The sequence below is a fragment of the Canis aureus genome, chromosome 9 (genome assembly GCF_053574225.1).
Source record: "Canis aureus isolate CA01 chromosome 9, VMU_Caureus_v.1.0, whole genome shotgun sequence".
NCBI classification, from domain to species: Eukaryota; Metazoa; Chordata; class Mammalia; order Carnivora; family Canidae; genus Canis; species Canis aureus.
Window position 1 is genome coordinate 51,139,423 of NC_135619.1, and position 209,117 is coordinate 51,348,539.

The 209,117-nt window shown below is 39.3% G+C and overlaps 4 protein-coding genes and 1 pseudogene across 9 annotated transcripts; 2 read left to right on the top strand and 3 right to left on the bottom strand.

Annotated features, from left to right (window-relative positions):
* Positions 1 to 5,077: 5,077 nt before the first annotated feature.
* AREL1 (apoptosis resistant E3 ubiquitin protein ligase 1) lies at positions 5,078 to 47,862 on the bottom strand. 3 transcript variants are annotated; one of them, XM_077909997.1, is made up of 20 exons: positions 47,704 to 47,862; positions 30,805 to 31,118; positions 26,008 to 26,068; positions 24,517 to 24,713; positions 23,037 to 23,274; positions 19,220 to 19,389; positions 18,799 to 18,979; positions 18,345 to 18,592; positions 16,553 to 16,630; positions 15,463 to 15,604; positions 15,211 to 15,332; positions 14,170 to 14,245; positions 13,307 to 13,416; positions 12,457 to 12,636; positions 12,158 to 12,283; positions 10,895 to 11,024; positions 10,749 to 10,807; positions 8,365 to 8,454; positions 7,791 to 7,966; positions 5,078 to 7,685 (listed from the first exon to the last, which is right to left on the bottom strand). In XM_077909997.1, exons 3-20 carry the CDS (start codon positions 26,021 to 26,023, stop codon positions 7,583 to 7,585), a joined length of 2,442 nt encoding a protein of 813 aa, XP_077766123.1. In that variant the 5' UTR covers positions 26,024 to 26,068; positions 30,805 to 31,118; positions 47,704 to 47,862; the 3' UTR covers positions 5,078 to 7,582. The 3 variants fall into 3 exon arrangements, with proteins under 3 accessions (XP_077766123.1, XP_077766122.1, XP_077766121.1); XM_077909996.1 differs by having other exon boundaries at positions 18,826 to 18,979; positions 24,487 to 24,713; XM_077909995.1 differs by having other exon boundaries at positions 24,487 to 24,713.
* Positions 47,807 to 62,294, top strand: FCF1 (FCF1 rRNA-processing protein). Of its 2 annotated transcripts, XM_077909998.1 has the most exons (8): positions 47,807 to 47,947; positions 48,254 to 48,321; positions 50,108 to 50,179; positions 50,769 to 50,917; positions 55,571 to 55,643; positions 59,787 to 59,874; positions 61,040 to 61,134; positions 62,026 to 62,294. In XM_077909998.1, the coding sequence occupies exons 1-8, from the start codon at positions 47,945 to 47,947 to the stop codon at positions 62,072 to 62,074; spliced, it is 597 nt and encodes a 198-aa protein (XP_077766124.1). In that variant the 5' UTR covers positions 47,807 to 47,944; the 3' UTR covers positions 62,075 to 62,294. The 2 variants fall into 2 exon arrangements, with proteins under 2 accessions (XP_077766124.1, XP_077766125.1); XM_077909999.1 differs by having other exon boundaries at positions 47,903 to 48,321.
* Positions 62,295 to 84,026: 21,732 nt separating this feature from the next.
* Positions 84,027 to 162,247, top strand: YLPM1 (YLP motif containing 1). Of its 3 annotated transcripts, none has more exons than XM_077910000.1 (21): positions 84,029 to 85,070; positions 94,583 to 94,819; positions 95,871 to 96,050; positions 97,029 to 98,023; positions 114,827 to 116,947; positions 119,545 to 119,665; positions 127,971 to 128,388; positions 128,501 to 128,593; positions 128,819 to 129,014; positions 129,714 to 129,832; positions 130,887 to 131,041; positions 134,879 to 134,941; positions 135,234 to 135,353; positions 135,595 to 135,771; positions 135,851 to 135,934; positions 136,208 to 136,291; positions 140,568 to 140,648; positions 143,757 to 143,808; positions 148,828 to 148,958; positions 161,322 to 161,505; positions 161,830 to 162,247. In XM_077910000.1, the coding sequence occupies exons 1-20, from the start codon at positions 84,195 to 84,197 to the stop codon at positions 161,466 to 161,468; spliced, it is 6,450 nt and encodes a 2,149-aa protein (XP_077766126.1). In that variant the 5' UTR covers positions 84,029 to 84,194; the 3' UTR covers positions 161,469 to 161,505; positions 161,830 to 162,247. The 3 variants fall into 3 exon arrangements, 2 of the variants coding, with proteins under 2 accessions (XP_077766126.1, XP_077766127.1); XM_077910001.1 differs by having other exon boundaries at positions 128,900 to 129,014; XR_013386519.1 differs by lacking the exons at positions 143,757 to 143,808; positions 161,830 to 162,247 and having other exon boundaries at positions 84,027 to 85,070; positions 161,322 to 161,461.
* On the bottom strand, positions 125,457 to 126,466 carry LOC144321304 (homeobox protein NANOG-like; annotated as a pseudogene).
* A 22,122-nt stretch (positions 162,248 to 184,369) lies between the features above and the next one.
* On the bottom strand, positions 184,370 to 193,119 carry PROX2 (prospero homeobox 2). The gene is given in 4 exon segments (XM_077910002.1): positions 184,370 to 184,746; positions 186,184 to 186,378; positions 187,651 to 187,779; positions 191,608 to 193,119. Coding segments are annotated over 4 exon segments (1,830 nt in total). The 5' UTR covers positions 192,928 to 193,119; the 3' UTR covers positions 184,370 to 184,560.
* Between the last annotated feature and the right edge of the window lie 15,998 nt (positions 193,120 to 209,117).

The window sequence follows — 209,117 nt, forward strand, 5'->3', positions numbered from 1 at the left end:
GTCCCAATTCCCTCCCTCAGTTGCTCCCTTGACCCAGAGAGTGAAACAACTTACTGGTTAGATTCTGGGGATATACATGCACATTGAAAAAAAAAGAAAAAGAAGAAGAAAAAGGTCAGACCCTTAATCCTTCTGCAGCACCTGAAACAAAATTTCAGCGACTTTCCCCAAAACCTTCCACTTCCTCTTATTCCCCATCCCACACCTGCAGACCTGCCCCTCGCCCTCGCCCTCGCGGTTTGGTACAGGAATCAGGGAGAAGGCAGGGGCCCAAATCTGAAGCAGATGTTTGGGACGATGAGTGAGGTTGGGGTGGAGACAATAGGAAGGATGTGGACCTTGCTAGAACTGCTTGTTGCTCTGACCTGCTGCCAAGGCTGAGAAAAATAGAGGGACTGTTCCTGGTTAAATACCCAGCTTTTACTTGTGCCAAACTTTCCTGGGCCTCAATCCTCACAGTCTCTGGCTCCACTTCCAAAGTTCTCCCTATCCTTGTGCCAACCACTATCTTGGCCCCTTTTTCCCACCACGCCAAGCCCCTGAGCCCAGCCTGCGCCCCAAAAGCAAGACTAGAGTTGTGCTTTTTAAATCCCTGTATAGCTAACCCACAATGGCATTTTTGGAACCAAAACTCCAGATATGGCCTGACAAAAGTTTTAAAGCACTGCTTCCGGGTATGAGAGGCTGTCTGGAAGACATAACTTGGATGCCAAAACAATACAATTTTCAAGGTGTACGGGGATCAGAAGTCACAATTGTTGAAACCAGAACCACTGTGAAGTAGGGAGATGCATGCATGGCTGCTGCACCCACACCCACCTCCAGACCTCCCACCCACCTCCAGAGCCTGTCAGGATCCAACATATCTTGATGAGGATAGCAAGTGCCAGATCTATAGAATACCCAAGTTTTAATTCTGTTGCTTTGAGTATTTGAGGAGACACAGGCTGCCATCATCATAAAGTATCAGAGGAGAAATCCCCCCAGGACAAGACTGAAGGTTTTCCTAAAGGCAATGTGGCCTGACTCAAGGGCCACCCAGCACTGATCCAGATCAGAAGCTTGGGGAGTCAATGCTATGATTTGTCCAAACCCCAGAGAAGAATAGGCATTAGCTATAGCACACTACAAAGAAATGAGGAAGGCCTTCAATTTCCTGGGTGTGATTAACATCAAGGGAAATTGGAGTGAAGCTCAGTGTTTCCACCCATCATGGTCATAACCAACCAATTTCAGGGCTGTTTATGAAGTTGATTTGCCTCTTCACGCCTCTAGACTCATTGGAAATGGAATTATTTTCTCTGCCACCTCTGTACAGACCCTTCTGATGGCTGCTAGTGTTGGAGATACCTCCCTCTCCCCATCCACTCAAGATTTTAATTTTATTCACTGAGCTGTAGGCTACTGGCCAGTCCTCCCACTGCCAAAGTCAACACTTCAGGTCTGCTTTGTCTGGAAGAGGAGGTTAAGGGGAGAGTGGGTTCTGAGATCACAAGAGTTCTCTTTCCCAGCCTTTCCTAGGACCTGCTCATGTGATGGCCTATTTATGGGACAATGGGGGTCTCCTGGTTTGGAATCCATCTTTGCAAAGGTTCTTGCTTCTCTGCAAATCAACAGGGAACACAAATTCTGTCTCGTTGTATATGTGTGAGGAGCTAGACAAATTTCACTTGCAGCCATTATTCCTACACTATGGAAAATCTCCAAATGTATAGAAGTGTTCTCCCCACCCAAACCAAACTAAAATGAGAGAAACTATAGGGAAGGCTGGTGATGGGTTTGGGTGTGCAAGCCTTGGGGGAATGAAATGACGGAAACTGGATTATTTATATATCTGTCTCCCCAAACAAGACTGTGAGCTGCTCAGAGGCAGGGAACACATTCTGTCTCGTGTGTCCCTAGCTCAGTGCACAATGCCTGGTACAGAGGAAAAGTGCTAACATGCAGAGCTGCAAAGAAGGACAGGGAAAAGGGAGGACACTAACCCAGTGATGGAACAGAAACATCAGATTTTGGTGTTTGGTTATTTGGTGGCGGTTGCAGAGATATATTTACAGGAAATGAAATGACAACTTGGGGCAGGATCAGATCTAGAACTTATGAAATCTAGCACAAAATGATGACATGCACAGCATCTTCCTCTTACATAATTAACATTTTGTTTTCAACGGAACATGAAAGCCATCAAAGGCTCTCGAGCTGGCTTGCAAATACTCTGATATCCCTGACTCTGCTAATAGGCAAACAGAGGAATGTCCTGGCAATTCCTTCTGAGTGGGAGTTCTGAGGAGAGAGGGAACATTGCTGGCCTGTAGGAGGATGGGAAGATTCCGAAAGATTCCTTCATGTGCAAAACCCATACTGCAGGTGAAGTGGGGGTTGTAGAAATGGTAACTTCATCACAGACAGGACCAGGACCCTCACCGTAGGGAAGATGCTATGTTGCTAGTTTCAACAGAATGAGTCTTGTGTGAGGGGGTAGGTCTCCCTTTAACTGGCATTCTCAAAAATGTCTGCTTCCTTAGTGAGATAACCACCAGGAATTTGGCCTTTACCAAACAGTGCTGTTTCATGTAAGGAAAGTTTAGAAACAAAAGATTTATTTAAATGAGGCTTTTTCTGCAGACTTAGTTACCAGAGATAAGCATCAGGGTATTGTGTGGCTTGTCTGACCTCATTCTAATGATTTCATTTGCGTGCGACCTGCAGACTTTCTACCTAAGTGGGGATATTAAAATTTCAAGATTTTTCCCCCCTCAGTTATTTGTATTCTTTATGCAGGTTCATTTAAACTTGGAAGTCATCTCACTCAAGCCATTAGTTGTTATTCTGTAGAGCTTTAAAGCCACTAGCAATAGTTACATTTCTTTCCTTTTTTTAAAGTAGGCACCAGGCCCAACATGGGGCTTGAACTCATGACCCTGAAATCAAGAGTCCCATGCTCTACACACTGAGCCATCTAGGCACCCCCACTACTCCCCCTTGCCAATAGTTGTATTTCTTACAATAGGGCTTTTTCCCTTCTGTAAATCCCAAATCCTTGAGTGACTGACAGGTATAAAACAGAGGTATAAAATGTTCATCTGTCACATGGTGTCATCAAACAAACTTAAGGCAGAGTCAGTGAGCACTGGTGGCCCAGTACCTGGTGTGTTCCTTAGTCTAAGCTAACCTGTCTGAGACAAACCAGCAATGTGAAAAGAGTTTGGGCCTTGATGTAAAACAGACCCAAGTCAGAAATATTAGCCTGTTTCACAACTTTTGAGACAATTTAGTGCGGAATAATTTTCAATACTACACCTAGGTGATGCTTAAGACCCTTGAGAACCTGCTGCTGAACACCAAAGAGAATCATCATCATGTTAGACCAGCCCCCAAAACCTGTTCGGGGTACAAAAGCAAAGGATTTTGTATTCAATTTAGAACATCTGGGGAAGTCTTTGCAGAAGGACCTTGTCTTTGAATATAATTCATCACATTCAGCATCAAGAATCTGAACTAGATTCTCATGGTGCAACAAAGATCTCAGAATTCTCTTTAAACTAATTGTGATGTGTAGTAATTACTATGGAGAAATTGACCTTGCTTAGTATCTTATCAAGAGCTCACATGGGCTCTTACTTTCCCCTCCTCCATTGTGACTTTTAGGACAGATTGTTTGAAAAAGGAATTGGCGCAATGACGACCATAAAAGTCAGGATAATAGTTACCTTGGGAGGGGTGGGGAGTGCTGTGGTGCTGTAATGTTTTATTTCTTGACTTGGATGGTAGTTACACGTGTGTTTCCTTTATAATTATTTATTAAATTGTACGTGCTTGTTGACCTTTTTTTTTAATCTATTGCATCTCAAAATCAAAGAAAAAAGGGAATTTATTTTTAAATAAAAGTATTACAGAACACTTAGAGCTGTTCTATTATGCTTGAGGGTCTATATGAAGCCCAAGTAGAGGCAAGGAGCCTCTGGTTCACTAGAGAATCTCTACTGTGCTCCTATGAGAAGGTTGGCTGGGCAGAGGTCTGAGAGCTCTATCTGCAGTGGTTCAGAGGTAACAACTCATGAGAAGCTGATGTTAGTATCTATGTTGGTGTTAATTCAAGAACAATCCTACCACCATCTTGAATCTTAAGAATAATTTTATGATAAACTGCAATTAATGACAAATGCTCACAGGGATCCACTCAAAGCCATAAGAGCAGCAAGTGTAAAAGATGTAGGATTGTTAACCTAAAAATATGAAGTCAGAGGGAATTTTGTTTCTTTAAGGACATCTCCTATCACTGAGGAGCTTGAGGAGGTGGAAGTAGAGCAAATATACTCTAAAAGAGTGGTGTTCAAACTAAGATTCCAATTCACTAGGTCTGGGAGATGGGGCAAAAAGAGTAAAAACAATTCCAAGGTATTTTTTTGATTTTCCAGATTGGGAACCAAGGTGTAAGGACACCATAATTACTTTTCTAACAAAACCCTGATACTTTTCCTTGTAGGCCCCAAATCAGAAATCCAGTTTTCTCTCTCTGCCAAACTTACCTCTGGTTGGAAAAGAATTGGTACCACCTGCCACCACCCACACTTTTGAGAAGCTGTGTTTTTGTTTGCCATGCCCAGTACCCTTGGGAGGAGGAGGTATAGAAATAAATGTGATCGTACGCAAACTAGAAGGCAATATACATCAGTTAATAGTGGTTACCTCTGGATGGCAAGCGAATTATTTCTCTTGGGCTCTTATTTCTAAATTTTCTATACTGAGTTTCCTATATAGTAAAACAACAAATGAACATTTAAAAGACAGATGAGAACAGATATCCTCAGCTTTTACAAACTGGTTTCTTCTTCATGAGCTGAGCATAAGCATTTGTCCTGCACCATGGGCCTGCCTGGCATGAACAGCATTCAGTGGAGGGTGAAACTGCAGGACTTGGGACAGGCCAGGGCTCTGTAGGTACCTTCTACTCTGAGCTCATGGTTCTTGAAGAAATTCCTGGGGAAATGTGAAAACATTTCTAAATCTTTCTTTTCCTCCTCCACCTCCAGTCTGAGCTCTGAATCGCCACTTACAGAAGTCACTTGCTCCTTAGTCCTTTTCAATATTTATTTATTTACTATACAAAATATTTACACTATCACTGCAACTGTCTGGCCCCTTTGCCTGGCCTGATGGATTTGCAGCAGGGCTTGGTCTCTAGAAAACACGCTGATGCTCTCCTTAGTGTTCACTTGGTGCTTGGTCTCCTTCAAAGACACTAAAAGGCCAGGCTAAAGTTTGGCTGGCCCCAAGTACCTGGGCCACAGGAGCATAAATAAAATTAAACTGGCTGAAGTAAGAAACGTGAAATTAACAACTGCCGGAGAAGTAACAGATATTCTTTCTTCTCTCTGAGGAGTTGTACCTTTTCCTCATACTGGCAAGTACCAAAGCAGGATTAGAAAAAAAAGGTAAAAGAAAAGGCCAAACAGAGCAAAGATACTTTGGAACAGACTTAGGAGACAGAGTGCAGTGGAGGAATAGAAAACCACAACAGTACCAAAGGGTTTTGTTAAATAGAGACCCTGGGGCTAAGGACCAACCACGGGGCTGCAGGCTGCCACAGCTGGGCTGCAGTGGTACCCAGGATGCTCTGAAAAGTGCTCCGACTAGAGCTGAAAAGAACAGATCTAGCCAAGAAAATCAAATCGAGCTCCAGCATCAGTCTCTGGAGGGCCGCTGGAGAGGAGAATGCAGAATCCAGAAGAGGAACAACTGCCAAAGAAAGTAGAACCAGCCCACATGCCCCTAGCTGGAAACCCCTCTCTAGGCCCGAGGGGCATTGTCATGTTTCCCAGGGTGATGACGAAACTTGCCTGTAGATGTCCCATGGAAAAACACGGGGGCAAGCAGCAGCACCTTGTCCTGGTCCCTGAGGAGAGCAGTGACCATGTGGCATGGAGGACCCTGGCTCAGGTGTTGAGGCCCTGATGCTGGATCCTGGCCCCCAAGAATGAGTGAGGTCAGCACCCATGCCAAGAAGGACAAATGACAACTGCAAAGGGGTGAGGTCAGGCAGCAACTCGAGCAGCTCAGGAGGGCTTGTTCCTCATGGTCCCTGGGAACGGGAGGGCTCAGACATGCTTCCAGGAGGCCGAGGCATTGCCACAAGTGCTGCCTCATCTCTGGACTCTGTGGACTTGCTGGTTTTGGCAGTAAAGATGGCTTGTAATATTCTCAGAGTTGAATGCCCCGTTGAGAATGGTAGCTCGCAGCAAAGCCTTCTTGAAAAACAGAAATGTGGAAAGTTGATGAGATTCCGAGTCTTGAAAATGTCTGCAGTCAAATTGTAATGAAAAAGGATGGTGGGATTTTCCAAAAGACAGATGCAGGTTCTCTTCAATCTCCATACAATAGTGAACCTACTAATTGTCTTCCCTTCACAGGGACTCTTTGCTGGCAACTTACAGAGTAAAGGAAGTCATGGACAGGTGGGTATTATTGTCTGACACAGCTTCTCTACATACATTCTCAGGGCCCTGACCCCGTGGACCTGTGATTAAGCACTTCAACCATTGGTCCCTTTTCCCTTGCCACAGTGCTGCTGCCAGAGAATAGCAAGCAAAGAATCAGGGATTGTTAGCATGCTATACTTACTGTCCAAATCCTCTGCTATTAAATTTTCTTTTGTAGAAAGCTGAAGAATCCCTACCTCTCAGCAGACTGCATAAGTTGGGAGTTAAGTGGCCAGGACCAGCCACACCTGAGCGTACAGAACAAACCCAGGAACAAACATCAGTAGTCTTCAAGCCAGCCAGATGCCTACACATGCTCCTTGCCCTAGAGGAAAATCATTTTCAGCACTGGAAGCTATAGTCCAGTTATCTTTCACATTCTTGGGTCTGTTTTTCTCACTGGCTCAAATTCAAGAAAAAAGCTTAGAGTTTTTATGGATTAATGATCATTTCCAGAAATGCCTTCAGGGAAAACGCTCCTTTTCCAGTTTTGACACCACAAGAAAAGGTCCTTTTGTGCCATCAGTCTCCATTAGAGGTAGTCTGGCACCATGGCCTGAGCCTGCTATGGTGCAGGAGGACAAAACTGAAGATTGCTCATGTAGGCCACTTCCTATCTGTGCTCCTCCTGACTCCTGGTGAGAAGAGGCGATTGCCCCGCATACAGGAAGGACTCATGTGCCTGTAGGGCAAGTAGCAAGGGCTGCAGAGGGGACCTCTCAAGGGCATCAGCATAGGAAGCTGAGCAAGGCCACCCCAGCCTTCTAAGAAAGCCGGGCCCCTTTGCAATCTCCCTTAGCTATTGAAGCAGCTCCTGCTCCTGAGATCTTCTGAAAACCAGGTGAAGTGAAGCACCGTGGTCCTCTCCTCATGAATGAGCAGTACAGATTCCATACCATGCCAAAGTGGCCTGTGGGGGAGATGTGCCAGAGGCAGCGAGGGAACGACCCAGCTCATAGGTGACCCAATACTTCAGACACTGGGGCGCATGCAGCAGCTTCTGGCTGATGTTATGTGTGTGTTAGGGTCGGTGGTTGTCACGGTGTTATGTGCACCCAGGTGTTCCAGGAAGCACGGGGGCCAGGTGGGCGGCAGGAGAGTGGTCAGAGCATGCCAAAGCCCTCGCAGCCCTCACTGATGGCCAGCTGCAGCATCCGGTGCACCTCTTCATACGAGTCATATGTGGGGAGGCACAGCTGGTTAAAACTGGAAGGGCAAGGAGAGAAGTGATTCACTCAACCACCAGAAACACTGGCCAGGGCTGGGGGACCTTCCCCAGTCAGAGTGTGCCCTAAACAGTCTGGTACCTACCATGTGTGTGCAGTCGGGAGAGTGCTGTGGGTAGGAGCAGCAATAATCTGGAATGAGGGGCAGAGGGCGGCAAAACCTCCGGGTGGTAGCTGAGAGGAGCCTGTTGTGAACTGGAGTAGCCGAGCCAACTCCTCCTGGGTCAGGCTGGAAACCACAGTCCAGAACCACCTCATGACCTGGCAGGGAGAGCACAAGGGGGGGTCACACTCAGGGTACAGCCTAGGACTTGACCATGGGAAAAGAAGAGGATACCCTGCAGTGGGAAACATGGGTAGCAATGGGGAGAGTCAATAACTTCTTCAGGAATTTATACGATCAAATCATCAGCAGGGCAGTCTCTGGTTGGCTGGTGCTATTTCTTTGCCTTGCCAATGTACCATTCCCATGGCAACTGGCTCCACAGCCCTTAGGGACCAGGGGTCCCTTTGGCTTAGACAACCACCTGTCTTTCCCTTGCATACCATTTTCCCCCCAGTTGACCTATCTGCCTCTCTGACTCCTCAGCATTTCTCTTCTGAAAGGTTTTCCTTGCAACACGGCACAGATCCAATGAAAAGAAGTGTGGCCCACTTACCTTTTCTCTGAAATGCCAGGAGCCGCCAACAACCACTGCGTGGGCTTTGAAGTCAGACACACTGATGTCCCCAGTCCCACACATCAGCAGCTGGAGAAGATAGTTCAGGTGTTACTAGGACAGTTGGAGGACACACACTCAATATAAGGTCAAAATTGCCTGTGTTAACATGCAGAATATGGAATAAAGGAAGGACCAAGAAAAAGACCATGAGGTAAGATCATAATGCCAGAACTCTGCTTTAGGAAAATTATAATAGGCCAACAGTTTCTAACCAGTGTGGTAAAAAATCACACAGCTTTTAAAAAAAATAGATGCCCATGGCCTCACCCTAGACCTATTCAATCAAAATCTCCAGGAATGTGTTGGGAACTTGTGTATTTTGAAAAAGTCTCCTGTTACCGACATGTATCCCTAACTGAGAACTACTGCAGTGTAGTGGGGGCACCTGGGTGGCTCAGTGTGTTTAGTGTCTGACTCTTGATTTCAGTTCAGGTCATGACCTCAGGGTCATGAGACTGAGCACCGTGTCAGGCTCCATGCTCAGTGGGAAGTCTGCTTCTCTCCCTCTGCCTCTCCCTCTGCTCATGCACATGTGCTCTTTCTCTAAAATAAGTATTTAAAAAAAAAAGAAAAAAAAAGAATTACTGTTGTAGATTATTTTGAACTGAAACAAAAGACAAAAAAAAAAAGGAAAAAAGAAAACCAAGTATTTCCTGATTCTGCCCTGAACGCAGCCTGGGAATACCAGGAAGGCAGGCCCCTTCCGCTGATGAAAACCCCCAGCTCCATTTTTAAATTTGTCAGATGGCCTTTCCTGTTTCTCAGGATCCATCCTTCTTTTGTGGACTGAACTTTTACCACCTTCCCTTCAGCCCTGCCTCTACTTGATCAGATAAATCAAAAAGTATACCAAAAAATGAGAACATTAATTATTATCAGAGGCCTGAACATTTTGCTGGTGTCCTAATTTGGTTTGGATCCTGCATGTGACTTAGTAGACTGCGAGTACTCCTTCAATAGCTATAAAGAATGGTATGTCCTCATCAAGAGACAAGAAAAGTCCACATTAAGCCTGAGGAGCTTTAGCTCCTTCAAAAAGAACCTGCTTAAGCTAATGAGTAAGAATGGGGCATGGAATGACCCTAAGAGACTGTGTCCTCCCCTTCCTACTCACTTTTACAAACTGTTACAAATGTTATGCTTTCTGATAAAAAATGCACCAGTACCTATTCCTCAGCCCAAAAAAATAACAGCACTAGATGAGAGGTCTTTAGGAAACTGTAGGCTCTGAGATGGAGCATTCATTTTGTTTGAATTTCATGTCTCAAAGTATAAATGTGATGAAAATCACATACAACTTTGATTCTTGTTCTCGAGGCCAATTCAGTTAATATGAATAAACATTGCACAAGACCATGTGAAATTATTTTTTTCTCATTTTTGAAGAAGAATCTCTTCCTTACAGGAAAGAGTTTGCAAAAACACACTCTTCATAAAGGCTGTGGGAAATTGCCTTGTATGTTTCATTTGTGAGCAACAGATAAATGACCAACTTATTTTATTTTTTGCCCACAACTTCAATTTTTGATAATTATAGAATGGTATTCACCATTTTTTGTCCATTTTTTGGTTGTTACAGGATCTGTGATAAGAAGATATTAACTGGGATCCCTGGGTGGCGCAGCGGTTTGGCGCCTGCCTTTGGCCCAGGGCGCGATCCTGGAGACCCGGGATCGAATCCCACATCAGGCTCCCGGTGCATGGAGCCTGCTTCTCCCTCTGCCTGTGTCTCTGCCTCTCTCTCTCTCTCTCTGTGACTATCATAAATAAATTAAAAAAAAAAAAAAAAAAAAAAGAAGATATTAACTGTATAGTGTTGTAGCCCAAAACTTTGAAATATGTCACATCTTTTGGTTTGCCTCCTTCCCTGAAATGTAGTTCCATGAGGGCAGAGACTCTGTCCTATTCATTGCTAGCTCCCCAACTGCTTCAAACATCCATGTCTTACAGGAAATACTTAATAAATAGCCCCTGAATAAATAAATTCTACTATTCCCTTAAATCTTTAAATGTCATAGGATTTACAAGGTCTGTACACAATACTAATGTTCTTTACTATTCAACCAGTATCAATAATACTTGAATAAACAACTATTAATTATTACTCTTCAAAAAGAATTAGTTATTTGGTTTCTAATTTTCATATTCTAATGTTTTGAAAGCAAGAGAAAGGGTCAATGCATGGAAGAGTGACAAAAGCGAAACCAATTCTTCCATAAAGGACTTTCCCACCACATCTCACAACAGAAGATGTAACAACCTGGTTCCTATGAGCACATTCACAGACTCAAGAGTGGGGGTCTATAATTATAAGCACTTACCTCAAGCTCGTTTTCATCAAAAATAGCCAAGAGGTTCTCAGGGACCAACTCGTTCAGGCCTGAAACAAAGTAGCCAAGTTAAAGCCACATCCACACCGTGGATACAGAGGTTTTTATCTCAAGGCCAAGAGTAGACAGGTTCTTACCTTTTAGGAAGTGTTCCACCTCCTCTTTCACTTGACTGGCCAGCCGATATTGGGCCAATAGATTTAAATAGAAAATTTTATTTGCATTGGTGACTGGGGTTTGAGCTCCACCTGTCATGAGTTCTACAACCTGAAAGAAGAGGCAAAAGACAGATGGGGGAGGCTGTGGATGGGAGTTATCAGATGACACCTACCCAGTCCTGTGTTTACGTCTTGTAAACACAGCTAGCCATGAGTTTCTGCTGCATGTTCAACCTCTCAACACATCTAGTTTTATATAGTTACGAAGCTCCAGCAATCCTACCACTGTTGCCTATCCCACTGGCGACTAGGGTATCAGAGTGAGTCTTCTCTGATATGGTGATATAATTGGAAGATATCATGGATCCTTGTTAGCAATATGCTAACGTCTCTATGATCCAAAATTAAGGCCCTAGTGACTTCTCTTAAACCCCTGAGCCTACTTATTTGAAAATGAGTAAGGCCAGACAAGTAATGAAGAAGTGTTTTTAGATTTCAGAAATTCTAGAATGGGAACAAATATTCCTTAATCTTCCCAATGTGTTCACAGAGGCCATGTGATTATCAGTACAACAGATTCAGTAATCATAATTTTTTAGTCCTTGCTATTTTACTTTCAACTGTATATTACTGCAACTTTACTGTCATAATTATTATCTAATACTACTTAACATAAACAACCAAATTTGCATCAGAAATGTTTTTGGCCAAAAAACAATTCTAATTAAAAAAATTTTTTTTAGTTAAATTAAATTAAAAAAAGAAATGTTTTGGCCACGAATTTTCTAGTAAGGAAGCTGAAAAATATACAGGCACAGTGTTAAAATAGGAGTTACATACATCACGACTCTGGAAATTGAGAAAGACATTACTGTCCCTCCCAAAGCTGCTTGTGCAGTGACACTTGATTATTACTCAGTTCTTTTTCTACTGGAAAGTAGGAATGGGTGGGATATATGAGTACATGTGTCTTTTGCTCCATCATATGGACCAAGATCATCAAGCTGTGGGATGCAAGGTCCTGATATGGTTGCCACTAGTCCCACGAGCCTATTTACATTTAATGAGAATAAAATAAAGTGGAAAATTCAGGTACTTGGTGAATAACTTGGCACATTTTGGGTGTTCAAAGACAGCACTGATAGAGAACATTTCCACCACTGCTGAAAGCTCTAGGAGGTAGCCCTACTCTAGAGGAGGCTGGAAACCATGGGACCCAGAGGCTTTGGTTCTCTTTCTCACCTTATCCAGTTGACCTGATTTGTTATATTTCTCTTCTGCAAAGACCAGCTCCATCTCACTCATGTCATTATTGAGGATGAAGCAAACTTTAGATTTGTAGAATTCTGGGTCATCTGTTTCAAAGTACTGGGAAGACAGAAAGACAGAACAGAACATGACTAATCTTACCCAGAAATGAAATCTGTAACTGTTTGGAACCACTTACCCCTTCAACCTTAAGAACAATAAGTTCAGAGCAGAGGGATTCCAGAATTAATGGCTAGGGGCCTTAGTTAAAAAATGTATACCTAAGACTTTACCTTGTAATGCATACGTAGTCCTATGATTTGAGCCAAGAAAGAGCGGGTGAAGCGAGCCCGGACCAATTGCTTATAGGCTCCTCCTAGAGAGGACTCATAGAGACACTTGCCCACCAGCCGCCCTGCAAACTCATACATTTTTAAGCGTAGATGAGCAGGGCGATTAGGGTTGGGATGTACCTGTCAAAGAGATTAAAAGGCTCTGGGTCATTTTTCTTCAAGCTTAGTTCTGGAAAGACCCTCCCCACCAACTCCATCCCAAGGGAACAAGAATTTCAGTGTTAGAATCAAAAAGTCATCTAAATGGTATTAGTTGTTTGGTAGCTACCATGAATAATTTAGAGTGACTGGATGATAGAGGGCAAAGATGGACTTACAGTAAGTGGAAGAATCTTCCATTAAGTTTGTGGTCCCTGGCTGAGTATGGAAGTCAACCAGTGGATGATGTGCTGCCTTTCCCCTAAACCAGAACTTCTTTCAAACAAAGTCTACTTCTCTACTCCTGATACCTCTGCCTATTCAAAGATCTAGTACAGAATTCAATGCCTTAGGTACGTTTTGAGAAAATGGCTTAATCATTTATAACAATAATTAGAATAGTCATTGTACTATACTACTTTTTAGTCAAATACTCATCTGTCTGCATTTTCTCACTTTACAGATGAAATAATAAAGGCAAAAAAGAGGGAGGCAATCTAATTTGGGTTCATATTGTAAATATCAAAGTTAAGAACAAGACACAGGTTGTCAAATTCCTAGGACACTTTCATGATCTCAAACCCTTCTTACACTATCCACTATAACACAATTGGCATTTTTCCACCCACTCATGGAGAAGTCACAAACTCACTAATGCTTGGTTGTTGTCACTGAATCGAGTGAACAGCTGATTGGTGGTATCAAACAGTGCTTTGCAGATTAGCTCAAACCATTCTCGGCGAGGTCCTCCCCAGTCTAGAGCTGAAAAGTATAATAAAAATAAAAAGTGGGGGCGCTTAGGTGGCTCAGTGGGTTAAGCAGTTGACTCGATTTTGGCTCAGGTCATGATCTCAGGGTCATGAGATTGAGCCCTGAGATGGGCTCTGCACTCAGCAGGGAGTCTGCTTGGGATTTTCTCCCTCTCTCTCTGCCCCTCCCCCTGCTGGCACACGTGCACGCTCTTGCGCTCTCTAAATAAATAAATATTTTTTAAAAAGCAACTCTAGCTTACCACCTTTTATTGCTTGTGTCTGTCTATTCATCGTTCAACACGTTCCACCTTCCTTCCATTCCACTACATTAGTGTTTCCCCATTCCAACCCACCTAAACTGTGGCGCTTTTTTTTTTTTTTAATTCTGTAGAATTAAAGGATTCAAGATATTCTATTCACTAAGTTAATGCCCCTTAGTATGGAAACAGGAGCTCAGATGTCCCACGAAATGGACATTTCTTTTGTTCTATAAAGGTCACTTTCCCTTCTGGTCCACTCTTAGAACCTGCCCTCCCAGTCCCTTTGTCTGTGCTCTACAAGCTCCACCAAGCCACCTGCCTGTCAATACCACCTTTTCTGTTTTGACTCATGACTTCTTTTTCCTTTAGAAAAATAAACTGGCACAGGGGCAGAGGTGGGAGTAGGGGGATATTTTTTTTTATTTGCAGAGAGCAAGTAATGGGGCGGGGGGAGGAGTGGGGAAGATTGTTAAAGAAAATGAACATGAACTTTAAAAACTGACCTTCTTCATCTTGGAAAACCACTTCAAAGTTCTTGCTCCAATCTGAGATTGAGAAATTCCGAGTGGCTTTCAGAGACTGAAAAGCAGTGAAGGGAAGGAAACTGTCAGGAGACTGGCTGGCAACTCTTGGGTGTTAAAAGGAAAAACACAAGAATATTGCCTCTGTCCCTTTAACAATTAGTACTTGGAGGAGATGCAGTCCTCATAAATAAACTTTAACCATCTCATTTCATATTTAAAGTGCACATATCTCCAGAAGAAATTTAAGATTTTAAAAAACAATCTAATTCATCTTTGTACCATTGCTTTGTTGAGCAGTTGAAGCTTTTTTTTTTTTAATGCTCATTTTATTAATGAGAAAACTCTTGCATAAAGAAATAAAAGGACTCAAATTAGTAAGCTGTCAGCAAGAGAACCAAGGAGTCCTGGTTTTTAGTCAAGTACAGTGTCCACTGGAACTCTTTACCCACAAGGCTATGTTCAGACACAGAGAATGTGGCTGAGAAAAGGGGTTTCCAGTCACACCTACCAGAGCCAAACATCACAAACACTTTCTGGACAGGGACCAAACCTTCTCATTCTTGAGGAATGCAACAACTATGCCAGTGTCTGCGCAGTGGAGACAGACACACATCAGGTGTTCCTTTTCCCTCAGACCAGAGTGACAACAAAAATCATTTCCTCTTAACCCAACAAGAGCTCTTCTCTTTCAGGAATTCAAGAACAACAATGTTCTTCTGTACCAACTACTTCTACCTTCCCTACACAGAAGTTCTATGAGATGGTTCAGGAACTAGTTCAGTAAAGATTGTAAAGCCACGGTGTCCACTAGTCTCTCCCTTCAATAATAGGTCTTGAACAAATTTACCCCAAACTTAGTATAATTAAACACAGAGAAGAGCAGTCTTTAATAGATATGTTTAGAGAGAAGAGAAATTTGGGTTTCATAAAAAAGATGGCCTGCAGGACATAACCAAACACCAAAGGGGTTTCTAGTTCCAAAACCCTGACAAGTGATGACAGAAATTAACCTTTACGCACCGATTCCAACAAGGTGTGTCTGCTGACTTTCAGGGTGACTTTGGAATGTGGTCTTTTCATATGTACCTGCCGAAGCTCTCGCTGGAAAAAGTTCACCTTGTCCTGAAAGGTCTCAGAGCCTCCTAAGGAGCAACAAGATCCATCATGATGACAGCCTCATTCCAAGACATCTGTGTAGTCCACTCTGCACCTTCAGACACCCAGGTGGGTAGGGTCGCTGCTTTCCCTGTCAGAATCCCTGTTCAATCTTACCTATATTCTTATGGAGGGAGCGGATGAAAGTGGCTGCTAGAATGTTCCTCTCCTTACAGCTGAGCTCCACAGGCGGCTGAATGCCATCATCTACCACCAGGGTGAGGAGCTTATGAACAGGGTCAGGGCCAAGGTATGAAAACTAACAAAGAAAAAAAAAAAAAAGGCATTAACCTTTAAAACCCTCAAATCCAGCAAAAACTTTCCATATCCCTAACCTTCAGTATCAACCAATAAACAAGTTAAGCCTGTTCTCTCTAAGAGACTATCTCCTAGGAGTATATCGCCTGTTTTTCATTTCAGTACTCTACAATCCAATTGTATTTTAAATTATTTGAGTCACCGAGACTGGCTTTAGCGACGATCACAGGCAACATTACAGATCTCCTAACATAAAATATAGGAAGGGTGAAGGCAGTAAAGATATATCAAGCGTATGACTACCTGACGAGGTTGGACGGACTGGCTGGAGGAAAGCGACTCACCCTGAGATTCCAAAAGCTCAGAAAAGTTAGAAGAAATGTTTTTAATATATGAGAATGCTGGGACGCCTAGGTGGCTCAGCAGTTAAGTGTCTGCCTTTGGCTCAGAGCGTGATCCTGGAGACCCGGGATCGAGTCCCACGTTGGGCTCCATGCATGGAGCCTGCTTCTCCTTCTGTCTGTGTCTCTGCCCCTCTCTGTGTCTCTCATGAATAAATAAATAACATCTTAAAAAAAAAAAAAAAAAAGAGAGAGAGAGAATGCTAATTCTAAAAGAGCAAGCTTCAGCACACTGGGAAACCAAGCTGGAGCCAGAACTGCCAAGACTCTCTCCATTTACTTAGTCTCGGGGGCAAAAGATAACTGTGGAAAAATTCTGACTTGCTACTAATTCCTGTTTCTGTAGGTATGTGTCCTTCTAGAAATTCTATATTCTCTATGCCATGCTGTGGGGGGAAAATGACCCTTTCTGTCCGTATTTGGCAATGAACCCTGTCACAGTAAGAACTTCCAGAAACACCGACGGCCCTTTGAGGAAAAAAGAAAAGGTAGAAACATCCCAGGGTTGGAGTCTGCTTAGCATAAACCAGATGGAAGGTTCAACTTACTTTTGTTCCTGGGCACACTCGGAAGGTATAAAGGCGCCAGGGAATGATTTTCAGGTAAAATTCCTTCACTGAGAATTGCTAGAGGACCAACACACAGAAAAGGAAGTGAATGATAAAATAAAAAGGGTCTATGTGGGTACTGTACTGAAAAAAACAGAGTTCCTAACCTCCATTTCTCATTACCTTTTCCCTCTAGGGATGAAGAGGATAATTCTGTATTGCTAACATCAAATCGATAATATCTATTTTATCTTAAATTAGCTTAAAGATATTACTCTGACAATGCAATTTTGCAGAGAGGCATTTGATAATCTTGACACTCAAGTCTTACTACCATTTTTAAATGCCTGAGATCAGGTTTGCACTTTATGAGCAAACATTTCACCTAGAAGCAATCAAAATCTCCTCCTGCTCAGCTGGGTGCTGCTCAAACTTCCTCAAAGGATACAGGATACCAATGACCTACACCCACTGCTCTATCTCTATTAGGATGGTACCAAGGATCTGCCACAGGAGGGCAGGTGGGGGATGGGAGGGCAAAGGTGGTGGGATGGTTTCAAAGAAAAAAGTTCATAAAAATAGGTAAGCATACAGAAGGGTCTCTTTATACCATTATATTAAAAAAAGAAAAGGCAAAGCAATAACTTTAAATCTAAAAACACTGTTACATAAATGTATAAATCATACTTTTCCTTGATTTTTAAAAAACTCTTCATGAAGAAATTTTCAAACACATGCTAAAGAAGAGAAAACGATATAATGACCCAACACCAGCTTTAACAGTTATCAATTCATAGTCAATCTTGTTTCATCTCTACCTCACCTTGGCCCTCATTCCCATTCCCCTAGTCCAAAGTAGGCAGAAGGGCTAGATTTTTAAATGATAAACCACACATAGCAAAGTCTGAAGTAGAACAAAATTACAACTGCTTTGGTTACGAGATTAAAGGGATGTGATGGGATGTTTGAAGAGCTTATTTTCCTGTGATCTGAATGAATAAGCAAAATACAAATATTAAAAAGAAAATTCCTAAAACAAAGTGCCTCTTAGCCCAGGGGCCTTGGGAAGTTCACCTCCTTGCCTCTGCCAAAATTTCTCTATTCCAATCCTTTTTGCCTGATACTGACATGCATTTATTGTGGTTTCATGAAGCACAGGATGAAAGATCAAACTCTTTCAAAAGAGCATAAGGAACCAACAGTAATTTTTTTACCAGTGAAAATTTTTTAACGGTCAAAAGTAGCTTTCTTTAAAACTCTAAGAGCCATGCCTTGAAAAATCTTCCCAGGGGCAATCAAAGGGCAGAATGCCTCTGGTGCTCTGAAGCACAAGGTACAAGGAATTGCTACACAGAATTTTCTTTTAATCCAATCCAAACAGGTGCAACAAAAAAGAGGGAACCATCTTCTGATGCTCAATCTTAAGTAGCCTCTCTCAGTATTCCAGAAAGCCTACAAGTCAATGATCTTGCCCTGACCCTCACACTAATACTCTGAGCTTTTACTACCTATGGCCAATTATATGCAGATTCAGGCAGCGGGATTTTGAGATAAGAATGGGAGAGCCAAGGGCATCTGGGTGGCTCAGTCAGTAAGCCTCTAGCCAAAGGCTCAGGTCATGCTCCCAGGGTCCTGGAATTAAGCCCCACATCAGTCTCCCTGTTCAGTGGGGAGCCTACTCCTCCCTCTCCCTGTGTGTCTCCCCCTGCTCACACCCTCTCTCTCACTCTAATAAATAAATAAAATTTGAAAAAAAAAAAGAGAGAGAGAGAGAGAGAATGGGCGGTCCAACCTTTGGTGACACGTAGCAATACACCTTCTTGGGTTTCTTCACCTTCTCAGGGGTCTGGCACTCAGAGGGTGAGTCTTCATCTTCCTCCTCCAGGGCTGTGGAAGGCCGGCGCTGGGAGGAGCTCATGTGCATGGGTGGGAGGTGCCAAGGTGTGCTGGTACAGTTGGTGGCATTATAAAGATAAGCCTCAAAGTAAATGCTCACTCCTGAGGTGGACACGTTGCGTTCAACGATATTCTTCTCGTTCTCTGAAGTATAACAAGGAATAAGGTTTTAGAGTCAGAGACAGGGGACAAGAGAAATGACCTATCACTAGACCTTCAGTCTGTAGGACTCTAAAAGCCAGTTCTGGCTCAAATAGCAAATGTTTGTGAGGCTGGTCAGAAGGGTGCAGACACACAAGGAATAAGTGGCCTAGGAATGGAACTAAATCACAGCTTTTCTTTCAACTCACCACTTAGGACAATAATGTCAAATTCACCATTATTGATTGGCTGATTTTGGTATGAAATGCAGGCATGGAAGCAGCCGCGAGAATGCAGGGTGAGTCGCAAGAACACCTGGCAGGTCTGCCTGTTGGATGTCACTGACTTCTCGAATGAGACACTGCTGCTCTCTTCTTCTTGAGGGCCGAGCTATAGGAGGAAGACAGAGAGCATCACTGAACATTTATGATTTTCTCTACTGCAGGGCAATTTACTCTTTACATAGAATTTTCTTATGGACAAGCTGGTCCAAGTCTCATAATTACTAATGAGGTGGGCACGGCCAGACAAGGACGGGCAGACAGCACAGAAGTCAGGGTGGCGATGCAAGGAAGTGGATCAGAGAGGATGAGAATGACAGAAAAAGGAGGAGGAAAGGAAACCGCTCACCTCATGGATGGACAAACTGTAATTGTGCTCGTCTCTCAAAGAAGCGGAATTGTTGGTAGGGTTGTCATACTCATCTCGGGGCACTATCTGAAGGGTGTGTGGCTGTCCACAGGTCAACACAAGAGTAGAAAAATGGCACACTATTTTGGTCTTGGAAGGAACCACCATTCCTGGAATAGACAATGGAATCTCATCCTTAGGGGGGGGGCTTTTCAGAGCATGAAGATCTCTTCAATCAGTGAGTCCCAGAGAGCTGGGTCCCACTCTATTCCTAGGGATAAGCGCCACCACTAAGAGGATGAGGAAAAAAAAGAAAAAGATTAATTCAAATGAACCAGGGAGCTCATTTTCACAAATTTCTAACCATTGCTGCACTAAACAAAATGAGAAAACTCACAGGAAACAGAACTGAGAGTTACGTAGTGCCTACAGTACCACTGGGAACCTACAAGTGAGGCAGGCCTCAGAAATAAGTGCTAAACAACCATCAAACAAAAAGCCCTGAAACACTTAGCTGTAAATCTAAGGACACACGCACAAGACTTCTATGTTGAAAACTACAAAATGCACATGAAAGAAATGAAGAGGCCAGTGTGAAGTCAAAGGTTACCATGTTTACGAACTAGCAGATTCAACACAGTAGAGGTGTCAATCCTCCCCAAGTAATACACAGGTTTAATGCCATTCTTATCAAAATCTCAGGAAGAGTCTTTGTAGCTACAGAAAATACTGTTCTAAAATTTGTATGGAAAGAGAAAGGATCTAGAGTAGCAGAAAACAATCCTGAAAAAGAGTAAAGCGAGAAGAGTCAGTTTACCCAATTTCAGGATTTACCATACTAGCTACAGTAATCTGGATTCTGTAGTACTGATGGAGGGACAGACCCACAGATCAATGGAACAGAACAGACAACCTAGAAATAGACTCCTACAAATATGACTAACCAATCTTTAACAAAGGTACAAAAAAAGGCAATGTAATAGGGGAAAGGGCAATGTCTTTTCAAGAAACTGTGCTGGAACAACTAGACACCGATAAGCAAATAAATAAAAAAATAAAAATCTTGACACAGTATACAAAAATTAACTAAAAATGGATCATGGCACATGAGATGAGCACGCTGGATGTTATACTCTATGTTGGCAAATTGAATTTAAACTAAAAACAGAAAAGAAAAATATTTTTGGCAACTTGGTCTTTGCCTAGTTTAAAACAAACAAAATGGATCATGGCCTTATATATAAAATGTAAAACTTCTAGGGAAAAAAGCACAGGAGGAAATCTTTGGGATCTACACTAGTCAGAGTTCTCAGATACCTAAAGCGTGAATCCTTAAAAGAAAAAATTAAAAAACTGACTTCATCAGAATTAAAAACTTTTGCTTTGTGAAAGACTATGCAAAGTGGATAAAAAGAAAAGCTAAAGATTGATAGAACATATTGCAAACTACATATGTAACGGAGGACAAGTATGTAGAATATATGAAGAATTCTCAATATTTAAAAAAAATCCAATTAGGAAATGGGCAGAAGACATTTCACCAAAGAGCATATACAAATGGCAAATAAGCACAGGAAAAGATGTTCAGCATCATTAACCATTAGGGAAATGCAGATTAAAACTACCCACCCTTAACAGAATGGCTAAAATAAAAAACAGAGACAATATCAAATGCTGGCAAGAATGTGAAGAAACTGGATCATTCATGCATTGCTGGTAGGAATGTAAAATGCCACAGGCACTCCAGAAAAGTTTGTCAGTTTCTTAAAAATACTAAGTGTGTAACTACCATACAACCCAGTAATTACATTCCTGGACATTTATAACAAAGTAATGACAACTCATGTTTACACAAAAACCTGTTCATGAATTCTCACAGGTTTATTCATAACAGCCCCAAACTGAAAACAATCCAAATGTCCTTCATCTGGTGAATGGTTAAACTATGGGACATTCACACTGTGGAATGAATGACACTCAGAAATAAAAAGAAACCAACTACTGATACACTCAACAACTTGGATAAATCTTTAGGGAATTATGCTGAGTAAAATATAATTCCAATTATGTAACATTCTTGAAACTACAAAATTACAGAAATGGAGAAGGGATTAGTGGGCTGCCAGGGGTTAAGAAACAGGTGGGAGGAAAAATGGATGTGGCTACAAAAAGGCAACATAAGGATCCCTGTGGTGATGGAAATGTGTTGACCCTGACTGTATCACTGTCAATTACCTGGCTGTGATATTGTACTTTAGTTTTGTAAGTCCTACTACCACTGGGGAAAATTGGGTCAATGGTACACCAGATCACTCTGTATTATTTCTTACAACTGCAGGAGAATCTATAATTATCTCAAAATGAAGAGTTTAATTTTAATTTAAACATAAAAGGGCTGGGTGCCTGGGTGGCTCAGTATATAATCTCGGGGTCCTGGGATCGAGTCTTCCCCTGCTCAGTGGGGAACCTGCTTCTCCCTCCCGCTCTGCTGCTCCCCCTGCTTGTGCTCTTTTTCTAATAAAAAAATAAAATCTTTACAAAAAAAGGAGGCTGATACATATTGTAAGGATATGACCTGTTATCCACTGGTGGCAAGGAGGTGGGGTGATGATAACTCCTGTGGAAATGAGTCTGTGAGTGAGTCACTGAAGTAAAGGAGGAGGGGTATATGGAGAAGGAGATGGCTTGGGAACCATCCTGTCCACAGCCTTCCTCTGTAAGAAAAGAAAACTGAGGACCAGTCAAGCAAAGATACATGAATCTTAAGACCCCTCTTCTTATGATTTGACTCCAAAAGGTTCCCAAAGTCCTCTCATTTCTGTGGATACCAACCTGGCCAGTACTTAATGACACCCTTAAAAGGAAGCCACGGCAGGGCACACAGAGCAGATAGGATCTTTATACACTGAACAGATTTGCTGCAGAATTAGAAGTCAGAGATTGTACTTTTAGGCTTCAAAGTCAGTGAGCACCTATTATCTGGCATAAAGGAGATAATATATCATCTGGCATAAAGGAGATGAGTGGGGAAAAAAGTAGAGACTGAGTTCTCAATTCTTAGATACCAGCAGCTCGGGCAGACACTCTGCCATGAGAAGTAACACACATATGGGTGGCAAGGGTGGAATTAGGGTAAGGGGCTTTTACTTGAAAAGATTTCAAAAATCAGAAGAATTTGCCTTTCATCTATCCTGGCACCCTTACCCCTTAAGAAATCACTAGGCCGATGACCCAACAATTCTACTCATAGAGAAATAAAACCGTACATCCACACAAAAACTTGGACACAAGAATTCACAGCAGCCAAAAGCAAAAACAGCCCCAAATGTCCATCAGTTGACAAATGGATAAATAAAAGGTGGTATAGCCACACAATAGAATGTCATTTAGCAGTAAAAAGAAATGAAGTCCTGATTCATGCTATAGCATGAATAAAACTTAAAAGCACTATGCTAAGTCAAAGAGGTAGTCACGAAAGGTCATATATTTTATGATTACACTTATATAAAATGTCTGGAGTAGGCCAATCTACAGAATGGATAAAGGGTTACTTAGGGATGGGGAGGTCTGGGGGAAATGCGGAGTGATTGTGAACGGGTACAGGATTTCTTTTTGGGGTGACGAAAATGCTCTAAAACTGACTGTGGTGCTGGCTGTGCAACTCTGAGTTTTTAAAGCCGTGAAACTGTGTATTTTAACTGGGTGAATTATGTGGTGTGGGCATTAAATCTTAATAAAGGTGTATTGTTACAAAGCGAGGCAGAAAAATAAAGGAAGATAGGGATAGGGAAAGGGAGGCAAAAAAGAAGGAACATACCAGGCTGAAAAATCTTATAGTAGGGACTGTAGGCCACATTTAATCCACCAAGCTTCACTGAGATTTCGTAACGGCCTGCCCTGCGCACGGTGAAGGCCACTTTGACCACATTGGAACGGGGCTCCTGGAGGACCTCCTGGGTCACTGGAATCTCCACGGCCAGCTCAACGTGGGAGATGTGAATTCTCAGTCCCACAGGCCTATGTGCTGGGAAAGGCTGCCCGTTCTTGTAGAACAACTGCGGTGAGGAGATGAGGGGCCCATATTAGGGAACAGGAGGAGAAAACCATTTCCCACCTAACTCAAGGGAGTGTGGGGAGGGAGGAGGCGGCTGGCAGATCCCGGTACCCACTGGTTCCTCCACTCCTGCTCACAGACACGGAGAGAAACAGCACAGCTCAGAGAAAACATTAAATCATGAACAAGTTCTTAATTTGTTCACAAGACGGGGATAAAATGTACTGCTGAATCCATTCTGACTTGACATTTCTGAGCCGCAAATGCTGCCTCCTCTGTATACCCAGTCCTTATTATTATATTATCACTGTTAACCCCAAATGTGAAGGTAAGTTAGTAGGCACCACTTGGCGCTGTGCAAGCTAATGCACCAGGCAGGGCTGGCAGAGGGTGTGGGGTGGGGTGGGGTGGGGTAGTTCAGGCCATCAGCCTAGTAGAATGCTGCAGTGAAGTCATGGGGGTTGGGAACAAACTGTTCTGTAAAGGGCCAAAGTAGATATTTTGGCTTTGTGGGTTATACACAGCTACTCAATTCAACTGTGGTTAACTACTCAAGTGTAAAAGCAGCCACAGGCAACACAGGAAGATGAATGGGTGTGTCTGTGTTCTAATAAAAGTGTATTTACAGACACAAGAGGTGGGCCTGATTTGGCCCCTAAGGCCATAGTTTGCCAACCCCCAATCTATCACAGCTATCCTTTTTGGTAATATTCTTTTCATTTGGAAAAAGCAACATTAAACTTTATACACCTTCAGAGTTAAACACCCACTAAACCAAAATAATAGAGAAATTTGTGACCCTTCCAGATATTAACAATTGCCTGGGAATTGCCATATTAACAGGTCCTTGGGAATGGCTGAAAAACAAGGAAACACGTTTTTAACATTTCAGGCCAGCACTACCAACAGACTGAACAGGGCTCTGGAAAGCAAGTGATTCTGAAAACCCAATGGGGGGCAGCTTGGGTGGCTCAGCAGTTTAGTGCCACCTTCAGCCCAAGGCCTGATCCTGGAGACCCGGAATCGAGTCCCACATCAGGCTCCCTACATGGAGCCTGCTTCTCCCTCTGCCTGTGTCTCTGCCAAACCCTCCACCCATCCCCCCGTCCCATGTCTCTCATGAATAAATTAATAAAAATCTTAAAAAAAAAAAAGAAAGAAAGAAAGAAAGAAAGAAAACCCAATGGGTATGGAGACAGAAACATTCCCTTACATGCACTCGGAAGGCCATGCTGTGGCCCACCTCATAGGGGTCCTTCCAATCCCAGGAGACTTTGCAAGACCGGGGATCCAGGTAATTTCCCCGCACGTAGTCATAAATCGTCCGGTCCCCTCTGCGCTCACGGTCCTCATTCTGGAGGAAGCTGACAACCCGTGCGGCAAGCTCAAAGAGGAACTTAATTGTGAAGAAGAATGCAACCACAGACACTGTGATCCCACCTATGTAAACGAGAGAACACACATACCACCTGCCAGTTACACATTATAGCCTCTCATTGTAGAAAAGGCCAGTGATCTTTCAAAAATTAAGTCAGGATGAGAGAACAAGACTTCTGAAGAAACACTGTACTAGGGCGCCTGTGTGGCTTAGTCAGTTAAGCGTCTGCTTCCAGCTCATGTCATGATCCCGGGGTCCTGGGATTGAGCCCCACATCTGGCTCTCTGCTCAGCAGGGAGTCTGCTTCTCCCTCTCTCTCACTCCCCCTGCTTGTGCTCTCTCACTCCTTGTGTGAAATAAATAAATAAAATCTTTAAAAATAAAAAACACTGTACTGGGTCACTACCTGTGTAGGTGAAGAGAAGAACTTCTAAGATTTTATTTACTTATTTATTTATTTATTTAGAGAGCACGTGACAGTAGGGGGAGAGGCAGAGTGATAGAGAGAGAGAGAGAAAGAATCTCAGGCAGACTGCACTGAACATGGACCTCGACTCGGGGCTTGATCCCACAACCCTGAGATCATGATCTAAGCTGAAACCAAGAGTCAGATACTTAACTGACTGTACCACCCAGGTGCCTCGAAAAAAGGAACTTCTATACCAGGAGTCAGACAAACAGGCCAAATCCCAACCACTGCCTGTTTTTATAAATAAAGTTTTATTAGAATACTGCCCCACCTATTCATTTACATATTGTCTAGCGCTGCTTTGCCTTAAGCCAGCAGAATTCAGTAGTTGTGACATAGCCTGTATGTCTGGGAACCCGAAATATTTACTCTTTGGCCCTTTATGGAAAAGGTCTGCCAACCCTAGTTCTATACCATTGGCCTATTGAATGTGCAACCCCCAACTTCCTGCACATGCTAGGCCCTCACAGAGTCAGGGAAAAGAACGTCAATTCTATTCCCTCCATTTGAAAGTCTTCCCCTCTCTTGTCCACTTGGCAAAAGCCCTCCCCAATCCTCACCTGCGTGAGGAGTTCCCGCTCCTGGGCTCCCTCAAACTCTCACGTGTTATAGCTTTTCTTCTCCTTCGTGTTACAAACTTCTTGAAGGCAGATTTTTACCTTATTCGACTTTGCTCGGCAGGAAACAGTGTCTGGCACAGACCAGAATTACTCCATAAATATTTCCCAAATGAATGAATTCCACTGCCAGCTCTGTGAAGGTACATTCTGGCATGGGTAGAAATACTTCTAAGTCTATTTTCAAGGGGAAAAGGATAGACTGGGAAGCAAAAAGGATGCAGCAACCCTAACAAAAAGCTAATAAAGAGAGCTTTTGCCGTAACATACCAATAACGTAAAACATCAGGTCCCTTCAATGCCGACGGACAGCCGAGGATCACAGCTGCAGCTGCAAAAGAAAACTTGTTTAGTTCTTTCTCCAACTCTCCCTTACAGCCATCTCAGAGAGAGACAAAGAACATATGACTTGAATTGAGTGACTCAAGCCTTACTATCCTTGTCCTCTCTAGCCTGACAGGTGCCCTATAACAAATGTCAGCAAAACAGTGACTGCATCACTCCTAAAGTCTTCCAATCTACGACCACCCTAGGAATACCACCAACAGCCACTTGCTTGCTTTAGTGCTCATTACAAAATGCAGTAAGATGGCTTTTATCTTCTTAGATCCAGGGCCCCAAGACAGTTTCCCTCCCCCATGCAAAGTAGTGCTAATTAACACAAGCAAAGAGGATAATGGAATCACTTTCCCCTTCTATTTGCCTTCTGGAAGTAATTCATCTGAGTAGAAATAGTTATATCAAATGGGGATTTTTAAAAGTATTATTATCATCATGTTGGCACTATGTAATTAAAGTAAACCACAAGGTCGTCCCAATAATAAGCAGTGGGCATGGAAGAGGTCATTTTTGCCGTTACCAATTAGACAACAGGTCTTATGGAAGATGAGCTTAGCAGAAGGGCCAAGGACAGGAACAAAAGGAGGAGACTGTATTTATCCTAAGTGATGCCTGTCAAGGTCAGAACAATTCAAACGGGCCAGAGTTTGAGGGGAAACTTTCACTGTTATTAAACTTTTTCCAGAATAAGACTTTAATTGCCGTTACTTGAACTTAAGGTATTACCAAGGAAAAATGCAATGTACATTGACATTGGTATCTTATCACTGAGTTTGACCTTAGTATAGTCTATAAGAGCTCTCCCCTCTACAATGCAGTGGAGTCATTCTTTTCAAGTCAATGTATATTAAGGTTATCAACATTAACTCAACCCAGTGCCTTTTATCAGCGATAGAATATTACTCAGAGACAAGACAGCTGAAAGGCTATCTAGGCTCAGGTCTGGGAGGGACCAAAACAAGTCTTGTTCTGTTTTTTTAAATAGGATATGCATTTATATCTAACTGTACTGGAAAACTTTAAGAGGAAGAATGAAAATGGCCATCAGTTCCTCCGACAGTAACAATATTCCCAATGGAATCCACAGACAGTAGGTAATTTGGCAAGCAACCATACCACATTTCATAGAAATCTTTTTTTTTTTTAATTTTTATTTATTTATGATAGTCACAGAGAGAGAGAGAGAGAGAGAGGCAGAGACACAGGCAGAGGGAGAAGCAGGCTCCATGCACCGGGAGCCCGATGTGGGATTCGATCCCAGGTCTCCAGGATCGCGCCCTGGGCCAAAGGCAGGCGCCAAACCGCTGCGCCACCCAGGGATCCCTCATAGAAATCTTTATTTAGACTGGCATCTAAAGTCCTACTAGAAAAGAGATCCACACAGGGAACATAACACAGTCCGTATACAGAGATTAGGCTGCTCCCAGGAGGGTCTATCATAAAGAGACAATATATAGACCCAAAAGTTGGGATCACAACTATTGAGCCTCTTTCCCAAACAAGTATCTCATCTCCTGGGACCGTATGCTGAAAGCTGTTTTCATCTCTCAAAAAAGCATCTGTCTGCACCTCACAGGATGCAGATGATATCGCTGACTTTGTAGAAACCAAACTGGCGGGGATCCCTGGGTGGCGCAGCGGTTTGGCGCCTGCCTTTGGCCCAGGGCGTGATCCTGGAGACCCGGGATCGAATCCCACGTTGGGCTCCCGGTGCATGGAGCCTGCTTCTCCCTGTGTCTCTGTCTCTCTCTCTCTCTCTCTCTCTGTGACTATCATAAATAAATAAAAATTAAAAAAAAAAAAAAAAAAAGAAACCAAACTGGCAGTTGAACTGTCTGAAGTCCTCCCTCAGTTGGATGCCATCCAATCTGATCCTGGATATGAAAATATGGTCCTTAGCAAAGTTATAACACTCAGCAGAAAATAAAGTGTATGTGGTTGACGTTAGAGGACTTACAAGAACAAGAGCAATGCCAATTGTATGGCAAGTATCATGAGGGCCAAGAAAATTGCCATGTGCTATCTCTTGACAACTATAACATTTCCTGGGAGAGGCAGTGGATGAGCAGTGAGTCACAGGCCTGCAGACCAGTTCCAAGGCTGCAATTGCGTGACCTGTCCAGGATTCAGAATTCTCATTGCTCATAGAAAGAGTTGAGGTTTAGTCATTTCCATGGCACCATATCCTTTAGTGTTGCACAACTTCAATATAACTCCCCATAGCCATCAGGACTCTAAAATCAAACAGTACAGCAAACAGCCTCAGTCCTCATGAAGCTAGCAGTAATGAGCTTGACCTTGCTGCGTCCTTGTCCATTTTTTCCTCATTCACTTATTTCTCAGCCAAATTGTTACCACTGATCCAGAACACTGAGATTTTTTCCAGTAGGTCAATTCTACATTTGCACTCCAATTCCCTTTATTATTTAAAACTGTGCATACCTGTCACCACTTTTTCTCAAACGACCCTCCTCTCTTCTCCTGGAAACCTCCTTGTGGCGAGGGAATTAGCTCTGTCGATTCATTACCCCTTGACTGACCTTTATGAAGTATTCCACTTCTCTACAGTAGCTCTCAACAACCTCCCTGACAGTACCTACCCATCTTTCAACTGGTCTCATTTTGAACTTGCCTTCCTTCTACGTCTTCCTCCTGTCTTGTTCCTCTTGAAGACTGTCACGAACCTTCCTATCTTTATCACTTAAATCACTTTTATTCGAGATTTCACTTCCATTCTGTAAGCACTTTCTGTCCTCTTCCTGACCCTGGTTAAGGCTCTCTCTGCTCGGTCTCCATTCTCTTCCCCACCCACAGTATTCCCCTTGGCTCCTTCTCCTGCAATACCTTGTTGCCATCCTGTGATCTACCTGACTCGCATCCTTTCCACCTGGACATCCAAGCTCTGAAACATCCTATTCTCCATGCTTTGCAAAAGTCACTTCCTCTGCTTCCACTTACCACTCCCCTCTCATGTCTCTATGAAATCTCCTAACCCTAACGTCTAGGGAAAACCCTGTCTCCCCTCCCTGAAATCTTCCCTGAGCCTCAACTTAGAAATTCCATTCCTCCTCTGAATTCGCACATTACTCTATTATTTATCTTATGGCACTGGTATTCTCTTTCATTTTAGCCCCGTGTTTGTTTTATTTTCCATTTCAGAGTGGTAAATAACATGAGGCAAAGACTCATCTTTAAAATTCTCCATGGCATCCAACAGAACTGCCTATAGTAGCTGCAATAAATATGAATAAGGTATCTGAATTATCGGATAGGGTCAAACGTTTGTTCTTTCCTTTGTCCAGAATGCCTTAAGGATCAGGGATTTTTCTTGATGGGACCTCCTTTCTGATACAGTTTTTAAAGACTTCTCTAAGTGGCAGTATATTCACTTGAACCACGGATTATAAACTCTTCAGACCACAAGTTACCAGTTTGCTTCAGTTCTACAAGTATGTACCAAATACCCACAACTACTCCATAGGTTCTTATGCATGGCATGGTATCTGGCTTTATGATTCTATCTCCCTTATCTTGAGCTTTTATTTTTCCTAACAGCTTCTATAGTACCCTCCATTTTCTGCTGCTCACACTTCTGCTTCATAAAATTAGTTTGGAACTCTTTCCAAGACTAATTCAAGCTCGAAGAAACAGTATGTAAAGCCTCTGCCATACTAATTCTTGCCATTCAGCTACCTGAATTGTTTTCAAGTTCATCTCTTTAGTATCTTGCTCTCATAAAACTCAGCAAACTGTGATACTCTAAGTTAGCAGAATAACAGTAGTAATAGTAAAGTAATACTCCCCACCCTGATTGAGCCACTTATGATAGGCCAAACACTACACTGTTTATATGTGTTAGCCTAAGTAGTTGTCCCCATGACAACTTGGTAAAATAAACACTATTATTCTCATTTTACAGATTAAGAAACACACACACACACACAAGCTGAATTTGGAAAGTTAACCTGAACATCTTCCAGCTGGTTAAGTGACAGAGCTGAGACTCAAGTCTGTGCCTAACTCTGAAACCCAATGTTCTAAGCCTAACAACACTAAATCATGACAAAAAATGGAGTCATGGCAATAGTGAGGTGTTTGGGAAGAGGAGAAAGATTAAAAAAAAAAAAAACAGGTAAAAGAAAGTATGAAAAACATTACTTAATCTTACTGTGAGGAATCCCACCAGGAGATTAAAATTAGAAAAATAAATGCTTATGGCCCCTTTTAAAAATCTTTTGAAATAAAAATAAAACATGACAAAGGAAAATGGAATGCAGTACCAATTATCTAATGCAGAAATATCACTTGCTTACTAAAAGATCCTGGGCCAGTTGCTTAATACTACAGTCCTTTGGCTCACATTGCCTACAAAAGGTGGGGGAGAGGGAACACTTGAAAGTACCTGCCTCAAGGGAATGTCAGAAAATTGACTAACATACCTATTTTAAAATTCTTTGCTTTTTTTAGGAGCCTAAAGATTTGTGATTATAATGCCAAATATATTTTAACCCTGGCACTGGAGATGAGTGATGAAAAAATCACTTCCTAGAAACAGAGAATTGATTTCTTCATTCTCAAAGGTGCTCTGGGTGGGGGGCAGAGGAAGTATTCTAACTGCAACTACGCACTTCAGCAGTGATTCCTTGCTGAAAAGGTTTAGATGCTGGTTACTGAGTCCATGTTCTGTATCCCAATAATAAGTGAGTCTTAACTAGTCTATGGTCTTACCTTGAAACGAGGGCCCATGTTCTGGGAACGAAGGGGGGTACTTCTATTCACCAAAGCAGGCAACTTTTGGCACCATTCACCTCGTCCTCCAACCTCCACAGGAAAGAGAATTGCTGCAAGGTCAACGGAAAGTGTCTGTCCATTGGACATTCACTGAGGCTGTGTCACGGAAGCAGAGGGTCAATATTTCTGGAATGGACTGGATGAATTCCAGGATGGAGAAATTGAGCCCCAACACTATTATCCTGGACTTCTCTCTAGTGCAGGGTGCATTCGACTGCCAAAGGATGCATCTGTCCTCTTGTCTCAGGATCCTACTCAACAGAGAAAAAAGTGTCAGTGGAAGAAGTTTTTATTTCTGAAAGAGAATCCCCAGAAAACAACAAAGAGGAGGTAGATAGGATGGGCAGAGGAAATCCTGGGACACTAAAAATAAATAAGGCCTGGTAAACTCGGAGTGGGCTTTCCCAACTAAAACTCCACACACATAAAAAAGGCCAGTGGCAACCTCATTGCCTTAACTATGTCACTCCCCAAAAGGAAACTACAGCACTTCAGTTGATTCCAATCCTTCAAGAGAAGTTAGCAAGGCACAGATTTAAAAAGTGAGCCTCATCACTTATCACATGCCCAGTTCCAGTTTAATGGGACTGGAGCATAGGGTGTGGGGGTATGGTGAAGAGAAATGAGACCACAGGATAGGTGGGGACACATTACAGAGGGCCTTATTATGCCACAGAAGCAATCAAAGTAATATTCAGTTCGAAAGGAGAAACCACCCAAAAGCTTTAAAACCTATGTCCCTGTGCAGTTTGCTCCCTTTGCACCCATGGCTGCATTTCTAAGACATCGTGAAACAACACTGACTTTATTTTTTAAATAGTAAAATTTACTGACCAGGAAAAAAAGTCTGTGAACTTTCAAGATAAAGTCACTAAGTAAAGTCTAGTAAAGTCAGTGTGTAACTCAAAGACATTTGAGTTATAATCATTTATAAACTAAATATAGCAGAAGAGGGATTATGGCAAAGCACACACAAACAACCACCATAAAACAAATAAGAAGCTACTCATCATTACAAAAAAAGATTATCTTTCCACATGGTGGGAACCGTGCTCAGTTCGTCATCTATATTAACTCACAACCTCAGGTCAAATAGAATTATCCCCATTTTACAGATGAGGAAACTGAAGTACCTTCTCAAGATTATGTACCATAAGTAGTAGAGCTAAGTCAAACCCAGACAACCTGGACCCAGAATCCATGCTTTTAATGACTACCCTACTGCCTCCCTCCCCTGGGAAACCAAGAAAGAAAACCCACAGTGCTAGTAAGAACAGCAGAATGGAATGAGTGAAGGCCAGCAGATCAAACAAGTTAGCAAACTTTTATAATTAAAAATAAACAAGTATATGTATTTATTTTAAAATATGGTGACAGAATTGCCAAGTACATGAGCCAAAAACTGGGTCAACTAGCAACTGGAATCAGCTTAAAGGAGCCACAAACAAGATAAGTTACATAAACTATAGGAGCTCCACTAGAATGCTATCTAAGCATTAAAAAATGACACCTTTTAAGGAATAAAGAAAGAAATTTCCCACAAATAAAATGCTAAATAAAAAGCTAGCACAAAATTATTTATATAGCATGAGCCCAATTTTTAAAATGTTACATTACATACAAAAGACTAGACGGAACAACATAGAAATATTTAAAGTCGTCATGTCTTGGTGTACGGAATTATAAATAATTTTTATTTTCTGCCTCTTACAGTGTTTTCCAAATTCTTACTGATGTAAGAACCTATTAAAAGTTTCTACTTCTGGAAAACAAATAACTTATGGGGAGAGAACAGGCAAGTTATCCTTTTTCAAATAAGAGTATAAGAAATTAGCTAAAAATAATAGAATGTACTGAAATTTTATTTCTATTCATTATAATCTTAGTAGGTCTCCAGCCCTGTAATCAGCCATTTAGTTATTAAATTAAATAACTCCTAGTTCTTTCTTTAAGTAGTTTTGTTTTGTTTTGTTGTTTTTTTAAAGATTTTATTTACTAGAGAGAGAGAAAAAAAGAGAGGGAAGGAACAGGGGCAGAGGGAGAAGTAGAAGCAGATTCCCAGCTAAAGAGACAGCATCCCAATGCACGGGGCTTGATCCCAGGATCCTGGAATCATGACCTGAGCCAAAGGGAGATGCTTAATCAACTGAGCCACCTAGGTGTCCAAATAACTCACGGTTCTAACATCATTTTTACTGCACCCCACCATGAACCTACTACCCATGATAATGCTTCATTCAGTGTCTCTAGTAAGCCTCAAAATTCAAATCAAGCACCATCCCCCTTCCGGGTCCGATTCTCAGGCCCCTGTGAGGACTGCCCCCATGCCACGCAGACCCTATCACTTGCTCCTCTGTGATACTCCTATGTTGAAAATACCTCTATTATAACATGTATTAGCCTGTATTTGTTGTATTGTATAGTAGTCTCTCCTAATGAATTCAGGGATCTCTAAGGATACTGACTGGGTCTTACTCATCTTTGTCTCCTAGTAGCTAGTATGCTATTCAGTTTATTTCCATCTGTACTTTGATAAGGGCCCTCAAGTGATTCCTACACACATTAAAGTCTGAGAAGCTCGGTCTAAGCTATAGAGCAGTCCCTCCGAGAAGCGACCCGATATTCGGTATCTCTAACGGACTCACAGGGAGTGTTGATGCTGCTGGTTTACAGATCATGCTTTTGGGAGCAAAGGTCTAGGGCAGGAGTTGGCAAACTACAGCCTGTAGGCCAAGTCCAGACAGCTGCTTTTTTTAGAAAAAAAAAAAAAAAAAAGGTGAACACAGCCAAGTTCATTCGTTTACATATGATCTATGACTGCTTTTGCACAAGAGCAAAGTCGAGTAGCTGCAGAAACTCGTGGTCTATAAAGTTTTCCTATCTGACCCTTTACAAAAAAAAAGTTTACCAATCTCTAGAATAGAGGTCTTAGTCTTAAAGCTACATAACTGCTTAATATAAATGAACTCATTTTTATAAATCAAAAAAAGCATAAAATCATTTTCTTCTAGTTCTACTGTCCCCTCTTAGGAAAAGAGCTATAAAACTTGCAACATTATGCAAATATTTCTCCTGGCTAATTTCAACTGTTATTTAAAAGTTTTATGCCTCCCATACCCCAAGTAGGAATTTTATACAATCATTTCCCCAAAGTACATGTTTCCTACAATTACGCTTGCATTTTATCAAGGCTATAATTTCCTAAAACCAGTACCTCAAGGACCAATACCATATCCAGGTTTCTAAAATTATTACAATATATATTACTGACTCAGGGTCTACTTTTAAACTACTATAAAAAGCCATGAAAAAAAATGATGTGAAAGTCCACTTTGGAATTCTGGTGAATAAAGAAAAGCAGCAATGGCAGCACACAATCACCCAACTATCACCCACAGAGTCCGACAAAGAAAGATGAGAAAAAGAAAGATGTTGGCTTTGGAAAATGTAGTCTTCAGGATTCTCTATACAGAAGCACCAGCCACAAGCCCAGGAAAATCAAATCTTAAAAAAAAACAAATCATTCAATTAAAAGAGGCCCACAGTTTAGAGTGATCTAAGTAGGTTCCAAGAAACAAAGTGTGCCATCAGATACTTCAGATTATTAGTTTACGTTTTCCTTTGCTTAATTTCAGCCTTGGTTTATTCTCCACCAAATCCCACCATAAGAGATCACCCTCCCCCATCGAGTTTATTCTCGTGAGATATTTATACAGTTGTGTATTCCTGCTATCTCAGTTCAGCCAAGTTATACGGTTTTCATTTATATTCTTCCCTCATCAGTCAGCCCCTCCAGTCTCTTAATCATTCCTGTGGGTCTTCTGTGAACTCTCTCCAACTGGTCCCCAGTGATCTGGTAATGAGGTGCCTCCAACTGACTGCAGCCTTCCAGAAACAGCCTTGTTAGAGCAAAGATGAGCTCACCCTCCTCAGTTCCATGACATAATACTCCTGAGTAGATAATCCCCCACATCACAGCAAGCTAGCATACTGCCATATTAGACTATAACCCCATTCCATGCTTCCCAGATTTGGGCATTGGAGCATGTCAATGTGCTGGAAGCCAGAGGGTAAATGGCACAAGTTCCTGCAGCAACCATTCACTGGATGATGAGGTAGGTGGGAAGAAAAAAGTATTTTCATCTTAAAACACTCATACATAATGAAATAGGATGCAAAATTTGCATTAATTTCTAAAATATGGGTATGTTCATAATATTCAGATACTTGATACTGGAGGCAGAAAAGCTGCTTGGGGCTCTACTCCCAACCCCTAAGGAGTTACATGTCCACTATCCTCTACCACCAAAGGTACTTAACTGCAAACTTTGAAAAGCACTACAGTCCCCACTCAACTTATGGTTCATTACTCCACTACCACCCATCCCATATACCCACATTTTAAATAAAATTTTTTTCTGCTATGTTCCCCCATCCCTGGATATCTGTATTTTCTTTTTGCCTAACATAATTTGATAAAACATTGTTTTTAGCAAATTCACTGTAATTCACTGACTATAATCTGCCAACATTTTCAGGTTCTTCTGTAAGGTTCATTCTTCATTCATTTCATATTTCTTGAGCATTTGCTATCTGCTAGATAGTGTGCTAAAAGCTAAGGTAACAAGGATAAATAAGACAGGGTCTTTTCTTACCTTGGATGAACTCTGTCCAAGGTGGGAGATGGACAATACAATGTGGCAAGTACCACAAAAAAAGGAATAAACAATATGTGGAGGGCAAAGGGAAGAGAAAGGTAACTGCCTGAGAGTGGTTAAGTAATGACAAGAGAGACAGCAGAGCTATTACTTAAGACTGAGCAAACATTTGCAAGGCAGACATAAAAGGACTAGTACTCTAGGCAGAAAAAAACAGCATAGGCCAAAGTTGAGTCAAGAAAGGGAGTGAAGAAAAAAAAAATGAAAGGGAGTGAAGAAAAAGGTCAGCATTATGAAAGCAAAGAGTTTAGAAAGACCACCCGGGGCAAACTAAGGTGACTGGTTCTCAGCACTGTATGGTAAAGTGCTCAGGAGCATGACTCTTAACTACTGAGTAATCTTGGACAAGCTACTTCTCTTCGGTTGCCTTGGATATAAAATGGAGGTGTCCTAAGAAAAGGAAGGAACTCAGCTGCTCTTGAGTGCAAGATACGGTGCATAAGACAAAGGACTGGAAGAGGCTGGAAACTGGCCGCAGGTGATTGGCAGGATATGGCTTTACGTGCAAACCAGGCTGCCAGCTTATGATGGTAGTTTGTGTCCAGGCCACGATGGCAGCCCAGCCGGCAGTAAATTATGAAGATGGCACTGAGTGTACCTGAGAGACTAACTGGTTTTCCAGAGAAATCTTATTTGGAAACAACCACAGCAACAATCCAAAATACCGAGTGTTCTGTTTTTTTCTCAAGAGTGATGATAAACAAATCTACCTTTACTAAGAACCCACTAAGCGCCCCCACTGTTTGAAGTGCTTTACTTATTATCTCATTTAACTAGCAGCAATCACATAAGGTATCACATAAGGTATTGTTAGCCATGTTTTATGGACTAGGACACAGAAGCACAGAGAGTTAAAATAACCTGCCCATTGTCACCCAGTTGATGAATGAAAGAGCCAGGCAGTGAGATTCCAGAGCCTACACTCAACCAGGAACACTGATGTGTCAAGAACCCCAAGAAAGGGGGAAAAAAAAAAAAAGATTCTTGGGATAGGAAGAATGAGAGTTCAAGAAATACCCTGGAAATTTCAAAGAATATGACTTCCTTTTAGACTTTAAGCAATCACAACCAAAAAAAAAAAAAAAAAAAAAACAAGAGATGTTTTTTAACTAAGGGAGAACGAGGATTACACATTAAAAGAGACTGAAGAGGAGGATAGATCAATCAAATCAATCAATGGCTGAGAGTCAAGGAAAATGCTGGTCCAAGGGAGCAGCCGGCACTGGCCGCACTGGCCGCAAGGCTCGTGGGGGGTGGGGAGGCTAGAGTATGCATTGTTTCCCAGTTACAGGCAACAGGATTAGTGACCTGTGAGGTCAAAAAGATAAAAGAGAGCAAGAAGCCAAGGACAAATCGGGATTTTTTATGCTTGGGAGCCTGGATGAATGATGGTGGTGAACTAAGGAGGCAAAGCCAATGCTTAGGGAAAGATAATGAGTACAGAACTAAGTCTGAAGTGTCTATGAGATATCCAGGTGAATATATTTACAAGACAAATAGAACTAAGCATCTGAAGCTATGGAGATACCAGTATCTTGAGGGCAGTTAAAAGACACAGGAAATAAAAAGCACTGTCATACAAAACAAGTAGACCAAGAAAAAGAACAATTATAGAACCCTGAAGGGATCAACCTTAAATGTACTCCTCAACCCCCCAAAAAAGGAGGTAGTAAAGAGTGAAAAGAAACAGAGAAGAGGAAAAAACTGTATAAGTGGTTACCTGGAGGCAAAAGGAAGTGAGTATTCTAGAAACTGGTGGTCACAGTATTAGAACCAGTAAAGAGTTAGGCCAAACCCTAATCAACCACAAGGTTTTTCCCCTTGATTATTTGGAACTATGATTCTCTAATCAAGCAACTCCAAATAAAATGTGTATCTTATTTCCACCTACTCTCATTAATAATAATAGTCTTTTAGCCTAAACTTGACCCAACTTGATAACTAGTAAGCTCTTTGCAACTCAATTCAGGGATATTGATTATTCCAAAATTATTATTTTTTATTCCAAAATTATTTTAGTGTCTATAACAAATTCAGATCTGATTTAATCTGAGTCCAGTCTCTAATCCTGCAAAAATCACTGGCAAAAAAAAATATTGCCAAAATCAGCTGTATTGACATATAGCTTATATATAGTAAAAGTCACCAATTTATTTTTTTATTTTTATTTTTTTTAAAAGTCACCAATTTAAAGCAAATAATAAGAGCTTTGACAATTTTCTGAGGTTATGATATAAAACATAATCATGATACAGAACTTTCATCATTATATCTGAATCCAGTCTCTAATCCTGCAAAAATCACTGGCAAAGAAAAAAATTGCCAAAATCAGCTGTATTGACATATAGCTTATATACAGTAAAAGTCACTAATTTAAAGCAAACAATAAGAGCTTTGACAATTTTCTGAGGTTATGATATAAAACATAATCATGATACAGAACTTTCATCATCCTAAAGTTTTCTCATGATCCCCTTGTGCAACCACTGATGTGCTTCCTATCACTACAGTTTTGCCTTTTCCATGTGCCAAATGGCATCATATACAAAATGAAGTCTTTTGTGTGGCATTTCTTCTTCAATATGTTTTAGATCCATATACGTCATTACACGTAGCAGCAGTTCATTTCTCTTTACTGCTGTGTAGTAGTCCATTATAATACAATTCCTTCACCAGTTGAAGGATTTGATTCTATCCAGTTTGGGGCTATTATGGATAAAGATGCTATGAACATTCAACTATAAGTCTTGTGTGGACACATGTTTTCATTTCTCTTGGGTAAACAGCTAAAAGAGTGCTGGGTCACATGATAAGTATATATTTAACTTATAAGAAAGTGTTACACTGTTTTCCAGAGCATCTGTATCATCTTGCATTTCTACCAGCAATGTATGAGACCTCCAGTTGTTCACATTTGCCAAAAGTGAATATTGTCGGTCTTTTAAATGTTATAATTCTAAAGCAATCCAATGAGATACAACTGCAAATATTTACGTACTCAACTTAATGTAGTTAATAACAAACATAAAGGAAGAAATCAATAATAGTATAATAGTAGGGGACTTTAACACCCCACCTACATCAATGGACAGATCATCCAAAAAGAGAATCAGTAAGGAAACAGTGGCTTTGAATGACACACTGGACCAGATAGATTTAAGAGATATATTCAGAACATTCCATCCTAAAATAGCAGAATATGAATCCTTCTCAAGTGCACATGGAACATTCTCCAGAATAGATCACATAGTAGGCCACAAAACAAGTTTCTCAACAAATTCAAAAAGATCAAAGTCATACCATGCATCATTTCTGACCACAATGCTATAAAACTAGAAATCAACCACAAGAAAAAAATCTGGAAAGAGCACAAATACATAGAGGTTAAAAACATTCTACTAAATTTTACCCATTCTAGTAGGTGTGAAGTGGTCCCTCAATCTGGTCTTATCTGCATTTCCATAGGGACTAACAATATGGAAAGTATATTTTCATGTGCTCATTGGCTATTTGTGACACTTCATTGGCACTCAAATTTTTTGCATTTTTTAAAATGAAGCTGTTTGTCCTCTTACTACTTCGTTTTAGAATTCTTTTTTTTTTTTTAAGATTTTATTTATTTATTCATGAATAATAGAGAAAAGCAGAGACATAGGTAGAGGGAGAAGCAGGCTCCCTGATGCAGGACTTGATCCCAGGACCCCAGGATTACCACCTGAGCCAAAGGCAGACACTCAACCACTGAGCCACCCAGATGCCTCAGTTGTTAGAATTTTTTATTTTGCAAACAAGTCCTTTACTAGATATATGTTTGACAAAGATTTTCTGTGATTTGTTTTCAACATTTTCTCAATAGTGCTATTTACAGAATTAAAGTTTTTCACTTGATGAGATCCAACTTATCAATCATCCTCTTTTATAGTTTGTGTTTTTTATAGTCTAACTCAAGGACACAAAATTTCTTCTAGAAACTTTATCCAAAGTTTCACAAACGAAAATTTCTTGTTAAGATATTTAACAAGAGTACACGTGAAAAAATGCTCAAGAGGGATGCCTGGGTGGCTCAGCGGTTGAGCGTCTGTCTTGGCTCAGGGCATGATCCCAGACTGGGGATCACCCCACACCAGGCAGACACAGACAGAGGGAGAAAGCAGGCAATGGAGCACTCTCCCTCTGTCTGTGTCTCTGCTCATGTTCTCTCTGTGTCTGTAAAATAAATAAATAAATCTTTTTTTTTTTAATAAATAAATCTTTAAAAAAAAAAAAAGTAGAACTACATGACCCAGTAATTCCACTTCTGGATATTTACCTGAAGAAAATGGAAATGAATTCAAAAAGATATATGCACTACTATGTTTACTGCAGCATTATTTACAATAGCCAAGACATGGAAGCAAACCAAGTGTCTGTCAATAGATGAGTAGATAAAGAAGATACTTTGCATGTGTATATATATGTAAACATACACATAAATATACACATACCATATCTTCTTGATATTACATATACATACACATACAAACACGTATATGTAATGAAATATCACTCAGTCATAAAAAAAGAATGAAATCCTGCTATTCATAGCAACATGGATAGACTCCTAGAGGGTATTATGCTAAGTGAAATAAGTCATACTGTAAAAGACAAATACCATATGATTTCACTTATATGCAGAACAAACATAAATAGACTCATAAAATAGAGAACAAGCTGATAGCTGCCAGAGGGGAGGGGTGTGAGTGGATGGGTGAAAATAGGTTTAGGAGATTAAGAGGTACAGCCTTCAAGTTACAAAATAAATTAAGGCACCAAGATGAAAAATACAATATTGTTGACTATATTCCCTAAGCTGTAATATCTTTGTGTGGTAACAGATCATAACTACACTTATCATAGTAGGCATTTCATAATGTGTATAATTGCCCAATCACTATGTTGTACCTAATACATACACAATATATGTCAACTATAATTTAAAAATACAAAATATATTTTTAACAAGTTTCTTAAGCTCCTGCATGCCCTTTATCTCCTTATTTACTCAGTTTTTTTATTATTGCTTTGTTTCTTTCAAATTCAACTCTCCACATTACCAACTCTCCAGCATTTCAGTTACAGTCTGTTTCAGAATTGTGAAAGATTTTTTTTTAATCTTTTAACAGGTCTCTCCTTACTCTGCAAACTAATAAAAGGCATTTCTAAATGGAGCCAACGTTTTAGTTCCTCAGTTCTCTTCAAATTGACATAACCCTCTGGACCCCTGATGCTGGGTCTTAACATGACAACAACAAAATTCCAAAACCCAGAGCTTGTGACTGCAGGTTAAGCCAAGGACAATGAATCTACTTGCCCTTCTGGTTCTGAAGAGAAGCTTTTACAAGCTTACTCTCACCTGAGAGGAGGCTGGAAACCGTTCCCTTATCATTCACTGGTTAAAAGAAAAGTTAGGCTTATCAAGGTGAAGCTGACAGAGACCAAAGTGATTTTCCATTTCTGGATTCAATATGGATTCTCTCTGTTGCACCATTCTCTTTAAAACAAACCAGAGTTCATCAGCCTTGAAATGAAGAGCACATGTGAAAGTGCAGTTTAAAGATTTTTATTTATTCATGAGACACAGAGAGAAAAGCAGAGACACAGGCAGAGGGAGAAGCAGGCTCCCTGCTGGGAGCCTGAAGCAGGACTTGATTCCAGGACTCTGGGATCATGCCCTGAGCCAAAGGCAGATGCTCAACTGCTGAGCCACCCAGGTGTCCCGAAAGTGCATTTTAGATTCAACTGCTCCTTGGAATAGGCTTTGCCATTCTCAGCAAAGCTCAGAGAAAGGAGGAAAAAGTGATTCAAAGCTAGAGTGAGCAAAACAGGGAAACCAGGGTCAATGTATCATTGCTCATTTTGTAACTTCCTGGGACATCTGGAGAAAAAAATAGGAAACTGGCCCATCTCTGCCCTATAGTAGTCTTTCATCTACGTCAAGAAAACAGCGGCTTCAATTTACAACTCTCTCCTAGTATGATGTTTTTTTCTTATTTACCAAACTAACTCTGCTGGGCCTGAGCCACAGAATTAGGACAGGCCCCTGTGTTCCCATCCCATGGCAGCTTTTATGCTTAGGTGACCCTGGGCCACTGAATCTTGGCTATAACAGGAAAATTTTAAAACGAATTCCCTGAATCTGACAAGCCGTCTCCCTCAATAAGTCTAGGAAGGTGTTATTTCATTAACTGTGCATGAAGTAGCAGGCAAACAGCCAGATCTACAGCCCAGTGGGATGAATCTAGAGTCATCACACATGTATTTAAAAGCTAACAAAATTTCTACCTCTACTGCCATCTATACTACTGTTATTTTTAGAGAAAATAATTTACATAATCAGAAAAAAAAAAGGCTATCTTAAATGAGCATTATACAGTTCTTTAAGATTCCAGGAAGAAAAACTCAACTAGCCACAGAAATGGCAAACCAAGATGGCTCAATCAAAAGGAGAAACTCAACTCTTACATAGTATTAAAACAAAACTTTTGTTGACCTAATAATCAATGTTACCAAACAAGAAAAAAAATGAGTGGGAAATATCAGAAAGGGAGACAGAACATGAGAGACTCCTAACTCTGGGAAACAGAACAAAGGGATGGTGGAAAGGGAGGTGGGGGTGACTGGGTGACGGGCACTGAGGGGGCACTTGATGGGATGAGCACTGGGTGTTATGCTATATGTTGGCAAATTGAACTCTAATAAAAAACAAATTAAAAAAAAAAGAAGATGTGAATTTCTTCAAATGTGTATTAAAAGTCAAACTTGGGCAGCCCGGGTGGCTCAGCGGTTTAGCACCGCCTTCAGCCCAGGGCATGATCCTGGAGACCTGGGATCAAGTCCCGCATCGGGCTCCCTGCATGGAGCCTGCTTCTCCCTCGGCCTGTGTCTCTGCCCCTCTGTCTCTGAAGAATAAAAAAATAAAATCTTAAAAAAAAAAGTAAAACTTATGTTGGACCCTGAGGATTCCAAAATGAATAAGGTGGTCCCTGACCCTTAGAAACATACAGTTTAATAAAGAAGACAAGTAAACCAACTGGTGACAGTTCTGTGTAGTAATGCCTATGAAGTGAGCACATGGTGTCAGTGGAGCCTCTCAATCAAGATTAGCTCTTAGCTTCTCAGGAAACTTCATACAACCCTCCTGGGAGCAAAGCCAACTCTTCCACTGAGTTAACAGTGTTTTGGGAATTAAGGAGGTATAAAACACTACCTACACAGTATTGTCTATTCTCATGGTCAAATGACTTCCTCTCTTCAGCAGTGGTCAGAGGGGATTCCTGAACCACATACACGGCAGAGAAAAAGTTCACATGGTGAACTTTTATTGCTCACCTATTTATCAAATTGCACATGGTCTAATACAATGTGGTATCCTGATTTGGATCTTAGAACAGAAAAAGGCACTTAGTGGAAAAACTTGTAAAGTCCAAATAAAGTTGTAGTTCAGTTCATGGTATTGTACCAAAGTTAATTTCTTAGACGTGACAAAAGTACCATGGTTACCATTATGGGAAAAGCTGGGTGAAAGATATATAGAAATTCTCTCTACCATCTTTGCAACTTTTCTATAAACCTAAAATTACTCCAAAATAAAATGTGATTTTAAAAAGTTACATCCAGTTCCCCACTTTACATTCTCATTCCCCGCTAGGATTCTGATCATGCCTCCCTAATCCATACCCCAATCCAGTTAATGCTTGGTTAAAACATTTTTTTCAAATCTTTTTCAATCTTTTCTATAAACCATTTATGTAACCCAGCTGGGTGTCCTTCTTCACCCAGACATGAGAAACTAGATCATATTTGGGAGATTTTAACTGTTTTTTTCTTCTTAATAGCTTCACCACATACACCAGGGGGTATCCTTGGAGTGGAACCTCTCTAAGTGGACAAAAAGAGGAGTTAAAATAACCTGGGCTGGATCTCTGGATAAGAGCAAGAAGACTCTACAGAAAATATATGTTGTATATTATTAGATTACCTTTACCTTATCTCTGGCCAAAAAGGATTATGACTAGAAAATACAATGAACAGATGTTGACTACTAGCATCTCAATACTAATAGGCAAACTGCACTGAAATGATGCTGCAGCAAGAAGCTCTGCAAAACATTGTGCAAATTTTTCAACTATTCAAGGTAACAAAAGTTTGTATTAAAATCATATGTGTGGCTCCTGGGTAGCTCAGTTGGTTAAACGACTCTTGATTTTGGCTGAGGTCATGATCTCAGGGTTGTGAGACTGAATCCTGTGTCCAAGCTTGATGTGGAGCCCTCTTGAGATTCTCTCTCTCCTTCCTTCCATCAATTAAAAAAAACTCATATAGTGCTGTTCAATTCAGGCTAAATGACAAAACATCTATTTACCAGGACCATTTGGTTTCTGATAATTAAGTGAATACTCATCCATATTAAACCATAACTTGTAGGACAGGTTTCAAGAGTTCCACAAGGAAAACATGGTGATATAATACCAACCATATCAAGGCCTCAAAGTATGTATGTGCTCATGCTCATGGGCGCACACACGTGCACACACACATGCATATGTACATATACACAAGCTGCAATAAGGCTAAGTAACCTCAAAAGTTTGAAAACTACTATATAAAAGAATATTAGTGAAGGCTAAACATTCATGAACCTTCAAAGAAAAAGAAACCAAAGAAAGATAATTGAAATTTATTTTTTTTAATTTTTATTTATTTATGATAGTCACACAGAGAGAGAGAGAGAGAGAGAGAGAGAGGGGCAGAGACATAGGCAGAGGGAGAAGCAGGCTCCATGCACCGGGAGCCCAACGTGGGATTTGATCCCGGGTCTCCAGGATTGCGCCCTGGGCCAAAGGCAGGCGCCAAACCGCTGCGCCACCCAGGGATCCCTAAACCTATTTAATAACTAACGTCGTTGGCACTGATGGGGGCACTTGATGGGATGAGCACTGGGTGTTATTCTATATGTTGGAAAATTGAACACCAATAAAAAAATAAATTTATATATATATAAAAACTAATGTTTAAAAAGTAAAATGATATACTAGAATCTGTTAAGCTCATTAAGTATTTGTTATATGGTATGTTGTGATAATTAAATATATACATTAAAGATTTTATATATTTATTCATGAGAGACACAGAAAGAGGCAGAGACATAGGCAGAGGGAGAAGCAGGCTCCCTGTGGGGAGCCTGATTCAGGACTCGATCCCAAGACCCCAGGGTCATGACCTGAGCCAAAGGCAGATGCTTAACCACTGAGCCACCCAGGCATCCCAATAATTAAATATATATTACACAACAGTACTCTGACCTGGACCACTTCCATAAAGATGAACAGGTAGAGTAATTCCTGTGAAAGAGTTCAATTTGCATACCTCTGTTGAACAATCTACCATAATATATGTGTTCACCAGTCTATCTCCAATACAGATCTGAGCTCTTCAAGACTAACCAGTCCACTGCCTAGAGCAGAACGGGCCCTTAATACATGCCTTCTGAATGAAGGCACGTGCAGCACTAATGTACCTCTGAGGTATCCTTATGAGCCAATTTGGTATCAACACCTTAGGAGCAGAACATGCTGTATACCATGTGACATATTTAGGAGACAGTCAAGTTAACTGAAAAATAATTAATGGCAACTAATGTTGAAAAAAACTTATATCACATCGGACATAAAAATAAGTGTATAAACTGTAGCTTGAAAATGAAGAAAATATCTGTGAATTAGTTTTTTCCCCTTGAAGGCCACCAAAGTCAATCTATCTTTAACTTTCTAACATTGAAACATAAGAGTTTTAAAAGAATCTTTCATTAATCCATAATTTTATAAAGAAATTTGTTATTAACTTAGATTGGTAAGTAAGACCAATTAGTGAATGGAATGAAGTCCAAGCCCAATTATGTGTTCAAAACTGTGGGTTGAATGCCCTAAAAAATTCTTTCTCTTCAAGACTGCAGAAAAATACAAAACAACTTTCTTGACTGCTGAGAAGGACTAATAGTATTTCTTTTTCTCACAAGTATGTAATCAAAAGCAATTACTTTCTGCCCCCCCCCCCATTGCCATCAAAGCATGCTATACCTCAGTACTTTAATTTTAGACTATAAGAATGTCAGATTGCAATCAAATTACAATTTAACAAAAACATTTTTTTTTATGTTCTCATTCCCTGTGGTGTTCCTACACCAATTTAGCTCCCTCTCAAATATTAACAAGGAAACAAGAAAATGCTCAAAATAGATACTACAAGTTACTTGTTTTTAAAAAAGTTTATTATTGTTCATGGATTCCAAAATTCATGGCACAAATTACCAGGAGAGTGTTTTCTGTCAACAGCTGAACTTACATGTGAATTACTTTTTAATTATATGCAGTTTTTCCTTTGACCCCAACTATATACTGGTCAGTGCCCTTATGTTTAAAATAAACAACTGGTCATGTTCACTTGAAAAGGTTTTTGCCTAATCACCAAGGGGTTCTAGTGCATCAAAAAAGTGGTTGCTCTCAGTTCTACCCATGAATGACAGCTTGCAGACAAGCTGTTTTGATGAGATTAGGAACTTCTGACCGCAAATGAGGTAAAAAAAAGGTACACATGTTATCAGCAGACGGTTCAATAATAAAACTGTTTCAACATCAAAAACTCAAGAGCCTACAAAGTCAGATATGTGAACGACAAAGCTATCTAAAATACCTATGAGCTGAAAAGAAAAAGAAGAAATATGTTTATACAGAAATCAACATGACAAATCATCCTGCAACTGAGCGTTTCAACTGAAAACTTCATAAGGTTCTTGAAGATATCAACACATTCAAGTTCCAAAACAGAGCAACTATATTAAAATACGAACAGCATAAAATTCAAATGTCACCACATGTTGGAAGACATACACTAATAATAGAAAACACTTTAATAGGGTTTATTTGTGGTAGGCACTGTTCAAGGGACTTCACATTTTTATTCATTTAGTCCTGATAACATCCCTATGAGACAGGTACTATTAAGATTATATCTCCACTTTACAGATGAAGGAACTAAGGCACAGATAGATTAATTCACCCAATGTCATACTGCTAGTAAGAGGCAGAGCAGGAGTTTAATTCCATTAGTCAGACTCCAAAGTTCATGTTAACCAATGCACTGTGTTTTATGCAATAGCCAGCTTAAAAAAAAAAAAAAAAACCTAATAACCTTTTTGGATTTCAAACATTAGAATAGTTTTGTGCAAGATGAAAAGTACACAGGCTTCGGAATCAAATCAAACCCGAACACACTGCTAGGCAATGTCAAGCCTCGGCTATTCCACATGTAAACGGATGATACTTAAGTTACTGTGAAGGTCAAAGAAGATAATAGAATTAAAGTGCCAAGTACATATACAAGATAGAGGTTCTTAAGTTCACAGACATCTAGAGAGTCCACGGACGGGTTTCAGTCTCTGAGTCTCATCAATTGCATGAAAAATGTTGAGCCTTTTTTTTTTTTTTTCAAAGAATCGTCCCTGGCGGTCCACAAACCTTCAAGGGTTACCTGATCTCCGAAGGCTAAGAACCACCGAAGTACACAGCGGCTACTCAAAAAAAAAAAAAAAAAAAAATTCTCTTTCCCTTCTTATCCTCAAAAACCATTCCTTTTCCATTAAGGGTGATAAATAAACCAAGGCTTTCCAATAAATGTCAATTATCCCCTCGCCATTTTCCTGGTTTGGTAATTAGTAACATATGCAAGCTTATGCCCCAATTTTCTAGAGATGGTCTAAAGTAGGCGATGATTCATCCCTCTCTGCACCGACCCAAGTACACGGTATTTACTCGAGAGAATCGTGAGAATCGTGCACCCAGCTGCACGAAGCACAGTGTCAGCTAGGACAACAGAGTAGGCACTACAGCTTCCCAGCTGTACCGTAGAGACCTGACACCCCCAGCGCTGAGGGATGAGGAGAATGTGTTTCCCTAAAGTACTGGAAAACCGAGAATTCCGTCCCCCCGCCCGGACCCCCTGTCCTGCCTCTCCGGAACTCTGATGCAGGCGAGGTCCTCGGGGCACTGCTCCGAGCTAGAGCGGTGGTGGAGAGGAACGTTACCCGAGCAGCGAGGCGAAGTCCCAGAAGTGCTGCCCGGGGCGACGCCGCAGTACCCGGGACGAGACTGGCTCAAGATCCTCCCAGTACAGATCTCGGTTCGGGCTGGGAACCGGCTCCAAGCTCTTCCGTTTCCCAAAGCGGCTTCCGCTTCCGGGCTAGCCTTTGCCGGAAGCAGTATTTGGATGACGCAAAAGTGTCGCGCAGTCGGTGATTCCGGAAGAAACAAGAGTGCGGCGTGAACATGGTGAGGGGAGGGTCGGAGAAAGGGTTTTGTCGCACCACGTTTTGGGAGGAGATGGAGCCAGTCATCCCTTAGCCAAATTTCCTCCGTATTACCCTAATTATTGTCATCGTGGTTGTGGTTCTTAAACTGCTCCCAGCGGTGCCTGTTCTACTCTTCCGAGTGGGGAGAGGAGAACCAGGTTGGGGGCACAGAGGATGAAGTGCTGGGTATTTGAGGAAGAAGAGAAGGGAATGGACAAAAGAAGAGAAATAACTCAAGAAGATACAATGTATCCAGTTCTTTTAACTCTAAAATTTCTGTTTCAAGGGGAAGCAAAAGAAAGCAAGAAAGTATGCGACCATGAAGCGAATGCTTAGTCTCCGAGATCAGAGGCTGTGAGTATCGGGAATCAAGCTGTACCCAAAGATATGAGAGTTAGGAGGGCATAAGTAGTAAAAACTTTGTTGTTATTTTGTGTTTACGTGTAAAATTATGTATTGTGTCTTGGATTTATATAGCGTAACATAGTAGGCAAGTGTGAAACAGCCACTAGATGCTGAGCAATTACACTGGAGAAGGGAATGGGGATTAAACATTCCTGAAGTGTTCGCTCTGTTTTCCGCCTTTTTTTATAAACTTTATCTACCGTATCACATTTAAGCCTCCTAACAGCTTCGTAGGTAGGAATATCTTTGTTTTTGCCATTACATTACTTATATTCCCCCCCCCCCCAGGGGAAAAAATACCTTTTAAAATTGTTGAAAGATGGTGAGGTCAGAGGCCATGTTTGTCTTGTGTCCCAAGCACCTGCCACTTAAATAGTTTTTTTTTTTTTTTAAGATTTTATTTATTTATTCATGAGAGACAGAGAGAAAGAGAGAGAGAGGTAGAGACACAGGCAGAGGGAGAAGCAGGCTCTGTGCAGGGAGCCCGATGTTGGACTCGATCCCGGGACTCCAGGATCACGCTCTGTGCCAAAGGCAGGCGCTAAGCCGCTGAGCCACCCAGGGATCCCCCCCACCTTTTTTTTTTTTTTCTAAAGATTTTATTTATTTATTCATGAGAGACACACACAGAGAGAGAAAAGAATGGGAAAACACCTAGATGTCTTCATTTTATAAATCTTATAAAAATCCAAACCTCTGCGAGAGAGTGGAATGATATTCCCTATTGTAAGCTTCCCTGCTTCGGTGAAGAATAGACAAAGTTATGAAATAAGGACTGGTCCCAGGGCATCTGCCTGGCTTCATCAGTAGAGCATGGGACTGTTGATCTCTGAGTGGTGAGTCCAAGCCCCAGGTTGAGCCTAGTAGAGTTTACTTTAGAAAGAAAGGAAGGAAGGAAAGAGAAAAGAAAAGAAAGACTAGCTTTTCTTTTGTTTATTAGCCTTAGAACAAAGGAACAGCCTTCAGAGTTATCAAATTGTATTCTCAGCCTTTAGTATGTATTATGTAATTTTTAGGGAAGTTGCTTCATTGATAATATTTTATTTTCAGTTAAGGGTTAAATTTTGTGTGTATAGTTTTACATTTTAGTCTCTTATGAGTCATATGGAGGAATCTTTTTCCTCCCTACTGTTGGAGCGTTTGAGTCTTTAGAAGATAAATGTCAACCTGTTTCTCCATTGCATTGAAGTGGATTTTGATCCTTTTTTTTTTTAAATGTCTTTTTATTTATTTTTTTTAATTTTTATTTATTTATGATAGTCACAGAGAGAGAGAGAGAGGCAGAGACACAGGCAGAGGGAGAAGCAGGCTCCATGCACCAGGAGCCCGATGTGGGATTCGATCCCGGGTCTCCAGGATCACGCCCTGAGCCAAAGGCAGGCGCCAAACCGCTGCGCCACCCAGGGATCCCTGGATTTTGATCCTTGATATGAAGAGCTTCTGACAAAAAATGATAATATAACTAACTAATATAATTAACAATTTGTATGGATTATTGGCTATTTTTAAATTTCATTATGTTTAACTGATTATGTTATTTTCAGCCTACTTCCCACACAGTTATTTGTGCTTAAAAAGGGTGTATTGATATGAACATGAAGAAATCACAAAGTAGAATTCCTCTGTAAGAAAAAAAAGAAGAAACTTTAAATGTTGATTAAGATTATAACTGCTATGATTTTTTTCTTCTCTTTCATTTTTTTTCTTGCGTTTAATTTACTTTCTTTTTTCCTAGTAAAGAAAAGGATAGATTAAAACCTAAAAAGAAAGAAAAGAAAGATCCCAGTGCACTCAAGGAAAGAGAAGTGTGAGTAATCAAAAATTTCAAGTTTTCCTTTGAAACTAGAGGAGACATTTTAGAACCATAGAATTTTTAGAAATCCAGGCTTTCCCTGAGCTGATTTGCTCAGTCATTTGTAAGTCTGACACAACTATGCAAATGAGAGTGATACTAGTGAAAATGTATCCATTCCAGTGGTTTGAAGGTTTTTGGATTTCATGGAGCAGTAAAATTTCCCCTAAAATCTTGGGAATTAGATCTAGAATTATTAATTTTTTTCTTTCAAAAGATCTTTCAAAAGAGGCAATTGTTATTGTTTAACACACCAGCATTTGAGGAAGAATGTATCACCAAAAATAGTAAGCAAAAAATTTCAGGGTCATTTCTTTTAAATAAGTACACTTAACTTTATGAAGCTTCAGTATATGTTCTTATTATCTCATTTTCCCCTAGATTGGTAATGGATATATCATAACAGGATTTTTTAAGATTATTTCCAATGAATAAGGAAAAAGCTTAATCTATAGCAAACAGTTTGAAGCAGAGACTTCATTTACAATGTTGATATCAAAGTATCAGTGTAGACATTACTTTGTTTTGTGTCTTCTTCCTTCAGCCCCCAACATCCTTCCTGCTTATTCTTCCAATATAACACACAGCTGGGCCCACCTTACCACATCCTGGTTGATACCAACTTTATCAACTTTTCCATTAAAGCCAAACTTGACTTAGTACAGTCAATGATGGACTGTCTGTATGCCAAGTGTGAGTATCATACTTTTGCATTTCTCTTGACATTTGTACAGAATAATTATAATTATCCAAATACATGAAAAGAGGGGAGTGGGGTCCTAGTTTTTGGATTTCTGGTCATTTAATTTGCTCACAGTAGCCATGACGATTTTCAGTGAATTGAAATGTAAAGCAGACTTGACTGGGAATAATTAAACTTCACAATTCGGAAAACATTTAGCCTACTTTGACTATTGTTGTGGACATCAATTTTGAAAGTAGGATGGGAATTTTTTGTTTTAGAATTTTGGATTTTAAAATTCTGGGCAATAAAAATTTATTACATTTTTAAGAATATATATTCTTTTACATTAAGGAGGAAACATTCTCCATTCTACTCTATTGTGGAAAAGCTAAATAAGATATTTTGCCATTTATGATGACAGAACTAGAAGTAATGCTTTTTAACATTTCCTAAATTTATTCAGTTTGGTATTTATTTGTACCACAAAGGACCAGAAGTAGTTTACACATAGGTATGCAGTTTACCATTAGTAGCTTTCCCTTGTATTTGGGTCCCCTCCTTTAGTGATCTTCCTTCACTACCATGAGTAAGAAAGAAAATCTAGGCCATGTGTAAGAGAATCACTTCCTAATAATGAGATCTGTTGCATTTTGTGATGGCATTACATTTGTTTATTTTCCAGTCATCTAAAGGTACAAATGAAAATTAAACTTCACTTTGCCATAAAGAATACATAAAAGGAAAAAATTTATGCCTCCTTTAATTTTGAAAGGATGCTGTATAATGAACATTTATAGAGTGATGGTAACATAAATGTTGCTTTGATTTATTAAAATGGGGAAGATGGGGGAGGGAATGTGATGAGTAAGAGAGCTAAATTATATTAATATGTGAAGGTAACCACCAAATGAGAAAAATAGCTAATAAAGGAAAATAGTGCTCTTTAAGAATCAGAATTGGTGGGGTGGGCTAGGATCAAGGAACAGTAAATTTTCCATACAGACTTTTCCTTATCTTTTTAAGCTATGTACATGTAATACTTTAATTTTTTTTAAGCTTGTAGAATAATAAAGAGTAACCTGAAATTGGGACACTACCTGCCTGTGAGAGTGGACTAGGGTGGTCTTGGATGGGGGAAGACACTTAACTTGGTAGACTCTTTGTATTCCCGTGGTGTTTTTTATAACCATAAATAAAGTGTGCTAGCTGCTTATCTAGGAATGCTGTGACCTACTTATAAATGAAATGGATGGAGGGTTCAGGCATGGCCCTTTGAAGGTGAATTGTTTCCTTGACTGTATAGTTTCATCACTGTTATCTAAATGGTGACTATTCAGGATAGCTTTCATCCTAGAGGATTGCTTTCTCTAGATATGGATACCTAGGAGTACAGTTATAATATGTACAGCTAAATGCTCTCACTGTGCCTTTTTTAAAAACAAACCTATTGGGGGCATTTCAGTGGCTCAGTTGGTTAAGCGTTGGACTCTTGATTTCGGTTCAGGTCATGATCTCAGGGTTGTGAGATCTAGCCCCATGTTGGGCTCCATGCTGGGCATGGAGCCTGCTTAAGTCTCTCTCTTTCTCCCTCCCACTCTGCCCTTTCCTGTCTCTAAATAATAATAATTAATAATAATAAACATAAACATAAAAACAAACTTGTTAAGGAAAATACCACTTTCTACAGTTTTCTGTGTAATAATACTTCAAAGGAAAGGATGAAGAAACATTAAAAATTTGGTTACCAAAAAAAAAAAAAAAATTTGGTTACCTAGGAGGTTCCATAACTTTTTTAAGCTTTAGCTATTTAATTTTTCCTCACTTGGCTTTATACCTGAAGGAAGACCTTTAAAGATGCCCCTTTGACTTTTCTTAGCTCCTGGTCCCATTTCTGCCTGATATTCCAACAAGTAAGGGCAGTTAGCTTTCCATCAGCTTTCTTTTCTGCCCATGAGTCCTTTTCTCTGTTACCTTTCCTTTCTTGATAGTCCTCTTCCTGGGCCTACTTTCCTACTCTAGATGCAAGCCCTCCTTAATGCCCATCACCCGATTACCTCATCCCCCCACCCACCTCTCCTCCAGTAACCCTCAGTTTGTTTCCCATGATTAAGAGTCTCCTGGGATGCCTGGGAGCATTATTGGGGGCATCTCAGTGGCTCAGTGGTTGAGCGTCTGCCTTTGGCTCAGGGCATGATCCCGCAATCATGGGATTGAGTCCCGCATCAGGCTCCCTGCATGGAGCCTGCTTCTCCCTCTGCCTGTGTCTCTGCTTCACTCTCTGTGTTTGTCATGAATCAATAAATAAAATCCTTTAAAAAAAAAAAAAAAAAAAAGAGTCTCCCATGGTTTGTCTTCTTCTCTGATGACTTACCATTCAGTTTCTCTCCCTTCCCTTATAATCCTCTGTGTTGTTTCTTATATTCCACATGAGTGAAGCTATATGATAATTGTCTTTCTCTAGTTGACTTATTTCGCTCAGCATAGCATAAAAACATTTAAGCTCCCTGTAATACCTTTCCTTAGAGAGAAACAGTTTTTATTTTTATTTTATTTATTTATTTTTTTCTAGTAGGCTCTACACCCAGTGTGAAGCCCAATGTGGGGCTTGAACTCACAGCCCTGAGATCAAACCTAAGCTGAAATCTAGGGTCGAATGCTTAACTGAGCCACCCAGGTATCCCCTTTAAAACTTCAGATACAAACTGCAAAGTATAGGTTATTTTTGTTTATTTTATTAATGAAAATGGATCATAGGTAATTTACTATTTATCTTTGTGCCTTTTTTAACAGCTTTGAGATATAATTCACATAGCATTTAAAGTAGATGATTCAATGACTTTTAGCATATTCAAGGTCAATTTTAGGATATTTTATTACCCAAAAAGAAACTCGGAACCCCTTAGCCATCATCGCCAACCTTTCCCATCCTCCTCCCCTAGACAACCACTAATTTGTAGTCTATTTCTATAGATTTGTCTATTTTGGATATTTCATTAAATGAGACTGTATAATATTTTATTCTCTTCCATTTAGCATGTTTTCAAGGCTCGTCTGTGTTAAAACATGTATCAGTATATCTTTTATTTTCATTACCAAATAACATTCCATTGTATGGCTGGGATCACATCTCACTCATCCATTTTTTTCTTATTTTTTACAGTTACATTTTGTATATTACATTTACATAAAAGTTTAAAACTTTATTTTAAAGGTTTTTTATTTATTTGAGGGACAGGGAGAACAAGAGAGCACAAGCAGGGGGAGCATCAGGTAGAGGGAGAGGAAGAAACAGGCTTCCCCCTGAGCAGGGAGCCTGATGCGAGGCTTGATCCCAGGACCCTGGGATCATGATGTGAGCCGAAGGCAGATGCTTACCCGACTGAGCCACCCAGGGGCCCCTTGCACAAATACGTCTTTTTTTTTTTTTTTTTTTTTTCAAATATGTCTTAAACATTTTTCTGTGTCAATATGTATAGTGGACCTCATTTTTTTTAAGTTTACATAATATTTATATAATTTTTAAAAGTGAATATCCTATTAGATATTTGGGTTACTTGTGGTTTTTGCCTTATTATAAATAATTCTATAATGAATATCTGTGAATGTCTCTGTTAGGGTGGAGTAATTCTTTAGAATACATTTCTAGAAGCTGTATTATAATATAAAAGGATATGTAAAAATAAAAATAAAAGGATATGTATATTTTATTTTAATAGGTATTGCAAAATTGCCCTAAAATAGTAATATGCATTTGTACACCTACTAACTTAGTGTGAGAATACCTATTTCCTCAGTATTGGGTATTTTCCTTGCTTAATCTTTGCCTCTTGAATAGGTAGAAAGTAAAATCTTGTTTCAATTTGTATCTCTTTAATTAGGCTTAGATTGAGCACCCTTATGCTCACTGATTGTTATATGTCTTCCTCTATGACCTGAAGTGTATGAACTGAAATATACCATTGGTGGTTAAGAATCTAGTCTGTAACTGCCAATCTCCATTCAAGTCTTGGCTTCACCATTTACTTCTACTTGCTTCTTTGTGCCTTAGGTTCCTGATCTATAAAATGGGGGTGCTAATAATAACAATGCTACCTGGTAGGAATTATTCTGAAATTAAGTGAGATAATCCTCATAAAGTGCTTGGCCCAGTGTCTGGCAGATAACATTTAATTTAAACTCATTACAAACAAGCTCTTTGTATGTTAAGAAAATTAGCCCTCTGATGAATGTATAGAAATATTTTTCCTAGTTTATTTTTATTTTAATATGACTTTGGTAGCTGTCAAACAGAAGTTTTCTATTTTTATGTGATGAAATTACATTTCCTAATTAATTGCATGGATTCTTTTGGTTCACACTTAAAATTTTTTCTATCTAGAATTTATTTTAAGAATGACAGAGATCCAGCTTAAATTTTCCCTCAGATACATTCATGACATTTTATGAATCTGTGGGTTTGAGATAGTTCAGTTCGCTAGTTTCCTTACAAATAGGGATTTTATTCACTTCTCGTTCTGTTGTTCATTTCAGCATGCTTATTCTGCTGTCATTCTGGAAACCTCATGGGTCTCTTAAAGACTCTCAATGGGATATAATTCAGAGAGAGTCAAACCAGTTCCTTCACAAATTCTATCATTAATATGTATTTTTTTTCCTGGCAGGTATCCCTTGTATAACTGACTGTGTAATGGCTGAAATTGAGAAACTGGGACAAAAGTATCGAGTGGCTCTAAGGTAGGAAGGAGCTGGTCTAGATTGGTATACTGAAGATTTCTTTTGACCTTCCTTCATCTATTCAGTGTCCAAGGATTTCTTGGATAATTCGTTTAAATAAAAACTACACAAAACTAGTAACAATTTATGATCAAGAAAGCAAACATTTGGAGGTTAGAGAATCTTAAGCTGAAGTGGGTTTTTTTTTTTTTTTTTGGATTTTATTTATTTGAGAGAGAGAGAAAAAAAAAATGAGCCAAGGAGGGGACAGAGGGAGAAGGAGGCTACGCATTGTGCAGGAAGCTTGCCATGGGGCTCTGTCCCAGGAGCCTAAGATCACAACGTGAACCAAAGTCAGACGTGTAACTCAACCACCCAGGCACCCCTAAGCTGAAATTTTTGAATGAAGTTAGTCATATTGGTCTTGTAGGAATTCTTTTAAGTTCCTGTGGATTTTCAATTAGAAAGTGTCTTTTTATTAGTTATTAAGATACCTCTTTTAGAATCTCACACGTAAAGGATTCACATTCTAAGTTTTGAGCTTACTCTAGAAAGTACACTTGAGTTAAAAGTAGTGGTTCCTGAAGTATGGTCCATGGACCCCTATGAGTCCCAGACACCTTTGCAGGAAGTCCACAAAACTATTTTCATAATAATATCAAGACATTGTCGTTGTCACTGTGCTGACATTTATCCTGATGGCAGAAAGGCAGTGGACCCAAATAATACTAGTAGACTGTATTCTTCACTGACATTCACTGGCAGTTAAAAAAACAAGAGCCAACACCCAGGGGTGCCTGGCTGGCTCCGTCAGGAGAGCATGCAACTTTTGATCTTGGGATTATAAATTTGAGCCCTAAATTGGATGTAGAGATTACTTTAAAAAAAAAAAAAATCTTTAAAAAGAACAACAACAACCTAGAGTCACTTAAGAATATCCTTGATGAAGCAGTAACACCTGTTGACTTTGTTAAATATAGACCCTAGAGTACACATCGGTATTCCTTGTGATGAAGTGGGTAAAGTATACCTAAAGCACTTCTGCTGCTACCCAAGAGTGAAACCTACCTCAATGAAAAGCATGTGTGTACTTGTTTAGATTATGAGCCAAACCAGCTACTTTTGCATGGAATGTCATTTTTATGTGAAAAATAACTGACAAACACTGATTTTTCAGACTTTAGCACTTAGCAGATAGTTTCTCAAAAATTAATGCAGTGAATCTGTTACTTAAAGGAAAACAACTGTATTAGTTACCAATGATAAAATTCAAGCTTCCAAGTGAAAAATTAGAGTTTTGAAAAGTCATGAATTTATCACATTCCCAATACTAAAGACCTTTCTGTTGAGACCAGTGAAGATACTGAGTATGATTTTTTTTGTTACTGTATAAAGAAATTTGGAAGATTTGTGTAATTCAGCGAATTGGTATTTTCCAAATGATCATTGAATACTATTACAAAATCATGCGTGGGTAAAAGATTCATTCGAGGTCCAAGATGTACCAGTGAATTTGTGTGTGTGTGTGTGTGTGTGTGACCTTTTAGAGGTGTAAATTACATACTGTAAAATTCACCAGGGAAACTGAGTGGGGAAAAATTAGAGAGGAAGACAAACCATGAGAAACTCCTAACTCTGGGAAACAAACAAAGAGTTGCGGGGAGGGGGAGGACTGGCGGGGTGGGGAAGGAATAGGGTAACTGGGTGACAGGCATGAGGGAAGGCACATGATGAGATGAGCACTGGGAGTTATATGTTGGCAAATTGAATTTAAATAAAATATTTTTTTAAATAATGAAAATAAAAAAATTCACTGAATTTCTATAATTTGATGGGTTTGGCAAATGTGTACAGTTATGGAATCACCATCATAGTCATGAAATAAAACATTTCTGTCGTCCCAGAAGTGTGATTCCATTCATATGAAATTCCAGAAAAGTCAGAGCTATACTAATAGAATATAGTGGTTAACTGGAGCTGAGCATGAGAAAAGTGGATTAACTGCAAAGGGATACAGGGAACTTTTTTGTAGTGATGGAAGTGTTCTATAGCTCAATTGTGGAGATAGTGATATGGATATATAAATTTGTCAAAACTCATCAAATTTTACATGATAACCAGTGAATTTTATTGTATTTCATTTATACCTAATAAAGCTAACTTTTTTAAAGGCAAAGAAAAAAAAAATAAAGGCAAAGAAAAATGGGAACCCAATGTATAAGAGCATTGTTCAGCTGAATGGAAAAGTGATAAACTATCAAAATATTGAATATTACTGTGGAAAGAAAATTAAATTCTTATTTTACCTCTTTCACAAAAATCAGTTCAAGGTAGATTAAGTATCTAGGCTTTTGTGGAAAATACAGAGAATATCTTAGTGATTTTGGAGTGGGCAGGGCTTTCTGAAGAAGTCCAAACCGTAATAGAAAACTAATCAATCTGACTATATTGAATACAACTGTGGAACAAAAGATAGCATAAAGAAAGCAACACAAGAAGCCACAGATAGTGAGAAGATATTAGTAATGCATATAATCAACAAACGGCTTATTTTCAAAATATATAAAGAAGTACAAATCCATAAGAAAAAGACAAAACCCTTAAATTCACAAGGAGATAATCATTTCATACCTAGCAGACTGGCAAGAATTGAAGTCTATTTAACAATGCCACAAGTAGTTGAGACGGGGGACCAATGGAATTCTCATACTCAACAGATAAGAATGTAAAGTGGACAGTCACTTCTGAGAGCAACTTGGCAATATCACAGCAGAAAGTTCTGTCTTCCCAGCCCTGTTTCACTGTCCTCTGCACACTCTTCTTCCCTCCAGAAACATGTGTTTGGTCTTCCCTCACACCCTTGAGCCATTTTATAGATGTTTGGTACCCTGTTTGGAACATGCCTGCCTTCACTTTTTTTGGGAATACTGTTTTGTATTCATTTTATTTAACCTCCATATAATTTTGTTTTTTAATTATACATACTAAATCCACAGTGACTTAGCTCTGAACTATTACAATATGGAGTATTTTTCTCTCACTTGGTACCTATGTGATGCCTTGTATTTTTATTCAGTTTGTAATTCATCATCGTTATGTAATAGGAAGAACATGGCTCTGGGAATCACAGATTTGGGACTTTTTTTCAAATTTGTAGGAAAATAACACGTTTATTAATGGCAAACTATAAATATATATATACAATAAAAAGTAAAAGTCCTGCTTATTCAACTTTGTCCATTCTTCTACCCTAATGGTGATAACTGAGAAGGGTTAGTGTATAGTTTGTATATGTTTTTCCAAGCCTTTTTTTCTAAGCAAATGCAAATGTAGAGAAAGAAAATGAAAGAGATTTATGTTTTCTTAATTGAATCATATATGTATATTGTTCAATGACTGACTTTTTTATTCAACAGTTTGAATTTTTTTCTTTAAGATTTCATTTATTTATTCATGAGAGACAGAGAGAGGCAGAGACATAGGCAGAGAGAGAAGCAGGCTCCACACAGGAGCCTCTATGGGACTCGATCCTGGGACTCCAGGACCACACCCTGGGCCGAAGGCAGGCACTAAACCGCTGAGCCATCCAGGGATCCCAACAGTGTGAATTTTTTGAGTTTGTTTATTCAGCAAGCCTTCCATGTTGGTAGACAGCTGTACTTATTTTTTTAAAAAACAAGATGGGACACCAAAATATATTTAACTTTTATCTTGATGATGGGTGTTCAGATTATCTCCAGTTTTTCACTATTATAATACTGGCCAGCCTCATGCCTGTGTTGTTGCACATTTGTGTAAGACAGCTTCCCAAAGCGAAGTGGTTGGGTTAAAATTGATTTTGAATCCTAGCTTTTCCCAGCTGTATACTTTGAACAAGTACAATTAATTAATCTCTCTGAATCTGCTTTCTCATTTGTAAATTGGAAACATAGTAATTCAGAATTCTGTGAAGATTATATGACCTAAGGCACACCAGCTGTCAGTCAGTAAGCTTTCGTTCTCTTCTCTGTTAGGTGTCTTTCCAATTAGAAGATAAGGTGCAGAAGGAGAGGGGTGCCTTAAAATCTCCACATAGGTCAAGTCATTCTTATTTCACAGATCAAGAGTCAGAAAGTTATCCCATTGCCTGAATGTTGTCATTAATCCAGTTTTGTAACCCTTTAGGATTGCCAAGGATCCGAGATTTGAACGACTGCCATGCACACACAAAGGAACCTATGCAGATGACTGCTTAGTACAGAGAGTAACTCAGGTATCATCAGTTTCTAAATGTTTACTCTGTGCTTCACAGGAAGCATAGATGCCTCTTGTACTTGAGGAAGTGGATTGGAAATGTATACTGTAACTTTAATGGGAAAATCATAGGCTTGGGGAGGAGACATGGGTTTCAAATCTCAGCACCTGCATTTACTGGGTATGTGATGTGGGGCACTTACTGATCCTTATTCCACAAATCATTTATATAAAATGCTGTGAGTGTACATATAATATCGGTTTCACCTCCCTGTGAATTAGAAATCATCTATTTCCATATTCCTCATGCAGGAATTTTGTTCCTCTCCACCATGCCTAAGCAAGAGTGTTTGTCAGTTACATCTGAGTCTCCCAGGATGCTATCTTAGTACCCTGGAATAACTAGGTTTTTGATTCTTCTGTTCTGGCCTCCTTGTCAAGCACCACAAGAACTTCTGCTCTTGATTACCCTTATTATAGCCTCTCCCTGCTAAGGATAATCATCTTCATTTGATGACCACGCTCCCATCTCTTAAGCCATTCCATTCCATGGGTAGAGATAGCATTTGCCTTACTTTCCCACAGCACAGCTGACACCAGGTTATGAATCTTTTCAAAACTTAATGGGAGATTGGGGTATGACAAGTAAAACATGAAACAACTGGCAGCTAAATGCTACTGCCTTCAGAGCTGCTAGACTCAGACTTGTCCTGGAGATCCATTCCGGCTTCATTGCCAAGGCAGTAGCCTACCTCTACCACTAGAAGGTCTCAGGGTAGGCCCAAGCCCAGAGATTCCAGGAAAGGTAAAAGCTGTACCCTCTGATCTAAGGCATTTACTCTGCCTTTGCATAGTCTTTTGGGGGTGTTTCCCAAAACAAAGAAATCATCTGCCCTAAATGTGAAAGTCCCTTCCACTTATGAGACAAAAAACAATTTGCAGCTCTTAAATAGTTTTTCTATCTTCTCCCCCTCAAGATTCTTAGAACTACATTCCCCGAGGCAACTTGTTTGTGTTTTATAAATATGAGCTCCTAGATCATAGTAGGTATTCAATAAATTATTATAACCTTTCCTTTGCTATTTACTGTGAAAATGAGTAATTCTCCGGATTAGCCAGTGTACTATTACTCAGTATCACTAAGTAGACTTAAAGTATGAACACTCAATGGGTATCTTTTACAGCACAAGTGTTACATTGTGGCCACAGTTGACCGGGACCTTAAACGAAGGATCCGGAAGATCCCTGGAGTTCCCATCATGTACATTTCTAACCATAGGTGAGAACTGTCTCTTGGGGAAGTAATTAAAAGTATATAGCTGATGTCAATTAAAAATGAGGTCAGGTTATGGGAAAATTTGAAAGCGATTGTTGTATCAAATGCTCGCATAGTTGTATTTGAAGAAATGAGAGGAACAAGAACAAGGACAAAAGATAAAGCTAGGACTTGGGAATGAGGCAGACATTCCCACTGTTGTAGTAAGATCGCTAGAAGAAACAGATGTGTAGCCTTTTTTTTTTTTTTTTTTTTTTTTTAAGATTTAAAAATTTATTCATGGGAGACATAGAGAGGCAGGCCCTCTGTTGCTGCCTGATGCAGACTCCATTCCAGGAACCTAGGATCACGACCTGAGCTAAAGGCTGACGTTCAACCACTTGAGCCACTCAGGTGTCTCGAAATGTGTAGCTTTAAATACAAAGCAGTAATTTAAGTTAAGCTAATCTTTTGGCCAGAAATATCTTTTTTTTCAAAGCTTAGTATATGTGATCAGCACCTCATCTGGGAAACGAAAAGCTTATTAAAAAAAAAAAAAAAAAAAGCTGGTCTTTACCCTGTTTGGATGTTCTCATGCCAGTGCTCAGACTCCCCACTTTTCAACCTGGGAAGAATACAATATAGTGGGAAGAATATGGGCTGGGAGAAATTGGGCTTACCTGGACTCAGTGCCTGGCTCCCTCACTTGTTAACTCTCTGGCTTTGAAAAATAAAGATACTATATTAAAAGCATTTTGCTATAAATCATTTATTATGATATCCCTTTAAAATTTTCCCACTGACAAAAAGGATTCATAATGGGGAGGTGAAAGTATTGCAGGCAGTAAAGGATGGGATTTTAGGTGGATTCTGGACCCATCTTTCTTACCAGTGTTAATTTTTTGTCCTGATCAGGTACAACATTGAGCGGATGCCAGATGATTATGGAGCCCCTCGGTTCTAATTCTTAAAAGATCGTTTTTCTGTCTTCTTATACCAACTTTTTCTGTTGCCAGTTCATATTAGCAATATGCTATAGTATGAATTATTCTTCTTACCCATTTGCTCTGTTATGAGCTGAGTATGGTTAAATATATTCATTTTTTGATGTTTTGAAATCAGTATTTTGTATCATTTTAAGTATTGTTGCATCTTTCTATAAATCAGATGATTGTTTAATTTGATGGTTGTTTTATATTCATTTACTCAACAAACATTTATTAAAGTTATATTACGTACTTAGTAAGGTATGGTCCTGCTCGCAAGACATTCATATTATAATAGGGGAAAAGAGAAACATGTATATGAATAAATATAGTAATATAGTGATGCCAGATTAAAACTCTATAGGCAATAGACCTGTGTATGAGGAAAGAATGATTTCTTTCTCCTTGGTGGGAATGGAGAGGGAAGATAGATAGGCTAGAGGTAGTAATATTTGAGTTAATTTGATTTATTTATTTATTTTTAGTTAATTTAAAAAAAAAAACAAATAGGTGCTTGCCTAATATGTGAAGTAAAGAAAATTAGCATAGGAGGCATATGAACAAAAGTATGGAGACATGGAATGGCTGCTTGGCCTGCCTAGACAGCTACCAGAAGGTTTTTCTTACTGGAACATAAGGAAAAGAGATCTGTACCACACCTGAGGCTCCGAGGGAGGAAGTGGGCTAAGAGGGGGCCTTATATGACATACTAAAGGGTTTGGGCTTGATTGTGAGGTCAATAGGAGCTTATTTGAATTTTAACTAAGGTGAAAAACAGGATCAGATTACATAGTTTAAATGATCAGAAGGTAGTGTAAGGATAGACTAATAGATCATTAAAATAAATAGAAAGTCCATAAACAGACCAATATATTTATGGCAAGTTGGTGTATTATCAAGGTAGTATTTCAAATCTGTGGGAAAAGGAAACTTTATTGGAAGGCCAAATAGTATGGAGTAATTCTTAGTGGGGTTAGAATCCTGATTCTACCAGTTACTATCTGTATGAGTTGGGTACGGTATGTAACCATTTGGTGCCTTCCTTGCTCCCTCTTTAAAATGTGTTTTCTGATCCTCACAACAAGCCTGATAAGATGGGATGAAATCAAATAGTACATGACAATTGAAGTATTGTTCAGTAAGGTGTCAGTGATTATTATCATAGTGACGAGTTGGCTATCCATTCAAAAAAGTTTTAGTATTCCTACTTCATATGCTTCATGAGAATTCATTTCAAGTGGATCAAAGATCTAAACCTTTTTCTTCTAAGCAATGGAAGTCTTAGGGAAAAAACACCAAAAAATGCCTATAATTTTTTGATAGAATTCTTAAATAAGATGAAGAATGTAAAAACCATTAAAAAGAAAAAAAGGGTTGGTAAGTGTGACTATATTAAAATTAGATTTGTGCAAGGCAACCCCCCAAAATTAAGACAAGTGGCTGGCCAAAAGATCTTCCAGTATACATAATAGGAGTGTGAAGAAATGAGTAGTTATGCGATGCTAAGAAGAGTGCAGATAGATATAACCATTTTAGACAGCAGTTTGGCAGGAGCCATTAAAATAAAAATTACAGATATCCAAGGAGCCCAATTCTATTTTTTGGTTTTTATAGGTATTATGCAGGTGGTTTTCCTTAAAATACGTGGTTAATGTGTTATAAGTGAATAAGTATAATATAAATGTGTAAAGAAACATTCACACGTGAGTACAAGGAAGTGTCTAGAAGCATCTTATTGCACCACTGTTTATAGTAGAGAAAGATTGAGAAGAATGTAAACTTCTATCAAATGAATCTTAATATAGTTACATCTATACAGTTGACCCTTGAACAATGGTTAGGGGAGCTGATGCCCCACACAGTTGACGTTTTGTTCCCCAGAACTTAACTACTAATAGCCTATTTGTGACTGGAAGTCTTAGTGGTAACATAAACAATGAATTAATATTCTGAACGTTACATGTATTATATGTGTTATATACTGTATTCTTTCAATAGCATAAACTAGAGAAAAGAAAATGTGAAGAAAATCATAAGAGCAAATATGTTTCTAATATTGTACCAAAAGAAACCTGACCCATGCGGTTCAATCCCATATTCTTAAAGTATATATGTCCTGAGCATTTAAAAAGAATGAAGTAGATTTTAAAATGGGCAAAAGACTTGAATAGATGGTTCTCTGAAGAAGACATACAGATGATCAAAAAAGCATATAAAAAGATGCTTAACATCACTAATTGTTAGGAAAATGCAAACCAGAACCACAATGAAATACCACTGCACACCTATTCAGATGGCTACTATTGAGAATAAATAAATAATGAGAATTGGCAAGGATGTGAGGAAATTGAACCTGTTGTGCACTGTTAGAAATACAAAATAGTACAGTCACTATAGAAAACAAAATGGCGGGCAGCCCTGGTGGCGCAGCGGTTTGGCGCCGCCTGCAGCCCAGGGCGTGATCCTGGGGACCCTGGATCGAGTCCCACGTCAGGCTCTCTGTATGATGCCTACTTCTCCCACTGCCTGTGTCTCTGCCTCTCTCTCTGTCTCTATGAATAAATAAATAAAATCTTTATAAAAAAAAAAAAAAAGAAGAAAGAAAACAGAATGGCGGGCAGCCCTGGTGGCGCAGCGGTTTGGCGCCGCCTGCAGCTCGGGGTGTGATCCTGGGGCCCCGGGATCAAGTCCCACATCCAGCTCCCTGTGAGGAGCCTGCTTCTCCCTCTGCCTGTGTCTATGCCTCTCTCTCTCTCTCTCTCTCTCTCTCTCTCTCTCTCTCTCTGAATAAATACATAAAATCTTTAAATAAAGAAAAGAAAAAGAAAACAGAATGGTGGTTTCTGGAAGAATTAATGGAATTACCATATGATCCAGCAACTCCACTCCAGAGTGTATACAAAAGAATCAACACAGGATCGTAAAGAGATACTTGCACACCACACCTATGTTTACAGCAGCACTATTCACAATAACCAAAAAGTGGAAGCAATCCAAGTGTCCATCAACAGATGACTATTCGAGTAATCAAAATGTGGTATATACATATAATAAAATATTGTGCAGCCTTAAGAAGGAAGAAAGTTCTGACCCATACTCTAACATGGATGACCCTAGAGGACGTTTATGCTAAGTGAAGTAAGACAGTCACAAAAAGACAAATACTGGATTCTACTTACATGAAGTACCTACAATAACTGAATTCATAGAGACATGGTAAAAAGGTGGTTCCCAGGGGCTGGAGGGAGTGGGGAATAGGAAGTTTAATGAGGATGGAGCTTCAGTCTTCCAAAATAGAATTATGGAGATTGGTTGCACAGCATTGTAAATGTACTTAACGATACTGAACTATTCACTTAAACATGGCTAAAATGGTTATTTTTATGTATATCTTACCACAATTAATAAGAGCTATACTACTTAGTAATGTTAAGAAAAAGAAGCAACTTGTAGAACAATTAAGTATGGTGTGATAAGTGTTTTCCTTTTTTTTAAAACCACAAAATTACAAAATTGTTTATATGGTAATAGACATATATGGATAGAAAAAGGTCTGAAAATAATTCTTTTCCTAGCCTCCCTTCTCTGCTAACAGAATTCCTCTTAGGAGAAAACCATTGTTACAGGACTGGATTGTGGCTCACTCCTACCCCAGCACATAGTATGGATATTTCATCTTCCTGGTTGGACCAATCAGACTATCCTTATTCCCTTTGCCATTGTTCTTATTTCAAACCTGGGAGATCAAACTCAAGTGAAATAGTCTTACCCAGAGTGTTTACTGGAGAGTTGCTCTCTTTTTCTGTGGGAGAGCCTTTGGGTAATATAAAGTTGGAAACTCAGTGATCAGATTTGGCAATACATTGGAAACGCTGGCTTGGTTTTTACTTTGGTTGTATAGTCAAACTTAATCCTAACTAATATAGGATGTGTGTCAGAAAGAAGAAATGGGAAGGAAAACTGAATTATTTAAAAAACTCAAAAAAAAAAAAACTCAAAAAAAAACCCTCAAAGAACAAAATAGGTTTGTCAAAACCCATTGAACTGAATCACTGGAGATTTGCATATTTTGCTATCTGTAAATCAAAAAAGAAAAAAATGCAGAAGAGAGGAGGGAAGAAGAAATAATGATAAAATAGAGAAAGATGGTAGAGAAAAGTACAAATTCACAGTAGTCATGATGTATGTGATTAGGTAAGTTTTCTTATTAAAAGACAAATATACAGGTTGGATATTTTTAAAATCTTGTGGCTGTGTGGTATTACAAAACACACCTAAAATAAAATGACACAGAGCAGTTGGAAATGATAGGAGAATACACTGACTGCACAACCCAGTAATTCTACTCCTAGGAGATACACCCAGGAAAAATGAAAACAATATTCACACAAAGATTTGTACACAGTGTTTACATTATCTTTATTCATAAAAGATAAAAACTGGAAACAACCCAAGTATCTATGGATAAGTGGATGGATAAATTGTGGTGCCTTCACACAATGGAATACTATTTAGCAATAAAAAGAATGAACTGATACAGCAACATAGATAAATCTTAAAATCAAGTAGAGCAAAAGAAGCCAGACACAGAAGAATATATGCTATATGATTCCATTTATATGAAACTCTAGAAAAGACTAATTTATAGTGATGGGAAATCATTAATTACCTGAGGTTGGGTGGAAGGTTGGTTGTGTACAGATACAAAGGAATTGGGCGGGGGGGGGATTATGGAAATATTCTATATCTTAATTGTTGTGATGGTTACTTGGATATATTGATTTGTCAAAATGCATTTTAAACTGTACACGAAATGAGTGCATTTGTTGTGCATAGATTATACTTAACTAAAAGATGGGAAAAGATGCAAAAAAATATGCTGTTCGAATAAGCAATATGGAAAACACAGAGGGTTTTTTGGTAGCCTAACATCAGTTTCATGAACATCCCATACACACTTGGAAAGGAGGTACAGTCTCTGTTACCATGATATTATCAGGGTAAAAGTTTTGATATTTATCCATAAGACCTATCTAATTGTTTAGGTCTTCTCTATCTTATTTGACTCTTTGATCTGTCTCAAGCTGAGAGGAATACATTAGAGTCTCCTGATATTAGTATGTTTTGTTTATTTCTCCTTGTGCTTCTTACTTAGTTTCCACTTGATGACTGTTGCTACTGTGTGGTTCTGTGCATGAGTACTCATAACTGATAGGTTTCTTGTGAATTGTAGCCTTTTTTTTTTTTTTTTTTTGGTTTTTTGTTTGTTTTTGTTTTGTTGTTCTTTTGTTGTGAATTGTAGCCTTTAGTTTTATACTGTATCTATTTTGTCTCATTGAATGCATTTGGGCCCAAATTCTCTTTTCTTTGATGTTAAGAACAGGATCTCTGCTTTCTCTTTGTTTTTTTTTTCTTTTGTAATACATTTATTTGCCTTGTATATGTTTCGCTATTTTTAATTTTTTTAATTTTTTATTTTTTGTGAATTTCTTATCCTGAAACTGAGGTGAGCTGGTGTGTTTTATCTTATAGACAGAATTGCTAGAAACCAATCATTTCTTTGTGCTCTTTTTTCTTTCTTTTTTCTGAATGAGAGTATTCACTGTGGTTGTCCTACTCCTATTACAACAACTGTGTGCTTGGTATATGAGGGCAGATCATTTGCCCTTTTATTGCATAGGTCTTTAGATCAAAAAAAAGCCACACCTGATAAGGATACTACTACATATATGCCTTGCTGTAGAGACTCCTATACTTTTCCTAGGTATCCTGAATTTTGAGCCTGATGTCATTACTGGACACAATTTTGAGAATGTCTCTGGGGAGCAGGGGGTTGTATGTACTTGGCCTCTGAGAAGGAAAGTGAGGCAGTGAGGCCAGCATTTGGTAACAAAAGGGTGGAGTGTAGCAGTTGTTGTGCTGCTCAGCAAATATTCCCAACTCTATTTTATGAACCCAGGGTAGGATTGCTCTTCCCCACCATCTCTGAAGTTAGGGGTGGCAACGTGAGTGAAGATGACATTCATTTCTAGGCAGAAGCTTTAAAAGTCATTGTGTGATTAGCTTTTTTTGCCCCCTTTGTTTTTTTTTTTTAATTTTATTTATTTATTCATAGACACAGAGAGAGAGACAGAGACACAGGCAGAGGGAGAGGGAGAAGCAGGCTCCATGCAGGGAGCCCGATGCGGGACTTGATCACGGGTCTCCAGGATCACACCCCAGGCTGCAGGCGGCGCCAAACCGCTGCGCCACCAGAGCTGCCCTGTTTTTTCTTTACAGTCATGAAGACAAAGATGGAAACTTGCTTTGTCTGGATCCCAGCTTAATGATGGGAACATCAGAGTGAATGATAAATAAGCATTTGTTATTTTAAACTATGAAATTTGGATTGGCTTTTTGTTTGTTTTTATTACCGTAGCAAAACTTATCTGTATCAGCTAATAAAGAGCATGTTAAAAAGTCTGGGTTAGAACAATTAGAAAAAGAATTAAAGGCAACCAAATAGGAAATGAAGAAGTAAAATTATATCTGTTCACAGATGATATGATCTTACATGTAGAAAACCCTAAAGAAGCCATTTTTATTTTTAAGTTTTTATTTTAATTCCAGTTAACATACAATATAATATTAGTTTCAGGTGTACTAAAGAAACCGTTTTTAAAACTGTTAGAACTAATTAATGCATTCAGCAAAGTTTCAGGACACAAAATCAACATGGAAAAATTAGTTGTATCTCAGTATACTAACAACGATTAATTCAAAAAAAAAAGAAAACAGGATCCCTGGGTGGCGCAGCGGTTTGGTGCCTGCCTTTGGCCCAGGGCGCGATCCTGGAGACCCGGGATCGAATCCCACATTGGGCTCCCGGTGCATGGAGCCTGCTTCTCCCTCTGCCTGTGTCTCTGCCTCTCTCTCTCTCTCTCTGTGACTATCATTAAAAAAAAATTTTTTTTTCAAAAAAAAAAAGAAAATCCTGTTTACTATGGCATCAAAAAGGATAAAATACTTTAGGAGTAAACCTAACTAAGGAGTGAAAAACTTCTATACTGAAAATTACAAAATGTTGCTAAAAGAATCAGAGAAGATACAAAGAAATGGAAAGACATCCTGTGTTCTTGGATTGGAAGACTCAATATCATTAAAATGTTCATATTACTCAAAATGATCTACAGATTCAGTGCAATTTTTATCAAAATCCCAATGACATTTGTTTGCAGAAGTAGGAAAAAAATGCCGAAATTCATATGGAATCCCAAGAGATCCTAAATAGCCAAAACAATCTGAAAAAGAAGAACAAAGTTGGATACCTCACAATTCCTGATTTCAAAACACACTACAAAGCAATAGTAATGAGGACAGTGTTGTACTGACATAAAGACAGAGATATAGACCAGTGGAACAGAATAGAAGGCCCAGAAATAAACACTTGAATATATTAAATGATTTGTGACAAGGGTGCTAAGACTACAAAATGGGAAAAGGACAGTCTCTTCAACAGATGGTCCTGGGGAAAACTGGATATCCACATGCAAAAGAAGGAAAAATGACTCTTGCACCATAAAATTAACAAAGATTAACTCAAAGTAGATAAAGGCCAAAACATAAGACCTAAAACTAAGAAAATGGGGAAAGCTTGAGGATATTGAATTTGGTAATGATTTCTTATATATGACACCAAAAACACAGGCAACAAAAGCAAAAATAGACAAATGGAACCACATGAAATTTAAACGATTCCTTCTTTCAAAGGAAGCCATCAACAGAGTGAAAAGGCACACTATGGAATGGGAGAGAATTTTTTTTTTTTATGATAGTCACACACAGAGAGAGAGAGGCAGAGACATAGGCAGAGGGAGAAGCAGGCCCCATGCACCGGGAGCCCGACGTGGGATTCAATCCCGGGTCTCCAGGACCACGCCCTGGGCCAAAGGCAGGCGCCAAACCGCTGCACCACCCAGGGATCCTGAGAATATTTAGAAAGCATACATCTGACAAGGGATTAAAATCTAGAATGCATTAGGAACCTCTATAACTTTACAACAGAAAAAACAAATAACCCAATTTAAAAATGGGCAAAAAGACCTGAAGAGACAATTAGCTGAAGATATACAGAAAACCAATAAGCACATGAAAAAATGCTCAATATCCCTAATCATAAGCTAAGTGCAAATCAAAACCATGATGAGATACCACCTCACATCCATTAGGACAGCCACTATCAAAAGAACAGAAAATAAATGTCAAGGATACAATCAGTATCTGATTAATTGGAACACTTGTCACTGTTGGTGGGAATGTAAAATGGTACAACCACAATGGAAATAGTATAGTGGTTTCTCAAGAAATCAAAAATAGAATTACCATATGATCTGGCAATCCCACTTCTGTTTATATATCCAGTAGAATTCAAGGCAGGATCTCAAAGAAATACTTGCATACCCATGTTCATTACAGCATTATTCACAATAACCAAGAGTGGGAGCAACCCAAATATCCACTGATGGATGAATGGATAAAGAAAATGTAGTATATACACACAATGGACTATTATGCAGATTTTAAAAAGAAGGAAATCCTGTTACATTCTACAATATGATAAACATTGTTCTAAGCAAAATAAGCCAGCCACAAAAAGGACAAATACCATATAATTCCACTCATAAAGTGTCTACAGTAGCTAAAATCAGGAACAGAGAATAGAAACATGGTTGCCAGATGCAGAGGAGTGTGGGCAGGAGACATTAGTGTTTAGTGGATATAGAGTTTGTTGTGCAAGATGCAAAAGTTGTAGAGATTTTTTGCACAACAATGTAAATATATTTAACACTTAAGAGCTGTGCACCTAAAAATGATTTTTAAAAGATGGTAAATTTAATGTGATGTGGATTTTAGTACAATAAAAAATAGATACAAGATCAAAGATACACAGTGAGAAATGAAAGTTTGAAGTCCCATTCCAGAGAAGTCCCATTCCCACTCAGAACTGCTTCTTTGTTTGCTATAGGCCTGTAGACATAAGCCCTATTGGCTTTCAGAGGTAGGTGTTTTGGGGACATCCAGTGTGGGAGCCTTACAAGTTGGGGCACTAGATGTGTGGTTCAAACCCCTTACTCCTCAGGAAGAATCTGGGTGTTGGGGGTTCCCTCCCAATTATTTGGTGCTATGCCAAGGATAAGCTTCATGGTAAGTAACAGTATGTCTCAGCCCTTCCTATCCTATTTGAGTATTTCTCATTTGCCTGATGTATAGTAGTCACTCAGCTAGTTTCTGGATTTCTCTCATAGGGAATTGCTTTGTGTGTACATTCTGTGTGTCCAGGAGTGGAGGGAAGTTCAGGTGTCCAGTCAGCATCCTGGTCCCTCTCCATAATAAAGGCATTCTTTAATTACAGAAAAATGCAAAGAAGTGCTCAGATCTTGAGGAGCCAGCTTGAAAAGGCTCATGCTGGCCAAATTTGAGACAGTTTAGTCATCAGAATTAATGATGACAGTAATGGATTATCACATTGATTTTTAAACTATATTTGACATATAATGTGTAAATTTAAGGTATACAACATGTTGATGCACACTAATTTTTAATGAAGAATCCATGAGTCCATAAGATACTAAGAATAAATAAAATGGGATAGGAGAACTTTCATATATAGAAATATGACAACTATTCAGTGTAGAAGGAATGATAAAAATATAAAATCATTGTTTTACAATCACCATTGTACTGTTTCAGGCAAGAATCATCAGTGGATGCTAGAACCATTGGTGGACAACCGTGAGGAACAAGATATTTCCAGAGCTTCAAAGTATCACCACACAGATTAGTTATATACACCTTTGCAATAGAGAAATTTGGCAGACACTGCCTTGACCAAATGATTAAACTTGATATTACTATTAAGAGGATAAGTTGGCATAATGTACATCATGATGCAGTGTATAGAAGGATACAATACCCATGTAATATTTTTGTCCCCCAAATTAGAATTTTTTCACATGAATCTAATTATGAGGAAACTGTCAAATCCCAAACTGAGGGACATTCAGCAAAATAATTGGCTTGAATTCTTTTTTTTTTTTTTTTAAGATTCAGTTATTTATTTTAGAGCACAAGCAGGAGGAGGAGCAGAGAGAGAGAATCCTGAAGCAGATTCCCCCTGAGCACAGAGCCCGATGCGGGGCTTGATCTCAGGACCCTGGGATCATGACCTGAATTGGCTTGGATTCTTAAAAATTAATGTCATGAGAGACATAAAAAAAAAAATGCTGGCAAACTATTTTACATTGAAGGAGACTAACAAGGCATGACAATTAAAAGCAATGTCTTATCCTTGACTAGACTCTGAATTTAAGAAGACGAAAACAAAAACCAAAAAAAAAAAACAAGAAGCAGGGCATCTGGGTGGCTCAGTCAATTAAGCATCCAACTCTTGATTTCAGCTCAGGTCTCGATCTTGGGGTCATGAGTTCAAGCCCTGTGTTGGGCTCCATGGTGGGCATGGAGCCTACTTAAAAAAAACAAAAACAAAAACAAAAAAACGGGTGGCTCAGGTGGTTGAGTGTCTGACTCTTGATTTTGGCTTAGGTCATGATCTCAGGGTTGTGGGATCAAGCCCCACATTGGGCTCTGTGCTCAGCGGGGAGTCTGCTTCTCCCTTTCCCTCTGCTCCTCCCCCTACTCACTCCCATTCTGTGTGTCTCTCTCTCAAATAAATAAATAGATAACGTCTTTAAACAAAAACAAACAAGGATAAAGAAGATGTGGTTTATGTATACAATGGAATATTACTCAGCTATTAGAAATGACAAATACCCACCATTTGCTTCAACGTGGATGGAACTGGAGGGTATTATGCTGAGTGAAGTAAGTCAGTCGGAGAAGGACAAACATTATATGTTCTCATTCATTTGGGGAATATAAATAATAGTGAAAGGGAAAATAAGGGAAGGGAGAAGAAATGTGTGGGAAATATCAGAAAGGGAGACAGAACGTAAAGACTGCTAACTCTGGGAAACGAACTAGGGGTGGTAGAAGGGGAGGAGGGCGGGGGGTGGGAGTGAATGGGTGACGGGCACTGGGTGTTATTCTGTATGTTAGTAAATTGAACACCAATAAAAAAAAAAAAAAAAAAAAAAAACAAGGGCAGCCCTGGTGGCTCAGCGGTTTAGTGCTGCCTTCAGCCCAGGGCCTGATTCTGGAGACCCAGGATTGAGTCCCACATCGGGCTCCCTGCATGGAGCCTGCTTCTCCCTCTGCCTCTCTCTCTCTCTCTCTTTCCCTCTCTTTCTCTCTCATGAATAAATAAATAAAATCTTTAAAAAAACAAGAAGCCATAAGAGATACTGTTGAGACACTTAGGGAAATTTAAATATGGACTGATTGCTAGATAATATAATTGTATTTATGTTAAATATCCTTAGCATGAACATTATATTGTAGATACATGTAAGGATACCCTTGTTTTAGGAAATATATGCTGAATGTTTATGTGTGAAGGGTCACAGTGTCTTCAAGTAACTGATGGTTTAGGGAAAGATGGATAGGTAATAGATGTGAGAGAAAAGAGGAAGAAGGAGAATGTAAGAAAACATAACAGATGGTGTGCCTCGATGAAGGATAGAGCGGGGGTGGGGGGGAATCCCTGGGTGGCTCAGTGGTTTAGCACCTGCCTTCAGACCAGAGCGTGATCCTGGAGTCCCGGGATCAAGTCCCATGTCGGGCTCCCTGCGTGAAGCCTGCTTCTCCCTCTGCCTGTCTCTGCCTCTCTCTCTCTCTCTCTGTGTCTCTCATGAATAAATAAATAAAAATCTTTTAAAAAAATTTTTAAAGGATAGAGGGGTATTTATTTACTATTTTTACAACTTCTCTCTAGGTTTGGCATTTTTCAAAATAAAAAGTGGTAAAAAAAATAAGCTAAGTGAAACACAGTAGAGAGAAAAGATAACTGACAGAGTAGCAATGTCAAGGGACGGAATCTAGAATGTGAAGACCAGCATCAACTTGGGACAGGAGAAGAGATACTCAACACTGGAGGATAGGGGGCAGGGGTGGCTGCCAGTGAAGATTAGTACTTAGGAGGGTGAGCAGAAGTTGAAGGAGTTGGTGCCTGTTAGTCTCTCTGTAAAGTTGAAAGCATGGCCATTTATTGAGACACAAGGCTTGAAGTAGTGGTGAAGGACTGAAATAGCTACTCTACTAAGTGGGAGAGGTCGATGACATAAAATAATGGCAAAGTAAATGATAAGAACCCAGACAGGACTGCAGAACCTGAATAGGACTAATTGCAGGCTGTGTGGTTTCTCCATAACCATTCAGCAAAACAAAGTTCAGTAAGCTACAAGGGGAGCTTACGGGACAAATGCCACAGTAGAACAAGGAGTTGAAGATACATGTGAGAAAGATTGAATCAATGTAACATAGGTTCAAGAATTGATAGGAAAAGAAGTAAAACCATGAGAGGAGCAGTGACCTGGGATTAAGCATCAGTCAAGGGGCTGGGTCTCAAGAAGATTGATTAACATATATTAAAAATTAGGAATTGAGAGGGCTATCGAAATAAAAGATTGAGATCTGTCATTAAAGTATCAGAGGTGGGATCCCTGGGTGGCGCAGCGGTTTGGCGCCTGCCTTTGGCCCAGGGCGCGATCCTGAAGACCCGGGATCGAATCCCACATCGGGCTCCCGGTGCATGGAGCCTGCTTCTCCCTCTGCCTATGTCTCTGCCTCTCTCTGTGTGACTATCATAAATAAATAAAAATAAATAAATTAAAAAAAATAAAGTATCAGAGGTTCCATCAAAGATAAGAGTTGGTGTTGCATTATGGGTACCAATTGTGGTTAAAGATTTTGAGATTGACATGTTGAAAGAACTTTGTGCCTAAATTGTTCCATGATCAATTTGAGCCTAAATTGTTCCATCATCAACCCAATGTGTGCTGAACAGGAGCCTAGCATGAATAGCATACACATAAGCTAATGCTAAGAGGTTCTTTTGATATAAACTGCCAAACTGGTCCTTCATGATCACAAACTTAATTCTGTTACAGGCAAATTACCCACAAATATCCAATGTACAAATTGGCCAAGAGATCATGAGGTGGGCTGCTGGAAAATTCTGTCCTAAGGAAATAGATCCTCTCTTGGGGAACTTTAGGTCCAAAGACATGAAGAGTTGAATAGTTATAGCCAAAGTAGAAGCCACATGTAAAAGCAGGGGTGCATCTAACACCAGAGTACAATGATGTCAGAGTCCTGGGGTAGGAATTAATCAAGAACATCCTAATGCTGAGGGAGTAACAGCTATTATCTACTTTGGGTCCTTAAGCACCATTGAGATCCTGAAACACACTCCAGTCTCTCTAGGGCCAACATAGGCAGCCCTTCTTTTTTTTTTTTTTTTTTTTTTTTTTTAGGCAGCCCTTCTTATAGTGCCTAGTGGAGTTTCTGAGTTTCCATGCCCCCCAACTGTGTGTCTGAGATTCCTGTTTCTACATGTATCCTTAGAATATATATCCAGATTTCAGCTGTGGTGCTTTCAGTGCAAACAATAAGGAAATGCACCTTGAATAACAGGAATTTCAAAGGTAGTGTAGCTCTATGCCCAGTATAATCAGCTGAAGCTCTATGTCCCTCAACTCTGAACTTTGCCCTCTGTTGGCTTTGTCATCAAAGCCCCCATTTGGCTGTAAACAGCAACTGGAGCAACAAGCTCCTTGTTTACATCCATTGGAGAAAGAAAGGGGGTTTCTTTCCCAATCATATAATAAAAATCCTTCTCTTCAGTACGATTGTACCAAGTTTGGGAAGATGCTAACCCTTGGGTGGCCAAAGAAAGGTCATGTGCTGATTAGGTTACTACAGAATCTCCCAATAAATGGCAAGTGGGATGATGTAATCATGATTGACTTAAACTAATTGGGACCTACTCTTGGAGCCAGAGATGGTCAGCTTTTTCTGGGTGACATGAGATATATACCGGGAAAAAAAAAAAAAAAAAAAAAAAAAAAAAAAAAAAAAGAGATATATACCGGGAGATGTGAATATCTCCGCAAAACTGGGATTTTATTAAGGAAGAATGGATGTTCTATAGGCAAAGAATAGTATTCACTACACCTCATTCTCAAATACTTGAGTACTTTATTTTATTTATTTATTTATTCATGAGAGACACACAGAGAGAGAGAGAGAGGGAGGCAGAGACACAGGCAGAGGGAGAAGCAGGCTCCATGCAGGGAGCCCGACATGGGACTCGATCTCTGGTCTCCAGGATCAGGCCCTGGGCTGAAGGAGGCGCTAAACTGCTGAGCCACCCGGGCTGCCCACACTTGAGTGTTTGAGGTGGAATTACACAGGTTAAAACTGTTTTAGAGTATAGGACAAGTGTCAACAGTTTTTTCTAATTTTTCTTCGATCCACTTTGATATTTCTCCATTCTCCTTAATTTTCCCACCTTAAAGTAGGCAATACTTTAGGCATTTAAAGGTATTGATTTATGTTATATATTTAAATACATATGCCGTTGAATTATGAAATACTGTATGTATGATTTAAATATTACATATATAGGGATCCCTGGTGGCTCAGTGTTTTGGCACCTGCCTTTGGCCCAGGGTGTGATCCTGGAGTCCCGGGATCGTGTCCCACGTTGGGCTCCCTGCGTGGAGCCTGCTTCTCCCTCTGCCTGTGTCTCTGCCTCTCTCTCCCTCTCTCTGTGTATCTCATGAATAAATAAATAAAATCTTAAAAAAATAAATACAAATAAATAAATAAATATTGCATATATATATATATATATATATATATATATATATATTTAAGGCATAAAGAATATTACTAGGGGCACCTAGGTAGCTCAGTCAGTTAGTTAAGTGTCTGCCTTTGGCTTAGGTCATGATCCCAGGGTACTGGGATTGAGCTCCGGGTCAGGTTCCCTCTACCCACCCCAATCTCCGCTCCTGTGCACACACCCATGCTCTCTCTGTCAAATAAATGAAATCTTTTTCTTTTTTTTTTTTAAAAAGGATATTATTAAAATGAACACCCTTGCACCCCATCCCAATTTAAGAAAAAGAATATTAACCACAGCTTTGAAACTTTTATGTAATCCTCCCTGATTATATTCCTTTCCCTCAACTCCACCCCAACTCTGAGGTAAACACCGTTCTGGATTTTTATTTGTGTCCTCTTGATTTTCATTATAATTTTACCCATTATTTGAATACCTTGACTATATGTAAGGTCTATGGTTTTTTTTTAAGGCTTAATAATTTGCATTTTAAAATTTTTATTTAAATTCAGTTAATTAATGTATGATGTATTATTGGTTTCAGAGGTACAGTTCACAGATTCCTTGGTCTTATATCACACCCAGTGCTCAGTACATCATGTCCCCTCCTTAATGCACATCACCCAGCTACCCTGTCCGCCCACCCCCTCCCTCTCCCCTCTAGTGACCCTCAGTTTGTTTCCTATGATTAAGAGTCCCTTGTGGTTTGTCTCCCTCTCTGATTTCATATTGTTTTATTTTTTTCCTCTCTTCCCCTATGATCCTCCTTTTGTCTCTTAAATTCCACATATGACTGAGATCATATAATTGTCTTTCTCTGATTGATTTATTTCACTTAGCATAATATCCTCTAGTTCTATCCATGTCATCACCAGTGGCAAGATTTCATTTTTTAAATTTTTAAAAAGATTTTATTTATTTATTCATGGGGCGGGGGGCAGAGACATAGGCAGAGGGAGAAGCAGGCTCCTTGTGGGGAGCTCAATGCAGAACTTGACCCCAGGACTCCAGAATCATGCCCTGAGCCACCCAGGTGCCCCTGGAATTGTGTCCTAAGGCACTGTGTATCTTCAGTGATAATAGACATTGTCAAATTACTCTTTATGTACACATTTGTACTCCAATCAACAATGTATGAGAGTTTCTGTTGTTCCACAACCTCATTAGAACTTGGTATTGGGGGCACCTGCGTGGCTTAGTGGTTGAGCGTCTGCCTTTGGCTCAGGTCCTGATCCTGGGGTTCTGGGATGGAGGCCCACATCTGGCTCCCTGCAGGGAGCCTGCTTCTCCCTCTGCCTGTGTTTCTGCCTCTCTCTCTTTGTCTCTCATGAATAAATAAATGAAATCTTAAAAAAAAAAAAAAAAGAACTTGGTATTGTTGGGGCTCCGAGGTGGCTCAGTTGGTTAAGTGGCCACCTTTGGCTCAGGTCATGATCCCAGCATCCTGGGATTGAGCCCCATGTGGTTTTCCTCCCTCTTACCCTACCCACTGCTGCTTGTTCTCTCTCTCTTAATTACAAAAAAAAAAAAAAAAAAAAAGAACTTGGTATTGTCAGGTTCAATGCTTCAATACAGATACTGCCAGTTGTCCCCAGTATTCCCTCTTTCATCCTCCCTTAATAATGTATCTCATGAGTTTTATCTGGGTTTCCCAGGTGGAATCTTTATTTCCAAGCCTTCCTAAGGCTAGGCAAGGCCAACCAACTAAGTTGTAGCCAACAGGATGTAACTGAAAGTGATGTGTATCTCTTTTGGTTCCTTACCTTAAAAGGCATGCTCCTTAAAAGGTATGGTTCTCTACTCTAACCCATTTACTAGCCTACTGGCTAGAGGCAGATTTAATGGCAAGAGCCAGAGCAGCCACTTTAAACCCAGAAATGGAAGCTATATGTTGAAGATGACAACTTTGGACTGCTTACCTCTGAACTGGCTTTTCATAAGTTCACTTTTCATAAGTGAAAAATGAACTTTTGTTTAAGTCACTATACTTTGCTGTTTCATTGTTATAGCAGCTTAGACTGCATCCTAATTAATACATTAGTTGGGATGCCTGTGTGGCTCAGTGGTTGAGCATATGCCTTTGGTTCATGTCATGATCCCAGGATCCTGGGATTGAGTCCCACATCAGGCTCCTGGCAAAGAGTCTGCTTCTCCTTCTGCCCGTGTCTCTGCCTCTCTCTCTGTGTCTCTCATGAATAAATAAATAAAATATTTTAAATGCATTAATTATTCAGTTTTGAAGTCCTTCTCAATTTTACCCTTATGTTTGTTCTCTCTCAAGATCTTCCTGATGATGTTCTTTTTGCATTTGATCTATACTTCTAAACTCCTTTTTATGCTCCTGTCTTTAAACATATTTGCCTGACAACAGTGGCCCAGGGTAGTGGATGCTTGTTGTTGCTTACCCATATCCACTCCTCCTTCCTAACAGCACCTAGACTTCTTTGTTTTGGTTTGGTTTTGGAGTGTTACATTTTCCCCACTTATATGCAATTTCCCCAGTGTTACATTTTCCCCCAATTGTATGCAGGATTTAGATCAGAGTACTCGGCCCTTTCACTATAGAAGATGAGGGGAATGGAGGCTTTTTCTTCTAGATTCTTCTCTCACCAGCCCATATATCTAAAAAGCCACCGAGTGGCTAAAGGTTAAAAAAAAAAATAGAGGTGAACTTTGTTTCTTACAGCATCCAGAGCTTTGATGATAGAATAGTTCCTGCCTTAGTTTTTTTCTACTCCTAGATCTAGTTAAATGACCTTCTTGTCTATTTTGTGACTCCCGCAGTGTATTTTCAATGCATTTTTGAAGTAATGGATGCAGCCACCCTCAAGTGCCAGGTTCTCCTAAACTGTGATCCTGGGAATCAGGATTTTCACTCCTAAACTGGGCATGGTTACAAGGACTGGCTACATGTTAACTGGGATTACATATGAACACCCATGGGTTTCTTTAGGATAAAAGGAGAACATGACTCTGTAATAGGGAGGGAAAGAAGCACTAACATTGCCAAGATTAGGCATGACCAATCTTAGATACTCTTAAGTTTAGACATTGTCTACTCAAAATCCTGGTTAAATGCCTACCTAAGGAGGCATAGGTCCAATAGTAGACAATCTGACTCCAAATCCTGTTGTTTAGAGCAGTACAAGCTGCAAGAGCTAGCAGATTTTTATTCCTCAAAATGGCATGTAAGCCATCAGCCAATCGGAATATGGCCTCAAACCACTAACCAATCAAATGCCACCCCTTCCTCCCAGCCCCCAACCAAGTCCCCCTAGCAACAGCAAGAATGAAACAACAAGAAAGAAGTACAGCTGGGTTATAAACCTAGACCAGAGAAGACTCATGCAAGTTGACTTTGACAGCACTGACAATTAAGAGCTAACCCTCTCTGAAGTCTCCCACACAAAACCTTTTGTGTGATTTATGCTTTAATTCATCCTTTAGTTCATTTTGAATAGGAGCACTTTATATTTTTGTTGCGACTTCTTTCATCCTAGATTAGTAAAATCCATCTCTAAATACTTGGTCTGGGGCTGGTCATACAATGTGAAATCAGTTTCACTAAAATGTCTTGAGAAGAGCATTATACATGAGGCCTCTTTTCAATAATTTTCTGGTATCTAGATAGGGGTTCCTATCAAAGTTTTGTTTTTGTTTTTGTTTTTTTTAGTTGTGTAGACTAGAAGGTTTGAGTGGCCAACTCTGTTGGTTCACGGGGAGTAAGAATCTAGAGGCTAGGATTTTCTATAGCATCTAAAACAATTCCCAATTGGGTCTTTATCTTGAAACAATGAGGGGAAAGGTGTTATCTCCCACATCGGTGCTGAAAGATCTGTAGTTATTGAGGGATGGAATAGAGGACAGGACAGCTAGAACCTACCAATATCAGGTGGGAAAGGAAGAGGTGAAGAGAAACTTTTCAAACTTTTCCACTTCCCTCCACCTAATCTCATCTTTCTCTGTTTTCCACAACTATCACTGTTCTCCTTCCCACCTTTTTTTAACTTAAAAAAAAAAAAACTGTGAAGTACACCATACAAATGGGAAAGCACAAAGGATAAACACACAGTTCAATAAGTTTCAGCAAAGCAAATATTTGTGTAATTACTATTTGGTTCAATAAATGGAACATTGTTAGCATTTCAGAAGCCCTGCTTGTACCCCTTCCAGCCACTACCCTTTCCCTCTCCCCAAAGGAAACCACTAGTCTTACTTTTAACATTATAATTTCCTTTTGCCAATTTTTGAACTACATGTAAAGCCAATTGTACACTATTCTTTTGGAGTTCCATCTTTCAAAAGTTTCTTGGAGGTACATTTATTGAATTATACAAACAGAAAAGTGCATAAATCACAAGTGGTAGAGTCGGATGAATCTTTCACAAGCAAAACATACCTATGTAACCAGTACCCAGATCAAGAAACATAACATACCAGCGGCTGCCTTTATGCCCCCTTTCAATCACTATCTCTTCACCCCAAGGGTAACTACTATCCTAAATTCTAACACTACATATCAGTTATGTCTATTTTTGAACTTATGCATGTGAAAACATGCAGTACATACTTTTTTGCATAGCTTCTTTTGTTCAACAATATGTGAGATTCACATGTGGTTATAGTTTGTTCATTCTTATTGTTCTGTATTCCATTGTATAAATGTGCCACAATGTCATTATATATTCTAGCATAGGTGGACACTTGGGTTACTTTCCAGTTTTCAGCCATTACAAGTAGTGGTACTATGAACATTCTTGTACATGTCTTCTGTATAACATATACATGCGTTTGTCTTCATGATATGCCTAGTAGTGGGATTCCTGGGTCATAAGCTATGGGTCTGTTCAGCTTTAGTAGCTACTGCCAAATTGTATTTCAGAATGATCATCCTAATTTACACTTCAGGGCACCCCGGGTGGCGCAGCGGTTTAGCGCCGCCTGCAGCCAGGGTGTGATCCTGGAGACCCAGGATTGAGTCCCATGTCGGGCTCCCTGCATGGAGCCTGCTTCTCCCTGTGTCTCTGCCAATCTCTCTCTCTCTCTCTCTCTCTCTCTCTCTCATGAATAAATAAAAATCTTTAAAAAAATAAATAAAACAAATTTACACTTCCACCCTCACTGTATGAGAATTCCATTTGTTCCAGTCTTTGGCTTGCAGCTGCATAACTCCAATCTCTGCTTTCAGCATCATATGAGCATTCTCTCTGTCTGGGTCTTCAAATGGCCATCTTTTTATAAGGACACTAGCGGTGGGGTGCCTAGGTGGCTCGGTTACGTGTCTGCCTTTGGCTCGGGTCATGATTCCAGGGTCCTGGGATTGAGCCCTGTGGGCTCCCTGCTCAGTGGGGAGCCTGCTTCTCCCTCTCCCTCTGCCTGCAGTTCTCCCTGTTTGTGCTCTCTCTGTCAAATAAATAAATCTTTTTTTAAAAATGGACTCTAGTCATATTGGATTGACCCTACTACAAATATGATCTTAACTAATTACATCTGCAACAGCCTTATTTCCAGAGAAAGTCACATTCTGAAGTACTGGGGAATAGGACTTGAACATTTTGGGGGGTGGGTGGAATACAATTCAATCCATATCAGATGTGATTGGTAATGAACATCTGTTGTTGATCCTAGTGGGAAAACTTTGAACTTTTCACAATCAAGTGTGATGTTTGCTGTGGTTTTTAAAAATAAATACTCTTTATAAGATCAGGATGTTCCCTTTTATTTCTGGTTTGCTAAGATTTTTTAAAAATTGTGAATGGATGTTGAAATTTATCATATTCTTTTTCTTCATCTAATGAGATAACCATCTCATATTCTCCTCTAGGCTATTAGTATAGTAATTTACATGCATTTTTAATATTTTTCAAGAGAATTTCAATAGAAAATATTAAAATTACAAGTAAGTGGGATTTATGAGTTGGACAATATTCTGTTTCTTTTTCTGTTCTCTTTTTGGGAAAAGAAGGGGTACAAGGGCAGGCATCTGACCTGGCCCTAATGTTCTGTTTCTTGATCAAGGTGCTAGTTACATAATGTGATTGGTTTGTGAAAATTCACTAACCTGAAAACTTATGATGTTTAGTTATATGTATATATGTTATACTTCAACAAAAAGTTAAGAGAAATGCAACGAAATTCCTACTTGCGAATGAAAACGCCTTCTGAAAGATACTTAGTTGCTCCACTTTCCACTCACATCTGCCTCCTAAGAGAGGTGAAGATCTGGGTTGCTAAGATGGAAGGTCAAATCTTTAACTGACACACTGATACACTTAATATTCTCAGAGTTAGGTAGTGTTGTTGTTGTTTCCCTTTCCAGAATTCAGAGTGTATCAGCCTTGTTTTTCAGTGATCCACTCAAGCCAAAGTTGAGTTTTATGTTGACAGATTGGATTATTTTCTAGGTCACCCCCTCGGGACAATCGTTGAATCTGGTTTTTGCTATCTTTGCTTTAGCTGAGATTCTCCAACACGAATTTTTATGTGTTGAGTTATTCTAAAGAATTCCATTTCTCACCTTTTACAATAACTGCAGATGTTATCTTTCATATAACATCTGCAGGAATTGGTGTAGTATTACAGTCTACCTCCAAAATATTTCTATTCTTCACAGATTTGTTCCGGATTATTATTATTTTCTTTTTTTTGTTGGTTGGACTTGAATTAATTCTATTCATTTAATTTGAGGAGAACTGACATGTCTACATTTTTTCCCTCTTTTCATTCAGGATCATGGTAAGCCTCTCCATCATTGCAAGTCTCATTTACTCCCCTCGGATATGATTCCGTACGGTTCTGTAGTTTTCTTCATATACATTCCACATATTTATTAGAGTTATTCCTACTTGTTTCATGGCTTTGCTGTTGTTGTTGAGATTGTTGCTATTGTGAATGGAACCTTTTTTTTTTTTTTTTTTCATTCAAAAATGAGCCCGTGGAGCGATAGGATCTCTACCACCCCTTTCAGCTCTGAGACTCTATGGTTCCTCGGTTCTATGAGAACATTCTACTCGCACGTACATTATCCGGGCCGGAAGGAAGATGGCAACCGAGAGCCGCCAAGGAAAGGGTCGCTCTATCTTGCCTTTGTTCTCCTCTCGGTGGCTACTGCGCAGGCGTAGTCGCCCCAGTGTCGTCCCCGCCTTCCCGGTCGCGGGCCCAGCTCGGTAGCGCCGGCGCACTGGCGCGCTCCGTTTACACGCTCCGGGGCCTGTAGGCGCCGCGAGTTCCGGCTGTCGCCGTCGCCGCCGCAGCTCCTGGAGGTCGGTTGCGACGAGTAACGGCGCCGGGACGAGCCCTGCGCCGCCTTCTCCGATATGTACCCGAATTGGGGCCGGTATGGCGGGAGCAGCCACTATCCGCCGCCGCCGGTCCCGCCGCCGCCACCGCCGGTGGCGCTTCCTGAGGCCTCGCCGGGGCCCGGGTACTCGAGCTCGACGACTCCCGCGGCCCCCTCCTCCTCGGGCTTCATGAGCTTCCGCGAGCAGCACCTGGCGCAGCTCCAGCAGCTGCAGCAGATGCACCAGAAGCAAATGCAGTGCGTGCTCCAGCCCCATCACCTTCCTCCGCCCCCCCTGCCGCCCCCGCCGGTGATGCCGGGGGGCGGCTACGGGGACTGGCAGCCACCGCCACCACCGATGCCCCCGCCACCTGGGCCGGCCCTCAGCTATCAGAAGCAGCAGCAGTACAAACACCAGATGCTCCACCACCAACGAGATGGGTCTCCTGGTTTGGTTCCCATGGAGCTGGATTCCCCCCCTGAATCTCCCCCTGTACCGCCGGGGTCCTATATGCCCCCGTCCCAATCTTACATGCCCCCACCTCAGCCGCCACCCTCGTACTACCCCCCGGCCTCGTCCCAGCCCTACCTGCCTCCCGCTCAGCCGTCCCCTTCTCAGTCCCCACCTTCCCAATCCTACCTGGCACCCACCCCTTCTTATTCTTCCTCTTCCTCTTCCTCGCAATCCTATTTGAGCCATTCCCAGTCCTACTTGCCCCCTTCTCAGGCATCTCCTTCCCGCCCCTCCCAGGGCCATTCTAAATCCCAACTACTAGCTCCACCGCCACCGTCCGCCCCTTCTGGGAATAAGACAACTGTCCAGCAAGAGCCTTCGGAGAGTGGGGCCAAGAACAAGAGTGCTGAACAGCAGCAAGCTGCCCCTGAGCCAGATCCCTCAACAATGACTCCACAGGTAAGAAAGCATATGCCTGAGCCTCATCTTTCACCTAAAGGGCCCTAAGTGAGCAGGCCTCAGGGCTTTAACCCGTGTTTGGGCTAATTCCAACACAATGAATAGCTAATTTACACTCCAAAGGGTTCCTTAAGAGTCAGAAGTCTGACACCCCAGCTTTTCAAGTAGCTAAATGTGGATTATTAAAAGAACAGTTGTTTGAAGATGTTTCTAACGTCCACGGAATAGTGGGGTGGCTCAAGAGTTACTTCTTAGGTTTATTCTTTGGTTCCCTTTGACTGACCTCCTAGATTTTGTTGCTTTTGCAAAGAGCTTTGTTTTAAAATTGTATTTTAAACTCAAATTTCCGTTTGTGAGGCAGCATAGAATAGAGGCTTCCCAAAGGGTTGGTACTTGAAATGTATACAAACCTTTTGACTAGTTAGCTTCTTTAAACAGGTATTTAGGGGCCACTGATAGCTTGTCAGCTTCGTGAATTACAAAGTGTTAGTAAATGAAGAATGGAAATCTTGTTCTTATCAGGAACATCCTAATTATACTTATAGACACATATGCAATACATAGGAAGTCTCTTCATCTTTGACCTTTTTGGGAGTCTCTTGGTTATTTTAAGGAATGAACCCATACAGCCCTTTCTCACACATCAAGTTTTAAGACATAAGCAATTTGCTTACGGAGTGACTTGTTACCATTCAACTGCCTTGGAATTTGGCCAAGGTGAAAATAAGTTAGTGATATAGTGATATCTCTTCCTTCATGAGAGAGCCATTCCTCTAAACTTCTGTTTTAAGTGATGCTTCCTACAGAGCAAAGACGGATTGGATAGCAGTAACTAATGAATTCCTCCCTTAAGAAAGAAGATAGAACTCTCAAGTAGAATAAATAACTTGTTATGATTTCTTAACATAGACACTTTGAGCAATTACTAATCTACTTTAGATTCCCTAAATGAAAAAAAGAGTCTTTTAATCTACAGACTCAGATTTATATATAAAAGATTTCCAAAAGATAGTTGTGGTACTCTAATTTTATAGTGGTTTAGCATTAGAAATTAAGAACATACGCAAGTTGTTTTAGGTAAGCAAGATGTTGTATTTGGCACATCATCAGGAGAAAACATTTGTGATGCTGAAGTTAAATAGAATAAGGGATTCTGCTGGTTTACACCAAATTAGTACCATCCTACCAGGTTATTTCCCCCAGATGCCTCTATTAGACAAAATTTCTGTCCCCATTCCCAGCGCATTCCCAATGCTTTGTTGTCAGCCTCAGAGTTAGTTCAAGTCAAAGTACAACATCCATATACTCCTCTCTACTAGACTTTTTCTGGCCTTTTAGAGAGACAAATACATTGTTTTTGGAAGGAGGGGAGGAGGTATCTGACCAGTCATTAATACAAATACTTACATGAACACTGGTTTGCTGGTTTTGCTTTTTTTTCTGCCTTTGTACTCTTCTATATTGAACTTCCTTCAGTACTTTGAGTATTCATTGCCTCCAATTCTTTGATGACACCAGAAAAAAAATGGAAGATGAAGCTTGAGAAGTATGTGGGCCAGACCAAGAAGGGCCTTGTAAGCTTGTTTAGGCTTTCTTATCTCTGTCTAGAATTCCTCCCAATTTCCTCAACCTCCTCTTCCTGCCTTATAGTTGTATTGTTTTCAAGGTACATCTCAAATATCAGGGTCTCAGTAAAGCCATCCCTGAGCTCACCTATCTGGTTGGATGTTTTTCAGATTGTAAGTCCCTTGTAAACAGGGACCATCTCACTCATCTTTTTATCCTCTGTAGCACCTAGGACAGTGCCTTGCAAACTGTAGGCTCTCTACAAAGATTTGTTGAATAAGCTATAAGAGTTGTCATGTTCTAGACTTAGGATACTTTGGCTTATTAGATTACACAGGTTTTCTTCATACCAGTGCCGGTCTCTGACAATGAACCTTTCTGCCAATTTATTATTTTTTGGTTCATATTTTAATTTTGGAATATGTTGTTAGAAATTTTTATGGCAAAAGATGATAAACACAAAAGTAAAGAAAATGGTATGATTTCTCCTATAAACCCATCAATCAGATTCAACAACTATCAAGATTTTACCATGTTTACTTCACCTATGCCTTTTTTTAATTGTTGCTGAAATATTTTAAAGGAAATCTTTGATCTCATGTCATTTCATTTCTACATTCTTAGTCATGGTTTTTTTTTTTTTGTTTTTTTTTTTTAATGGACCTTTTCTTAGGTAAATACATTATAACACCTGCAAAAAGTAACAGTTTCTTTGTATCATCCATCTAATTACCTGCCCATTCAGATTTCCCCTATTGTCTTATCATACTAGTTGGAGTTAAAAATAATTACTTGATATCATCCATGTTAACATTCCCCAATGGACTCAATCATGTATTATTGGTTTATTCAGATTTTATCAGGATCCAATGTAGACGTTGTGAGCAGGATCATTCTTTGTTGTGGAGGGCAGTCCTTGGCCTTATAGGATGTTTAGCAGCATCTCTGGCCTGTCACTACTAGATGTTGGTAGCAGCCTCCAATGGGAAACAAAAATGTTTCCAGGCGTTGCCAAATATCCCTTGGGGTTTAAAATCACCCTCCATTGAGAACTGATCTAGATTAATCTCTCCTATTCTCTTTTCCAACCCCATGCCATTGAACTTGATGAGAAGTCTATCTCAGTTTTGTATAATATCCCACATTCTGGATTTGTCTGCTTACTCATGGTTTCTTATCATTCGACTTGTTACACTCTCTTTCACGCTTCTGGTAAACTTGGAAAGCTTAGACTTAAGTTCACCTTTCTTTTGGCAAGTATACTTCATTACCAGGGTGGTGCTGTGTACTTCGTTTGTATTCCATCAGGAGACACACAATGCCTGGTTATTCCACTATTAGCGGAGCCAAGATTGATCAGTAGGTAACAATAGTCTGGTCCCTCCATTGTAAAGCTTCCCATCAATTTTGTCTCTAATGTTTGTTTGTTTGTTTGTTTGTTTTTTAAGATTTTATTTATTTATTCATGAGAGACACACAGAAAGAGGCAGAGACACAGGCAGAGGGAGAAGCAGGCTCCATGCAGGGAGCCCGACATGGAACTCGATTCTGGCTCTCCAGGATCAGGCCCTGGGCTGAAGGCGGCGCTAAACCGCTGAGCCACCCAGGCTGCCCTGCCTCTAATGTTTTATCTAGTGACTTATCCACTGATAGTCTTTGCTTGAGTAAATTATTTCTTTGTTGAAGGTTATAACATGGTGATTTTTTTTTTCCTACCATTGCTTCTACATTTACTATATGGAATTCTGTAAAGAAAAACTTTCATTAACTGGTTAGGACTACTTAATTGGAGATATAGTTGGTATGGGAAAGATAGGATAAATGCATAATATTCTTCCATTTAATTTCTAGTTTTCAGAGTAAAGCATTGGTGATTTAATGGAATGTGTCATTTTGAAGAATTAATTTTCTATGTATTTAAAGGGCTGGCTAGGTAAAATGTATACTAGCCGTTTTTTTTTCATAAATTGTGACTTCATTTATCCTTTAATTCTCAAAACTTACATAAAGCTCTTGACTTTGATTAGAATTTTTAGTCATTTAAAAGAAAATAATTTTTAGTCATTTATTTGATATCCAAGTACTTATTGAGTAGCAACTATGTGCCAAGTGCCGTGCTTAGCTTAGTACCAGAGTTGAAGAAAATAGACATGGTTCTTGCTCTCATTGACTTGTCCCAATGGGAAGAACAAGACATTTAATAAGTCATTATGACGAGTGCAAGGTGCTGTGGGATTATAAAATACACAATATCACTAGACTATTTCATGAAGAATGGGTTTTTGTTTGTTTGTCTTCTAGTTTTAAGCTCACCATTGTATTTACAGTGTCTTACTCAGGGTCTAGCACATAGTAGGTGAAGAACAAATTTTTTTTTTTTTAAGAACAAATATTTTTAAGTGATTAGTTATAGTTGAGAGCTGTAACCTAATTGAAGAGGCCTTCCTTTGTAAGTGATATTTAAGTGAAACCTGAAGAATGAGTAGGAATTAACCAGATAGCATTCAAAGTAAGGCTTCCTGAAAGTTCCAGTTGAGAATGATAGACACAAACCAGATCAGGGAGGGCCTATGAGGATTTTGGGGCAGTTGGAAGCCAATGAAGGATTTTATATAGTCGAATGTGACAGATTGGCATTTGTGAAAGCTCATTGTGTTTGGTGTGTGGAGAGTGGAATTGAGAAAAGCAAGGATGATTTATAGAGAATACTTAATAGAATAATCCAGACAAGAGATAACAGTGGCTTGGACTTGGATGGTGACACAGATAGAAGTGGAAAGACTGGAGAAGTATTTGTATGCTAGAACCTAATTGGAGATTGAGTAGTAGCAGAGAGGGAGGTGTCAAGGATGATTCCTGAGTTTTTGGAGTAGACTGCTAGGTAGATGGTTGTCCCATTTACTAATAAAATAGGAAAACCTGGAAGAAGAGGAAGAACAGGTCTGGGGATGATGTGAAAGGATGAGTTCAGTTTTAGACCTACTGAGTTTGAGGTCCTTGAGCCACATGATTCCAAATGGAGATGTTCAATAGGAAGTAAGCTATAGATAGGTCTGGAGTCTAGGAGCGAGATCTTGGATACATGACAGACTTGTGAGTCATCAGTATAAATATGGTATTTGGGGCACAGAAATGGATGAGGTCTCCTGAGGTATGTGTGTAGAGTAGGGATAGAGTTTAAAGGATGTTAATCCGAGCCCCACCGAATCTCAGTATCTAGGGGAACCAACAGAAGAAAGACCAAATGGGTAGATGAAAGTCAGTATAGTGCAGTCCCGTGGAAGTGCAAAGAGGACTGTTTCTAGGAGGAGAGAGTGCTCAGCTGTAGCTGTAGCACCACCACTGACAGGTCAAGCAGGATAAAGACTTTGAGTTATCTTTTGCATTTACTGACATGTAGATTATTGTTGACCTTGGCAGGAGCAGTTCATAGTGACTGAAGCCATATTGCATTGATTTGAGGAGTGATGGAAGGTGAGGAAATGGGGATGGTGAGTATAGACAACTCTTTAAAGAAGTTTGACTGAAGGAGAGAGAGAGAGAGAATGAGGGCAGGAGCTGGAGGAAGAGGTGAAATAGAGGAGCTTTATTTTTTCAGTTTTCATTTTTTTTTTTTTTAGATGGGACTAAGATTATCTGGTGACTTTTAATTCCTGCAGTAGAATGTAAACCTCAAAAATACTGAAAATAAGTATGTTTTAAATAAGTCTAAAAAAATGGAAAACCAATTCACTATTTTGCCAGATTCTCCCCACCCATTGCTTTAGGATGTAAGACATAGGACATTTAGTGTTATAGGCATTTCCAATAACTTGGATAGGAAAGGCAACCTTCCAAAATTAATCTCTAAAACATCTCTCTCTCTCTCTTTCTCTCTCCATCTCTCTTCCTCCCCACCTCACACACTCTTTGCTTTACATTACCCTGTTTAGAAAATCATTTAGTACCTAGTTCATTACTGTACTATAGCAAGTGGTCAGTTGATGCTTGCTGAATAAATTAGCATCTTTTTAATAATGATATTTGTGACAAGTAGTTCTTACATCCTTTTTAACTCTCTTCATTCAGTCTCTTTGAGTGTGACATATGCAATGATTTTCCTCTATCTATGAATTAACATCCCATGTGAGATGGAGTTGTCTGATACGATGGGGCAAACGGAAAAACTGGCTCTAGGTTTGCTTTGGCTTCATTAGGAAGTCCAGGCAGGTTTTATTCCTTTCTAAAACAGAAATCACTTTTCTCTTGGGGGACACTGAAGACATATATGAATGATGCTCATTTGTAGAGCTTTAAAAATGTACCAGAGCCTAGTCTTAGAACTGAAATAGATCTGGTTTCTGCTTATTGGATTCGTATGAAATAGAAATTGACCTGTAGTGCATACTCTCAGCAAATCAACCAGTATTCGAGCTCCTAACAAGGTTCTTAGCCTAGGCTAGGTCTAAGACAAAGATGGGAAGCATTGACAATAAGGTGGATACATACAAATTGATCAAGAATCTAGATCTGTATAGTCTTCATGTGTGTAGCCATTGGCTTCTAGTTTATGAAAGATGGTTTGCATCTTTGTATCTTTTAGTGATGCTTTCAAAGCAACTAAAAACTAAGGGAAACTTCTAACTTCTACTTGAAAGAGACTGGGTTTATTAATTTTTTAAAGCTGAAAGATAAGCCTGTTGCTATTTTCATAAAATAGTAAAAGAAAGTTGAAAATGTTTTAATGGTACGTTATTGTCAATTATCATGGCCTGTGTGCTGTTTTTTTTTTTTTTTTTTTTTAATGTTCAATAGAAAAAGTAATTACATCTCTGGAGCTGATGATTATGTGCATGGAAATTAAAAACAGAATAACTCAATCATGACCCAGACTTCAAGATGCAGGTAGTGAGATGGAATTTTTTCCTCCCAATGGTTTGGAGCAAGTTTCAGGTCATAGAAATAAGTGGCCTAGAAGGGAAGTCTTCGGTTGATCAATAACTGTTTATTGACATTCCTCCTGTGCTCCAGCTCTGTGCTTAAACACCAGATAGGATATAAGAAAAGCATGAGACAGCTCTCTCCCAAGAAAATTATATTCTGTGAGTAAAAAAACAAATAATAAAACATCATAGTGAGAAAAGAGTATATTGTATATGTCTTATGTATTTTGTTTGCCTGTGGGAAATTGGAGAGGATGTACACTAAAATATTAACAGTATAGAAAATCCTGGCTATTCAAGGATAATAAATCCCAGTGAATCTAAACAAAACGAATCTATTTAACATAGGGACCAAAAGTTTCGTGTAAAAAATAAGTAAAATTTATTTTAAAAATTTAACTTGGGACACAACCTTTAAAAAACAGAGCTCAAAGTCATAAGGAATAGCTGTCTTAGAATGAACAAAGAATAGTGTTGATTTGGTTTATGTACTATATTTTTTATGACAAAATTATATGGCAGTATTATATATCATCTTTTATTTTGGTTTTGGATATGTTGAAAAATAGGAATTTATCAGTTTTTCTATGGGCTATTTTTTTTTTTTTTTTTAAAGATTTTACCTATTTATTCATGAGAGACACAGAGAGGCAGAGACATAGGCTGAGGGAACAGCAGGCTCCCTGTAATGAGCCTGATGTGGGACTCAATCCTGGGATCACAACCTGAGCCAAAGGCAGACGCTCAACCGCTGAGCCACCAAGGCATCCCTCTAGGGGCTATTTTCAACCTTTGATATTCGTGTCATTCTCTTTTGCAGTTCCTATTATAAAAAATGTGATTGTTAACTGGCAGGATTTCTGTTAGATCCTCAGCTATCAGTAATGAGTTCCAAAGCTCTCCAACATCAGTTTCATAAAATCCTGCATTCTTATAATTGTAGTAGAAATACATGCTGTTGTTAATTATGGAAGTATAAAAGATGGTACGTGAGTGAATATTTTCATGTTATGACAACTTTTTCCTTATGCAACCTTGTAACCATAGGGAGTTATATAATGAATGCTGGGAAAATGAAGATCCTGTAGTTATGTCTGAGTGGTGAGATTTTTTTTAATTGATTTTTTTAAAAAAGATTTTATTTATTCATGATAGACAGAGAGAGAGAGAGAGGCAGAGACACAGGCAGAGGGAGAAGCAGGCTCCATGCCGGGAGCCTGATGTGGGACTTGATCCCGGGACCCCAGGATCATGCCCTGGGCCAAAGGCAGGCGCCAAACTGCTGAGCCACCCAGGGATCCCCTTAATTGATTTTAATTCATTAGTTATCACTTATTTGTATAGTTGATTCTCTTTATTTGAGGTATTTGTGTTCCATAAAGTTGCCAAGAGCGTTGAATTAGTGAATACTAACCCATTGCTCCTAGGGAAATTACAGGGTTAGGTTTCTGTGAGTCTTTGGTCTCATTTTCATTAACCAGTTAATACATAACCTGTTTTATATGTGTCCCTGTTTAATGACACCTTTAATATATTTTGTTGATTCATTAATATTGAACTCAAAGCCAGCAGCATAACGCATGTCTGAATGAAGTTTATCTAACATGTAGATTTTCTATGTGAAACACATCACAGGTTTCTTCCACTTAGGAACACTAGACAGCACACCAGCCTATGCTTGTGGCCATTTTAAACAGCAAAGTCACCAACAAAAAGCACAGAAATCTGAAAAATGTGGTCCTAAATAGACTGTGAAAAGCACACTTATTTACAGTATAAGAACTAAACAAAAAGGCAGACCATATCCTTGTTCTGTAACAGCAGGAAATGTGCAAGTCAGGCAACTCAGATTTTTCACCACTCCACTATGCATGTCCACAAATGACAGCCAAAGTTTCCTGAGTATTGATTTTGGAGTTAGAAATAAACTTTAGCAAGTAGGCATATTTGCAAATATAGAATCCATGACTAATGAGGATCAGCTGTATTTTCTAATTATTTCTTCATTAAAGTTCTTATTGTTGTAGTTTTTTTCTTTTTTTTTGTTGTAGTTTTTTTCAAGTAGAAACACAAAACAAGCTTTCAGAAAATTAAAGTACAATATAATTTGGAGGACAAAGCTGAGACTTTTAAAATGAGTAGAATTCTAAAAAAAGTATATTCTCATTTATCTGTATAGAGCTGGGATACAACAGCTGTTTAAAAGAGGAAAGAGCACCAAAGGAGAGAGAAGTCAGAGAAGGGACAGAACTATTTGGCTATATTCATTACTTACAAGACCCCTTGGATAAATCTACCCCAGCTAATGGCAGGCTCAAAACAAGCAGCTGTGAATACTAACAGGATTTCCTCTGAGCATTTTAACATTTTTTTTAGTTTCTTTTTTATTTTTTAAGATTATTTATTTATTTATTCATGAGAGACACACAGAGAGAGGCAGAGACACAGGCAGAGGGAGAAGCAAGCTCCATGCAGGGAGCCCGATACAGAACTCGATCCTGGGACTCCAGGATCATGCCCCGGGCCGAAGGCAGGCGCTAAACCGCTGAGCCACCCAGGCGTTCCTCCTCTGAGCGTTTGTCAAAAAGACTGCTCTCTGGGTGGCGCAGCGGTTTGGCGCCTGCCTTTGGCCCAGGGCATGATCCTGGAGACCTGGGATCGAATCCCACGTCGGGCTCCCAGTGCATGGAGCCTGCTTCTCCCTCTGCCTGTGTCTCTGCCTCTCTCTCTCTCTCTCTCTCTATCATAAAAAAAAAAAAAAAAAAAAAAAGACTGCTCTCACTTCCAAAACTGTGTGGTAAAAGAGTAGAGAAGTATGTTGAATTAATATGTATGGTTTAACTTAAATGTATATATTTGGGGGAGGAATTGAAAGATCTTGTTTACTTGTCTTTCTCAGTCCGGCTTTGCCTTTTCCTACATATAGACAGATGAACACAGGTACAAACGCAGGTCTCTATCAACACCAAGTTGCAGATATATAGGATTTTTAGTTAAAATTCTTAAAAATGCTTTCTGTTGTAGGAACAGCAGCAGTATTGGTATCGGCAGCACCTTCTTAGTTTGCAGCAGCGGACAAAAGTGCATCTGCCAGGTCACAAAAAAGGTCCTGTCACAGCAAAGGATGCACCAGAGCCGGTAAAGGAAGAAGTGACTGTACCTGCAACTAGTCAAGTACCAGAACCCCCTGCATCGGAGGAGCCCCCATTACCACCTCCTAATGAAGAGGTACCACCTCCTCTCCCACCTGAGGAACCCCAGGTAACCATAAAACTAATTACTTGGTGTTTAATAAGTTGTTTAGCTTTTTTTTTCTGATTCATTTATATATACCTTAGTCAAAATGGATATATGTTTTGATTTTTTTTTAAGTACATGCAAAATTCTGTTATGGAATAATCAGATAAATGATCAAGTTTAGAAAAGGCATTTTTCTCATGGTTCCAGTGAGTGAAGAATTAGACACTTCTGAATTAAGGCTCTCTCAGCACTAAAGGGAAGCCAGGGCGTTTTCATATTGGCAGCACAGGGCAGTAGTTATGAGCCTAACCTTCTGTTGTCAAACTACTGGGGCTATAGTCGAGGCAGTGCCATTTGCTGGGGGTGACTCTGCACAAGTTAGTTAGCCCGTGCTACAATTTCCTCATCTGCAAAATGGGTATATTCAAATAGTAGCTATCTTATAGAACTATTGAAGCATTAAATGTGATAATCCTTGTCACTTAACATACTAACTGACACATGAAAAGTTCTCACTTTGGTCCAAAGATAGTTGTTCTCCCAAGAGCCTCTGTGGAATCTTTGAATCATAATGATGACATTGTAGTCTCTCGGTTAATGTGGGGGCACCTGGTTGACTCAGTGGTTGAGTGTCTACTTTTGCCTCAGGTCGTGATCCCAGGGTCCTGGGATCAAGTCCTGCATCCAGGCTCCCCGCAGGGAGCCTGCTTCTTCCTCTGCCTATGTCTCTGCCTCTCTGTCTCTCATGAATAAAAAAATAAAATCTTTTAAAAAATGGCTAATGTGAAAAAAAAAATATTTCTCATAGGATGCAGAGCACATAGCTATAAACTGACTCTTATTATTCCAGTAAAGACTAGAATTTATAAGCTCCTTTGTATTAGTATTCATGATCCACAGTGTAAGTAGAGCCAGATATTTTATCTAAATGTAAAATAACTTTTCTCAGTCAGCCAGAGTGTAGGGATTCTGGACTTTATAATACAGTACTTTAAAAAATATTCAGGTTGTTTGTTAATTTGGTTGCTGTTTTATTGCTTACATAAAAGTGTATTCTCTCTCTTATCTTTAGTCTGAAGACCCAGAAGAAGATGCGAGGTTAAAACAGTTGCAGGCTGCAGCAGCACACTGGCAGCAGCACCAGCAACATCGAGTTGGCTTCCAGTATCAGGGAATAATGCAGAAGCATACTCAGTTACAGCAGATCCTCCAACAGTACCAACAGATCATACAGCAGCCGCCACATATGCAGGCAAGTGCCTCCTCAGCTGACACATGGTGGGAAGTTGCCCCAAGTCATTTAAAGGAGTTGTTATTCCTGAAAAAGATTTAAATGTGAAGAAGGAGAGAAATTAAATTAGATGTTTCCAAGGGGGTTCTGAGTAGTTCTCTGTCACATCACCATGAGTTTGGGAAGTACAGCTTTATGAAAATGCTGTTGGGAGGGTGGGGCAGGGCTAGTGGAGTCTTCTGTCTTGGAGTCTCTGTCGAGTCTTCTGTCCACCCAAGCAGGTGTTAGAGGCCCATTGCTAAGAGTTTTAAGAACCACAGATTCTTTCTTTTTTTACAATTTTATTTATTTATTTGACAGAGCACAGGCAGGGGGAGAGGCAGGGAGAGGGAGAAGCAGGCTCCCTGCTGAGTAGGGAGCCTGATGTGGTGCTCCATCCCAGGACCCTGGGATCATGACCTGAGTCAAAGGCAGACACTTAATTGACTGAGCCACTCAGGTGCCCCAGAACCAAAGATTCGTATCATGTAGTTTCAAGTTGCCTACAAATCACTACAGTGACAGACGAGCAAAAATCCACCAAAAAGATCACAGCAACCACCACAGAAACCTAAGGAAATACACCATAAAAAATACTTGTCCTTCTTGTACCTTGAAGACACAAACTTGTGTCTGTATGTCCATAATAATAGATCATTTTTCAAGTTCTTAAAATTATCCATTGTAATATTAAAAGGTTGAAAAATAATTCTTGTTAAGATAGGTATTTGCTTTAGTGTTTAGTTAGTTCTCCAACTTTGGGGCAACATAGAAATGAGTCAAAGGAAGAAAGAATGATTATCATTGAATAGATGTGACAAGTTTATCCTTACTAGCCTACAAAGTCTTTAGTGTTTTAGTTTCCTAAGATACAAATGCCCTTGATTCCTTAATATTTTAACTTGTGATTAATTCTCTTATATGAATGTCTTGAAATAATTGTCACCCCTTTATTCGTAGACCATGTCTGTAGACGTGCAGCTGCGGCATTATGAGATGCAGCAGCAACAGTTTCAACATCTCTACCAAGAATGGGAGCGGGAGTTTCAGCTGTGGGAGGAGCAGCTCCATTCTTATCCTCATAAAGATCAGCTTCAGGAGTATGAGAAGCAGTGGAAAACATGGCAGGGACATATGAAAGCGACTCAGACCTATCTCCAGGAGAAAGTCAATTCATTTCAGAACATGAAGAACCAATATATGGGGAACATGTCAATGCCACCTCCTTTTGTTCCATATTCTCAGATGCCTCCACCTCTACCAACAATGCCCCCTCCAGTATTGCCCCCATCATTGCCACCACCAGTGATGCCCCCTGCCCTGCCTGCTTCAGTGCCACCGCCCGGCATGCCCCCCCCTGTGATGCCGCCTTCTCTACCCACCTCTGTGCCCCCACCTGTGATGCCTCCATCTCTCTCTTCTGCAGGGCCACCACCGGTTCTTCCCCCACCTTCCCTCTCTTCTGCAGGGCCACCACCGGTTCTTCCCCCCCCTTCTCTCTCCTCTGCAGCACCTCCACCTGTCTTGCCCCTCCCACCATTGTCTTTAGCCACACCTCCTCCGGGATTACCTCCCCCTGGGGTTCCACAAGGGATACCTCCTCAGTTAGCCACAGCCCCAGTTCCACCAGCCTCCAGTTCTCAAAGTTCACAGGTTCCAGAGAAACCTAGACCAGCACTGCTTCCCACTCCTGTGTCTTTTGGTTCAGCCCCACCCTCAACCTACCATCCTCCATTGCAATCAGCTGTTAGTCCATCAGACCAAGTGAATTCTAAAGCCCCTCTGAGCAAGTCGACTCTGCCATATAGTTCATTCTCATCTGAGCAAGGACTTGGGGAGTCTTCAGCTGCTCCATCTCAGCCCATCACTGGAGTCAAGGACATGCCAGTGAGGTCAGGTGGACTGCTTCCAGATCCTCCTAGAAGCAGTTACTTGGAAGGCCCAAGAGGCCCAAGGTAGGTCTGCTTTTGTTTGGTTGGTTGGTTTGGTTTGGCTTTTTTGTTGATTTAGGCTGAGTAGGCCTTGGTGCTATATAAAAAGCTTTATTTATATGATTTTTATATTTCTTTGTACTTTTATATACATTCCTGGTTTACAGTTAATAACGTTAGTATTGTTCACTTATTAGACACAACATAATAAAAATCTAGAAATAGTAACGTGCCCCCATTTCTTTGATGTCACTGCTTTTATCCTGTATGTAGAGATTACACTCCAGGATGAATGTCCTTTTTTAGAGTAATACTTATCAATGTCTTATAGACTTTTTAACTTCAACAGTAATATTTATTAAGTTTACTTATCTTTTTTGTTTTTTTCCTTGATTTGACAAATAACTGAATTGGTAACTTCTCTTTGTTAGAGAATATGCCAGCTATTGGAGATAAAGATGAATAAGTCAAATTCTAGTGAAATAAGGCAACAAAATTTCATGTAAGGGTAGATACGGCTTTTATCCATTTATTTAGCAAATATTTATTCCTGCTCTGTGCTTATAGCAGTGAATATAACGGAGTAGACAAAATCCCCACCCCCATGGAGCTCATTTCCTATATATTTCCCTCAATTTGGGAGATGTTTTCCTTATGTCTGCACCACATTTTTATTTAGAAAAGCACACAGGAAAATTTACTAGTAATCTCTAACTTTTTTTTGCTTTGCCTTTTTTTTTTTTTTTTGCTTTTTAAAAAGTATTTAATTCATTTTTCCAAGTTTGTAAAAGTATATTTTTCCCCAGTTGGCCTACATGTTAATTTTTCTATAGAAAAACATTATCAATCACATTTTTTTGCCAATTGTAAATTGTAATAGAAATATATACTCCTTATACTAAATTTAGATAGTACAGAAAAATATTTTAAAAAGTGAAAGTCCTAATTCCACCATTGAGATAATTATTTTAAAAATATGTCATAAAAATAAGATCATACTGAGCATATTGTCTTGTAAGCTTGCTTTTTTGCACTCGTCAGTACATTGATTAGTTTTCTATCTCAGTGTCAGTGTATCTGTATTAATTATTTTAATTTAACCTTAATTTTGGCTTTTGGAAACAAAATATATCTTTGGTTTGTTCACCAAATTTATAACTCTGAAAACAACATGGCACAGAACTCTACCATCTTATAATGACAGTTATATTCTTGACAGTTCTCTGGAAAGTATTTTTCCTAGCTTTGAACCTAAATGTATTGCTACAACTTCTACCTGTTAATTCTAGATCTGGTTCTATGGTGCAACACATAATTAACATGAACTCTCTGGGTGCCAGAAACCATATATATGTTATCTCCTAGAGTCTTCTCAGCAACCTGTTAACTAGGCAGGTTCATACCCTACATTTACCCTTGACAGACTGAGGCTGAGAGGTTTGAGAAACTTGCTCAGCATCAAGTAACTGGGAGAATAGAGCCTGAGTCCACACCCAATGGGAGCAGAGTCCAGGTGGTCCCAGAGCAAAAGCACTAGTTAAGCACTGTGTTTAATGCCATGATTAAGTGATATTCATACTGTGAGTGATTACAAGTGCATTTTGTAATCTCGATTTATTTGGCATGTGTAACTTTTTTATTAGATTTCCTGCTTATCTCTTGGATTAAGCATTGCCTTTTAGATCTGGTGACTAATTTGCTATCAGAAAAGTACATTCTTGGGATCCCTGGGTGGCGCAGCGGTTTAGCGCCTGCCTTTGGCCCAGGGCGTGATCCTGGAGACCCAGGATCGAATCCCACATCAGGCTCCCGGTGCACGGAGCCTGCTTCTTCCTCTGCCTGTGTCTCTGCCTGTCTCTCTCACTGTGTGCCTATCATAAATAAAAAAATAAATAAAAAAATAAATAAAAAAAGAAAAGTACATTCTTAAGACCTTGTGAAACATAGATTTTTCTGCTCTGCGCCCCCCCCCCCCCGCCCAGTTTTAAAAGATTTTATTTATTCATGAGAGACACAGAGAGGGAGGCAGAGACATTGGCAGAGGGAAAAGCAGGCTCCTCGCAGAGAGCCTGATGCAGAACTCGATCCCTGGACCTGGGATCATGCCCTGGGCTGAAGGCAGACACGCAACCACTGAGCCACCCAGGTGTCCCCCCTTTTTTTCTATCATATTAATGTTTTCTGTCTTTTGCCTACCAAATCTTGTTGTAAATTTAGGACCCATTTTAAGTTTTTTCTTACCTTAAAGTATAGTTAATAATTTCACTGCTGGGAGGATCTTAGCAATTATCTAGTGTAATATCTCCTCTATAGCAATTCATATTTGTATTGCATTTTAGTTTGTCATCCTGGGTCCTACATGTATTACCTTATTATTTTTCCGTGATCTCATGAAGTAAACATATAAGGGAAGCTGAGATTTGGAGAGGTTATAAATAAATTGCCCCAGATAACATTGCTAGTAAATGATTGAGATGGAATTAGAATCCAAGGCCTTCTGATCCTTTTTTTTTCTAAAGATTTATTTGTTTATTTTGAGAGCGAGAACAAGCATGTATGTGTGGTTAGGGGGCAGAGGAGTAAAGGGAGAGGGAGAAGGAATCCCAAGCAGACTCTGCCCTGAGTGTGGAGCCCACGTGGGGGCTTGACCTAATGGCCCTGAGAGCATGACCTGAGCCAAAATCAGAAGTCGAACACTCAACTGACTGAGCCACCCAGGCACCCCTGATCCACTTTTTTTAAGGTTTTATTTATTTATTCATGAGAGGCACAGAGAGAGAGAGAGGAAGAGAGAGAGAGAGAGAGAGAGGCAGAGACACAGGCAGAGGGAGAAGCAGGCTCCATGCAGAGAGCCCGATGTGGGACTCGATCCTGGCATTCCAGGATCTTCATTCCAGCCCTTCCTGGGCTGAAGGCAGGTGCTAAACCGCTGAGCCACCCAGGGATCCCCTCCACCCCCCCGCTTTTTTTTTCCTGATCTACTTTTGAGTTCATTTTACTTCCTGTGACAATTGGTTAATAGCCTCTGCTTGAACATTGGCACTGTGATAAGGAATACTACCATACGAGGTGTTGACAGTTTGCCGGAAAGCCTATTTGTGTTGAACCTAAATGTGTTGCTGTCACTTCTACCTGTTGATTCTAGATCTGCCTGTGTGGTGTAACACGTGATGGATTATCCTATCCTCCTCCTATAGTGAGTTCCTACATTTCTTTAAACACCACCTTCTTGACTCCTGCATCCTGTCCTACGTACTCTTCTCTGCCATCACAGAAACTCATATTCTTCTTTTCTTTTCACACTTATATTGGTTCTAGCCTCCTCCTGCTACATTCCTCACTGTCTTGCGAAGGGCCTTGGATTTGTCAGTCTCCTTCAGAATGAATGAACCCTTACTTTAGATGCAGGAAACCATAGAACCTATTACCAACTTTTTTATAAATAACGTATTGTGTAGCTGAACAAATTACTTTTTTGGTCAGCACTGTCACAGTGTTGACTCGTGTTGAGCTTAACATCATTTTGGCTTCCCAAGTCTTTTTCACATCAGCTCTTATTAAGCCAAGTCTCTCTCATCCTGAACTTCTGCAGGATGTTTTTTGTTGTTTTGTCTTTCTCTAAGATTTTATTTTACATTTCATTTAGTTAGGTTTGGGCCAACATTCTAGTCTGCTGAAATCTTAATAAATGTTGATTATGTTGCTTTTAGATGTAAGATGTTCCTCTCCATCTTTTCCACCTGCAACTTTGATAAGGATGGGTTTTTTTTTGTTTTGTTTGTTTTTGAATTGGATCCTGCTCACATTATCTACCCTGTTTTTAAAACCCTTCCCCAATCTAGCTTATGTCATTTCTGTTTCTATTACCTTTCTACTTCTTTTGCTCACTTAGCTTATATTGAGTATCGTTTCTGATGGTTGCCAGGGCATGGTTGTTTTTCCTCCTGTGTAACTAGGTGAAAAAAAAAATCAGTGAGAAGCTGGTAAATGAGTGAAAGAGACTGAGGTAGAAATAATCCACTGTTACAGAAACTTGTGAATTTTTCTTACTAGTTGAATTCGAGTTTGCTATAATCACATAACTAATATGGTAAGCCACTCCGTTTTGTTTTTTAAACAAAGCTGTGTAGAAAAACAAGAATAGAGAACACAGATAACTGATTGACCAATAATACACTATTAAAATAATGTAGATTACTTTGAGTTTTTGCGAAATCCAGATTGAGGCTGCTTTCTAAAAACCATCATGTGTAAATATCATACCACATTGTGGAGCATCTGGGGCAGCTCTTTTGAAATTGTGTGTAGGTGTGTGTCATTTGTTTCATCGGGACTTCTAGAAGACTACCTCTGCTCTGATAAACCGTTAGGTCAGTGGATATTGGTTTCCCAGAACCTTTTATTTTTCAATCATAAAACTTATTTATTAAAGGGTAACATACAGAGATAATGCACAATCCTGAGTATATGGCTTAGTGAATTTGCACAAAGTAAACACACTCACATTATCACAACTGAGATCAAGATCTAAAGATTACTAGTGTCTGAGAAGTCCTCCTCATGCCCTTTCCCATTTTTCTCTCACCCCAAAGATAACCATAATGCTGACTTTTCATATAATAGTTTTGCCTATTTTTGAAGTTTATATCATTGGAATTCTAATGTATGTATTCTTTTGAGTCTAGCATCTTTCACTTGACATTACATTATTGTGAGATACATCCATGTTGTATGTAGCTGCAGTTTTTGTTCATTCCCATTTCTCTACCATATTTTATTGTTTGAATATACCACAATCTGTTTATCTATTCTAATATTTAGTCATTTAAGATTTTTGGTTATTATGAAGATCACTGCTTTGTGTCTTTTGGCGCTGTAGGTGTCTCTTTAGGTGTGTGTGTGTGTGTGCCATGTATTTAATTTTTTTTTTTTTTTTTTTTTTTTTTTTGCCATGTATTTAATTTTGTTTAGAAATATACCAAGGATTCGAATTGCTTGATCAGGTGGTAGGTATGGTTTTACTTTGGTAGATGTTGTCAAACAGTTGTTTTTTTTTTTCTTTTTCTTTTTTTTTTTTTAAGATTTTTTTATTCATTTGAGAGCGAGCAAGCGCACAAGTAGGGAGAATGGTAGAGGGAAAGGGGGAAGCAGACTCCCCACTGAGCTGGGAGCCCCATGCGGGGCTCAGTTCCAGGAGCTGGAGATCATGACCTGAGCCAAAGGCAGATGTTTAAGCATCTGAGCCACCCAGGTGCCCCCAAACAGTTTTCTGGTGTGATTATGTCTATTTACATTCTCACCAGCAGTTTTTTTGCATCCTCATCAACACTTAGTATTGTTAAATTTTTAGTTTTAGCCGTTTTGATGGATGTCTAGTGAGATTTTAAGTATGACTTTAGTTTGTACTTCTCTGATGACAAATGAAGCTAACTTCTCTGTCCATTTGATTATTGTTAAGTTGAATTTCCTCTTTTATGAAATGTTGATTGAGGTCTTTTCCCAGCTTTTCTATCGGGTAATGTATTGAATTGTAGGAGTTCCTTGTGTATACTAGATATTATTCTGTGTCTAGACTGTCTCAACTATTTGTCATTCTATAACCCTTTTTCTTATCCTCAGTATACCAAAAAAGTATATAGATCCAGAGGATCCTTTTTACTTTTTTAAATTTTAAAGTCATTTTACAAATAACTTACAGAAGTAACAACAAAGGAATAGTGAAAAACAACTTATTAGAAATTTTTATAAAAGTTTTATAAGAGCAAAACTCTGCATCGAGTAAATTTTGGCACATAAATATAAAAGATCAAATAATCCTGTCACACATTCTTCTGGCAAAGCAGAATGATCCAGGTTCTTGGCAGAAAATATTATGTGATAACATCCTTCCAGTTTAATAACCAAGTGGATGGCAGTACTACATTTCCTTTCTGTCCTTAGAAATATATTGTTCACTCATCAAATATTGAGTTTGAGAATATTCATCTAGAGTGCTGTCATATGAGGACTCAGAGTTGGAGATTTTACTGATGCGATCAGTTTCACATTTATTAGAGCCTAGAGTGCTTCTGTCTCTGTGTTTATTTTTTTATTTTGACACAGCTTTCTCTCTCACTTTTTGCCATTCTGAAAGTTTCTCATTTTTCAATTGTGTTCAGAGAAGCCTAAAAGTAGGCTGTAAGATTTTGGGTAATACAAAGTGGAGTGAGATGACAGTTATTTCTACCTTTGCTTCATCCTTTAGGCAAATCCATCATTCCTTCATTGTCTTCATATTTTAATCTTCTGTGGCATAGTTGGGGATAATTAATGAGTAAGATGAATAAGAATTCTAGGATAAAGAAATTGCAGAATGTTTTTAAGATACAGAAAAAAAATCCCATAGGATCCCATAATGTATCTTAGATTTGTGAAAAGAATGGACCCAAATAGTAATTGCATGATAATATAAGTTTTATTCTATTTTTTTAGAGGTAAGTTTTCTCTTTGTTCTTGGGAAAAGCCTGTAAAAAAAAAAAAAAAAAAAAAAAGTCATGAAATGTCAATCCTTAGAACTGTTTATTTTTGTTTATTTTTTTAAGTGTTTCTTTAAATTCTAGTTAGTTAACATAAGTGTAATATTAGTTTCAGGTATTATAATATGGTGATTCAACACTAATAAACAACATCTAGTGCTTATCACTGGATATGTGATAAGGAAGTACAAGTGCACTTCCTAATCCCTATCACCTGTTTAATCCATCACTGGGTTAAATAAACTGGTAGCCATCAATTTGTTCTCTATAGTTAAAGCCTGTTTCTTGGGGGACTCCTGGCTGGCTTAGCAGGTAGAACATGGGACTCTAAATCTCAGGGTTGAGAGTTCAAGCCCCATGTTGGGTGTAGAGCATACTTTAAAAAAAAAAAAAAAGAAAAGGAAGAGTCTTTATTGGTTTGTCTATTTTTTTCCATTTACTCATTTGTTTCTTAGATTCCACATGAATGAAATCATATGGTATTTGTCTTTCTCTGACTCACATTTCATTTAGCATAATACTCTCTAGCTCTATCCACATCCTTGCAAATAGCAAGATTTCATTCTTTTTATGACTGAGTAATATTCCATTACACACACACACCTCATATCTTCTTTATCCATTCATCAGTTGATAGACACTTGGGCAGTTTCCCTAATTTGGCTACTGTAGACAATGCTGCTGTAAACATTGGGGTGCATAACTTTTAAATTAGTACTTTTGTATTCTTTGGGTAAATATCTAGTAGTGCGATTGCTAGATCAAAGGGTAGTTCTCCTTTTAACTTTTTGAGGAACCTCCATACTGTCTTCCCTAGTGGCTATACCAGTTTGCATTCCAATACCAACAGTTCCCTTTCTCCAAATTCTCACCAATAGCTGTTGTTTCTTCTCTTTTGATTTTGGCCATTCTGACAGGTATGACTATAATAGACTGTCAAAACAAAAATAAAAACAAAACAGTTCTAAAACTAGGATGCAGTGAACCCAGAGGAGCCTCAAAGGTTAGTGGTGTCTTTTGATTAATAGAAATTATTGATTTTAATTTAGTAGTCGAATTTATTGACCCTTTCCTTTATAGTTATTAGTGCTTTTTTGTGTTTTGTTTAAGAAATCTTTGTTTATTTGCCCCAAGGCCATGAACACATTAACCTATTTTATCTTTTATTTTTAAATCAACAATTTATAGAGTTGATTGTTGATATATAATATGAGGCAGGGTTCATGGTTTATTATTTTTCATATGGCTATCTAGTTGACCCCAGCACCATTTATTGAAAAAGTTAACTTTTTCTTACTACTTTGGTACTATCTCCTTCATTATGGGTCAGATGACTCTATGTGTGGGTTTGTTTCTGGATTCTATTTGTCTATCCTTGCATAAGTGTCCTGTTTTAATTACTGTAGCTTTGTAATAAATCTTGATGTCTCTGAGTGTAAGTCCTCCAATTCTGTGTTTCTAGATCAGAGGTTGGCAGACTTTTTCTCTGAAGGGCCAGATGAGAAATATTTTTAGGCTTTGCAGGCCATGTTTGGTTTATATTAAATATTTTTCATTCTTTTATTTTTCACTTTTAAAATTGTAAAACAAAACAAAACAAAACAAAATAAAACACTCTTAACTGGATTTGGCCCATGGGCCGTATGGTTTGCTGACTCCCAATCTAGATTGACTTGACTATTTGTGGTCCTCTGTGTTTCCCATGTAATGCTTAGAATCACCTTGTCAGTTTTCAGAAACCTATAATTTTGATAAACATTGCATAGAATCTATTGACTGTTTTGCAGAAGAATTGAAATCTTTGTAATATATTGACTTCTGATCTGTCACACGTACTTTTTTATTGGTTTTTAGATTGGAATTACCTCTTCCATTCTGTACCTACTTTATTAGGATTAGCAAGGGACTATAAATACTAAATTTTTTATCTATGTTTCCATTTGTCATGGTTGTTCCTACTATAGAGATAACACTTGGCAGGGGTTGGATTTTGACTTCAGGATCTTGGTTGTATATATATATGTATATATATATTAGAAAATAATTAGAAAAATTATCTCACATGAAAACTAAAAGGGCAAGAATTTGATTCTAGAATTTAACATTTTGTAATTCCCATGGTCAGCTGATTTATGTTTATGTAATTATTGTGACAATAAGATGTTATCTTGTTTAAGGGTATTTTGTATTTTTTCATACCTCTTAAGTTTTTATACCCAATTTGAAGTCTATTTTTTATGTCAAATCCTAAAATTTTTATACATACCTCTAATGGTTTCATATCTAGTTTTAGGGTTTTTATTTTTTTAGAAGTTTATGAAATACCTAACTGTACAAAAATTTTCTAAAGATTTAAAACAACAAATATTTGTTTTTCTTCTCATCTAACCAATGGGCAATGCATGTGTTTTTATGTGATTGTATTAGTGAATATATATATGTTTGTACTTTATTTCAAATGTTTTTATATGTTAAAAGGTCATAGCATTTCATTGTATTGTTGTAAACATGACTTATTTTTGTGCATACTTTTAAATTGAGTATCTCTAAATATATTTCTTCCAAAAGCTTAAAAATTCTTTTATAAATACAAAAGGTTTTGATAGTCTAACATTTTGTTACAGCCTTGAGTTTTGAAAATTTGAAAGTGCAGTATTGATAAATAATTGCCATTTACATGTAGTGTTGAAAGTATATTTCAATTGCTTTAACATTTTCTAACACCCAAAATAAAAATAAAATGATGACCCTTGGCTGTTGATCAGCAATTTAATCTAAAAGCAAAGCACCCTACCCTTTCATGGAAACTGCATGTTGTATTTGCAGGCATGATGCTTGCAGTATTGAGTTCATAACCTTTTACAACTTTGCCCCTGGATTCTCTTCTTCCTTATCTGCACATCTTTTAGTGCCTCTTGCTTCCTTCATCCTTTCCTCTGGCCTTGACACGTGCTCTTCTCTTTGTCTGGAATTCCTTTCCTGTCAGTTTTTACTTTGCTAATTCCTATTTTTCTTACCCTAGGGGGCAGGGAGCAATTCAGTAATTATATGTTGAGATCCTTCAGTGAGTCAGACAATGAACATACTTCAGTAAATAAAGCCAACACATCCCATTTTATCAAATTGTGTTCTGATTGTTGATTTACTTGCCTCCATTTTCCCATGGACTGTGAACTCCTTAAGTACCATTTATTTCCATCACAAACATAATACCTGACGTGTCAGATTAAATCACTGGTGCTTATGCCAGAATGTCTTAGTTATAGATAAAATTCTGAAGACATTCACAATTTGGTGAGGAAGGCAGTTCATTCGTATTTAAATTTGTTTATAATACTGGGTAATGAGTGGACAAGGGTTCTTCTGACTCTTCCTTGTGGAGGATAATCTTCTCTTTTCATTTATATGAAGTAATCATTGCTGAATCAAATACAAACAGATTGCTTTACATGACTTTAATGGTCTAAGGTGTTTTTCCAGGCACTTTGAATTAATAAATGTAACTTCAAGAAAAGGAACTAAACCATCATAAGGTCTGAAACAGTATTATAAATAGGTAAATAAGTGGTCTCCATCCTAAGCATTGCTATTATCCTTTGACAAGTCTTTGGTCAGCTCCTTTCCCTTTGCCCAACAATAACTGTGCCAAGCCTTCGGCTGCTTTGCAGAGACCATCTGCACTAGTGCTGCTTTTTTGGTCTCCACAAACATTTTAATTTTACTTTGTAGCTTTAATTTAGCTTCCTGACTCCCAGAGAAAATCAAGGCTTTCAGGCCAAGTGAAACTCACTTTCTGCCCTTATGTTTACCTTACTCTACTATCCTCATCTTCTAGCCTCAAAAGAAGCCCTTCTTTCTCTTGGTTAGGGCTAATCTCTCTGTGCCACTTAAAGAAATTCATTTTCTATTCTTATCAAAGTGGTATGTACATACCATAGTTTTTAAAAATCAAGAAAAATAGCCAGCTTAGATGTGTTTTCTAATGACATCTTTTAATTCTTTAGCTGTTTCTTTTGGTAGTTACCTTCCTACCACTAAATGATAATGCTCCTACTTTCTTGATTTACACATTTTAGATATTATATATTTACTTCCGGGTCTGATATAGATTTAGCTCTTACACTACTCTAACCTCATCTGCCTAATATATTTATATCACTGTTATTAGATGAGCAAAAATATTTGTTGTAGAGATAAGCAATGTGTTATATTTTCTTTACTGTAATGACTTCTCTAGGATTTCTAATGGTCTTCTTGAAAAATGTTTAAAATAATTCTCCAACCCCAGTCCCAGAAGCACCACCCTTTTTTTCCTGAGGAGCTCTCTCTCCAAAATGTATGCATCTTCTTGCTTTACACCTAGGCAGGTTGGGTGGTTGGTTGCTCAAAAGATCTGCCATATTTATGGCTGTTACTCCAGCATTTTCCTTGACTGTCCTCCTGGATTGGATTCACGGTTTACTGAATCTCATGGCTTCCTGTTTGTGATTTAGTGACTCTTTTTCCCAGAGTGCATGCTCAAGTAACTTACTGAGAAATCATGGGTTAGAGGTACATTTTCTGAGTCTAGTGTGTCTGAGAATGTTTTTATTCTAACCTCACACTTGATGAATAATTTGGATATAGAATTTGAAGTTGAGCATTTAAAATTTAATTTATTTAAACTAAAAACAAAATTAATTCACCCATTTCTCCCATGCCCCACCCCTGCCTCTGGCAACTACTAGCCTATTCTCTGTATTGATAAGCTTGGGTTTTTCCTATTTATTTATTTTTGCATTCCACGTATAAGATCATACAGCATTTGTCAGACTTAATTTCACTTAGCATAATGCCTTCAAGGTTTATCCATGTTGTCACAAGTGGCAAGATTTCATTCTTTTTTATGGCTGAATAATATTCAGTTCAGTATCCAGTTTCTTTACCCATTCTTCCATTGATGGGCACTGAGGTTGTTTCCATATTTTGGCTATTGTGAATAATGCTGCAGTGATGCAGTGAATACAGGGATGCATGTATCTTTTTAAGTTAGTTTTTTGTTTGTTTGTTTTCTTCAGATATAAATACCCAGGAGTAAAATTGATGGGTCACATGGTAGTTCTACTTTTAATTTTTTGAAGAACCTTCATACTGTTTTCCTTGTGGCCGAACCAATTTACATTCCCACCAGCCATATACAAGAGTGCTCTTTTTTCCATATCCTCGCCAACATGTATTGGTTCTAGTCTTTGAAAATAGCCATGCTAACAGGTGTGGGGTAATATCTCATTGTGGTTTTGATTTGCATCTCCCTGATGATAAATAACGTAGAAAATCTTTTCATATACCTATTGGCCATCTGTATGTCGTCTTTGGAAAAATATCAGTTCAGATCTTCTGCCCATCTTTTAATCAGAGTGTTTTTTTGCTAGAGTATATATGAGTTGTTTATTTTGGATGTTAGCCCCTTATGAGATATAATATTTGTAAGTATTTTTTCCCAGTCAGTTGGTCACCTTTTCATTTTGTTGATGGTTTTCTTTGCTGTACCGAAGCTTGGTAGTTTAGTGTGGTCCCACCTTTTTGTTTTTGATATCAGATTCAAAAAAATCATTACCAAGACCTATGTCAAGGAGCTTACCACCTGTGTTTTTTTCTAGGAGTTTTATGGTTTGGGGTCTTACTTTCAAGTCTTTAATCCATTTTGAGTTAATTTTTGTGTATAGTGTGAGATAGCACTGTAGTTGCATTCTTTTGTATATGGCTGTTCGGTTTTCCCAGGATCATTTATTGAAGAGACTGTCCTTTCTCCATTATATATTCTTAGCTCCTTTGTCATAAAGTAATTGACAATATATGTGTGGGTTTATTTTGGGGCTCTCAGTTCTGTTCCATTGATCTGTATGTCTGTTTTAATGCTAATACCAAACTGTTTAATACCATTTACATACCACATACTGATGTTGAACATAATTACTCCTCAAGGTTTTAGGGTCATCATTCTATTTTCTTCTGTTACTTAGTGTAGGTGCTATACTGTTCTGATTCTTTTCCTAATTAGGTGACTTCTCCCTTTGCCAGAAACACTTTTTCACCCTGGTATTCTAAAAGTTCATAGTGGGTTTTTGTTTTACTAGTTATATTTGGTACTTAGTGAGCTAGGCCCTTTCTGTCTGGAGATTAGAGTCTCTTAACTCTTAAACCTTTGTGCTATTTCTTTATAAATGTTTTTCTTGTTTTCTGTTTTTCTGGAATGCCTCATTTGTAAGTTTTTGGACCTGCTAGATTGATTATATTTGTCTTTTTCTCTTTCGTTTGGTTGTACTTCGAAATACTGCTAATTCTTTCATTGCATTTTATTTGGAGAATTTTAAAAATGTTCCACAGTTCTTTTGGTTCTCATCCTTTTTTATGTATAGCAAATTGATTTATAGCACAGTATCTTTAAGAATCTTTCTGGGGATGTTATTTGAGGATTTTTAAAAAGTTATCTTCTGTTTTTTGCATTATCTCTGTTTTCTCCAGATTTATGACCTGTTTACCTTTGGTCTCTTCCTTTCATATTGGAGACATTCCTCAAATATCTAGTGATCCTTGGTTATCATTTATATTTAAGAGTTGGGGACACCAACAAGCTAACTGAAAACTGTATGCATATGAAGGGGTTATTAGCTATTATTGCTCCCAGTCAGCAAATTCAGGCTTTGTTTGAGGTGGTAGGGCAAAGAACTGTCTGCTAATGTTAGAGGACTCTCAGATTCAAGAAATTAGGGACATTCAGCCTAGAGAAAGTCTGGTTGATGTTTCCGACTATAGATTTTAACTTCTATATTTTTAACCCCAACTCTTAGTCTTGTCCTTCATGGTATCTAGAATTTTGACTATCTAGGTTTCTGTGAGCAAACCAACCCTCCCCCCCCTTTTTTTAAGATTTTTTTTTTTTTAAATTTATTTATGATAGTCACACACACAGAGAGAGAGAGAGAGAGAGAGGCAGACACACAGGCAGAGGGAGAAGCAGGCTCCATGCACCGGGAGCCCGACGTGGGATTCGATCCCGGGTCTCCAGGATCGCGCCCTGGGCCAAAGGCAGGCGCTAAACCGCTGCGCCACCCAGGTATCCCTTTTTTTAAGATTTTATTTATTTATTCATCAGAGAGAGAGAGAGCAGCAGAGACACAGGCAGAGGGAGAAGCAGGCTCCATGCAGGGAGCCCAGGGGCCCGATCCCGGGTCTCCAGGATCACGCCCTGGGCCGAAGGTGGCGCTAAACCGCTGAGCCACCTGGGCTGCCCCCAACTCCATTTTTATTGTATCCCTTTCTACTTCCAGCATTCTAAACCGCAGCTTCTTCTTGCTCCATATGTTACCATTCACATGTGCTCTTTGTCTTTTAGAATTTAAAAGCAAAATTCTCATCTGCTGGTGATCCCTTTTCTGTTTATAATGGGTTTATGTATATTGAAATTTCTTGTGAGGAGTCTGTGTGGTGTCAATTTGGCTAGGCTGTAGTGGAGTTCACTAATATGTTCTTTCCCAGAGTTCCCTTATATGTTTCTGATTAGGATGGGTCACAAGGGAGATTTTTGCATCTGACATAAAATACTTATCTCTGGACAACTGAAAAAAGATTCTTACCTTTTCCCCAGAAAAGGATACAAAGTCCCTTTTTTGTCTTTGGTGAAATCTTCATTCTTCCAGCTGGGTTCACACTCTTTCTTTGTTACTTTGTAATTTAAACTCTGAGATACAAAATTAACTATTATTAATACATCTTATGTTAGATAAGAAAAATCAACCAAAGAAATTTGACTAAGACATATTTAAACATATCAAATAAGGAAGGAACTACACATAACTGTTACAGTCCTTTCTGCGATTGGTCATGTAACCTAACCATAGTTGGTATTTATAATAACCTTTATCCACAACCCATTTCATAGTCCCTTTGTTCTCACATGCACCTCAGGTGGTCCTGGTTTTTTGCCTGGTGGAGTGACCCAAACCTTCATTCTTGAAGGCTCTGGGCTGTTGGCAGTCCTGTCTGAATTCAGCTATTGTAAATTTTTTTTTTTTACTTTAATCACAGGACATGGAAGTGCTAAGAGGTGTCCTAGAGGATCTCCATTCCAGACATATTCCTCCTTACCTTCAGTGTGCAGTTTCCCCCTTGCAGCCCAGGGCCAGTCACTCCCTTCTTCGCCTGTTGATTCAGAACCCAAAGTAACCAGGTGGCAATCTTGAGTTTAATGGAGTTATTGTTGTTTCCCCTGATGGGAGCATTCCCTCCTCCCTTTGAAACTAAGACTTCTAGACCAGCAAAACCTGACGTCAACAGGAATGGAAAATAAATGATTTATCTGAAACTGAATTTATTATTCCTCATTGATTTCCCAAACCAATGAGAGAAAAACTCTTCTATTTATCATTAAAATCCTGAAAAGTATCACCATCCATTTAGCCCTAAGACAGAAACCTTAGAATCATTGTAAATCCTTCCCTTCCGTTATCATTTTAATCTCACCTGTTAGAAAGTCCTATCCATTTCACCTTCCTTCACATCTCTCACTTTTATCTCCTCTGCATCTTCATGTCAGTCACTGCCTTAGGACAGGCTTCCCTTTCACTTACCCAAATTATAGAAACAATTCTAAATAAACTTTTCCCACCTATCCATCTGCTACTTTTCTGCTAGAGCAATCTTTTAAAATTCAAACCATCTGTAGTGGCTCTAAGTCTCATTAAGTAACTCCCAACTTCTTACCCAGCTGAATTAATTCATTTATGATAACAGAGATCCAAAGTCACATGCTCTAATAAATTAGAGTTTTATTCTTTCTCAGCACTTATGTGGTGGCTCTACAATGTCAAGAATCCAGGTTCCTCCTGATTTGTTCATTTTTATCCCCTAGTATATTGCCCTTATCTACATGGTCCAAGATGTGTCATTACCATGTCAAAGCTAGCATGAAATGGAAATGATAAATGATAAAGAGGAATATGTGCCCTTCCCTTTAAGGGTATGACCCAGAAGGATGTGCTGGTCATTTTCACTCTCAGCGCATTGGCCAGAACATGGCTGCAAGTTCTAGTGCAGGAGAATTTGGAAAAGAGAGTATTTAGGCTGGCTAGCTTTATGTCCAGCTAAGAATGAAGAGGCTCAGTTACTCTAGGAAAAGGGGGAATGGCTGGCTATTGGAGGAACATAGTAGTCTCTGCCACACAGGCATACAGGGTCTTCTGGAGATTGATTCTTGCCTACTCTTTACTTTGTCTCTTAGTTCTCTACCTTTCCACTCCTTTCCCAGCTCTCCCTACTCTGTCTCCTCTTGTTTCAGCCATGTTGAACTGTTTGCACTTCGAGACATGTTGTGCTAGTGTGCTTCCCTGCCTTTCCTCACAATGCTTCCTTAACCTTAGATGTCTTTGCTGTCCATTTACCTTATCTCCAGTGCACTCTGTTAGCCTGGCCTCAGAGAATTTGTCCTTCAAGACTTAATTTAAGCATCATATATTGTATAAAGCCTTTATTGGACAGCAACCTTCCCCTTATCCTGGTAGAATTAACCATCACCTCCTCTGTTTGCCCTTGTTATATTCAGATAGACTTCTGTCATTGCACCTTTGGGCACTTATTTACATTTAGGTTCTCTTTCTCCTTGATTGCAAACCCTTTGAGGGCACAGATGACATTTTATTTGTATATCCCTTGGATGTACTGTAGTGCTTGACAAGGAATGTGCACTAAAAATTTACTGAATAAGCAAGGAGGTCCATAACAAAATTTCAGGACTTTAAGATGTCCAGACTTTAAAATGTCAGGGCATACTCCTAAGATATAGCTGGCTACTGTCTTTTTGAATTTTGTCAGTCCAGATGATAATGTTAGTTCCAACAGTATTTATAATCATCCTAAATTACCTTGTTAATTGTTTCCTATTTAGTTTTTATATTTTAATTCTGAAAATACTCTCAGAATTAGCTGTGGCATTTTTTCCCCCTTAAAAATGAGTGGACTTTTCTGTCTACTAAGTCACAATGTTTATAATTGCTTTTTAACAATTTAGTTAAAATATCAGTGACTTGCCTCAGGAAATGTTTTGAAGTGAATTATGATAATACTACTGACATGATTTCCAAAGCCTGTCCTGAGACCTGAGCACTGCCACTTTAGCTTACTGATTCTAAGATAGATGCCTCAGGATTTATTTAATGACTGACAGAGTCATTTCTGTAAACAAATTCTAAGGCCAGATTGCCTTAAATATTCTTACATGGAGAATATTTTTTTTCTGCTTTACTGTCTTGAGTAATATCTTTTGTTTTACTTGTAGATTTGATGGTCCTCGAAGATTTGAGGATTTAGGGTCAAGGTGTGAAGGACCGAGACCCAAAGGGCCTCGTTTTGAAGGAAATCGCCCCGATGGGCCAAGACCCAGATATGAAGGTCACCCAACAGAGGGCACTAAAAGCAAATGGGGAATGATTCCCCGGGGGCCAGCATCTCAGTTTTATATTACCCCCAATACATCCCTCAGTCCTCGACAGAGTGGACCACAGTGGAAAGGCCCCAAGCCAGCTTTTGGACAGCAACATCAGCCGCAACCTAAGTCACAAGCAGAACCTCTTTCAGGAAACAAAGAACAATTAGCAGACACCAATAGTAACCAGCAGAAGAATTTTAAAATGCAGTCAGCTACATTTTCCATTGCTGCAGATATAAAGGATGCCAAGGCGGCTCAGTCAAATGAGAATCTAAGCGACTCTCAACAAGAGCCACCTAAAAGCGAAGTCTCGGAAGGGCCCATAGAGCCTTCTAATTGGGACCCGAATTCTCAAAGTATGGAGACTCAAATGGACAAAGCCCAAGCTGTTACTCAGCCTGTATCCCTTGCAAATAAACCTGTACCTTCTCAATCTGCTTTTCCCTCAAAACCAGGGGGGATGGAGGGAGGAGCAGCAGTGACAACATCATCATCATTAACTGCAGATAATGATTTTAAACCTTTGGGTATTGGTCTGCCCCACTCAGAAAACAGCCAAGAGAAAGGGCTACCTCGGCCAGATAACAGAGATAATAGGTTAGAAGGCAATCGAGGCAGCAGCTCATCTTACAGAGGTCTGGGGCAAAACAGAATGGAAGACATACGGGATAAAGGACTAGTAAATAGAGGTCGAGGCCAGGCACTCAGCCGTGGCCCAGGGTTGGTCAAGCAAGAAGACTTTCGTGATAAGATGATGGGTAGAAGAGAAGACAGTCGAGAGAAGATGAATAGAGGAGAAGGCAGCCGGGACAGAGGGTTAATGAGGCCAGGAGGCAATCGGGAGAAAGTGCCAGGTGGTCTACAAGGCAGCCAGGACAGAGGTAGAGCTGGCAGCCGAGAAAGGGGACTACCTCGGAGGGCTGGCAGTCAGGAGAGAGGACCTCCTCGGAGGGCTGGGAGTAGGGAGAGAGTACCACCACGAAGAGCCGGGAGTAGGGAGAGGGGACCACCCCGAGGGCCTGGCAGTAGGGAAAGGGGACTGGGAAGACCAGATTTTGGTCGTGACAGAGGTCCATTTAGACCAGAACCAGGAGATGGTGGGGAAAAAATGTATCCATATCACCGAGACGAGCCTCCTAGGGCCCCATGGAACCATGGAGAAGAGAGAGGGCATGAAGAGTTCCCTTTAGATGGTAGAAATGCTCCAATGGAACGAGAAAGACTTGATGATTGGGATAGAGAAAGATACTGGAGAGAATGTGAACGTGACTATCAAGATGATACACTAGATCCATATAACAGAGAGGACAGGTTCTCAGCACCACCATCTCGATCTCATGATGGAGATAGACGAGGCCCTTGGTGGGATGATTGGGAGAGAGATCAGGATATGGATGAGGACTACAACAGGGAAATGGACAGGGACTTGGACAGGGATGTGGATCGGATTGGAAGACCCATGGATATGTATGATAGAAATTTGGATAATGAGTGGGACAGAGATTATGGGAGACCACTGGATGAACAAGAATCACAGTTTCGTGAACGGGATATTCCATCTCTTCCACCTTTACCACCCCTCCCACCTCTTCCACCTTTGGATAGATATCGGGATGATAGATGGAGAGAAGAAAGAAATCGAGACCATGGGTATGATCGAGATTTTCGTGATAGGGGTGAGTTGAGGATCCGAGAGTATCCAGAAAGAGGAGATACATGGCGGGAAAAGCGAGATTATATCCCTGACAGAATGGACTGGGAAAGAGAACGGTTGTCAGACAGATGGTACCCATCTGATGTGGATAGACATTCCCCCATGGCGGAACATATGCCCTCCTCACATCATTCTTCTGAAATGATGGGGTCGGATACAAACTTAGACTCTGACCAAGGCCTTGGAGGGGTAATGGTTCTCAGTCAGAGGCAGCACGAAATCATTTTGAAAGCTGCACAAGAACTGAAAATGCTTCGGTAAGTTGACTACTTAAGATCATTTCTTTTAGTCAAAACCACATTCAAACTGCTCTTTTAAAGTGATGTGATATATTTGAATGGAATCATTTTGCTTCAAGTTCTTATCTCATAATTTTAATTATTACCTGGCCATTCAGTACTGTTTAGGGTTAGGATATATATTTAGGAACTGTGTTAATTGTAAGCTTATGTCCTGAAATGTGAAAATTTGATAGCCATTCTTGGCTTTTATGGATGTGTTGCTGACATACCATGCTTATGCATGTTTCAGGTGTCAAACTTCAACTCTCCAGTGCTCTGGATTTCATGGAGCTCATATGTAACATCTTTTTTTTTCCCCAGGAGGCATTTGTTCTTTGGTATTAGATCTGATAGACTTCATATTCACTAATCTTTGATAAAACTTTGGGAAGTGTTTTTCTCTGTTGAAGCTAAGAATGGTTTACCTAAAGTGTCCTCAGATTTGTCTAATCATTGTTACTTTCTTTCTGGGGTGCTTTATCTTTCCGTATAATTAGAAGCAGATATCTCTACTTGAGGATGTTACTTGTTTCTGCATAACCAAATATTTTCTTTGCGAAATGGAGAATAGAATTTGGATTTCTTGATAAACAGTCACCCAACTCTGTATAGGTATCTCCATAATGCTTCCTGGGTAGTAGCAATAACAAAATTTTTTTAAAAAGCTAACATTGAATGCTTACTATGTACTAGGAACTATACTGAATACTTAGTATATACGCATTTAATCCTTAAACCAACTATATCCTGAAATAAGAATTTAGGAGTCATTGTTAGATTGTAAGCTTTTTGAGTAATTTCTTAGGAATTAACAATGTTTTGAGAAAATAAATTAATGGTTAGGATTTGATATATTCCAGTGTATTATATTTCCTTCATTTTTTAATTCTAGTCTGCATTTGTGGATTATACCAATTGAAATTATAACTGAAGCTTTATGAATAGAAAAGTGTAGTGAGGAAAAATACCTGTAGGTAAAGATGGAAGATCTGATGTTTCAGGCAGCATAACAGATTTCTGTCTACAGAAGATACGCTCTGAAAGATTAGACTCTTCTAGATTACTCTTGAAGATGTGAAAGCATGCTAGAGAATATTTAGTTACTACACTGTTCGTTTTTAAGTTATAGACACCTTTAATTTAAAGCCCACTGTGTACTGAGCACTGTGCTAATAACTTAGTGTATGTTATCTCAGTTCTCCTGTCTCATATCGTTTTATCTCAAAGGCCTGCAAAGAGAAGTAGATAGTATCCTCACTTCACAGATGACACTAAGACTCATAGAGGTTAAGTCCACTTGGCTATTCAGTGGCAAACCCAGAATTTCAGTGCAGTCTGTCCAACTCTAAAATCTGTTTTGTTTATGGAGAACACCAAGCTGATTGGTGTTACCAAGCTGCCAAGATTTCTTTCCTTTCATTTTAAAATTTCCTTTTCATCTATTACTGCTTTATATGGAAATGCTATATAAAAAGGTGCTTCTTCTTCACCATCCTTTTTTTTAAAGCTCTTTCTAGGCAATATAAACCTAATTAAAATATGAAGTGATGGATAAGAATTGTCATTGCTGAATACAAGTAAGCTATGTTGTGATGGTGTAAAGTTATAATATGATTTATGTGAGGCAGAAAATAAACTTTTTCTATATTTGACCCTTTATGTCTATTTGGGTCACTATACCCAATGTAGGGAAAAAACTATAAAAGGTCCGAAGAGCTTACAGTAGATGTTATACCTGTTTAAGGTGGGCATTGTAAGGAAAAGTTAAAAAAAAAAAAAAAAGGAATTTGACCAGAGATTTGAAGAAAAGCATGAAGAGTTGTGTAATTACTCTTTAGGAATATGAAGTACCGTTTTTAAGGGTATAGGCTGACATTTGTTCTCACTGTATACAGCAGGGCCATAAACTAAAATATCCACAAAAACTAGACAGGTAACTAAAATGAGTAAAAATGGGCCAGAATAACTACTTACTGAATGTGGTGAGGATTGTGGCAAACCGCTTCATCTAAAGTGGACAGCCACTATTCCTGTCAGCTCATCATTGGCATGTGGGAACTTAAACCCATTGTTACCAAATCCCTTTAAAATTTGAATTTATCTATGAAATATTTTGCTTTGTAAATAATGGCAGCTAATTCAGATTTTTAAAACTGATGTGAAAGCCAAATTTCAAAAAATAAAAAAAAAATCGCTTTCTAGGTCATATTTGGCCACCATGTTGCAACCTTTGGTCTAGAGAGTATTGAACAAAAGACATAGTGAGACAACTTTTTGTTCAATGAAAGAAAAACATGACAAGTAGATGATATTTTAGAATAGACTAATGAGGCAGATTATAGAATCTGCCCTTGAAGATCTTTGATAATTTGTAGTCGTTTATAGGTTGTAGATGACTGGTCAGTTAGCTACATATAGGCAAAAGAATGTTATCCTGCCTGTGCTCTGTGGGCACTGAGAGGATTTTAGAACAAGGATTTTAGGTCTCTTTTTTGTTCTTTGTTATCAATTGTAGTCACTTAGGAATGGAGTAAACATGCCTAATGTACCATGGCAATTTTATTTGTTCACAGGGAACAAAAAGAACAGCTTCAGAAGATGAAAGACTTTGGGTCGGAGCCACAGATGCCTGACCATCTGCCACCCCAGGACACGAGGTTGCAGAATGCATCTTCAAGGCCTGGGATGTACCCGGTATGGCAAAATGTGTGCTCAGGAAATGAAATGATTCCTACTTTGTATGTTTGTATGTTTTGTTTGATTTCTTTTTCCTATTGTAATAAGTATAAATTTCCTCCACAAAAAAATGTAAATTTGGGGAAAGTATAAAGCTAGTGGTAATTGACCTTTGAAAATCTTTTAAATGTGGTCGCCTGTGAGCATTTTTCCCCTAGGTTTTGATAAGTACACCAAGCACACCTGAGCTACATGGCTTCATGTTCACAAAACTGTAGAATTTTCCTAATAGTCTCTTTTGTTCAAATAGTGCTGTTTTTCATCTGGGCAGTGCGAGGGCTCCCCATGAACTTTGCTCCTATGAGCCTCATAGTCTCCCCACTTCCTCAAGCTACTAGTTCCACAGCTAAGGAAGGGATCAAACGTCATGCCTCAGTTCAGGCTGTAAAGTTCTGTTAAAGAAGACTTGTTTGATCAAATTCTCTATTTGTTTTGCATTCATCTTTGTGGTTGTTATTTGTTGTTTTACCTTTAAGCCAGTGTTGGGCTTTAAAAATATTGTCATGCAAATAACTTTGTAACAACACAATGAGAGAAAAAAACCCAAATCATTTCATGAAATTAACTCTTCATTTTTCAATGTTCCCTTTCACTCTGGTCTAACACGTAATACTCAGATATAGTTGTTAACACCAACAACCACCATGATGTCACCTCTCCATGTCCTGTCTCCTGACCTGTGTGTGCATCCATCTGCATCTTGATGTGTCTCCTGTTACTCCGCAGATTCAAAGCAGAACTCATTATCATTCTCTATTTAACTTGTTCTTTCTCCTCACCATCACATAGTCACCCAAGCTGGGAACCTGAAAGTCAGCCTTCATTCTTTTCTTTGTCCTGCCTTTCCATATCCAGTCATTCTGTTGATTGATTTTACTACCTTTTTAATAGTGTTCAAATATACTGTCCTCCACTTCCCCACAATCTCAGTTCTAGCCTTCATCGGCTCTTGCCTATATTATTTCAGATTATTTCATCTCCCCATCTTACTCCCCTCTGATCCCGTTTTCCATTCTGCTGCTTGAGTGATTGTTTTGCTGTATTTTTTAATCAAATTTTGAGGTTTAGTTTACATCTCATAACTCATTTTAAGCCTACATAGGTTTGTGTTTTGACAAATAGAAGGAAGAACAAAATTTCCATCACCTGAAAAAGTTCTCTAGTGCCACTGTGTACCCCTACACCTCACTTAAGACAGCACTGATGGGGCTTCTGGCCAAAATGGACATGCAAAAACATAAATCTCACTATGTTGCATGTGCCCTCACTTTAGAATGCTTTTGTATTCCCCCATGGCTTTCAGGATAAAATCTAGAGTCTTTTGCATGACCTTTTATGTTTTCTTCCTGAACTTAACATTACTTACCATTACCATCACTCTGCTACATTCTGCTTTCATTCCACATGGAGCTTCCTACAATTCAAAGTGTGCCAGGCTCTTCCTCTCTATTGTTTTGCACATGCATGTTCTCTAAAACAGAGTTTCTTTTCTTTCTCTTCTTATCCCTTCTCCAACTAGTTCATCCTTGTTCATTTTTTTAGAACTCAGCTCTGTATCTTCTCTTACACTTGTGTAAGATGGTTGCCTTCACATGTACCTCTGTAACGTCTTATACAAGCCTCTGTCATGGCCATTATCCTGTTGTATTTTGTCTGTTATCAGGTCTGTCTTTCCTTCTAAACAGAGCTCTTAGTGCACCTGGGTAGCTCAGTTAGTAAAGCGTCTGCCTTCAGCTTAAGTCATGATCTCCCAGGACCCTGAGATCAAGCCCTGCATTGGGCTCCCTGCTCAGTGGAGAGTCTACTTCTTCCTGTTCCTCTGCTGCTCTCCCTGCTTGTGTGCTGTGCACATGTGCACTCACTCACTCTGTCTCTCTTTCTCTCTCTCAAATGAATAAATTAAAATAAAATATTTAGAGCTCATAATGATTGGAACTATGTCTTTTATCTTTGTATCTCTTAGCAAATAGTAGAAGCTTCAAATTATAGTTCCATGTGTCTGCTTTATTCACTTCACAAATCATAAACATTTTTCTGTATTCCTGCATACATTATTATTTTTGAAGCATAATTTATTAAAACTATTCCACTTCTGTTAGACAATTGGTTTCTAATCCTTCAGCCTTATTATTAATAGAACATTAATGAATTTTTTGTGTCAAGTTCTTAATCTAGATAACTTTTTAAAATAACCTTAAATTCCCAAAGTGGGATACTTCAGTAACAGAATAAGGACCTTTTATAATGATTCCTGAAATACAGCCAGTGGCTCTCAAAAATAGTTGTGTAATATGTATACTAGAGCCTTGCAGGTGTCAGCTTCTTAATATTTTTGGAAGATTTAATAGTTTTAAAATGTTTTAATATGCATTTTTAATAGTGAACATGAGTATTTTTCCATATTAGTTAACTAATTTCTTCCTATAAAAATTCTATTTTGTTCTTTATCCATTTATCTGTTGACTCTTAAGGGTTTTTTTTTTTCCAATTTATATTATTCTAAATATAGTATAGATACTAATCCTTTCTCATATAAATACTGTAGGGATGTTTTGTTTTGTTTTTTTTACAAGTGTGTGTATTGCTTTCACTATGTAGTGTGAAGAAAATACTTTTTGTTTTATTTATAGACAAAGTCCCAAGTATTCTTTTTTTTTTTAATTTTTTTTTTTTAATTTATTTATGATAGTCACAGAGAGAGAGAGAGGCAGAGACACAGGCAGAGGGAGAAGCAGGCTCCATGCACTGGGAGTCCGACGTGGGATTCGATCCCGGGTCTCCAGGATCGCGCCCTGGGCCAAAGGCAGGTGCTAAACCGCTGCGCCACCCAGGGATCCCAAAGTCCCAAGTATTCTTAAGATATTTGAAACAGGTCTGGATAGCTGTGCTCCACAAGTTTTTGTCTTATATGGCATTTTCTTGGAGTTTAAAATGCCATAATCAAATGTTTATCCTTAGGTAGTAACTCTTTGTCTTTAACTGTAGCCTGTAGTGATCTCTAGTTAAACAGCATCCTTATATATTGGCCAAATCCATTTCATTACTTAAAAAGTTTTTTTTAAAGCACAGCCCATATGTGAGTAAATGTGTAAGGAATGCATATATTGTTGGCTGGTCTGTGTAAGGTCTAAAATAGCTGTCAGTGATTCCACACAAATCTTAAAATAATTTGTTTGTGTGGAATCAGAAAAGACCCCGAATAGCCAGGGGAATTTTAAAAAAGAAAACCATATCTGGGGGCATCACAATGCCAGATTTCAGGTTGTACTACAAAGCTGTAGTCATCAAGACAGTGTGGTACTGGCACAAAAACAGACACATAGATCAATGGAACAGAATAGAGAATCCAGAAGTGGACCCTGAACTTTATGGGCAACTAATATTCGATAAAGGAGGAAAGACTATCCATTGGAAGAAAGACAGTCTCTTCAATAAATGGTGCTGGGAAAATTGGACATCCACATGCAGAAGAATGAAACTAGACCACTCTCTTTCACCATACACAAAGATAAACTCAAAATGGATGAAAGATCTAAATGTGAGACAAGATTCCATCAAAATCCTAGAGAAGAACACAGGCAACACCCTTTTTGAACTCGGCCATAGTAACTTCTTGCAAGATACATCCACGAAGGCAAAAGAAACAAAAGCAAAAATGAACTATTGGGACTTCATCAAGATAAGAAGCTTTTGCACAGCAAAGGATACAGTCAACAAAACTCAAAGACAACCTACAGAATGGGAGAAGATATTTGCAAATGACGTATCAGATAAAGGGCTAGTTTCCAAGACCTATAACGAACTTATTAAACTCAACACCAAAGAAACAAACAATCCAATCATGAAATGGGCAAAAGACATGAACAGAAATCTCACAGAGGAAGACATAGACATGGCCAACATGCATATGAGAAAATGCTCTGCATCACTTGCCATCAGGGAAATACAAATCAAAACCACAATGAGATACCACCTCACACCAGTGAGAATGGGGAAAATTAACAAGGCAGGAAACAACAAATGTTGGAGAGGATGCGGAGAAAAGGGAACCCTCATACACTGTTGGTGGGAATGTGAACTGGTGCAGCCACTCTGGAAAACTGTGTGGAGGTTCCTCAAACAGTTAAAAATATACCTGCCCTACGACCCAGCAATTGCACTGTTGGGGATTTACCCCAAAGATACAAATGCAATGAAACGCCGGGACACCTGCACCCCGATGTTTATAGCAGCAATGGCCACAATAGCCAAACTGTGGAAGGAGCCTCGGTGTCCAACGAAAGATGAATGGATAAAGAAGATGTGGTTTATGTATACAATGGAATATTACTCAGCTATTAGAAATGACAAATACCCACCATTTGCTTCAACGTGGATGGAACTGGAGGGTATTATGCTGAGTGAAGTAAGGCAGTCGGAGAAGGACAAACATTATATGTTCTCATTCATTTGGGGAATATAAATAATAGTGAAAGGGAATATAAGGGAAGGGAGAAGAAATGTGTGGGAAATATCAGAAAGGGAGACAGAACGTAAAGATTGCTAACTCTGGGAAACGAACTAGGGGTGGTAGAAGGGGAGGAGGGCGGGGGGTGGGAGTGAATGGGTGACGGGCACTGGGGGTTATTCTGTATGTTAGTAAATTGAACACCAATAAAAAATAAATTAAAAAAAATAGCAGTCAGTGAAGAACAAACAAACTAGAAACAATGAACTAAAAGAAAAGTGTAGTGAGTATTTGAATCAAACTTGTAAAGATTAAAATAAAATTTAATAATTGGGTTTCAGTATTGAGTAGATAGGTAGGACCTATCTATCTAAGAGGTTCTACTGTCTCTTTAATACATATTTCTGTTGACATTTGGTGATTGCTTTGTGAAAACAAATGCAACCATTGCACGCTACAGTAGCACTCCCTCTTGAGTAGGTTACTAAATGTTCTATTCAGTTTCTTTGTTTTGTTTCCTGGTTTTGGTGTTGTATGTTGGTACCAGTCCTGCCACAAACTACTGTTGTCAACTAGACAACTGAATAGAAGTGAGGAGGCTAGCTAGAGTTTATTTCACTGGAAATTCACTATTTTTGTAGAGATAGGCCACCAGAGTGAGAAAGATAGTTTATAGCAGAGATTCTTAGCCAAGTGGTCAACATCAGAATTAATCATGGAGGTTTTGTTTTTAATTAATGCTAGGATCTCCCCTACAGAAATTCAGTAGGTGTGGGGTGGGCCTGGGGCATTTATATCTAAGTGGCTAGCTCCCTAATATTTCAGGAAGGAGAAAAGAGAGAGGATAGTACATTGGAGGGGAGGGGATGGTAGTGTTGAGGACAAATTTTTTTTAAGTGGGTATTTTATTTATTTGTACTTAAACCTGTAAACCAGCCAGCCAACTGGTACTATTATCATGATACATTAAAATACAAAACATCTTTCTGCAAATACTAAAATAATGAACACATTAGGAGTTAGTGTAAAACAACACAAGGGGCAGAGGAAATCAGTGAAGCACATGTGGTTTAACCCTTCACCGTAACAATTGAAGTTATTAACAAGTAAAGCTTCACAGTCTCTGAAAATACAAATAATCCTTTGTCACACATCTTTGTATTTTTACTTCCTATTCTTGAGGTTAGATCCTAGAGCTTAAAGATACCCAAATTAGTATAGTATCTAGTTATTTATAGCCAGAAACATGCCGTGTTGTCCATAGCAGCCAATGCTACTGAAACTTCCTTGATTAGACTCCAGTCATACCCCCTCAATTTGACAAAATAAGCACAGTGAGGAACAGAATATCAAGGCAGAGATAACAGGACCCTAAAATATAAATACTAGGAAAAGTAATACAGCCGCTGCCCAAATTGAGATTGAATAATACACTCATCATCATACGTCTTCAGGGTCTGTGTTCACAGAGTAATTTGGGAATAAATCCATTATTTGCTGGGTGCTAAAATCCTTAGCAGTTTTTTGTATTACATTATTGGCTTTCCCCAACAGTTTCTAAGATAGACTCCAAATCACTGACAGAATTTTGCTGGAACTGGATCTGGGGCTGCAAGGATTCCTCTCCACAATTGTGGAGCTGATTGTTCCAGGTCTGGTTGTTCCAGGCTTGGGGGCACCAGCTCTGACTCTTCCAGGAATAGTTGCTCCAAGACTGACTGTTCCAAGTCTGGTTGCTCTATATTGAAAGGTTCCAGAAGTGTTTATCAGTTATTCCTGGTAGTAAGAAGAGAAGCCTGAGTATTCAATAGTTGCTGAGCTTGTTCTGAGTCACACTTGCTATTTGGCCAGTTATTTTTCTGCCACTTCTTACATTTCATTCTCTGGTTCTGGAACCAGGTCTTAACCTGCTTATAGCTAAGGTTCAGAATGTTGGGAAGTTCGGATCTACTTTAGAGTGAGGTATTTCTGTCTCTGAAATCTGTCGTTGAGTACATATAGCTCTGAGAGGACAGGGTTCTGATCTTCTGTTTCTTGCCCAGGGCCATACCTTCCTTCTTCACTGTGCTCTCCTCTATAGAAGTGGCCAGTAGTTTTACTCTGGGACTGGTGGAAGAATCGGGGCTGTCCTGAATAAGCAGATCTATGGAGGAAGGAAGAGGAGAGACAGTTTCCACATGGGGTGTCTCAACAGATGACATTTGCAAGGACACATAATTTTTTTTAGACCCATAAATCTCAGGCATTTGAGAAGAATCCCTAGAATTGGGTGCTTTGGGGCAAGGCAGATACGGGCTGAACTGAATCCACATTCCTGTTGCTGAGTTAAGGGTAGAGGGAAAAAAACAAAGAATGAGAAACAAGATTGATTTTGTTTTGGTTTTCTTAAGATTTTATGTACTTATTTTATTATTAGAGACAGCAGGAGGAGCAAAAGGAGAGGGACAGAGTCTCAATCTCTGCTTAGCTTGGAGCCTGACATGGGGCTTTATGTCACAACCCCAAGATCTTGATCTGAACTGAGGGAATCAAGAGGGAATCCCCAACTGACTGAGCTACCTAGACACCCAAAGAGCAAGATTGTAAGAAAAGACCCAGGCTTATGTATCTAGGTGGAAAAGCTTAGAGAAATATGAAGATCTCCAGATGTAAGAGGGTCAGAAAGATGGGATGAAATAGGTCACTACCTCAATAGCAAGAGCCAACCAGCCCAATCCAGCAAAAGGGCAAAGACGAATTTTTTTCCTTTTTCTAAATAACCTAATTGAGGTATAATATAGCATGTAATTTGCCCATTTAATTGTGTGGTTCAGTGATTTTTAAATAAATTTACTAAGTTGTGCAACTGTCATCATAATCCAGTTTTAGAACATGTTCGTTATCCCAGTAAGATCCCTTTTGACAATTTGCAGTTAATCCTCATTCCTACCCCAGGTTCCAGGCAACAATTAATCTACTTTCTGACTTTGTAGTTTTGCCTTTCTGGGCATTTCATTTAAATGGAATTCATACAACATGTGGTCTTTCATGTCTGTCATTTCTTAATTCGCCTGATGTTTTCAAAGTTCATCCATGTTGTAGCATGAACCAGTACTTCATTTCTTTTTACAGGCAAGAAATATTCTATTATATGGATTATCATATTTTGTTTATCCATTCACCAGTTGACAGAAATTTGGATTTTGAATAATGCTGCTGTGAATACTTCTGCAAGTCCTTTGGTGGATGTGTGTGTGTGTGTGTGTGTGTGTTTTGGATAGACACCTAGGAATGGAATTGCTGAGTGTGTAAGTTTATGTTTAACTTTTTGAGCAACTGTTAAACCATTTACCAAAGTGGTTGTACCATTTTACATTCCCATTAGCAATCTAAGTGGGTTCTTATTTCTCTGCATTGTTGCCATCATTTGTTATTGTCTGTTTTATTAACTGCAGCCATTTACTGGGTATGAGATAGTATCTCATTACGATTTTAATTTGTACTTCCCTAATGACTAATGATGTTGAGCATTTTTTCAAGTGCTTATTTATGTATCTACTTTGGAGAAATGTCCAAATTTTTTGCCCATTTTTTCCCTATTATTTGTCTTATTAAGTTGTAAAAATTTTTCATATTCTAAGTACAAGTCTTTTGTCAGATACATGATTTAGATATTTCTCTCCATTGGTGTATTTTTAAACACAAAAAATTTTTAATTTTGAATGACCAGTTTGTCAGCCTTTTCTTTTATGGACAGAGAATCAGATTTTAATTGCTGCTAATGTGTGAAAACATAATGGTGTGTTTATCTACTAAACCATTTACTCTGTTCTCCAGCCTCCAGGGTCCTATAGACCACCCCCTCCTATAGGTAAACCACCAGGTTCAATTGTAAGACCTTCTGCTCCCCCAGCAAGATCATCTGTTCCTGTGACCAGGCCGCCTATCCCAATACCACCACCGCCGCCTCCTCCTCCTCCTCCTCCACCTCCTCCTCCAGTGATAAAGCCACAAACTTCAGCTGTGGAACAGGAACGCTGGGATGAAGATTCTTTCTACGGTCTCTGGGATACAAATGATGAACAAGGACTGAATTCAGAATTTAAACCAGAAACTGGAACAATTCCATCTGCTCCAGTGTTACCACCCCCACTGCACCCTTCCATTCCCCCTCCTGGCCCACTGCCTATGGGTATGCCACCAATGTCCAAACCACCACCAGTGCAGCAGACTGTTGATTATGGCCATGGCCGAGGTGAGTGATGGTGACAGGTTTGTATTTGGGATTGTCAAGAAATTGTTAGCTTCAGCTTTGTCTTCTTTTAGCTTCATTCTTACCATGTTTTGTCCCTGATTTGTTTCACCAGATATGTCCACTAATAAAGTTGAACAGATACCCTATGGAGAAAGAATAACTTTGCGTCCAGATCCACTACCTGAAAGATCAACTTTTGAGACAGGTAGGAGTCCCAGAGAGAGCAGTATTTTTAAACCTTTTAGGACCTAGTTATCATTTGCTTTTCCTTTTGATAAGATTATCTGGGCCTCCCTTTAAAATAGCTAAAAGATTCATAAGCTGAATTTAGAACAATAGTTTATATTAGTTCTAAAGTTAGATTTGCAGTCTTCAGCTTTTATTTCAGAAGAAGGGCTATAGCTCTTATTTTATACTAATTATTTCGTAGAGCATGCAGGCCAACGTGATCGTTATGATAGAGACAGAGATCGTGAGCCTTATTTTGATCGTCAAAGTAATGTCATCGCAGATCATCGAGATTTCAAAAGGGATCGGGAGACACACAGAGACCGAGACCGGGATCGGGGTGTTATTGACTACGACCGGGATCGATTTGATAGAGAACGCAGACCTCGAGATGATAGGTATGTTATGAAAAATATCTTTTTTGCCAGGTATACAAATTACCATAGACTTAAATTTGGCAAAAGTCATTGCATCTAAAGGAAATTCATAAATTTTTATACATGTGTGTATAGTTTGGAGAGGGAAGAACAGTTCCAGACTAATCTTTAGGAAACTAGATGCTTGAGTTTTGTGAGCTTGAAATCCAGAGAAATAAATGGGAGATGAGGATAGCCAGTGAGGAAACAAAATAGTATTGTCAATAAAGATGCAGCCATTATTTAAATAGTAGGCAAACAGTGTATTTTTGCAATTCATGAGCTCTTTAGATATGTGTATGCAAGTCAGACTGAAATGGAAAAGCAAAATAAAGGGGCACCTGGGTGGTTTAGTCTGTTAATCGTGTGCCTTTGGCTCAGGTCATGATCCCGAGGTCCTGGGATTGAGCCTTGCATCAGGTTCCCTGCTCCACAGGGAGCTTGCTTCTCCATCTGCTTGCAACTCTCCCTGCTTGTGCTTTTCTCTCTCTCCCTCTCACATTCTCTGTCAAATAAATAAATAAAAATAAATAAAATCTTTAAAAAAAGAAAAGCAAAATAAAAATATTGACTATGTATAGTAACTACCCATGGAAAAAATTGGGCAGATAGTGGTATTGCATTGTAAGACAGAGACCTCCACATTTATTTTCTAAAGCACTCCCTGTTAACATCTTCTAGGACTCAGTCATATCGAGACAAAAAAGACCATTCCTCATCCAGAAGAGGGGGATTTGATAGGCCATCCTATGACAGGAAGTCTGACCGACCAGCCTACGAAGGACCATCCATGTTTGGAGGTAAAGCAGTGCCTTATTAACTATGAGGATGTTGAGAATGCAAACCACTGGAGATGATTCCCACTGTAGCTATGGATTTAAACTTTCAGAGTAAAATGTAGTCACAGATTTTTCAGAGATGGCAACATTATTTAAAAAATAGCAGTGTAGGGGTGCGTGGGTGGCTCATTCGGTTAAGCATCCAATTCTTTATCTCAGCTCAGGTGTTGAGCTGAGGGTCATGAGTTCAAGTCCCATGTTTGGTTTCATGTTTGGATGTGGAACCTACTTAAAAATTTTTTTAATTTTTGTAAAAAATTTTAAAATAACAATGTAATTAATGAAAGAAAACAAATTGTTCTTTTGTATTATTAAAGAAATTTGGAAAATAGAAACAAAATCAGTTATAATGCCACCATCTACCATACCACAACTATTATAATTTTGTATATTTCTTCTCATTCTCTTTTCATGTATGTATTAATGGAGTTGTAATCAAAGTGTAAATACAGTTTCTTTATCATGCTTATTCCCAGTAATATTGTACCATATACATTTTTCTATATGTAAACGTATTATAATAATGGCTCTGTAATATTCCATTGAGTGAATAAAATATGAAACCCTTTTTGTTGGACATTTAGGTTGCTTTTAGTTTTTCACCACTATACACTTAATCTAAAAACGCATCCCTGTTTGTAAGAGCAAGCTTTCCTAAGCTGGTGACCCTTGTTCATAAAGCTGTAAAGCTGGCATTACAGACAGACTATAAATCATACTTGGGACTGTCCAGCAAAGTGTAATTGTTATTCTTCTATGTCCTGTTGCTTAACTTTTCCCCTAAATTTAATACAAACAAAAATGATTTGAGTATTTTTTAGAATATTCTGTTTACCTAAATCTTTTTATTTTCTTGATTTCAGTAGATTCACATTACTTTAAATTTTCTCTTATTAAGGTTAAGGGTGCCTCCCAAGTCATCATAAATTATTTTACCTTAGCATGATCGAAGAAAGTTAAAATTTAAAATAATTACCATATAAATAGTAATTTTGTTCAACTGCTGGTATTCTAGGAGAACGAAGAACTTACCCTGAGGAGCGAATGCCCCTGCCAGCTCCTTCACTAAGCCACCAGCCACCTCCAGCTCCACGGGTTGAGAAGAAACCCGAATCTAAGAATGTGGATGATATTTTGAAACCACCTGGCCGAGAAAGCAGACCTGAGAGAGTGAGTCCTATGTAGTTGACTAGCTTTCTTGCAAATCAGAGGCAGAAAGGAGATCTTTTAATATCCTGAGCAGAATTTCTCTACTTTTCTATGACATCGTAATAATCAGATTCAAGGCATCTTACTATTTCCAAATCACCATATAATCTCAAACTGCTTACGCTATAGAATTTAAGAAATTAGAGATTAATTGCTTGGCAAAAAAAAACGTTGAAAAACTTGAGAAAAAAATTGACAAGAGATCCATTAATTGCTCCATTATTTTGACGAGAGGGAAAGTGGATTTGGTTTTATGGTATATAAAACAAAAAGGACTTGATTTACTTGGGCTTATTTTCCTAGTGACCTCCAAATATGTATTTTTTTTTTTAAGTTTTTATTTTCATTCCAGTTAGTTAACACAGTGTTATATTAGTTTTGGGTGTACACATACATCATCTGGTGTACATCAGGACAAGTGTACCCCTTCATCCCCATCACCTATTTAACCCATCTCACACCCCCCTCCCCTCTAGTAACCATCGGTTTGTTCTCTATATTCCAGAGTCTATATCTTGATTTGTCTCTCTTTCTCTTTTTTTTTTCCTTTGTTCATTTGTTTCCTCAGTTCCACATATGAGTGAAATTACATGGTATTTGTCTTTCTGTGACTAATTTCACTTAGCATTGTACTCCATCCATGTCATTGCAAATGGCAAGATTTTATTCTTTTTATGGCTAAAAGATTTCATTCTTTTTATGTCTAACATTCTATTTATATATATATGTATACACATACATATGTATATGTATTACATATGTCATACATATGTATTATTATACATATGTATAATACATATGTATGTGTATATATACAATATTTATATATGCACACACCACATCTTCTTTATCCATTCATCTGTTGATGGACACTTGAGCTACCTTGACTATTGTAAATAATGCTGCTATAAACACAGGTGCATGTATCCCTTTGAATTAGTGTTTTTGTATTCTTTGGGTAAATACCTAGTATTGAAATTGCTAGATCATAGAGTAGTTTTATTTTTAACTTTTGAGGAACCTGCATACTGTCTTCCAGAGTGGCTGCACCAGTTTACATTCCCACCAACAGTGCACAAGGTTCCTTTTCCTCCATCTCTTTGCCAACACCTGTTGTTTCTTGTGCTGTTGATTTTTGCCATTCTGACAGGTGTCAAATGTATGCATTCTTAAGTTTATATTGCAAAATAGTTAGATTATATTTCAGTAAACTGGTACTAGAGATTTCCATCAGCTATTTTGACTACATAGGACTATATAAGTCTTTGTTGGAAAGTCTGTTTCACCTCTTTTTAGTATAGCTACTCCAGCTTTTCTGTGGTTGCTTGTTAGCATGATTTATCTTTTTCATCCTTTTACTTTCAGTCTTATTCGTCTTTGAATTTATAAAGTATGTCTCCTTTAGACAGCACAGCATATAGTTGGATCATGTTTTTTTGTTTTGTTTTGTTTTGTTTTGTTTTTTTATTTTTTTATTTTTTTATTTTTTTGGATCATGTTTTTTAATGTAGTCTGACAACTTATACCTTTTCATTGGATTGTTTAATCCGTTCATATTATAGTATTATTGATATGGTTAGCTTAATTCCATATTTGGGTTGTTTAATTGTATAGAAATACAACTGACTCGGGCAGCCTGGGTGGCTCAGCGATTTAGCGCCGCCTTCAGCCCAGGGTGTGATCCTGGACACCAAGAATCGAGTCCCACATCAGGCTCCCTGCATGGAGCCTGCTTCTCCTTCTGCCTGTGTCTCTGCCTCTCTCTCTTTCTCTCTCTCTGTCTCTCATGAATAGGTGAATAAAATCTTTAAGAAAAAAAAAAAGAAATACAACTGACTCTTAAATATTGATCTCATATCCTGCAACATTGTTAAACTCATTTATTCTAATTAATTTTGTAGTGGATTCCCTAGGATTTTCTGTATACAAGATCATGTGATTTGCAGATAGAGGTTTTACTTCTTCCTTTCTAATCTGAATGCTTTTTATTTCTCTCTCTCTCTCTTTCTCTTTTTTGCTTAGTTGCCCTGGCTAGAACCTCCAGTACAGTGTTGAATAAATGTGGTGAGAGTGAACATCCTTGTTTATTCTTGATCTTAGAGAGAATACTTTAATTATTTCACCATTAAGTATAATGTTAGCTGTGGGTTTTCATTAGATACCCTTTATCAGGTTCCCTTCCATTCCTAGTTTGTTGAATTTTTTTATCATGTAATGATGTTGGATTTTGCTGAATGCTTTTCCTGCATTTGAGATTTTTGTGATTTTTGTTTTTACTGTGTGTGATTTTATTCTTTTGCATGTGATTTTTTATCATCATATTGATAATGATGTATTGATTAATTGATTTTTTTAAGATTTTATTTATTTAAAAAAAAGATTTTATTTATTTATTCATGAGAGAGAGAGAGAGAGAGAGAGAGAGGCAGAGACACAGGCAGAGGGAGAAGCAGGCTCCATGCAGGAGCCTGATGCGGGACTCAATCCCGGGACTCCAGGATCACGCCCTGGGCCGAAAGCAGGCACTAAACCGCTGAGCCACCCAGGGATCCCCCAAGTAATTGATTTTTGGATGTTAATTTGCATCCCTGGGTTAAATCCCATTTAGTCATGGTATATAATTCTTTTTATATGTTGCTGGATTCCCTTTGCCAGTATTTTATTGGAGAGTTTTGCATCTGTATTCATAAGGAATAATCTATAGCTTTTTTGTTTGTTTGTTTGTTTGCGATGTTTTTGTCTGGTTTTGGTTTTAGAGTATTATTTTTTTATTTTATTTTATTTTATTTATTTGTTTATTTATTATTTATTTATTTATTTTGGTTTTAGAGTATTTGTGTGATTTGAGATGCTAGCCTCACAGAATGAGTAGGGAGTTCCTTCCTATTCTGTTTTTTGGAAGAGTTTGTAAAGGGTTCTTTAAATGTTTCTTGGAATTTAGTGATGAAACTATCTGGGCCTCTGAGCTTTTCTTTGCAGGTAGTTTTTAATTACTAATTCAGTCTCTTCACTTGTCATGGTTCTATTTCAGATTGTCTATTTTTTCTCCAGTCACTTTCAACTGAAAATGTCTTTGTCTCTTTCTAGGAATTTGCCCATTTCACCTAAGGTGTCCATTTTATAACCATTTTTTATTTCTATAAAGCAGGCAATTGTGTCCCATCCTTCATTTCTGATTCTGATCATTTGAATCTTTTCTCTTTTTTCTTAGTCAGTCTAGCTGAAGGTATGTTCAATTTTTTTGATCTTTTCAAAGAACCAGCTTTTGGCTCCATTGATTTTTTTAAATGTTTTTCAATTGTCTATTTTATTGACTTCTGCTCTAATATTATTTCCTTTTTTCTGCTTACTTCAGGTTTAGTTTGTTCTTTTTCCGGTGTCTGAAATTGGAAAGTTAGGTTATTGATTTGAGATCTTATTAATATAGGCACTTACAGCTATAAACTTCCTTATAAGCACTGCTTTTCACTGCATCCCGTAAGTTTTGGTATTTTTATTTATATCAAAGTATTTTCTGATATTTAAATTTCTTCTTTGACCCATTGGTTATTTAAGAATACGATGTTTAATTTCCATAGACTTGTGAATTTCTCAATTTTTTTCTTACTTTAATTTCTAATTTCATTCCACTGTGGCCAGAGACATACTTTGTATTATTTCTGTCCTTTCAGATTTATTAAGGTTTATTTCATGACCCGTCATATGGTGTATCCTAGAGAACGATAGGTCACTTAATTGTAAGGCCTCATTGTAAAAAAATCTCTAAGTGATTTTTTTTGGTTTTTCACTGTGTTTCAGATTGTTGTTATAATGAGAGGATTGCCTGGCAGTGGAAAGACACATGTTGCAAAACTTATTCGAGTGAGTATGGGAAAGCCAAAAAAAATCAGTTGCTTTTGTTAGCCATTTGTCTTCTTAGCAAGCAGTGTGATATTGATACAGGTATTTCCCATTTGATCCATCCTTGTTGACCCATGTGGTAGATTCTTTTCCATAAACATTTTGTTCTGCGTAGACAAATAGTTTTGCCTCTGCTTGAGTTGAAACCACCAGAAGATTGCATATTATTTAGTCATGAGAAGGAGCTTTGGTATGAGCATTCATTAATTTATTCTGTAAATTCTTTTTAACACTTTGGCTGCATGATTTATAGGATAAAGAGGTAGAGTTTGGAGGACCTGCACCCAGAGTTCTAAGCTTAGATGATTACTTCATCACTGAAGTGGAGAAAGAAGAAAAAGACCCAGATTCTGGAAAGAAAGTGAAAAAGAAGGTATGGCATATTCCTCTCAGGTTACATCCTGATTCATTAATAGTATTGAAAGGAAAACATGTTCAGAGAGAAATGTGGCTTTTTTTTGAAGACAAAGACTTCTCTTTTTTGAATACAAACTTTAGTAATTAGATGCGGAGGAAACGCTACAAAGTTGTGTCTGTCCAGAAGCTAACAAGAGAAGAGGTTTAGGATGGTTCTTTGTTTTTGCTTACTCCATATCTCTTTTGGGGTATCTTAGGTCATGGAATATGAATATGAAGCCGAGATGGAAGAGACCTACCGCACCAGCATGTTCAAAACTTTCAAAAAGACTCTGGATGATGGCTTTTTCCCCTTTATCATCCTGGATGCCATCAATGACAGAGTTAGACATTTTGACCAGTTTTGGAGTGCAGCAAAAACCAAGGGATTTGAGGTAAAAGAACTTTAGAGTACTTCATGTTATCATGTAAGTGTTGCATTTGTTTGCTTAATCACTATTCATTCTTTTTTAGGTATATTTAGCTGAAATGAGTGCAGATAACCAGACCTGTGGCAAGAGAAATATTCATGGAAGAAAACTGAAGGAAATAAATAAGGTGATTTTTGGAAACATAGGAGGTGTTGTATTCTAAACTTCATTTTGTTTGTATGATCACTGTTGTATGGAAGTTGTTTATCCCCTTTACTTTCAGAAAGTCTTTTCTACCTTCTTTAGTAAATGTGTATCTAAGTGAAAGAGATGTGGCCTAATTCTTCCAGGAACTGGCCTGTTAGACTTCACAGTATTGGTTAAATTTGTCTTAGGTGCTCATGTGGTCTTTCTTTGAATAGTTTCCTGTGATAACTTGACCTCCTAAATCTCTCAATAGATGGCTGACCACTGGGAAACTGCACCTCGTCATATGATGCGTCTAGACATTCGTTCTCTGCTGCAAGATGCTGCTATTGAAGAGGTAAGTATCCTTTGCCTTGAACCAGTGCAAAAGGGACCGTTTTTTTTAACCTTTTTTATTTGGAAAAAATTTTTAACTACAGAAAAGTTGCATGAATCATATAAGAACACCTATAGAACTTTCACTGAGATTTTGATTGTTAATATTCTGCCACATTTTTCTCTATATAGATATATATCTTTTTAAAATTTAAATTCAGTTAATTAACATAGTGTATTGTGAGTTTCAGAGGTAGAGTTCAGTGATTCATCAGTCTAATGTAACACTCAGTGCTCATTACATCACGTGCCCTCCTTAATGTCCATCAGTCAATTACTATGTCCCCCATTATCCTCCTCCCCTCCAGCAACTCCCAGTCTGTCTCCTATGATCAAGAGTCTCTAATGGTTTGTCTGCATCTCTGATTTCATCTTGTTTTATTTTTCCCTCCCTTCTTCTGTGCTCCTCTGTTTTGTTTCTTAAATTCCACATATGACTGGAATCATATAATAATTGTCTTTCTCTGATTGACTTATTTCACTTAGCATAATACCCTCTAGTTCCATGTTGTTGCAAATGGCAAGATTTCAGGGTGTTTTTTTTTTTTTTCATTTCCAGCCATTCACTCTTTATTTGTTTTTTTTTTAATAAATTAATTTTTATTGGTGTTCAATTTACCAACATACAGAATAACACCCAGTGCTCATCCCGTCAAGTGTCCCCCTCAGTGCCCGTCACCCACTCACCCCCACCCCCCGCCCTCCTCCCCTTCCACCACCCCTAGTTCGTTTCCCAGAGTTAGGAGTCTTTATGTTCTGTCTCCCTTTCTGATATTTCCCACACATTTCTTCTCTCTTCCCTTATATTCCCTTTCACTATTATTTATATTCCCCAAATGAATGAGAACATATAATGTTTGTCCTTCTCCGATTGACTTACTTCACTCAGCATAATACCCTCCAGTTTCATCCACGTTGAAGCAAATGGTGGGTATTTGTCGTTTCTAATGGCTGAGTAATATTCCATTGTATACATAAACCACATCTTCTTTATCCATTCATCTTTCGATGGACACCGAGGCTCCTTCCACAATTTGGCTATTGTGATTTCAGGGTTTTTTGATGGCGGAGTAATAGCCCAGTATATATACACATATGACATCTTTATTCATTTATCTGTCAATGGACATCTGGGCTCTTTTCACAGTATGGCTATTGTGGACATTGCTGCTATAAACATTGGGGTTAAAGTGCCCTTTCAGGCCACTACTTTTGTATCTTTAGAGTAAATAGTAGTGCAAGTGCCAGGTTATAGGGTAGCTCTATTTTCAACTTCTTGAGGAACCTCCATACTGTTTTCCAGAGTGGCTGTACCAGCTTGCATTCCCACCTACAGTGTAAGAGGATTTCCCTTTCTCTGTATCCTTACCAACATCTGTCATTTCCTGACTTGTTTGTTTTAGACATTCTGACCAGCGTGAGGTGGTATCTCATTGTGGTTTTGATTTGTATTTCACTGATGCCAAGTGACGTTTTTTCGTGTGTCTGTTGGCCATTTGTATGTCTTCTTTGGAGAAATGTGTATTTATGTCTTCTGCCCATTTCTTAATTGGATTATTTGTTCTTTGGATGTTGAGTTTGGTGAGTTCTTTATAGATTTTGGATACTAGCACTTTACCTGATAAGACATTTGCAGATATCAGGGCACCTGGGTGGCTCAGTGGTTGAGCGTTGCCTTTGGTTCAGGTCGTGATCCCTGGTTCAGGTCCGGGGATCAAGTCCCACATCAGGCTTCCCACAGGGAGCCTGCTTCTCCCTCTGCCTATGTCTCTGCCTTTCTCTCTGTATTTCTCCTGAATAAATAAATAAAATCTTAAAAAAAGATATTTGCATGTATCTTCTTCCATTCTGTCAGTTGTCTTTGTTTTTGTTGACTATTTCCTTTGCTGTGCAGAAGATTTTTATCTTGATGAAGTCTCAATAGTTCATCTTTGGCTTTGTTTCTCTTGCCTTTGGAGACATGTCCAAAAAGAAGTTTCTGTGGCTGAGGTCACAGAGGTTGTTGCCTGTGTTCTCCTCTAGGATTTTGATGGATGTGAGATAGATATATATGTCTTCTTATTACTACTACTGTGGAACCATGTGAAAGTTAAGTTGTAAACTTCATAACCCTTAACCCTTCACCTCTAATACAGTATTACAGTATGTATCTCCCCAAGAACAAGGGTATTCTCTTACAAAACTAGAAGTCCCAATTATCAAATTCAGGAAATTTAACATTGATAAAATATTATATTAAGTAGTACAAATTTCCTGAATTATCTCATATAGTCCATATTCACATTTCACCAAATGTTCTCTTAATGTGCCTTACAGCAATTTTTAAAAATCAAGGATATAGCCGTTTAATATAAAAAAAGTACTTTCTCAGCCATGTCATTGTCAGGAAAGACAAAGAAGTTTTGAAGAGTGTAGGCCAGTTGTTTTGTAGAATACAATTCAATTTGGGTTTGTCTGGTTGTTTCCACATGATTAGTTTCAGGTTAAACATTACCAGGAATGCTACATAGTGATGTTGGGTCTTTAGTGCATCATATCAGAACCATATGATGTCAATTTATTTCATTCCTGGTGGTTCAAATGTTGATCACTTAGTTCAGGTGGTATCCATCAAATTTTTCTACCTTTATCCTTTATAATAATCTGTAGGGAGAAACTTTGTTAATATCTTGTTCCCTAAGTTTTCACTCATTGATAATTTTGCCTAAATCAGTTATTAATTTGGTGGAAGTAAATCTTTATCATGGAAGAGTAGAGATTTTTCTCTTTTAATCAGTTGTGTACTTCCATTTGGCTTGAGCTCCTATTAATGTTGTCATTGTGTTTTTATGTATTTTTACCTCCCAATACCATTCCTCAACTCATTTCCTCTGGTTTCTGCTCCAACCATTCTCCAGACACTCTCAGCAAAGATTTCATGACAGTAGATAATTTTCATTTCTGTTGCTTAATTTTGCAGCCACATAGAACTTAATTGACCATGTCCACCTTCTTCTTTTTTTTTTTTTAATTTTATTTATTTATTTATTCATGAAAGAGAGAGAGGCAGAGACACAGGCAGAGGGAAAAGGAGGCTCCATGCAGGGAGCCCGACATGAGACTCGATCCAGGGTCTCCAGGATCATGCCCTGGGCTGAAGGCGGCGCTAAACCACTGAGTCACCCAGGCTGCCCTCATGTCCACCTTTTGACAGCATTTTCCTTTTGGCTACTGCAAGTCCACCTTCTGATTTTCCTCTTGCTTCTCTGGCCATCCCTTTCAGTCTCCTTTGCTGGCTTTTCTTGCTACTCAGTCCTAAAATTTTGGAGTTCTTTGGGGCTCCATCTATCTTAGGATCTTGTCATTCTGCACGTTTGATATAGATCTTTCTGGTAGCTTGGATCACCACATATGTGCCTTTAATAATAAATTGGGAAGAATCAAATAATTTTTATCAGTACAACACTAATTATATCTTAGTGGAGGGATTATGGGTGATTTTTAAAACTCTACCCTTACTTTCCAAATTCTCTACCAAAAACTTATTACTTGAGTACATCTCAAATTCAACCTATCCACTATATAATTCATACAAACCTGCTCCTCTTCTGGTATTCTCTTGGTAACTGAACCCACAAATCACTTGATTGCTGAAACCTTGACTCAACTCTCTGTTATCCTTTGCTCTTGATTCTGTGTTATATCAACCTTCAACTTTATCTCTTCACCATGTAGTCAGTCTACAAGTTTTGTCAATTTTACCTTATAAATACTTCTTTAATCTATCTACTCTCTATTTGCATTGCTACCATTCTGGGCCAAGCTACTATCATCTTATTTTTCACTATACCCTTTCTTACATCTTGAAATGTGAATCATATACATGTTTTACCAAACAAACAAACAAACAAACACGTGTTTTTCTTGATTGGAAAAAATACTTGCTAAAGGTTTTAAAATGAAATTCTAGTAATCATAGGCATTCAAAACAGGTAATTGTCAACTTAACATGGATAATTATACTCAACTTCATAGGGAATTATAAAGATGGATATCCCAGGCAAATGAAAGACAGGAATATCATTCTTTTACAAGTTCTGTTTCAAAGTTTAGGGTTTAAAAATTACTTAGAATGTAACAGTGAGTTTGTGCTGTCTTGCTCTGGGCAACTGTGCTCATTTCAGATTTCAGTGAGGGACTCAACATTTTCCTAAATGTTAACTCATCTTTTTTCTTTTTTTTTAATTGGGATGGTGTAGGTAGAGATGGAAGATTTTGATGCAAATATCGAAGAACAGAAGGAAGAAAAGAAAGATGCAGAGGAAGAGGAAAGCGAACTGGTAGGAGACAGACCAACCACTTTGAACAAAGTGTCTCTATTGAAATTTTTAAGGGTTTAATCTCAGATCTATGGTCAGATTACTACTGTTGATTTGCACCTTAATGGTAAAAGTTTCCATAATCATCTTCAAGGAGACTTTTGGATACTTTTTCTTTTCCCTCTGACCAAAAGGACCCTCTACTGTGTTGTTACAAGAAAATTTTAAGAATGCTAAGAAACTTACCCTTGTACTCACTCATCTACTTGTGGGTGGCTTTAGGGGAGTATACTTTTTAAGAAAATCAATGATATATGAGAGGGCATTCTTACATTCCAGCAGATATGTGGTACAACCTACCCAACATATGCATAATTGTCTCTTCTTTGCTACAAGATTTCAAAATTGAGTTCTGTCACTGAGGCAGAAGAACTTCTAGAATGAGGAGGCAGAGGGTTGCCACTGACTGCTGGATTTGTTCTGCATTTTATCCTGTTAAGTGATGGGGAAAATGAATTGAGTGTGTAGGCAATGCATTTTGTTTAAGCTGATGAGAGGCTTCCGTAGTGTGAGTTCAAAGTTCCCGTGTACCTACTGTAAATGCTTTTGATCACACCTCTGTAGAGATGTTTGCCTTACCCTGTCATTGAAAAATATGCGACCTGTAGAGTTATGTTACTTTTCAGTGTTTGCTAATGAGGCACAGAGATTAGCAATGCCTTGAAACAGTGTTGCTTTTTTAATTTAAAGTATTATTTGGTTTATTTAATACTTCGGCCCTTTATAAAGCTGCTTCTCATATTCTTCTGGAAATGTACAAAGCGAGAACCCTGATTCCTACCCCTAGAGAATACAGACTCTCTAAGGAGTGGTCCCATCAAACCCATGTGTGATATAGAGGACTCTGAAAAGAAAGAAACTGTGTGTACATAGAGATGGTGTCAACCTCTACATTCTTAGATTTCATATGCGGATTAAAAAATAAGCTTTAAAGTTAATTGCATTTGAGTCTCAGTATGTTTTTTTCTTTAAACAAATTATTTTTCTTAATTAGGTTGTCTTTTGACATATATGATTTAAAACGTAGGTAGGAAGTTCATTTAAAGGTCCACGCTGTTCTGGAATATGGCTAATGACCTCTTTAGCTACTTGCAGCGTGTGTACTAGAAAATGATCACGTGAGAAGTCTGTAATGTTAGCTTTCTGAAGCTCCGTCTTCCTTTGTGGAGATTTCAGGCTATGATTCATAACATCTGACTCGTTTAGGTGTAGGTCAAAGTTCGGAACTTTTAATTGAATGTACTACTTACTTTGAAAAGTGAAACACACTGTAATACTCTGTTATTACATCAGAAACATGTCAAGGAAGCCATAGAACTCTACCCTGCTGGACTCTCTCTTTTATTTCCAAGTGGCCTAACATTTTAACCAGGGAGAAGATACACAGTTTTAAGGAAGAACAGGGTGGTTCCAGCAGGAGGAAATTAATATACTCATTCTGCTTATCTTTATGTTATAAAACTTCTCTTAACCCATTCAAAAATGCAGAATCCAGATCTTCTACTATTGGGTTCTATTCCAAGAGTAAAAGATTCTTGGAGAATTTTAACCAAAGGGTTAAGAGCAAGTCTCATGTCATTCAGACCATTTTAATGGAATTCTTAATAAACTTTGCATTTTCTACTTTGTACTGATCACTGCAACTGGGCGAAATCCAAACTTTTCTTGGTTCAGAGAATCCTTCTGGGGATCATTGGTATGATATTTTTCTTTCTTTAGTGCTTCAGTGAACCTAGTAGATATGATTCAGAATTTATAAATATGTTATTCTAGTGATGCTTAAGGTTTTCAGATGATTTTCGAGATATCACTTGTACAAATTTCATGAGTACTTTTAGCACCATCACTTCAGCATAGCTTTGTCTTGGTTTGTTGTAGAAATGTATTTGGGAAAGATGGTATGATTTATAACTTCAAGTACTAATAAGTTGAAAGTGAATAATTAGTCTGGCCTAAAAACTAGAAATGTACAAAATCTGTAGGTTTCCTGGAAGAACTATGATGCTCCAGTACTCTTACACAGCAGCTATTGTTATCATACATTCAGCATACTTGCCAACCTACCTTTGTGTCAGTCTGTTCCATGGACTTGAATATTCTCTATGTAGAGATATTAATTCTGAAAAGAAGATGCTGACACCTTTGATGAATCTGTTTACATAATAAGCCCTAATGTTAAAGTTCTGTATGTTAGGGTCTTACAACAGAGTCCAAATGAAGGAAAAGAGGAATCATAACCGTACACTTGCTAGGTGAATAAGTGGAAAAATATTACTACATAGTTAAATAGGTACATTGGGAAATTTGAAAATCTTACGGGACTTTGTTTGAAATAAACCACCCAGTTATTTTATTAAATAAAATGTAAATTGCCTGTGGAGATTTCTGGTTTTCGAATAATAGGAAAATGTCATTTTAAAAGACATTGGAAATAATAATCTAGGTTCCAACCAATGAAAAAGAAATGCTCTCATACTGATTCAGTAAAAACCAGCCTTTGTAAGATCTAACCGGTAAATGGGTTGAGTCATTTTTAAATAAGTTGGAACTTCATAGTTGTGTTCAGCAATACCATGTTTTCTTCTTTCTTTTGAGTACTTAAAATTACGCTGCAATATAAAGTAACTGTCTTGAAGAACACTCTTTGTCTACTATCACTTGAGAATCGAAGTTGTACTTAGAAAACAAGCTAGCTAGTTATTACAAATAACTACTCTGCTACTCTGAATGATATTAATACTAGCACAGTAACCACCGTACATCCTCACCATATTTCCTATCCAGCTGTTGTTCGGACTACAACTGTGTGTCCTGAACTGTAGCTGCCTCAAAGCGCCTTCACAATAGTGTTTTGAAGTGACTACTCTGAAATCTGGGCAGTGAAGTTGGTGAATTGGGTAATTCAGTTTCTTCAGAGGTAATGAGACTGTGTTTTCCCTAAGGATATATATATAACTAGTGAGTGGAAACTGAATCCGTTCCCAGTTTTAATGCTTTTCCAGTTCAACAGTGATATGCATGTATGTGTCTCTTTCTAACCCTTCGAGCTTCTCTCTGTGTGCGATTTAGGGTTACATTCCGAAAAGCAAATGGGAGATGGACACATCTGAGGCCAAGCTAGGTGGGTATCTCCTTTTTCCTGTTTTTATATGTGATACCTGATGGTAATGGTCATAGATCTTTCTGCTTTAAGAAGAACAAACTTCCCCAAATTTCTGCTTTAAACCAAGATTTTTGGCCTACCATAATACATCCTTAGCAAGCTTTCAGTTTAACTAGTTACATCTTGTGACAGGGTGAAAGAAGGGTATTTAGAAGAATTGCCTTTACCACCACTTCAAAAAATTTTAGAGTAAGCAGAAGTATGATGAATTTAGCAATAAAATACTGTCACTTCTAAAATCCATTGTTATATTAATCAGAAATGTTAGAGATGATGAGATTTCTTTTTTAAAAGAATATTTAATGGCAAAAAAAAAAAGAATATTTAATGGCAGTCCAAAGTTGAACCTGATTATGAATATTTTGGGTAACAAGAGTAGTAATAATAATAAATATTGAAGTTTAAACATTCAAACATTCATTGAAAGGCAGTTATTTTTCTTATATAATAAGAGTTTCTGGATTGGGGGAGGTAGATATGTAATTGAGGTTTTTAAGGAGCCTGCTTTGTAAGATTCTTTCCTTAGGTTTATTTTTAGTCGCAGGTTGATTACAAGGTAAACTGGTTAAAATTACTATCTAACCCAAAAGTTGGAGTTGCCTAATGTGAGGTTGTCTGTCAAGCAGAAAATCATATATATCCAGTGATTTTCTTCCAATATTTAATGGTAATAATTGCAAAACTTTTTTTCACCTCGCTTAAAAAATCATTTATCACATTAAGATGTATTAATAAATAATCTAAGAAAATGAGATAAGGACTTCCTGGAAAATTGACCTTACTAATGTATGAAATTTAACTGTCAGTCTCTGCGTTTCTTTTCCTGGTATCGTACTGTTACTCCAAGACTGAAGTAACCATCTAAATATCTTAAGTTTATAGAACACATCTGAGTCATTTAGCTGCTTCACTGTTTGGGATCCTTTGTGTTTCTGATGTAAGAGGAGTACATTTTACATAAGTTGCATAAGTTCTGCCTTTTATTTTGCCCAACTGATCATGTTAGCAATTGATGTCCACTAGGTCCTATGTAAAGTAGTTCCATAAACTTTAGTATTACTGTATTATTAATAGGGATAGGTGCTTTGATATAAAGTCTAGGGTTTTTTCCTAGTGTATGACATGTGAAAATTGTATGTGGTTACTGACATATTCTTAAACTGGTCTTCTCTCTTTGGGAAATCTTAGTCAATGATCTCTTCCTCTAAACTTTTAAAGCATTTATAAACGTTTCAATGCCATTAAATACGTAGGAAAATAATAATCACAAATTACTTTTTAAATAATAATGCTTTAGATCTGCTTATTTTGATATTAGATTAAGTCTGTTTGAAGCTCTGCACTGTACCTTGAGAATAACCTGTAAGACTGTAAGATCATTTCCCTCTTCTGGTTCTCAAAATAGCAATTATCTTTTTGGGCAAAAAGAGATCATAAATACAGATCAAGAGGATTATAAAAATGATCGGTATTTTAGCTAAGCATGTAATGTTCATAGGTATCGTGTAATATGTGATCTACAATAATAATTTTTAAACTTGAGCCAGTCCAATTTCTATTTTTCTTTCTAATTTCAAAAGAGAAAGGAAATTTAGCTGTGATGAATATTCAAGAAAATATGTTATTAAACTTGGTACTGATTCCTGAAAATAATTTTGTCCTGTCTACCATTTGCTTCTCAGAAAACACATTTTATACAAATTCAATCCATCTTAAAGCGTTAGGCAATTAATTCCAGAAATGGATTTGGTAAATAAACCATTTCAGTTAAAGGCACTGAAGGTCTAGTAATGAACCTAGAAAATAAACCCCACCATGTTTGCCACTGCTGCTGTTGTTTTAATACGTGACAGTGATGTTTCATTTAATGACGGACATCTTGCACCACTGTGTTATCTTGAGAGCTAATCTATTTGTGGAGGAAGGCAAATTGAGTGTGAGCATTCTTGAAAGTGCTTGCTTCTTTGAGATTGGTCCGTGGAGCCAAATGAGAAGAAGATTCTTCCCTAAAACATAAGGCCCTTCATCTGAGAATTAGTCTATGGTGCTTTCCTTATGATAACAAATTCAATAGATTTGATTACCAAATACAATTAATTTTTCTAGTACTTTACCAACATTCTTAAATTACTTTTGGTAACACGATTATGCTAGATGAAAACATACTAAGCTTCATCTAAGTCACACATTGAGCCAGAAGAGCTAAATGTGTACCTGGGGAATTTTGATTCACAAATGAGTCTGCCAGTGAGAAAGTACTATTTACCTTTCATGCAGCTGGTTAAATCCCATTGCAGATTCTTGATCTATGTTCATTAAGTACAGTATGCACTTCAGCCAATGTTTGAGTGTTAAATTGGAAGTGGTGTAATTTTAGAGAGATTGAAAACTGACCTGAAATACATCTGGCATGGGTGCTGTGGAGTTGTTAAAGACTGCCTGTGGCCCATTTCAGTTGCCCCTGACTGGCTCCTTTTCAGCTGGGACACAGGCACCCTAATACTAGGGTAGGTGTTACATGCCACATCAGACGCTGGGTTTCAGTATTGAAGCTACTTAAATTCTGATGATACGATTTTGGTTTCTCAAATCGTGAGAAATTCTCACAATTTGAGAAACCAAAAGAAGGTTTGAGACTGCTATCCTAATTTAGATTTCTCCATACCAAGTACTTTGCTTTTCTCATCTGTCATTCGTCTCTGATTATTGGTTATTGTATATTGGCCTTCTACATGTCAGGCAATTTCATCTCTTCACAGTTGGAATGAAGTTATTATTCATATAGGCACGTAACCCTTATATGTTTACCATGAACAGATTTTCAGAAACACCATTTATGTTTAGAAAATGCATAGATGTATCTACAAAAATTTTCTGTTGTGCTATAATAATATTTACTGTTCTGAAGATGTGGGAAATTCTGTGACCTGCCAAGTTGGATATTTAAACCTTCATCTTCATCTTAAAACCTCATCTTTTGAAATTCAAACCTCTGAAAATCATTAGTGTGGGTGTATGGAATACCAGCCGCCTTCTGTAATTAACACCCCAGATTCCTCTTCCCTCACCTTATGCCATACATCTGTGTGTTTGGGTTTCCAGGATGCCATGTGGAAGAGGTATGAACCTTTCTTCAGCCCCAAGAAGGAAGCTTTAAACATGCTGTGTACAATGAAATTTCAAATTAAACATTACAAACAAGGGTGTTCAGACTAGAAGTACATGTTCTTCTGATCTTCCATGTTGCAAATATGGGACTCCTGTCACATACCCAGTGTTTGAGGAAAAGTTCTTGCAGTTTTCATACTTGCCCTTCTGCATTGCTGCCTTGGCTATGCTCTATTCTTGGAGTTCAGATATGAATTTTTTTCCTTTGAAGTATGTTAATGTCAAAGTTGATCTTAAGTTTGGAAATCCCTTGAGGTTTATTTAATAAGTGTGTTAGAGCTTCCTACTCTTCTAGTAATACTGTATACTGTTGAACTAGAACAGTTTTATTGTTTGTGGGACTTCATTGGTTTTCTAATACCATCATCTGTGTCCCTATGCAATCAAGGGATCACTTCTTTAAGAATCTGTATAATACGGCCTGTCATACACACAAAGATAAAGCCATTTGGTACAGCATGTGGTTTACAGAGATTAGGCAACTGTTTCTATTGAACTCTTCCATGTTAAAAATTTTTCCAAAGTGATATGATAAAAATTTATTGAGTTTTGTAAAGTGTTGTAGTGTGCCTTGCAGATTTTTCAATACTATTGCTTTTATGGGGGAGGGTTTTAGGAAATAAAAATTTTGCCAAGTATGCGAAATCTTACTGGTTTTTTTTAAGCCTGTTCGGTGTGGTACAGTTAGCTGTGTGTGAATCTTTTACATTTGAAGCATAAACTCACCCTCTCTCCTGCCACTGCTTCCATTGTACTTTTCTTTTCATATCAATTTCTCTCCAACTTGGTGCCTAACAGATTTTTATTATATGCACTCTGCACCCTTTATGGAGTTTAATGAAGTGTGGTTGTTGTGTATTTCTGACATTTTTAGCTTTTCTTTTATTGACTTGCTTACTAAGTGTGTGTATATAATCACAGATGATTCAATAATTTAGTGCTTCAGTGTAACTCATATTTCACATGAGAATAAAAATAGAGAATTAAAAATCAGTATTAACGACCAATAAAAATGACTGCACATTTTCATCATGTGTTCTTGAAGACACCTAAACTCATGTCTTATAATTTCTGAATCTGCAATCTCTGTTCATTTAATTGGTTACGATTTGGGGCCCTTGGAAAGCCTAGCCCTCTCAGATTGAGGATTCAGAAAGAAAATTTAGGTCTGGTCACTTTCGCTGGCTAGCTTTTAGCCTCAGAATGGTCAGTAGAACTTCGTAGTATAACCAAAGAATGTGGTGATTTGTATGGTTTACTCAGAAACCTTAACTTATGGCGAATCCTCACACAGTGGTCAAAATCCCAAGGAACTGTTAATGTAAAACCTTTTTAAATATTAGCTTGGTTCATTAAGTTGTTGGTACTGCCTACCTTTCATATGACACAGTATCACACATGATTGCAAATCAAATGGGTGATGTTAATATTGTGTTAAAGAAAAAGAGTGGAAGAAGTAGTTTTTAGAAAAACCCGTCTTCGCATTTTCCTTCAGAACATGAGAGCTGAAGTGTGATTTGGGGGTGGGAGGCCAGGAGACAAGTGACTTTTCTTGCTCTGCCTGTATTTGTGCCTTAAACCAACATCGTAATGTAATGCCTGCCAGTATGAACACCAAATAAACAATGGAAATTGCACAGAACTTGATACTATCTCAACCAAGAAGATAGTTTCGATCTGCAAGTGATGCTGCTCTCAAAAATGTGGATGTCCCCTCTGACAGTGTTCCAGACTTCTTTTCCTTTGTTTGTGTGTTGTGTGCAAACTCACACTCTTCCTTAATGCTGCGGCTCTGTGTTTGTCCCTCAGACAAGTTGGATGGCTTGAGAACTGGTACTAAAAGGAAACGTGACTGGGAGGCAATTGCCAGCAGAATGGAAGATTACCTACAGCTCCCTGATGATTATGACACTCGTGCCTCTGAACCTGGGAAGAAGAGGGTAAGAGACTTTGTCAGTAATTGCCAGTAGATAAAGGGCTTCTTTAGCCATCTGGTTTTAGAAAGTTATAGGCAGATAAGAACATGAATGGTATTTTTAGAGTGATTTAGTTTATACTGTATCATATTACAAATCAAAAAAGGAGTCAGACCATATAAATTATCAGATTAAAATGTATAGATAATTTAAAAAATGGAGAACAGAATCTCATGGCTAGGGAATCCCTGGGTGGCTCAGCGGTTTAGCGCCTGCCTTCCGCGCAGGGCATGATCCTGGAGACCCAGGATCAAGTCCCACATCAGGCTCCCTGCATGGAGCCTGCTTCTCCCTCTGCCTGTGTCTCTGCTTCTCTCTCTCTCTGTCTCTCATGAATAAATAAATAAAATCTTTAAAAAAAAAAAAAAAAAGAATATCATGGCTAGCATGCTGTCAACCTGAACGGAGTTTTAAGTTGCCACTTGTACTGTTTCGTCATGGGGCAGAATAGCCAGGTGCAAAGTAGAGTATTGAAGAGAATCTATGGAATGTCTTTTTTTTTTTTTTTTTTTTTAAGATGTATTTATTTATGTGAGAGAGAGAGTAAGCACAGGGCAGGAGGAGGGGCAAAGAGAGATCTCAAGCAGACTCCCTGCTGAGCACAGAGCCCGACTCAGGGCTCAATCTCACTACCCTGAGATCATAACATGAGCCGAAATCAAGAGTGGGACACTTAACTGACTGAGCCACCCAGGTGCCCCAGGAATCTGTGGGACTTTTTAGTGGATTAGATTTAGAGGGTCCAGGAGTGGATGGAATGAATCAAAAATGAATCTTCAGGGTTTTGGCCATAAGCACTCCACATGTGTGGTGCCATTTACTGACTCAGAAAAAATTGGAGGAGTCTAGTTTGAGACTAAACAATGAGAAGGTCAGTGAGGGACCATTTACATTAGAAATGATACTAAGACGCAAGACTCCAAAATTTAGAAATTCAGGTAGAGGTAAATGTTTCAAGAAGTAAAGAGTAGTCAATTGTTAAATGATACAGAGAATGCAAGTAAATTGGGAGCAGAGAAATGGCTATTAGATTAGATTTGGCAACTTGGAGATCATTGGTGATTGATCAATAATCAGTTGAGTTTTAGAGTTGAAGGGCACAAGCCAGTTGGGAGCAAACAAAGTAATAAGAAATGAAATATAGAACAGCAGATGGAGACAACTTTTTGATGAAGTTTTGCTGTGAAAAGGAACAGAGAAATATAACCAGAACGTTGTATAGCCCTTCCACATAGACATCAAAATCAGGAAAAGTGATCTTTGTGTATCCTTTAAAACAAGATAATGAAGCAAAAAAAAAAAAAGGGTCATATTATATATGATCTGGATAAGCCTTTTCTAGCTAATTTGTCTTGGTCTTTCTGTATAAGTATATACAGACGTACAGTCTTTTTAAATAACTGCCTAATATGCCATTGGTTGTACAGTTATTTATCTAGTCCCTTACTGGTGAATACTTAGGCTGTCTTCTCTGCGTTATTAATATAAATACTAGGGCGAAAGTCATGGTGCATATGTTCTTGGCATCATTTTGAAAGCATATCCCTTGGTTAAATAGTTAACATAAAAGCTGCAATCTTATAGAATATGATTTATCATTTTGACAAATACTGTGAGCTTTTTACCCAAAAGGTTACAGCTGTTTATACAGCCACATGTAACTAAATGCCTGTTTTTCCACACTTGCACTAAAGGTGCTATTACCAAACTTTTAACCTTTTGACAATCTGGTAAAACAAAAATGGTATCTCAGTTTGCATTTCCTTAATTAAGATGAGGCTCTGTATCATTTATCTTTACACATCATTTCCTTATTATGAGTTTCTTCAGTACTTTTAATATTAAGAGTATTTATTGTAAGAGGGTAAAATTGCCAGTAACACTTCATTACATTGGATAACATTATGAAGAATCCCAGTTTTCAAAGCTCTTTTAAATACTTCACATAGTCCCTAGACCCACCCTTGTCCATGTAGCTTGAGAGGAGGGCAAAGGGAGATTAGGGGCCTTCTAGATTAGTGCCTAGCTCCACTCAGATACTACTTGTGTCGATTCTTCCTATTCCAGTTTTAAGGTTGGGGCAATAAAAAATAGAAATAGCTCTTCCTAGGGAATAATAATTTGGTGTAGTTCAGTAACAACGAATAATCTCAAATGAAAAACATTTTCTCTGGTTTATTTTTAGTTGAATACCTATTAATCTACAGAGTATGTGATCCCTTGTAATTTACTTTGTAAGCTGGGTAGACAAAAATTAAGCTGTGTACATCGTAGTTCTTTTTTAAGTTTTTATTTTAATTACAGTTAGTTAACATACAGTGTTATATTAGTTTTAGGTGTCCAATATAGTGATTCAGTACTTCATACACCAGGTGCTCATCATGAGAAGTGCACTCCTTAATCCTCCCCGTTGCCTATTTCTCCCATCCTGTTCCCCCACCTCCCCTCTGGTGACCATCACTTTGTCCTTAATACTTAAGAATCTGTTTCTTGGGCAGCCTGGGTGGCTCAGCGGTTTAGCACTGCCTTCAGCCCAGGGCATGATCCTGGAGACCCGGGATCAAGTCACTGCATGGAGCCTGCTTCTCCCTCTGCCTGTGTCTCTGCCTCTCTCTCTCTCTCTCTCTCTCTGTCTCTCATGAATAAATAAATAAAATCTTTTTTAAAAAAAAGAATCTTTTTTTTTAAGATTTTATTTATTTATTTATTTGAGAAAGAGAGAGCATGAGCAGGGGGAGGGGCAGAAGAGGAGGGAGAAAATCTCAAGCAGACTCTGCTAAGCGCAGAGCCCGACACAGAGCTCGATCTCAAGACCCATGAGATCATGATCTGAGCCAAAACCAAGAGTCATGTATCCAACTGACTGAGCCACCCAGGCACTCTAAGAGTCTATTTCTTGATTTGTCTCTTTTTTTCCCTTTTAATCATTTGTTTCTTCAATTCCACATATGAATAAAAGTATATGATATTTGTCTTTCTCCAACTGACTTACTTCACATTTTATATAATACACACATATACACATTTACGTACATACACTCCCACATCTTTATCCACTCAACGATTAAGTGTCCACTTAATCGTTGGACACTTAGGCTGCTTCCATAATCTGATTATTATAAATAATGCTGTTATAAATATAGGAGTGCTTGTATCCCTTTGAATTAGTATTTTTGTGTTCTCTGGGTAATTACCCAGTAGTGTGACTGCTGGATTGTAGGGTAGTTCTATTTTTAACTTTTTTGAGGAACCACCATACTGTTTTTCACAGTGGTTGCACCAGTTTGCATGCCCACCAACACTGTACGAGTGTTCCTTTTACTCCAGCTCCTTGCCAACACCTGCTGTTTCTTGTGCTGTTGATTTTAGCCATTCTGACAGGTATGAGGTGATATCTAATTATAGTTTTGATTTGCATTTCCCTGATGATAAGTGATGATGAGCATCTTTTCATGTGTCTTTTAGCCATCTCTACATCTTTGGAGAAATGTCTGTTCGTAAGTTCTGCCCATGTTTTAATTGGATTATTTGTTTTTTGGGCGTTGAGTTTTATAAATTCTTTATATATTTTGGATATTAACCCTTTACTGGATATGTCACTTGCAAATATCTTCTCCCATTTCATAGGTTGTCTTTTAGTTTTGTTGATTGTTTCCTTTGCTGTGCAGAAACTTTTTATTTTAGTGTAATTCCAATAGTTTATTTTTGCTTCTGTTTCCCTTGCCTCAGTAAACATAGCAAGAGGTTGCTACAGCCTATGTCATAGAAGTTAGTACCTGTGTTTTCCTCTAGGATTTTTATGGTTTCAGGTCTCACATTTAGATCTTTTTTTTTTTTTAAGATTTTATTTATTTATTTATCCATGAGAGACACAAGGAGAGGTGGAGACATAGGGAGAGGGAGAAGCAGGATGCCTGCAAAAGCAGGCTCCCTGCAGGGAGCCTGATGTGTGGGACTCTATCCCAGGACCCTGGGATCTTGCCCTGAGGTGAAGGCAGATACTCAACCGCTGAGCCACCCAAGTGTCCCTCACATTTAGATCTTTAACCCATTTTGAATTTATTTTTGTTTATGAAACATGATTTAGTTTCTTTTACTGCTGTCCATTTTTCCCAACACCATTTGTTGAAGAGACTGTCTTTTTCCCCTTAGATATTCTTTCCTACTTTGTCGAAGATTAATTGACCATATAATTGTGGGTTCATTTCTGGGTTTTCTATTCTGTCCCATTGATCTGTGTGTTTATTTTTGTGTTAGTACTGTAGTGTTTTGATTACTGCAGCTTTAATGTAACTTGAAGTCTGGAATTATGATGCCTCCAGCTTTGCTTTGCCTTTTCAGGATTGCTTTGGCTATTTGGGATCTTTTGTGGTTCCATACAAATTTTAGAATGTTGTTCTAATTCTGTGAAAAATTCTGTTGACATTTTGATAGAGATTGCATTAAATGTATAGATTGGGTAGTATAGACATTTTAACAAGATCTGTTCTTTCAACCCATGAGAATGGAATGTTTTCCCATTTCTTTTTGTCATCTTCAGTTTCTTTTACCAGTTACAGTTTTCAGAGTACAAGTCTTTTACTTCTTTGGTTAGGTTTATTCCTAGGTATCATCATTTTGGGTGCAGTTGTAAATGGAATTGCTTTCTTAATTTATTTTTCCGCAGCTTCATTTTTGGTGTATAGAAATGTAACAGATTTCTGCACATTGATTTTGTATCCTGTGACTTTACTAAAATCGTTTAGCAGGTTTTTTTGGTGGAGTCTTTCAGGTTTTCTTTATGTAGTATCATGTTGTCTGCAAAAAGAGAAAGTTTTACTGCTTGCTTACTGATTTAGATGCTCTTTATTTATTTTTGTTGTCTGATTGCTGTGGCTAGGACTTCAATATTATGTTGAATAAAAGTGAGAGTGAATACCCTTGTCTTGTTTCTGACCTTAGGAAAAAAAAGCTCTCCATTTTTTCCCATTAAGGATGATACTGGCTGTGGGTTTTTCATATATAGCCTTTATTATGTTGAGGTATGTTACCTCTAAAGCTACTTTGTTGAAGGTTGTTTTCATAAATGGGTGTTGTACTTTGTGAAATGCTTTTTCAGCACCTATTGAAATGATCATATGTATCTTATCCTTTTTCTTATTGATGTGACATTGATTGATTTTCAAATACTGAACCAACCCTGGCAACCCAGGTATAAATCCCACTTGATCATGGTGAATGATTTTTTTAATGTGTTGTTAGATTCAGTTTGCTAGTATTTTATTGAGAATTTTTGCATCTGTGTTCATCAGGAATCTTGGCCTGTAGTTCTCCTTTTTATTTATTTATTTATTTAGTTCTCCTTTTTAGTGGTGTCTTTCTCTAGTTTTGTTATCAGAATAATGCTGCCTCATAGGATGAATTTGTAAGTTTTCTTTTTCTATTTTTTAGAATAGTTCGAAAATAGCTACTAACTATTGTTTAAATAGTTTGGTAGAATCCATCTATTAAGCTATCTGGTCATGGACTTTTGTTCATTGGAAGCTTTTTGATTACTGATTCCATTTCTTTGGAATTATCCGTCTGTTCAAATTTTCTACTTCTTCCTGTTTCAGTTTTGGTAGTTTATATTATCTAAGAATTTATCCACTTCTTCTAGGTTGTCTAATTTGTTGGCATATAGTTTTTCATAATATTCGCTTGAAATTGTATTTCTGTGGTGTTGGTTGTTATTTCTCCTCTCTCGTTTGTGATTTTATTTATTTGAATCCATTCTTGTTTTTTCTTGGTAAGTCTGGTTAGAGTTTTATCAATTTTATTGATATTGATATTGAACCAGCTCCTGGTTTCATTGGTCTTGTTCTATTGTTTTTTTAGTTTCTATATCATTTATTTCTACTCTAATCTTTATTATTTCCTTTCTTCTTCTAGCTTTAGATTTTTTTTGTTGTTGTTGTTTTTGTTTTTTTCCTAGCTCCTTTAGGTGTCAGGTTAGGGGGTTTTTTTGAGATTTTTCTTGTTTCTTCAAGTAGGCCTGTATTGCTATATACTTCCTTCTTAGAACCATTTTTTGCTGTATCCCAGAGGTTTTGGACTGTTATATTTTCATTTTCATTTGTTTCCCTGTACATTTTAAATTTTTTTCTTTTATTTTCTGGTTGACCCATTCATTGTTTAGTAGCATGTTATTTAACTTCCATATATTTGTGCTCTTTCCAGATTTTTTTCTTGTGGTTGACTTTTAGTTTCATAGCATTGTGGTCAAAAAAGGTGCATGGTAGGGACACCTGGGTGGTTCAGTGGTTGAGGATCTGCCTCCAGCTCAGGACATCCCAGGAGTTCTGAGATCGAGTCCCACGTTGGGCTCCTGCATGGAGCCTGCTTCTCCTCCCTCTGCCTTTGTCTCTGCCTCTCTCTGTGTCTCTCATGAATAAATAAATAAAAATCTTTTTAAAAAATGCATGGTATAACTTTGATCTTGAATTTGTTGAGGCTTGTTTTGTGGACTAAATATGTGATCTCTTCTGATCTTTAGGTTTGTCATTAACTGTTTTTTTGTATTTAGATGCTCCCCTTTTGGGAGCATAAATATTTACAGTTGTTATATCTTCTTGTTGGATTGTCCCCTTATTATTATATTATGTCCTTCTTTGTCTCTTTTTACTGTCTTTGTTTCAAAGTCTGTTTTGTCCATTTTAAGTCTTGCTACTCTGGCTTTCTTTTGACATCCATTTGTGTGATAGATATTTCTCCATCCCCCACTTTCAATCTGCAGGTGTCTTTAGGTCTAAATTGAGTGTCTTGTAGGCAGCATATAGATGGGTCTCATTTTTTCTTTTCTTTTTTTAAATATTTTATATATTTATTCATGAGAGACACACACAGAGGGAGAGAGAGAGAGAGAGAGAGAGAGAGAGAGGCAAAGACACAGGCAGAGGGAGAAGCAGGCTCCATTCAGGAAGCCCAACGTGGGATTTGATCCCAGGTCTCCAGGACCACAGCCTGGGCCAAAGGCAGCACTAAACCACTGAGCTACCTGGGCTGCCCCATCATTTTTTCTATCCATTCCATCACCATATGTTTTTTGATTGGAGCATTGAGTACATTTACATTCAGAGTAATTATTGATAAATGTTTATTTACTGTTTGTTTTGCGGTTGTTTCTGGAGTTTTTTGTTTTTTGTTTTTTTTTAATTTTTATTTATTTATGATAGTCACACAGAGAGAAAGAGAGGCAGAGACACAGGCAGAGGGAGAAGCAGGCTCCATGCACCGGGAGCCTGATGTGGGATTCGATCCCGGGTCTCCAGGATCGCGCCCTGGGCCAAAGGCAGGCGCCAAACCGCTGCGCCACCCAGGGATCCCTGTTTCTGGAGATTTTTTTCTCTGATCCTTTCTTGTCTTTCTCTCTTCCATGATTTGCTAAAATTCTTTAGTGATACAGTTGACTTCTTCCTCTTCATTCTTTGCATATTTATTGATAGTTTTGATATGTAGTTACCATTAGGTTTATTTATAACCTCTTCTGCATGTGGTTTATATTAAATTGATGGTCATTTAAGTTTGAACCCATTTTTTTCCTCTTCTCCCCACATTTTAAATATATGTTGTCTTATTTTACATCCTTTTGTGAGTTCCTTGACTGATTTTTTTTATAGAAGTACTCATTTTTATTGCTTTCATGCTTCTACCTTTATACTGTCACTTTTGGTCTCTCCTTTACACTCAGAATCCCCTTTAATATTTCTTGCAGGGCTAGTATAATGATAATGAATTCCCTTGTTTTTGTTTGTTTGGAAAACTCTTTGTCCTTTTTTTCCCTGAATGATAGCCTTGCTGGATAGTGTATTCTTGACTGCAGAGTTTTCCCATGTAGTGCTACCTTCAGGCTTGGAAAGTTTCTGCTGAAAAATCTTCTGCTGGCCTTCTGAGTTTTCCCTTGTAAGTTACTGCCTTCTTTTGTCTTGCTCCTTTTAAGACTTTTTCTTTATTACTATATTTTGCCAATTTAATTACAACATGTCTTGGTGTGGATCTGCTTTTGTTGATTTTGATGGGAGTTCTTTGTGCTTCCTGGATCTGGATATCTGTTTCCTCCCCTAGGTTAGGGAAGTTTTCAGCTGCTACTCTTCAAATAAATTATCTCTCTTCTTCTGGGACTCCTATAATAAGAATGTCATTACATTTGATAGAGTCACTGAGTTCCCTAAGGCTATGCTTATTTTGCTTAATTCTTTTTTCTCTTTTGTTCAGTCTGATTACTTTCCATTACTCTGTCTCCTTAGGTCACTAATTTATTCTGCTTCTTCCATCCTGCTGTTCATTCCCTCAAGCATATTTCTCATTTCATTTATTGTACCCTTTCTCTCTGCTGTTTTATTCCTTCTCTCTGTTAACGTCTCACTGATATCCTCTATTTTCTCAAGTCCAGTTAGTATCCTTATGATCATTGCTTTAAATTCTTTATCAGGCATGTTACTTATATCTGTTTTGCTTAGATCTCTTCTGGCCATGTTCTTGTTCTTTCATTTGGAATAAATTTCTCTGACTTCTCATTTTGTCTGAGTCTCTGCCTCTTTCTCTGTGTTAGGAAAGTTGGCTACATCTCTCATTCTTGAGGGTAATGACTTTATGAAAAAAAGGTCCTGTAGTGCCCTGCCATATGGTATCCCCTGTTCCCCAGGGCCTCATGCTTCTGAAAGTGTGACCAGTGAATGCTCTGTAGGCTTTGCTCTTTTGTTCTGGCCATTTTATCCTTCAGGCCAGCTATCTGCAGAGGCTCTTTGCCAGTTGTGGGCAGTGTTTGGTCCCTGGCCTGAATGTGGTGCGTTTTAAATAGATGTGCTCTGGTCTGATTGTGAAATGAGACCTCTTGCCACCACTGCCAGAACTGAGGCTCCATAAAACTCCCACATCGGGAGATGCAACGTGAGCAAGTGTTTGCTTCAGTCTTCTGAGAGAGGAGTCCTGCCTTACTGAGGCTAAGGCAAGTATGAGTGGGAGAGGCAGTTCCGCAAGAGCACAGGGGGCAGGTCTTGGTTTAGGCAAGTTAGGTCGTTAGTGTTGGTGCTGCACTGGTTCCCACAGGTAGTCCTGTGGTTATGCTGAGGGGTAGGTGAGGGAAGTGGCATTGGCCAGGTCCTTTGTTCCTAGAGGGGTCTCTTTCTGTGAATGCTGTCCCTCTGGGATGTGCTCCAAGATGAGCAAATAACTTCCCTACTGTATGCCACAGGCATTCTTCAGATTGCTGTTTCTATATTTGCCTGTCTTCTCTCCAAGAGCAGGGCAATTCTCTTACGTCTCTCCCAGCCAACCTGCTGACCTTTAAAACTCCATGCTGAAGGGACAATAAGGGAATGGAGGGAAACTGAATGGGGAAAAATTAGAGAGGAAGACCAACCATAAGAGACTCCTAACTCTGGGAAACAAAGGGCAGAAGGGGAGGAAAGTGGGGGGATGGGGTAACTGGGTGGCAGGCACTTGATGGGATGAGCACTATATGTTGGCAAATTGAATTTAAATTTAAAAAGAAAGACAGATGGCCTTTTCTAATGCGCCTGGGTGGGCTCAGTGGCTGAGCTGGCCTTCAGCCCAGGGTGTAATCCCAGAGTCCTGAGATCAAGTCATGCATCGGGCTCCCCTCAGGAAGTCTGCTTCTCCCTCTGCCTATGTCTTTGCCTCTCTCTCTCTGTCTCTCATGAATAAATAAATAAAATCTTTTAAAAATAAATAAATAAAATAATTTCAACATAAAACTGTATTTGTGCTGAAACATATTGCTTATTTAAAACATAATTACATATTTTTCTTCTAATCCTATGTTCTTTATTTTATCTGAGTTTAAAGACTTAATTTAAGCTGCAGACTTAAAAGTTAGCTCTTAGTTTATTCAAAGTGAAATTGACCAGTGTGTTTAACTCTGTGCCAAGGACGTGCTGTTTTTTTCTTCAGTGACCACAGTCTGTCCATTTCTCCATCCTTCATCCTCCTTAACCATAATCATCTTTTGCTAAAGTGTGTCCCCTTGATCCCAAGGGAAATTGAGAGAGTAGATGAATCTATCAAAATAAATACAATCAGCATAAATACATAGCAGAAAGACCAGAGATCTCTGTATACAAAAGCTCACATTATTTAGGCTTTTTTTTTTTTTTTCTAAAGTCCATGAAGGAAATTTAGGTTTTCTACACACTAAAAATCTACTTTAAAAAGAGTTGGGGGGATCCCTGGGTGGCGCAGCGGTTTGGCGCCTGCCTTTGGCCCAGGATGCGATCCTGAAGACCCAGGATCGAATCCCACGTCGGGCTCCCGGTGCATGGAGCCTGCTTCTCCCTCTGCCTATGTCTCTGCCTCTCTCTCTTTCTTTCTCTGTGACTATCATAAATAAAAAAAAAATAAAATAAAATAAAATAAATAAAAAAATAAAAAGAGTTGGGTATGGGATACCTAAGTGGCTCAGTGGTTGAGCATCCACCTTTAACTCAGGTCATGATTCCGAGGTTCCCACAAGGAGCCTGCTTCTTCCTCTGCCTATGTCTCTGCCTCTCTTTCTGTATCATGAATAAATAAATAAAATCTTAAAAAAATAAAAAGAATTGGGTGTTATCAATTTTTCCCCACTGCCATTACTATGTATCTTCTCTTTGGTCAAGTGGTTGCTATTTGGAGAAGCCTAGTCATTTCATTACCAGTCCTGTAAATGGTAATAGGAAAGGTCAGTGTACCTCTAAGAGCAGTAATGCATTTCTATGTCTGGTGTGAACAGCATGGAGTATGCATGCTCTCGTTTTCTTTCCTTGCAACAGATAATAAATCACAAGCTAAATTTATATACAGTCTTGGGGGCTTCTGGGTGACACGGTCAGTTAAGCATCCAACTCTTGGTTTCAGCTCAGGTTGTGATGTCAGGGTCGTGAGATCAAGCCCCCCATGTCAGGCTCCATGCTTGGTGTGGAGTCAGCTTGAAATTCTCTCTCCCTTTCCTGCCCCTCCCACTTGTACACTCTCACTCTCTTTGTCTCTCTCAACTAAACAATCTTTTTAAAAAATACAGTTTCTACAGACTTTGGTGCTGTGTCCCCAGTTTCATAGTTTCTCCTTAAGTATTTCAGCTTTTGCAGAATTTGATTTATCTGCTTGTTTTTTAATTGTTAATATAAGAATCTATACTTGATATATTATTAAAATTCAAAATGTATCTGCTTACGTTTTTAAACTATCAGAATACCTGCCAATGGGAAATATCCAGTTTATGTATTTGTAGTTTAAATCTTTCTGTAAATGGGGATCCCTGGGTGGCGCAGCGGTTTGGCGCCTGCCTTTGGCCCAGGGCGTGATCCTGGAGACCCGGGATCAAATCCCACATCGGGCTCCCGGTGCATGGAGCCTGCTTCTCCCTCTGCCTGTGTCTCTGCCTCTCTCTCTCTCTCTCTGTATCTGTCATAAATAAATAAAATATTTAAAAAAAATAAATCTTTCTGTAAATGATAGCAGTTGAGTCCATCTCTTTATCTTATGAATGAAAATAGTAATACCTGCTTCCTATTTTCTAAGAAAGTCTGTTAATCTAGGGTATTTATAGTCTGTTAGGGAAGATAAGTCTGTAATAGATCATAGCAATATAGTGTAAAAGTTCAAAAGTAAACCTCAAGATCTAGAAGTAGCTCTAAAGAAGCAATGATTAATTAATTATTTGGCAAAGACAAGAAAGATAAAGCAAGGGTTGATGACTAAACTCATGGCAGGTGGACAAGGTTAGGGCAAAGACATTTCAGGAAGGAGACTAGTATATGCCAGGTTACAGAGATGGGAAATGGTCCAATGTGCTCTGAGAGCTAGAAATAATTTTGTACTGCTTATATAAAAGGCTGTAGTCACTGCCCAGAAATGCCACTGGAGAGCAGACAGGCCAGATCCAAAGGGAGCTGTGTGCTTGGATTTTATTCTTTAGGCGAGGGAAGGATTTAAAGCAGGTGATAGTCACAACTGTCTGTATTTGGGGATCACTGGCAGAATGGATCGGAGGGAGTGAGCATGTAAAAGGTAGGAAGACTAGGCAAAAGGAAAAATAAGATCAGTAAACCAGAAAGGAGGGACAGAAGAGATGGGGGACTGAGCTGAGAGCTGAGAGCTGAACTGTTCAGGAGTTGGAAGGGTTTAGGACTTGGTGACTGGCTAGAGAATTTTCTTTCTGGAACTTAAGATACATGGCTTTCTCCACTTCTCTGCAGTTAATTCCTAATGTTTTTATCTCTTTGTTTTAAATATCCCTTAGACTACCAAGAGAATGAAGAGCTCTTTATGTATTTATTTTTCCTAAAGCCCAGCCTAATGCTGTGTTCTTTTTAGGTGAGATGGGCAGACCTGGAAGAAAAGAAGGATGCAGATAGGAAAAGGGCCATAGGTTTTGTGGTCGGACAGACTGATTGGGAGAAGATCACAGATGAAAGTGGTCACCTGGCTGAAAAAGCCCTCAATCGAACCAAATATATATGAGACTTCGTTTTTGAGCGGAGTCATTAATTCCTCTAAGGTAAGTTTGCACAGTCACGTAAATAGCCTACTGTGTGGTTGTTTTGAAGGGTTTGAGATAAAGGAGACAGCATGCTTTACTAAAAAGGCTTCTCTTCTTGTATTTTCTGGTTCTTAGAAGAGTAAGTATGTGCTAGTTGTCAGTATATACAATGAGGGTGTTGGAAAAGGGAGCAGTTTTCTGCAACCTGGCTCACTTTATACAAGACTTGAGAAAAGCTTGGATTCTTTCGATTTGAGAAGGAGTAGAATGATGAGATACTAAAGTCTATTGAACTTTCTGCCTGCTGTTTCGTGGCTTGACAGCCTTTTCTTTTCCTTTCAGGTGGTTCGCTTTGAGGTGATTCTGAAGCCACAGCCTCATGGAGCTTCGTTGTGTGTCACCTTGCCTTCCACGTTTCAGTTTTTGTTTTGTTTCTACCACTTTAGTTTTTTAAAGTTCTCCAGTGTCCCCAAGAGGTATTAGAATCTTGCTGTACCCAAGCAAGACATTAATTTTTCTTTTTAACTATTTTGGGGAGGGAGGGAGTGATAGCTTAACTGCTGAAACCATGTGGGGGTCTGCTGGAGGATTCCAACAGAAAATATTTCCTCCACTGTACAATGTCACAGACTATCTCTATCATCATTGCTTTGTGGCTGTTTTTGTTTTTTACTGTATGTAACTGGTAGCTGATTGTACTAGGATTAAAAACAATAAACTTTCATGATAAAGCCGATGAGTATTCATGGGCTATACAGCATGGGCCCCTTTCTCTTGTTTTCTTAATTTTATTTTTTATTACTTTTTTAATATGATGTGTTCTAATTACATGCTAGCCGAACATCCCAAAGCCTTTTTCCCATTGAATATTATGTAGCTCAGTGATTCCATAGCACATATTGTAAACACAAGGAAGGTGCACTGATCTTTGTTTGAGAGCTGATTTCATTCTCTGTCTTTGCAGCATGAAGACTAGTATAGACAATTGCAAATATTCATCAGTTCTCTGGAGCACATCAGTTCTGTAGCATGGTGTTTTATTGTCTTATTTTTTTGATCCTCTTGCTGTTCCTCCCTCTTTTCACTTTCTCCTTTCATGCTATGTTATAATTTGATTTTTCCCTCATCTGGCTTTGATTCCTGGTGGGCAGAACTGATGTACTCCATAGAACTCAGGAGCTTGTTGCCTTATTGCTAAACTTGAATCATTGATGTTTTCATCAAGATGACAGGGAAGGATGAGTACGGAGATGTGCAGCCTTCTGGCAGGCACCCTCTAAGCCTGTCAGGTTTTCAGGTTCTTGCCAGATTGCTCATTACTGGAAAGCATGGCCTTCTGCACAGATTTTCTTCTCTTGTGGATAGTACCAGGTGGAACCTAGAAATGCACAGAGCTAAAACCCAAATACTCCAATTTAAAAGCAAAAAAAACACTTTCCCCTTTTCCAATCTGCAAAGAAAAAAACATTTTGTAGCATGAGAGAAGACAGAAAGGAGCCTTCTTCCTCAAACACCATTTCCACTTTGTAATCCAACTCAGCAATTTGTAAATATGTTCATAAAAGGCTTAACTATTTTGAAATATACACTTTTGGGCTACAGACAAAAACCTTTTAATTTTATGACCTACATTAAATATTGTGTAACCAGAAATGATATTTATTAGCACTCAAATTGTATTGCTTTGGGTTCAAGAATGTGAAATTATAGTACTGAAGATGAATTTAATGGGAATCCTGACAACTTTCTGTTCTTCTGTCTTCCCTGAAGTTCTGAATGTTTATATGTAAGAGGCTTTAAGATCATTAACAAGTCAATACTGAATGTATAATTTGCCACATTGGATGACTTCCACTGTTTGTAGTATTTAACAAGCTACTTTGGTTGCTTCTTGGCCGACAGTACACTTCTATGTACCCATCTTTCTCAGCCACCTTTATGAGTGAAGGTACATCACAGGATAACCAATAGAATTCTTGTTTGTACAGAGACGCACGTGAATCTACCAAATGTCTGTTCTTATCAAAAACAGTATTTCCAGAGTGTGTTCTCTAGTTCAGAAGACAATGGAAGCATATATGCTCTCATAAAGGATGTTTTACTTTAGTTTTCTTAACCTTTTTATGTTCTAACAGTATTCAGAATGCCAGTGAAATAAGTGGTAATCACTTTAAACCCACCATATTTTTGCCTTGCAGCCATGCCTTTGTGTCTCTGATCTTATACCAAAGGGGATAGGGAAGAGAACAGAGTCAGAAATGGCCTCTGCTGGTTTTCAGAATATACAGAATAACATGACCTTAGGAGATGGACATAGAATGTTGGCTGCTTTAGGAACTTGGCCCAACAACCTCAATGAAAGAGAATAATGAAAAAAAAAAGATTAGGCCCCAAAAATAAAATAATAGAGACTGTCAGTTAGTATTCAACTTTACTAATCTAATGAGACTGGTAAAAAATTCTTGAATTTGCATTCTCACTAGATGCAGAATAGAATTAGAAAGCCCAAGAATATCTTGGAGAAATTTGGTGTGAGTAAAAAATGCCTTGATAACATAGATACTTTAAATTTATTGAGATATCCTTGGAATACAGAAAACCAAACTTGGGTTCCATTTATTTGCTAGCATTTTACTGTTGTTTTATTAACATTGTTTTCTTTATCATCTCAAAAAACTGCTTGGTATGTGTTTTACGTTTTTTATTATAATCGTATGAAGTTGATTTAAAATCCTGTGTTGTGTCTTGATACAAAAATAATCTGATGTTGGGGAAAGTTCTTGGTATCTTTAATGTTTCAGATCTCTTAAACTAAATGAAAACTCTCACTTTGGTGATTCAGCTCTGCTTGATGAGATGCAGAAATTTTTTCTATTTAGAAATCATTTATTTAGGGTTAAGTTGGCATATTCAGAACACATTGTGATTGATTACAGGGATCAAAAGCCATCAGTTATACACAGTAATCTGTTTGTTGACACGATTCACATAATTTTCAAGAAGTTATACTTGATTTTGATATCAATGATTAATTCAGAAGTTTACTGACAGACAAAAATCTTAAATTTTCTGGTTGGATTTCTTTCCTTTGTGAAAGAATTCTGGTTGTTGTTTGGGCAAACCACGTATAAAATTCTGAATTGGATTGACTAAAATTTCAACCTAGGTTTTCATACTTTGGAGGTGCCTCAGCTTTTATGTTAAGTATTTTATCCTGCTGACTGTGCAAGTTGCAGGTATTTTAAAGGTAATGTTGGTATCTAGAGCCTGGCATACTGTTAGGACTGTAAAAGCAACAAGTCGTCGGCTACAAAGAGACTGTATGGCTATTTTAAATACAGTTTAGAGCTACCAAAACAGAGATGAATTTTACTGGTACAAGTTCAAGTTCCTCTCTCAGAAGTTATGTGACCTTAAGCAAATCATTTAACTTATCTGGGCTTCCATTTCCTCATCTATAAAGTGAACATAACAAAACTTACCTAGCTAGCACAGGTTGCTGGGAGGAGTGAATTGAGAGGATGTTTGTAAGCTGCTTGGCCCAGTACTGAGCACAGAGTAAAAGGTAAAAAACTGGTGGTAGCCGTCATCATTGTCATTATTACTTTTTTATTTGTTCCTCTTTTTGCTTTTGAAATCTGAAATTTTCACTTGGCTTAAAGATAATCATCATCGTTTGTAGTCAGCTACTATAGACTGAGGTATGCCATATGAAACAGTACAGTTTGTGTGTGTGTGTGTTGGAAGAGTAATCATTGAGAAGCATTTTCAGGTAAGTGGTGAAACTAATCTTCAGAACCTGTAAGGAGCCTTAAGAGGCTTAGGCGCAAAGGCTAACTACTAAATACCCAGAGAGGATAAGTATTAACAACAGTTGCCAGACCACAGGTGTGTACAAAGGTAAAGGTACTGAATTGTGGATTTGCTTTGACTTGCATATATTCAAAAAGAAAATGGTAATTTTATGCATAAGTAATGCATGCATGTGGTATAAAATTCAGAAGGTTCAAGGGCATATGTATTAAAGTCTCCCTTCCATCTCAACGACCTCAGCCTCCCACATCCCATCTATAGAAGTGACCAGTGTTGCCTGTTAATTTTGTTTCCTTTTAGAAAAATTCTATGGATAAGCATTAAGTATTAACATTTTTGTTTTTGTGTACTCAAATGGTAGAGTGCTACACAAACCACCTTATTTTTGTTTTTTCTTTTTAATGGTCTTGGAAGTCATTCAGATTGTATACAGAACATTCTCATTCCCCCTCTTTTTCTCTCTCTTCTCCCCTTTCTAACTTCTCTTTCTTCCTCCTCCATTCTCTCTCTCTCTCCCTCCTTCCGTCCCTCCTTCCTTCCCCCCTCCTTAATTTTCCAAAGGTACCTTTGTATTTTAAGGAGCTTTACTGAAAAATTTTAAGCAACCGCTTCATTTATATTTCTGTTCTTTTCATGGCATGGAATATATATTGTGTAGGTATATTTCTATACAGTTTTATTACCATGTGTAGGTTGGTGTATCCACCCCCATCTTCCTCATACCCCCATGTCTAACCCCTGGCAATCATTAATCTGTTCTCTGTTTCTATAATTATATCATTTAAAGAATGTGATATAAATGAAATCATTTAAGATGTAAACTTTTGGGACTGGATTCTTGGCTTTTTTTTTTTTTAACTTGGCATAATTCTCTTGGCATTCATTCACGTTATGTGTATCAGTGCTTTGTTCCTTTGTATTGCTCAGTGGCATTCCATCCTTTTTTCCTTTTACAGCTGCAGAATATTGTATGTCGTTACTGTGATTTAATGTACCAGGTTTCTGTTGATGGATATCCATGCTGTCTTCTGTTCTTACAAATTTTGAATTTTATATATCATCATCACTCTGCCACTCCCTATGCTTACCTGAGTTTTAACAATGAAGGAACAGTACCAATGGCATCCTTTACATATTCTCAGGGGGATGATAGGCACTTTAGAGCCAGCATGTCACAGGGGTGAACTATTAAGAGAGATGCCGTAATGAAATGACAAAGGCAGATCTTGTTTCCTGGTAAATCTTACATAATAGGATTCTGACAAAGCAAAGAATCATGATGCATCTTAGAGGGCCAGAGACTCTGATGAGTCCCTGGTCTACACGTGAATGAATGTTAAATCCTTAGACCACCGTCCTCTGTACCTGGATATTTATGCACAATGATTGATCTGATTCCATTCTCAGGCTCCATTGCTTTCATGTTAGACCATGGTCAATGAGCATCCTCTTGAGTGAGGCGGAGCTTCTGCAGTTAATGCACAGCCGTCTGCCTGCCAGCAGGACCTTGCATTTGTGATCCTATGAGGAGCTTGTAGACAAATTTAAAATTTATTATAAAGGGAAAGACTTTGAGTCTTCTATTTAAGAAGCTTGCACTTTCTACCAAATTCTTGTTTTTGACAGTATTGATCTAGATTGCAGATCCTTCTCCTATATTTAAAGAATTAAAGTAATCTCTTCCACCATAACTTGGAATTTCTCTCATACCTATCATTTCTGATGGTGAGTTCTAATTCTTGGGTATGTCTAATGTTTGTTTCTTTTACAGCATCTAGCTAGCTTGGTGCATGGTTCATGTTATCTCTTGAGTGAATAGAGGGGATGTCTCCCATGAGCGTGGCAGTAGTCACACACTTATTCAGAGTTGGACAGGTTAAAAAAAGGAGTGAGTCAGAGGGTGGAGACTGGCAAACTGGAGAACAAGGTAGGTCCGGTTAAAGGGGAAACAACACCTGCAAAGCCACAGCAGATTGTGGCTATGTGGGGAAGTGGGTTCTTGTTGCCAGATTTTCTGGCTTTTCAAGAAAAGTGAAAAATCTGGGTTTTTATGTGTGAAATCATTGAGCACTAGGAACTTATTTTGGTTTTGATTTGATTGGTTGGGGGGCTTTTTGCAAATGCTTTGGCATGCACAGTTTGCCTGCCATTTCAGACTTGAAGGCTGCCAGTTTGAAACTCTTGATATTTAGAGAAGAGGTTGAAAAGACCTTAGGACTCATTCCTGTCAAATCCCTTCACTTTAGAGATGAAGTTTCTGAGTCTGAAAGACAAATTATTTGCTCAAAATCCCATAGTTATTTGATGGCAGAACAAGACTAAAACTTGGGTTTCCTGGTCCCCGACTTAGCACTTTTTTCTTAACTATGATACCTTCTTTCTGAGGGCCGTCATAAGTTCTAGGATGGTAAATGCTTCAGTATTGTGTGTGTTGTGTGCATGTGCACATGGGCGTGTTTTCTAAATTCTGTGGACCTAGAAGTACGTTCTGATGTAAATATATCTATTAGGAACAATATGATTCAGTTGGTTACCTCTGAAACCATCTTCCTTGCATTCCCACAGTAAAACTATATGCTTGGGATCTTATTTATTACTTGTTAGATTGCTTGATACTTTTTAATTACAGAAGCTTAAAAATTTGATGAGTATTCTTGTGTAAGAATGGAGGAGAGGAAATCATGTTTTGCAGTTTGGATAGCTCATAGAAATAATTTTGTTTTCTGTAATTTGTCATTTCTTTTTTTTTTAATATTTTATTTATTTATGACAGATACAGAGAGAGAGAGAGAGAGGCAGAGACACAGGCAGAGGGAGAAGCAGGCTTCATGCACCGGGAGCCCGATGTGGGATTCGATCCCGGGTCTCCAGGATCACGCCCTGGGCCAAAGGCAGGCGCCAAACCGCTGCGCCACCCAGGGATCCCTAATTTGTCATTTCTTATGTAATATAACTAGCCTATTTGCTCTAGCTCCAACAACAAGCATCTTAACCTACTTCACTTGGAAGTTCCCTGTTACCCATCTTATGAAGGACAAATTCATCAGCTTGGCAGTGAAATCCGTCAGTAACACAATCCCAGCTACTTTTCCAGCTTCCTCTTCCACTCTTCTTACCACGTGTACACATACCACAGGCACACTGTGTGACTTACTGTATACTCAGGTTTCCCTAAAATTTCCCATTTCCTTTAGAAATTGTATCTTAGGGCCTGGATCACATGCTACATTCTCCCTAAAGCTGTGTTTTCTCTGATCTTCCTGTTTTGCTTCTTCCTTCCAGCACAGGGTTTTGCTTGATTTGTCCTATGATCGGTCTCTCTCTCTCTCTCTCTCTCTCTCTCTCTGCCTTTGGATGTGGCTTTCATATATTTAATTTTTTTAAGTAGGATTAATATACACAGTTTCAGTTGTAATATAATGATTCAACAGTTCTATACATTACTCAGTGCTCACCACAGTAAGTGTGGTAACCATCTGTCACCAAACACAACATTATTAACATCTTATTGTAAATGAGAGTGTAAATTGGTGCAGCCACTGTGGAAAACAGTATGGAGGTTCCTCAAAAAATTAAAAGTATAATTATCAAATGACCTAGTAATTCTACTACTGGTTATTTACCAAAAGAAAATGGAAAGATATATGCACCCCTGTGTTTACTGCAGCATTATTTACAATAGCCAAGATACGGAAGCAACCCATATGTCCTTCCGTAGATCTATGATCTCCTCTTAATTTTTTTCTAGTAGAATAACACACACACACACCTGTCTTGTCTTTCTGCCCCATCCCTTCCCATTCCCAAATACAGCTCCTAGAGGGTAAAAACTTTATTTTGCTCCTCTTCCATCCTTACAACACCTAATATGCAATACCTGTTATGTATAGTTGATGCTCATTAAGCATATTTAGAATTGATGCAATGAATTTAAATATAAAGTTAACTCATATAGGTCAATATATGTGTAATTCACAAAACTCCAGTTCTTTTTTTTTTAATTTTTATTTGTTTGTTTATTTATGATAGTCACACAGAGAAAGAGAGAGAGGCAGAGACACAGGCAGAGGGAGAAGCAGGCTCCATGCACCGGGAGCCCGACGTGGGATTTGATCCCGGGTCTCCAGGATTGCGCCCTGGGCCAAAGGCAGGCGCCAAACCACTGTGCCACCCAGGGATCCCCAAAACTCCAGTTCTTGAGTTTGCTTTTTCACTGCCTATTTTCCACTTGGTGGCATTTCCATAAGTACTATATAAACCAGGTATCACAAGTTCAAATGCCTGCTATGGATGTAAGTGAAAGAATTGGCCAGTAGTTTCATAATGGCATGTTCTCTTCTTTCATCAGGAACATACTTTGCAAACTAGACGTGTAGGAATATTCTTCAGTCTTGTGGGAAAATGTCCTCTTTCCAATTTTTCTCAAAATATTCTACACTATGTATCTTTAGTGTCCCTACATTTGGTAGAGATATAAGTACAAGTGTTCATTTTCTTCTTTACTCTGAGAAAATCAACAGTGGAAGCAGAATCATAAAGGCAACTGCTCTCAGCTTGGGGAGGCAGTAGGGCATGGTGAGGACTGAGTGCTTGCCCTATCTCAATGAGATCGTTCTTCTCCAGCCAGGTGTTACCAAATGAAGATAAAGGGAAAGCTCAATTTTTATGTGATAAAGTCTTTTCAAAATACTATAGGAGCAATAGAGTAGTGGCAATGGGCAAGTCAGCTGGAGGCTACATATTATCTACAGGCCATCATTTTGAGACTTCTGACATATGTCATAGAAGACTTTGGAAAGACAAAGAAGATTTCAATAGGAGAGGAAACATCAGCTTATAGTTTGCATGTAAAGATTTTGGCCAATACCTGGTAACTAACATTTTGGAGTAAATAATTGTTTTCATTGAGTCAGATAGCAGTACATACATAATATACTAATGCTGAATTTGCAGTAGGTTATTTTTTGTTCATTGGTTGCTGTCACATGGATGCATGCATATTGCCTCCTCCTTGGGTGACATCCTTTCCATGCCTCCATTTATCAAGATGGCAGATGAGCACCTGTGTGTGCACAATTAAATAGTGTGCACACACTTATCCCAGAGAAAGAAGACTGCAAGAATTCCCTTTGGTTAAGTGGAGCAGCTGAGCAGCCATACCCAGAGGTGAATTTGACCAGAATGTCCTACTCATAACTCTCCATTGCTTGCTACTATTTCTACTGGGGAGAGAGGATACATGTCATTAAAGCTTCTTTGTTGGCACCTGTCAGTGTCAAGGTGGGTGTACTTTTGCTATGTTTGATTTCTTAAACTATATTTTGGGGCATTATCTTTTTCAAGTTTATTCCAGTCATAAAATTATTCATTCGTTCTCATTATTTAAAAAAATTAAAATACTACAGATAATACTAAAACCCCTGTTGAGCATCAAACATTTTAAAATCTTGGAGGTAATTACTGTTACCATTTTGGGATGTGGCTTCCCAAATCTTTTTCTGTGCATTTATAAACATATATATGTACCTATAAGGGTTTAGTTAAGTTTTTTTTACGTGAGTGATACTCTTTACATGTTGTCTGCAAACCCCTTATGTCTGTGTGTGTGTATATATATATATGCACACATACATATAAATTATATATGTGTAAGTATATATTCCATGATATCTGTATAGCATAGATTATTTCTCTTATTTGTGACAGTTTTTCACTATCATGACAGTGTTAACATTGAGCATTCTTGTAAATGCCCTTCTGGGGCATAGTTTCAAATTTTCCAGGGAAAATACAGAAAAATTTAATTATTGGGCCATAGGAAAAAATTCTTCCATTTATGTCCTTCTAATAATCTGTATGTGTATTTTAGAAAGAGTCCTAACTTAATGGCTGGGAATTTTAAAAAATTGTTTTCTTGGTACTTTAAAATTCAGTCTTGAGTAAATTTGGAATTGATAAGGATAAGCGAAATAGACTCAAAGTAATAGCCATACATAGATCAAAGCTATTAAGTTTTTGGGAATAGGTGCTGTGTTTCAATGGTGGGGAAATTAAATTTTCAATTGAGAAGATTATCTCCCTTAGTTGTGAAGTTCTTTTTTCCAACTCTTTCTCTTCTCCCTTTGGAATTATGACAACTGGATCCATAAGTACTATGAAAATATTTTCTCACATCACACATCCTGTTTGATACTAGTTTGAAAATATAAGTTTTGATACTGTACCTTTGCTTTTAAAAAAAGTATTAGTTTGGTGAAATCTGGAATAACCACTTTACATGAGAGGATCTAGTTCATTTTTTTAGGTATTAAAGGTTTTATTAAAAGGACATTCTTGGAGTGCCTGGCTGGCTCAATTGGTGGAGCATACCACTCTTGATCTCAAGGTCATGAGTTCGAGCACCATATTGAGTATAAAGATTACTTAAATAAATAATAAAATTTTAAAAATAAAAGAATGTTCTTTACACAAATAACTAATATCAGAAGTGAAAGAATGGACATCACGAAACATCTCATGACATTAAAAGGAAAGGAATACCGTGAACAACTCTGCCCACAGATTTGATAACCTAGATGAAATAGAACAGTTACTTGAAAGGTATAATCTGCCAAAACTCATAAAAGAGAAAATAGACAATATAAATAGGTCTGTATCTATTAAGAAAATTGAATCAATACTAACAAACCTTATTCTTATTTCTTTTAACCAACCTTCAAAAACAAAAAGCACCAGGCCTAGATAGGCTTACTGGGAATTCTACCCAACTTTTTAGGAAGAATTTACACCAGTTTTCTATTCTCTCTTTCAGAAGATAGAAGCAGAAGGAATATTCCCTAACCCATACTATGAGGCCAGCATTATCCTTCTACCAAAACCAAAGACATTACAAGTAAAGAAAACTGCAGACTGTGGATTTCCATGAACATATATGCAAAAACCCCTAACAAAATATTAGCAAATTGAATCCAATAATGTATTTAAAAAATTATGCTCATGACTGAGTGGGATCGTATGCAAGGTATGGTTCAACATTCAAAAATTAGTACACGTTGTCCATCACAACAGGCTAAAGGAGAAAAATCACATCATATAAACAAATGAAAGAAGCATTGACAAAATCCAACACCCAGTCATGATTGAAAACCCTCAGTAGAGTAGAAATAGAGGGGAACTTTCTTAACTTGATAAAGAGTACCTATAAAAAAAAAACCTATAGCTAATATATTTCATATTTAATGGTGAGAAACATGAAGCTTTCCTAATAAGATCAGAAACAAGTCAAAGATGTTCCTTCCCACCACTGCTTTTCAAAATTTTGTTAAGTCCTGGATAATGCAAGAAGACAAGTGAAGGAAAGAAAAGATACACAGATTAGAAGAAATAAAACTTTGTTTGCAGAAGACACTTGTTTATGTAGAAAATCCAAAAGAATCAACAAACTCCTGGAACTAATACATACAGGAAGGTTACAGGATACAAAGTTAATATATAAAAGTTAGTTGTTTTCCTATGTACCAGCAATAAACAAATGGAACTTGAAATTTAAAACAATACCATTGGGCAGCCTGGGTGGCTCAGCAAGTCTCGGGATCAAGTCCCACGTCGGGCTTCCTGCATGGAGCCTGCTTCTCTTTCTGCCTGTGTCTCTGCCTTTCTCTCTCTCTGTGTCTCTCATGAATAAATAAATAAAATCTTTAAAAAAAATTTTTAAAATACCATTTATATTAGCATCCCCCAAAACAAAATACTTAAATTAACAAGATGTATATGAGGAAAATTACAAAACTGATGAAAGAAATCAAAGAACTAAGTAAATGCAGAGAGAATTCATGTTTATGGATAAGTAGACTCAAAACTGTCAAGATGTCAGTTCTTCCCAAATTAATCTATAGATTCAATGCAATTCCAGTCAAATTCCCAGCAACTTTTTTGTGAATAATGACAAACTGATTCTAAGGTTTATATGGAGAAGCAAGGGACCCAGGATAGACAATACAATATATTTTTTTAAGATTTTATTTATTTATTCATGAGAGACAGAGAAAGGCAGAGATACAGGCAGAGGGAAGTAAGCTCCATGCAGGGAGCCCAATGTTGGATTCAATCCTGGGACTCCAGGATCACACCCTGGGCCAAAGGCAGGTGCCAAACCGCTGAGCCACCCAGGGATCCCTAGACAACACAATATTGAAGAACAAAATTGAAGGACTGATAATACCTGACTTCATGACTTACTATAGAGCTATAGTAATCAAGACAAAAACAGACAAAATAGATAATAGGCATAAATAAAAGGAACAGAAATGAGATCCCAATGTAGATCCACATAAATTTAATTAACCGATTTTTGTCAAAGGAGCAAAGGCAATACAATGGAAAAAAAATACTATCTTTTTAAAAAGATTGATAGGAGAGAGAGCATGAGCCAGGGGAGGAGCAGAAGGAGAAGCAGACTCCCCGCTGAGCAGGGAGCCTGACTCCCGCTGGATCCCAGGACCCCAGGATCACAAGCTGAGCCAAAGGCAGACACTTAAATGAGTCATCCAGGTGTTCACAAAGGTAGTATTTTCAACAAAGGGTATTGGAACCACTGGACATCAATATGCAAATAAGTTGAATCTAGATACAGACCTTACACCTCTTACAGAAAGTAACTCAAAATGGATCATAGAACTAAATGTAAAACATAAAACTATAAAGCTCTTAGAAGATAACATAGAAATAAACCTAAATGAGTTTGGTGATGACTTTTTAGATCACCAAAGACACAACCCATGAAAGAAAGAATTGATAAGTTGGTCTTGATTCAAATTAAAATTTCTGCTCTATGAAAGACACTGTCAAGAGAAATGTCACAGACTGGGAGAAAATATGTGTAAAATATGTATCTGATAAGGACTATTATCCAAAATATACAAAGAACTCTTAAAACTCAGGAATAGGAAAACAACCCAATTTAAAATTGGGCCAAAGAGTTAACAGGTCATCAAAAAGATAAAGTCGGCAAATGAGCATATGAAAAGATGCTTCATACCATATGTCTTCAGGGAAATTAAAATGAAAACACAGGTATCAACACACACCATTAGAATGGCCAAAATCTAGATCACTGATGACAGCAAATGCTGGTGAGAATGTGCAGCAACAGGAACTCATATTCATTGCTGGTGAGAATGCAACATGGATACCACCACTTTGGAAGATAGTTGACAGTTTCTTAGGGGAGTTGAAAACTATGGCCACACAATAACCTAAACATGGATGTTTATAGAAGCTCTATTCATAATTGCCAAAATTTGGAAATAACCAAGATATCCTTCAGAGATGAATGGTTAAGTAAACATATCCAAACAATGGAGTGTTACTCAACACTAAAAAGAAATGAGCTGTCAAGCCATCAAAAGACATGGAGGAAACTTAAATGCGTGTTAATAAATGAAAAAATCATACACTACACATTATATAATCCCAACTATATGACATTCTGGAAAAGGCAACACTATGTGGACAGTAAAGATTAGTGATTGGTTGCTAGGGGTTAGTGAGAAGGGAAGCACTTTTAGGGCAATGAAACTATTTTGTACGATAACCATAAATGTAGATACATGTCATTTGTACTTGTTCATACTCAGAATATACAGCACAAAGGGTGAACACTAATGAAAACCATGGACTTTGAGTGATGCTGATGCACATAGTTTCATCAGTTGTAACAAATATACCATTCTGGTGGGGATGTTAATAACGAGGGAGCCTAAATGCTTATATGGAGGCAGGCAATACATGGGAAATCTATGTATCTTCTGCTTGATTTTGCTGTGAACCCAACATGACTCTTAAGTCTATTTTTTAAATTATATGCTTTGAGGATGTTCTGTTTTTCATAAGATCCCTCTGCTTTCACTAGATGTGAATCTGAGTGTGTCGGTAGGGCCTCTCCAAGATCTGAACAGCATTCCTTAAGTTTATTGTCATGGAAGTATATTGACAGTGAAGGCCTTAAACCAAGAACTGGTATGGTTCTGGTTGAATAATTGCTTAGATTCCATAAGCACTTGAACATAAGATTACTCTCTATGTATACATGTTTGGAAAAACAATGAAACATAAACAGTGTTCCATGTGAAAAGTCCTATGCTAGAGCAGGTAATTATAAAACTTTATATCTAAAAATTGCCTGGGGATCTGTTAAAACAAGGCTCAAACAATGATATACTTAAAACAATTAGAGTCTAGAGGTAGGACTCAGGCATAAGTAATTTAAAAAAAAAAAAACTTTTTTTGTCTTTGAAGATTTTATTTACTTACTTGAGGGAGAGAGCATGTGTGGGTGGAGGGGCAGAGGGAGAGGGAGAAGCAGACTCCTTGCTAAGTGGGAGGCTGATGCAGGGCTCCATCCCAGGACCCTGAGATCATGACCCAAGCCAAAGTCAGACATTTAACCAATTGAGCCACCCACGCATCCCTTAAAGTTTTTTTTGTTTGTTTGTTTTAGTAATGTCTACACCAAATGTGGGGCTTGAATTCATGATTCTGAAATCAAGAGTCATATGTTCTACTGACAGTCAGCCGAGCATCCCCTCATTGGTAATTTTTAAAGTTTACCAGGTAGGTCAAGCGTGCAGCCAAGTTTGAAAACGAGAGGGCTAAAAGAGATGTTTAATTTATTCTATCTCCATCTAAAGATAAGTTCATTAATCATAATTTCTAAGGGCCTTGGTCTGTTAGTACTTTGCAGGTGTGGTAGATGTTGGAAGTGTTGGAAGGATACTTGTTAGTAACAATTAATGAAACTCCTTAAGTGCAAAGTAAAATCCATATAGCCTGAAAGTTAATGCAGTTTCCAAAGGTGCTTGATAGACAAGAAATAGTCTAGGCACATGGAGAATCTGGCTTATTGGGAGCGAATAAAAGCCAAGATTTAAAATGTCTTTTAATATGAAACACATATGTGCCCCTGGGCCTGAAAACAAGCCATAGCCCTTCAAGTTGTGGTGAAGCTTCTTAACAACAGAAGTAAGTTGTGGTACAATGTCATTTAAACTGGAAAGTTTGGAGGAGAAGTTAGATTTGTGGAGGGGGTCATAGATGGGAGAAGACAAGTGCATTGGGTAGGCAGGACAAGTATTTTTTTTTTATGACTTGATTCTGAGCACAGAATTAGCTGATAGTTCTGATTATCTGTGTACACAGAACAAAACCAAGTAAACCGTAACAAAATGAAAAATTGATATTTAATTAAGAAGCTAGAATGTACCTTATTAAATTAGCCTGCTTTGGTATTTAAAATACTTATTTATGGTTTTAAATGTCCTTATAAAAGCACTCTTATTTATGGTGGTGTGGACTTTTATTTGCTTCTTACTTAAGGGACATTAGTCCTTAAGTAGAACTCTACCAAAGATTCTGATTCTACATGGTGTGTGTGTGGCGGTGGGGGGGTTAACTTTGTATTTTGAAATAATTATAGATCCATAGAAAGTGCAAAAAATGTGCAGAGAAAATCCTCATGCATCCTTCACCAAGTCCGCCCATATGGTAACATTTTATATGAATCAGAGATGTCTCAAAACCAAGAAATTGACATTGGAATACTCCACAGAGCTTATTCAGATTTTTTATTTTAAAAGCAGTGTGTGTGTGTGTGTGTGTGTGTGTGTGTGTGTGGTTCTGTGCAATGTTATCATGCGTAACTTCATGTAACACCTCTGTATTCCAGATACTGTGCTCCACATGGGACTTGAAGAACTGTTAAGGGGTATGGAATGAGTTGTTTTGCTTGTGGTCCCATCACCAGCTTGAGTTCAGGACTTTGTATTTTGGGGGACTGCTGCTTTGTAGGGATAGGTAGCTTAGCTTTTGCAACAGAAAGTGACTTTTCTTCTTTTATTTGATCATCATTAAAGGTGTTTTTATCAAGGACTATGTTTTGAGGAGGTAAATCATGGTCACTTTATATGAAGGAAGTGAAATGATAAATTTATGCCCCAAAATGTAAAAATCTGTTATTGGTCTTTCTTTTGGGGGCAGATCCACCAATTCTGGCACAACAGCAATAGACTACTAGAAAGTTCCTTCTCTGCCAAGTTTTAGAACATTGGAGACTTGCTCAATAAATGATGCATCTTTGTGGTTCCTGAAACAGAAGACTGCCCCTCACCCAGAGAAATGCCCTGATGTGTTTGAAGTGACTAGATATAATTTTGTAATAAAGAAACAGAAGCAGTCACTTAGTAGAATCTTCTAAGCATTGTCAACATAATTAAACTCTGCCTCACATATGTTTTTTAGGTAATTGCTGTCTCCAGAGCTTAAGGATACATGATCCTATCTACCATTTACAGGGCATAAGGATCTTAATTGCCTTTGCACCTAATATATCAAAACTGGTGTTTAGGAGTATAAACTCAGTGCCATTAAACCTTTTGTTCCTAGTATTTGCTGATAAATCTACAATCTAACAAAACTGCTTATATGTGTGTTGTTCTAATACCGGCACCCTAGTCTTTCTTGGAAACTCTTATTTCTGATTCTATTTTTAGCAAGAATCCTATAGGAGAGAAGAGTTCTGGGGCTGGTTGGTTGGTTGGTTGGAAAATTCTGGTTGGCCCAGTAAGCTCAGCTCTGATGAAGTAATGGGATATGTGATGAGAAATGAGTGTCAAAACATCAAGATAGTAATCTTGGGCAAAAGCATCTTTGGGGTATCTATAAAGAATACATGCCACCAGGTATAATTATGGAGGTTTTATTTTTTTAGGGATTTAATATAGTAAGAACTCAGCAAAGCATCAAGTTGATAATCCCACTGTCTCATAACACTGGGTTTGAAAAAGTCCATTTATTTTGGAACAGAGTAGCCAAAAAACCTTAAAGTCTTAAATATTCTGAAAAAGATAACCCACATTCATGAAAAAAGCAGAGGAGGAAGATTATCAACATTAATGACTATAAAATGAAGAGAACCAGAAAAGGGGCCAGTTTATCTGCAATAAAAAAGCAAGCTTAAAAAAAAATAAAAATAAAAAAAGCAAGCTTATCTATGTGGAAATGTGATCTTGAACATTTATTTTATTATTTTATTTTATTTTATTTTATTTTATTTTATTTTATTTTATTTTATTTTATTTTATTTTATTTTATTTTATTTTAGATTTATTTATTTATTCATTCATTCAGAGAGAGAGAGAGAGGCAGAGACACAGGCAGAGGGAGAAGCAGGCTCCATGCAGGAAGCCTGACATGGGACTCAATCCCAGGTCTCCAGGATCACACCCCGGGCTGCAGGCGGCGCTAAACTGCTGCGCCACCGAGGCTGCCCTTGAACATATATTTTAAATGTTAGAAGAGCATGGTTGTGTCAGTGTATTTCCCCCTATACATGCACCCAGTGTTTTAGGGAGTAGAACAGCTGCAAAGATGTTTTGAACAACTGTACAGGAGTTAAGAAAAGATCCAAGCCAAACAGTCTCTTCAGTGGACACTGATACAGCCCCAAAAAACAGTTGGCAAGTTAAGGGATGCCTGGGTGGCTCAGTGATTGAGTGTCTGCCTTCAGCTCAGGGCCTGATCCTCATTCTAGGGATGGAGTCTTGCATCAGGCTTCCAGCAGGGAGCCTGCTTCTCCCTCTGCCTTTGTCTCTGCCTCTCTCTCTCTCTCTGTCATGATAAATAAATCTTAAAAAAAATATGTGGCATGTTGAATAATTTTAGAAATACTACATTTAGTCACTAAGTTTAAAGTTAAGAGTGTCAGACTATGTATTGGCCTGTAAACGACAAGCCTTTAGTAACCAACTGGCAAATAGCAATAGTAGTTATGTCATGTGCCAAATAGACAGGTCAACATAGGATTGTTATGAAGAGTAAATGAGGGAATGCATATAGACTTTATAGCACAAGGCTTTTTTTTAGCTGGATTTTCTTTCCTTCTCAGAAAATATTAACATCTCGGTTTAAAGTTAAGTTTTATGATGTCACCACAGCTCTTAGTGCACTTTACTGCACGGTTATAGTAAAAATATTCAGAATATGTCTTGGGCCTATAACGTCACACATCAGAGCTGTTTTTTTAAGGTTTGCATTATTTTTTACAAGATTTTATTTAGGGGTCCCTGGGTGGCGCAGCGGTTTGGCACCTGCCTTTGGCGCAGGGCGCAATCCTGGAGACCTGGGATTGAATCCCACGTCAGGCTCCCGGTGCATGGAGCCTGCTTCTCCCTCTGCCTATGTCTCTGCCTCTCTCTCTCTCTCTGTGACTATCATAAATAAATAAAAATTAAAAAAAAAGATTTTATTTATTTAAAAAAAAACAAAAAAAAAGATTTTATTTATTTTTTCATAAGAGACACATAGAGAGGCAGAGACATAGGCAGAGGGAGAAGCAGGCTCCACACAGGAAGCTTGATGCGGGACTCAATCCTGGGACTCCAGTATCACGCCTTGGGCCCAAGGCAGGCACTAAACCACTGAGCCACCCAGGGATCCCCAGGGCCATTCTTAAGCTAAGAAATCTTTTTCCAGGGGATCCCTGGGTGGCGCAGCGGTTTAGCATCTGCCTTTGGCCCAGGGCGCGATCCTGGAGACCCGGGATTGAGTCCCACGTCGGGCTCCTGGTGCATGGAGCCTGCTTCTCCCTCTGCCTATGTCTCTACCTCTCTCTCTCACTGTGTGCCTATCATAAATAAAAAAAAGAGAGAGAGAGAGAGAGAGAAATCTTTTTCTTTTTTTTTTTTTAACATATTCGGGTTTCTTTTTTTTTTATTTTTTATTTATTTATTTATGATAGTCACACAGAGAGAGGGAGAGGCAGAGACACAGGCAGAGGGAGAAGCAGGCTCCATGCACTGGGAGCCCGACGTGGGATTTGATCCAGGGTCTCCTGGATCGCGCCCTGGGCCAAAGGCAGGCGCCAAACTGCTGCGCCACCCAGGGATCCCGAGAAATCTTTTTCTACTGTAAAACAATCCAAATTCCTGACTTTGCTAACAGTTCAGGACTGCTAAGTAATAATATAGCGAAGATCATACTGGGCAGTCGGAATGGGCTGAGAATTTCACATGTATTATTTTACCTAAACATTCAAACATTACTGTGAGGTAGATACTATTTTGTTATCTCCATTTTGCAGATGGGAAAGCTGAGGCCAAGAGAGTAATTTGCAGGGATCCATAGCTAGTAGGTGCTTGAGCCCGGATGAAACAAGCTTCTGGGGCTCTTGCGCTTAACTGCAGTACTCTTCCTAAGAAAGGTATTGGTTGAGAGGAAGGGCGGCAGATCAGATGCTGAGGATAAAGTGGGGAAAATGTTAAGGTAGAGACAGCATTCTTGCTCAAAGCTAAATGTCCAGGCCAGAAGTGGTTATCAAGGAATAGGAGCTTGAGCCACAGAAGTCAGTAAATGAAGAGGAGGGTGGTTCAAAGAGAAGACTATGACCTGATATATATTTGAGGGGTGATTTGGAAATAGCAAAACAAGTCTATGTGCATGAAGGGGTGAGATTGTGAGAAACCAAACCCAGAAGACTGTTGGTGAAGGAGGAAGCCAATTCCTCAGAGTGGGTAGATGTGTGAACTGGTGAGGCACAGGATGGATGTTCCTACTGTTTTCATTGTGTTTACCTCTCAACGTTTCCTCAGACATTCCCTTCTTCCTCTGGAGGCTAACATCTGGGGTTTGTTTTAGCATTCAACTCCTGCATACTTTAGATTTGTGTAGTCTGAAAGAATTTTTTCTTGTCAATAGGAATTGTGTCCCCCTGAAAAATACTCTTCATGAATTATCTTTTTCCACAGGTGAGCACTTAATACATATATTTAAATTGTAGGTACCATGATCTACCTCAGAGATACAGCATGTATTATCAATACTCAAATAGGTCATCAGAGCTCATTCTTTACATTGTGTGTTATATATACTTAAATCTGACCAAGAATATTTTTATACTTTCATAACAAGTATTATATTTGCTATATTTTCACAAGTTTATGTTCTCTTCCAAAGTATCAAGCCCTGAAGCAATTGTTAAGAATTGTAGAGCACTTCTCAAATTCAAATGTGCATATTTTAATCATCAGCCTGACAGAACTGTAACTTATTTTAGCCAACATGTTCTTTAGTGATGTCATACCCATCACTCTTTCATTATTGGTTTTTTTTTCCTCAGTCTTGAGAAAATTATCTTGCATTATGTGAATCTATGCAAATGCCTAATGGAGTTTGTATAAAAACTCCAAACATCAAAAGGTTTTTAAATTTTCTATTTTGTTTTGAATGCACATATAATGAAACTTTTGATCTACTTTACAGAGTCAAAACTATAAAGAAAAAGAGCTAGAGTCAAAGATTTTGAAAATCTAGAATATATAGGATTTCATCCAGGAAACTGGTTACCATAATTTAAGGTAATTTTAAAAGGATTTTTAAAAGAAATATTTTAAAAGGATTTTTAAAAGAAATATTTTCTAAAGGTACATGTAAAGTTATGCTGTAGAAGTCTTGTCTTAAATTATTTTTTTTCTGTATTCTGTATTTTGTTACTAAAAACGAAGACAGGCTATTTTTTAAAGTGGACCCGTGAACCTCCCAAAAGTGATGGGGTTGAGGTGCAGAACCTTATTAGAGAGCTTTGTTCCCTCTGCCCTGTAGGCTTAGCCCTTCCTTGATGGGAAGGAAACAGTTCAGGCATCATCCATCTCCCCAGGAGGTGTGCAAACCTGGTTTGGAGCTATGTGTACTATGTGAAGCCATGTTTGAAATAGGGTTTCTAGTGAACCTTTTCCTGCATGCAATGCCAACTAACTGCCTGCTTTTAATTGGGCATTAACTCCCTAATAGATAGCGCCATCATCATTAACCAGGGTCCAGGTCCTACTCTCTACCATTGAAGGATTAGACAATTATGCAGTGTTTGACCAGACTTTGAAAATGCCTGATTTGGAACAGAATAGTGCCCATAAATACCTTAATGGAAAGAATGGCCAGCCCTCTGGCAATGTTATGACAGCTAAAAGAACTTAATAACCAGCTCAAAGTGTGTTCCCAACAGAGAAAGAAGATATACTTGGTAGAAACAAAAATATAAAAGATGAGAATTCTTCTATTGGCAGAGCATGTATATTTATACATTCTTCTGTGTTTAGGTCAGTGGTTGGAGAACACTTCCTGGAAGGACCAGGGTACACAAATGTTTTCAATTTGAGCTTGTACATTTCATCTAATTGGTCCCTGGGACAAGGTTCACTGCCCTGGAGGTGACTTGGCTTCATCTTTCAAACACACGCTAATGAATTTCAGGTCTGGGACAGAAAATGGCTGCTCCGTATCAGACAATCATGTGAACTTGGAATTGTTTCCCATGAATGTCTTCAAGGACTATGTAATACCACTCTGGATAGTGGGTTTTTCTGCCATCTCCAACCACAGATAACTTCCCTTGCTCAGGATACTCCGTGCTTGCCTACTTTTAAAACTTAGATTTGGCAGATTGCTTCATTTTTGAAGGGAACATTGTGGGAGAAAATATGGCAAAGATCATCTAAGTGGAGCCCGATGTATTAAAGGATATTTAGAAATAATCTTAAAGCAACCTGAAGAGATTGGTTTGGGTTGAATACATCTGCTTTGGTTTTCCTCTCAGCTGTTTGAAGTAAGAGAATATTCAAAAGGAAGACATTTTGCATATCTTTTTATATTGATACATCTTCAGGGATTTTATCTCCTCTTATCCAGCTCACCCAAAAAGTCAAGGAAGTGGAGTAGTTGAATATAGAAACGTGTTTTGTGTGGATGGAGAAGTAGGCTAATGAAGTCACAGACATCCTTTCATCAGAATGACTGGCCCTAAATAAAATAAAAATTTAAAAAAAAAAAAAGGATGACTGGCCCTGAGCTCTGTGTGGCCCCCCCAATCCAGCCTGCACACCTTTGCAGTGCTTATAGAGACTTGGCTCTGACTAGTGTAAAAGACAAATGCAGTTAGTTACTCAGCTTTGCGCATGTCTTGCCTCTATGCTCAGAGTGAGTCACAATTTGTGTTGGGCCAATAGGTGAAAAAAATGTTGATTTCATGAATTTCTGTAATTTCCTTATGGAGTGGGAGAATTTCTGTTTCTGCATCTGCTGCTATATTTCTCCCAGTTATGCCGTTCGTCGTCTGTGAGACTGTGCACAGGCTGTGCATGTCTCCTGTCTGGACCTCAGTTCCCTCCTTCCTCTCTTAAGCAAGGTGTGCCAGGTGATCTCCTAAGGCCCCTTCCAGCTTCCAAGTCTGAAGTTCAGTTTCTTCTGTACATAAGAGGTCGGGGCATCAGTTGCATTAGCCATCTAGAGCCTACTTGGGTTTTCTCATTGATAAACTCACAGCAGATGAGTGAATGAACAGCAACACTCAAGTTTAGCTGAGAATTTGCATTGGGCATGCTGGAATGATCAGTGAAAATCCTGGGTGATGAAGCATTCCTGAGTGTCGGGCAGGGCTTGTCAGATGACAGTGCCCCATCAGTGCTGGATGCTTCCTGGGCATGGTGGCCTGTTTGAGATCACAAAAAAGCAGCATGAGGTAGTCCTGCATAGAGTCTGGCATCAGAAGGGCTTGGGTACCTCCATACCCCTGGCCATCCCCACTGACCCAAATACCCTAGCCTTATTACCTTGGCAAGTTACTTCACAGCTCTACAACTTGGGTTTGGTTATTTTTCAAATGAAGATATCTATTTTTCTGAGTGAAAAGCGTAAAGATAATGTATTTGAAAGTGTCTAGCAAAGAGGTGGACCTCCATAAATAGGTAACTAAACCCAGAAATGTGTAAAAATAAAACACAAAAGATAATTTTATCTGAAAGCCAAGGGGGGGCAGAAAACTAACATTTGTGTAGTGAGTAACATTTCATAGAGGGCTTTAAGACAGAACATCTTTTAATCCTCCCAACCTGGTTTTACAGATGCAGAGATCCTGGCAAAGTTCTCAGGGTCACAACACCTGGAAAACAGTGGAGTCAAGATTTAAGTTCTGATTACAAACTGTTGTGCCCTTTTCATAATATGCTACAAACATACCATTGCATTTGGTTGATATATTTTATAGTTAAGATTATGCCTGTAATGATTCTGAAAAAGGAAATAAAGTACCAGAAATGGTAATGGTACCTATGTGGGGGGTTTCTCCTTATGCCCTTTTTATATGCCTACAGCTATACTGACTGCCATTTAAGACAAACCCAGGAAACCCTGGCCAGTTGCTCCTCACTTTATGGGATCTTAGTTCCGAAACAGCTCCTGAGGATAGTTGGAAGATTTGAATATCTCTGGGATGTCACTGTCCAGTTTCGAAATAATTTTATAAATGGGTTTCTTCCAGGAAGGATCTGAGTCTTTCCCCGCGGAGACAGCCCTGAAGAACTCCTGTAACGTCAAACTGGCAATTTCCAAGAAGCAATCTGGTACCTGCATTCCCAGAGAGACCCACAAGAAAGAAAAGACATGAGGCTATGGAGCCCTAATGCTGTGCAGACCTCAATGCTGCCTGTTCCTTGGGTGACGGGCTGAGAAGAGCATCTCTACTCTCCTGGCCCTCGATTTCTGCAGCCCTAAGAATTTCCCCTGCTCTCTCATCATGTACAAACCTTAAAATGATGGTCCCTGTGAGACAGCCCTGGGAAAAAGCATATGAGGGGCACTCTACTTTGTAGGAAAAGCTGCTTCTACTAATGGTGATGTTTTTAGTAAGTGGGAAGCTCTGACTCTGATTGAAATTATATTTGTGGTTCAAAGGAGGTTTTTATTCTTTTCCTTAGTGCCTAATGTTGAAAGGTATGCCCTCAAATTTACAACTGTTATATCTTTTGGAGTTGGATCCAAAAGACTTGGAATCATTCCTGCTTCCAAAGCCAAGTATGAGGTTGAGGGGACTCAAGAATATGTTCCAGGACCTCACACAGACTGGCACCATAAATGATGGGGGAGTCCCACAGGTCCTCTAAATCCAGCCTGGCCCAGGGCTGGCCAGGACTGCATGCCAAATGACCACCCCATGTGGAAACATAGGCAGCACTGCTCCCCCTCCACACCCCCTGACCCCAGAAGCCTCAGAAAGGAGGCTTAAGTTTCCAAACATATCATGACTGAACATCTGGTAGATGCCAATAGTTCTTCCCTTTTTGGAGGTATCAGAATCTAGTGAAAAGGGCAAGGAGAGGGGAGTGTAGTCAGTGACCTACAGAGCAGGATGACAGTCCAGCAGAGCTGTCGGCTGCACACAAGGAAATGCGTGCCTAGATTAGAAGTTGTCACGGATGACATTTAGGCCATGTGCTCCCCCTTTACTGATGCTTTACCTCTAAGGTGCCACCAGTGTGCCTTCATAGAGATTCCCAAAGGACCAAGAAGCTTGAGTCCTGTTTATTCAGTATTTACAGAAAGAAAGGATTTGAGGTGACTTGCCATGAAAGGCCCACAAATAAAACTGTTCAAATGAGAAAAAAGGAACCAAATGATGAAATGAACAGAAATTGTAAAGAAAGTGGAGGCCAAGTCTAGGTGCTACCATCATTTAGTGGTGTGCCTCCTGGATAGAAGGGGGAAAAGGTCAACAAGCTATGGAACTTTTCAGTACAGAGTATTAAATCTAAAATGGCACAACACCTGGTCAACTTCTGCTTTAGTTTCAGAATGAAGACTGGCTGTATATTCATCTTGTGACATCCAACTGTTGCCTAAAAGAAGATCTTGAGTCTTATCTTTGTGGGCAATACAGACATTGGCCCCAAGCTGCCTTGGCTCTCACTGACTTAAGGACAGACACAGAAGGGGATCTTTTCTAAAACTCAATCACAAAGGGAAGGCAATCATCAGACCTCATGGGACCCAAGTATATGGTCTTACCTCAAAGTCATTTCCCTTGTTATAGTGCATATTGAGAGTTCGATAAAGTTCTGAGTTGCGGAGTACCACCAGCGTTTTGGGGTTTGTGACACCATCTGAAATCGCTTGCCGGGCAAATTTCTCCATTTGGATGTAATAAAACTCACGGAAGTTGCTGAACCATTTGATCATCTGGGAGGTTATGCAGCGGTTGAACTGTACAAACAATAGGCTCCATCAGGTCAGATGTTTACCATGAGGTGCTCAGCTTCCAGTTCAGCATAGGGCTTAATAAGGAGGGCTTCAACCACCATTAAAAAGGGCTTTCGTTTTTTAGAGAGGAAGGGGTGGGGGGCAGAGAGAATCTTGAGCAGTCCCCAACCCAGGGGTTGATCTCACAACCCTGAGATCATGACCTGAGCTGAAATCAAGAGTTGGATGGTTAACTAACTGAGCCACCCAGGCACTCCAAAAAGGGCTTTATTTTAAAAAGAAGCCACAGCTGTTTTCCTAGCCTATTCACTTATACACAGAAAAATCTCAATTAGCTACAATGGCTATTAGAAAATATTGTTTTCGTTATACTATATGTTGGCAAATTAAATTTTAATTTTAAAAAAGAAGGAAAAAATGTTTTTGATATACTGGATTTATGACTTAAAAAAATTTTTTTTAATTTTTTTACCCATGAAAAGCTTTCCATGGTGTCTAGTATAACATTGGGAGGACCTGGGGTCAAAGCCAGATGTTTCTGCTGTGCATGGCAGCCCCAGAGCCTTCTGTCAGGTCAAGTGCAAAAAGAAGGGATAAAGGTGTAGATTGGAGAGCAGTTCGTAGCAACCATACAGTTGCAGAATGAATTGAAATTAGAGCTTGGTGCAGGAGCCACTTGAGCAACTGAATATGAGGGAAAGATCTGAAAAAAATGCAAAGATGTAGATACAAAATATTAGCAGCCCAATCCCAACACCCAGGGTAGAGGAGGCCCTCAGAAGCTTTTCAGGAACAGGCAAGGTCTGGTTCCAACCACCAGAGGTTGATTCTCCTGTCACACTCGATCTCTGCGCCTTCAATCAGGTTTGAAAGGTAGCACTTTGAATAGAAACAAGACAGTGAGGAAAAAAAAAAAAAAAGGAAACAAGACAGTGTACAACCCTTTATATATTCTTTCTTTTTCATGGTCTCCACAGTAGAGACAAAACACTAGGCTGAGATGCCAATTAATAATGTTTCCCTCTCCCTGCCACCTTCCCTCACCCCCCTCTACCCATTTGTTTCTGGGAGTATCTACAGCTCAAAAGTTTAAAATTCAGATACCTAATCTTTGTGGCCCAAAGTTATTCATGCAGAGTCTCAACCCAGAACTGGAAATCCTACTGATGCCATCAGCAACATGAAGGGGACCTGAAGTGCTTGCCTCCCACTGGCCAGAACCCAGTGCCTCTTGGGAGTTTTGCAGAGGCTTTCAGAGGTGATAAATGACTCTACCTGGACATCAGGGAAGTAAGCCTTCAGGAGGTTGGAGCTGGGGTAGCGTGTGAAGAAAAACATCAGTTTGGCCTTCTTCAAGTGACCGGGATTTAGGCCCTCCTGGATTTATCTCAGCGTCAAGGAAAACTAACACCAGTTTGTCAGATAATTTTTATCAATTTATCCAAATAATGAATTGTCCTGCTCCTTATGGTTTCTATTTTATTTCATTTTATTTTTTTCTGGTTGAATGGTGTATTAGTTCCATTTTTTTTGTCTCTATGAAGTCTGATCAGATACACTTTTTCTTAGGGTGCCTGGCTGGCTCAGTCGGTAGAGCACATGATTCTTGATCCTGGGGTCTTGAGTTCAAGACCCCCACTGGGCTTGAGCTTACTGAAAAAAACTAAAAAAAAAAAAAAAAAAAAGAGAGAGAGCTTTTTCCAGATGTTGAATACCATATATGTACGGTAGATTTGCAGAATTTAAAAAACATTTTGATGTGTAAAAGTTCTGTGGCACATAGGATCTCAGCTTGTTGTACTTTGTGTGTGTGTGTGTGTGTGTGTGTGCGCACGCGCTTTCAGAATAGAATGGGAAGAGATGGCAAGTCTGTGCCAGATCTCAAAACCCCACATAGAGATTTCCTTCCCCTTCTCTGCCTCAGTTTCCCTGTCTGTAAAATGAGATGAGCTGACTGGTCCCTGTTCTACTCTCACAGCTCCCTTTGCAGTGTTCAAGCCAACAAATGCCTAACCAGCCTGAGTACCAGATCCCAGTTTGCTTTGGCTCAGGAAGCTTGAATTTCTTGGCTGTGCGTGCTCCCAGCATGGCTGGCAGAGCTCTCCCTCACCCCTTCCCTGTGAAATATTTCCTTGCTGAATCAGGCCTTCCTTACCCTGGGCTGTTGAGGCTTTTTGTACAAATCTCTGTTGTAGCAGTGACCTTCCTGGAAGTTTTATCGCACGTTGTTGTGTCCCCATTTAGAATGTGAGCTCCTTGAGGGCAAGGACCTTATCTTTTCATCTTTGTATTCCACACGCCTAGCCCAGTGCTAGGAATGTAGTAGGTGCTCAATAAATGATTGTTGGCTGAAGGAACGAGTGAGTGATTGGATGGTCAACCTTAATCTGTACCAAAATATGGAAATTATGTTCCAACCCCATACCTCACCCTGAGAACAGATCACTTGTCTGCTAACAAGAGCAGGGGGCTGTGGTGTGACTGTCTTGCACCAGTGTGGGAAGGAAATAAAGATTCCGACATAACACATAGCATTCCCAGGGAGAGTCCTGGGGCTGGGTGCAAAGCGTGACACAGAGTAAGCTTGGAGTTCAGGTCAGAGAGTATACCTTTAGGACAGTTAAGACTTCCCATAGGACATACCAGTTTAGCCAAAGGAGACCAAACCAACTGATCACAGTTACCACTGGCCATGGCACCCAGGATGCTGCCCTTGCCTCATTTGACCTACTACTTATCCTTCTCGAAGGTTCACAAATGCTGGGGAAAGAAGGCTGGACTTAGGAGTCCAAAGACCCAGTTTCAGATACTGATTTTGCCACCAATTTTGTGCAAGCCACTCACCTTCTCTGGGCCTCATTTCTAAAACGTAAGCATGGTAGTTAAAGCTTGTGCTTGGCAGTCAGATCCTGGGTTTGAATCCTGTCTCTTCCGTGTCTGTCTCATGACTTTAGGCAGATTAGTTTTCTTCTCTGTCCCTGCCTCTCAGACACCTGATCTAGGGTGGATGCTTGAGGATGAAGAGGTAACACAGGCCCAAGCCCCTTATCTGAAACTCTGGGCCAAATGGGGTTCAGATTTCAGAATTTGTTATTTTATTATGGTCACACGGTGCATGTGCCATATGTTAGTTAATGGCCAGAGCAGGGGCTGTGGCAGCAGTCCATAAACCAACACATTCCTATTTCCACAGCAAAGTGGATGGCTATTTACACTAAGTGAATAGTCTATAAAGAGCCTCCAATCAGTGCAGGTCAGGTTTTGGCACCAAAAATGTTTCCAGCAACCTTAAAGGGAAGAAATGACAGGGATTTTCAGAGCTCTTGAGTTCCAGAATTGTGGCTAAGTGGCGGTGGACGCACATGGGAACGGCTGGCACTGCCTGCCGCAGGGAAGGTGCGCAGCAGATGCTGCCCCCTACTGGCTGTCTCGTCACTCCTGCTCTGCCTGTTGCAGAAGTTTGTGATAGTTCTTTTACACTTCAAAGTAGCTTGCTCTCTGTAGCTTCCCTGGGCCAGGAACACATCTCTAACCGAGGGTAGGCAACAGGAATGAGGGAATAGTTGGGAACCAGGATGCTGCCCAGGGGCCTCAAATCACTCCTGGCAGCCAGGCCCTGTGCATGGGCTCCCAAAGCTCTCGGAGTTCCAGTCCTTATTTTCCGGAGCAGGGCTAGGCACCTTGGGTAGGTGCCCAAGAAATATCAGCATGCCCCTCCCAAGGGAAGTATAGCAGAGAACTTTTGGGGACTGAATCCTTTAGGTTTTTTCCACCATGGTCCAACTTTAACCACCAGCCTCTTACCAAAGGCCCAGACAGGTAGCCTTTGTCTTACAAGGCGATGTCCTAACAATCTGTCTCTACACCTCCAAGATTTCCTACTGCCCGAGAAGCAGTAGTGGCCTATGAGGTGTTCTCCGTGTTGGTTTCATGGTTGCTCGTGGCCTGCCTGCCTGCCTGGACAGCTCTCGGCAGTGCCCGAGCTTTAAGGGTGTTTCCAACACCTATGACCAGAAGAGGGCGCTCATGGCATTTAGGACACCAGAGCCCACACGGGTCCCACCCCATCTTTCTGCCCCTAAATACAGCTTCCCAGGAGAAGGACATGACTGTTCACACCTGGATATGCAGCTCCACAGACGCATTGACCTCTGGAGACCCAAGTCTAGGCTTCCCGTGAGAACCAGCAGTGGAGCTCCACCCTCTTAAAAAACAACATCCAAACTAATGTGGTCAGGAACTTTAGCCCTACCAGGATGCTTGTTGGAAGAGGATCTTTGGTCATGTGAGTTTGAGGTTGCAGACCTCCTCTTAGAGCTTCACATACAACATCGGCATGTTAAAGGTTCTGAGAAGTCCCGCAGTCAAACTACCCAGTGGTCGAAATAAACAGTATTTAAACAACCAGTAGAAATCATCTAGTAGTTACCCAAGCTGTTTTTTTCCCTAACTTGCCAACTATTAATATCCTGAGGGAGGATTACTCTGGGCAACACTATTTGGAAGAGTGGAGTCTGCCTATGGGTTACAATAAGATCCAGATCCCTACAGACCTGGCCCGTGGGCACCCTCTCACTCCAGAGGCCTAGCCCCCAACCTCTGGTCATCCTCTCAGCTGCCACTTAGAAGCTGTTCCTTAAACTAGAGGCCTCTTATCTCTTCCGGCTGCCTCTTGGGTCCAGTCCCTCAGGAAAGCATCCCCTTTTCCATCTTCCTCAGAAATTTCTTGTCCTTCATAGTTTCCCTGTGAATTACCTGGACAATGCATGTTTTTTTGACTGTGGAGCCAAGAGATTGGGGAAGCCATAATTCAGATGAGGTCCTTCCTCGGACCCTCTCTGCCTAGGTGTACAGGTCACTGACAACCAAATTATGGGGGTTTTCTTCCCATAGGGCATTTGTCATATTTTGGAAGCCCATTTGAGTTTAAAAGCAAACAAAACTCTTTCAGACCCAAAGGAAAGAGTCAGTAGTGGTGGAATCCAGTGTGTCACTGAAGAAGGTAAATGAGCCTCCCCAGCAGCCTCAAATCCCAGAATGTGGCCACCACCTTCTCAGAACCTAGTAACTACAAACCACAGGGAAGGAGAGCCTGGAAGCAACATTAAGGCCATCGGGAGAGCAAAGCCATGTCATGCCATGGGGTTATCTGTCCCCGACTCTGCTCATCTTCCAGACTTCCCGTTTCTCTGGGCTGTGGCACCAAGCACTTCAGTTACTAGTAAAGGATACATGGACTGAAGGTAAAGACAGCACATCCGGGGCAGCCTGCAGGCCACCCTGTTCCAGCTTCACTGAGGGAAGGAGGGCCAGTCTTTCCAAAGGCGGGGAAGCGAAGGGCAAGGGGTACTGCTGCTGCCTCAGAACCGATGGCCGCAGTCTGGCTGCTCCCCAAGGTCGCAGGGCGGACTCTGAGGAGGGATGGCTTTGGAAAGATGAGTCCTGGGGCAGACTGCTGCTCCAGTGACTGCTGGGTCCACACCCCAGTAGCTGGCGGAGAATCTGATTTTCCTGGACTTGGGAAGGTGTGGTCAAAGGGCAGTTTGCTGGGGGACCCTGACAGGATCTGGAGATCATCCTCAGGGAGACAGGGTACCTAGGAGGATCCAAGGACTTGGCCAGGGATAAGTTTCGCAGTGGGACCCCGGTCAGTGGCTGGGCCCTCCTGGGCAAGGTGGCCAAAGGAAAGAGATCTTTACAGGCACCTCTCTCGGGAGGGGAGGGCTCACTTCTCCCCTCTGGCACAAGCCCCTGGAAGCTTCTGCCCAGCTGAGTCAGGTGGCCTGGGGGATCCAACAGTACCTTTTGTAATACTGAGTCCACAGCTTGGGACACTGCCTCGGTCAACTCTTTCCTCAGAATCTCCAGCAAAGCCCGTGCTCCACACGGAAGGAACCTGGGCTCCTCAGACTCGTATTCCACGTCGGATGCCCTGTGTTTTTCCTCTCCGGAGAGGTCCCCACGGGAGCCCTGGTAGTGGTCACTGCCCACCACCCAGGGCCTAGATCCATAGCCCTTCCTCTGCTTCACACTCAGAGGGCCCTTGTCCGTCTCGGAGCCTCCTGGGCCCTGAGCCGCGTCCCTGGGCTCAGCGGCCTGCAGGATGTGCTTCTGTAAATGTCTTAGCTGTTGCTTCAGCTGATGGAGCTGTTCTCTCACCCGAGGGCCCCCTTTCCTGCTGTCATGGTTCCCAGCAGGGCCTGGCTTCAGGGGGCCTTGCTGCACGGGAAGGCTCTGCTTCCTCTTCCGCTCCCGCGCCCTCTCTGGGCAACATGCGGCCTCCCTGGCTCGAGCACCGTCTGGCAGCAGAGCGTTGGGAGAGAGGCACATGCCTTGGACGATGGTCTCCACTCTGGCCCTCTTTGCCTGGATATTCTCATCCCAGAACCAGTCAGGGTCGGCAAAGCTAGAGCTGGGGACTGGGCTCCAGGCAAAGGGGGAGCCTCCGGCCTTCTCTCGGGGGACTGGGCTTCTCTCGCCTTCCATACAGGGCTGTGCCAGGTGGGAGCAAGCCCGGGACAGAGGAGGAAGCAAGCCAGGGTTTGGATCCATCCCCTGGCTCCACGGGCACCTGCTCAGAGGGTTGGTTGCAGCTCCGCGAGGGAATCCCTTCTCCTAAGGTCCTCAGGTGGAGGGGTACCCAGAGTGAGCCAGGGGTTCCTCCTCCGCACTCAGAAGGATGAGAAGCAGCCGTCAAGGATTCAAACTCTGTGGTGCCAGGGCTTACAAACCTGAGCAGACTCTGCAGAACTAAGAGACAGGAAGAAAAGAATAGCGTATGTGACTTTGAGCTGTGCAAACAAATAACCTAGAGATGTTCTTAAAATGCAGATTTGGATTCAGCAGGTCTGGGGTGGGACAGAGATTCTGTATCTCTAACCAGCTCCCAGGCGATGCTGTGCTTGCTGGTTGGGATCCTACTTTAAGAAGATTCCTAAGAGAGATCCTTCAGGGAGAAATTCTCTAGCTAGGGCATGACAATAGAATAATAATAATGAATGTAACAGCAGTAGCTAACTGCACAACTGGCATCATGCCAAGAGCTTTACATCCATCACCCAATATAATTCTCATAACAACTCCCTGAGAATGTTGTCATTCTCATTTAAGAGATAAGGAAACAAAACAAGGTTTATCTGATTCAGAGTAACTTTCTTAGCATCTACCACCACAGAATCCACACCCCCAACCCCGGCCCTCACCAGCTCCCCCACCTCAGGTACTTGTTAAAAATAACAAATTCAGTAGCCCCAACCAGTCCTGCAAAATCAGAATCCCTTCATACTGGGGCCGGGAACCTGCATTTGAAAACAGCAAACCAGAGTTTGAGAACCAGCTGTTTGACCACTACATTGTCCTGCTCCTGGAAGAATCTGATTACACATTCATTGTTCACATTCAATAACTATTTAGTAAACACCTCCAAAAAAAAAAAAAAAAAAAAAAACAAAAAGCACCTCCAAGGCATCAGGCCTTTGAGCACCTGGAGAGACAGTGGTGAACAAGACCAGCTGAGTCCTGCTCTCATGGAGCTGGCTGTCTACTGGGGGAAGAGAGAATGAACAAATCTATTTTCAGGTCGTAATACCTGCTATGAATGAAAAGTGCAAAAAGGGACTGGAAATTAGGCTGAGGGTGTGGGAAGGAGGAAGCTATTTCAGGAAAGCTTGCCTAAAGCTATTTTTTCCCCCACAAAATACCACCATACTTTAACCAAGAGGCTTCAGATCGCAAGTGTAAGGCACTTGGAGTTTACAAAACATTTGTACATGCCACCTCCTTGCACCTCTCACCAAGCTGGAGAATCAGTGTGATGCTCCCATTTTACAGATGAGGAAAACGGAGGCTCAGTGAGGCTGAGAGCGGCCCCCAGTTACTAAGATACTACGACTCCAAATCCTTTGACACAACCACACTTTTAGCTGCCTCCCTGGAGAAAGAAAGACCGTATAAGAGATTGATTTCAGAGTGCTTGGGTGGCACGGTCAGTTAATTGTCTGCCTCTTGGTTTTAGCTCAGATTCTGATCTAAGGGTTGTGAGATTGAGCTCCAAGTCGAGTTCTACACTCAGTATGGAGTTCTGCTTGAGATTTTCTCTCCCTCCATCCTCTCTCTCTCTCTCTTTCTCTCTCTCTCTAAAATGAATAAATACATATTTAAAAAAAAAGAAAAAGAGATGACTTCTCTATCAGGTGGATGCTTCCTTTCCTACAAGAGGTAAATTAACTTCTTTCCTCTACAAGTTTCCACTCTCCTTTGCTTCTCTTGCACAAATGCTAGCAGGAGAGTCTGCTTGCTCTCTTCCTACTTCCCATCTAAAGCTTACTTGGAGTTCTCTACCTCCAGCAGAGCTTAGCTTTTCAGCAGCCACTGGGTTCTTGTGCGGACGTGGCCACTGCCTCCACCTGGAGCTTCCGGACAACCAGCAGAGACACCCAACACAAGCTCCCCGTGAGCAATGTGCCCCCCAAGTGCCAGGGCAGAGGCAGGGAAGTGGCGGCAGCTGCAGAGCCATCACACGGAAAATGAAAGCGATGTTCATGGGTCAGAATAATTAGAAGGTTTTTGCTTTGAGTAAGACATTTGTTAATTACTAAGATAAAATAGATGCTTTGCCAAATTAAGATACACTTAAAAACTTATCACCAAACTTATCCCAACAGTTTGGATGCTTTACCACCTCTTGAAGAGAGACATGGTTCTTAACTTCCTGTGATCATTTGACAATGATTATATTTTATTTGTATAATATGAAAAAGTTATCTTTACATCAACTCTCACCATCTGCTAGGCATATCTGGGTCATTCTTTAAGCATGCATTGGCTGGGTTCTACTAATAACAATCACTGAACTAGCGGATTTGATATTTTAACAATGAGAGACTCACAATAATATAAACTCTACATATTTTCAGTTAGGTACTTTCCAAAACGAAGAGGGGATTGATTATGGTTATTTTAACTGCTGAGTGAACATCTGCTTAAATTCAACACTTTTATTTTTTATTTGTTTATTTTTAAAATATTTTATTTATTTATTCATGAGAGACACACAGAGAGAGACAGAGAGAGAGAGGCAGAGACACAGGCAGAGGGAGAAGCAGGCTCCGTGCAGGGATCCTGACGTGGGACTCGATCCCGGGTTTCCAGGGTCATGCCTTGGGCCGAAGGTGGCTCTAAACTGCTGAGCCACCCGAGCTGCCCAAATTCAACACTTTTAAACCTAAACTCCATAGCTGCCCCTCTGCCTCATGGCTCATACTACCTATCTTGTTTAAGCTGGAAGCTGGGGAGTCTCTTTGACTCCTCCCTGACTCCTCATCCTCAACATTAATTTGGTTACCACGTCTGGTAATTTATGGCAAAAAAATTCCTCTGGACTGCATTCCACCATCCCTTTCCCATTACACTTTCTCGATTCAGCGTCTCAACTTTTTATCCAGATAATTCCAGTACTTCATGACTGGTTCTCCTATCCTTTAGCATCTCCTCACACTGGTCCTTTTACATTCATTCATGCATTCATTCATTCACTCAACAACATGCATCAAGTGCTCACAACAGACAAAATCCTCTGCCCATGTGAAGCTAACATTCATGCAAAGGGAGCCAGATGTCATAACACAGTAGGTAAGTATGGAAGGTCATCATATAGGGTCATGTTGGCCACTGTGAAGACCTTGGCCTTTACTCTGAGATAAATGAGGATCCACCAGAGGTTAGAAGTAATATGACCAGACTCAGTTTTTTGAAAGGATCATTCTTTACTAGATGGAAAATAGACTGGGGATGGGAAACAAATATCGAAACAGTCTTAGGAGGCTCTAGGCATCTAGGCAGTGACCTAGAGGGTAATAATGTAGATGAGGTGTCTGGGACCAGGATGGTAGCAATGTAAGTGGTAGTTACATCAGTCAGATCCTGGATACATGTTGAATGTGGAGCTCATTCAATTTGCTAACAGATTGGATATGGAGCACAAAGAGAAATAAAGTATCACTGATTATGACTCAAAAGAGTCTGGCCTGAGCTGAGCCACTGGAAGGACAAAATTGCACAAGCTGAGTCAGAAGGATTATAGGGGAGTGGGTTTGGGGAGGAATATCAAGAGCTCAGTTTTTCATGTGTTGAAGTTGAGATAAGTATGAGACATCTAAATGAAGATGTTGAGAAAGCAGTTGGATAAATAAGCCTGGGACTTAGTGAAAAAATCTGAGCTAGGGGATCCCTGGGTGGCGCAGCGGTTTGGCGCCTGCCTTTGGCCCAGGGCGCGGTCCTGGAGCCCCGGGATCGAATCCCACGTCGGGCTCCCGGTGCATGGAGCCTGCTTCTCCCTCTGCCTGTGTCTCTGCCTCTCTCTCTCTCTCTCTCTGTGACTATTATAAATAAATAAATTAATTAATTAATTAAAAAAAAATCTGGGCTAAAAGTATAAAGTTGGTGGTTGTCACTATATAGATGGATGAGCTCACCAAGGAATGAATGTACACAGAGAGGAGGAAGGGGCTAAGGTCCGAGTCCTGGGACGTAGCAACAAGAAGAGGCCGGAGTAAGAGGGGAATCAGTCAAGGATGAGAAGTGATCAGCAAGGTGGGAAGAAACCTAGGGGAGTATAGTTCCTGAGAGCCAAGTGAAGACAGTGTTTCTAGAAGCAGGGAGATGTCCAGTCACATAAGGATTGTTAGTAACATAGAGGTGTTCCAGAGCTTGATCAGGGAAGTTTTGGCGGAGTGCAGGGAGAAAAAGCCTGGTTGGAGTGGATTTAAGGCAAAGGACAAGAGCAGGAATTGGTGTAACTATGAGAACCCCTTCAAGGAGTTTTGCAAGAGGAGAAATGGGGACAAGTGGCTAGAAGGAGAAATGGGGTCAAGGAGGGTATCTCAAGATAGAAGAAATAACAGCATAGACAGCCCGGGTGGCTTAGTGGTTTAGTGCTACCATCAGCCCAGGGCCTGATCCTGGAGACCCAGGATGGAGTCCCACGTCAGGTTCCCTGCATGGAACCTGCTTCTCCCTCTGCCTGTGTTTCTGCCTCCCTCTCCCCCTCTATGTCTCTCATGAATAAATAAATAAAATCTTTAAAAAAAAAAAAAAAAAGAGGGGATTCCTGGGTGGCTCAGCAGTTTAGCACCTGCCTTTGGCCCAGGGCACGATCCTGGAGTCCCGGGATCAAGTCCCACGTCAGGCTCCGGCATGGAGCCTGCTTCTCCCTCCTCCTGTGTCTCTGCCTCTCTCTCTCTCTCTCTCTATGTCTATCATAAATAAATAAATAAATCTTTAAAAAATTTTAAAAAAAGAAAAAAGAAGAAGAAGAAGAAATAACAGCATATTTGTGGGCAAATGGTGATGTTGTAGAAAGATAGTTTGCTAAAGAAAAAAAAAAAGGATAGTTTGCTAATGTAGGCCATAGGGGGAGAATTTCTAGAGCCTGTCCTGTCCTTGGGTAGGAAGGTGGGGGTGAAATGTCATACATGGGGAGAGATGGACTTTAGAGAGAAGAACCCTTGGTTCGTCCATGATAGAGGGGGGAAGGCAGTGTATGTGGACAGGAACTGCCAAGCGGTAGCTGCAGTGATGGAAGCTGGTCGAAATTCCCTTCTTATTGTCTCCATTTTGTCAGCCACACTGGCATCAGCATTAATTTTCTAAAACACAGGCCTGCTTATGCCCTTGCACGGAATGAGTCTTTGCTAGCTCCCTGTTAAATATAAGGTACAGATGTCTCAGCTCCTCTGGAGCCACTGTCCTCAAAACTTGCCTCATTTTAAGGTTGCCACTGAGCTGTCCTGGGCTCTGTTCCCTGAGCACGCCAGACTCCTTCACGACTCTGGGTCTTTGCACTTGCCGTTCCGTCTGCCTGCAAGGCCCTGCTCTGACTTTTCACCTGACAAACCCCTACTCCTTTTCCAAAATTCTACTGAAATGTCACCTCCTCTCCGAAGTGATCACTGTCTCTTCTTTGAGTTCAAAAAAAAAATAGACTGTGAGTTCTCTTTGTGTCCCCAAGTAGTGCCTGATTGCCAATTGTCACCAAATAGATGTTTGCTGACTCCGTTGCATAAAGTGTTTTGTATGCATTCACAGAGACTGATTTTCATCTCTTCATCAGAGGTACATTATTTCAGATCTTTCTAGCATCTAAGTGGAACAAAATCAATATAGAGTCAGATAGACACCTAGGGCATGGAACCACCGACTTTGCCAAACCTCCCTTGCAGGTTTTGTTTTTTGAGGTTCCATGCAGTCTGTGTGCTCCAGAAGACAGAACTCCCAGGGGAAGAGACGGAGCTCAGTGTGCCTAACGAAGCAACAATCAGCAGGAATGTCCTGAGGCCAGAAATGAGAAATCCAGCCAGACTCCACTGTGGTTGGATGCCCAGAGACGTTTACGCCCATCTCTGTAGGACAATCACGGAAAGTCTGCATCTGGCAGCTAAGAAACAGGAAGCCTCTGCGCTGGGCCAGCAGGCCACCCAGAGCCGTTTACCTGGGTGTGGCACAGAGCAGCAATGCTTTCTGTTTAAAAATTAACTGGCGGCTTGCATTCACGTTGACAGAATAGCAATTGGCATGACCCTTTAAAAATAGCTTTACTGCTTTTCTTAGATGATGAAAGCCCTAGAAGGTCATTTTACTTCCCAAATAGAGTCGTATTGAGAGAAAAAGAAAGACACCTATAATGCTGCCTCCTAGGGAAAAAAAATCACAATTAACATTTTGGTGTTTGTCTTTTTTTTTCCATACTTTTTTCTCTGTGTACAGATAAACTTACATGATTTCTCCTAATTATATAAAATTTTAAAAATTGAATTATAAATAAAGCTAAAGTCCTATAGCTTCCTTTTCTTTCTTTCTTTCTTTCTTTCTTTCTTTCTTTCTTTCTTTCTTTCTTCTTTCTTTCTTTTTTTTTGTCTTTCATGTCAATAATTACCAATCTACAACATTGTAAAAGCTGATGATATTCCATTGTATGTATATATCATAATTTATTTAATAAAGTCCCTTTCGATTAGAGAGGCAGGTTTTTTTTTTCTTATGTTGTCACTAGTATAGCAATACTAACAATAGAGCTTGGAGGTAGAGAGCATGGACCAGAGAGTCAGACTGTTTCGATTTAAATCCCTAGAGCCAAAATTCAATCAGTCAACCAACCAACCAATCAATCAATCCCTAGAGCCACTTACTAGCTTTGTGATCTCTCTTTATCTCAGCTTTCTCATCAATTACATAGAAAAAGCCAAAACACCTACTGTTACCATAGGGTTGTTTTAAGGATCCGGTTTTTAGAATGGTTCCTGGCATCTAGTAAATTACTGATAAGTGTTAGCTAGTGTTCTTATGAATAATATTGGGATGAAAAGTATTTTCTATATCTCCGGGAACTTACACTATTTTTTGCTTGGAATATATTTCTAGAAGTGGAAATTCTGGGTCAAAGACTAGGCATGTGTGATACTTTTATACTTATTGCTCAACTGCCCTCCAGAATTGTACCAACTGATCGGTGGTAGAGATGAGGGACTGAAAGAGACCTTTCCATGGTTACTCTGTATATTTCTATATTAACCGAATTTTTATAAGGATATATACAAACATTGCATTGTTTGTATATATATTTTTAAATAGCCAATTTTCCTTCTTTTTTTTAAAAAAAAAAAAGCTTTTATTTATTTATTTATTTATTTATTTATTTATGAGAGACACAGAGAGAGAGGCAGGCAGAGACACAGGCAGAGGGAGAAGCAGGCTCCATGCAGGGAGCCCGATGTGGGACTCGATCCCGGGTCTCCAGGATTGCACCCTGGGCCAAAGGCAGGCGCTACACTGCTGAGCCACCCAGGGATCCCCACTTGCCTGGATTTAGATCACTTATTAAAAATACAAAGGAAAAAATAAATAAAAAATAAAAATACAAAGGAGAAAAGATGAAAAAGAAATACATTAAAATGTCAGCAATGTTGTTTACAGGTGATAGAACCATGGTTAGTTCTTTGTATTTCTTCTTTTTGCTTTTCTGTATTTTCCATATTTTCAATGGGTACATTTTCACATTGTAATTTTAAAAAAGCAAACAGTGCCCTTGATAATAAAAAAATTCACATTTGTGGGGAAGGCTATGCATGTATGGGGACAGGGGATCTATGGGAAATCTCTCTACCTTCTGCTCCGTTTGGCTGTGAACCTAAAACTGTTCTAAAAATTAAAGTCTACTAAACAAACAAACAAACAAAGCTTGAATTTTCTCATTGACTCTTTCCTAGATATACATTTCTGGGCACCAGAATAAAAAGCTCCACTAGAGAAGCAAATTTAGCTACAAACATGAGCACAGAACACAGGGCTCATGAGATAAGTGCAAAGTTATGTAGGATTTTACAGATAGAAAGTGTAAAATGAGAATAAGGTGGAATTTCAAGGGAATAATAGGCCTAAGAAAGAAACTGTGTGCCTGAAGTGTTAGAGGCTGTGGGCATGAGCTGAAAAGACAGCCAAGGTCCATGGAATTTTCAACTGCACAGATCACCTCTTAGCAGAGGAGCCCTTCTCCCTGTGAGTCTATGCCCTTGCAAAAAAATCTTCCTTGATATGTGTCCAAGGGGACAAAGGGAAAGGAAAGCTCATGGGGTTGGTTGAGGTGAGACCAGCAGCTCACAGGCTCCCCTTCTGTGCGGTGCCCACGTTTAGGGAACAGCAAACACCTCTGATACACTCCAGCAGGGCCACCAGAGAACCAATCAGTGAAGCAAGGTGGGCTGTGGGGCATCATGTGAAGCCCCAGAGATACATTCTCATTGCTGCCATTGATGCTCGATCCAGATTTAGGCAGGACGGTTGGATTCAGTGGGACCAGTCTTGCACCTGCCACCCACAATACGGTTGGACAAATAGGGAGGAAGATGCCTTAGCCTGAAATAGCCTCTCACAAGCAGATGTCACAAGATCTAAGGGTCCACCACAGAGAACCCATGTTAGTGATCACACGTCATGTACAAATACAGTATTCTTGAGCAGCCTCACATCTAGGTACTTACAAGGCTTAACAAACTTTAGCTGCCAATGTAAACCTGTTCAGGGTGGCACATCTCAAGGTCATACAGCATGTTTATACTTACTAAGATGTTTTCGTATACAGCCTCATCTCTTGCATTCTCTGGGGGCCCCCCTGCATCATCCCTATGTGGCTATAGTTTGGGGATGGATGACCCCAGCCATCTCTGGCCCAACTCTGGATAGCTCTCCCTGCATTGGCTGGTGGTGGAAATGGGTAGAGGAGGTCAGTTTGACAGCCTAGTCCATAGACATAAATACAACCAAGTCAGAAGCCTGCTGGTCTGCATCATTGGTGTCTGTGAGGGTGATCTTCTGGGTGTTGGACCTGGGTCAGACTCACTACTAGCTCTTCTGTGATCTTACGGAAGTTAATTTTGCCTCTTTCCCTTCTCAGATTCTTCATCTACAGGAGGGAATTGGGTTGGTAACAGTGCTATTTCCCAGGGTTGTAGTGTCTGCTCTCTCCAGCACCAACAATAGGCACTCCTTAATTTGCAATTTCCTTTTCCTCCAGGGTGGGCCTGGGAGGCCCCACAGCCCTGGAACTTTATTTAGCCCTGGAGGGGATTTAGGGATCATCTGGTACTGTGCATAGTTTCCAGATTTTTAGATTTCAACCATTAATAAAATGAAAACAAACAAAAAATTGGACCAGCCTGAGTGGTCTTGACATTTTATTTGTAGATAAGAGCCCCCCAAAAATAAATCTGCAAAAGACTACAATCTGCTATCATTTTTATCTCATAAAAGAATCTTAACTATCCAGATTTTTAAAAAGAAAAAAAAGAGAGGGAAGGAGGAAGGGCATAATATTCAAATTTATTTAGATTTGTAAAAAACCTCTTTACATTGTCTTTTCTGAAAACCAATGAAAACATCACAGACCAGTGTTAGGGAACCTTGGATCTTCATGCCCTGCCCTTGCTGTATGGATGAGACAACCAAAGCCTGGTGAAGGGACGTACCCAAGGTCACAAAGTGGCTGCAGTTTATCGTTGCTATCTAGCAAAACTCTTGCGGATGTGAGATCCTTTCATGTGGTCAAGACTGGGACCCTGGGCTGGGAGTTAGGAGGTCTGGGCTATTCTACAGCCATTTGCCCTCAAGCCAGTTTCTTCTGCTCTTCTAAAATGGGGATGAAATCGTCCCCTCACTCAAGACTGGTGTGAGAACCTGATGAAAGAAGAGTTTTAAAAGTGCTCTGGAGGGGGTCCTGGGTGGTTCAGGGGTTGAGTGTCTACCTTCTGCTCAGCTCTTGATCCTGGGGTCCTGGGATGGAGTCCCACAACCTGCAGGGAGCCTGCTTCTCCCTCTGCCTGTGTCTCTGCCTCTCTCTCTGTGTCTCTCATGAATTAATTAATAAAATATTCAAAAAAAAAGTTTAACAAAAAAAATATTAAAAAGTGCTCTGGAGATGTGTATCAGGGTATTACAGAGTGAGGCATTAGGAGCGAAAAGTCCTGCTGTCTGTGATTTGCTCGAAAATATTTCAGCCAACAAAACCAGATGAAGCAAATATGGCACCATATTAACCCTGATTAAATCTAGGTGGTGGGGATGGCTATACTAGGCTCTCCACTTTTCTGCATACTTGAAAATTTTTATAATAACTATTCCACCATTTAAAAAGAAAAAAGTGCTCTGGCAAGGTAAATGGAAGAGATGATGTTACTCACAGAGAAGATGCCCTCAGGGAGATCCAAGTGGTGGGCTCTGCAGCCAGGTGGGGCCTACTACCCCAGAAGATGGAGCAGCCCACTCTTCACCAGCCTTGGGCAAGAAGAACCATGGTGAGGAAGTGATTTTGGCTTCCTCCTCAGGCAGGCCTGGTGCCTGTGGCTGAGTGAGGGAAGCCTCCTGCCCGCCCCTTCTCAGCGCAAGGCACCGTCTGACAGACCCAGCCCTGAGGCAGCACCGAGGACAGTGGGGGCTGCCTAGCGCAGCCAACCGGTGCGGGGGGGCTTATGAATATGCAGATAGAGGCCAGAGCTGGTTGGCTACCCCCCCTGCCATCTCCCACCCCCGCCCCAACTCAGATGCCCAGAAAAGCCAGCTGAGAGAAGACTTTCCAGAAATGCCATCTCTTCCTGCTTAAAAACCCATGAAGTCCCTTAAAAATGTGGGGGAGTGAATTACCCAGCTTCTCCCATTACACTGGCCTCCGGGGGAGCTCCTGACCTCTGCTTCCAAATTCCCCAGTGAGGCTGCTCCAAACTGAACATCTTTCTCCCTGTGCCTCAAGCATCTGAGGCTACTAAAACCAGCTCAGAAAAAAAAAAAAAAAAAAAAAAAAAAAAAAAAAAAAACCAGCTCAGCACCAAAATATGGGATATCAGCCCAGCAGGAAGGAGTGGCCGCGTGGCTTTTCCTTCCAGCAGAGGTCTAAACACTGTTGGGGAGGCTGTTTGCTGGGCCTAAAGCCTCTGTGTCTGGCAGAGCTGGGGAGAACTCACGGTCCAAATCAACCTAACCTCAAACATCACTTGAATTTTGCCATCTTCTCCTCCTTCAGTTTGGGAAGTGGAGTGTATGTTGTGTTATCCAGCAATGAAAATCAGTGAACTACAGCTCAACTCAACATGGGTAAATCCTCAAAACATAATGCTAAGTGAAAGAAGTTACAGAATGATAGAGGCACTGGGATTCCATTTATATTACATTTTAAAATAGGCCCAACAATGTCTAGATTTTCATTGAGTATATTCATTCATCCATTATCTTTAATTACAACTGAATGGAGAGATGGATAGATAAATGGAATCTAGGTATCATGAGTAATATACAAAGTGAATATAGGATATAGTCTCTATATCCAGAGATGGAAACAGGAGTCCAGAGGGAAACAGGCTGTCATCCAGCCATTGATCATTACCTGATCAATAATATTCAAAAAATATAAACAATGATATGAGCGTATAGTTCAGACCATACACATATGAATACTGGGGGATTTCAGGTAAAAGAATGTTGTGTGTATTACCTAAGGTGAGCTGCCCACTCTGTTGTGTTTTTCATTAACTAAGCCATTTATCCTTTCTAGAAACAAAATTTTTTCTTACATAATTTGAGAGTAAATATATCTTTTCTTCACTTTAAAAAATAGGCCAAACAAGTCTACAGTTTAGACACACATGAATAGAAGCTGTAGTGAAAGGGAGGGACTGGGTAGTATATAGTTGAGCCCAGCAGTGGTTAACTCTGGGAGTACCTGCAAGAAGGGCCACATAGGGCTTTTCCATTCTAAGCTGGATGGTGGATATGAGTATTCCTTTTACTGTTTTTCTTTAAATCATACACATATATTTATAAACCCTTTAGAATATATATATATATATATATTTAAAGATTTTATTTATTTACTTGAGAGAGAGCAAGAGAAAGAGCACAGAGGGAGAGGGAGAAGCAGACTCCCCGCTGAGCAGGGAGCCCAACCCAGGAGCTCCATCCCAGGACCCTGAGGTCATGACCTAAGCCAGAGGCAGATGCTTAATGGACTGAGCCACCCAGGCACCCTTGAGTGTATATTTTATAACAAAAAAATTTTTTTAATTCCTTTTTGATGGGGCACCGGAGTGGCTCAGTCTGTTAAGTATCTGCCTTCAGCTTGGGTCATGATCCTGGGGGCCCCATGTCTGGGTCCCTACTCAGCAGAGAGTCTGCTTCTTCCTCCGCCCCTCCCACCCACTTGTGCACTCTCTCTTAAATAAATAAGTAAAAAAAATTTTTAATAAAATCTTTAAAATAAAATTCTCTTTTGAAGTTAAAAATAAGACATATGATACCATAATCACACTACTGGGTATTTATCCAAAGAATACAAAAACACAAATTCAAAAAAAAATACATGCACCCTAAGTTCATTGCAGCATTATTTACAGTGGCCAAATTATGGAAGCAGCCCAAGTGTCACTGATAGATGAATGAATAAAGAAGATGTCCTATACGGACGCCTGGGTGGCTCAGTGGTTGAGCGTCTGTCTTTGGCTTAGGGTGTGATCCTGGGTCCTGGGATCGAGTCCCACACTGGGCTCCCTGCGAGGAGCCTGCTTCTCCCTCTGCCTGTGTCTCTGCCTCTCTCTGTGTGTGTCTTGTGAATAAATAAATAAAAATCTTAAAAAAAAAGATGTATAGATAGATATAGCTACACACACTGGAATATTACTCAGCCATAAAAAGATTGAAATCTTGCCATTTACAACAATATGGGTGGAGCTAGAGAATATAATATAATAGAGAATATAAAATGAGCCAAAGAAAGATAAATACTATATGATTTCACTCATATGTGGAATGGAAGAAATAAAACAAAGGGGGGAAAGTGACAAATCAAAAAACAGACTCTTAGCTATAGAGAACACACTGTGGTTACCTGAGGAGAGGTGGGGGCCTGGGTGAAATAAGGTGAAGGAGATTAAGGAGTGTACTTATCTTGATGAGCCCTGAGTAATATATGGAATTGTGGAATCACTGTATTGTACCTGAAACTACTATAACACTGAAATGTTAGCTATATTGGAATTGAATTTTTAAAATGTGAAATAAATAAATTCCCTTTAGAGCCATAAACACAAATTTATGAACTGTTATTCATAACCTCTGTCCTAATAGATGACACTGTGTCCTAGGAGGCTCTAAATACAGAAGAGGGTAAGAGAGAGCTCATTGGGTTGCACCTTGGACTCCATGGAAGCTCATTAGGAGTCTCAAGGAAGTCAATTTCAACCTTTATCCTCTGGAAGAAACTTTGCATGCTACTCTGCATGTGTGTGTATCTAAAATCATAATATCTAAGATTAATTTGGTTAATCTAAGATCATGGAAACTCCAGAAGGAATGCTTTGCCACGTGATCCAGGCCTGAGCTTCTAAACTTTAGATAAGAATCTCTAAAATTAAAGCATCTGGGGGGTTCAGTCGGTGTCTCCAGCTCAGGTGCTGATCACCGGTCCTGGGATCAAGCCCTGACATCAGGTTCCCTGCAGGGAGCCTGCTTCTCCCTCTCCCTCTGCCCCTCCCCCCACCCATGCTCTCTCTCACTCGCTCTCGCTCTCAAATATATAAAATCTTTTTAAAAAAAGAATCTCTAAAATTAATTTCTTAAAGCAGAAAAAATTAAGTGGCTGTGTAAGAAATATTAACAGTAAGCCTTTCAAGGGATTCCTGTTTGGGGGCTCTTTAGTTGCATCTAGCAGGGGCTCTTTAGTTGCATTGTAAGTACAATGGTTTTTAGTCATCCCACTTGTATTTATTGAGTACTTATGGAGTACCAGGCACTGTGTTCTGTGCAGGTGTTCAGGGAAATAGAGTAATCATCTCTTTTCTCCTGCTCTGCCCAGGAGAGAAGACAGACAAGCAAAAAGGACATTAAAATGCAAAGAAGAGATACAGGTGCAATGCTTTGGAAGCACAGAAAAGGTCTTTGTTAACTCTGACAGAGGGCATTAGGAAGGGGTTCAAAAGAGACTTGGAGAATGATTAGGAGTCCCTAGGCAACTAGGAGGTGGGATGGGCCCACCAAAGATGGGAAGGAGTGAAATAGCCTTCAGGGGCCACTGCCAATAGTGTGGTAGGACTAAAACTCAGCACCTGTGAAAATCAAGGGGTAGATCACAACAGAGCCCAAGGCCACGCGTTATCAGGTGCCTGTTCACATTGAGGAGTTTGGACTTCATCCTACTGATAGGAAGAAGCAATTGAAAAACTTCAAGCATGAGAGTGACAGGATTAGATCTGTGTTTCAATTCTTTTTTTTTTTTAAGATTTTATTTATTTATTCATGAGAGACACACACACAAAGAGAGAGAGACAGAGACAGAGACACAGGCAGAGGGAGAAGCAGGCTCCATGCAGGGAGCCCGACGTGGGACTCGATCTCGGGTCTCCAGGATCAGGCCCTGGGCTGAAGGTGGCACCAAACTGCTGAGTCACCAGGGCTGCCCTAGATCTGTGTTTCAAAGGATCTTTGACACAGATATGGAGGATGGTTGGAGACAGTGATCGTGGAGGCCCAGGTTTCTTTAGAACTATTTAAAAATAGTCCAGGTGATGGAACTAGATGGTATCATGCTTAGTGAAATACGTCAATCAGAGAAAGACAGTTATCATATGATCTCACTCACATGTGGAATTTAAGAAACAAAACAGGGGAAAAGAGGAAAAAAATAAAACAAAACATGGGAAAAGAGGAAAAAATAAAACAGGGGAAAAGAGGAAAAAAATAAAACAAGATGAAATTAGGGGAGGGAGACAACCATAAGAGACTCTTAATCATAGGAAACAAACTGAGGATTGCTGGAGGGTCAGGGGGTGAGGAGATGGGGTAACTGGGTGATGGGCATTAAGGCATGCTAAGTGAAATACGTCAATCAGAGAAAGACAGTTATCATAGTTATCATATGATCTCACTCACATGTGGAATTTAAGAAACAAAACAGGGGAAAAGAGGAAAAAATAAAACAAAACAGGGGAAAAGAGAAAAAAATAAAACAAGATGAAATTAGGGGAGGGAGACAACCATAAGAGACTCTTAATCATAGGAAACAAACTAAGGGTTGCTGGAGGGTCAGGGGGTGAGGAGATGGGGTAACTGGGCATTAAGGAGGGCACATGATGTAATGAGCACTGGGTGCTATATAAGATTGATGAATCACTGACCTCTACCTCTGAAACCAATAATACGCTATATGTTAATTAACTGAATGTAAATATAATTTTAAAAGTAGTCCAGGTGAAGGATGCTAAGTATGTGATGGGGGCAGCAGCTGGGCAAGAAAGTTTTCTCCATTTCTAGTTAGGGCTTCTGCCCCTCCCTCCAGAATTCCAGTGGAAGTGCTTTCAGAGTTTGGATGAGTGAAGGCACCATAAAGGTGCCTGAGGACCAGGCAAGATGATGATGACTCAGCTGAAGAAAACAATATGAGCAGGCACCAGTGGCTCATTCATTCATTCGTTCATTCTCAATTCCACCAAAGTTTATAGAAAGCCTTTTCTATTAGGAAGGTGAGCTATAGGGACAGCTGGCTCAGTTGGTAGTGTTTGCAACTCTCAATCTTGGGGTTGTGAGTTCCAGTCCCACCTTGGGCATAGTGATTACTTAAAATCTTAAGGGGCGCCTTCGTGGCTCAGCGGTTGAGCGTCTGTCTTTGGCTTCAGGGCGTGATCCTGGGATCGAATCCCACATCAGGCTCCCTGCGTGGAGCCTGCTTCTCCCTCTGCCTGTGTGTGTGTGTGTGTGTGTGTGTGTGTGTCTCATGAATAAATAAAATCTTTAAAAAATAATAATAAAATCTTAAAGAAAAGGAAGGTGAGCTATAAAGGTGAATGTTCAGGGTCCTGGCCATTTAAGGGGAGGGAAAACTAAAAGCGGGGAGCGGAAGCTATGTGTTTGCACTTGGAAGGCAGAATGGTTGTTACACACCTACCTGCCTATGCCAGTTTCTGTTCCAAATGCTGTGAATATAGCAGTGAACAAGACAGACAAGGTCCCTAATTTAGTGGTTTATATTCTAGGGATATAGGGTGACTAATAAACCACCTCCAAAATGCACAGGATGTATGGGGAACATTCAGCTTGGCTGGACCGAGTGTGAGTAGGACTAGAGAAGACCAGAAGTAAGGCTGCTTGGTGATCCTCTGGTACAAGGGCAATGGGAACCCTTCAGAGGTTCCTTTGGGCTGTTTCTTTGTTCTGGG

Bases quoted from the DNA above. Each gene is read 5' to 3' on its own strand.
- YLPM1 (XM_077910000.1), top strand. From the start codon at position 84,195: ATGTACCCGAATTGGGGCCGGTATGGCGGGAGCAGCCACTATCCGCCG. The intron at 96,051-97,028 runs GCAAGTGCCTCC...CTTTATTCGTAG, and splicing joins AGCAGCCGCCACATATGCAG to ACCATGTCTGTAGACGTGCA. The intron at 135,772-135,850 runs GTAAAAGAACTT...ATTCTTTTTTAG, and splicing joins CAAAAACCAAGGGATTTGAG to GTATATTTAGCTGAAATGAG.
- AREL1 (XM_077909995.1), bottom strand. The intron at 14,246-15,210 runs GTGCGTAAAGGT...ACTGCTTTTCAG, and splicing joins GACACACCTTGTTGGAATCG to TCTCTGAAAGCCACTCGGAA. The intron at 7,686-7,790 runs GTAGGTACCAGA...TTGCCCTTCCAG, and splicing joins CTCCCGACTGCACACACATG to TTTTAACCAGCTGTGCCTCC.
- FCF1 (XM_077909998.1), top strand. The intron at 48,322-50,107 runs GTGAGTATCGGG...CTTTTTTCCTAG, and splicing joins AGTCTCCGAGATCAGAGGCT to TAAAGAAAAGGATAGATTAA. The intron at 59,875-61,039 runs GTATCATCAGTT...TATCTTTTACAG, and splicing joins TAGTACAGAGAGTAACTCAG to CACAAGTGTTACATTGTGGC.